Below are 276,875 nucleotides of genomic sequence, written 5' to 3' on the forward strand. Positions count from 1 at the left end.
ATGAAATATAGTAGCAAAACTGGGGGCTGGGGGAGGGGAAGCAGAAATGTGGCTCAAGTGGTAAAGCACCTATCTAGCAGGCAGCAAACTATGAGTTTTAACCCTGGTACTGCCAAAAACCCATCCTATATTATCACACTATCCTGCTGACAGGCTGAGCTACAGGGCATCACACATGGTGCCCTTCTGTACCCCTGAGCTGTTACCTGATCACTCTGTGCCTCAGTTTCCCCCTTGAAATAAGGAGACTGGGTCTAATGGGAGCCACCTTGGCCACATGGTGGGTGATAAGGAACTGGGTTTAACTGGCACCATCTTGTCTTCATGGTAGAGGCTGGGAAGTGCCACCCCAGGTGATGGGCGTGCCTGAGTTCCTGGAGGCAGGGGCAGGGACTTGGAGGATAGGTTACTGGACCTGTCAGTCCTATGCTTCGCGAAGCATAGGAGTTTCCTGTCCCCTGCCCCTGACTCCATTTAGGCCGGGACCAGCTCAGGTTCCATGACACCCTGGTGTCCGGCTTCAGCTCTCCATTGGGTCTGATCTGGCTTGTTGGTTTTGTTGTATTGTTTCTCTGCTCTTTCTTTCCTCTCCTGCTGTCATGGCGCAGTTTTCTGACAGTGTTCAGTGTATTCGAGGAGCTGCAGGTCTTTGTGGCAGGAGTCCTCCGGCAGTCACTGGCTTTCCAATAAAGACTCCCGATTCAACCTCTTGTGGCTTCTCTTGTTTCTTGCCACCAAGTTTCCAGGACAACACCTTCCTACAACAGGACCAAAGGCATTTCACTCAGAACTTCCCAGACTATGACCTGGAAGGAACCATATGAAGTACTAAGCAAAAGCACCGACTATGGCTCGACTTTACTCCCTTGTCCCTCCCCTAAGGGCACCGTGGAGGGGGCGTGGGTGTGATGGGGCCTGGGCAGTGTGGATCCCTGAAGTCCTGGGATTCGGCACACAGTAGGCCTTCGGTACATCCACGACCCTGCAGGGGCCGGGCTGAGAGGTCGGACCTCTGGGTCAGACTTGGGGATTCTTTTGTTTCATTTGACCTAAGTCTACTTCGGAGAAACACTGGTTGGTTCACACCAGGCCAAGTAGCATTGCTTGCTTGTCCTCTGGATGGATGCTTGAAAACTAAAAGGTAAAGTTTATGTATATTTGAGATAGTCAACCCTGATGTTTTGAGAGATGCCAGCTAATTGCCACAAGCATGATCTCACGCCCTTGCTCTGCCCAGCGCCCTAGTCATCACCCCCTTGTGCGACGGGACTCTTGAACTTATTCTTCCTACTGTTGTCCTTGGATCCACACGTCTCCAACCTTCCTGCAGACCCCAGCAAGGGGCAGTCGATTCTAAACCCTTGGATGTCTGCAGTGGGCTTGGATGTGCCCTGGGCACGTTCCTTCTGCTCAAAATGGCTGTGGTCAGCGTTGTCCACGGTAGGGGTGACATGCACTTGCCCGCAGCAGCAGGACAAGGACGTGGGCTCTCCTTTGTTGCTGTGGGCTTGGTGTCCCTTGTGGCTTGTCCTGTGTGTGGCTGGGCACAGAGCTCACGCCTGTGTCGTGATCACTGGATCCAGCTCACGGCCTTGCCACAGGTAGGAGAAGAGCTCGCCAGGGCCAGGCGGGCGGCGTGGGACTCCCTCCGCCCCCCCCCCCCCCCCCCGCAGCAAACGCCAGTCCACTTTTTCTGTTCTGGACATTTCAAACGAAGGAGTCAGGCAGCACACGGCCTTTTTGTGCGGGCTTCTTCCGCTGAGCAGGCGTTTTCACGGCCCGCCCAGGCCATCGCCCAGGGAATGCCTGTCTCCTTGTGTGTCTGTCCCTGCGTCTGGGGAGTCCTCCTCCCCGTGGAGTCCATCTCCCACTGCCAGCGGGGCTGTAAGCACGAGGGCACAACGTTCAAACGTTCCATTCATTTCCCGCAGGACTGTCCACCGAGTTCTCACTGCTGGGGAGACCCAGAGGTGCTGGGCCTTCCCTGGAGGGGTCTGGGTGGGATTGAAGGGTGCTCTGCCAGGTTGCTGGGCTAGACCAAGGGGCTTTGCAGACACCCACCCCATGGAAGGTACGGAACGGAATCCATACAAAGTGATGGGACTTGCCCGTGGCCCTGTGCTCTGTGCTTGGCCGGGGAGGGACTGGAATCACAAAGTCCACAGTGCTCACAGCATTGTGGTTCTCCCCACAGATAGAGATAATTTCACACACTGTTTGGAAACCTGCGTGCTGTTCACTTAACAGATAGATCATGAATATTTTCCCACACTTTTGAATATTCCTTGACAACACAGTTTTTACATAGTATGCTATCAACATGGTGGTAGTATACACTTTTTTTACCAGGCCTCTACTCTTCAACATTTAAGTCATTTCTGGTTTTTCAATGGTTGTAAATATCACTACAAGAAACATCTTCACAGACAAATCTTTTCCCCTCTCTATGTGGTTCTTTCCTTTGTTGAACATCTCAAATGTGAAGGTGACTCGGTCTAAGAGAATACCATTAAAAAACCATTACGTGTTCACCAGTCTTCCTGTTGGGAATTCCTTGTGATTCAAGGTGATTGTTAAACCCTCATGAATTAGGATAGCACCTGTGGCTCACACCCCTAATCCCAGCTACTCGAGAAGAAATCTGGGGATTGAGATTCAAAACCAGACCAAAAGCAGCCAAAAAAGCCTGTGAGACTTTTTATCTCCAAATAACCAGCCTAAAGCCAAAAACAGAAGTGTGGCTCAAGTGGTAGTGTGCCAGTCTTGAGCCAAAAAAAAATCTCATAAATAGCACCTGGGTCAAGAGTTCAGGCTTCAGGACTGGTACAAAACAAAAATTCCTAGCAGTGGACTGAGTGAGTTGTGAAAGCAAATGGGACAAGAACTGTTAGCAGACCACGCCAGCAGCGTGTTCATGGAAGACCCACTGCGGTCACTGCTAGAAGCAGACAGCTATTACCCAAGACTAAGATGCTGTAGCTGCTGCTGTGGTAATGGAGCTGTTGTGGGTGGGTAAAGCCTGTGCTAGCCAGTGTCTTAAATCTTTGGTGCACCTCTCAGAAAGCAAGCAGGGGCACAGGTCCGGCACCATTGGCTTTGATGGGGACTGCTAACTGATTGTTCTTTCTCTGTGAATTTTCCCACTAGAACTTTGCCTTTTCCTGAGTTTCAATGGTTAAATTCTACTCTCGGCCTCGTTTGCTGCTGGCTGTGGCTGTGGCCCTAAGTGGAAAGGTGGGTGAACTCTTTCCTCCTGCTGCTTGCTTTTTTCTCCCTTCCACAGGATGGTGAAGCGCGAGCCAGGCTGGCTTCCTCCATGCAGGGGGAGCCGATTCCCCAAGATCAATCTAAAACTATGGAGAACTAGTGTGCTCGCAGCCCTGAACCCTGGGTGAGCTCCCAGAACGAGGCCGCTCCCTGTGGGTAGGCATTTATCTTGAGAAAGCATTGCCCATGTTCAAGAGGAAATCATTGAGATTTGGCAAAGAGCCGGTCACTAAGAATCAGAGGAGCAGGGAGCAAAGGCAGACCCAAGGACTGGATTCCGCGGTGCCTACCTGGGGCTGCTCAACCCCAGGGCCCTGCCCCAGAGGGCGGCAGAGGGAAGGAACCGCTGAGCGAATCCCAACTGTTCTAGAACAGCTATTCTGGAATACCGGTGATGCCTCCTGGGGAGGAAGCGGGGCAGATGGCCTGCTGGGAGGAGCAGCAGGACAGACTGAAGCCCTGTGACCCCGCCAGCACCCTTGTGGCCACATGGTTAGGTCCCTCATTTTCTCCAAAAAGATGAGGATGATGTCTATGCCGTGGAGCAGACCCTGCTCAGATGAGGATGATGTCTATGCCGTGGAGCAGACCCTGCCCAGGGACACCGCTGGACGGATGCTTTTTTACTCTCATGCATGCAGCTGTCCCTGTGTGGTAGGGACCGACTCCGGGACCCTCACAGACACTCACATCTGTGACGCTCAGTCCTGGGTGTGATGTCTGCCTCCTTCCAAACACATTCAGTCATCTCTGGGTAAGCCGTGACACCTAGCACAGAGTAAATGCTCTGGAAGGAGTTGCCCTGCTGTGTTGTTTAGGGACTATTGATACTGTTCAGTGTCGATATAGTAGTTTTTTGGTGGTACTGGGGTTTGAACTAAGGGTCTTGTTCTTGCCAGGTGAGCACTAGAAAGCCTACCCCTTGAGCCACACTCCCAGCTCGCTTGATGTAGTGATTTTTCATCTGGCAGCGTCCTGCTGCTGCCGGCTGGGCCGGTTAGGACTGAGATCCTCCTACTTCTGCCACCCTCACAGCCTTTTTATTGAGATGTGGGTCTCGCTAACTTGTTTGCCCCCACTAGCTTTCAGACCAGGATCTTCCCAATGTCCACTTCCCACACAGCGAGGACAGCAGGGCCGAGCCGCCGCAGCTTGCTGGATGTGGGCTTTAAACTATGTTCAAGCTGAGGTGTCTGAACGCACAGATGCAGAACTGGGGGCATGGAGGGGTGGCTGTGCTGTTTCTGTCCAACCCGATGCCCATCCTGTGTGCTCCTCATGGGACAAGGTGTCCGCACTCCTGGGACAAGGTGTCCGCACTCCGGGTACAATGGCTCCTCACCCAAACTCCGGCCACTGCAGCTGGCGATGGGCAGAGCTCAAAGCAAGAGCTTCTCCTCGGATTCAGCCCTTTGCGTTGTCACCGCCACCCTCAGCCTGTAGGTGGAGCTGCTGAGCAAAGCTGGGGCAAGGTCAAGGCCAAGGCCTCTCCACCCAACCCTGCCAAGCCTCCTGGGATGCCCAGGGAGCAAGGTGCAGAGAGGGCCGGAGGCCAAAGGCCAGAGGCCAAGGGAAGAGGAAGTGGGGGAGGGAGGGTGGGAGGAGGCTGCCCTTCTACCTTGTCCATAAACGCTATTGACTGTTCAAATTAGTGCATGCAGGTTTCAAACCTGAGTGCTTCAGAACAATGAGCATGGGACAGGGACAGGGGGTGAGCCATTGGGAGATGACCGAGTGGCAGGGGTCCCCTAGGAGTGTGCTGGGGTCCTGGGTCCAGGACATCTGACTGGCTGGTCTTCAGTCTGGCTCAGAGAGGAGTCTGTGGCTCAGAGGAGAGACTGTGGCTCACAGGGGAGACAATGGCTCACAGGGGAGACCATGGCTCACAGCAGGCCCTTGAGACTCCCAGGATGTGTGGGAGGCAAAGCACACACAGCAAGTGAAAGGCTGGTTCTCAGGAAGGGCAGACTGTTCCTGAGGGCAGGGACCAGATGCCAAGGAGGTCTGTTGCTGGGGCTAGGCCTGCAGCGTTAGCTGGCCCTGGAGGAGGAAGAGCGGGCAGTGGGAGGCTGGGGGCGGGCCAGGCCTTGGGTACAGAGGACACAGCCTTGGCTTTACACATTGCTTGACTCCTGGGGAGAAATGTTGAGCTCAAAACACAGACAGAGAATGTTGTCAACTTGATGCTGACCAGACTTTGAAAACCAGCAAGAATGTGTGCCCAGAAATGTGCACAGCACAACTCCATCCCGGTGTTGGGGTCGTCAGGGCTTGACAATGGGGACTAAGCTGGGATAGCGAGGGTGGTCCCTGGGGGTGGGGTGGGGGTGAGGAGCCCGGGGCTGCAGACAGGGGGTCCCTGGGAGGCAGGATGCTGTCCGCAGGCTGTTGCTGATTGTCTAACCGGAGTCCCGCATCGTCCTTGTCTGGGTAGAACAGTGATAAAACCCACACGTCTGCCTTGAATCTGGCAGAGCCGGGGTCCTGCTTGTGGGGTGTCCCTTGTGTGACCATCCCCTCCCTGGGCACTCCAGAGTCCCAGCGCCACCCCCTGCACACTCCTGACTCAGGAGACATTCTAGCGACCACACAGGGTAAAGTCCTTTGATGGCTGGGGAACTGCTCCTCACAAACCCCAACACAAAGGCAGAGGAGCCCCGCCTGCGTGTGGCCGGATAAAGTGCATCCTGCCACGAGATCAGGACCACGCATGCCCATGCCCCCGGCTGGGCATTGGCTCAGGACCCCTGGCGGGGATGTGAGTCCATGCACACCCAGGCCCCCGGCTGGGCGTCGGCTCAGGACCCCTGGCGGGAATGCGGTCCTGACTGATGGTCTGACGGAGCACCTTGCCCTCTGCAGCCAGCTGCAGCCCCCCAGGACCCCCACTTCCCTCCCTGGCACTTTTTAAACAGAACGTGGTCTGCACACCTGCTCAGTGCTTGCCCATCTCCAGAGGAAATGTCAGCACCACAGGATGGGGGACTTAGAACCACCAGGGAGGGACAGACACCCAGGGGCTGGGTCCCCGTCACGCACCCCATGCTTCCCATCCCCAGGGAGAAAAGCCTTCCCCACATTGCAGGAGGGTGGTACAGTGAGAGCTGGAGAGAGACCCCTCTTACTGGAGGCCCTAGAAAAGGGACCAGGAGTCCATCTTGAGCCTCGGGCAGCATCCTGGGACAGGACTACGGGTGCCCACAGCTCAGGACGTGGATACCTCAGGGTGACCGGGAGGGAAGGAATCCCTGGCCTCCTGCGGCCTGGCCTCCTCAGCCCAGCCTCCCCCTCTGGCCACTGCCCCAGGACTCATCTGGATGCCTGCCCACAAGCGACAGGTCTGGGGAGGGGGCAAAGCAGGGCAGAGCCACCCTGTGGGCAAGGGACCATGGCGGGAGGGATGTACAGGGCAAATGTGTGAGACTGGTCAGGAAAAGCAAACGTCTGAAGAAAGGAGGAGTCCGAGGGTTGGAGGATCAGAGTGCCGGGGTGGCGGCACGGAAGAGGCCGATGGATCTGTGAGCAGGAGGCTCTCCTGGCTCCACACTCCAAACCCTGCACTCTACCAGTCACATCCGGACCAGCGTCCATCCCCCCTCCCCACGGGGCCCTCCCTGCTCCCCCACCCCATCCCACCCATCTCCCTGCTCTGTGTAACCCTCCCCACTCATCCCTTCTGCAACGCCCCTCCCGTCTTACCCCTGTTCCTCAACCAGGAGGCTGAAGACCCCAGAACCATCCAGGCCCCCGGTGGGACCCCCGTGGGACCAGGTTCACTGCACCCTTGTGACTCCAGCCCTGCCTGCTCCCCCGCCCTGCCCAGCCCTTCTGAGCCCACGTCTGCTCCCAGGTGGCCCTACGTGGGTCCTCTCCGGGCCTGCGTGACTCACAGGCTCCGATCTGAAGGCCAGCGTTGGTGGGAGGCTGCCCACGCCAGCCGCCAGAGAGCAGGAGGCTAGAGCATTGCCAAGGAAGGATGAGGTCGGCAGAGGCCGAAGCAGAGAGGCTCTGGGGCCACTGAACTCCAGTATGGGGAGGAGGTGGCCCCGGGGGGGGACCTGGGCTTCGCAAGCTGGCTGGACTCTGCCGTGGCCCCTGGCGCCCACTGGACAATGAGGCTTTGGCGCAGAGGCCGGGTTCTGATTCTGCCTGTGCCCTCAATCCTGGCACAGGGCACAGCACCGAGCTAGGGGAATAAACCAGTGATCGATGAGTGTCCAGGAGGAAGGTCTGATTATTGGGGAAAAAAATGAACAAACACAGTGTGTGTCCACAGGGCCCCATGCACAAACAAAATCTCCCAACAAGTTCACTCCCAAGCACACAGCCATGGTGAATGAGGATGCACACAGGAGCTGTGCGAGGTGCTCCCGGTTACAGTGCTCACAATCACTGAGAGGCGGAGACCGCCCTGTGTCCATCGGCAGGAGAAGGACAGTGGCCAGGGCGGCCCGTCTCACACGCTGAAGTCCTGACCCGGGAAAGCAGGCTGCTCGGGCAAAGACGCTAAACCCAGAAAGCTGCATAGAAAATTCCACCTGTAGGAAATGTCAGGAACACACAAGTGTGCGCAGGTAGACCTCCGTTGCTGGTGGGCTGGGCTGGGCTGTGGTGATGGGGTTGGGGGTGGGGGCGTCACTGGGCTGCTATAGAGCGTGATAAAGACGTTTGAGATTGTGATGGCCCCGTGACTCCGTGAAGAACCGATGAACACTTCCTAAGGGGCAGAAGCTACAGGGTATGGGAATGAGTAACTCAATACAAATGTAAAGTTTCCAAGAAAAGACCACATCCACCTTCTGGGTCGGCCTTCCCAGGAAGGGATCTGGGGCAGGACAGGGTCTCCCTGGGACGCGGGGCCGCCCCCACGCTGCTGCATTCAGGGGGAGAATTGATGTCAAAGCGGGCCTCGGCGGCACTTGGGCCTCCGCACCCCTTTCTCCCGCCTCTGACAGCGCCGCAGACCTGCTTTCTGCCGGGGCCACGCAGGAGCGTGCGGCTCGGGAGCTAGCTGCTAAGAAACTACTGCGTGGGCCACAGAGGGAGAAGTGGGTGGTGTGGCCAGGTGTCCCGCCTCACTAGCCGAAGGCAGAAATTAGGGGACACCGGCCCCTGCTGATGATCTGCCCACGTGCCCCCCATACCTCACGCCTTGCACCCCCCAGTTTCATCCATGCCAATGCCCAGTCTTGGGGAGCGGGACAAAGGAGGAGAAGAGGGACGAAGGGGCGATGTTCCGGAATCCCCTTCCAGAGTGAGATCTGCCTCCCCTAGCCTCGGCCACGCCTCTTCAAGGTCCCACCACCTCCCACAGCCCCATCATGTGGGGACCGAGCCTTTAACACGTGGGCCCGTGGGGAAGGATGAGCCGTGGAGGTGACAGCCTGTGCGTTCGCGTGTCCCCCTCTCCTCTTCTGCGCTGCGCTCTCCTTTCTATGGGGACACCAGCCATTGGGTGGCGGCCCGCTGTAATCCAGAATGACCTCCTCTTCACGGGACCTCAGCCGCAGAGACACTATTGCTGTATTGTGTCCCAGGTCAGGGAGGCAGGGCTTGACGGCCTTTCAGGGACAGCATCCACCTCCCCATAGCGGCCTGGCAGGACACGTTGCCAGTCAGCTCAGCCCGAAGACCCACAGGGTCATGGGCTCAGGAGTCGGGGAATATGCCCACCACCTTTCCCTTCAGGCAGGAGGCTCTTCCCGTGCTAGAGTTATGATTCCAATTAGGCGAACAGAAGTGCTAAGTAGTCTGAGAGATACCCTTGGGGCCAGTGACTCTAATGAGCGGGTAGACATGATTTATAATAAATGCATGAATGATGAGCATGGAAATGGTCTCCCAAGTTTAGGGAAGAGATGTCTGCCCTCACAGGAAGAGCTGCCGGGAACTCGGGCCCTGGACCTCTGGGGTGTACCCCCTGAAGCCCACACAGGGGCCCCATCTCACGCGGGGCCCCGCACAGATGAGCAGATCAGGACCACCGGTGAGGTGTGGATGGGTGTGTGTCTCCAGCACAGGCTGTGGACCTCACTCTGAAACCACCTCTCCAATTTCATCTCCTCACATGAAGTCCCACTACAGAATGAATGAAGGGACAGGCAGTTCCGCCGCAGAGAAGTCGGGTCCCTCTCACTGCCCTTGCTAGGAGACAGACACCCATAAGTCTTTCCCTAACCAGTCCTACTCCACAAACGCCTTCATCGCTTGGGCACGGCTTCCACCAACACCATGATGTGTATCTGCGCATCACCTGTAGGGGGCACTGCCCTTGGGGCAGCAAAGTGCCAGCAGGTGGAGGTGTCGGGGCAGAGATGGCCCTTGCGTGGCTTCTCTGTCCTTACCGAGTGCTCAGTTTCCAAGTTGCGCTCACATCACTTGACTGTGTCGTCTGTGGAGGCTGAAATGGAAGATGCTGCATCTTTAATTCACAGCCCAGCCAGTCGATTCATAATTCAGACATTGCCGCCCTACATTACACGCACACTTTGTGTTGAGTGGTGGAGACGGGAGGTCTGCGCCCTTTCAAGGAAACCCACAAGATCCCCATTTCTCTCCCAGCTACTGAGCTCTGCTTTCCTGAGCAACCGGAGAATAGCATGTATTGAGTAAAAAGAGACTATAAAAAACGAAGGAAGAAAATTAAATATGAAAGTTTAATTAAATCCCTCTTTGATCCTTCTCCCCAGGATCGATGGAGGGGCTGCCGCTATTCAACCACAAAGAAGATAACCTGGCCGGCTAATTAGGATAAGAAATCAGCCCGTGAAGAGGGAGGGAGATGCGAATCTCCCAACCCCGCAAACGCTCAAGTGTTCTCAGAGTGAGCCTCTGGTCTCCCTTGTGGTGATTTCTCCATTGTCAAGTTCAGGGAGAAAGTGTTCTTTGTCCTTCTAGGTCTCCAGCCCCTGCACAACTCCCCAAAGAAGTGGCTGGGCCATTCGTGGGGTGAAGGACCCTGTAGACTTGGCCCTTCTTTCCTAAGCCTGTGGGGGTGGGGGAGAGATTTTTCTCTTCCAAAATCCTCACAGGCTTTCATCAAACATGACAGATGAATAATAAATGTTGATAAATCCTGTATGTGGCAGTTTGAGACTTTTTCCATTAATCCTGAAGATTATTAATTCATTTGCAAGCTTGATATGTGTTTTTGTTTTTACAATAAAATGGTTATTCTTGAGGTACAACAATCTTTAAGGACCGTATCTACATATATTCTCTCACTGTCTCTGTCTGTATGTCTCTCTCTTGGGTACACATGTAAGGTAACCAACCTGAATAAAGGTCAATGAAGCCCCTCTGAACATTTATCACTCACTTTAACAAAAGAGAACCCTAGTAAGTAGAAGCCTGTCCCTTCTGGGTGTTGACACCAGCAGGAGAGGTGAATAGAGAGCGTGGAAGAGGACTGACATGATCACAATGCTTTATGTTCATGCATGAAAAATGGATCGATGAGGCTTGCTGAGACTGGTTTGGGGAGGAGGAGAAAAGAGGGGGTGACGGATATAGATCCATTGCATAAATGGTTGTATTGAAATGAACTCCCTCGTACAACTAATGGGTGCCAATGAAGACTGAAAACCTTCAGAAACACTTTCAAAATTATTCTGATTGTCACACAATTATTGCATGTGCTTATAGTGTGCACGAGAATTTGCCGCCTGTAGATGCGGCGTAATGAGCAACCTGGGGAACTTTCATTTCACATCAGCCTCCCTACCCCCGCCCCATCCCACCCTGTGAACCACATTGCAGAAGTGGAACACACCACGGAACAACCAAATCACAAAGGGTCCCAGAGTGACACTGTGATGTCTGGCTAGGGACATCGGCACAGCCCAGTGCTGTTACCCCACGGGAATCTGAGTCACCTTCTCTATAGATGGAGAGAGGACACATCTATGCACACACATGCACACACAGACACCTATATGGTGTCTATGTGTATATATAGGTGCACAGATGCACACAGAAACACACGTGCATGTGCACATGTGTATACACAAGGATATGCATGTACAAATTGTACATACAGAGAAGCACACATGCATAGCTGCACACAGATAAACACATACGGGTACACACCTGCATGTACAGGTCACCCCTGCACCTGCATGTATAAATATGTATGTACGCACACTCACTCAGACACACTCGTGTGTCTACACAGAGATGCACATGTGGGTGCAAAGACACACATGCACACACATATATACTCACACATGAATGTACATGTTCAGAGAGGCATACACATGTGTGCTGCCATGTTTAACCAGACATGTGCATGCAGAGACCACACACATATGCACAGATGCACACACATGGAGACAGCATGGCCAGACACACACGTGTCTTCACAGATGCCTGTGCATCTTCTGTCATCGCCACAAACTCCTCAAGTTTCCATGCTGTGACAAGCTCAGGTGTGAGCCCCGCATTGGGGACAACCAGCGACTGTTCCAGGGGTAGCAACACTCCCACAGAGGAGAGCAGAGCCAAGCGCAGCGCCACAGGGGTACGTGCACAAGTGTGGCAATCGTGGCGGCGGGACTTATGGATGATGAAAGTCTTCCCTTAAACAATTCAGGAGGAAGTATTTTGCTAAGCAAATCGTGTCTTAAAGAATTTCAGGGGCGCTGTTTAAATTATTCAAAGGGTGTCTTGTTTCCCAGTATTTGGGAAGCATCGTTTGCATGTGATTAATATAACCTTACCAACTATTTTAAACCGTTGCTTGGGGCCCTGTATCTCAGAACAATTTCACTGGGTGTCTTTGTGTCATTAGTCTGAAAGAAACGCCTGCAACAAGATAGAGCCATGCCTGCTGAAGATCCCACTTCCTTCAGAGTCATTCTCCACAGGCTGCGCAGAAGAGAAACATTCTCATTATCTGTCTGTGGGCTAGCCATCTCCCTGTTGCTGAGACAAAATATCCCTTTAAGGCCACACTCCCGGTAATCCAACTTCCTCCACAAGGCTCCGCCTCCCCAGGATTCCACCATCTCTCAAAGGCACTGTGAGCTGGCCACCAGGCCTCCAACACAACCACAATCACCTGTAAGGCACTCCACCCCCAAAGCAGTCGTATAAGGCAGCAGGGACCGTGCTTCTCTAGAGTTTCTGGGCTGACCAAGCAGTTCTGAGGCTGCCTTAGGGGAGTGCATACAAATGGGGGCCGGCCAGGGCGGGGCCAGCAAAGATGGTTTAATGTAGCATGCCAATGGATGATGGCCTTGTTCTATGTGCAGTGGTGGGACCACAGGCTGCCCAGATATCTGACCCAACACTGCTTCTGTGGGTGGTTTCCAGGTAAGGCTGGCATTTGAGTGGGTGAAGAGTAAATCAATGACTGCCCATGTGAGTAAATAAAGGCAGAACACGCTCTGTCTCACTGCTGAGTTGGGACTAAGGTCCCTTCTGTCCTGGGGCTGGGCTGTACCTATGGGCTCCCTTGATTCTCTGAGGTCTGGACTCAGACTGGAGCTCTACCACCTGGCTCTCCTGAGTCTCCAGCCTGCAGAAGATGGCAGACTGCTCAGCCTTCAATTTCTGTTCTTTCTATCTCTGTCTTTCTCTGTCTCTGTCCCTGTCTATCTGTCTGTCTCTCTGACTATCTGCATGTACATCCTACTGGCTCCGTTTCTCTGGAGATTTATAACTTGTGGAGCTGCTAAACCCACACAGATCATGCCTACTATATTATATTGGTTAAAGCAACTCCCCCAATCTGTGCAGAGAAACAGCCTTCAGCTCTTCGCCGTGGGGAGGGAGGGTGGACTGAGGGGTGGGGAGGAGGGAATCTGCCACTGTATTTAACAGTCATGAGGCGGCATTAGTAATGGTGGTTGTTCTTTGCCCAAATGAGAACCACCTTTCTCTGGAAGATGCCGACTTGAAAGTTGATAGCCCTGTTTCTGAAGTTGCATCACCAAAACCCGGAGATGGCCCATGAGAGGCTCAGACACTGCACTCACCTGTCTGCTCGGGCACCAGGGGCTGATCCTGGACACGGTGGTTCAGGCACAGACACTTGGGTCTTCACAGATCTGGCGACTGGGAGTTCCAGACCAAGGCCTTGACAGGTGGACTCTTTGGAGCTCTCCCACCCTTTGGCTGTCTCCTCAGATCCTTATGCGGTCTTTCTTCTGGCCACAACGCATCCCTACCACTGCTGCATCCAAATCTGCTCTTAGAAAGCATCAGTCCTGTTCACTGGCCCCATCTGGTGACCCCATTGTGAGCTCATCATTCTGTAGAGACCTTGCTTCCGGATACAGCCACGCCAGGAGGTACTGGGAGCCAGGCAGGGGACACGATGATGCATCCTGCCCAGATGGAAAGACTCGACCTAGAGGCCACCTCACCCCACTCTCCTCAGATCACAAATGAGGCTCAAAGAGTGATCGGCCATATTTCAGGGAGTGCAAAGCTGTGACAAGGCGCCCACAGTCCTAGGAAAGAGTTGTACCTCCTTGTCTTTGATTTGCATGAAAATTCTTTTTCTTTTCTTTCTTTTTTAACAACTTAATTTTGTATTCTTTATGGAAGGAATGACATTGACGTGAATGCAGTTAACTTTGAAACAAGAATCACTTAAAGGAACTTGTTAAATGTCCAAATGGAAGGGAAGGAAACTTAGGCAAGCACACAGAGAGAAGAGTTTGCCGTGTGCCCGGCTCGGACCCTCCAGCTTCAGCATCACGGCATTCGCGGCATCATCTCCTACGTTAATTAAGTCATTTACACAGCCCTCCTAGGTGCCCAGCCTGGGTGCCCTTCCTTTTCCTCTCTTCAAGAGGAGCCTTGAAGCCAGGTGACTAAAAGACTAACCAGACAGAAATCACTGGAGCGAGTTAAGAGGCAGGGCAGGGCTGGGGTTGGGTGTGGACAGTGGTAACAAGAAGAGAGCATGGAGGCTCTCTTTTGAGGGTCAGCACTGGCTTTAGAACTCAGGGCCTTGGACTTGCCAGATAGGCAGGTGCTCTCCATGTGAGCCATGTCCCCTACCCCTTTTTGTCTGTGTTTCCCTCTAATGTTGAGAACTTGTCCAGCTTTGCCTGGTCTAAGGGAGGGAGGGTTTTCCCATACACCTCTCTCTCTCCCTGATCATAGAAAACAGGCCAAGTCTCAGGTGAGCACTTTCTACTTCCAACAAACCATGAGGTGCTTTGTTATTATTCCTGTTCTGTGTGCAGATGGAGAAACTGAGGCACAGGGCGATGGGCTTACAAGAGAAGCCCAGACCCAGGCTATCACAAGGCAGTGGCCGGGTAGCCTGGTTCATGAGACTCATTGCAAACCTCTACAGCACAGGGGACAGACCAGCTGTGGAAGGGCAAAAGACAAGACAGGGCAGGAAGGCCTCCAGGCAACAGCCAACAAATGTGCCATGCACTTCCATTCTTGGTGCCCAGCAGTGTCAGAGACAGCCCATTGGCTCCCAGTAATGTCACGTGATGAGGAGACAGCCCATTGGCTCCCAGCGGTATCATGTGACTCAGGAGAGAGCCCATTGGTTCCCAGCAGTGTCACATGACTGGGGAGAGAACACCCATTGTGTGTTCTGTACGCAGACTTGCTGAGAAGCAGAGGTGGTGCTGTTGTGGCTGAGTGCCAGCTGTTGCCAATGGTGTGTTTCTGATTGAGCCAAATTCCAGGGCTCAGGACAGGACTGATCACGTGTCGCTGAGTCCTGGAAAGGGATCTGTCACACTCGGGTCGGAAGCATGACTCAGCGTGGTGAGAGAGAATGGGGTAATTTGCATACTTGATGCTAATGAGGGGCACAAAAAGCCTACCTCTGAGATGTTCAGCAACAAAAGCGACTAAATATACCTATCTGAGCCTTCATCTTCCAGCTCATAGCACCATAAAATGTCAGAGGAAGAAAGAGAGCAGGCTCCTGATATTATTACTTTGAGCCTTCCGTGGTTGCACTCCCTTGGAGCATGGCATTTACTGGGGAGAAGAAACAAGGGGTGGGGTTGCCCGGGGAGCGTGGTTCGCATCTTTATCTTCGGATTTCGCTCTCCTTCTCCCACCCCTGCAGCTGGGGCCCTGCTGCTGGTTACCTTTGGCTGTAGAAGCCGCCAAGAAACAGAACCAAACAGCCAGCTGGTTGTGCTGAAACTCTTTCTGGTTTAGTAGTTGAGGCTTCGAAGGGGTGCTCAGGAGGAGGTTCGTCTCTGGCAGGTGGGGGCGGGGATACCGAGTCACTGAGTTGCGTAGCCGTCCATGGTTTTGACTCTGGCCTCTGACTCTCCCTGCAGAGTGCACACCCTCCTGACCTCTCACCGGGCAGGGGCTTACACTGGAGCTGCCGGGTAGTCAGCTCCCTTCCACGGTGCAAGAGTCCCAAGAGCATCTTCCCAGAGCACAGACAGCAGCTGGGACACTCAGTAATCCAGCCTGGAAAGATCCAGAATGTCACCAGTGCTGCATTCCACTCATCAAGGGAGTCCCCAGGGCCTGTGACATCCAGCGGGGGGGAGTCCGATGCCACACACAGAGCCTGGCTTTCAGTCTAGAACAGGACTGAGGGACAGCGCCAGCGGTTCCTCCAGACCGCGCGGGGGATGTGGCCATCTTACTGAGGGACCGCACAGGCCACCATGCTCCCCTCTCCCCCACGGGAGCCCGTCTCCTGGGAGCTGCTCCCAAGCTCACATTGTTATGTGATCATCCAGGGGTTTTTGTTTCCAGCTGTCCCCCCCTCCCAAGCTGCCCATCTCACAGCTGGATTTCAATGTGTGGGTACATTCTAGAACGCCCCAGTGGCAGGGTTGTACTCTTCAGCCTCTGCTTGGGCGACGTGGAGCTTGGGCTGCAATAGGGCCACCCCTGGCCAGCCTCGGGACCCTGTGACCCATGCTGTGCTGCCCTCCAGCAGAGCGACTTCGTGATTCTGCGCCGTGTGGTGGTGGAGACCCAGGGATCCCGAAGGATCCCCTCAGACATGAACTGGACTCTGCTTCCCGCAAGCTTCCGCCCTCACCAAGCAACGGGGCCGCACTGTGACGCCTCGTCTCCTCTCTCAAGTTGGTGCTCTAAAAGCACTGTGCGTCTAAACATTTTTCCCCATAAGAATCTCTTCGTAAGGCAGGAGCCTGTGTGATTTTGAAACTGTCTGCAATCATACTTGGTTTATCTCCTTATTTCTATCATGTGCAAAGCATCCCCCTCATAGGAGCCAATGGAGCTGTCCTCTTGGTTACAGGACACTTCCAGGAACCAATAGGAGCTGTATCCTCAGTCATAGGATGCCTCTGGGAACCAATGGTAACTGTCCCCTCAATCACAGCACAATTCCATGAACCAATGCCCCCAGTCACAAAACACTTTTAGAAGCCAATGGAACCTGTTCTGTCTCACAAGATACTTCTAGGAACCAATTGGGAGCTGTCTTTTTAGTCCTAGGACATCTCTAGGAACCAATGACTACTCACTTCTCACTGACATCTCTGGGATCCAATGGGAGCTGTCCCTTCCATCACAGGCTCCTCCCTCCTCAGGAGCTATCCTCCACCAGTGGGCATTCTGCCCCTCGCTCACCCCTAGCTCACAGGATGGGTTGTGGCCAGCGCCCTCCCTCCCATGATGCCTGAGAACCCCAGACAGTGCAACAGGCCTTGTTCCCATGGACCACCCTCAGGAGACCTTCCCCAGTCCCACCACAGTGCACCTCCATGCTTTGGCACTGACTGGCACAGCCAGCATTGTCCAAGAGGTGCACCATGCTCCATCCACCTGGGAGTGCAGCCTGCAGATCTCAGACAGGGGCAGTGTTGGACTGTGTGCCTTCCTGTCGAGAGTCAGGCTCAGGCTCCCACTCTGAGCCACGGCCGTGGCAGGTGCAGAAGCTTATCGCTCAGTTCTGCGACTACAAAGCTCACAGACACCCACCTCTTTCAGCACAGTAAATGGGACCAGTATCTGAGCCACAGATCTACAGGCCAGAGTGCAGCCTAATAGAAAACATTGCTTCTCTCCAAGGAGAGGGTGGCTCTGGCTGGTGGAGAGACAGCCAGACTCAGGTATGATCTCGCAAATCAGTATGCAGCGCTGTCCTGCATGCCAGCTTGGAGGTGCTGGCAAAGGGGAGACCCCACCCATCTCAAGGGGCTTAGCCACCTGCGGGGCCACAGGGAGAAAGACAAACCTTTCACGGGACCATGAGAGGCAAGACCCTTATTCTAGTCCCCAGGCCTTCTGGGAGCAGTACAACAAATGAGGCTGAGCTGTAACAGAACACCCAGTCTCAGGACTGGCATGGGATGGCACCAGCCAAGACGGGGCATTTTGGGGTGAGCTGTGCCCAGCCAGGAAGCAGTTTAGGCATCTGGAGCCCGGGGTGTGGAGTGGGCTCTGTGGGGGAGGTAGGAATAGTGTTAGGGGCAGTGGGCTGGGTCCAGAGTGGGACATTTTGATGCAAGCTATGTCTAGACTAGTAAGGATCGAGATGAATGGATTTTCATTCCTTTTTTGTTTGTGGGCAAGCCTGTGTTTACAGAGGGTCCGATCAGCCCCACCCAGAATTGGGGCCATAGAACTGCCTCCCTGAGCTGCCTGGGCCTGGGGAGGATCAGAAGGAGGAGGGGCACCAAGGAACCAGATGCCAGACCTCGCCCTGGGGCGGGGAGGGTGAGTCACCTACCACGGTGCATGGGCAGGGTGCTCCCGAGCCCCCTTCCCTAGAACACCCTCTTCTGTCTTGGCAATCTTTAGTCAGGCTTTACCATCTGGGCAGGACAGTGTGCCGCGCAATCCCGGGTCTCTGGAGGAAGCCCACTGCCCCTTGGCACCATTTGGACCCCTGTCCAGTAGGTGGGCTGTCATTGTTTGATTGCTGTAAGTGAGTCCAACATGGCTGATTCATCTCTCCCATTTAATTTTTATGTTAACACAAGAAGGTTACACGGCGGAGCACGGGAGGCCAGGGACAGAATTGATAATTCATCAGCGGCAGTCAGGATTTAAGAGGAGTTGCTGAAGGAATCAGGCTGCAAAGGCAAATCTGCAGACTGAGATTGTCTCTTTGAGCCCAGCAAGCTTTCCACAGTATTTCCATATAAAATCAAAGCAATCGGCATTTAGTAGTCTCTGTGTAAAAGTCAGAATTGACTTCTGAATGTGACCCCAGCTTAGGAGATAAGATTTCCCAGAATCGATACATCATCTAGGACTTACTGCTGTGACAGGCCCAGGGAAGGCCTCGTGCGGAAGAGAAGTATGGAAGATGCAGACTTCTGTGCCAGTGGAGCTTTCCAGAATGAGGTTCTACAAAAAGGAAACCCACTTGCTGTCTGTTTTGTTCTGAAGTTTTGCACGGCAGCAAAGCTGGTAGGATGGTCGACCACTCTCCCTCCCCCTCTCCACTCTACCCCTTCCCCCCAGCGCAATCTTTCAAGTCTCCCCTGGGAAAGCAGAGCCTGGCCCATGGATCCTGACAGGCCACTTGATAATTTGGAAGTTTGATTTTTGGGTCTTGAGCCTTGTACTAGCGGCTTGGGTGTTGTCCCTGAGCTCTTTCGCTCAAGGCTAGCCCTCTACCATTTGAGCCACAGCTCTACTTCCAGTTCTCTAGTAGTTAACTGGAGATGAGCTTCATGGACTTTCCTGCCCAGACTGGTTTTTTTTTTGGGGGGGGGCGGTCTGGTCGTGGGGCCTGAACTCTGGACCTGGGTGCTACCCCTCAGCTCTTCAGCTCAAGGCTAGCGCTCTACCACTTGAGCCACAGCGCCACTTCCGGCTTTTTTCTTTTTTCTTATGTGGTGCTGAGGAATCGAACCCAGGGCCTCATGCATGCAAGGCAAGCGCTCTACCACTGAGCCACCTTCCCAGCACCCCCCAGGCTGGTTTTGAACTACCACTCAGATCTCAGCCTCCTGAGTAGCTGGGATGGCAGGCATGAGCCACCGGCGCCCAGGTTCTAGCCAATACAATAATGAAATGCCCCCCCAGGCAGGGGGCAGAAAAATTGGCTGCCTCTCTGGTGAGGATGGAGTCCATCTGATGGCAGATGGAACCGCCATGATGGTAGCGTGGGTGGGGAGGGAAGCAGTTGAGCCCAGCAGGAAACCAAGGTGCCCCGTCTGGGGCTGGGCTGGCTCCCACGAATGCTGACTCCTCCACAGACAGCTACCTCAGTTGGCCTCCAGGCCTCCCACAGGCCCTGCTCTGCAGCGCCCCGTCTCCCACATCAGAGCTGAGGGACGGCTCCTAGCACGGGAGCTCCTGGGGGTCATGCCCAAATCACATCCGATCCCCCAAGATGGAAGGACTGGGTGAAATGCAGAGCCCAGATCTGCACCTGGATTGGGCCAGGGCCCTGGTGTGTCTTTCCATGTCCCTCTTCCCTGGGGGGTCTTGTTTTTCCAGGTAGTAAATCACCCTAAGCTGACTCCTGTTTTTCCTCACCTGAGTATGGATGCTTCAGGGTGAGGCAGAGCCAGGCCCCTGGTCCTGCCAGCTGTCCCCAGCCCAGTCCAGCCCAGCCCAGCCCAGCACAGGCATGCAGGCCCTCACTGGAGATCCGACCAGTTGCTGTGTCCTGAGAACAACCGGAGATTTTGCCTTCTGCCTCCCCTCTCAGAAGCCACTTTGCAGAGTCCCCCGAGGACAGCCAGCCCCGGAAGGCTGGTCCTCCAGTGTTCAGGAGTGGGAGAGGGGTTGTTATGGCAACAAATTGCTCTGAGTCTCAGAAGAGCTCAGCCCCAGTGGAAGGAGGAAGATGCAAGAGATGCGGAGGTAATACTTCAGACAGAGCCGGCACCACTCACACACGGCGCATGTGCTGGTTTGCCTGGAATGTCTGAGGGGCGGAGAGGAGGAGGAGGGCACTATTTATAGCAACACCTTGTAGGCTGATGGGTGGGTGGGGTCTTAGCCCTGAGCCCCCCACAGATAAACCTCCCTGTTCTGCCTCTCCCTGCTGTGTTCCTGTTTTCTTTTGGCCTCCAGATGGGTCATAGTCAGGGCTGAGCACAGAGCCACCCAAGTCCTTCTTGGGAGCAGAATGGGAGGCAGGCAGGGCACTTGGGGATGAGATGCAGGCTCCATTCTCAACCTTGGTTCCACCCCTGAAGCCCCCTGCTGCTTGCTGCCCCCAGGAGAGAGGGAGGAGAGATGCCCAGCCTCCTTCCCCAGAAAGGTTTGAAGACGTGAAAGGAGGGAGGCTGTCAAGGCAGGCTTGGTGTGTATGGGGTTTCCTGGCAGAAGGTGCAGGGTGCAGGGGCAGCCCGGGCCTTGTCGGGTCTGTCAGCACCTGGACCACCAGGGAGCCAAGAGCTCAGAGGGGCAGAGGGAGAGGGAGGAGGTGAGAAAGGAGGAAGGAAAGCCGAGAGGTGGGGGATGAAGAAGCAAAGGGCAGGACCGGTGGCGTGGGAGGGCGGTGCCCACAGATTGTACGGGACAGCCTTGCTGGCCTCGGCCCGTCCCTCTGCCAGCCTCTGCAGAGAGTCGACGGCACCCCAAGACGGCCCTTTGCACCTGCCCTCAGCACCCCAGCAATCAGTGGGTATAGCAGACGTCAGGATGGCCCCCTGGCGAGGGCCTTCCCCACCGTCCCAGGCTCTGGAGACACAAGGCCAGCCAGAGGGATCCTGCCTTGTGTTCACAACACTGGCTGGTGATCAAGACAGCTGTGAGGTTTCCCGAGACTGCCACTATACATCGCCATGAGCTGGATGCCTTACAACAATAGACATTTAGTCTGTTGCTGAATTAGAGTCCCTAAGTCATGCCAGAAGGCTCTGCGGTGGGTCCTTGTTGCCTCTCCGTGTGGCCCCCTTCTCCATCCCTGTCCTGGCATGTCCGTTCTCTCCTCCAGCTCTCCCCTCTAAGAAAAGACTCAAGCCACCCAATTAGGCCCCATCCTAGTGACCCCATCACATCCCCAGGGCCCCAGTTTCTAATCAAGGCCAGGAACTCAGCCACTTGAACACACTGAATGGATCTCCCGGGAGCACACGTTTCTTTGATAAGGTGAGCCTTATCAAAGAAGAAGAAATGATGACACACATTTGAACCTGAGTCTATGAGAAGAACACTTGTCTGGCTGAATAAAAGCTCCACCCTGGGGCCTGGGCCCCCTGAGGGGTCTCGAGGGTTCCCAGAGGAAGGCCTTGTTTGAGCCGTGTGAAGGGGGGATGGGCAAAGCAGGACCAACTGACCAGGTAGAGAGAAGGGCAGGAAGAGGCAGAGGGCGTCGGGGAGGAATGGAGTAGGGGATGGAGAGGGGAGCAGGCGAGACTGTGGACAGGCTGGATCTGGTCAAGAGGGCATTTATCTTGAGAGGAATGGGAAGCCATGCTTGCCATCCACTTAGAGAACACAACGCGGTGTCCCAACCTGGTGGGCAGGTCTGGAAGGGAAGTGCAGGGCGTAGGAGAGGGCCCTGAGGGCCGGCCCCCTGGAGACTGCCTCCTTTCCATTGCTATTCCGCACCTGTGCTGTGCGTGCCCTGCTCTGCTGTCCTGGTGGGCCTGCCTGAAGTTGACCCCCACATTTCTGCTGGCCTCAAAGGGAGAGAGAAGCAGAGGGCAGTGATGACATCACGGGAGTGATGATGTCCCACACCTTCTTGCTTGCTGCCTCCCAGAGGTGTGTGGGCTGTCTTCACTGCCAGGAAGCCTGGGCTGTAGTCTCCAGTGTAGCTAAAATGTGGGGTGCCCAGCTGCTAGAGGGAGCTGGTGGGGAGCGGCAGTGGCTGGGTTGTCTCAGGGATGAGGTGGAAGGGTGCGGGGGTGGGAGGGATGGGGGGGCTGAGGGATGAGGTGGAAGGGTGCGGGGGTGGCAGGGATGGGGGGGCTGAGGGAGACCATCAGGGCTTGGTCACGCTGATGGTAATTTGGGAAGCAGGCATGGGGCAAATGCAAGACCAGAGTGGTGCAGGGAGACAGCACCAGGGCCATTGGAGAAGTCCAGGGCAGAGGTGACCCACTGTGCAGGGGGTGGATGGGGAAAGCGCAGACCTGGAGCACTGCCAGGGGAGCATACCCGTGCGGGAGAGGGGGTGTCTCAGGGCATGCCGGGCCTTTGCCTAAGACAGCTGTCCGGTTGCAGGAAGGATTCAGACCACTGAAGGTCCGGCTTTGGGTTTCTTATGCAGACCAGTGAAGAATGTGGTGGCACCCGCATTGTTTTCCTCCGGACAGAAGTTTCGGGATCTTCTGGGCACCCAACCTGGCCCTCAAGGCCTGCTGGCCTCCAAAATACATCCTTGATGGATGGGTGTCCCATCTCCAGTCCCCCCCTCCTCTGGGGACTTGAAAGGGACCTTGGGACATCCCTGGAGCCCAACCCAGGCAACAGCCCCCCGCTTTGGATGGGGTGGTGGTGGGGTACTCCTGTCCACATAGCGCCTCCCCTGCTGGACCAGAGCATGGGGCTTCCGTGTGGCAGGACACCCATGTGGCAGATCTCGAAGGAGAACTCAACACGCAAGGCCAAGCCACGGCTCCCCGCCTGGCAGCCACGCCACGCCAGGACCTCTTCCCTTTATCTCCCCACAAAGATCCTTTCACGCTCATCGATCAAAAGAAATACAGCAGCAAGCTAGAAAAAATCCAATAACTGGAGTGTCGCAGGCTGCAAATGAGTTCTTGTCCACTTCCCTTCTCGGGCATCAGACACATAATGAACCCTTTCCAGGGAGAGGAGACATTCGCCGGGGACCGGGCCGGGGAGGGAGGCTGCCTGGCTGGGCACACCGGCTCCACGTCCTGGTGTGAACTCTGAGGTGTAGGGAAGCAGCCCTTGGTGGGGGTGTGGAGGGGAGCTGTGTGTTATCAGCGGGACAGGGCAGGGGTCGGCAGCTGTGAGTTCAGGACTCCAGCCTCACCTTCCAGCCTTGTAGTTTCTGCAGAAGCAAGGTCCAGGGACACCCGGGTGCCAGGGCAAGCGGGCCGGGTGTCCAGTGGCAGCGCTGAACTGGGAGCAGAGGCAAGGACAGGTGGCCAGGGCGGGACCCGGAGGAAGCCCTCGCTCTGGACCAGAATCAGCGGGCCTCGGGGGAGATGTCTGAACTCCCCCCATTCATGGCGGCCACCGGCTGAGAAAACACATGTCCTGTCCAGAGAACTTGACCTCGGGTCCTCATCCTGCATCTCCTTCTCAGAAGAGCCTGGCGGAGTCCCCTTCCCTTGGCACACACTGTCCTCCTGGGCTGGCCGGCCTGAAAGGCTGTATTCACAGCGTTCGCAGAGGCCCCGTCCCCGGGTGCTGGGGGAGAGGGGCCTCCTGCCTCTCCCAGCCCTTGTGTCCTCGGTGTTCCTCAGCGTGGCTCTGACTGCGGCTCCATTTCCACCCAGCTGTCTCCGTGCGGTGTGCCCTCTCCTCTTTCTGTCAGAACACCCCTCAGTCAGTGGAGTTAGCCACCCCCGAATCACACAGGACTTCGTCTTTGGCTGAATGCACCTGCCAAGCCCCTATTTCCAAATCCGTTCCCATTCGGAGGCCTCAAGGAGGTACAGAGTTTGGAAGGTACAGTTCAACCTTTCCTCTTGCCTTGGAATCCACACAGCAGCTCTCCAGCCCTGAAGCTTGGGTTCTGGAAAGGAAGAGTGTGTGTGTGTGTGCGCGCGTGCGTGTGTGCATGTGTGTGCGCGTGTGTGCATGTGTGTGCATGTGTGTGTGTGCGTGTGTGTGCGTGCGTGTGTGTGCATGTGTGCGTGTGTGCATGTGTGTGTGAGTACATGCATGTGTGAGTGTGTGCATGTGCGTGCGCATGTGTGAGTGTGTGTGCGTGTGTGTGCATGTGTGTGTGAGTGTGTGCGTGTGTGCATGTGTGCGTGTGTGTGCGTGCATGTGCACGTGTGCATGCGTGCATGTGTGTGTGAGTACGTGCATGTGTGAGTGTGTGCATGTGTGTGTGTGCATGTGCGTTTGTTAGTGTGTATGTGTGTGCATGTGTGTGTGTGTGAGAGTGTGTGCATGCATGTGTGAGTGTGTGCATGCGTGCGTGCATGTGCGTGTGTGTGTGCATGCATGTGTGTGCGTGTGTGCTGCATGTGTGTGAGTGTGTGTGTGTCTGCGTGCATGTGCGTGTGTGTGTGTGTGTGCGTGGTGGGCAGGGGGCTGGGCTCAGGCATTCCTCCTCCTCCTGCCCTTCAGCAAGGGGCCGTGCATAGGGATGGGTGGAGAGGGAAGAAGCCAGGAGCGCCACGCCAGCTGAGCCCTGCCCGGCACCCCAGACACCACCACCGCCCTGGTCTGCATAGCTGTCTGCTCTTGGCTCTCATCCCTGGCCTCTGTGTGCTCCTCCCAGGGCCCCTCCCCAGCCCCCGTCTTGTTAGGTCTCCCCGGCCTGGACCCTGCATGGTGTCTGCCTCTGCTGCACCCCGGCCACCGGTGGGAGCATGCTCCGTGCCCACAGCTGGCCCCCCACAGCTGGCTCTTCCTCACCAGAGGCCCTGGGGGCAGGCTCGCCAGTCAGCCCTCCCCTCAAAGGCTTGGGCCTCACACCTGGTCTGGGGAGCTGGACCCAGAGGCTGCCATTGTTTGTAAGAACCAACATGGCTCTGCCCGTTTATTTGCAAGTGGCCCAGCAAGGCCTCCGGGAAGGGGGTGGTAGTGTCCCGAGCGTGTGTGGTCAGAACTGCGGGGAGGTCCTCTGTCCCCAGACTGGCAGCCTTGTCACCTTCTTCCGTGGCCCACCTAGGGACAGCCTGGCCATAGGACACTTCTAGGTGCTGCTAATCCAGGGTGGATGTCAGGTGCAGAGTGTACCAGGTATGTGGAGCCGGTCCTTGTGTCCCAGCTGCCTCCCTGTGTCTGGGCATGCCTGCCCTAGATCATCTCCTCCCCTGGGTTCCTGCCCCAGCCTCAGCAAGACCACACAGCATGGGGCCTGGCGGTCTCCAGCTGGTCCTGGGGACCACTGCCCACAGCAGGATGGCCTGCGGTGTCCATGGCTTGCAATCCACGGCCCTTCCCCTGAAGCAGGACCCTGTGTTGGTTTGATTACACTCAGCTTTCTATGTGGAATTAAAATCCCTCCCCACATAAGTCCACACGTGCTCTTATCTGACAAACCCAAATCAAAATCCACACAGACAGACTGGTGGGAGGGCATGGATGAGGATGACCGGTAGGTGAGAAAGGATGGGTCATTTACAAACCCCAGGCCAAGAGCTGGAGGCGGAGATGGGATGGGAGCCTGGGAATGTCCCCAGGGTCCCCAGGCCTCCAGGGCTCCCTGTCTGCTGGGGGGAGGGGAGCCTGCCCAGGCTGGCGTGGATGCCCACCGGTGACATCGTCTTGTCCCTGGCCCATGGGGGGGGGTTGCACTGACATGCCCTGGGTTGTGAGGTCTGAGGTACCCCCAGAAGGTTGCCTGGCCCCCAGGTTCTGTCAGCATTTGGGCTCTGTCAGCATTTGCACCAGGAGACTGCAGTCTGGGGTGTGGCTGGGTTACATGCTGGGACATCTTGAATCTAAAGGCCCTAGGGTCTGGTGATGGCTGCTCCTCTCTCCTTCTGGGTCCAGGGTCTGCGATCTGGGAGGCTGTTGTATTCATGGCTTCCTCTCTTTTCAGTCACCTCCAAAGAGCTGAGAAGGTTTCCTTGCCCTTGAAGTGGTCACAAAGGCGCAGGCAGGGAGCTGGGCAGGCAGTGTCCAGCACCAGGCAGCCTGGCCGCCCCATCCACACCCCTCCTCACTCCCATCCATCCGCTGTGCCAGGCCTGACATGACACCAAGATGGATGACTCCATTTCCCCCTTGTGCATTGCCTCCAGCACGGGCGATTAGTTTGGTTCCAAGGTCGGAGGCTGGGGACGGTGGCGGGTGGGCAGCATCAGGGCTGCTTGTATCCATCTAGAACTTCTGTCTGAGCTCCAGCTCCTGGCAGCCCATCTCTGCCCTTCCTGACCCGTTCCAGTCTCCTCCGCAGCAGAGCAAATCCCTCCCCTCTCCGTGTCTGCATCCTTCTGAAAATGGACATCTGTCCTTGCACACAGTCCATCAGACGCCGCCCACTCCTTCCGAATGCTGGGGCTCCTGGATGGGAGGAATGACGGGAGGGTGGGGGCTGGGCCTTGGGTGCTACAGCCTCCTTCTGCCCTGGGCAGAGTGGGACTCACAGTGATGGGCCTGGAGAAGCAAGAAGCACTGCAGGGTGGGTAGACACACAGCAGGACTGGGAGCTGACACAGGCCTGCACACAGACATATACACTCACACATACACACACAGAATGGTCTTGGATACTACATATCACACGTGTACACACTCATTCACATGCTGAGTCTCTCCCTCTCCATCACATGTGTATACATGCACACTCTTTCCATTATACTCACACAGGTTCATTCTCTCTCTCTCTCTCTCTCTCTCTCTCTCTCTCTCTCTCTCTCTCTCTCTCTCTCTCTCTCTCTCACTTCTCTCTCTCTCTTTTGGTTGGTCATGGGGCTTGAACTTTGGGCCTGGGCACTGTCCCTCGGCTCTTCAGCTCAAGGCAAGTGCTCTACCACTTGAGCCACAGGGCCACTTTCGGTTTTCAGAGTGGGTTTTGAAGATAATAGTCTCACAGCTTTTCCTGCCTGGGCTGGCTTTGAACCACAATCCTCAGACCTCAGCCTCCTGAGTAGCTAGGATGACAGGTGTGAACCACTGGCACCCAGCCACATATTCACCTATACTCTTTCTCACTATGCATTTCTCTCATATACGCACTTAGCAGATATTTACATATTCTCTGTCACACTATTTTCCCGATCACACACAAACATTTCTTTTTCTCACACCACACACAAAAACATGCACACACATGTGTGCACACATGTGCAAACACACATCCATACACATGCACACATACGTTCTGGTTTTCTGGTTCTCCATTAAAATACACATTAAACCTTTGCAAGAAAAACCACATTTGTACTCTGAACATGTACAGACTTCTTTCTTGTCGGTATTGCGCTACACAATAGACTCTAATGACTATTTCTACAGCATTTACATCCTATTAGGTATTGCAATTAATCTGATTTAAAGTATGGAAGGCCCACTCAGGAGGCAGGAAGGCTTTGAGTTCAAACTCCAGTACCATAAACAAACACTGTACGGAGGAGGGTGTGTGTGCCCGAACTGCGTGCTATTGAATAAATACACTCCACTACTTGACACGAGGACCAGCATCCACAGAGGCTGGCTTCTGAGGGGGTCCTGCAGCGGTCCCCACAGGGGCCGAGGAGCAGCTATCTGCACACATGCACACTCATTCAGCATTACCGCATGTATGGTGCACACGTGTGGATGCAGTAGCCATGGTACCGCACACGTGTGTACACGCCTGACCTGTGAAATGCCAGGCGGTGCCGGCCATGAGACAGAACACGGGAGAAGGGCACACACATCATCGTGGCTGTGTGGCCGACATATGTGTGCGCTCCAGCCTGGATGCCACCGCGGGAAGGAGATGAGTGAACCGAGCGGGCACTGATACCGGGCCAGATGCTGGGGTGCTGATAAAACTCAGACGGCAGGTTAATGACACACAGCGGCACTCCGCGTGCCTCCTCTGTGGCTGATGGATGGCTCCTGGGGTGGAGGAACTCAGGATCCATGGCTGGGGCTTGTCACTCAGTGGGGAAGGACAGGAGCATGTACAGAGCGGGAGGATGCATTCTGACATGAGCGGGTGAAGACCCCCACCCAATGGGCTGCTGCTGCCAGCCCAGGATGAGGAGGCCGAGACCACTGTCCTCACTGTCCGGTTTGCACCTGCCATGGGGGGGCGCCCCTTGCAGGCTGGTGGAAGAGAGGCTCTGGAAAGGAAGGCAAGCTGTAGTCCCTGTGCAGGGGAGAGGGTCCGGATGGACGGGGGGAGGGGGTGCGGGGAGGGGAGGAAGATCCAGTTCTCCAGGTCCATGTGCAGGGAGATAGGAGGCATGGTGGTGTCTGAGATATGTGTGTGCTCGTACACGCTCACACCAATACACACAGGTGTGCATACACAGACATGTACTCAAGTAAAGAACATGCATGTACACATGATCGCTTGTGATGAAGAACATATGTAAACACAAGCATTTGCACACGTACACACTCACCACACTTCCTCACATACGCACAGACACAAATGTACATCGATAGGAACTACACAATACACAGAACACATACACACACACACACACGTTGATACACTCACCCAGGCACATCCACAGATACACTTGTTTGCACAGTCACGCACAGCTGCCTTCTTCCGTGCAAGGACTCAGCACACACACTCACCAGGCACACGTGCCCATGCTCCCAGTGGGGGTTCAGGGCTTGCTGGTGAGTTCTAGGCCTGCCTCCCTCCCATGGCCGGTGAGCAGAGCTGGACTCTGAGCCCCACGTTTTCCCTGGAGGTGCTCAGCATTGGAAAGTGGGGGACCAGTCTGCTGTGGTGGCAGCTGCTCTTCCTGTGCCTCGTTCTGGGTCCCCACCCTGCCTGTGCCCCGCTCCGGGGACGGGGGGCTTTGGGGAACATGGCTGCCTCTGCTTTCAGACAATCAGCTACAAGCGCAGCTGTCAGCGGACCTCTCACATCTGGCGATTTAATAGAAGGTGAGCAAAGGTGACTAAACTCCACCTCCAACCTCTTTTCTCCCCAGAGGCCAGGCTGGTATCCTGACACCAACCCCACCAGCCTTCTCTGGTGTTTCTGGATCTTTCTGGTGGCCAGTGCCTTCCTGAGTCACCTAGCTTCATCCACTTAGCGTCAATGGAAGTACTTCCCAGAGACTCATGATTAACAGCAACAACAACAACAACAATGCTCTAATTGCTGGGGGATTTCCAAGAAATCAGAGCCTCCCACGGGAGCCAGGGACAAAGGCCAGTCAGAGTCTTTATTGTAGGACACCTTGCTAGGCAAATGATGAAGGAACACAGTTATTCAGAATCGAAGCAGCACTTAGAAGCAGCGTTTACAACATGAGCTCCACCCAACCGCCTCCAACCCAGAGGGGAGCTCTGCCAGCCCCGTGACCCTCCCCCAAGTCAGCCCCAGGTAGTGGGACTGCTCCAAGCTGCCCGGAGCCCCCAGGACCACCCCAGACCCCAGTCACCCCTCAAAGCTCCCCCTACAAGCAAGCCATCCATGTTGAGTCAACTACCGTCTACTGGTTGAGGGCTTGGGGTCCGGTGGCAGTGGCGCCTCAGAGACGATCTTGGAAGGTTCTACGCAAAGGGTTTCGTGTCGGAGGCAGAGGGCTCGGCAGAAGAGCGGCCCCCACCCCACACCTCCACTTCTGTACTTTGCGGCCAGCTCCTTCGAGACGTTCCCGTACTGGAGCCTCCCAGATCCCCGCCTTTGTCTTAGCCTCTGCCTCTCCTGCCCTCCCAGCCGGAGTGGCTTCCCACAGTGCTTGAGGCTCAGCCCATGGTCGAGGTAGGTACCGGCAGTGCCTTCGTGGCTGGTGAGGGGCTCTCACAAGGTGGAGGGACAGCCACAGTCCCTCCTCTGCTTATTGAGCCACGGATCCCCTTGGGACCCCCCTTTCTGCACCCCCAATTCCTTATCCTGAGATGCCATCATTGCCTTGGTGGGCAGGGAGGGCCGGGGGCCCCTGTGCTGCCTACCAGGTGGACAGGGAGTTTGGTGCAATGGAGACCAGCCCCTGGTGGAAGTGGGCAGTGAAAATGGGAGGGGCCTCCACCCCTCCCACCCCTCCCCTTCCCACCCCTCCCACCCCACCTCATCCTGCTCTCTGCCCCTCCCATGGCCCATCCTTCCTTCCTTCCTTCCTTCCTTCCTTCCTTCCTTCATTCCTTCCTTCCTTTCTTCCTTCCTTCCTTCCTTCTTTCCTTCCCTCCCACCCTCTCTCTCTCCCTCCCTCCCTTCCCTCTTTCCTTCTCTCTCTTTTTCTTTCTTTCCCTCTTTCTCTCTCTTTCTTTCCTTCCTTCTTTCTTCCTGTGCTGGGGTTTCAATTCAAGGCCTTGAGTGGGTAGGCCAATGTTCTACAACTCACTGAGCCATAAATCCAGACTGTTCCCCTTTTGTTACTTTTAATAAAGTCTTGCTTTTTGCCCAGGCTGGTCTGGCTTCAATCCTCTGAGGGATACTTTCCGCATAGCTGGGACCCCAGGCAGGCATCCTCGTACCCAGCTTTTTTAGTGGTTGTGATAGAGTCCCGTGAACTTTTTGCCTAGACTGGTCTCGAGCTGTGGTCCTCCCTGTGCCAGCCTCCGGCGTAGCTGGGATGGCAGGCAGGAGCCATGCTGTCTGGCCACGTGGCTTCTCCTTTCCCTCCCACTACCTAGTCTCCAGCCTGCCTCACGGTGCCCACCCTAACCTGAGGCTTTCGAGTAAGGTCATCACTGTGCCTGGGATGCTCTCTGTCCCTCTGGATAGCACCTGCCCACCCCAGTGGCGATCGTGACTCCTCCAGACCCAGCCTTGTACTCCATGGTTGTCACCACCTGCCACCACAGGAAACCTCTCTTAGTGCCCCACCTCTTGGCAGTCTGGCTTTCTAACTGGCATTTCCAACCCATCGTCGGCCTCCTCCCCTGGACCGGAGTCAAGAACAGAGACCAGAACAGGGCTCGGTTGTGTTGGTTTGTTCCAGGAAGAACGTCACATGTCCCCAGCACCCAGGATTCAGTGGGCAGCCCTGACATGTTCACACCTGCTGTGAGCGTCTGCCAGGGACACCGCCCGAGGGTCGGGGTATGGGGGGGACACTGAGCTCGTCTCTGCCATCTTGATGGAGGGCTGTGTCTCATTCAGGGACCACTGCCCAGGCCGCAAAATCCCCTCCGTGACACGGCAGGACCAGGGCTGTTTCTCCCCAAACCCGATGTTGTCTACCCCTAAATGCTCACACCGCTCTCTGCCCTGACGGGTCCCCGTGCCATGGACCTGGAGCACTTACATCAAGACCAAGCCTGGGAGGCCGTCCTGCAGCCACACTTGGGAAAGTTGTAAAACTTGGGATGCATTTAGTCACCGCGGTGATCCTGCTCCTGACCCCTGGGAAGTCCCATCCCTGGGAGGCCCCATCCCCGGGAGGCCCCATCTCCTGGGCTCCCCCCCCCCAAGGCCTCTCCAGACATACAGGGTCTCTGCTTCACCTCAGCCACACTCTCCGGAGGGCCCTGCCGCTGGCTCCTCTCCGTTCAAGGTCGCTAAAAGAACACACTCTGAATGTGACTCTCTCAAGCAGGTGGCCCACAAAGGCCCTGGAAACAAACAAAAACAATAGAAAACAAAGCAATCCAGAGCTCCACTGGTGGCTGCTGAGCCCTGTGACCCACCCCAGGTAGTGGCCGGAGCCTGGCACCCTGCAGCCCCTGGGCCGTGGAAACACACACACACACACACACACACACACACACACACACACACATTTCTGTTGTGTTGAGGCATCTGTGTGCGACCAGAATCACCCACAGAAGAGGCACTTTGCCTGGAGAGACGTGGGGTGGAGGATTCCATCTTGACTAACAACCAGGCAGACCGGCCTTGTGAGTCTGGACAGAATCCCTTCATTGGACAGAATCCCTTCATCGAAGTGTCAGTGTAAGGAAACAGTCTCAAGCATCCAGGTTGCAGAGCATTTCCCCAAACAACGATCCAGTATGTTCTCATCAGAAAGTACAGATAAAACTTTAAAAATGAACCTTGGCAGGCGATAGAAGAAACATCACTCAATGAGATTCGAGTAACTCGATGGAACTCAATGCGGGGCACGGTAGGTCGATGCAGCCTTTGATCCTGATTAGATCCTGGATTTCAAAAGTAAGCTATGGAAGAGCCTCGGGGGACAGGTGTGGGAAAGTTTAACTTAGGATCGCCTGAGGATCAATACTATTAGATGAACGCAGTACGCTAGAGTGATCCTACAGAGCCCTACAGGCGCAGTCCTGGGTGGACATGCATTGTCCCCCGGAGCTGTAGCGCGCACACTCTGGGCCACTGGTATTTGTCTGCCTGTGGAGGGTCTGACTATTTATTTTAGGTTCTGGTGGTCTGTGGTTGGCAGTGTGTGTGTGTGGGGAGGGGGGACAGGCCACTGCTTATTTCCTACAAGCTTCTTGGGATAGCGAGTGAGTCCAGCTCAATATGCGTAGGACGGGAGAGCTCCTGTGTGACCACACCCATGATCTGCTTGTGGTCTCAGTGAACTCTGACCTGAGGATCTGTCCAATCCCACACTACCAACGTGCGTTGGCCAGGCCCCAGGCTGGTCCTGTTGAAGTCCACATGGCCTTGAGAGGAGACTAAGATGCTGATCTGCATAGCTGCCAAGGACCAAACGTCCCTCTCGCTCTCGCTTCCCCAGGTGGGATCTGAGTCCCGGGCTTCAGGGGTTTGGGAGGCGATGGGGTCTCGGGGTGGGGCCGCAGGAATGGGGTGAATCTAGCAGAGGACAGGGGAGCTGGCAGCCCCTCCCACCCATGAGAACAGCCATCTGTGGACACCTGGGTGTTAAACCCCCCACCTCTAGGGCCGCACCCAATGGAGCTCTACGGTGTTTAAGCCCCCGGTGATGATGTTCCCTACGGTGGCCGGAAGGGGCTGAGACGGGACCTGGCAGAAAGTGAACACACAGGACTCCTTGCTCAGTAATGTGAAGAGTTCTAAGAGAGCAATAGCTAAGCATTAAGCCCCAAGGTGAAGGGCAGCCTGTCCAGCCTGAGGCCCATTCCAGAGAAGGCCGTGGTGTGGTTGGTGGCCAGCAGGAAGCCAGCCTTGCCCCGCCCTGCCGCACCCCATCCCCCCACCCCTCCCTGCCCCACACGGGCCCACAGCCCCATCCAGCCCTGCCGCCGTCCCCCCCCCTTCTGTCTGTGACGTAAGGCTCTCACACTGCAAAGAGGAATGGGCACCTCACTGCCTGTCTCTCACCTCCTGACTTTAAAGGCCTAAGGTGAGATAAAGAAAATGAGGTGACAAATGGCGAAGGAGATGATGAAAGCCCCTCCCCAAGGCCCCCTTTCCCTAAGAGCTGCTGCTCAGAGGTCCCTGCCTGTTACACAGGACTGCTCCAACTGTGCCACCAGCCCCGGCCTCCCCAGGGAAGCCCGGGGGGGCGGGGGACCAATCCGCTGGACACCTCGTCCTGTCCAGACGCGAGGGAGCTGAGGCAGCTTCTGCTGAGCCAAAGGCCAGGTCCTTACCAGGAGGCCTGGGGGGAGGAGCACTGGAGGCCTGGGGGAGGGGCACTGGAGGCCTGGGGGGAGGGGCACTGGAGGCCTGGGGGGAGGGGCACTGGAGGCCTGGGGGGAGGGGCACTGGAGGCCTGGGGGGAGGGGCACTGGAGGCCTGGGGGAGGGGCACTGGAGGCCTGGGGGGAGGGGCACTGGAGGCCTGGGGGGAGGGACACTGGAGGCCTGGGGGAGGAGCACTGGAGGCCTGGGGGGAGGGGCACTGGAGACCTGGGGGGAGGGGCACTGGAGGCCTGGGGGGAGGGGCACTGGAGGCCTGGGGGAGGGGCACTGGAGACCTGGGGGGAGGGGCACTGGAGGCCTGGGGGGAGGGGCACTGGAGGCTCGTGGGGGAGGGACGCTGGGAATATAGGAAGGAGAACAAATAAATCCCTGGTTTCTCCAGTCCCTAAATTTGCATATTTGCATGCTGAATTTTCATTCACCTCTCCTCCTCCCCACCAAAACCTGGGCACTGCCCCAGCCCCGAGGGGCCTCCTGACCTGTCCTGTGCCAGTGAAGTCTGGAGGAGCACCCTGACCCAGGTGGGGTCCTTCACCATGGCCAAAGCCGCTCCGGGTGCCCGGCCATTTGCTTTTCTGGGCAGAGGAGCGTGATCTTCAGTGAGATGGCTCGGAGCTCAGACCTGGACGAAATGGCCTGCCCCTCCCCCTCGGTGTGTGTTTCCTTCTGGACCTGTTTGCTCCTGTGCGAAGTGTGTTCACTGACGAACATCCAGGGGATGGAGCACAATGACTCAAGCTGGGGTTCTAGAGGTTAACGCGAGGCTCCAGACACCAGAAGCTCCCCTGGGAAACGTGGCTGCTGTGGGTGGGTGACCTGCCCCCACCCTTCCCTCCATCCCTCCCCTGCCATCCTCCGCCATCCTCCTCCCCCTCCACAGCCCCCGCTGCCTGCTGGCATCTGAGGGCTTCTCTCCCTCCTCCGTCCCTTCCTCCTCCTCGACTCTTTCTCCCTCTCCTCTTCCTCTAAGACACTTAGCGTGAGGTCAGCCCTCTTGGAACTGTTGAGCATGAATACAGTGGTTTTTTTCTTCTTCTATGGCACAACGATTTGGACCGCAGATCTCCAGAACGTAATCATCCTTTATTTTTAATTTTTTTATTGTTATTATAAAGGCGACGTATAGAGGGGTTGTAGTTACGTAGCAGGTGTATACTGCATTTCTTCACCATCGCTCTCTCCCAGTTTTTCCCTCCCATCCCCACCCATAAGTTGCATAGTTCACGTCAGCATAGTGTCCACTCTTTCATTCATCCTCTAGCACTGGATCCACAACCGCACGCCGGCCCTGGAATCCAACCCTGATGCGACTCTTCGCCAGTATGAGTTTGGTGGTGGTGGATACTTCTATCACAGTGGATAAAACGAAGGAACGACTTCACTATGTACAGATGAAGAAATGGACTTTCCCCTCCTGCACAATAGAGTAGCACTCCTCCCTCACAAGCTAGGAAACCTTATGGTGTGTGTCATTGGGGGTGAGTCTCGAAAGCCTTGTGCCGGAGGACGGCCATGCGAGGACAAATCCCCCCTTCCCCTCAGACAGCCTGCCTGCAGGGTCCTGGGTGAGTCCTCTCCTTATAGAGAAGAAAGGAGCCTGAGGAGACCCACATCTCCAGGACTCAGGGTGAGTGAGCTGTTAGGGTTTGGGTAAGTATCGTCCAAGTATCAAGGCTTGGACTCCAGGTCCTTCCTTTCAGCTTCTCCCCACCCCCCCTTCATTTCGGCTTCTCTCTCCCTTTCAGCTTCTCCCCTTCCTTTCAGCTTCTCCCCTTCCTTTCAGCTTCTCCCCTCTCCCTTTCAGCTTCTCCCCTTCCTTTCAGCTTCTCCCCTTCCTTTCAGCTTCTCCCTCTTCCTTTCAGTTTCTCTTCCCCTCTCCCTTTCAGCTTCTCCCCTTCCTTTCAGCTTCTCCCCTTCCTTTCAGCTTCTCCCCTCTCCCTTTCAGCTCCTCCCCTTCCTTTCGGCTTCTCCCCTCTCCCTTTCAGCTTCTCCCTCTCCCTTTCAGCTTCTCCCCTTCCTTTCAGCTTCTCCCCTTCCTTTCAGCTTCTCCCCTTCCTTTCAGTTTCTCTCCTTCCTTTCAGCTTCTCCCCTCTCCCTTTCAGCTTCTCCCTCTCCCTTTCAGCTTCTCCCCTTCCTTTCAGCTTCTCCCCTTCCTTTCAGCTTCTCCTCTTCCTTTCAGTTTCTCTCCTTCCTTTCAGCTTCTCCCCTCTCCCTTTCAGCTCCTCCCCTTCCTTTCAGCTTCTCCCTCTCCTTTCAGCTTCTCCCCTCCACTCCCAGTTCACAGGCAGCAGAAGTAACCTGGGGCTTTGATTCCAGACCCCTACACTTGGCCTTCAGACTTGCATCTCTCAGCCTGACTCTGGAGAAGAATCGCCGGATGCTGCCCAGACATGGGGCAGCAGGTCCAGAGCCAGGAGATCTCCTTGGAGTGCTTGAACCTTAAGGAGCAGAGTGGGTGGTTTGAGAGAGAGGGTGGCTGCAGAAGCGTAGCCCCTCCTCGCTACAGTGTCTGGATTCAGGGCAGAGGCCTGGCACAGACCAGAGCCCAGGCTGCCTCACACCAGGCTGCTCATCTCCGGGACCCAGGGTTTGCAGCTGATTACACCCAGGAAATGAAGCTGGCTGGAGACAGAGGGCCTGCAGAGTCGCGCAGACACATTCCCGAGCTGTGACTTTCCGTTTGTCTGCCAGCACTGCGTGGTGCTGATGTCATGACCCTGATATCCTCGTGGGCCCGGGCTGAGAGAGGTGTGATAAAACCTGAGCCACAAATCCAGAGAATCTTCACACCCCGTGGATGGCCTGCAGAGCTGGCCGTGCGGAGTCTGCAAGGGTCATTTGCAAGGACCTGAAGACACTTTGCCTTCAGGAGGCCTGCGGAGAGCGAGTGACATAAACTCACTCTTCCGCCATAGCACAACATCCCGCACACTTCCAGAAAGGGAGGGAAGGGTGCGGAAGCTCAGGCAAAAAGGAGGGGCCCCTCAACCACTGGGAGCCAGGTCAGCCAACCAGAGCCAGATGGCTAGTCGCCACACCGCTTTCTGGGAAGAGCGAGGAAGGTAGAGGGCACCAGGGAGAGTTCTGGAAACACCTGGATGAGTCCCGAATGGCTTCCCATCCCTAGTCACTCTTCCCGCAGGCCTCTTCCCTCACCACAGCCCTGCCCGGATGGCGGACATGGGCAGTTCACTGCACAGAGCCAACTGCCCAACCTGATTTTGAAGGCGTCTCACATAGCTCGCTCCCCTCCGCCCTGGGCCCGCTGTCTGCCCCAGGGGAAGGTCTGGACGGTCTGCCAGCAGAGGCTGGGCAGGAAGCGCTGGGGCTGAAGGCACACCGCTGGGCTGCGCTGCTCCGCTCTGCTCTCTGTCAGCCTCCTGTCCTTGGCTCTGCCCTCCCGTGGAGCTGGGTCCTCAGCCATCATGCCCCGATCTTCAGCTCTGCCCTCCAGCTGCCGTGGGTCCTGGGCGCTGCTCTCCAGCTGACTTGCGGTAGGATGTCACCACAGGTGGTGGGAAATGATGTCCTCCCCCCAGAAGGAAGGACGCTAGCAGAGAGGGAGAGAGAGAGAGGGAGAGAACGAGTCAGAGGGAGCCCAAGATGAAGTGCCCACTTCCCCGAGACTCCCAGACCACCCTGCAGGAGACCCCTCCACATTCTCAGGCCAAAGCAGCTAGTGTGCACTGTTACCTTAAGACCCCCTCCAGCCCCCGCCCCATGCTACCACCTGCCCCTTCCCAACCCAAGCTGCTGGCTGAACTTCCTGGTTCTCTTACATAAAACAAATTCTGGTTATAGGCCAGGACTGGGTGGGGGCTGAAGCCAAGGGAGGCAGTTCAGTGGCTGGCTTGGTGATTCCCACTTGTGAGAGGCTCCTGCTCTGTCTCCTACAATTGTCCCGTGGACAGACCTGGGTGTGAGGAGCTCTCTGCAGGGAGCCTATCCCCTGCTTCTCCCCTGGCCCCATGCTCCTCTACTCCAAACCCCCTGGGAAAGAGCTGGGTTAGAGAGAAGGGAGGAGGCCCAGGCCTCCTCCAGCCCTGAGGAGGGAAGAGAAGGGAGCGAGGGAAAGGAGGGCAAAGGACACCCTAGCACTGCCCAAACTGAACCTCCCCACACCCGGACTGTCCTCCATCTGTCTCCAGCAAACTCGAGGTCTAGTCTTGGTGGGTCAGCTGTTGTCCTAGGGGCAGTCCAGGTCAGGACAAACCAGCTACATCCTGGACTCAGAGTCCACTCAGCCTTTCCTTTGGAAGGGGTCCCCAAGGTGCCACCTGCTCTCCGCCCCCTCCACCTTCCTCTCCACCCCCTTCCCTCCCTTAGCATGCCTGGGACATACCAGAGGCCCCTTCCCCAGGATCCAAGGACAAGAGCCAGGAAGGCAAAGGCTGCCTCCCGGCTCCCTGCTTTGTTTGGAGAGTTAATTGAACTGATTTCCATTCCTGCTGGAGGATGAAGGGGAAGCAGGGCTAACGATCTAAATGCAATTTGCATAGGAAGCTATGCGCCGAAGAAGCAGGCAGACTTTCTATTATCCAGCCAATAACGAGCTGCTCTCCCAGCAAAATGGCTTTCTGGAGGGAACAAGGACACACATGGGGAAGGAGCCCCTTCCCCTTCCTGCCCGCACCTCCACCGGCTCCCAGCGGTGTGGGAGGAGACGGTGACCACGGATGCTCACAGTAACCAGGGATGCTCACACTTTGAGTGGGGCTTCAGTGAATAGGCTGTGAGGAGCATGTGGGAGTTGGTGCAGGAGATCTGAGCATGGTGGGTTCTGGTCCTCTCATGGTACTGAAATGATGGGCATAGATGGAGTGTTCATTTAGTAAAGAAGAAGTAAAGTTCTCTCAGGAGAGTGAGCAATGGACCTGGAAGCCGAATGTCCCCTTCGTGGTCCTGTGCTGTTGCTTGATGTCCCTCCCGCTATCTTCCCCTCTTTCTCTCTGCCCTCCAGGAAATCTGTCTGATGATGACTGGTCTGCTTGGATTCCCTCTAGGAAGTTTGTCTGATGATGACTGGTCTCTTTGCAGCAGGCCACACCCTTTTCAGGGCGGAGCCACAAGATGGCAGCTGGCTTGGGCTCGTGATCGGTGTGAAACAGTCCAGACCCTCTCCTGAGGGTGGTGGTCTGAGAAAGGTGGGTTTGTCCTGAGACCTGGCAGGACCCCACACCCTCCCCTAGTGGTGGCCACCGGTGGGAAGGGGTAAGCTGTCCCAGCCAGTTCACTTCAAAGTGTGTCAAAATCCCAGCTGTTTCTGATCCTTGGTGCTCAAGAATAGAAGGAGGTAGCTCTGGCTGAGGCCCAGTCTAAGACTGACCCAGCCTCATAAGACATGGTACACGCGCAGTGTGTACGTGCATGTGCGTGCTATGTGCATGGTCCTGAGGAGCAGAAGTGAGTAGGGGCCTCAAATGGGTGCAGAGCAGAGCAGTGGGAAGATGAGGGACAGCCTGCCTAGTCCGTACTGGACAGACTCAACCCAGTGTGGCCCCAGCAAGAGCCAGGGCCTGCACTTAGGACTGTGAAGCTGACTGCAAGGCCGACCTTTGCTGTACTGAAGTCTTTGCAAATGAAATTGAGAAAGTGGGATGCGGTTGGCACAACTTGTGTGCACACATATTCACACCATGCTGAAGCCAGGAGGGCTTCAGGGCTTCCGCCAGCCAGAGAAGCTGGCTGCTCTATGGCACCATCTACACACCTGTCAATGTCAGGGCACACGGCTGCAGGTGCAGGGAGAGCAGGGGCTTGCCAGGCTGTTGGGAAGGCAGTGAGGGCAGAGGGCAGGAAGTGAGGGCAGAGGGCAGGAAGTGAGGGCAGAGGGTAGGCATTGAGGGCAGAAGGCAGGAATTCAGGGCAGAAAGTCAGGGCATAGGACAGGAAGTGAGGACACAGGCAGAAAGTGAGGGCAGAGGGCAGGAAGTGAGGACATAGGCAGGAAGTGAGGGCAGAGGGCAGAAGTGAGGACATAGGCAGGAAGTGAGGGCAGAGGGCAGGAAGCCATGCACGTGTTTATCATGTGAGTGCTGGGTGCTGGCCAGGTACTGGCCATGTGCTGTGATGAGCTCAGGGGTCTGGGGTAGTTGTCACAGGAGGGGGCTCAATGGAACAGTCCTCAGGCCACCAGGAGCAGGGGTGTCCCCCAAACAAATTCTCTTTGCATAAAGGTGCCTTTTGTAATAACCTGTGAGCGAGAACATCCACCACAGAGGCTCTTTAAAGGTGAGAAAAGAGTTTTATTAGTTGGTCTGCAACCCTGTCATGAGTTACTTTAGGACTAGGAGCAGCTGCAACTTCCGAGAGGACAAGGTTTTTTCCTTTATCCTCCTTACCACAGGCCTCTCTGCTTTCCACGGGCCTCTCCACTCTCCCTAGAACTCTCCAGATCTCCACAGGCCTCTCTGACTCTCTGTGGGCCTCTCTGATCATTGCAGGCCTCTCCACCCTCTCCAGGCCTCTTGGCTCTTCACAGGCCTTTCTGCCTCTCCACCGGCTTCTCTGCCTCTCCACCAGCCTCTCCGCCAACCTCTCTGCCGGCCTCTCCGCTTCTCTGCCAGGTCATCACCAGCTTCCCGAACAGGATGCATGGGAACCCTGGAGCTTTGCTTGTACACCACAGAAGTCCAAGCCAGCAGAGATGAACAGGACATGGTGTCTAACAGGACATGGTGATCTAAGGAGCAGGATTCCTATTCCTGCAGTGCCTCACCACCACCACACCTCCCCTCCCCCCCACCCCCCCGCTGTCCCCCATGACTCCATGAAATCCTCCACTTGGACAGCGCTTCCCTAGTTCCTGGCTGCAGAGGCCAGCCTGCTGTGGCTCCATCGTCGCCAGCATGGCCCCCACGGAGATGCTTTTCACCCACAGGATTCTCTTCACATCTGCCCTCTGTGGTGGTTTTCCAGGGGAGGGCCCGTGGACCACCGTCAGTGGGACATCTGGGGCTTGTGGACATCACTGTGGCCTTAAGCACTGGAAAGAGGCTGGGCCCTGTCTCCCTGGGGTGTGGGAGAGGTGGGCTCTGAGACAGGGTGTCCTTGTTTGAATTCTGCTCTGAGAGTCAGGGGTGGGTTTGCCTTTTTCTCCTGGATTGTTATTTTGTGGTCTGAACCATCCAGAGTGAGTGGAGAAAGGGTAAAAGGCATTAGGAAATAGAGACACAGAGGACTTGGGAGAATAGTCAGCGTTTCCCCAACCTCTGGGGAGACCACACAGCCTGGACTCGGGCCTGCTATAGACCATGATCCTGGGGTGGACTTCCCTCCAACAGGAGAGCTGTGCGGGCGGGGGGGAGGGGCCCTCCCTAGGGACCAAGCCCCGAATGGCCGAGGAAGATTGGGCTCCGTGGAGCCCTGATAAACAGTGAAATCACCAACAAGTCTCAAGTTGAATCACACGTCAGCCCTTCCCGTCCCAGGCCCACCCCATGTCCCCGTTTTGATTCTTCCTGTGAGGTGATCTCAGCGAGATGACCACAGCAGGCCAGCTTTAGAAAGGTCCTCTTGCCTGTTACCACAGCGCCCATCAGCTGATCCCTGTGCGTACATGCTGTAATCCTCCTGCAGGGGTGCCCCAGAAAAAGGGAGATGCTGGAGAGAGTGAGGTGTGATCTCCACCTCTCTGAGAGGTCAGAGGCCAGCCCAGCCCTGGGCTGCCCTAGATTTCATTCTCAGAGAGCTCATTGCAAGTACCTCATCCCCCCCCATCCCCAAGAGATGAGCACAGAACAAAACTCTGTCTCCTTACAGAGGGGCCCCCACATTTTTACCACCCACAGATCCTCCACCACCACAGTGGGGTTCCACATTTCCCACCCCCTCCCCCACCCCTGTTCCCCCCTCTCTCTCTCTCTGCGTTGGCTGACTCCACCCTGACATAATCTCCCACCGATTTCTGAAATGAGGAACTTCCTCTTTGTGTGAGCACAACACAAAAGAGTTTTGGAACCCAATCATGGTGAGAACCTCAAGCTCCTTTGTAAATCCCTTCTTCAACCCAAACACAAGCTGGCTTCGCCGCAGAAGGGACCTCACTCTGCAACATCAGTATTCACTCCCATCCTGGCTCTCGTCAGCAACCGATTTGCATGGAAACATTGGCAGGTTTTTGGAAGGGTGCATTTGGGGGATTTATCGGTGTCCTGAGAAGAAGGAAAAACTTGGGCTTGTTTCTGTCAATCATCTTCCACTAAAGTGACCTGAGCTCTGCCTGGCACAGCTGAGCTGCCCATCGGGCGGGCTAAAGATGTCCAGAGTCTTGATGGACAGCAGGGGGTGGGGCCCCAGATGTGGGGAGGCCTGCAGGCACGTGCTTGTCTGCAAGTGGCAGACGCCTAGCAGGCCTAGCCAAGTAAGGAGCATGATGGATTTATCCATTCTTCCCTTCAGTGTGATCTTGGAGCTTCTGCCTACGTTATGCCAGGCACAGCTGTGAGCTCTGCACACACGCGGGGCCCAGCTGCGGACCTCCTGCCATGTCAGCACAGGACTGTCAGCCCCAGCAGGTCAGGGTTCACAGGGTGGGTGGGGGCAGACCACTGTGACCTCCTTCTTCCCTACATTGGCCTCACAGTTGCTTGTCTCCCGTGAGATGCATAAAACCACAGGGATGGAATTTAAGGTTACAACACAACCTTGGTTCCACCCTATTGGCCGGGGTAGAGGGGATGGATCCGAATGCCGCGTTGCCACCTGAAAACCCACCAGGGCTCTCAGGGGTGGGTGAGGCTGTGGTAGCAAATGGGGTCAGCTGCGTAAGTGGTCAGATCTAAGCCAGCAGGCTGCACCTGCCACCTGAAGACACAGCTCCAGGATGGAATGGGGGAGGGGGAAGAACGCAGCTTCCTCCAGGGCCAAATGGGTTAGATTCCCAACAAAAAGAGGATGGAGCCAGAGGCCAGTGGCTCACACCTGTGATCCCAGCTACTCTCAGGATGGTAGTCAGAAGCCAGACTGGGCAGGCAAATCCATGAACCTTTTATCTCTGGTAGATGATCAAAAAGCTGGAAGTGGAGGTATGGCTCACGTGGGACAGTGTTAGTCTTGAGCACAAAGCTCAGGGAAAGTGCCCTGGCCCCGAGTTCAAGCCCCAGGATTGGCACACATGTGCACAGACACACACATACACATGCACATGCGTGTGCACATACACATACAGAATGGCTATTGGCAGATACTACCAGGCAGCTTCCTCTCAGAAGGATTAATTGTATGTACCCACTTGCTTTGGGGCCTCCTTGTTTGATTGAATAGCAGTGTAGTATATGTTGCTGTGAAGGTATTTTTTAGATAAAGATTTAAATCAATAGACTAGAAATCACCCAAATGGCCTTCCATAGTGCAGGTGGGTCTTACTCAATCCATGGAAGCCCTTATAAGAATTACTAGGGCCCCTCAAAGAGGAAAGGTCATACCCAAGTAACCAGATCCTTCCTGGCTAGCTGCATAGCTCCATAAACCTTTGAACCAGTCCCTTAAGAGAAGTCTCGCTCTCTTCTCTAAAGAACACGGGCCTAATACACTCCTACCAGGAGCAGGGGCTACAGCTCGTCAGACAGAGTTTGGCCTTGGATTGGACATAGCCCTCAGGAATACTGTAGGGCCACTGAGTCCAGTCACGCAGGGCATGGCTCTCCAAGATGGGCTTATGCTAAGACACTGTGAGCAGAGCCCTTGGAGTGGTGTGGTGCAGGTGTTCTGTCTGGGCCCGGACTCCCATCTGCCGTCCCTGTGTGGGTTTGTTAAGACCTGATTTTCCCTTCCCTGGAGGGTGACCTTGCTCCCCGCCCTTCCCCTGTGCTCTGGCCCACTAAATCTCCCTGCTATTGCCAGTTAGAATGGAAACAATTTACTGCTTAAATAATTTATCCAGATTCCACGAAGCCAGTCTTTTGCAGGGATTCATCAGCTAATAAAGAAAATTGATTTTGGAAGCCAAAGTCAATACGAGGTTAGGCAAGCGGCCTCCGTCTGCAAGGCCCCTCTCCTGAGGGTCTCCACCACGACGATGACAGAACCAGCCGTGGTACGCGTCACGGCAAGCCTCTTTTCATTCATTCCTTTCCAAGTACCACTTCAGCGGCTCACCTTCCACCCCAGGTAGGAAGGGGTAACCTGTGTGGGGCAATGTGGTCTGAAGAGTGATTCCAGCCAGGCGCCTGTGGCTCACGCCTGTAATCCCAGCTATCCAGAAGGCTGAGATCTGAGGATCACAGTTCAAAGTCAGCCCGGGAAGAAAAGTTCCTGAGACTCTTGTCTCCAACTAACCACCAACAAGCTGAAAGTGGAGCTGTGGCTCAAGTGGTAGAGTGCCAGCCTTGAGTGACAAAGCTAAGGGACAGCGCCTAGACCTTGAGTTCAAGCCCCAGTACTGGCATGAAGGAAAAAAAAATTAGTGAAGATTCTGCCCCTGAGGTACTTGCTCTGGAGGACTTGGTACCTAGGGAAGGACGTGACCTGCCGTCTATGGGAGAGGTCCAGATTGGAGGTAGTTAGTTCTGCCGCCTCACCTTCAAGTTGAGCCCTCAGCCGACTCCCGTGTTCAGTGCGTGTGTCAGTGGTGTCTTTTCGCACAATGGAGACCTGTACACAATTAGAAGAAATGATTAGCATATAGACAATTATTGTAATAAGGTATCCAAAACAATTTTTCTCTTTGAATGGCTCCCTTGTAATTTTGTTCATTTAATTCACTTCCTTCGAAGCCCTTTGTTCACTGATAATGGAAAGGTGGGGTTCAGCTGTCTCAAAGAGGAGCTCAAAACATTGTGATGGCAGATTCGGCAGTGTGGGCTGCTCCAGTTCAGGCCCGGGGCTCAGACAGGGCCAGGGCTGCTCCCCTCTGCCTGGAGCTGGCTTAGGAGTCAACAACGCCTACTCCCCCTCCCCTCCCTCTCCTCCTTCCCTCCCCCCCCCCCCAGTGCTGGCACTTCTTTCTTTCATTTTTCTTTCTTCTTTCCTTCCTTCCTTCCTTCCTTCTTTTCTTTCTTTCTGTCTTTCTTTCTTTCTTTCTTTCTTTCTTTCTTTCTTTCTTTCTTTCTTTCTTTCTTTCTTTCTTTCTTTCTTTGTCTCTCTGTCTCTCTTTCTCTTTCTGTCTTTCTTTCTTTCTGTCTTTCTCTTTCTTTCTTTCTCTCTCTCTCCCTTCCTTCCCCTCTCTCTCTCCCTCCCTCTCTCTCTCTCTCTCTCTCTCTCTCTCTCTCTCTCCAACTCAGGGCCTGGGTGCGGTCCTTGAGCTTGTAGGCTCAAGGCTAGCACTCTATCACCTTGAGCCACAACCTTATTTCTGGCTTTTTTGATATTAGTGGGAGATAAAAATCTCAAGGACTTTCTTGCCTGAGCTGACTTTGAACTGCGATCCTCAGATCTCAGCCTCCTGAGTCACTAGGATGACAGGCGTGAGCATTTCTATCAGTTTTCTGGGTGAGCTGACACTGCTGTCCCAAGAGCTCCCTTTGAGGACCCCGATCTTCAACGTCAGCCCCTAAAAATGTGTCTGCACCAGCCAGTGGATGATTGGGCTCCTGCAGCCACTTCACCTGCTCAGGTGTGAGGGACTGTAGGGAACAACAACAGGGCTTCACCCCTGGCTCTTCGGCCTCCCCTCCCTCCCCAGCAGTCCGGCGTGTTCTGAGCATCTGAGGAGCTCCCGGAAATTCTCTTCCCACCCAGCCTTTCGTTAGGACTCATGGGAGACCGCCATCCACTGCTTCCAGGTCATCGCCGCTCATCCCCTCTTTACCCCCCACCCCTTACAGACATTCTGCAAAGTGCACTTTCTTCCGGAAAAACAGCTGCCGGGGCTCAGTCTCAGAACGCGGGAGGAAGGGGCTGAGGGCTGCGACGGTAGGGAGGTAGTGAGGACTCAGGTGTGGGCCAAGGGCATGTGCAGCCCGCCGTGGGTGGGGGGATTTAGGTCAGAGATGAGTTCCTTGGGGGCAGGTGGGGAGGGGCTCCAGCACTGGGTGGAGATGTTTATCCCAATGGCTCTGTACCCACCGGCTAAGGTTTGCCAAGTGCTCTGACAGAACAAACGGTGACTCTCAAAATGAGCTCCTGTCATCAACCGGCCCATTGTCACAGGAGGGCTGGCTGGCTGGGCCTGGAACGGAAAGGAAAGTGAAGGGAAGGGAAGGAAGGTGTACCTGTGGATGAGCCTGCACTGGCCACCCCTGCCCCCGAGGCCCTCCCTGCAGACTTCCTGTGAGCCACGAGTGCGAGGAGCTCCTGAGGAGGTGGGGAGTCAGGAGAGGGTGGGAGGGGGAAACGGGGTGATGGTGGTGGAGGGGCGAGATCTGTCCATGGGCACTGAGGTCCCATTGCCCAGGGGTGTGTTCAGGAGTTCCATTACATAGAAGAGGATCTAGCTTGGAGCTTTGAATAAGTCAAAGTAGCAGAAAGTGTGATTTGACATCTCTCCCGTCAATGGAGCGATCGCCATTTGGGGGGCGGGGCACCTGGAATCCCCTGCACTGATCACCCGCTACAACACACACGCTCTGATAAAGGCAGAGCTCCACTCCACTGGGGGGGGGGGGGCTGTTCTTTGTTAAGCAAAACATAAATGGACCAATTATTTTTCTGGTCCTGGGCTTGAACTCAGGGCCTGGGCTCTGTCCCTGAGCCTCTCTGTGCTCAAGGCTAGTGCTCTACCACTTGAGCCTCAGCACCACTTCTGGCTTTTTCTGTGTACGTGGTCCTGAGGAATCAAACCCAGAGCTTCGTGCATGCTAGGCCAGCGCTCTACCACTGAGCCCCATTCCCAGCCCCAATGGACCACTTTTAAGAGCCTGTGGCAAGCACAGTTTTTCTCTGTCCCTGTGGGCAGTGCCCAGCTGCCCAGATAGGGTCAGCTCAACACACACAACTCAGCTCAACACAACTTCACTGTGCTGCGACTGCTCTGGCTTGCCTGGCAGTGACAGGAATAGAGAAGCAGCTACTGCATAGTAAAAGTTGCTGTCCATCAGCCCCTTGTTAGCACAAGGTCCCTTAGAGGCCCGGAAGACTGCCTACGCCCCACACTTCAGGGAAACAGCTATGAAATTTTGGCTCTTGCTCCAATTGCTGCATTATGCTGTTGTCAAGTTCTGCACAAACTCTAGCTTCAAACCCGTTCCCACCCCCCACCCTGCCATCCGGGACAGGCTCCAGGAGCAAAATAAAGTCACTTCTAAGGCAGAGCCAGCCTTCCACACAGGGACATAGCCGCTCACAGCAAGACAGGTGCCTGAGAGCCGGAAATCCCACTTCGGGAGTGGGGATGGAAGATTCCGCAGGCAGTGGGGAGTGAGGTGCACGCGGGACACTGAGGGAGATCGTCTGCCATCACCAGGGCCGCCCAGAGCACCTGCATTTTGAATGGCCGGACACTGAGGTGCACCTGCTGGGCGGAGCAACAGAGAGAGGAAGCTGATGAGAGGTGGATCTGTGATCTGTGCACACTTCCTGTCCCGCCTACCAGAGGCCAGGACCAGAGAAAATAAACCAATTCCACGGTGCTGGGGTGTGAATGGTGCTCAGTCCAGGAAGAGCAGGTGGCTCCAGGCGAGGCTCCGCCATGCCTGCCTGCCCCACCTCAGGTAGATTTTGAGGGGAGCCTTTGTGTGGAAATGGAGGATAGAGCGGCGGGCGCCGTTGCCGCAGGGCTGGTTTCTCTGTCACATCTGAGCCGCCCTCCCGCCCCTCCTTGCGTTTGACACCTGGTCACGGGCTGGGAAGTGTCATACCCACTCAAGGGAAGCCTCCTCCATACTTGGGATTCTGTCCTTTCTACAGCAGGCGTTACAGGTGTGTGGCCCCATCTTCTCCCAGTTGCTGGGCAGGGCTCACAGGCCCGAGGATGGGGCAGCTTGGGTGTCCCGTGTGCATTTCCAACCTAGGACCTTCTCGAATTATCATGAGTGCTCGGGACACAGTACCGTTCGGAGTGAGGCCCCTCTACAGAAACCACCTGACACTGAAGGCCACACGGGTAACGTGAACCCCCGTGCCCCATCTAGCCCACCATACCAGGCAGGCTGGGCTGCCCCTGGCCCTGAACCAGCAGCGGCCGTTTACCAGGGCTCCACAGCCCTTTGCAGATGTTGCCTCTGCTTTCCGGGCCCCGGCGCAGGGCCCTTCCCAGTTGATACTTCAGCCTGGAAATGCACCCCCGAGTGTGCATGCTCTCCAGCCTCCTGGCTCCTCCTGAGCACTGAGGCAGGAGTCCTCTCCCCCTGCCTCCCCCAGCAGCCACATGCAGTCTGTAGCCAGCTTTGCAGCAGCCTGGCTGGAGAAATCCTTGCATCTTCCCGACTCATCTTTAGAACTTCACCCTGGACCCGGGCCTGGCTGCGGCTGGAGCTCTGGCCTCTGCATTACCAAAGGCGGTGGCCAGCTTGGCCCTAGGCACTGAACAGAAACTATCAAAAGGCAGAGACGGGACAGCTTGGCCCTCAGGTGGCTGCACCCACCACCTGCTTTCTTCCTCTCAGGTTGTCTCTGAATGGACGAAACATTTCTTCAGCCCTTTTGTGGGTAGAGATCTGGGAAGTGGGTGCTTGGGGAAGTGTGGGGGGGTTCTGGGCAGAGTCGAGCTCCTTCTTCCTCCACCCAGACGAAACAAGGACACCGGGAGGCTCGGAAGTGTGATTAAATTGTTGTCAACCAAAGTCACCTTGGCCTGCCAGCCCCACCGAGGTAAGCCTCCAGGCAAGCAATAAAGCCGGCGTCTCTGCCGGGCCAAGTTCAGGGATCTGAGGCTCCGTGGGTGATGGATGGCAGGGCCCAGGAGCGAGGGGACACCACCGGCGGAAGGGGACAGGAGTCAATTTTCTCAAGGAGCCACCGGGGCGTTCTCAGAGCCCCGGTGAGCGAGCCTCCCTGCCGCTGGGGAACACAGCCCGGGTCACAGTGGCGGGTGCCGCTCTGACTCTTGCAGGCTTTGTGCCCATCAGCCCCACTTTCTGGCCCTAGGGACCGTCCCCTCCCCCCCCCCCACGAACATTACAGAACCCAGAGTCCCAGCAAGGATTCTGCATGGTTTTGCCGATTGGAGAAGCCGGAAGGAGGAAGGCCTCAGGGGAAGGAATTCTGGAGGCCACAGACACAGCCTAGCCCCAGAGGCAGGAATGTTTGAGAAGCTTCTGGCCACCCACCGGAGGTCTGCCTTGGCCTGGTGACTTCTCCCATGCACCCTTTTGTTTAAAGACGAGGACAGGTTTGTGCTTCAGGGCCTGTATAAACGAGTGATTGGCATTGTGGACAGACAGAGGCCCTGAGCCTCCGATCTTCTCACCTCTAGGACAGCACACCTGTCACATCTCTGCAGGAAGCCTGGCAGTGTGGGACTCAGAGGCTGAGCTCCTGCGTGGTCCACAAAGGTGTCTTTAGGAGTTCAGAGGATAGAACTGAAGGAGAATCCCATTCACTAAAGTGGTGTGTGTGTGTGTGTGTGTGTGTGTGTGTGTGTGTGTGTGCGCGCGCGTGCTCGCACATGCGCTGGTACTGGGGCTTGAACTCGAGACCTAGGTTCTATCCCTAATCTTTTTCACTCAAGGCTAGTGCTCTATCCCTTGAGCCAAACCTTTAATTCTGGCTTTTTGATGATCCATTGAATGAGAGTTTCACAGCTTTTCCTGCCCTGGGCTGGCTTTGAACTGTGATCCTCAGCTCTCAGCCTCCTGAGTAGCTATGTTTATGGCTATGAGCCACTGGCACCCAGCTGCAAATAGTGCTCTTAAAGAGGATGGGGAAACTGTGGGGTGTGCTTGGATGTTACAGTCCCTGCTACCCCCAGCCCCAGCGGGCTGGCATCCAGCCACCAGTCGATTGTGCTATTGATCTCTTTCCGCAAGGGCGGCTTGGGCGAGCTGCATGCATGCTGGGAGAGCCTCGAAAGCCCAGTGAAGAGGCTGATGCTGAAAATCCACCTTGAAGCCAGCGGCTGCCGTGGCCGGGCACGCCGTGGTCTCTTGCGCACAGGGGCTGCAGGGTCACACTGCAGATCCACAATCCAACCCCTGAAGGCACAGGGCTTCTTTGGAAGCTACTTTTAACCATCACCTTCCAGCTCATGTGTTCTCGGTAGCAGGAGCCGATCTTGGGGGTCTGAAGGTAATGATAAATCCACTGCTGAGTGGGAAGTAAGTTTGCTTCGCCAAAGCCCCTCCATGTGAAGTCCATCTCTCCATTCTGGCCAGCTGCGTCCACGTGAAAGTGGACGCTTCCTTGTGGGCAGGTGCCCTGTTGCCTTCGGACAGATCTGGTCTCAGAAGACAGAAGGGCCCAAGCGATACTGGGGGCACGCTGGTAGGCCTCAGGCCGGCCTCGAGTCCCCCCCCGTGGCTTCCACAGCCTGGATAGTCCTCTGGGGAGGGAGGAGGGCATGGCCATGGCTGTGCCCAGTGCTCTGCCCATCTCAGGAGGAGGTCCACATCCAGAGGTAGAGCTGGCTCCAGGCCTCCGCTCGAAGCAGTCACAGGTCATCAGACACAAGTCCTGGCAGTGTAGCAGGCTGTTCCAAACGAACTGGAGATGGAGCCCAGCCAGTCTGGCGGGGCAGCTGCGTGCTGTACACAGCGGGTGCGGGATTCTCCACAGGCAGAGGGTAACAGCATGGTAGAGGCACCTCCCTGAGACAGACTGACCGACTGACCGACTGATAGACTCACAGACAGACAGCTTTGTCTGTTGAATTGGCTAAGCCTCAGGACTCAACTACTTGGGCAGACACTGTTCTATATGCTTCTCTGGATATAGTAGGGTTTTTTTTGGTTTGTTTATTTTTTGGTTTTTGTTGGTTGTGGGGCCTGACCTCTGGGCCTGGGCACTGTCCCTCAACTCTTCAGCTCAAGGCTAGCGCTCTACCACTTGAGCCTCAGCCCCACTTCAGGCTTTTTCTGCTTATGTGGTGCTGAGGAATCAAACCCAGAGCCTCATGCATGCAAGGCAAGCACTCTACCACTGAGCCACCTTCCCAGCCCTGGGACATAGTTTTCAGATCATCTTCACCTTCAAGTCAGTGGAACTGGGAATAAAGCAAATAACAGCCCTCCATAATGTGGGTGGGCCCCATCCAATCAGTAAAGGCGTCAGGACAAAGGCCTAGAAAGAAGACGTTCTGCCCCTACGTGGGCCTCGAGCCACCACAGCAGCTCTTCTCTGGGTTTTCAGATTGTCCTGTGAGTTGGATTTGCTGCCTCCATAATCACATGAGCCCACGCCTTAGAAAAAGAAATCTCTCTTCCCCATGGACACACACGCATACACACATACATGCATACACATGCATACAAATGCATACGCACACATGCACACGCACACACGCACTATTGGTTCCATTCCTCTGTGGTCCCGAGGCTGCAGGAGTCTGAGCAGGACAGACCGTCGCTTGCCAGCCTTTAGACGGGGTCTCTCCTGGGGGTCACACCATGGGCACCTTTCCCGTCACTGGACGGGCCGGGTCTCTCTGCTCTTCTGTGAGCGGCTGAGCTGTGAGCCAGCCCCACCGGCGAGGCTCAGGGTGGGTGGAGGCTGGGGTTCCGCAGGGGCTTCCCACTGGCTGAATGTCCTCCGACAAGCTGCCCTGCTCGCCCGCCTCTGTCTCCTGGGGACTGAGGCTACCACCCCACGGTCCACCCAAGAGCCCCCCACCATGATGGCCAAGGTGAGGCTAGCTCCCCCGGAGCCCGGGACGGGCGTCCTTGTGGGCGCCTGTGGGGCTTCCCCAGGGGAGGCCGGTGTGAGTCTGATTGGACCAATTAGGGGGGACCAGGATGGAGGGGGCAGAGAGGAGAACCACTGACAACCCCTAGTCCTGCCCCCCACAGCGCTGAGAATTGCCAGCCTTCTGTCGGACGTCGGACTGCAAGGCTGTCTGGCTTCCATACTCCAGCGCTTACTTTCCTCCCCAGATTCGCCAGCCTCTGGTCTCACCCACGTCATACCCGTAGCTTCCTTGGGTCCAAGGCCTTCTTCACACAGGCATACAGCCATGCAGTGGCGGTTCTAGAATCTCCAGCCTCCAGACAGCTGTGGTAAGACCTTTCTGTCACCATGATCATGGAGTCAGTTCCCTGATAAGTCCTGCTGCATTTACCCACAGCACGTGCTGTGGCTCTGCCTCTCTGAAGAGCCCCACTCCACCTCACGTATAACTCCCTGGCACGTTGCTGCCTGACTGGCAGTGTGGCTGTGGAACGTTGGAAGGGCCTGTGTTGCTGCTGATGAGAGTCCTCGGTGGGCCTGTGCTTCAGGATCTTCTCCTTAGGAGCGAGATCCCAGTACTGAGGAATTCCCCCTTTAGCACATCCTCTCAGCCAGGTGCCAGGGGCTCACGCCTGTAATCTTAGCTACTCAGGAGGCTGAGATCTGAGGATCACAGTTTGAGGCCAGACTGTGGAGGAAGGTCTGTAATACCCTTATTTCCAATTAACCAGCAAAAATCTGATAGTGGAGGTGTGGCTCAGGTTGTAGAGCACCAACTTTGAGCAAAAAAAAGTTCAGGGACAGAGCCTAGACTCAGTTCAAACCCTAGTACTGGCACAAAAAGAAAAGAAAGGAAGAAAGGAAAGGAAAGGAAAAGAAAGGAAAAGAAAGGAAAGGAAAGGAAAGGAAGACAATACTCTTTCCATTTTCTGCCCAAGACCTGGAAATGCCACAGCTATCATTCAATGGGATAAGAAAACAAAATGTGAGAACAGATATCAAGAAGAACCTTCAGAGGTGCACAATCAAATGCACTGCTGTTGGCTCCAGTAGTCGGGCCTGCGGCCATTGTGCGTGAGGGACAGAAAGCCATGGACGTTGTCACAAATGGTTCATGTTCCTTCTTTAGCCAGGAAAGTCTCGTCATGGACACGAACTCCTTGGCAGAGCAGCCAGCAGGGTTCCAGATGTGTTGGCACCATCTTTAATCACTGGCCTTGGGCTCACCGACCTGAAAGGTGGAGGATGCAGACAAGGCTAGGATGGGTACTGGGCCACGAGGAACAGCGCCCAGCTACCACCATGCATGTTAACAAAAGCCGACCCACGCCAGGGACCTGAGGCATTGGGAGCGTGTGTGCAGAAAACATCTATGCAGATTCAGGGTGCAAAAGGCAGGATCCCCAGCAAGGGCCTGGGATTGCTGATGCTGCCTTATCTACAAGCAGGTCAGTGTTCAGAAAAGCCAGAGAGGCCAGTTCAGAGCCTCCCTCCCCCAAAGGCTCTCAAAGCCTCAGTTTCCTCTTCCTCCCCCTGCCTGAAAAGACCAGGGGCTGGAGCTAGTGGGTGCGGTGTGCGGATCCTAGCACAAGGCCATGGTCTCCATCCCAGGAACCCAGGCTGGCCTCCAACTCCAGATCCTCCTTTCTCAGTCTCCAAGGACTGTGTGGGACTCTCTCTCTCTCTCTCTCTCTCTCTCTCTCTCTCTCTCTCTCTCTCTCTCTCTCTCTCTCTCTCTCTCTCTCTCTCTCATACAGAATTTCATTTTGACCTGTCCATATATGCAAACAATGTGCGTTGATCAGACCTGCCCCCTCCCTCACTCTCCCTCACCCCTATCCTCCCCTCCCAAAACTATCTCAACCAGCTTCATTGCCCATGTGTGTCAGAAGCATCCATTTTGGCCATATTCCCCCTCCTTTGTCCGCTCGGTCCAGCCTCTCCTCCTGCAGGCCCCCATGTCCTGACAGGACCTGTTCTGCATTTCTGCCTTCATGTTTTGAGTGGATGTTGGTTGTTTGGAGGCTTCGCTGTGAGGTGGGACACGAGCTTGGACCGAGTCCTTCCGTCCAGCCAGGCTCCTCTCCTCCCACGTCTTGGCAGGGAAATCGTTCACTTTGGTGAAGGGGGTTTCTTTCTATAGACACACCCCGCTAACTGAGAAAAAGGAAGAACAAGTAGAGAATATCAGCATTTTCCAACACTGACACAAAACGGGTGTCTTAGACCACGGCTAATGACCTCTCCTGCCCAAAGAGAGAAAGCCGATGTCCCTCAGAAACACACAACACTCGCGGCGAAATGATTCACAGAGAACAAACAAGAAGCATATATTCTCATTAGAAAGCTTTTCTAAATACCAGGATTCTATGCCGGACACAGGAAGAACAGGAGCTAATGAGATGCCCAGTAGTGACACCAACAGAGTCAAACCTGAATAAAACAACTTCCAGAATGTAATGACTATCTTACAAGTTATGGAGGGGATGGAATTACACAGGTAGGCCATGTGGGTCAGCAGCAGACTCCATACTGTAGGAAACTACAGAACAGAGCAGAGGGAGAGGGAGAGACAGACAGACAGAGACAGAAACAGAGACAGAGACAGAGATTGAGAGACAGACGGGAAGAGACAGAAAGAGAAAAGGTCGAAAAGGACAACGAAAGATAATATATAGAGAGAGAGACAGAGAGACAGATAGAGGCAGAGACGAAGATGGAGACAGAGGCAGCCTACGGCTTGTAGGCACATCACTCAATTAAGATGTGTGGATCTTCTTTGGATCCTAATTCAAACCAACTGTGGAGAAGGAGACTGATCAGTCAACTTGGTCCCTGGAACAGTGGGTGGGTTGTGTTGATATTTTGGAATCAGGGGTAGTTCTTATGCAGGGTGGTTTGATGCTGTGGCTTTCCGATCGTTGGCCAGCGTTGGCTTCAGCACAAGCTGCAGCTGGGCTGTGGCGTCCTCTCTGCTCTGCGTGTGCCTGGCGTTTCCCACAGCGCACGGGTTTCGGGGCCTCAAATCCACCCGGGGACCTCGCAGTGGGATTCGGAGTGGGCCCCTTTGGAGCCAGGGCTGCAGGTCCTCCGCCGTCAGCCCCCGAGGCCCCCACGTAGGCCTCTCTGTTAAGATAGCTCTTGGCAAACTTGCCTTACTGTTCGCAGGCTGACTCCGTGCGGGTGCTGGTGATGGGTAGAGGTCAGCCCAGGTTCTGTGCCTAAAGGTCTAGAACCAAGGGAGGATGACCAGGATGAGGGGTGCCACCCCCCCGCCCCGTCCCTGCAAGGGGTAAGGTGGGTTGGGCAGGGAGAAGAGACAAGAGAGAGCTTTTGGAAAGGCTCTGGGCAGAAGCCCTGGTGGGGCTGGTTAGCACCGTCCCAGGCAGATGGAGGACAGAGACGGCGTGTATAGTGACAATGCTGCAGGGATTAGGGGTCCAGACAGAGGCAAGGGGCGTCGACGCAGAGGGCACCGCGGTCCCAGCAGCCTCGGCGAGAGCGGGAGGCTGGAGCCCACCACACACCCAGGAGCCAGCCCTGCTGAGCAGCCGGGAAGGGCCGGCGTAGTCCATTCATGACGGCCACCCACACCCCTCCCACTCCACACACGAGGCCCGGGAGGAGCAGGCAGCTCCCTGGGGATGGACCCCCCTTCCTAGGGTGCTAGGCCATGTCACCAGGGCCGCCTCCCTCACTACCTGCCCCGGGCCTTCCCTTTCCTTCCCTCTATTTATCCTTCCTTGGGTAGCTGGAATCACACACACACACACACACACACACACACACACACACACACACACACACACACACACACACACTGTCATACCAGCTTTTATTGGATGAGATGGAGTTTTGCAAACTTTTCTCCTGGGCTGGCCTTGAACTATAATCCTTGGGATTTTAGCTTCCTAAGTACCTGGGATTATAGGCGGGAGTCTTGAAGCCTGGCTTATACTACATCTATCTATCTATCTATCTATCTATCTATCTATCTATCTATCTATCTATCTATCTATCTATCTATCTATCTATCTACCTTTCTATCAGTCTGTCTATGTCTATCTATCTGTCTAAACATATGCATATATATGTATATATGTATATATATATGCCATGCTAATTCAGGAGGCCCAGGACAGAGTCTATGTAGCACAGCTGTGTGGTCCTAGCTGCTGGCACGGTGCCTACTTACCTACAAAGCACTGAGAACACGTTTCTTGGGAAGATGAAAAGCTACCAGAATACTATAGAACAAAAGTTTCCATTGCATATATCAGCAGTGAAAACAAAGTGTAATTTATAACTCTGCTGCTTTTGTAAATGGAAGCCAACCAGGGATACATCTAGTAGAAGATATATAAGAATTCTTAAGGAGAAAATTTCAAAAGATTTATGTTATAACACTGTAGCGCACATAATGAATGTGTCATGATTTTAGAGACAAAACTATCTTCAAATTAATCTGGAATGCCAACCCAACTGCAACCAAAATTCTCATCCTTTGTACAAAGAAAATTGACCTGTGCTTTAAGTATGAGAGAGGAGTGCAGTGGGGGATTAGAGGGGTTCGTGGAAGTGACATCAGAAGATAGAAGTTCCAGGCCTGGGGAGGAAAGCCTTTGAGACCCATCTCAAGGGAAGGAGTTGGGCAAGGTGGCACACATCTGTCCTCTCAGCTATACAGGAAGCATAGACAGGGGATTGCAGTAGGCCTGGAGAAAAAGCAAATAAGGCTGGAGGCATGGCTCAGTAATAGGGCACTTCGCCAGCAAGCATGAAGCCCTGGATATGAGGTTTAATTAAGGGGTAATTAAAATGTTTTGGACTTAGAGGGTGAGGATGTTTGCACCCTGTGAATTCGGCTCCTTAAGAGGGTGAATTTTCTGACTTGTAACAGCACAGGCTGCAAATAAATACTCATGGCAGAGATAATGACCATGGACTGGTATGTAGGACACTGTGCCAATCTGTTTTCTGTACCTGTAATGAGATACTGGAAACTGGATCACTTGATAAAGAAGGGAGGTTTGTTCAGCGCAGAGCTCTGGAGGTTCAAGGGCACGGCGCTGGCATTCGCCCGCCCAGGACGTCAAGGTGGATAACATGAACTTGCTGGGCGCTGGAGGAGGAGGCAAAGGTCACACCACCGGACAAGAGGCCAAACACAGCAGGGAGGGGGATGGCCTAGTGACCTCTCTGCAGGGCCCACCTCTTACAAGACCCCAGCGGCTCCCAACTCTGCCACGCCGAGAAGACCAAGCCAGCTGCACACGAACCTTTGGGGAACCAAGCAAACCAAATCAAGCAAAATGTATGCATGGACGATTTCGTGAAGAGAAAACAGGACAGAAAATGAATATAATAGAATCCAACATTGCTGCCTAGAATGTAGCTCTTATACCCCCTAGAAAGGGGGAGGGGGGCAATAGCCAACCAGCCAGGGGTGCTGGGCCTGCAATCCTGTTCCTAGCCTATGTGACTAGAGAGCTCGTCTGCTCCAGAAAACAGCGAGCAAAGAGTTCTCGGTCCCACTGCTTGAGTAGAAAAGCATCAGAGAAAGAGCTCAGAGGCCTGGCCACAAACAGGAAATTGCATCCATGAATATACATGAACTACAGCTACAGTTTTCTTTTTCTCTACTTTTCTTTCCTTTCCTCTTTTTTTCCTCCCTCCCTCCTCCCCTTTCCTCTTCCCTCCCTCCCTCCCTCCCTCCCTCCCTCCCTCCCTCCCTCCCTCCCTCCCTCCCTGCCAGTATTGGGGCTTGAACTTGGGCCTGTTGTCCCTTAGCTTTTTCACTCAAGGCTAGCACTCTACTACTTGAGCCACAGCTCCACTTCTGGCTTTTTGCTGGTTAGTTGGAGGGATAAGAGTCTCATGGACTTTCCTGCCTGGGCTGACTTCAGACATTGATTCTCAGATCTCAGCCTCCTGAGTAGCCAGGATGATGGATGACAGGTGCCCAGACCAACAGCCACCATTTTTAAGGCAGGTAGATCTCAGGTAGATTTCATTTTTTTTTTTTTTTGGTCAAGAAAAATCGAAAATGCCTAGACACCTGGCCCTGTGGAAAGGTCTTGGGCCAGCTCTACCTTGGGGCCTTTCCAGAGAAACTCCCCGTAGACCTCGGAAAGAGCTTTGGGTTGGGTTTCTGCTCCTTTTCTCTCAAAGCACTCAGTATGTAGTTTTCTCTTGGCCACAGTCGATACTTGAAAATATTTGTAGAACTGAATTGCTTCTGTTGTTTCCAAATAGAGTAAGATAGAAGAACCTAGAGCTTATTTGTCAAGCTATTTTCTCAACACCGCAGGTCACCAAATGCCACTCCACGAATGTCTGGTCTTAGCGTTGTCTCCGGAGGATCTTGCAGACTTTTGCTGATTCCTGGCCATTTCAGATTTCCTTCCAGGGAAGCCGTGCTTGCTGCTGAGTCCAAGAATCCCCAGCTTAAGCAAGTTGGATGTGCTCGGGAATCAACACGCTTCCAGCCCGCCCCTCCCCTCATACTGCTGGCCCAGTCTGAGAGTCAGCAAAGGAGGGGTGCGCAGGGTCCCCCTGAGCCCTTCGGCGGCCCTTCACCCAAGCCGCACAGCCATGTCCCATCTAGAGAAGCGTGAGCCGTCCCTCTGTCCAGCCAACATGCCTTCTTATCTCCCAGGACCCCTCAATACCTGAATAGTTTCCCTGAAGTGGGGTGCCACAATGGGATTCCCCTTCTGCCCTGGCTGCCCCACCCCCATCTCCAGCTCAAAGAGGTAATCCTCTTCGGCTGGCTGGTGATTACATTCCTTCACATTCCTGCCGGGTTCAGTTGTGCGTGGCAGGCAGAAGTTGCTCATTTTGTAGGAGCTGCCCCAGGGATGGCCCGGATTGTGTTCCAGGCTTCAGAGGAGGCCCACAGGTCCCCCTGAGCACCTAAGATCAGACCTCAGCTTCCTCAGTCTCTCAGGCAGAGCCACGGCCAGTGTGCGGCTGACACCAGGGCCGGGGCAGGCAGGCTGTGTGCACACGGGGTCTGCAGATGCGCCAACAGCCAAGCTCTCCCGAACTTGGGGCAGTATGGTGGCTCCTAGGTGCTGTCTGCCACTCAGGAAATGGGCTGCCAATCAGTGCAGGCTGTAGAGGAGGCGGGCGGGAGTAAAGCGTCATCTGAACCAATAGAAAACTCAAGGAATCAGAGAGGGTGCGAAACAGTTCTGGGCAGGGTGGGGAGTGTGGGAGAGAGGCCGTGCACCCTTGCACAGAGGTGGCTGAGGCTGTGTGGCCTGGAGAGGCTCTTAGAAAGACGGTTGGTCCCAGCTGAACCCAGAGCTGCCGTCTTCCCCGGTTATTAAATGTAGTAAACATCCGACGGGTGACATAAAAGTCAGCTGGATAACACTTCATTATATTAAAGCAAATAATAGAAGGCCTGCGTTGTGTCGCTGCCAAACGTTTTTGCATGCACATCCCGCCTTTTATCTGTGCACTCATAACTGCCTTATGGGTAATGGCTGTTGTAAAAATGATGAATCTCTGAGGTGCGTCTTTTTCCAAACACAAAAATTAAAGGAAAGATCGTTCTCAGATGTGTTTTCCCTGGTGGGGGACGCCGTGGCAGCACCTGACAACAGCGTCCTCAACTTTGTCAGATGCTTTTTTTTCTTTTATTCTTTCTTTTTTTTATTTTTTGTTTTCCTTTTCTTAAAAAAAAAATCTATTTGGTTTGGTTTCTGAAGGAAAATGTTCCCCAGCACCAACATCTCTAGATTTGCAGAAAATTAATTCCGTAGATGATGTGGAAACGATGGCCTATAAAGTTAATGAGATATTACCGAAGGCTGGGTAAACAATTAGCAGTATTAGCTGCGAAGATAAACCAGGACCTGTTGCCACCGAACGGCACAGCTCTAATTAAATTGAAAATTACAGCAGTAGCTTGTGAAGACAAAGGATGGGGACGGGGGTGAGAATTAACGGAGCTAATATAGCAAGGCCAACATTGTTATTAAAAATGAGAGAGAGGTGCTAGAATTAAAGCGGTTCCCCTCCCCCCCCTCCCTTTGGTGCACCACTGGGTTCTTTCTCATTGATCTGATCCTGGCATTTTCTCCACCATCCCAGGCTCGGTTTCTGGCTGTGCTTTGAGTCTCCTGAGATGACAAGTTCTTAGCTTTTTGGCATATCCCTGGCAGTGCTCTGTGCCCGCCCGCCCTCCCCCCACCCCAGGCCAGGCCTCTCGGAGAGCTGCAGATGTTCCTGGCCCCCAAGTCAGCTGTATTTCAAATCTCAGAGTTTGATGTGAGCTGTGGGAACCCCACGGCTTGTCTCTGAGGGCCGTGGCTCCTTTCTGCTTTTCTATTTTGTTTTTGTAGCATATAGTCTTCGTGTTACATAGCTTTCTCCCTCCTCCTGCTCCTCCTCTTCTTCCTCTTTCTAATCCCCTTCCTCTTCCTCCTCCTTTTCCTCTTCCTCCTCTTCTTTTTTCTCCTCTTCTTCCTCTTTCTCTTCCCCTTCCTCTTCCTCCTTCTCCTTTTCCTCTTTCTCCTCTTCTTCCTCCGCCTCTTCCTTTTCCTCCTCTTCCTCCTCCTGTTCCTCTGCGCATCCGTCCTTCCTTTGCTCCTCCTCCCGCTTTCCCTCTTCTTCCTTCTGCTCCTCCTCACATCCCCGGGGCTCAGTAGAATGGGCACGAAGGTGACAGGCGTCAGAGGCAGGCTCTGGTGGAGTCCATGGCTGTGCTGCTCTGTCATGGTGGAGTTCTGGCCAGCCGGGGTTTCTCTGCTGCCAAGGCTGGGATAACGGAGTCAGGGGAGAGCAGAGAACCTACAGAGGAGCTGGACCGAGGTTTTGAGCCCTTTTGGTCACGTGGAGGCCCTGGCACCTCTTATTGCGTGTTTGCTGAGAGTCCCTGATGGCCCCCCTCCACCTGCCCTGGGCTCCCAGGGCCTCAGGCTGGACAACATCCACTGCTGGCAGGTAAAGAACCTACACAGGGGGAGCAGCCCTGGCTCAGAGGATGACAAGGGCACCACTGTCTTCTGGGGTCAGACACCTCCCTGGGAGGCCAGAGGTGGGGAACGGTGGGTCCTCCTCACCAATGGCTGCATCTAGAGAGCCGGATGGAGGCCAAGCGGCCCCAATGGCTCTGGCGGGCAGTGTGTGCATGGTGTCCATGTTTGGGCATGTCTCTGCTGCCTGGAACTCAAGGTGACCTCTGTCTCCTAGCCCCAGGGACCCTCCTTTCTGAGCCCCCATGAACTCAGCACACATCACGGGAAAGGAAGGCAGCAGATAAGGATGTACTTCCTCGGATGCTGATGCCTGGAGCAGGAGATTGATACTGGGATTTGAACTCAGGGCCTTCCGTGCACTCGGCTTGCTGGCGCTGCTGGTGTTTTACTCAACCATGTCTCCAGCCCTGATGTTTGCTGGTTGTTTTGGAGATGGAATCTCACAGATTTTTCAGCCTGGGCTCTCGAGAAACAGCAGATAGCAGATTCTTGAATGGCTGGGATTACAGGTGAGCCACCATCTCCCTGCTTGGTTTTGCCTTAAAAAAAATCCTGTCATTTTCTCCACTAGGACACAGGACAGGGCTCAAGGACGGCCTCGAGTGTGACATTCACGTCTTCAGGCCAAGGTGGCTCGGCTGCTCTGCTTGGGAAGAGGGCGGCCCAGCTCCAGGTCCAGGCGCCCGTGGGGGCTTCCAGATGCCCTGACACCTGCCTGACTCGGTCACTGGATACAGGTCAGCTCTCGACTTTAGACTGCAGAAGCAGCTGCCGGGTTTGAGTGCACTTCTCTGCTGAAGATCACGGCTCCAGCACCCCTTGAATCCCAGGCAGACTTTCCTGTGAAAAGCAGACTTGTTTGGGACAAAGTCAGAGAACTCCTTGCCTCCCTGTGACCCTTGGGGCAGGGGCCTTCCTCCTAGCTCAGCCCACACCCCCGGTGGGGAGGGAGGAAAGACTGGCCACAGGTCATTATTGCACCATCCAGCCAGGACTTGGGGGCAGGGGCAAGAGGCTGTTCTCCGAAGGGCCCAGCTCTCCATGGGTCCTCACTGGCTCCACTGGGCTGGGGGAGCGGGACTTGCGGGATCCCACCCCCAGTCATCCTCCAGGAGAGGGGCTCAGGATCAGGTTCCCATTTCAGGTGCAAAGCCAGGACACGCGATCAACACAGGTTGATTAGAGACTTCTTCCCTGCGCGCCCAAAGACACCCAGGAGCTGCCAACGCCATCTGCTAAGTAAAAAGAAAAAAGAGAATCTCATCATTTCAGGTGGAAAATAAACACGCAAACGACACGTCAGGAGCCAGACACGAAAACCTTGCGGCAACGCGTCTCACCCGAGAACAGAGCTCCGAGGGAGACTTTAGCACAAGTACCGTCAGCCCACCTATAATTAAATAATCTGAAACTGACTCATTATCTGCCGAGTTACATGTTAATAATGTAACTGGCAAACATCTCATAAGTTAATTCTGAAAAGACTTGAGCAGAGATAGATTTAATTAAGTCCATATTTACACTAGCTTTTGCGCTTTTAACATCAAATAATTTTCTTTCTTTCTTTTTCTTTTTTTTTTTTTTGAGAAGTTAAGGGTGCCCTGGCCTGCTGGCAGATGGATGGTGATGAAATGCTGGTGTCATCCTGCTGCTGTTTGGGGAGGGGAGTTGCATGAGGGCCTGGGTCTGAGCACAGCTCTGCCCCGCTGTGCCCCGTTCAGGCTGGGCAAGTAGCAATGCGTTTCCTGTTGTCTCAGCTCATTTGAAACTTGGCAAATGCAGCCTGGCACAGTGGCTCACACCTGTCATCGCCGCTAATTAGGTGGTGGAGATTGGGAGGATCAATGTTCAAGGCCGCTACAGGCACAAAGTTAGCAAGATGCCATCGAAATCAATAAGCCAGGCTTAGTGATGTGCATATGTGATCACAGCTATACAGGAGCTATAGACAGGATGACCAGGGTCCAGGCAAGCCAAGGCAAAAATGCAAGACCCTTTCTGAAAGTATATATAAATCAAAAGAAGACTGGGCAGGTGAATCAAGTGGCAGAGTACCCGCCTAAAAAGTATTAGGTCCCAAGTTCAAATCCCAGTATCGTGACAAAGAAAAGAAAAGTAAAGGCAAATGTGTTACTCCATTAGACAGCCCGGAGCTGTTTCCACGTGCTCACAACCTAGATATGCTGGAGATTTGCAAGGGGAGCCAGCGTCTAGCCAGCAGTGCACCAGCCACGATGCACTTCTTTCTGCGGAGAGACGGGCTGCATGCGGCCTGAGACTGTCAAGGGTGGCCTTGCTAGACTGAGGGGAAAGCCATAATTGACATTTCAATTGTTCCTATGACATTTCACTTAAACACTTTCAGCACTAGCACCGGGGACAGCTCCAGGACAGCATAAACAGCCCTCTGGGAGCCTAAGATACCAAGGCCAGGATTCCTGGAGCCCCTCATGGCGGGAGCCCAGAGGTGGGAGCCCTGTCTTTCTTCTCCTGACTCATTAGAGAAAACTCTGGGCCTTCTGTCTGCCCTACTGTGAAGAGCACAACAACCCACTAACTCCTTGATCTCCTCTCTTGTCATCATTTGTTTTAAGGAAAGATCGAAGTTGGCTCCTAATTAACCCACAGAACCCCTCTGTGTCAAATGTCTCTGCTTTTGTGAAATTCTGGGTTAAAGTTAACGACTCAACTCTGCTTCTAAGTGTGTTTTATCAAGGAGGTCTCTCTCACACACATATACACACGCAGACGCACACACATGCACGCACTCAGGAAAGGACCTGATAGGACTGTCTTGCTCTGGGGTGGGGCACCACGAAGCTGCTTTTTCAGAGACACCCGGAAGAGGGCTGGAGGCTGGGTCAGAGCCTCTGCTAATTGCAGACAACATCCAGGGATTGATGAGCAGTTAGTCAGGGCAAAGCTGTGGGGGAGCAAGGAGGAAGTAGGCAGAGGAGTCTGAATTACATCCTGCCCTGTGTGCACTGTGCCTTCTGCTTGGGGAGGAATCCTTGATGACCTTGAGGAGTTGACCTTTGCCTTCAAAGCCCTGAGCAGCAGGGAAGGGGAGATGGAGATGCCGGTGGACTCCACGCTGATCTTCCCCCAGGTGCCCCGCCCCTCTGTCCTCAATAACAGGAGCTCGGGCAAAGACGCCACACCGTTTCTCGGTCGTGTTAATTTTTAATAAGCTGGTTTCATCCAATCTAAGCACGCCACAGAGGGCAGTTTTTATATTTTATAAGCACAAATAAATCCCTACCCAATCGGCAAGCCCCTTGGTGGTAGTTGGCAAAGGCCATTGGGTAGCCAGCTCTCAACCTTCCTCTCCTCCAGGCCTCCCTGACTTGTAAGTACCTCTGGAAGATTCATTGTTGCTTAAATAATTGAATCTATTTAAAGAAATGAAGCCAATTAACTTTTCAGTTTATGACTAAGAAATAATTTCACCGTGTGTGGTCAGACTCGGCTAAGTGTCTGGGGATTCAATTATTGTTTAGAGCTCAGGGGAAAAAAAAAGTGCCAACAAGATCCTCAACTCTGTGGCCCAGCCTTTCCCGTGGCATTTAGCGTGGGACCTTGGAGTTCAGGCCTGGAGGTATGGCACCAAACAATTAAAATTCTGTGTCTCTAGCATGGTGAACTCTCTAAATACATTGCTTTTCCCTACCCAAATCCTGCAGCACAACTTTCCAGTGAAGATCGACGTGTCCGCGCTCCGGCTTCTGTGTCCCGAGCTTGCTCACTAGTGGCCTTTCCGTCCTCCCACCGGGAACTCAGAGCCCTCCCAGGGCTCTTTCTGATCTTAGATTTCTTTTTCTTAGTCTCTCTATTCACATTATGGTATAAGTACCAGACAAGTGGGGGAAAACAAGACAAAACAAGACAGCAAATGTGTCTCCTATGGGAATTTGTATTTCCCATAGGCAATGCCAGGCTGGCATGCGGACAGTGAGAGGGAGGCCTTGTCCTAGGCTGAGCAGGGGCCTGGGGCTCTGGGGAGGCAGATCCTCCACACCCAGGAAGGCCAGCTCTGGCCCATGGGGCTGGACTCTCCACCAGGCCATTTCCAGGAGCAGGGTCTCAAGAGGGGATGGTGGTCAGGGAGCTCAGGCTGGAAGCAGTATGATGACTTCAGGGCCAATGTTCTGCCACGTTCTACAAAAGAAAATGTCACCCCAGGGAAAGTTTGCCCCTGGGCCCCAGCCCCGCCTCCTGAGGGCCTCCCCCTCCCAGGATCCACAGAATCCAGCCTCCTCCTCCTGAGGGCCTCGGGAGGGTCCACAGGGGTCCAGAGAACCCAGCCCTTGCCCCCTTCCTGGTAAGTAACAATGCCCCAGTACTGTGCTCCACTACTGTGGTGGGCACTGGAGACAAGATGGGGCAAAAGCATGTGACCTCCTCTTCCTCTGCTCCTCCTGCTCCTCCTCCCCCGGGTCCTCCTCCCCTTGGTCCTCCTCCTCCAAAAGCCAGGTGAAGAAGACTGTCACAGCAGAACCGCTTTGGCACTGTCTATTGACCACCTACTACTCTCGAGAAGGACCAAGGCCCTCTGCCTCTGGGCATCCCCTGCCTAGGCCTGGCCCTGTGGACAGCTAGGAATGCTCAGCCCAGACCTGTGTGGACGTGGAGACACCGTGGAGGGCAGGGGTCCTGGATAAATGCCTCAATGTGCAGAAGAGACTCAAAGGGCAGGGGCACTTCTGAGACAAGAAGAGACTCACAGGGCAGGGGGACTTGGGAGACAAGAGCCTGGAGTCTGCCTTGTTTGCCGCTGTGACCAACCTGGCAGAATGGGACAGGGAAGGGGAAAGGCCAGGGCCAGCATCAAAGCTGAACACCATCATTCATGCTCAGCTGGTCCACACTAAAGTATTCCACACTGAGGGGTTCCACGCTCAGGGGTTCCACACTCAGGGGTTCCACACTCAGAGCCTCCACTCTCAGAGTTTTCACACTCAGAGGTTCCACACTCAGGGGTTCCACACTCAGGGGTTCCACACTGAGGAGTTACACACTCAGAGCTTCCACACTGAGGGCTTCCCCACTCAGATGTTCCACACTCAGAGGTTCTACTCTCAGAGTTTCCACACTCAAGGGTTCCACACTCAGAGGTTCCACATTCAGGTTTTACATGCTCAGAGGTTTCACACTCAGAATTTCCACTCTCAGAGTTTCCACACTCAGGGCTTCCACACTCAGAGGTTCCACATTCCTGAGTTCCACTCTCAGAGGTTCCACTCTCAGAGGTTCCACGTTCAGAGGTTTTACACTCAGGGGTTCCACCCTCAGAGGTTCCACACTCAGGGCTTCTACACTCAGAGTTCCCACACTCAGAGGTTCCACACTCAGAGTTCCCACACTCAGAGGTTCCACACTCAGAGATTCCACACTCAGAGGTTCCACATCCCTGAGTTCCACTCTCAGAGGTTCCATGCTCAGGGGTTCCACACTCAGGGTTCCATGCTCAGAGGTTCCACACTGAGAGGTTCCACAGTCAGAGGTTTCACACTCAGGGGTTCCACACTCAGGGTTCCACAGTCAGAGGTTCCACACTCAGGGGTTCCACACTCAGGGTTCCACACTCAGGGGTTCCACACTCAGGGTTCCATAGTCAGAGGTTTCACACTCAGGGGTTCCACACTCAGGGTTCCACAGTCAGAGGTTCCACACTCAGGGGTTCCACACTCAGAGGTTCCTCACTCAGGGGTTGCACTCTCAGGAGTTTCAGGCTCAGAGGTTCCACAATCAGGGTTGTCCCTGGAGCACCACCGTGTTTGACCACAGCAGGAGTCGCATGGAACTTGGAGTGTTTCCTTTGCCATGCCGCGGTCCGCAGCCCAGTGCCATCCCTCTTCCGCCTCTGCATGGTGGTGCCATCCCTGCCGCTTGGGTGTTTAGAACTGGGTGGTTGTCTTGGCCCAGTGGCGACGGCCATCCCAGGCAGGCTCTCTCCCAGCAGGCACACTCATAGCCGCCATCCTGCAAGATGAACTTGGACCAGGGCCCTACATGAGCAATGTATGAATGCGGGGTGCTCTTTGGGGGTGAGAGCAATATGGAAGAGGGCAGGTTGTGGGGGGGGGGGTCCCGGAAGAACCCACAGGACCAAGCAGGCATCCTCCCCATTCCTGGGATCTAAGCTGTGCCAATGTCTTCCTCACCATCTGCCCATGTGGTAAACTGATTTCTTGGTTGCCACTGGAAGCTCATTGGCTGTTTCATTAAGTGGGTCTAAGTAGGGAAGTGTCCACAAAGGTTCTGGCCACTGTCACTAATGGAGATGCTCTTCTCCGTTGCTTGCTGGATGCACCCACTTGGCGTCCTAGGCGCCTGGACCAGTGAACACAGCTTATGAGGTCTGGTGAAAAAAGAGAGTTGCCCCGCTCTCCCAGAGATGCTCAGGGCAGAGGAAAGGGCTGGTCAGACCTGAGGTCTGGGGGTGAAGCACACCTCCACCCTTGAGTCAGAAGTGAGTCTAGAACTTCATCCGTGGCATAAACCAATCAGAGAAGGGCAGCAAGGCCTAGCAATGAGGCTGTTAAAAAAAAAAAAACAAAAAACAAGTGGTCAGGAGTGTGGGAACTGAGCCTGGGCGGCTGAGGTTTCTGGAACTGACAAGACTGGCTACACTACCAGAAAAGGTTCTGAACTGGGCCTGTGTCTCTTTACTGCCACCCCTGAGACTTCAGGGTGATAAAGTGGCCATACAAATGAATACATAAGAACTATTGAGAATTCCTCCTCCTCACGAGAGAATCTGCTGTGCCCTAGGCATGCCAGGTTCTGTGACTTGATAGAAATACTGACTGCATTAATTTTTACAGCCTGAAATCGGTTATTAAAGCTCTAAATTTCAATTTACTCTTAATCCCTTAACATGGAGTCTAAGTGACGATGCCTTGGCTGTGAAAACATTTTCAAAGATCCTGTTTGGGGATCCTTTGGAGCAGACTTAAAATTTCATTATGCAGACTTCGGGGGGGGGGGGGGTTGAGACGTGTGTTCTCTCCCAAGGGTGGCTATGACTACTTTTATCAATTAAAATGGTGTAGCAGGGACAAACAAGATCCTCACAATGGCCTCAGGACGTATATTTTTCTTAAAAAATGCAAAGTGACCCGGAGACTAAAATCTGGGATGACCACAGATATTGGCCCTGAGGGAGGAGCTGAGGCCTGTTGACCTCGGGCTCCCAGGGCTGGTTGGTAAACTTGAGAGCCAGGGTTCTAGCTGATGTTCAACATGCAGGTAAAGGGGACTGTGGGTCAGGCTTCTCTTCTTTCCTTTTAAAACAATATTTGTGGAGGATCCAGGCAGAGAACACACCCTTGAAAGAATCCCTTCTTCACTTTCTCTGCCTGCCAACTGGAAGTAGAAGTTGAGGATTCTGCATTTGCTCCACTTACTGTTTTGCTTTATTTGTGCCAGTTCTGGGCTTGAACTTAGAGCCTTGTGCTCTCTGTTTGCTTTTTCACTCAAGGCTAGTGCTCTACCACTTGAGCCACAGCTCTATTCCATCTTTTTGGTGGCTAATTATGGATAAGAGTCTCTTGGATTTTCTGTGCAGGCTGGCTTTAAATCATGATCTTCAGATCTCAGCTTCCTGAATTACTAGGATTACAGGGGTGAGCCACCGGTGCTCGGGCCCACTCACTTTGGAGCCAGAGCACCATGTCCTCTATTGGCAAGGCTCCTAGTGGCCCACAGAGCCGGGAGAGGGTTTGAAGGTCGTGAAGTGACCTTGGGGAAATCATAGACACGTGGTGAGCCCCTAACTGATCATATCCCCCACACTTCGTTTGCTTCTTGGATGCTGTGGGAGAGTGAGGCTGTATGGGAAGCCCAAGACAAATTTCCCGTGACCGGTCAGACTCGCAGCTCACCATGTCCAGGTATCACAGGGCAGCAGTGTGAACCCTGAGGGGCTGGCTTGTCCCAGCCCTCATTTTACTGGGCAGTGGGTCCCTAGAAGCCAGGGGATTCCCAAAGCTGCTCTCTTGGGTCTAACCAGCACAGGACACTGGAGGTAGGGACAGGTGGAAAACGGAGAGGCCTGTTGTCCCCAGTGCCTGGGCAGCTTCTGTCCCAGGTCACAGAACTGCATCTAATTCCCTTGCTTAGACACGTATTCTCGTCTCAGCTTGAACTTCCCTGACTTGTGTGTCTAGTCTCTGTTTCTAACATCTGGCATGAATTTAGTATACCGCTAACTCCTTTTTTTTGACAGTACTGGGGTTTGGGCTCAGGCCCTTGAGCTTGCTAGACAAGCGCTCTTATCACTGAGCCCCACCCCCAGCCCTGTTTATTGCTGGCTATTTTTTAGATGGCATTTTGCTTTCCTCTGGGCCATGTGCCCGGGTGAGACTGGCTTGTAGCTAGGATGGCAGGTGGCACTTCCATCAAGCTCTCCATCGAGAATGGGGTCTCAGCCGAGCCTCGGGCACAGGCTGCACATAACTCTTAATGGATGTGTGCTGAGCGAATGAACAGAGGAACGAATGAATGAATGCAAAAGTAAATTACTCGGTGTCCAGAGCCAGGCATGTGGGGAAGGCAAGACAGATCAAACGTCTGTGGGTTCTTTGTGAGCCTCAGAATGACTCCCGGTGTCCCCGCTCCCTTCATGGTGGGCAACTGGACTCACAGTCTCATCCGACTTGTGGACACTTACAGGACAGTGGCTCGGCCTTGGGTTTTGATGTGGCTGGTTGAAGGCACAGGGAATTTGGAGTGACTTGAAGTTGCAGGATTTGGTGTTCTGAATCCACTTCATGCAATTGCAGATATTGGGCATCTCCAGAGGCTGGACCCAGGGTGAGGACCTCTGAGCCTGCTAAAGGAACCTCATGGGAAGTGTGCTGTGTGGGGGCTATGCACCCACAGAAGAGGGGTGCATGCTGAGCCATCTAGAAGAGGCCTGCAGGGCGGGGCAGGCCTGCAGGGCAGGGCAGGCCGGCCAATGGAGGGGCTGGGTGGGAGGGAAAAGGGTAGACAATCTGCAGGGAGGTAACTCCTGGTGTCAGGCCAAGAGCCAAGTGCCATTTCACCATGTTCAAGGACACCGTTTGGACAGAGTGGCAGGATTTCAGTCCAGATTGGCATTCAGCCACCTCAGCACCTTAGCTGGCCTATGTCCAGTCTCCCTAGAGTTATGGTCGAGAAGGGGGGGCTGCCCTAAGCCCTCCTACTCCTACAGATCTTCCTGACCCGTGTCTACAGTGTGAAACGTGTTTCCCTCCGCCTCTCCCTGATTCGTCCAAAACAGAGCAAAGAGCTGAGCAAGACATCCTATGGCTGCAGGCCCCAGGCCAAGATGGAGCCCTGACTCTCCCGTCTGCCACAGTGGCTCGCTCTGCAACCTGCCCTAGCAGCTGCTGGCCCGAGCGCTGCAATCTCCTCAGAGAAGCCATACATCAGGGAGGGGCCCGAGCTGACGGCTGTGAGGACACATGGGATTGCCGTCGCCGTGATATTAAATGGAGCAAGTAGGTCAATATTGTCTGAATAATGAACTTGAGTTTAATCAACATATCATGAGCGAAATTACGTGGCAAAGCAGAGCAAGTTATTGTTGCTGCATTTGGTTATTTGACTACTTAATCTTCTAATGTATGCACATAATAATAAAATATTTTTTACATGTGGATAGAGATCATTTTTCTGTAATCACACAAGTGTATTTAACTATATGTTAATCACGCAGCGTACTTGTGTCTGTGAGGAAATATTTTAAAAGTTGAGCCCACTGAGTGACATTGGGTGTCCTGTAGTTTCATGTCCACAATCAGCACAATGGTCTAACCTTTACCCAAATAAAACAGGCAGAAGGAAGCACCAGTCATCGGCTGCACCAGGACCCATGAAGAGCTTGGTACTGGTACTGGGATGGCGTCTTCTGCTACGAATGTGAGGAAGAGTCCTATCAGCCTGGAGAGCCTCGGAGAGGAGGCCTTCCTGCCAAGCTCGAGCCTTTCCTGGCCAACCTCCACTCCCACAGCCTCCAGAGACAAACTCCATGGAGCAGGGAAGAGGCTGGGACTGCCAGTCCAGGCCAGCCCTTCCGGCCAGGGGATTTGCAAAGGTTGCTCCTCCTCCTTGGGTCCTAAGGCCAAGAGAGGCAAGGGAGAGCCACGGCTTTCATGATCAAGCATCTCCAGGATTCATGGCTGCTGCGGCTCACAGAGGTCATCTCCACGCCAGGGAGGAACCGGCCAGGTCACAGGCACATGAATCCACCGAGGCTGCAAGACGCCCCAGGCTGCCATCTCCAAACTGACTGCACACGGGGTCTAATGCCATGGTGGGGTTGATGTCACGGTGGGTTCTGGTGTCACAGTGGGCTCTGATGTCACCATGGGCTCTGATGTTACGGTGGGTTCTGATGTTATGGTAGGTTCTGGTGTCATGGTGGGTGGTGGGCTCTGATGTCATCATGGGTTCTGATGTCATGGTTGGTTCTGGTGTCTCTGATGTTATCTTAGGATCTGATGTCATCATGGGTTCTGATGTCATCATGGGTTCTGTGTCATCGTGGGGTCTGATGTCATCATGGGTTCTGTGTCATCGTGGGGTCTGATATCATGGGTTCTGTGTCATCATGGGTTCTGTGTCATCGTGGGCTCTGATGTCATCATTGGTTCTGATGTCATCGTGGAGTCTGATGTCATCATGGGCTCTGATGTTATCGTGGGTTCTGATGTCATTGTGGGGTCTGATGCATGGGTTCCATGTCACTGTGGGCTCTGATGTCATCACAGGTTCTGATGTCATCATGGGTTCTGATGTCATAATGGGTTCTGTGTCATCATGAGCTCTGATCTCATCATAGGTTCTGATGCCATCATGGGCTCTGATGTCATCATGGGTTCTGATGTCATCATGGGTTCTGATGTCATCATAGGGTCTAATTTCATCATGGGCTCCGATGTCATCATGAACAGCCAGATCTTTCTCTTCTGCTTCCCATTCATCACCATTCCAAGGACTCAGAGCTGTATCCCTGACAGCAGAGGAGGGATCTGGGCTTAGTTACAGCCCTGGGATGGGCACCGAGAGCCAAAGCTAGATGTCTTGATGGACAGCCAGAGTCCTCCACCAACCCAGCAATTGTACAGTCTTTGCTGCCTGCACTTCTGGTGAAAGTGACCTTCGGAGTGTAGTCAGCAGATGACCTTCGGAGTGTGGTCAGTAGATGACCTTGAGGGTGCAGGCAAAGATCTGGAGAGTCAGCTTGCCTCTCAGCGAAGCAGCCTTAATGGGTCTCGGGAAGTTTCTGGCGTTTTCATCTCTGCAGTGAAGCTGTAACAGCCCTCTCAGCAGCTGGGCGGCTCGGCGGTCGCTCTGGAGCTCTCATTAGGGGAAATGGCATGGCTGGTGGCTGGCATGTGCACGGGCAGCCAAAGCAGCCGCCCCTCAGTGGCTGACGTAATTCCTCACCACCGTGTCCCTCTGTGGGGTTCCACAGGGACCACACTGCTGTCGGGGGTGGTAGTGGGGGGGCAGGCTCTGGGAACACAGGTGCAGAGGCGCTTAGGGCCTAGCAGGTGTTAGATCATGTGATGGTGATGGAGCAGGGGGCGTGGTTTAGAGCCCTTTCTCCAGGGGGCACTGAGCAGCGGGTTCTGATGCTGGCGTGTCTGTTGTATGGCTGGATTACTGTTTGCGGAGAAGTGCTGCCTTTGAAGGCAGGCAAACTGCAGCTTCGGTTTTCATCTTGGAGTCCTCTCGGGACCTTGCAGAAGCTGATCTTTTCGAACCTCTCTTTCTCCATTACTGCCACGGGGACAGATGGGCCTTCTCTTGTCCTTTGCTAGGTAACTGGCCCCCTGTTTTTACAACCCATGAGTACTCTCTCGAGGTTCGGTAGTCTGACTCAATGGTGGTGCCTTTCTTCATGGAGGCTACATCTGGCAACATCTGGGCTGGGGAGCAGCCTGACATCTTCACCTACGCCCTGGGCACCAGGGCGCCAGGAGACTGGGCTCTTGGGGCAATCGCTCCCATGGCCTTTCCTCAGAGCAAGCTTGGATGTCCTGAGGCCTGGCCTTTTCACGGAACTTAGGTGACTCTCCTGCTTCACCCTGGACCCCAAGCCAGCTCCTCCCCGGCCACCTTCCCTCCCCACCCCTCCTCATTCTCTGGAGAGGGGTTCTGAGCCAGCAACTCCAGGCCCAAGTGCCACCTGCCCTTTACCGCCTGCCTCGCTGTGAACTGACCTGCGGGGTTTCGGGTTAAGCGGGTTTGTGCCCACCCCAGCTCTGCTGGGAACTCACAGGGAGCGCGGGAGTGACGAGCCGCCGGCCCTGCCTTGATCGTCCCTCTTGGCTGTTTGCGATGGGGCTTCCCTGGGTGTCCTTCATTGCTGGGTGAGAAGCTTGGCACTCAGATCCCCGGATGTCTCTATTACTGTCCTGATCCCTGGGCCCCTGGGAGAGGACTGGGGTCACCAAGGATCCCAGAGAGAATAGGAGCTATCCACAGATAACCAAATCCCCGAGCTGGGATCGCTAAAGTTCCTCTGCCCTGTCCGCCGGCTCACCAGGACAGTCAGGGAGGAGACCAGGACCCTGCCTGCACGACTCCCTCTCTGCCTCCCAGGCTGAAGAGCTAGTTACCCAGCCTGATGGCCCCCTTTCCACCTCCCACTGCTGAAAGCCAAGACAGATGGTTCCTCCCTTGTCTAAAGGTGTGTGGCCATGGAGTGGAATGGATTTAATATGTGGGAGAAGCAGCTTCCAGGGCCCACACCTGCACGAGGAAGTGTTGGCTGCCAAAGCTCCTGGCTCCGGGGATCCCTTCTCCCGGGAAGGCGTGGGCGTCCCTGCGCCCACACAGAGGGGTGCACAGAGCAGGTGCAGTGCCTCGCTCCTGCCCTGCAGGGTCTCAGTCACAGTCCTATTGCTCTCCTCATTTACCAAGGACCTGCCACCTCTGGGTAACACACAGTTGTGTATGCTGCACGCATCAGATCCATCAACGATTTCCAATGTCATGTCCTTCTGAGGGTGTGGAGGCAAACCATCTCCCTTGCTCAACACCCTTCAGTGGCCAAAGACTCTCGAGTGGCCCAAAGTCAGGTCCTCTCCGTGGACCCCAGTTCATGTTCCCGCTTGCAAACAAGAACGGTCCTGACTGAGCAGTCCAGCTCCCCACCGTCCACCATCCACGTGGCATCAGAAGCACAGCCACCATCTTCCACGAAGTTCTGTCTAGCTGCCCTGTCTAACGGCATCCTGTTGTGCATTTGTCCCTGGCGTCTTCTTAAAGGCGATTGTCGGTGCTGCTGAGGGCCTAGTGTTGCACACATGAGGATTCAAATGAGGGCCATGCCGGGACTGTTTCCTACCATACCAATCACGGTTGTGAAGTAAAGCCCATTACTTATTTATCTGAACGCCCCACAGACTTTAATCAGTAGGTTTTCATCTCTGTGTGGTTTAGTCCACATGCCTTGAACAGAAGTACTCTCGAGACAATGACTGCCTTTTCTCTCCAGTGACCTTTGGAACACAGCGAGCTGATGCTGGTGCAGATAGGACAGATCCCCTGTCATCCGGCTCACCAAATGACATTCATGTCACTTCTAATTAAACGGCGGCCTCTGTAGACTTTCTCTGAAGAGTTCTCATTTTTCTTTTCCCAGAGCTGCTTTTTGGACTTGTTTTTGCCAATGGTAGTGTAACCTAGGGGTCTGGGGTCAGACAGCCTGGGTTCAAATCCTGGCTCTACCACTCATTAGTTGTTCCCCTTTGGGAAAGTTGCTTCACTTTTCTGGGCCTTGCTTCCTTGAGCAATGCAATAGGCTGGCTGTAGCTCCTGCTATGGGGGTTCCTGAGGGTTTAGCAGGGTTGAGACACCTGTGGCTTCCTGCCATACCTGTCAGGACTGAAACAAAGGCTGTGACCTCCACCATCTTTACCATCTGCCCCAGGAGCATCGGAAGACAAATCAGTAAAAGAGTAAGTCTCAACTATTGACTCCAAAACCTCTTTAGTGAGAAATATTCTCACTTGGGCCAACATCCTATTCTCAGAATAACAGTTGTCTCATCTGGGCGAGCTAGCCATTTACCCAGATGCTGTTTGCTTACTCCTGTTCCGTCCAGTTCTTCTACCTGGCTTTGGTCACTCTAACTGTTAGATGCCCAAATCCTATGCAGGTCTCTGCATTAGAAAACCCCCTTAAACCACTCAAACTGATCCTATTAGCAGTCATCTCCCATACCCACCCTACTATGCCAGGGATTCTGATTCGGACTCACTGTGAAGATAACTCTGGTGCACGCAAGCATTTATTGGATACATCTTGATGTCCTATTAATGTTGTAAGGGAGCCCCATGGACAGGTGGGAAGCCATGAGGCTGGGGAGCAAGCAAGCCCCTGGTCAGGAGCCTGTAGCTGACGGAGATGGCAGTGGATGGGCGGCAGGTCCACCTCCCTCTCAGCTCCTGGCCACCAGTCACAGGGCTTCTTAGATGGGTGGTGGAGGCAATGACCTCACAGAACTTGGGAGCCAGACTTTAGTCCCTTTGTCCCTCGGCACCCCTTGGAGACACCCCCTGCCCTACCCTTGCTTTGGGATGCCAATTCCTTTCAGTGAAGGGCATCTCAAGGACATCCCAGGAGAGATGAGCAGGTGTGGAAAGGAAGGCCTTGCTCAGATGTGCACAGATGTGCACAGGTGTGCACAGGTCCACAGGCCCAGGATGCTCTGACACTAATTTCTATTTGGCCAACAGCATTGATTTCTGTCTGTGCTGCTATTTCAGGAGTCTGTGGCTGACTTGAGGCTGGAGAAGGTTCTCTTGGGGACCGGGAGAGGGCCCACTGTGAACCTTGGAGAATGACGGGAGACAGGGACAGCTTCTGCTGCCCACTCGCTCAGATGGAAGCCGTGCCCGGCGCCGGGGGACTCTGGGGGAGCGGGGACAGTCCACACCAGGGCCATTTGTGGGCTCTCTCTGTATGTCTGTCTCTGTCTGTCTCTCTCAGTCTCTCTCTGTCTGTCTTTCTCTCTTCTTGTTTTAGCACACACAACTAATTCCCTCTTTTCTCTTCTGGAACAGGTTTTCTTGGGAACGTACAATGGTCCCATTCCTTTCCATACCTTTCCCTAATACATAAACTATTGGATTTCTTTTATATGGTTGAGAACTCTCTTGGAAGCGTTGGGACACCTTTTCTCTCACAGAGAGAGCCGCGGTAGTGATGTGTGGAAGAGCCAGGCCCTCAACCCTTTTCACTTGGGAGTTCTGAAGCAGTGGTCTCGTTTTCCTCCATGAGCTCCCCAGGGGACCTGCGGGCGGGGTGGGGGGCACAAGCTGAGCCCCCGGCCTCCTCCCTGCTAGCTGTCAGGAAACTGGCAGACTCGGTGACAAGTATGACAAATCTGAAAGCTGGGCCGGTTCGAGGGGGGTGGGGAGGGTTGTGAAGTGGAGAGGGCTGGTGGCCAAGCACACTCCTAATGCAAATAGCCTGTGGGGAGAAAGGGGCACCTCCTCCAGGGAGCAGCCTGTATCCGGGGACTGCAGGCACCACCGTGTGCGCTGCCCAGGCAGCCCAGGCCGTACACAGGGGCCGAGGGGCACACACCCGCACACCCAGAGGCAGGCCCGGGGGACGTGGGAAGAAGGGTCTACAGGTCTACATGGTATTGAGGTTCGCCACCTATCTTCCCCACTGAGAGTGAGGTGGAAAGGGGTCACATGGGGCCCAGCCTCATGGCACACAGCTACCTGTACCACACGGGAACCATGCTGATCCGGTACACCTGTTTCCTCACATTCCAAATGGGGAGAAGGAAGCCCGGCCTGTCCATGGCCGTGGAGAACCACCTCATGTCGTCTGGCTTGAGGCTCTGGCCTGCACAAGGGGAATGCCCAGTCCTGGGTGCATCTTTGCCCCAGGAGGCATGGGGGGGGGCGTGAGGCAAAAGCAGGGTCTCCTGCACAGGAAAGGTTGGAAACACTGCACAGACGTTCAGGTGCTTTCTGTTTCTACTGTAAGACTTCTCCATGCCATTAATATGCTAATGGAAATCAGGACTCTCCAAGAGAGATGGCATGGCATCTTCCAAACTCCTTTCGTTCATTTCTCACATAATTATTATGTCCATATGTATGCAAAGCACTGGGTGAGGTGCTCTGGGGGAAAGTGCCCCACAGGCAGGGCTGCCTGCTCCCTGCGAGGGAAGGAGGGAGGGAGGGAGGGAGGAAGGGAAGGAGGGAGGGAGGGGGAGGGAGGGACAGAATGAGGGAGGGAGGGAGGGAGGGAGAAGGGGAGAGGGAAGGAGGGAGGGAAGGAGAAGAGGAGAGGAAAGGAGGGAAGAGAGAGAGAAAATGGAGGGATTGGGGGAGGGAGGAAGGGAGGGAGGGAGAAGAAGAAAGGGAAGGAGGGAGGGAGGGAGGGAGGGAAGGAGAAGAGGAGAGGAAAGGAGGGAAGAGAGAGAGAAAATGGAGGGATTGGGGGAGGGAGGAAGGGAGAGAGGGAAGATGGAGAATAGAGGGAGGGAGGGAGAGGAGGGATAGAGAGGAAAGGAGGGAGGAAAGAAGGAGAATGGGGTGAATAAGGGAGAATGGAAGGAAGGAGGGAGGAAGAAAAGAGGGAAAATGGAGGAAGTGGAGAAGGGAGGAAGAGGAGAAAGGGACAGGGAGAAATGCAAACTGGAGGGAGGAAGAGAATGGGAGGAGGAGGGGAGGGAGTGGAGGAGGGAGGGGAGAGAGTGGTGGAGGGAGGGGAGGGAGGGAGGAAGCCCAGGAAACTCGGACATCTCTAGGGGCTGAGGCTAGTTACATTCTGGCTCACAAGTGCGACTCGGTTTCTTCATGCTTGACGTGGATGGGGCCTTGCTGCGTTTTCGTTTTGCCGTCTGTTTGCAGTGGCATCCTCTGGGCTTCCGTTGTCTATTCCCCGGGTGATGGATGAGGCCGAGTGTCCTCTGGGCCTAATGGCTGGTTTGGATCCCCTCCTGCGCCAAGTGACCGCTTCAACCTTTTGCCCATTTTTCATTGCATTTGTCTTGTCTTTTTAAGTGCTTAATTCGTGGATGTTTACTTTCAAGTTCCAGAGTTTCCTTCTGATTTATTTCTATAATTTCCACTTCGTGGCCAGAATTCCATCTCTCGTTCTTAAATTTCCTGAACATATTAATCATGGTTACTTTAGAATCTGTCTGAAACTCTAGGCCTCTGCGAGTCGCCCTAGGTTTGCTTCTCTTGTCTGTGTCTCTCTTGGTTTTCACTTCACTCTCTGCCCTGGGGGTGGGAGGTGCTTAGCAGAGCCTGGGGTGGGCAGAGCATGCCGAACTGGACTTCTGTCTCCCATCATCGAAATGACCAGAAGCTGGGCCCGGCTTCCCCAGAGCCTCACCACAGCTTTTGTCTTGGTTCTCAGTCTCTGGATTTCTGTGACCAGCCACAGTGTCCCAGGATACGGGGGAAAGAGCCCTCCATTACCCTGCCCCTTCCTCTCCTCTTAGAGGTGGGAGACATGACCTCTGACCCCCTTTCCTGGGTCCTGAGTAGCCAACATGTCCTGTCCTCCCTGGACCACCTCTCCGCTCCTGCCCAGGAGCCTGCAGGACCCTCTGCCCAGCTCTGACCTTTCCCTCTTCCCGTCCACTGCTACCTTTCCTCAAATCAGCAAATGCTTCCAGTAGAAAAGTCTGGTCAAGCCCTGGGCTCTTCCTCCACCTAGACTTTCTTCTGGGACCGTGGCTGCACCTGTCCCTGTTACCCCCGTTACTCTTGGATGCCTTTAAATACAGTTTGTTCTGGTTGGGTTGGGGTTTGGGGTTTTGGAGGCAGAGTCTCACTATGGAGCCTGGTTTTGCCTTGAATTCTCTACCTGCCCCCCCCTCCTTAGTCTCAGGAGGAGACTGAGCACACAGCTCATCAAACAGGGGTTTCTTGAAGACATCTTCCCTGATGTTTACAACATCAAGGAATTGTTCTTTTCTTTCTTTTGTTCTGGTTCTGGGTTTTAAATTCAAGGCCTGGGCGCTGTCCCTGAGCTTCATTTTTGCACAAGGCTAGCGCTCTACCACTTGAGCCACAGAGCCACTTCTGGCCTTTTCTGAGTAGTTGGTTGGAGCTAAGATTGTCATAGACTTTCCTGCCCAGGCTGGCTTTGAACCATGATCCTCAGATCTCAGCCTCCTGAGTAGCTAGGATGGCAGGTGTGAACCAGTGGTGCCTGACAAGGGGTTTTCCATAGAAGATTTTTCATGTCTCACAGGTCATCTAAAACAAGCTTGTCTGTCATTCCCAGGAGCAGAATTTGGATGTCTGTTGAACCAGCCAGTGGGGCAGCCACCGAGATGGTCTCTGTGAGAGACAGGCAGGGGTCCTAGGTGATGGGAGAAACTAAACCAGGGGCGTGTCATCCTCGGGGCAAGTTAGAGATTAGGGGGGTAACTTTGGGACAGGATGAGCTGGAGAACAGAGCCATTCGTGTAGAGATGCTAGCTAGAGGAACCTGGCTGCGTTTGCAAATGCACAGACTCGGCTGGTGAGAAGGGCTGGGGTCTGTGGGGCGATGTCCCTGTGGTGTCACGGGCACGCAGGTGTTAGCTGAAACCATGGAAAGGATTGCCTCAGATCCACCCGAGAGGAGAAGAGTCTCAGGGCCCACACTGCTTGGGATCCCCACGTGGAGATATCACGGAGCTGAAGAGAGGTGGGAGGGAGAGAGAGAGGATGAGAACAGGTACAGGGGAGAAGCTGCCGCGCCTGTGGTGGTGGAGGCCTGGGGAGGAAGCTATGGGAGGACTAGGCGGGGGATCAAGCTGTGTGAAAGGGTGCTATGGAAGAAGGACATGCTGCTGCTGATTCCTGAGGTACTGCTGCGTCTGGGAGTCCATCCTGGGTGAGCCCCGGTGGAGAAGCCTGGCTAGCCATGTGCAGTGAGACAGAAGTCTAACCTTAGCGTCGTTCAGAAGGGAGGTGGTGTCGGTGGGGTCCAAATAAGTCTGTTTCTTTGATGTCGTTGCTCTTGTTTCCTGGTGGTACTGGGACTTGAACTCAGGGTTTTACACTTGCTAAACAGGCACTCCAATATTTGAGTCACATTTTCTGGTTGATTTTTCTTTTTTCTTTTTGTCAGTCATGGAGCTTGAACTCTGGGCCTGGGTGCTGTCCCTCAGCTCTTCAGCTCAAGGCTAACGCTCTACCACTTGAGCCACAGCACCACTTGTGGCTTTTTCTTCTTATGTGGTGCTGAGGAATTGAACCAGGGCCTCATGCATGCAAGGCAAGCGCTCTACCACTGAGCCACCTTCCCAGCCCTAGTTATTTAATTATCTATTTTTGGATAGGGTCTTGCATTTTTGCCCATGAGCCAACCCAGCCCAAGATCCTCTTCCTTACAGCCTCCTTTGTAATGGGAACCTCAGGTGTGAATCACTATGCCTGTATATTTGTCGAGATAAAGTCTCAGTTTTTGCTTTGATTGGCCTTGCACCCCAATCCTCCAGTTTTTTGTCCCACATGTCTGGGGTTACAAGTGTGAGCCACCAACCATCGCTACTGGCAATTTGGAGGTCACTCACAGGTGACTTTAATGAGCACAGACATAGTAGAACAGCACAGGGCGGGGTGTGCGTCTGCTGATGCCCTCCTCTTCCACAGCTGGGTCCTCTGCCTCCAGCCAGTCCTGGGTGGGGGGGAGCCCCCTCGGAGGTGCGGATTTCGACCCTTCAGTCCTCAGAGATCTGAGCTCCTCCTGGGCTTGCCTGGAGCAACAGGGACTTTTTTTTTTATTTTGTCAGTTGTGAGTCTTGAACTCTGGGCCTGGGCGCTGTCCCTCAGCTCTTCAGCTCAAGGCTAGTGCTCTACCACTTGAGCCACAGCGCCACTTTCCAGTTTTCTAGTGGTTTATTGGAGATAAGAGTCTGACAGACTTTCCTGCCTAGGCTGGCTTTGAACTGCGATCCTCAGATCTCAGCCTCCTGAGTAGCTTGGATGACAGGCATGAGCCACTGATGCCTGGCATCAGTGACCATTTTTAAACCAGCAGTGGGCTTGTTACTCAGGGGTCCTCTGATGACCCCCTCCCTCCGGACCCGCTCTGCCCATGGCCATTCCCTGGAGGGTGATGACCGTCCCCGGACAGCCTCACCCCCCTTCCTCTTGGTGACACATCGCTCGCACTTCACAGGCCAGTAGGACTCCACCACAGTCTGCCTCCCGGGTGGGATTCATTTCCTCCCAAGCACTGGGAAAGCAGATCTGTGCTGGTTCCCCTGGGCAGTCTGCGGCTGGAGCTAGAATAAAGCGCCTGGGTCACCGCGTCCTATTATCCCCTTCTAACCCCATCTCAGAACTGCCGAGCTCGGCCCATTTCCCACAGTGCCTGAAGGCCTAGGCATTTCTCTTTCCTGAGACACTGTTGACGAAAAAGCTGCTGCTTCTTTTCAGAGAAAACCAGGAAGAAAAATAAATCACGGTGCATGTTTGAGAGGTTCTCCTTGGACCCAGTCTCAAGGTGTGTGGCCAGTGTTTCACCCTGGAGATCTGGGTCTGGGGTGCACTGGGGGAGCAGGTGTGGTGAGGGGCTGAGAGCTGGGGTCACTGTGGCTCAGTTTGGGGGTGCACTGGGGTGTGGGGTGTGACCAGGATCGGTTCAGGTTGGCTCATCAGGCTGCACAAGCGTAGCAGGACCTGCGGTGCTGACAGTCTGCATCATTTCTGGGTTTCTGTCATCAGTGCTCATGGTGACAAGACCACCACATCTGCAGGCAGACCCTATCCACCTCCTAGGGCCATCTTCACTGGACATGGCTCACACGCAGGCTTCCTGTGGACCTGAAACTGGTGATGGTGAACCCAGGCTCCAGAGAGATTTCACACTCACAGCACATGTGCAACAGAGAAGACTTCATAGTGGAGGTCTAGGCTTTTCTCACTCGGAAGAAACAATTCTTAGTCCCTGGGGGTGCTCCTAGAGGAGGGCTAGAGAGAGAGGGCTGATGACCACAGAGTGGACAGGAGGCTGGAGAAAGGGCTGATGACCACAGAGTGGCCAGTCCCTAAGGTGGAAAGAAACCGAGTAAACTCAAAAAACCAGATGTGGGTTGTGAACACCCAGCAGCAGAGGACTGGCACATGCAGCAGGGCGGCAGCTGGACTTCTGGATCCTGGCGCCAAAGCCAGGGTGTGACAGGCCACACACACAGCAACATCACGGTCCGTTGGTCACTTTGGAGTGACTGGAATGAGAGCAACCTGAGCAGAACCCATGTTAGCCTCTCTCCAGCTTCCCACCTGACTTAGATTTACATTTTAGGAAACAAACATGTAAACAAAATCCTCTGGCTAACACATGGCAGAGCAGGTGACTGGATGTCCTTCATGATGGGAAAGGGATGGTGGAGCTCACAATGGGGTGGTCTCGTGAGGAGGGGTGTGAGGCTGACTTTGAGAGGCATATTATTCTCAGATCCGTCAGTGTGTGAGATAGGACATGCAAGGCAAAAATACAAAAGGAAACCATCTCTCGGGGCCAAGGGTGACTTGAGGATATGTTACAACATTCTAGTCCAGGATACTGTTTGACCCGTTTCTCAGCATACACGTAAGGCTATGTATGGCTCACTTCTTGGGCTGCATCAGGTGGGATTTTCTCGAGAAATAAATGTGGACGCACATAGGAGACTACGTGGTAGTGGCAGGAGGTTGAATTCAGAGCCTCATATTTCCTCTACTTGCTTGCTTGCTAGGCTGGCACTCTACCATATGAGCCATGCTTCCAGTTCAGCTTATTTCATGTTAGTTTGGAGATAGACTATCCCTCTCCCTCTCCCTCCTTCTCCCCCTCTCCCTCCCCGCCCATCTCGCACCTTGGCTGTCTTTGAACCATAGTCCTCCAGACCTCAGCCTCCTTGAGTAGCTGGGATTATGGGTGTGTGCCATTAGTGCTTCTAAGGCACACATGAGCTCAGAACTGGGAGCTGGCAGCCTGGAGGCCCTGGAGGAGCTGTGTCATTCCCTAAGCCATCTGCCTGTAGACCAGGAAGCATGGATGCCTGTTTGAATATGCTCTGTTAGCAGGGACAGCCACTTCCGAAGATGAAAATCTCAGCCTCTGCTCTCTTCCTGCCTCCCAGTGATTAAATGAGGCCCACCCAGGATTTGGAAGGTCATCTGCCTTGCTCTAGTCCACCCTTTAAAAGATGACATCTGGAAACACATTCTCAGAAACCTTCAGAAAGGTGTGTGATCACATACCACAGCCCATCCCAGGGAATACCCGGCCTTGACCACGTAAGTCACACCATTGGTCCTTACAGAAAATACTCTGAGCTGGGTCTGAGTATTCATGCTTCACTGTGGGAGCCTGGGTGTGAATACTGAGTGATGGCTCCCTTCTCCATCTCCACCCAAGCAGTGTCCCCAGGACTTCCTGTGAGCAGGTGCTCAGTCCAGACAAACACTCCTATCAGCAGCTGGTGGGTGTCAGACAGCCGGGGGAGGCGGGACATCCTGTCACCAGGCCCCTTCTGTGACAGGGCACGAGCCATCTGTCCCGTTGGGTCTAGCCTCCTGGTTGTGCAGGAAAGTTGGCCAGATGTTCTCTGGAGACCTCTTCTTGTTCAAGGCTTTGACAACACCAGCCCTGCATTTCTTGTGGATCAGCAGCTCCTGGTTCCATTCACATAATCTAATTTGAAATTCTGTCTCAGGAACACGGGTGGCTTCATCTGCCCCGGCAGAACAAAGGAAATGAAACGGGGGCCATAATGGGAGATATTTTGGGTGTTTTCAGACATGGAAGCCAACAATCTGTTCACTCACGAGTACTCTGACCTCTCATTTTGAGGGAAAACAGGAAGAACAAGCTGGGTACTGAGAACATAAATATTTTATTTTCACCAATTTTTCAATCTGGGCTGAAACAAATGTCTCAAGGAGACCCTGCCCACCCTTCCCCGCCCTTCGGCATGGAGACTAAAGAATGCAAAGGATTTAAGAATGCCAGGTACCTGTTTTGAAGAAAAGGAATCTGAGGATGCATCTTTAATTTGGGCGGAGGAGAGAGAGATCTAATTTTGAGATAGGGTGTCACCAAGCCTGACTGTTTTTTTTGTTTTTTGTTTTTTTTTTAAGATTTTTCTGGAACTTTCAAAGGAAAAGACATGGCCTCCTTCTAACAGGGGAGCTGGGGTTGGCCAAGAGGGACAGGGTCCTTCATCCCCATCTGGGTAGTTCCTTGGCCTCATCCTCTACACTGGTGTTTGCAGCTGGCTGGGTCTGGAGGGATTCTGGTCCATGCCATGGCTCCAGGTCTCTCCCTTCAGACACCCAGCCTGCCTACCTGGCCTCTCCCATCAGACACCCATCCTGCCTGCCTGGTCTCTCTGGGCAGACCCTGCGTGGCACAGGTTTGTCTGGGCCTGTTTCCAGTTCTCCAGGGCAAGCGCCACTATCCTCTCTCAGGTCAGCCTGGACAGCCACATGCAGGGGGACAAGGGCTTGTCCCTGCAGGGGTGGCTAGTGCTATGGAGGCCCCCACCGAGATGCCACGCCTGCCCCGAGGGTCCCAGAGGCCCCCCAGGAGTGGTCCTGACCACACAGCCGTGGAAGGAGGTGATGCTTCCCTTTCTCCGGCTCTGCATCTTGCAGTGTTAGCAACCCCACAGGAAGCTGGGAGGCTCCAGGCAGCACTGACTCACTTCTAGGGAGCACCCCCAAGGGGCAGGGGCAGACCGGGTCCCGCCCCTCACACAGCGCCTTCCGTGAGCCCAGGAAAGATCCCGAGAAGACCTGATCTCGTGTGTCATTGGAGCCACGGAACCCTGATGTGCTTTGGGGCCCTGGACAGGCACACCACCCCTGCACTCTGACCCAGAGCCCCGAGCACACGTGCGCCAACCCGGCTGAAAAACAGGAGATTTCATCTCTGACAGAGCGGGTGAAGCTCCGGCCTTCTCCCAGCACCACAGCAGGAAAGGGTTCTGAGAGGCAGAGAGGAACACTCCGAGCCAGAGGACTCTGCTGACTGGGGCCTGGACCCTGCCCTGGCTCTGCACAAGTGAGCTTGGACCTGAAGTACTCGGAGAACTTGTTGTCTTGGCTGGCCAAGGACAGTGACCCAGCTACCCACGGCAGCAAGCAGCTCTGACTAAATCCTCTTAGCAGACAAAAGAACTCGGCAGGGAGAGTGCCCTTGGCAATGCTGTGGAAGCGGTCCCCACTCCCAGACTTTAGAATGCTTCCTTCACCTCGGTCCATCCTGGGCCCCATGCCCCAGGACCCTCCTCAGAGTGCTGGATGCTGAGTGTTTTGCCATCCTACCCTTCCCTTGGAAGGCTGCACAGGAAGCACACCTTCTGTTGTCTGGTCTCTCCCTGCCACGGCAGCTCTTGAGCCCCAAGCCCAGCATTATCAAGCAGTCGCTTTCCTTTCTCATTTCTCCTGCCCACCCTGTGAGATACCAGCTTGGGGCCACACCTGCCCTGCTGCTCAGAAGCTGCTCCCGGGAAGATCACAGAGCCTGACCTCTCCCTGCCCATGCCCCTGTCCTAGAAAAGCCTTTTTCTTCATCGTGGAGGACAGAGGGGTCACCTACTTTTAGAACTAACTTCGGGTGCCCCATTATCTGCCCTCCTCAGGAAGCACCAGCAGAGAGCTCCAGAGGGCTGGGGTGGGGTGTGAACCACTTTGGGGTGTCCATCCTTAGGCATGAATGATGGGTGCGTGTGTCCATCCTTGGACATCCATGATGGATGGGCGTGTCCATCCTTGGGCCCTCATGAGTGGGTGGGCCTGGTGGGTGTGTCCATCTGTGGACATCCAGGGGTGGGTGGGCCTGTCCATCCTTGGGCCCTCATGAGTGGGTGGGCCTGGTGGGTGTGTCCATCTGTGGACATCCAGGGGTGGGTGGGCCTGTCCATCCTTGGGCATCCATGATGGGTGAGCCTGTCCATCGTTGGGCACCTATGATGGGTGGGTGTGTCCATCCTTGGGCATCCATGATGGGTGGGCCTGTCCATCCTTGGGCATCCATGATGGGTGGGCATGTCCATCCTTGGGGAGAGCTTGCGGGTACAAGCAGGAGTTGGCCAAAGCTCAAGGCTGGTCTTGGATTAGAACTTGCAACACAACTGGGGCTGGGTGGGGGCAGGGCATGGGGGGGGTTCAAGGACACAAAGTCTCATTGGGTGGCAGGCTGTTCACTGTGTCAAATGAAATAAAATTCAATATGACTGAGAAGCCCAAGAAGCTGGTACACAAGAGGCTACAGTGTACTTTGGGATTTGGACCAAAAAAAAAAAAATAAGCTGGCAATTTTCAGATCAAATGTCAAGAAACATGTTTCCAAATGGGACAATGAAGTCTGCTGAAATTGCTTTAAGGTCTTCATGGTCTGCCGGAGAGGGGGTACACAGTCATTTCCCCAAAGAAGTCAAGCTCCAATCATGCCGCCCTCTCCCAGGTACTATCCAGTAAAACGCTAGATGTTTGCTTATTTATTACATCGTAGGTAATTTAGCACCTACTACTTAAATGTGGGCTGTGCGTCATATTTAAACTTACCGATTAAAACCAGGTATTTAATTTAAACTTACTAATTAAATACTGGATATTTAATTTAAACTTACACATTACACACTTGGCATTTAATTTAAACTTACTAATTAAATGCTAGGTATTCCATTTAAACTTACATATCACATATTGGGTATTTAATTGACACTTAAGTATGAAGTATGAGGTATCTGAATGCTTGCTATTGAAAGGCAAGTATTGTATTTGGATACTTTGTTATTTCCATAGTAGCCATCCAAATGCCTAGTTTTCAAACAGTGCCTGCTAGGAACTTCCTTACTTATTTCCTGGTAAATTGCACATTTCCCCTTAAGTGACAGATCTCACGATGGTAAGTGAAAAACCACAGATCCCCAGGGGCTGGGCAGCTGCTGAGCTCCCTTCCCAGCTGACCCGTTCCTTTCCCACCCACGCTGCCCTCCTTCTCCTCCAGGGAGCTTTTCCCAATCTTGCTGGAGTCAGATGCACCCACCAAGGAGATGGAGAGTGGTTGCACAGATGGCACAGCTCCCCACACCCCAAGCCCTGGCTCCCCACACATCAGCCCTGTGCTTCTGAGAATGAGCTCCCCCTGTAAACAGAGAAGTGTCCCTTCCTTGTTCAAGTCTCCTGGGTGGGCATCAGGAAGATGTTCAAGCTCAAAGGCATCCCGACACAATGGGAGGTAATGCCTTAAAGTCAATTATTACACGTGGCTTATTCACTATCTCTGATTTAACATGGAGGCAGTATTGGTAATGGAGTGGTATGGAATTCATCATTTTATTGGGGGGGTTGGAGAAGCCTTTGAGGCCGTACACCTCCCTCCAAACGTTAATAACACTTAGGGACATCTTACAAGAAGCGTTAGGGCTCGGGCTCCAGGCTGCAGCACAGTTCATTGTGGGGCGGCGGGAGGGGTGGAGGGGGGGGAGAGGAGGGAAAGAGGGAGGAAGGGGCAGCAACCACAGCCATCCGGACACATTTGGGGTCCTTGTAGTGCCCTGATGAGTCTCCTTGACTGAGAAACGGGTCCCTCCAATGAGAAGTCCTTCATGAGTCGCTGCCCGGTGCCCAGAGGCGGCTCGAGCCACTGGAAAGGTGGAAACTAAGTGCTAATCACAGGGCCCCGGTGTCACCCAGAGAATTTACTGAGCCAGGAGAACCAGGAACTGTGGGTGCTTAGAGGAAATGTTCTGCCGCGCACCACACACACCGGTGCTTAGAGCAGACCTCAAGGCCAGCGGAATCACACGCATGACCTAATAACGCCTCGCTCCGGAGAAGGTGGAGGCGTGAGGGATGCTCTGCCCAGCCGCGGGTTAAATGGATTCCAGGAACTGGTTCTGGTTCTCAGCAGCAGCAACCTGTCTGGCACACGGCCAGCTTAACCCTCATCTTTAAACACTGACCTTCCTGGGGTTGCCAAGGACAAGCTATGGGCTAGAACTGAGAGACACTGCCCACCTCACCATGACTGGGCCTCACCATGCCAGGTGAGGTTCTGGGCTCCTCTAAGCTGCTTCTCAACTCACTACCCACTGGTTGCCACCTCCTTCTTGGCCCAGGCTGAGAGCTTGGGGCAGCCCCAGTCTCCACTCTGAATTCCAATCACGTTCACTGTGAGGAATCCCAGCCTTCATAGCTCAGATCGTGACTCGGGGTCTAGAATCATACACCATCCACTACTCGACTCCATTTGAAGATGCAGAGTTTCCAGCACTCCACTAGGCAAATGAGGCTCTGCCTCCTGCCTGGTCCCAGGTTCTTCCTTGCCAGCCTTCCATGGCTTAGTGAGTCAGACCCCAGATTGGGGAATCTCTGCAGATTCTCTTTTCTCTCTCATTCACACTAGCACAGGTCTGGTTCTCTTGAGCTCTCTTTCAGTGAGCTCCAGACCCACAGCTTCCTGCATCTGCCCATCAGCTCCCCTGCTCTGCCTCCGCCCCTCACCCATCTCCCCTGCAGGCCCCGGCAGTCAGCTGTTGCTGGGCTCCTGTGTTGTCAATGCCAGCCCGTTCTCTCTTTCCTGCATACAACCTTGGAAGGAACCCCCAAGTTCCTGGGGTAGACCCCAACTGCCTCTGTGGCTCTCAGGAGCTCATGGTGCCCAGTCTCTGGCTTAGCCCCACAGCCCTGGTGTGGCCTCTGGGTTTGAGGTTCTGGGTTGGGTGTTATGCCTCACCCCCTTTGCTGGAAGTTTCTGCCCCATGGTTAAGCAGAATCCTCTCAAAGACAGGCTTTGGGAAGTGCTACCCTTACCTTCCAAAGTGGCAAAGAGCACTCTTTATATTTGTCCACTGGGGTAGCCACCCCTAGACCAGTCCTTCTTCCTTCCCTCCCTCCCTCTCCCTCCTCCTTGCCTCCTCCCTCCTGCCCCCTTTTCTTTCTCTTTGCTTTCCTCTCTCTTTCTTTCCCTTTCTTCCCTCCTCCCTCCCTCCCTCCCTCCCTCTCTCTCTTCCTTCCTTTCTTTGTTCTTTCTTTCTCTCCTCTTCCCCTGCCTGGTACCAGCAGTGTGAAGCTCAGGTGTCTCACCTGTTGGCTCAGATGCTCTTTTCTTTCTCAGGTCCAGGTGAGGTGCGCAGGGATTGCCCAAGGGAAGGAAATCTAAATTACAAACATTTAACCATAGAAGCCAGAACAGCCTCTAGAACAAACCAAACCAACTTGAGTTTCCACTGACTTCCCTACTCAAAGCCCAAAATGTAAACATTCTCCTTGCAGGGGGGCTCTGCATGGTGGAGGGCTCTCTGAGCACAGCAGCAGGGCTGTGAGCTGGGATTTTTGCAAGAACCACCCAGAATCTACCTTTGCTTTTGCCCAGACCTTCCCTGGAGCCTCAGGCCAGGCTGGGGCCACTTGGCTCTTTCCCTCTAAAGCCTGCAGACATAAGGATTGATCTGGTAGGAAAAAAAATCCATGTGGTGTGTTTTAGTATCTAACAGAATTTGTTGAAACACTACCCAGCCCTGCAGTGTGGGGAAAATTACTTAAGTGTTCACAATCCATCTAGTTCCTGAGCTGAAATGACAAGTAATATATTCCTTACCAGGTTGTTGTGAAAATTGGGTCAGAAAACATAATCCAAGCTCTGCTTCCCTCTTTTCCTGAGCAAGACCAATAATCAAATGACAGAGTAGGTAGGTGAAGCTTGGCCTCACTGTACCCCCAGCTGTAGGAACTAAGTACTTTCTTCCCCATTAATAGGAGCTCAACTTTTATAAACATCAGTAATTTCAGTTGAATATCAAGTTTAATGTACATTAGTTTGATAAAATGCTTCTCAGAAATAGCCTATTTTTCCTAATCTGTGAGGTTGAAGTTTTGGAAATGACAGTGCATACCTGTAATCCCAGTTATACAGGGGCAGAGATGGGAGGATCAAAGTTCATAGGGGGAAAAAACAATAGTGAGACCCCACTACCAAGATAGGTGTGGTAGTTCACACTTATAATCTCAGCTATGCAGAAGGCAGAGGTGAGAGGATTGAGGTTCAAACTAACCCGGCTGAAAATGTTATTTGTAAACAAACAAATAGGCACAGTGATCCATACCTCTAATTCCACCTCTGTGGGGAGCACTGATAGGAAGATTGTGATTTGAGCCCAGCTTTAAGCAAAATTGCAAATGACCAAAAATACACGTAGAGAGGATGGAAGATATAGCTCAAGTGGCAGATCTCCTGCCTTATAAGTGGGTAGATCCTAAGTTCAAATCTCAATGCTGTCAACCAACCAATCAGTCAATAAAATGTTGCCCTGTAAATAAGACATCCAGTGATCAAACCAGCCAGAAACAGTTGAGGGTTGAGCCATCTGTGAATTCCGACCTTGACTTCTCTGTGTTCTCCTTATGCATCTGTGCCCTGCTGGTTGTGTAGCACAGGGAGTATCTAGAGGGGTGGGAGTTTATGTGCCAAAGGGGCTCAGGGAGGCATCCTGGGCAGGCAGGCCTGCTGAGTGCTAGAACACTATTTCTTTGTAAATGTCCGCCCTTCTTGCTCCTGGCCAGCAGGATGTGCCTCTTGCTGATTTTGGAGACAGCGGGGTAGGCCTCTGCTGGTCACAGACTGTTTAACCCCCAGGTTTGAACTGGGTGAGTGAGCCCACATCACCTCGCCTTGTGGTCCAAGAATGGAGGAGTCGAGCCTCACTCTCTGACAAGTTAATTCTTTCCATGCTTTGACAAAGCACCCTAGGTTGTGTGGCCTAAAACAGATAGTGTTATACCATTCAGGAGGATTAACAGCTGGCACCAAGGTGTCCATGGAGCTGGGCTTCTGGGGGGCCTAAGAAGGGTCCCCTCCTCCTCACACAGCCCCTTCCAGCTCTTGGCATCACCGGTGTTCCTCAGCTTGTGGCTGAGTCACTCTGGCTCTCCCAAGGGTGGGTCTGTGGCTTGGATCAGGGCCCATTCTCCCCAGTGAGACTTCATCTTAACCAGTCACAATCTGGGTCCCGAGAGACATGACCTGGGGCTGTCACCGGGCCCTTGTAAGGCTCATTCCCCGCATGGTTGCTGCATGGCCATCAGCCCGCGGGCCGTCACTTTGGGCCCTTTCTGCCTCTCCTGTGAGAAAGCCCTAGATCTGACCAGCCCTGTTTACCCCTAGAAAACAACAGGAAGCCACCCAGGGTTTTTAGGCATGCTTTCACCTATGGGGAGATGGCTGTGGCCAGGGCTGTGGGAATGGCTGCTAATGGGGGCCAGTCAAGGACCCCAAGATCCTGGAAGGGAAGAGAGTGGGGAGTCCCCAAAGAAAAATGTGGGTTCCCCTTTCCTAGGGAACAGGTGTGGATGGTGCCAGCTGTGGAATGGAAGAGTACACAGTGAGGATTAATGGCAGCGTACAGAGGAAGGTCCATCGGCACCCAGCTACCAAGACAGGGACCCCACCAGAGTTAGATTGCTCCTGCCTGGCAGGACCTCCAATCGCACAGTGCTTCAACATATGGAATACATAAAATGAGAATTCTGAGGGTTCCCCCATGCTGAAATAACAAACAGGGGTTCTGGTATCTTCCAGCCCCACCCTGCCCTGACCCCGAGGTGGGGCAAGGCCCCGGCGGAGCCTCACGCTCCAGGCCGGGAGGTGGTGAGCACCGCCTTGGCTTCTGTTTTGCTCCCTCCATGGGCTGCAGGGCCTCCCTTCCTGCTCAAATGAACCAAGCATGAGGAGGCAAACGGTCACCCGCCAGCTCTCAGTGAGAGCACGGAAGGGTGACTGCACGGGGTGGGGTCAGCCAGAGAGACCAGAGGCTGGGCCAGGCACGGAGCTGTGAGGGTCAGCCGTGAGATGGACGTGGGGTCTGGCAAGTCTGGCCTCAGGACCTGAGGTTCAGCCACACCCCATCCATTAGCAGAACTCTGTCCCGTGTGGTGCCTGTCCTCCCTCCCTGCCCACCCACCCTCCCTCCCCCTGTCTCCTTTGTGCTAATCTGTCTGGGATAACCACCACAACAGCTGCCTTGACAACCAAGGTCAAAAACGCCTCCCAGCCCAGCCTGGCACCCCGGTCCCTGGGCTGCCACACAGGCACAGCCCACACAAGGGACAGTCAGACTATCCCGGAGCGCAGGCCTGGAAGGCTGTCGGGACAGGAGGGGGTCCCTTCTGCGGGGGGTTCTAGGTATTTCTCTGCTGAGCTCATCTCTCAGATGTGAAGTCACCATCCATGGAGGACTGTGCGTATCAGAGCAACAATGCTGGGGGTATACCTATGAGGCTCTCCCTCTTTGCCCCTCCCTGGCCTCTACCATCCTGTCCCCCACCATCCCCCAGGACCTCAGGGAGACCCCAGTGGGCTGCTTGGCTCTGACACAAGCCCTCTCTGGGCGTGGCCAGCAGGACGCCAGGCAGTGGAGTCTCCCACACATTGGCCACCCTTCTTACTTCCCGGCGGCCCAGTTCCCTGGCTGAGGCCTCACCCAGATGGGTGGTAGAAAGATGATGTCAGGCCCAGGCACTGCGGAGAGGGGGAAAGGGTAAACGGAAATGCACACACTGTCAGGTGCCCAAGTGGAGGCAGTAAATTAACAGTTTCGCTGTAAATCAGGTTTATGCTTTGCACTTTACATGTAATTGTTAAATTGCTCCAAAAATAAGTCACCGATAAAATGGATAATGATCCAATTTGCCTCATCCACACCTCAATTGGAGCGGAGAGCTAACACTGGCACGATGGTGATTGCCACTCGGTTGTGGTGGAGAAGCGGTGCTTAGCCGGCTGAGTTCGAGGTCCACTTCAGCAAGGAGCATTTGAGTCCAGACTCAGAATGCGGGTCTAGCCTTTGGCCCTGGGCCTGTGCAGATCTGCTGCTCACTTCTCCCCGCACCGAGGCCCCATCCTTGGGCTGAGCCTCGGCACCCCAGGCTCGAGCAGGAGAAGATTTTCCTATACTAAACATATCACAACCCAGGCTTTCTTTGCCCAATCACATCCTGGTGGAAGCACAGTCATCGGGACCTGGGAGACGAGCCCCAGACCTACCCAAACTCTCACGGGCCTGCTCTACAATGCTAAAGTATCCCGTTCCCAGGGGCTCCTCAGTCTCTGGACCTCATCAGCCGCTGCCTCCTGTTTTTGAGGCCCTGTTGTCACGTGGCTCATCTCCAGAAGGAGAATGCAGTGCTCTCCTGGGCCAGGGTGGCCACGTGTGCACCAGGGCAGGTGCACCACAATCATCTAATCACCCATTCTGATTTTGAATTCACAGGCTGTTATTTGTGCTCCCTGAGCTAATTCGACCCCTGCCTGCAGAATGCATGGTGCCTGAAAACATGATGTGCAGGTAACTGAAGACACCTGGTCCCAGCTTCTCTCTGTGACTCCATGGACAGGCAGCACCCCCCACACACACACACACACACTAAGACAGGGCCACAGAGCAGCCCAGAAGGCATCAGGAGAGCAATACCAGAGACAGCCAGCACAGGCTGCCCAGGCCCTCACAAGGGTGTCCAGCTGGCCCTGAGCTACCACAGGGCAGTGGATATGAGGGGAGAACAGGGCCCGTGGAGGAGATGGCCAGAGCTTTGTCCTCTGATGGCCAAGATGGAGACGAGGCACAGCCTGGAGGGTGGGCTGTGGACAGGTCATGGATGAAGCCAGATGAGAAGCATGTGATGTGTAGCAAGGAGGCCCTGGGTGGAGGAGAAGCTTTGTGCTAGGTACTAGGGGGCCAGAGGGAGAGCCACGTGGGAGGTTATGAAAGGGTGACCCTGAAACCCAGGCAAGCGCTAGTATTGTCTATGAGGACACTATAGAGGCTATGGTAAGAGGGTAAAATCTGCCAGGGGTCATTGGAGACCAGAGGTGACGATTGAGTTTAGATCTAGAACATCCTGCCAAGTTTCATGAGGTGACAGCTCAGGCCTGGCTAATGGGCCTATTGGTCAGCAGAAACCTTAGGGGGCAGAGCCTGGTAGGCAGAAGGGCAGCTATGGCCCCCCAGCCCTCCCCACCAGGAGGTGGGCAGCCCTGCCCCACAACCCATCCACTATGATGCTCTGCGCTACCATGAATGACCCAGAAACAGAGCCAAGCAGGTCCTGAGACCTCTGAATCCCTTCAGTGGACATACTCAGGTACTTTAATGCAGCAACAACCATGGAAAGCAAGTAACAGTGAAAAAGAGAAGAGACGGCGGTGGAGGGAGACACACTGTAGCAGGTTGAAGATAGGACCTGTAATGGTGCACCCTGCATGGAGAGAGGACCTGCAATGGTGCATCCTGCATGGAGATAGGACCTGTAACAGTGCATCCTGCATAGAGACAGGACCTGCAACTGTGCATCCTGCATGGAGATAGCACCTGCAATGGTGCACCCTGCATGGAGACAGGACCTGCAATGGTGCATCCTGCATGGAGATAGCACCTGCAATGGTGCACCCTGCATGGAGACAGGACCTGCAACTGTGCATCCTGCATGGAGACAGGACCTGCAATGGTGCATCCTGCTGGAGACAGGACCTGCAATGGTGCACCCTGCATGGAGAGAGGACCTGCAACTGTGCATCCTGCATGGAGATAGCACCTGCAATGGTGCACCCTGCATGGAGACAGGGCCTGCAACTGTGCATCCTGCATGGAGATAGCACCTGCAATGGTGCACCCTGCATGGAGACAGGACCTGCAACTGTGCATCCTGCATGGAGATAGCACCTGCAATGGTGCACCCTGCATGGAGACAGGACCTGCAATGGTGCATCCTGCATGGAGACAGGACCTGCAATGGTGCATCCTGCTGGAGACAGGACCTGCAATGGTGCACCCTGCATGGAGAGAGGACCTGCAACTGTGCATCCTGCATGGAGATAGCACCTGCAATGGTGCACCCTGCATGGAGACAGGGCCTGCAACTGTGCATCCTGCATGGAGATAGCACCTGCAATGGTGCACCCTGCATGGAGACAGGACCTGCAACTGTGCATCCTGCATGGAGATAGCACCTGCAATGGTGCACCCTGCATGGAGAGAGGACCTGCAATGGTGCACCCTGCATGGAGATAGCACCTGCAATGGTGCACCCTGCATGGAGACAGGACCTGCAATGGTGCATCCTGCTGGAGACAGGACCTGCAATGGTGCATCCTGCATGGAGACAGGACCTGCAATGGTGCATCCTGTGCACACTCAAAGCCTGCAGCCCATTTCCAGCAACCCATGCATCCATGCTCAGACTGGGTGCCTGCACTCGGTCACCCACAGTGTGGACACCAGGAAATGCAAACATAGGCCTGGGCTACATAGACTGGGCCCATAGACCCATCATTATCTCTGGCTGCAATGTGGCTCTGTGTGGCACCAAAGCCAGCTCACCAGCCAGGATCCCGGCCCCAAGGGACCCACATCAGAGACAAGTCTGACTGGAGGTCTGGGGATGTTCCTGGCAGAGGGCAGCATGGCCAGGGTGGGGAATGTTCCAAGTGATGGGCGTGGTGGTGGGAGCAGCCCGGGCTGTGTGTGCTGGAAGGCTGGGCAGGGTAGTGGGTCTGCCTGTGTGTAGGCCTCCTGCCCCAGGGCCTGTGTGGCTATGGGACAGTGGGCAGGTAATAGAGGGTGATCGTGGGAACTACACAGCCCCCTGGACCCTCCATGTTGGATCTATGCTTTTCACTCCTGGTAACCAGGGGACAAGGCTGCAGCAGAGGGGCGAGGGCTGTGCCACTCGGTCAGGTCTCAAACTGGAGCCAACAGTGGGCTTGGCCCTCCGCTCCACCCCAGAGAGGCCCCCCCACTCCACCCCCACCACACCTCCTCCACACCTGGCTGTGCAGGAAGCCATTAGCAGGCTGTTTTGATTGGCTCGTTTCAGCAGGACTCATTATTTTTACACGGAACAATTTCTAACAATTTTGCTTGTCACTCAAGGCCAATGCTCCTAGCTGAGTTACTCGGGCCGTTATAAATACATTATCAGACACGTTCAACAAGCACTTGCAGGTAAAAATAGTTACCGCAGTTGTTCCCCCAGTAGAGCACAGATGCCAGGCTGATTTGTGGGAGGTGCCCGAAGCCCCTCCTGTTCCTCCCCCTCCTCCATCCTGGGGTCAGGAGGTGGCGGTAGATGGCCCCCAAAGGCTGGGTGGGGAGAGAAGGACTCAGAAAGCCACCATCGTCTGCCTGGGAATCTGAGCCCCAGCTCCCATTCTTCTTCACACTAATGTAAGGTGAGAACCAACACTGCCCAGGCTGCCGCGGACACAGGCCCTGCGGGCTGAGAATCCTGGGTGGGTCTCAGAGGCAAAGCCTTATGGGCTGGCCTGGCTAGGGGGGCCCTGGGGAGGGGGCCCAGATGGCTTTGGTGCTCAGTCCCAAGTAGGATCTGTGTGTGTGTGTGTGTGTGTGTGTGTGTGTGTGTGTGTGTGTGTGTGTGTGCAGATTTCACTTCTGCCAGGATGGGTGAGGCTGGTGGCGGCCGGAGGCAGGGCCAGACTCCAAGCCCCACCTGTGTGCCCTGACAGGGTTGGCAGACCTGACCATGCCGTCCTGTCCTCTCAGACTCTCACCAGCAGAAGCCTGTCCTGCCCTCGTACTCAGCCGCTCCCAACAACACCCTTGTTGCCTGAGCATGAACCACACCCCCTCCACGATGCCAGCCCTGACAACTCACTATGGGGTCCTTTCTGGACCAGGACGAAGGCTCCAGGAGAAGGTGGGGCCTTCGGTGCTCTGAGAACCTGAACTCCTGTTCCTGAAAACCCACCCAAGGTCCAGGTCTCTAACTAGTCGCCTTCTTTTTATTTTGGTCAGTCATGGGTCTTGAACTCAGGGCCCGGGCACTGTTTCTCAGCTCTTCAGCTCAAGACTAGCACTCTACCACATGAGCCACAGCGCCACTTCTGGCTTTTTCTGCTTATGTGGTGCTGAGGAATCGAACCCAGGGCTTCATGCATGCAAGGCAGGCATTCTACCACTGAGCCACTTTCCCAGCCCACTAGTCACCTTCTTATTCCAGGAGGTCCTGCTGTGTTCCGGGGGCAGAATCCACACGCTTCTCCCAGAATTCAAGGATGGGAGCTGCCAGGAGAGCAGCCTGCCAAGGCTGTCACTCAGAGCAGCAAATTAGGATGGAGAGATTGCAGACTGGATGAAGCAAGCAGGAAAAAGAGGCTCAACACCTGGGGCAGCCTTGGGGCCTTCCCAGCCTGCGCCCCCAGCTCTGAAGCACCAGGCACCGTGCAGAGGTGGGGATCTGGGTCCCCAGGGTCCCTGTCTAGAAGCTGGGCGTCTAGACCCTGTGGTAAATACGGTAGAACTCAAATTTCCTGAGACCTCACTTTTTTTCTGACCCTGGGGTCCTGCAGAGACAGCAGACTTCTCAAATGAGGTCTCACCAGGCAGAAGGCCCCATGACAGAAATCCACAGCGTGGCCAACTCCGGGGGCAGGAGCGGCTGCAGAGCCACCACCTGTGATTTATGGCATGGCTGGCGTGCTCCTTGTCCAGGCTGGGTAGCAATCACCTGGTGCCCATGGATGAAAACTCTTAACCACGCACCTAAGGAGTGTTCGCTCTCAACCGTGTCCTGTCTGGAACCATGACACATCCCAACTTCCATCTGCCTTGGGGAGAAGGAGTCAGCCTGAATGAAGTTGGAATGTGTCTGCTCTAGACAAACCTGGGGATGTGTAAATGATGAGAAAGTTCACAGAGAGAGGCACTGGGAACGACAAATATTTGTGATACACTCTAATGCATGCAACATGCAAATGTCTGGAGATAACAAATATATGCGATACACTGTAATGCATGCAACACAAATAGCTGATATGTTATAATCCATATAACATATGTAAACAGTAAATATTTTAAATACATATACATGTAGAGAAATATATAATCATATATTATTTGGGGCTGATTTTGGTTTTAATACATCTCTTCCTTCCTTCCTTCCTTCCTTCCTTCCTTCCTTCCTTCCTTCCTTCCTTCCTTCCTTCCTTCCTTCTTTCTTTTTCCTTGGGGCTTGAACTCAGGGCTTCACCCTCTAACTCAGCTTGTTTGTTCACAGCTGGTGCTCCACTACTTGAGCCATACCTCTAGTCCCTCATTTTGCAGGTTAATTAGAAAAGGGGTCTCATGCATACTTCTCAGGCAGGACTTTTCAGCCTGGAGTTGGCTTCAAAGTTGTTTTTTTTTTTTCCCTCCCATAAAGTCTTAACATTGTAATAGTTTTTCACACAATTACTGTCTTTTTGCAAGTTGCATTTTGGGGTTTGAAATTGTTTTTTAATGTAATACAAATAGACAAATTTGAAATGGTTAACACTACGGCTTGACTTCTCTCTGCTTGATCAGAATGTTCTTAATGGAGTCCTCCTCCCTGTGCAGCGGCCCAGGTGAATGGAGCCCCTGTGGACGCTCAAGGCTGACTCCACCCCCATGCCTTCACGGGCATGCAGAGGCACCGCCCCCAGCCCCTTGTCTATCTTGGAGTTGTTTCTCCGGGTGTGTGTTTCTCTTGAGTGTTTCCTCAGTTTTCAAGACAGCAGATTTGCCATTCTTTTGATTTTCTTCCATTGTGATACAGTATATAAATCTCCTTAATTAAAAAAATCGGGACTTCATTAAAAGATGCTTTCTGCACGCTGAGATTGTCAGAAGCACCATATCATTTCCAAATGAGATCTTGTGTTGTCCAGCCCTTTCCTTGGTTTCTGTGAGGACAATCTCACTGTCTCCCTGTTAGTGAGCTTTGTCTTCAATAATTACTATTTTCTGGAAGATTTGAAAGCCGAGTGTGTGTGTGTGTGTGTGTGTGTGTGTGTGTGTGTGTGTGTGCTGTTGCTCTTTCAGTGAGTGCATTGAATTAGTTGATGTCACTGAAATTGAGACCGTTTGTTTGCAAGCAGGTTCATTGTGTGTGTAACTCTGAGACTGGCTCACAGAGCAGCTCTTTTACAGGCCCCGTAGGGTCTGGGGTCTAATTCATGGGGTCCTGCATACTGCCCTGCTGAAGGCTTTTCAGGCTTGGCAGCAGCTTCCCACAAAACCTGGTGTTTCCGATGCTGTAACTTCTCACAGGAACGCTGGTGCACTGAGCCAGCTGCAGCCTGTGTGCCTTGCTTGCTAGCTGGTGCCGAGCCGGGCACGATGTTGATGATGCCTAGCTGTGAAGTTTACCCCCTCTGTGTGTCCATCCCACCCAAGGAAACACTGAGATCCTCCCACAGGCCCTCCCACAGTGGAGCCCAGCCCCTGCACCTCCTGCCAGTGGGCGGGGGGGGGGGGGGGGAGGCTGTCTTGAGAAGACTGAGCAGCACCTAGGCCTGGAGGTAGCAGATCGGGTCAGAGCCATATTGGATCTACAGGAGAACACCCACGGGGGCCTCCTCCACCACGGAGTCCCGTCCTCCCCTTTGGCCAGGCTGGGTGACCATGGTGGCCAGGAGCTCAGTCAGCTGCTTCCTCAGCTGACGGGGACCCTTGGGTTTCTTGAGGTGGGCGTGGAGACTTGGGTGGTATGAGTCCGGGTTTTGGTTACTGTAACAACACGCCTCAAACTGGAGGCTTAGGAAGAAAAGGAGCTATGAGCTCACAGTTACAGAAGTTCAGAGTTGTCCTCAGGCCCTGGCCGTGGAGGGGCCCGTGGCAGACTGCAGGTGGGAGACCAGAACACAGCCTCAGCCAGGAGCAAAGAGACCTGGCTGGGGCCGGGCAGCTCTATTTACAAGGGCCCTCTCCAGAGAGCTCAGGGTGTGGCCTGAGAGCCTCCTTCTGAGATGTGCCCGCCCCCCATCATGAGGCTCAAAGTGGAGGCTGGGAGTCTCCTATGGAGGCCATGGCTCACAGACCCACGGCTGACCTTGGAGATAGCGTTGTTCCCATGTGTCTGTGTTGGATGAACGTTTTAGGGTAAGGCACCCCAACATTCCCCAGGCCCAGCCTTGCTGCTCACACTGTGAGCTATGGCCTCCTGGTCTTAATGACTGGTGGACCGACCCTCACATTTAAATTAAATGCACACAGCACTTCCATTATTTTAGCTCACTGACTGACACTCAAAGGATTCATTGTAAAATTTAAAAATCATTAACAGACATCGAAATAACTCATAGTCACCCAAAAGGAAAGGATCACCGTAGCAAGAACACAGGGGCAGCTCCGTGTGCGCACGTGTGCGTGTGCATGGACTTGGCGCCATTCCTTTATGGTTCTTCATGCACACTAATACTCTGATGCCTGGCCCGCCAGCTGGAGGCAGGGCAGGGGCCGGGCCACAGACAGCTTGCCACCAAGTGTGGCAGGGGCTGGTAGGTATCCAGGCCAAGGGAGGCCACTGTCCTCGTGGCCACTTGCAGTGCTGCCCATGAGCTGTCCTTGACGGGAGGCCGAGGGACGGGCCTTGCAGAAAGTGACGTCAGCCACCTTTGACCCCTGTCACCATAATGACCTGTGTAGCAGGCACCACTCTGAGGTTTGTACCGGTGCCGGCTCTTACAATACAAGCTCAAGAGCTGGAAGCTGTGATTAATCCCATTTTATGGAACGGGGACTCAGAGCATGGAAAGGTTAAGTGACTTGCCCAGAGTCACATAGCTGGCACAAAGCAGGGTTTGGACCTGAGCCGCCGCTTGGAAGAGCTTGTGCCTCAGGGACGTCCAGAGCGCTGTGACCTTTGAGGGACTGGAGGTGGACGTGGGTGAGGCAGAGCAGGCCGGAGAGCGTCAGCAGTGTGCAGGGCCCCAGCCCAGCCCCGTGTGTGCGGGGGCCTCCTTCTGACTGACACGGGGACCGCACACCCCTTGGCAGACACGGTCACCCGAGGGCCGTCCTTGCATTTTATTAGCTCTGGGCAGGAATCCATCTTCTCTGTCCAGAGTCTGCGAGCTCTGCTTTCAAAGGCCGCTTCTCCTGGCTCGAGTGGACAGCCGCCTCCTCACCTTCCCGAGCTTTCTGCTTTGAAATCCTGGATGGAAGGCTGCTGCCTGGAGATGGGCCTAATGGTCATCATGACAGCAATAGACCGTGTCACCCTGATTCGAACCGGTTTCAGTCTGCAGTCAGGCGGGGAGAGCTAATGAACACTCTGTCTTCATGCACAGGAGTTCAGCCTGCTCTTCTTGGCACTAGGTCTGACGTCCAGCAGGAAGCAGGGCCCTGGACTTCTTGAAGAAAGATCTGGCATAGATCAAGTGCTGTCCTGGCAAGCAAGGCCCACGACCACCAGGAATGCCAATGGGACAAGCCCAGGACAGACCTCCCGGAGGCCCCAGGTCCACTCTGCTGTGCTGGCCAGTGGGAATCGGTCGAGTCTGCGTCGCCACTCATACCGGCACTCCCTCCCTTGGAGTGGGTCAGCAGCAGGAGCCCGGGACTCTGGCGTCTGCAGACCGTGGGCTTCTGAGGAAACGGGAGCAGAGTTCCACCCCCACGCAGGCAACCTGGCCAGCCCACAGGCCAGGCCAGGCCTTCACCACAGGCTGCTGAAGGTCACCTCTTCTTCCTTCTCGGGCAGCTGGCGGGCGCTGGGCCGGGGAGAGATCACAAGACACCAGTGCACACCAGAGCACCGTCCTTGTGGCTGCAGAAAAATAAGGCTAATCATGGCGGACGTGCTCCTCGGCCACGCGGCCCGCAGTGGGATTCCTGTGCTGACCTGCAGACCCCCATCTCCACCCCCAGCGCCTTTCACAACCAGCTCCTGGGGGACCCTCTGGTCCTGGACCAGTGCGGGGCCAGTGTGAAGACTGTTACGGGGTCCTGGAGCAAACAGTTCTTGGGGTTTGCTGCATGGTTGAGGGTCTGAGAAGCAGACACAAGGGAGAAGAGACAGGGCCCTCGGGAAAGTCCTGCAGTGAGCACTGTTGGGGCACCTGCTGAAGGTAGATGCTGCCTTCCTTGTCCTGGGAGAAAAGAACAGCAGAGTCCATTGGGGCTGGCGGGGGCAGAGGTACCCCCAGCCTGGCAGGGGACCAGAGGCTGCGGGAAGGCTCTGGCTCAGCCGACCTCACGGTGCACACAAGGAGTGGCAAAGAGCCCGTGGTGACTCCTGACCTTGCAAAGAAGCCTTTGTAAGCACCTGAGGTCCTGCTCCTCACCTGTGTCAGTGCCCGGAAGAGGAGGTGAGCTTCATCTGAGGATGGAGCTCTTCCCTGGGGAGCGGGGGGAGGATCCCAAGAGTCCTGCTTTTATTAATAGTATTGATATTGCATTGTTTCTACATTTCTTTTCTTTTGTACCAGTAGCGGGACTTGAACTCAGGGCCTTGGCTGTCAGTTGGCTTTGGGCCACAGCTCCATGTCAAGCTTTTCGCTGGTTAATTGGAGATAAGAGTCTCATGGGCTTTTCTGCCTGCACTGGCTTCAACCTAGATCCTCAGATCTCAGCCTCCGGCGTGGTTAGGATCACAGGCAAATTGCATCGTATCAATATGGGAGGCCGAGAATATATTGTTTTTTTGCTCTCCGCTTGTTTGATTGCTTTGTTTCCCTGAAGCAGATTGTGCCATCCGCAGTCTGACAACATTCACATGGCTTTTTGCTTTGCCTTTGCTCAGTCTAATTACGAATGGGTTAGTCTTCAAATATTTACCGGTCGTGTCGATTTTCTCTTCTGTGAAATACATGTACCTGTACTATTGGTTTTTCTCTTGGGAAGTTCTTCCACGTAATAAGGGTGTGTGTGAGGTCACTCACGAAAGTAAGTGATCCAGATATGTGTTGGAAATGTCTTCTGCCAGCCCTCGGTTTGTCCTTGCTTCCTTGGAGGGATTTTTGATCATTAATTGTGATGTGGTTGACCTGCCAAGTCTTCTCTCTGGAGTGCTGTGTGTGCACGTTGTGCTCAGGGACCCTGACCCCACCCAAGACAGCACTGCAAATTCCTCCATGGAAACAACTTGCTCCACCCAGCCCAGGATGAGCTTCATTCCATGTAAGGCAGGGATTCCATGCACATTTTCCTTTATGGATTGTCCTTTTGTCTCCACCTCCAGTGCCTGGATGCCCTCCCCTTCCTTTCCTCAGTATCTCCATACATCGGTCCCTGCAACGGTTTGTCCCCCAGGGCTTCATGTAAGCTCAGCCTCCAATATGGCCATGCTGAGAGGTGATGGGACCTTGAAGAGGCAGGGCCTAGTGGAGGGAGTAAGATTGGCCCCTCCCACCCCCAGCTTCCTGTCTTGAATGTGATTTCCTCTTGTTTTATGTGCGCCCACCATGAGGCCATCTGCCAACAAGTGACAGCCCAGGGTCCTCTCCATAGCCTGGACTATGAGCTACTTACATTTCTCTCCTTTATAAATACCCAGCCTCAAGTGCTTTGTTATAGCATCGGTCAGTATACCAATTCAACCCCCAAGGGCTTCTGCCTTCACCCTCTCAGAGGAGGTCAGTTGAAGGTTTGTTTACGAGGTCCTGACAAAACAGAGTCCTAGGTCCCTGAGTCAGAGCACCCCAGACCCCCATCCCTAGCCATTCAGATGGGCAGGCTGCATCAACACACCACAGTACTTCCTACCCAGGTCATGTGTTCACCTCGCTCCACATTTTAACTTCCCACTGTCTCCTCCCCATGAACCAGAAGTTCCCAAAGCATCAAAGCACTGAGGGGGTGGGTACCGTGATGGGCACTGTCAGAGGGGAGGGGCGGCTGGCGTCCATTCTTCCCAGGGAGACACACAGACACACACCCGGAACCTTCCATTTGGACTGATTCCTTCCAGGAAGAGCCTGTAGAGGAAATGCCCCCTGGAAGGCCCGGGGGAAAGGCTTCGGGACGGAAGCCCCGCCACAGCCCTGGATTTGGGTGCTGGCCTACAGCCTGTCCTGCTGACTGGACGCACACGGGTCATGTCCTGCGTGGGGGAGCTGTGAGAATTCTGCAGTCCAGATACGTTCGGCGAGGGGCTGGTGCCGTGCATTGTGATAGTTGTTCCGTAGCTATGCATGCTCAGCACTCACCCCTCCGACATCCACTTGGAAAAGCCGAGGTCTAGGTTGCTTCTTCGTGGGGGGGATCGAGGGCCACCATGTCCCATGGGACACTACAGTTGGGCTTGTGGAGCTCAGTTCCTGTGTGGAGTTCCACCTCGCGGCCTCCTGCCCTGTGCCATGCTGGAATCCCCTGGCAACCTATACACTGACTGGATCTCTTTACTCATACATGATCTCTGTCATCACACAGTGAAAGCAATCCAGATCACTGCTCGATGAAGGCCCTGGGGGTGCCGCTCCATGCTGTGCATGTCAAGCGGCCCAGGACAGCACGTTTGTGTGGCCACAGATGTGTGCAGCCACCACCACAGGGGACCCGAGGCAGCCTCGCCATCCGGGAAGAGACTGTGTTGGGCTGGTCGGGCGGTGGCTCCGGTCTCCTCCCTCCAGCCCCACGTGGCCCGGTGTCTGATTCTCTGCTCCTCTGGCTGTCTGTCCCCGGTATACAGTAGGCGGCTCTTTGTGTCTGAGCCCCTCCACAGCAGGTTCAGAGACACAGGTCAGAGACATCCCACGGTGTGCAGGATCTCGTGCCATTCTAGCCAGCCCCGACGGGCACTGCTTGTCCGCTGTAGGCCGTCCCCGTGGCTCCACTGCGACAGGCTGTGTCCATAAGATCACAACGCTCCCTGCAGCAGCTGCATGGTGTGGGAGTCTCTTTCTCGAATGGGCACCACCAATCTGTGTTTCTGCTTGTAGCCCGTTCAGAGAGGGGGAGTGGAGCGGACAGGAGGCTTCCCAGGGTACTCCTTGAGAGTGGGTATGCTCACCGAGGCCTGGGGGGCACTGGGCCATGGCTCCCCCATCACTTCTCTGCAGAGAGACCCGGGAAAGTGCACCAGACCATTCCTCTCATGTGTCTGCACGCAGGCAGCCAGCTGTGGGGGTGTTGGGGATGACCCTGAGCCCCAGTCTCACACCCACCACCACTCTCCTCCACACCCACTCTTTGTCCAGACCCTTGGAGTCACCCTTGATCCAGACACAAGCGAGTCATGTGTGGCTCTGTGGCTGTGCAGGCCCCTGTTCCCTCACCCGGGGGACAGCAGTGAGCGACACTGGTGAGTTCCTGGGCCTGGCTCTCTCAGCATCACCGGCCTCCTGGGGCTGAGCTCACAGATGCACAAGGCCCCACGGCTGAGCTTACAGACTGCTGAACGGGGGCCACGCTGGGACCAAGGGGCTGAGGGTCTGTCCTGTACCGGGCCCACAAGGAGAGTGGCACTGACAGCCAAAGCCTTGTCAGGGGAAGAGGCTTTACTACTGGCAGTAGACAGATGCCATTTGGTGAGAAGATGAGGCAGTTCCTGGCCCAGGAGGAGACCTCACAGAGACTGGCTGCTCCTGGGTGTAATTAGAATGGCTCCTCACCTAACCAGAGCCACAGAACCTGAAAAAAACCTGGAGATGAGGATAATGGTGATGATGAAGGTGGTGGTGGCTGTGTTGATGATGAAGGTAATTGATGGTGATGGTGGTGATGGAGGTGATGGTGATGGTAGTGGTGGTGATGGTGAAGGTTATAATAGTGATTTTAGTTTTACTTGGCACACCTCTCTCCTCTCACATCAAAAAAATGCATCTTCTGACCCTGCTGGAGTCCGAGGTGAACCCCTCACCCGCACAGACCGGCGTGGGTGCCCCGTGCCCCGTGCTCCAGTAGGGCTGGCACCCTGGGCAGAGGCCGAGGTTCAAAATCTGCTCCACTCTGGCATTCTGTTTCGGAGGCAGAAAGGAGTTCACACTCCACCTGGTTACCTGAAAACATGCGGCTTTCGTCCCCACGGATGCGTCAAACCCAGGGGTGCAGGGAAAGCAAGACACAAATTGTGTCCAGTTGTTGGCATTGGTGATGGGGGTGGGTGGGGGGATGGAGGACTGCTCAGTGTTGCCCTCTGCAGGTAAGATGGCTTCCTCAGTCCTCCCCAGCGTGGTCACGTGGCTTGCGTCCATTAACAGTTTGGGTGGGAGCAGGATCCATTGATGTCTCTTCCCAGGAGAAGCCGTTCTGGCCATGGTGTGTCTCCACCATGACTCTGTGTCCTTCACTGGGGCCGTGCTGGAGAAGAGCAGTTCCTCCAGGTTGGGTCTCAAAATGAAGAGGATATAAAGCAGAGCTGATGTCAGCTCTGTGTATGTGTGTGTGTGGGCACGTGCGCGTGTGCATGGGGGGGGGGGCGGGGGACCTGGGGCTTAAACTCAGGGCCTGGGCACTGCCCCTGAGCTCTTTTGCTCAAGCCTACTGCTCTACCATTTGAGCCCTCTTTCTATTTCTGGCTTTTTGGTGGTTATATGGAGATATGATTCTCACAGACTTTTCTGCGCAGGATGACTTTGAACCGGGATCCTCATGTCTCAGCCTCCTGAATAGCTAGGATTATAAGTGTGAGCCACTGGTGCTGGGCTGATGTCAGCGTTTGATGGCTGTGACCACGAGCTGGAAACTAGCTTTGCTGAGTGAGACCGGAGAACTGAGGGGCATTATGCAGTCCAAGCTGACTGGTGCAGTTTTGAATCAATCAGGAGAGATGCGCAAAGTGCAGATGTGGTGCTCTGGCTCTCCTGCCAGGGACGGAGCATCTCTGGTTCTTGTGGGCAGCTCTCAGATGGGAAGTCTGCCCTGTGCTCCGGCCCTCTGGCCCTCCTCACCCTGTGGAGCCTCTCCTACCGGGCAGGGCTTGTTTCTGCTGAGTCTCAACTCCAGAGCCTCAGGCTCTGTGGACCCCCGTTCCCCACCAGCAGGGAGGGCGAGAGCGAAGGGCGTGGCTGCTGCTGAAGCCACCCACCAATTCCCTCCACTCTTCATAAACTGAGCCAGTGACTGTGTCCTCAGAGAGGTGCGGGAGGCTGGCATCCCTCCCGGGCCCTCCGAAGCCTAGATTCCCAGGGAAAGTAAAGCAGGAGGTGCTTGGGCTCTTTCAACAGGTGCACACACCTGCTGGACACGCCCCTCAGTGGAGAGCCTCTCCCCCCACCCCACCCCACATCCGTGCTACTTTAACACAAGGACTTTCAATGCTGGGAGACCTGCAAAATGGAGTCCCTGTCATGGATACTAGGAAGTAGAATTGACAGCCCTGTGGCCCCTCCTCCCCAGGGTGGGGCTTCCTGGGCCCCAGACCTGCCTTCCCAGCCTGCATCTGGGTGGGGGGCGGGCAAAACCGATCCTCCCCTCTCCCATCCCCATCCCCCAAGCCTCCCTCCCAACCAGGCAAGGGGAAACTTCTTTCAAACTGTGTCACTTTATTTTGCAATGCAAATTAATCCTTTCTCTTTATCCTTTCCTATCTAAACAGAGGGAGGTAAGCCTGTCAACAAGGAATCCAGAAAGCTCTCAAATGAGGGTTTTCCCCAATCTGGGCCAGACCCAAGTCAGCCAGCAGGCTGGAAATCCATCGCCATTCTGTGCACGGTCTGGTGTGCCAGGCAGTGGGCACCTGGCGTTTCCTTTCCTTGGCGCTGGGCTGAGGCTGCCTGTCCTGGGAGGCCTTTACCGCTGGGATTCTCAGCTTCTCCACTTCTCCTTCTGACCAGCCAACTTGGCCCTGCAGGGTAAGGGCAAGGGAAGACCCCGCTAGGTCCCCAGCAGCCACATGACCTCCAGGGAAAAGGCTGGTGACTCTGGGTAGGGGGAGTGAGCCTGGCGGGCCAGGTGGGAAAGAGCGGTGTGAATCCTCTGAAGGAACTTATAATGATTTTAATCAGCATTTCCCTTCCATTTAAAACCCCAAACTTAGCTACTTAATCAAATGTCATGCTTAAGACACATTTACCTCCTTGGGAGGGAAATGAACAATGGCAGCTCAATTTGGCTTTGGATGGGTTTTAAAAATAGTGGAGTCTGTGAAGGCCATTAGGTAAATGGCCTTGCAGAGCTTCAAGGAGGGCCTCCTGCCGAGCTGGCCAGCTCCTTTGTTGAGAAAATAAGAAGAGGGGAGGTGCAAAGAGCTCGGCATGGGGGTCAGGCAGGGGTGGAGAGGTCCAGGAGGCAGCCAGCACTGGGGCTGCACTTTACAGAGATGGCTCCTACCAGAGCTGGCAGGAGCATGTGTCTTCCAGGATGCACATGTGTACGTGTGTGCTTGCACGCCCGCTCACAGCTACAGGCATGGACACCCATGTGCGAGCGTGCCCATGTGCCTGGAGGGATAACACACACTCAGCTTCCCAATTTCCAAGGAAAGAAAGCAAGGCAGCCAGATGTGTGAGAGCCCGGAAGCGCCCGGCGCCAGCAGCCCACCGGCCAAAGTTTAAGTCACAGTTTTATGGGAGTGAAAAATTGACAATGTTTAATCAGAAGATAAGATGAATTAAAACAAACAAAATGATAGGTGGGAGGGGTCTCTTGGGGTGAGGATTAACCTAGGTCCCAAGGGCAAGTTGGGTCCAGAGGGCATCCTGTCTCCTCCAAGATGGAAGGGTATCTTAAAATGCTGTATCTGCCTATCTCAGTGTGAGAAGCAAGGTATTTAGGAATCTGCTGCGGCTTATTAAATGTATCATAAGATAGCATATATTGGCATATCACACACGAGTTCTGTTCACAAGGCTTTTATTAGCCAGCCTGACGCATGCTAAGCGTATGCTGTACCAGAGCCACAGGCTGGCCCTGTTCTGGTTATCTGAGAATACCTTTCAATAGAACCCTGAGCATCTTAGTCTATGTGCTTGGCACCTCCTGAGAAAGGCTGGCACATTTGGCCAAGCCAGAACTGTAGAAGGGTCCCTGGAGCAGGTCCAATCATGTGCGGTTTCTCCGCTCACACCCAAGGCTGTAGACCACCTTCTCTGAGTCTTCAATCTGCGGGAAGGGCTTTCCTGGCACAGCATTTCCACATCGCCCCGCTAGGTGGCAGCAGCGCGGGCATCCTCTCCTCTGCTGGCCATCCTGGGTCCAGACTGTCCTCAGGACCTCCCTGTCTGGGAGGCTGGGCTCCCTCAGCCCTGTGGGACGGGGAGCTCTGGAGGGAGGTGGCCGAGCAGGCAGCCCGATGACTCACACACACACTGGGGTGTCTCTGGACCACCGACTGGCACGAGTTACTGCGTGTTGGAGGGCAGCTCATTTAGCCCCTAGGAAGCCCTCCACGTGGGAGGAAACTGGACCCCCCTCTCCTAGATGAGGAGATGGAGGATCAGAGGGGTCAGCCCACAGCGGCACCAGCCCCACCCACACAGGGCTTCCCCCACCACAGAGACATTCCCTGGCTCCTGGCCCTCCCTTCTGGGTTCCTGCCGGCTCCCATCCCCTGGCATCTTGGAAGGGTGGCAGGGAGACCCCTCCCCTTTGCTGGAGAGATGGAGGGGCCCACGGTGCGCAAAGAACCTGGGCTGGAGGCCCAGGGGTGAGGGGCTCTTGGGAGGCAAATCCTAGGCCTTGCTTCTCCCTCACCTGCTGGAGGGGGGGTGGAGGGGGGCACCTGATGATCCGGGGCGGGGAGACGCTCCCCCCGGGGTGTCCCTGACGGAGCACTGTGTACCAGCTCCAGATGGCCTCGCTCTACCTCCTGGCCCTGCCTTCTGCCTCCTGTCACCCCGGAAGGCAGCTCTGGCCCCCGGGCTGTTCCTTCTGCCTTCTCTCGGCAGTGAACACGCTGGAGGCCGGGCTCGGTCCTCGCGGCTCCTCGGGGATTCGGGGGCTCCGGCTTTCCACGGAAGGGGCTGTCTCTGTCACCAGCTCCTGTCCTTCAGTCCTGCTCTGGCGAGCTCAGCCAGGTAGGACGGGGAAGGGCCGCGACGACGGGGAGGGAACTCGGGCCCCGTGGGAGAAGAGCCTGGGAGCCAGGGCTCCTCGGGACTCCCGCGGCCTCAGAGCCGGGGCCTGGCCGGGCAGCCGCCACCCTCGGGCCCGCGCTGCCCAACCCTCGGCCGGGGGCCGTGGGAGGAGGCTTCTGACCGCAGGGCCGCTGTCTCCTTCCCAGGGCTGCGGCCGAGACGCCCGAAGGGAGGGAAGCCGGGCCCGGCTCCCCGCCGGCCTCCCGCGCGGCTGGGGACTGCGTGCGGGAGGAAACTTTGCTCGCGGCCCCTCGGTGCCCGCCGCGTCACGGGGCCTCCCGCGGGAGCACCCGCGCCCCTCCCGGCCTCCGGGGTCCGCCGGGCGCACTCAGAACCGGGTCGGAACCTCGAACTGCTTCGCGCGCCACCCGGTTACCGTGGCAACACCATCGGCGGCGCCCGGCGGTCCAATCGGAGCCCGCGGCCTCCCCGGAGCCCTTCCCAAGGTGGGGACCGGCCGGGACGCGGCCCGGAGCGGGGACCGGGGTCGGGCCGGGGTCTGGGCGCCCGGGCCTGGCGGCGGGAGGGGGCCCGGCCGGCCGGTGTGGTGGGGGGGACCGAGAAAGGGGGGGGGGCTCGGGCGCCGGTCCGAGGGGCGGGGACGCGGGTGACGTGAGCCGGGCGGGGCGGGAGGAGTTGGGACCCGCTGGGGGCGGCGGGGGCGAGCGCGCGGGGAGACGGCCGCGCGGAGGGAGGCGGCCGGGCGGCGCGGCGCGGGCGGCTCTGCGCAGGGCGCGGTGGGCGCGGGCGGTGGGGGCCTCGCCCGGAATCCCCGCGCGCCGCCGCCGCGCGTCCGCACGCCCCGCGCTCCACGGCGCCCTCACCCCGCGCGCTTCCCCTGCCCGCCTCCTGCCCGCCTCCCGGGCAACTTGAGCGGCAGCACCTGGCGACGGCGGAGCCCCGGCCAGACCCCGCGACCCGGCGGCGCGAGCAGGGGCCCCGCGGCCGTCCGAGGGGCCGCCGTCCCGACTTCCCCCGGCAACGCCGTTCGCTCGCGTGGAGCTCCGGGCGGACGCGGGAGCCGCGCGCCGGGAGGCTCGCCCGGCGCCCGGCGCTGCCTCGGCCGCCCCAGAGGGCTGAGCCGCCCCTCTCTGCTCCCTGGCCGAGCGGCGCGGGTCCCGGAGCGCGCCCCGCCGGCTGCGCCCGTGGAGGGGCCCCGCGCCCCGCGCCCCGCGGAAGGATGTGCGCCCCCGCGGGCCGGCCCGCCTGAGCCATGCGCCCCCGCGGCGGCGGCGCGCCGGCCGGCATGGAGCCCCGCGCGGCCGCGCTCTGACTCGCTGTGCGCCCCGCGGCCGGCGGGCGGCGGGCGGCGGCGGACGGAGAGCCGGAGATCGGCGCCGCGGGACGGAAGCGAACGGGCGCGGGCGCCGCGCAGATGGCCCGGGCGAGCGAGGTCTGAGGCTCGGCGCTCTGAAACGTGACCATGTGGATCCAACAGCTTTTAGGACTCAGGTGAGCGACCCGGCCGGGGCCGAGGGGCGCGCGGCGCGGCGTGCGGGGCTGAGCCGAGCCCAGGCGGGACACCCCAACCCCGCCTTGCTGCCCGAAGGCGACCGGCGCCGGGCACCGGGGGCCGGAGCCCGCGGCTGAGGGTCTCCGGGCGCGCGGGGTCGGGCCAGGGGCGCTCACCCCATCCATGCGGGCAGCCGGACCGGCCGGGCGCGCCCGGAGCGCGCGGCGCCAGCAGCGCAGTGTCCTGGCCGGCGGCCCCGGCGCGCCTCCTCCCGGGAGCCCGGGGCCGCTCGCGGGCCGTGGGGCGCGGTGGGGTCGGGCGCCGCCGGGACGGCTCCTGCCCGGGAGACCAGCTTTCCAAGCGGAGTTGGGGAGAAATCAGAATCTCGCCGCCCTTCGTCCTCTCGCCCTCCTCCTCCCCTTCCTTCTCCTTGGAGGCTCCGGGCTGGCTGCCACCGGTGGGTTTCTGTGACCTCCGTGCCCGACGGGTCGCGGAGAGCCAGCGGGCGGCTGGGGCTGGAGAGCCAGCACCCCCCCCCCCCAGCTCCATCGCACGCACGCACACGAGTGGGTGCGCCCAGGGCTTGTTTGTGTCAGGGACTCCAGGGCCACCCGGTACCCGAGCTCCGCGCTCGTGGTGGTGACGTTGCCGCACCGACCCCCTTCTCTGCAAACTTTGCCCACCCGCCGCGGCGCTCTGGCTTCTTCAGCCCTGCCTTGGGGGCGCCCGGGGCCCGCTGGGCGCGGGCATCGCGTCTGCAGACCGGGCTACATCCTAGCCCCGGTCCTCCTGCTCGCGGTGCGTGTGCGTGTGCGGGGGGGGGGGGGGCCCTGGCAGAGCCCGGGCGTGTGGGTCAGGGCTGGAACCCGGGCGCGAGCCGTGCATAGGTTGGAGGTAGAGAATGCCTGCTTGCCGTTCTGGACTTTGTCCACTGGGCTGCACTGCGCTCCCGTGTTGGGGTCGCTGGTTGCTAGGAGTAGGCAGACTTGAAGTGGGGAGGGGGAGGGGGTGGGAGGGAGGGAGGGCCAGGCCCGCCGTCCTGATTTTGAGAAATTGGAAGGGGACTGGCCGGCTAAGCGTTTTCCAGGCTCCTTTGATTTATGAGACTTGGCACCCAAGGGTCAGTGCTGTTTAACAAACACATCGAGTGGAAATTGTCGACCGCTGGTTATTTTACTAATCCTCCTCCTGGTGGCTGAGCTTGTCGTCAGCCGTGGGCTTTAAGAGGTTAATGGCAAAGCTGGTCCTGTCTGGTGCTGGGCATTGGCTGGCCCCCGGTAGCCTGCTTGCTCCTTCCAAGAGGACAGATAAGATTTCTGCTCAGCAGATCTGGGGTGCTTACACAGGGAGCAAGGACAGCTTTTCTGGGATGACCCTGAGCACTTGCTGTCCCTCCCTAGGCCTGGCATTGTCCCTGGACCAGCCAGATTCCCCTGGGCTTTGTGAATTGCCGCCCCCCTCCCCCCATTTGCCTAGCCATGGACTTGGGTTCCCGAATGCTGCTCCAGCCTCTGTCTGGCGCTTGCCTGCTGGTGGGAACTTATTTGAACAGACTTTTTTTTTAAAAAAATATTACTAAGTTGCTAGCTTGAAAGATGAGCACATTTGATAAGGAGAGAAGAGAACAAATATGAAGGAAAGAATCCTCTCTCTCTCAGCTCAACATCACTCACAGTCCCTCTAACGGCTTCTCTGGAAGAGCCTGGGATTTGTGTGCGTGTGTTCAGAAATAGTTCTGCTGGTGATTTTGAAGTTTGACCTTTTGTTTTTCTTCCCCTCGCTGTCAGCCCAGGAGGTTTTCTGTAATTGTGCCTCTAAGGACAGCTGCCACCTCTTAGGGATCTTGATAGGCATGCTTTGTCCTGGCTCTTCCTGCCTTCTCCTAGACAGCTTAGGAGTCCTGGGCCCGGAGGGGCTGGGTGCTTATGTATCTTCTGGGCCCCAGGGGCACTGAGAGCCCCGGGGAGCTTTGTTTCTGCTATGTGCATGTAGCCTGCCTTTCTAGAAGCCCCTTGCCTTTGCTTGTAGGCATTCCCCAGCACCCCAGGTGAGCACTGGGCATCTTGCTGCCAAGCATGGATCCCAGTTAGGACCCCCAGCAGAGGTGACAGAAGGCTACACTGGCCTTGCTTGTGGCCTGTGCCGGGAAGCGGCTGCTCCGTGGGCTGGGGGAGGGGCCGTTCAGCTCCTGCACGAAGCCAAAGCCCAGGCCAGGCGCGGTTATTTCCTTCTGCGTTGGCTCTGAGCTGTACACGGAGCCTCCACTTTTTAGGAGGGAGGAACAGATGGAGTCTTATCGATTTGTTTTTATGTCCTCCCCCCCCCCGTTTTTGTCTTTTCTGGTGATAGTTGTTTCAAAGCTCCAAAGCATCTTCCACCAGCACAGAGAAGAGGGGTAAAGGGGTCCTGAGCAAAGGGGCTCTTGCAGGAGGTCGGGGGCTTGCAGCGCTGCTGAGCAGGAGCAGCTTGGAGGGTGTGCCAGGTCAGCAGGCAGGCAGCTCCTGGTTGCTAGTTGTCTGGGAGCTGCAGAGCTGGGAGCGGGGGAGTCTTGTCAGGGGTTTGCGCCCCACGCGGGGCGATCGCACCTTCATCTCTAGTGGAACCCCCAGCCCTTGCCCTGGCAGCGGGGGGGGGGAGCAGAAGGAGGGGGTCACGCCTCTTTTGCCCCTGGAGACCAGAGCTCCTTCTCTTTGGGAGGCCCTGCGTGTGTGATGACATGTTTCACACTTCCTCTGTCCCTCGTGGTGTGTGCTCTGTGCTCTGCATGTTGGGGCCTCACGGATGGCTGTCACCTGGTGCCCCGGTAGCCATGGCTGTACATCCAGGCTTTAGGGGCTGAAGCCAAATGCTCTGTCCACACACATTGTGCCCCCTCTGTGTTCTGCCTCTCCTTGCTTTCCAGCTGCTGCTCCTAAACTGATTGCCACTGAATCCATGTGGTGTCACAGGCAGGGGAGGGGGGTGGGGGGTGGGAGGGGACGTTCAAATAACTTGCAAACATGTCGGTGGCAGCTCGAAGGTTTGGGGACCATCTTCAGGCACCCCTCCCTTCTTGCTCCCCCCGCCCCCCTGGGGCTTGGTGACACTCAGCCTGTCTATCACTTTATTCCTTTCCGTGCCTTAGGAGACTTGGAGAGGGGTCCGGGCAGTGCCCCACGCCTCCCCCCTCTCCCCTCCTGGGGGCATCTGTCTCTGGGTCCCTGGGGAGTGGGACAGCTTGCTTCTCTGACTGCCAGCATCTGTACCCTCCAAGGAGGGGCTTGTTCCCAGGCCTCATCCTGCCTTTCCATCCCTACACCAAGTGTTTGGCAGGTGTGGCTCTGGGAGTTGTGTGTGTGTGTGTGTGTGTGTGTGTGTATGTGTGTGTGTGTGTGTAGGGGGGGTGGCTCTGCATCTTTTTCAAGCCTCTTGTGGGAAGACCACAGGACACCTGGCATGTGAATGGGAGTTACTCCCCAGTCCTGATGGAGGGGGTAGACACAGAGCCCTGGCCAGTGAGCCAAGGACCCTCCAGAGCTGGGGGCTCCTTTCTAGGGGTTATGGGGGCTCATTTGCTTAAACATCCAGCCACTAGGTTTTTTTCAAAGGGTTACAAATCAGTAGAGACCAAATTGATGTAAAGATTAGCTTGGAAAGCCAAATATATCCTTGATCTAGATTTCCATGTTTGAAGTCAGGCTTGAGAGGGTTCTTTCTGCCTCCTGCTATTCAGACCGGGGCGGGCGGGGGGGGGGGGAGGAGTAGGGGCTTCAAGCCAGTGGAGACAAATGGGGCGGCACCGACCCAGCTCCTTCTCCCCCTGAGACCCCTTCCAGGAATTCAAAGGGGCTGGTGACTCATGAGGCCGTGAATGGGGAGTTGGCGGTTACATAACTCAGATTAACTCAGTTAATCTGCCTCGAAGAGCAAAGCAGGCTGGTGTGCAATCACGTCAGGGCTTGGGGGCTTGTGCGGGCCCCCTGGGCCCCCCTGGCTTCTGTGCGTATTGGGGTTGGGGTCAGACCTGGCCGTCAGGGAAGGCTTCAGCTGCTCATCGAGGCCGTGCTCCGCCCTGGCAGACAACATCTAGGAAGGAGGGGAAGGGGGAGGCAGTGACCTCCCCCCTGGGCCTGGTGGTGATTGCCTCCTGCACGAGGATGGCCCAGGTTAGTTGGGTCATGCCGGCACAGCGAAGAGGCTGGGGAGCTCTGCCAGCTTGCTGGCCTGTCTCTTTGCAAAGAGCCCTGGAGATGGGGAGTGGACAGAGCCTGGTGTCCATCCACAGGCCCCGAAGAGTTAATGGGAGCCGAGTGGAGGACTGTGTGTTCGTAAGCGCCAGAGTTTCCTGTGGTGGGCGTGGGGGGACTCAGCAGGGAGGAGTCAGGCTGGTGTCTGAATTTATGTCCTGTATCTCCACTCCACAGAAAGGTGCTGCTTCCAAATTTACAAAGTCCCCCGTGCCTCTGGTGAGGCCAGCTGTGACTTCCACCTCTCCCACCCTCTCCCTGGCTCTGGCCTGCATACTTGCCCTCTGTCACTGGCTGAGGATGGCTGGTGGGCTGCATCCCTGCCCTGCCCTGCCATCCTGTAGGGTCAGCCCCATGGGCTGTGGCTGGAGAAATGTGGCCCCTGGGGCTTTGCTGCTGTTGTCCTGGGCGTGACACATTGCTCCTTAGCTTATGTGTGGCCTCGGGTGCTTCTGGAAGGGGTGGCAGAGGCCAGGTGCTTGTATGCCACGGAAACACAGTGGGGCTGTCCATCTGATACACGGGGCACGTGTGCATGCTTTCTGTTAACTGCAAAGGAACTCTGAGGACGTGAGGGCTGCAGGTCTCCAGGGATGTGCCGGGCGGGGTCCTAGCTCATACTGCTTCTTGGGGAGATTCGGGTGCCCCTGTTCATCCCGTCCTGTTGTGTGCCTGCTCCTTCCTGGCTGTGAACTAAAATCCAGGGAAATCTCCACTGTAAGGTTTTGGAGCTCCAGGGAAATGCAACTTTCTCCATCCAGCTACTGTGGCTCAGGATTCCATTCCTGTGGCTTGCGCCTTTGTCATCATTCAAAGACTGGATGTGTGAAGGAAAAACAGCCCCTCGGGACTCTTCTAGTCCTTAGCAGCTCAGTACAAGTGGCAGTGTTAGATTTGTCATGGTCTGGGAGAAAGAGTAAGAGTCGATGGGAAGAGAATGTGCAGGTGGTGGCATTGGGGTTCCTCAGAGATGGCACCCCCAGGGAGGAAAGGGCTGAGGGGTGTGGAAGACAAATTCATTGGCTTTGCAATTGTCTGAGGCCTCCCCTTGCCCTCAGCTCTCATGGGACTGAAACGGCTTATTTACTGAATAGGGACAATTGATCAGAGACTGGGTTGCTTGGCTAGAAAGAGAAGTTTTGGGTCAGTGTGTGTGTCCATGTGTCCATGGATGGGACATGGATGGGACATAGCTGAGAGGGAGGGGTCTGTCGAGAGAGCTGTGCAACATCTCCAGTCATACCCTGAGTATGAGTGGGAATCACTAGGTCCTGGGATATGCACAGCTGCTTGTAACAGGAGCCCTGTGCAACACAGGAAGCCGTGGTCTCTGCCGTCACTCACTCTTCTGACCTTCCATTCATTCCTGAGCTCTCCAGCTCCAGCCAAGCCTGATCATGAACTGATGAACTGATGAACTAATGCCGTGTTCAGTGGCTGAACACGGAGCAGGTTTCCATCCTCAAGAGACTTCGTTTTCCCCAAACTGGTGGGAATTTGTACAAGGATAAAGGCACACTTACCAGGGCTGACCTTGTCTTGCCCAACTGACAAAATTTCCTCTAGCCACACCAAAACACAGACAGGAGTGGTTTTAAGATTATACTTAATTCTACCCAATCTCCGCAAAATATCAGCATCCCAGCACGAGTTTATATAAAATACTAGCAGTGGGAACTGGCTTCACAATGCTGCTGTGCACTAATCTTTGAAGGCAGGTGTCTGATTGATTCTTAATACACGTGTCCTCATTTCAAGTGTGAAAATAAAAATGTGGTGTGGAACTCTGTCTAAATTCAACAGTGAACTCTGAGTTCTGAGACCATTCTCATACTGATCTGGCTTAAGTTGTTTTGAATACACTGACTTAGTTAAGCAAGGAAGAGATTTCTTCTAAGACCCTTAAATTCAAATGTGTCAGTCTCTGCAGATACAGAATAGCAGATCTCCAGTCAAGCACAGTGGTAGAGGCTCCTCAAACTGACATTCTCCTCTGATTGGGTCCTCTTACCTGTTGTTCCAATTCTAGCAGAAAAAGTCAGCACCAGTGGCTCCAGGAACAGATACTCATGAGAGAAAGGGGGTGTGCATTAGTTCACAAGCCACAGTAGACCAGATTTGTGCAAGGTCTTTTTATGCTGATTCTCGGGACGCAGTTTAGAGAAGGAAAGATCCCAGTGTGGAAGGCTTGGCAGCAGGAATGTACTATAAAAACTGTTTTCAAGTCATTTTTAGGATGCTGGTTTTACCTGGATATCAACGTATGTGTAGTCACATATACAACTGTAGGGCAATATTGTTCCTGAAAATAAGACAGGATGGTGTTTGTAAAATATTGATAAGTTGAATTAAGCAATATGTAAAAGGAAGCACACACTAGGGCCAAGTAAGGGTTTACTCTGGGAATGCAAGGATGGTTCAATATTTGAAAAGCACTTCATGAAATCTGCCTTGCCAGAAAGCCAAAGGAAAAATCATGTCATCATCAAAAGATACAAAAGACAAATCAGATAAAATTTGACTCACAACAGTGAGCACAGCCGTGGAGCAGTTGATGTCTCAGTAGGAGAAAAAGCTTCTGCATAATCTTGAAGCCTGCCATTCACAAGGTTGTGAACCTGGAGACAAAAAAAATCTCTACTCTCTCGGCTTCTAGTCATCATAATGGTGAAATTCTATCCAGAGTGAGGCAGGAAGGAGAGGAAATGAGAAAAATGAGGAAGGAGAAAAAAACAGATCTGATCCTCTTTGCAGTGATGGGATTGTACACACAGAGGACCATTTATCAATAAATCTTAGGCCTTACAGGTGAGTCTAGTAAAGTCATAGAATGCAAGGTAAATGCACAAAACCTAATTGTGTTTCTATCTATGATCAGTGAGATTAAAAATACAATACTGTGTTAGTCAGTTTTCCCTCATCGAAACCTACCCCTGAGGTATCAGCCCAAAAACTGGATCACAGTTTGAGAGATTTTAGTCTGTGGTCACTCTGTCCCATGGCTCTGGGCCAGTGCTGGCACCGTACCTCACAGCAGAGTGTGTGGTAGCTGGAAATAAAGAGAACAGGAAGTGGCTGGGATCGCAGGATTCCCTTAATGGGCACGCCCCCAAGACTTCACTTCCTTCTGCTAGACTCCGTCTCCCAGTAGCCTTCAGGCTGGTAACTAAGCCTTTTGCATATGCCTTTTGGGGACATTCCATATCCCAACTATAGCAAATACCATCTCCAGTTGCTCACACACAAAATATTTAGGGATAAATATAAAAGAACAAGAACAAAAAATTTAAAAAACACACCAAGCTGACAGCGTGCTGAGCAACGACACAGTGTTGATAAAAAATAAATCTAAGAAGATGCTAATAAATGGAAAGGCACGCCAAGTTCATGGAAGAGTAGAAATACTGAAGGTGGTGGTTCTCTTCGAAATGGTTATAGAAGTGACACGGTATTGTGGTCTGCATCACACCCTGGACAGTGCATGTGCAGTGCATGGCCACTCCACAATGTTGATGTCAGGGCCGAGGAGCAAGACATGTGTTTTGTGAGGAGCACAAAGCAGGATCGTGTAGAGTGAACGGGGGACCAAACAGGTCAGCGACGCAGCACAGCGAAGCAAGAGCACCCCAGAAACCATGTCTTGAAGCCACAGCCCAAAGAGAAAAGCATGTCTTACACTTCATTAAAAAATTAAGTTGAACCATTGAATGCCAAATGATAAATATTGGGAGGAAAATGTCCAGGGAAAGAAGTTTTAGGTTTCCTACCAAAGCCATCAGCAATGCAAGGAAAAGCTGATAAATTGGACCACGTCAGAATTTTCAACTGTGTCCTGTTAAAGACACTCTGGGTAGAAAGCCAAGTTACAGAGCAGGTGAGAATGTTCACAAAATGCACATTGGATGAAGGATGCATATGTAGACTACACAAAGGTTTGTGGAGCCTCAGACACTGTAGTTAGCAATAGGCAGAAAGCAAGAAGGATGGTAACATTTGGTAGGCGTTTCTTTTCATGGAGGAGGTGTTTGGGTAGGAACATGTCCAGCATCTTCAGCCATTAATGCAATGCTCACCAAAAGCAGGAGAGACATCGGAACAGCCCCATCCAAATGGCTAAAATAAAAATAAAAACTGACAACACCAAACGCTGGCTAGGCCACCGAGAAACAGGATCCCTGGTACAATGCTGACAGGCAGGTAAAAATGCCGCAGCAGATTCTTGTGAAATTAAGCATGCACCTGCCTTGCAACTGAGCTCTTCCTTCTCCAGCATGTACCCTGGAGATGCAGGCATGCACACCCACTGAAGCCCGTAGCACCTTTGTTTGCAATAACTGCAGCCCGGAAACACCCCAGATGTCTTTCTGTGGGTGAGTGGTTAAACAAATGGTGTGCCCAAATCATGGAAGAGATGGGATTCTGCACCCATTCTTGAGGCACTGGGCTGTGCGGGGAAGGAAAGCCACGCCCAAATCTTGAGCCCTGGGGGAGGGTCCCCTAATGCAAAACTGCAACAGGACAGAAATGGAGGGCAGAGGGGGGCTTGTGGGGCCACGTTGGGGGTGAGCTGCAATAGGAAGGAGGGGAGACATCAGAAGGGCAGCAGGAGGGGGTTTTGTGGTCATGGAGTCATTCCTGATCTTTAGATTAGCAACATGGTACCTTGTGGGAAAGATGGCGAAGGAGGCCAGAGACACCACTGTACCAATCCAACAGAGCGTACCAGTGCAGTTTTATCAAGACCTTTTAGATAAGGAGGACAAAGTGACATTCTGTGGCCATCTGTATGAGATCAACACGTGCTGCTCACAAGTCTGTGTGTGTGTGACGTTTTTAGGGAACACCTGCTTGCACTTCAAGGTGGTCCTAGATGAGGGAGAAGTGGAAAACAGGTAAAATAATTCTTCCAAACTTGCTACAGAAGAGCCATAGGGTTGGGCCTGGCCTGTTTGTGCTATAGTGGTTAAGCTCTCTGTGTACAACAGTGTTCAGGCCCCTGGGCTACACTGTTCAGCCCCCTGTGTTACAGTGTTCAGGCCCCTGTGTTACAGTGTTCAGGCTCCTGTGTTACAGTGTTCAGCTCCCTGTGTTAAAGTGTTCAGGCCCCTGTGCTACAGTGTTCAGGCTCCTGTGTTACAGTGTTCAGGCCCCTGTGTTACAGTGTTCAGGCTCCTGTGTTACAGTGTTCAGGCCCCTGTGCTACAGTGTTCAGCCCCCTGTGTTACAGTGTTCAGGCTCCTGTGCTACAGTGTTCAGCATCCTGTGCTACAGTGTTCAGCCTCCTGTGCTACAGTGTTCAGCCTCCTGTGCTACAGTGTTCAGGCTCCTGTGCTCCAGTGTTCATGCTCCTGTGTTACAGTGTTCAGGCTCCTGTGTTACAGTGTTCAGGCTCCTGTGCTCCAGTGTTCAGGCTCCTGTGCTACAGTGTTCAGGCTCCTGTGCTCCAGTGTTCAGGCTCCTGTGTTACAGCGTTCAGCCTCCTGTGCTACAGTGTTAAGCCTCCTGTGTTACAGTGTTCATGCCCCTGTGTTACAGTGTTCAGCCTCCTGTATTACAGTGTTCAGCCTCCTGTGCTACAGTGTTCAGCCTCCTGTGCTACACTGTTCAGGCTCCTGTGTTACAGTGTTCAGGCCCCTGTGTTAGAGTGTTCAGCCTCCTGTGCTACAGTGTTGAGCCTCCTGTGTTACAGTGTTCAGCCTCCTGTGTTACAGTGTTCAGCCTCCTGTGTTACAGTGTTCAGGCTCCTGTGCTACAGTGTTCAGCCTCCTGTGCTACAGTGTTCAGCCTCCTGTGTTACAGTGTTCAGCCTCCTGTGTTACAGTGTTCAGCCCCCTGTGTTACAGTGTTCAGGCCCCTGTGCTACAGTGTTCAGCCTCCTGTGTTACAGTGTTCAGGCTCCTGTGCTACAGTGTTCAGGCTCCAGTGTTACAGTGTTCAGCCCCCTGTGTTACAGTGTTCAGGCTCCTGTGTTAGTGTTCAGCCTCCTGTGCTCCAGTGTTCAGTTTCCTGTGCTACAGTGTTCAGCCTCCTGTGTTACAGTGTTCAGCCTCCTGTGCTACAGTGTTCAGCCTCCTGTGTTACAGTGTTCAGCCTCCTGTGTTACAGTGTTCAGGCTCCTGTGTTACAGTGTTCAGCCCCCTGTGTTACAGTGTTCAGGCCCCTGTGTTACAGTGTTCAGGCTCCTGTGCTACAGTGTTCAGGCCCCTGTGCTACAGTGTTCAGCCCCCTGTGTTACAGTGTTCAGGCTCCTGTGCTACAGTGTTCAGCCTCCTGTGCTAGTGTTCAGCCTCCTGTGCTACAGTGTTCAGGCTCCTGTGCTCCAGTGTTCAGGCTCCTGTGTTACAGTGTTCAGGCTCCTGTGTTACAGTGTTCAGGCTCCTGTGCTCCAGTGTTCAGGCTCCTGTGCTACAGTGTTCAGGCTCCTGTGCTCCAGTGTTCAGGCTCCTGTGTTACAGGGTTCAGCCTCCTGTGCTACAGTGTTCAGGCTCCTGTGCTACAGTGTTCATGCCCCTGTGTTACAGTGTTCAGCCTCCTGTGTTACAGTGTTCAGCCTCCTGTGCTACAGTGTTCAGCCTCCTGTGCTACACTGTTGAGGCTCCTGTGTTACAGTGTTCAGGCCCCTGTGTTGGAGTGTTCAGCCTCCTGTGCTACAGTGTTCAGCCTCCTGTGTTACAGTGTTCAGCCTCCTGTGTTACAGTGTTCAGCCTCCTGTGTTACAGTGTTCAGCCTCCTGTGTTATAGTGTTCCGCCCCCTGTGCTACAGTGTTCAGCCTCCTGTGTTACAGTGTTCAGCCCCCTGTGTTACAGTGTTCAGGCTCCTGTGCTACAGTGTTCAGGTTCCTGTGTTACAGTGTTCAGCCCCCTGTGTTACAGTGTTCAGCCTCCTGTGCTACAGTGTTCAGCCTCCTGTGTTACAGTGTTCAGGCTCCTGTGTTACAGTGTTCAGGCTCCTGTGCTACAGTGTTCAGCCTCCTGTGCTACAGTGTTCAGCCCCCTGTGTTACACTTTTCAACCTCCTGTGTTACAGTGTTCAGGCCCCTGTGTTACAGTGTTCAGGCCCCTGTGCTACAGTGTTCAGCCTCCTGTGTTACAGTGTTCAGGATCCTGTGATACAGTGTTCAGCCGCCTGTGTTACAGTGTTCAGGCTCCTGTGCTACAGTGTTCAGCCTCCTGTGCTACAGTGTTCAGGCCCCTGTGCTACAGTGTTCAGCCCCCTGTGCTACAGTGTTCAGGCGCCTGTGTTACAGTGTTCAGCCTCCTGTGCTACAGTGTTCAGGCTCTTGTGCTCCAGTGTTCAGGCTCCTGTGCTACAGTGTTCAGGCCCCTGTGCTACAGTGTTCAGCCTCCTGTGTTACAGTGTTCAGCCTCCTGTGCTACAGTGTTCAGCCTCCTGTGTTACAGTGTTCAGCCTCCTGTGTTACAGTGTTCAGCCTCCTGTGTTACAGTGTTCAGGCCCCTATGTTACAGTGTTCAGGCTCCTGTGTTACAGTGTTCAGGCTCCTGTGTTACAGTGTTCAGCCTCCTGTGTTACAGTGTTCAGCCTCCTGTGTTACAGTGTTCAGCCCCCTGTGCTACAGTGTTCAGGCCCCTGTGCTACAGTGTTCAGCCTCCTGTGTTACAGTGTTCAGCCTCCTGTGCTACAGTGTTCAGCCTCCTGTGTTACAGTGTTCAGGTTCCTGTGTTACAGTGTTCAGCCCCCTGTGTTACAGTGTTCAGACTCCTGTGCTACAGTTTCAGCCTCCTGTGTTACAGTGTTCAGACTCCTGTGCTACAGTGTTCAGCCCCCTGTGCTACAGTGTTCAGCCCCTGTGTTACACTGTTCAGGCCCCTGTGCTACAGTGTTCAGGCCCCTGTGCTACAGTGCTCAGCCCCCTGTGTTACAGTGTTCAGCCTCCTGTGTTACAGTTTTCAGGCCCCTGTGTTACAGTGTTCAGTCCCCTGTGCTACAGTGTTCAGGCTCCTGTGTTACAGTGTTCAGGCTCCTGTGCTACAGTGTTCAGCCTCCTGTGCTACAGTGTTCAGGCTCCTGTGCTACAGTGTTCAGGCTCCTGTGCTCCAGTGTTCAGGCTCCTGTGCTCCAGTGTTCAGCCTCCTGTGCTACAGTGTTCAGGCTCCTGTGTTACAGTGTTCAGGCTCCTGTGCTACAGTGTTCAGGCTCCTGTGCTACAGTGTTCAGCCTCCTGTGCTACAGTGTTCAACCTCCCGTGCTCCAGTGTTCAGCCTCCTGTGTTACAGTGTTCAGGCTCCTGTGTTACAGTGTTCAGGCTCCTTGCCACAGTGTTCAGGCTCCTGTGTTACAGTGTCCAGCCTCCTGTGTAGCAGTGTTCAGCCTCCTGTGCTACAGTGTTCAGGCTCCTGTGTTACAGTGTTCAGCCTCCTGTGCTACAGTGTTCAGGCTCCTGTGTTACAGTGTTCAGGCTCCTGTGTTACAGTGTTCAGGCTGCTCTGCTACAGTGTTCAGCCTCCTGTGCTACAGTGTTCAGGCTCCTGTGTTACAGTGTTCAGCCTCCTGTGCTACAGTGTTCAGCCTCCTGTGCTACAGTGTTCAGGCTCCTGTGCTACAGTGTTAAGGCCCCCTGTGCTACAGTGTTCAGGCTCCTGTGCTACAGTGTTCAGCCTCCTGTTTTATAGTGTTCAGCCCCCTGTGCTACAGTGTTCAGGCCCCTGTGCTACAGTGTTCAGGTTCCTGTGTTACAGTGTTCAGCCCCCTGTGTTACAGTGTTCAGCCTCCTGTGCTACAGTGTTCAGCCTCCTGTGTTACAGTGTTCAGGCTCCTGTGTTACAGTGTTCAGCCTCCTGTGCTACAGTGTTCAGCCTCCTGTGCTACAGTGTTCAGGCTCCTGTGCTCCAGTGTTCAGGCCCCTGTGCTACAGTGTTCAGCCTCCTGTGTTACAGTGTTCAGCCTCCTGTGCTACAGTGTTCAGCCTCCTGTGTTACAGTGTTCAGGTTCCTGTGTTACAGTGTTCAGCCCCCTGTGTTACAGTGTTCAGGCCCCTGTGTTACAGTGTTCAGGCCCCTGTGCTACAGTGTTCAGCCCCCTGTGTTACAGTGTTCACGTCCCTGTGCTACAGTGTTCAGGCTCCTGTGTTACAGTGTTCAGGCTCCTGTGCTACAGCGTTCAGCCCCCTGTGTTACATTGTTCAGCCTCCTGTGTTACAGTGTTCAGGCCCCTGTGTTACAGTTTTCAGGCCCCTGTGCTACAGTGTTCAGCCTTCTGTGTTACAGTGTTCAGGCTCCTGTGCTACAGTGTTCAGCCTGCTGTGTTACAGTGTTCAGGCTCCTGTGCTACAGTGTTCAGCCTCCTGTGCTACAGTGTTCAGGCCCCTGTGCTACAGTGTTCAGCCCCCTGTGCTACAGTGTTCAGGCGCCTGTGTTACAGTGTTCAGGTTCCTGTGCTCCAGTGTTCAGGCTCCTGTGCTCCAGTGTTCAGGCCCCTGTGCTACAGTGTTGAGCCCCCTGTGCTACAGTGTTCAGGCGCCTGTGTTACACTGTTCAGACCCCTGTGTTACAGTGTTCAGGCTCCTGTGTTACAGTGTTCAGGCTCCTGTGTTACAGTGTTCAGCCTCCTGTGTTACAGTTTTCAGCCTCCTGTGCTACAGTGTTCAGGCCCCTGTGCTACAGTGTTCAGCCTCCTGTGCTACAGTGTTCAGCCCCCTGTGTTACAGTGTTCAGGCCCCTGTGCTACAGTGTTCAGCCTCCAGTGTTACAGTGTTCAGGCCCCTGAGTTTCAGTGTTCAGCCTCCTGTGCTACAGTGTTCAGCCTCCTGTGTTACAGAGTTCAGACTCCTGTGCTACAGTGTTCAGGCTCCTGTGCTACAGTGTTCATGCTCCTGTGTTACATTGTTCAGGCTCCTGTGCTACAGTGTTCAGCCTCCTGTGCTACAGTGTTCAGGCTCCTGTGCTACAGTGTTCAGGCTCCTGTGCTACAGTGTTCAGCCTCCTGTGTTACAGTGTTCAGGCTCCTGTGCTCCAGTGTTCAGCCTCCTGTGCTACAGTGTTCAGGCTCCTGTGTTACAGTGTTCAGCCTTCTGTGTTACAGTGTTCAGCCCCCTGTGTTACAGTGTTCAGGCCCTTGTGTTACAGTGTTCAGGCCCCTGTGCTACAGTGTTCAGCCCCCTGTGTTACACTGTTCAGGCCCCTGTGCTACAGTGTTCAGGCCCCTGTGCTACAGTGCTCAGCCCCCTGTGTTACAGTGTTCTGCCTCCTGTGTTACAGTGTTCATGCCACTGTGTTACACTGTTCAGTCCCCTGTGTTACAGTGTTCAGGCTCCTGTGTTACATTGTTCAGGCTCCTGTGCTACAGTGTTCAGCCTCCTGTTCTACAGTGTTCAGGCTCCTGTGCTCCAGTGTTCAGGCTCCTGTGCTACAGTGTTCAGGCCCCCTGTGCTACAGTGTTCAGGCTCCTGTGCTACAGTGTTCAGCCTCCTGTGCTCCAGTGTTCAGGCTCCTGTGCTCCAGTGTTCAGCCTCCTGTGTTACAGTGTTCAGGCTCCTGTGTTACAGTGTTCAGGCTCCTGTGCTACAGTGTTCAGGCTCCTGTGTTACACTGTTCAGGCTCCTGTGTTACACTGTTCAGGCCCCTGTGCTACAGTGTTCAGGCTCCTGTGCTCCAGTGTTCAGGCTCCTGTGTTACAGTGTTCAGCCTCCTGTGCTACAGTGTTCAGCCTCCTGTGCTACAGTGTTCAGGCTCCTGTGCTACAGTGTTCAGGCCCCCTGTGCTACAGTGTTCAGGCTCCTGTGCTACAGTGTTCAGCCTCCTGTGTTACAGTGTTCAGCCTCCTGTGTTACAGTTTTCAGCCTCCTGTGCTACAGTGTTCAGGCCCCTGTGCTACAGTGTTCAGCCTTCTGTGCTACAGTGTTCAGCCTCCTGTGTTACAGTGTTCAGGCCCCTGTGCTACAGTGTTCAGGCCCCTGTGTTACAGTGTTCAGCCTCCTGTGCTTCAGTGTTCAGGCTCCTGTTCTACAGTGTTCAGCCTCCTGTGTTACAGTGTTCAGGCTCCTGTGTTACAGTGTTCAGCCCCCTGTGTTTCAGTGTTCAGCCTCCTGTGCTACAGTGTTCAGCCTCTTGTGCTACAGTATTCAGGCTCCTGTTCTACAGTGTTCAGCCTCCTGTGCTATAGTGTTCAGGCTCCTGTGTTACAGTGTTCAGCCTGCTGTGTTACAGTGTTCAGCCTCCTGTGCTACAGTGTTCAGGCCCCTGTGTTACAGTGTTCAGCCTCCTGTGCTACAGTGTTCAGCCTCCTGTGTTACAGTGTTCAGGCCCCTGTGTTACAGTGTTTAGCCTCCTGTGTTACACTGTTCAGCCTCCTGTGTTACAGTGTTCAGCCTCCTGTGTTACAGTGTTCAGCCTCCTGTGTTACAGTGTTCAGGCCCCTGTGCTACAGTGTTCAGGCTCCTGTGCTACAGTGTTCAGCCCCCTGTGCTACAGTGATCAGCCCCCTGTGCTACAGTGTTCAGCCTCCTGTGTTACAGTGTTCAGCCTCCTGTGTTACAGTGTTCAGGCTCCTGTGCTACACTGTTCAGGCTCCTGTGTTACAGTGTTCAGGCCCCTGTGTTAGAGTGTTCAGCCTCCTGTGCTACAGTGTTGAGCCTCCTGTGTTACAGTGTTCAGCCTCCTGTGTTACAGTGTTCAGCCTCCTGTGTTACAGTGTTCAGCCTCCTGTGTTACAGTGTTCAGGCTCCTGTGCTACAGTGTTCAGCCTCCTGTGCTACAGTGTTCAGCCTCCTGTGTTACAGTGTTCAGCCTCCTGTGTTACAGTGTTCAGCCCCCTGTGTTACAGTGTTCAGGCCCCTGTTCTACAGTGTTCCGCCTCCTGTGTTACAGTGTTCAGGCTCCTGTGCTACAGTGTTCAGGCTCCAGTGTTACAGTGTTCAGCCCCCTGTGTTACAGTGTTCAGGCTCCTGTGTTAGTGTTCAGCCTCCTGTGCTCCAGTGTTCAGTTTCCTGTGCTACAGTGTTCAGCCTCCTGTGTTACAGTGTTCAGCCTCCTGTGCTACAGTGTTCAGCCTCCTGTGTTACAGTGTTCAGCCTCCTGTGTTACAGTGTTCAGCCCCCTGTGTTACAGTGTTCAGGCCCCTGTGTTACAGTGTTCAGGCTCCTGTGCTACAGTGTTCAGGCCCCTGTGCTACAGTGTTCAGCCCCTTGTGTAACAGTGTTCAGGCTCCTGTGCTACAGTGTTCTGCCTCCTGTGCTACAGTGTTCAGCCTCCTGTGCTACAGTGTTCAGGCTCCTGTGCTCCAGTGTTCAGGCTCCTGTGTTACAGTGTTCAGGCTCCTGTGTTACAGTGTTCAGGCTCCTGTGCTCCAGTGTTCAGGCTCCTGTGCTACAGTGTTCAGGCTCCTGTGCTCCAGTGTTCAGGCTCCTGTGTTACAGGGTTCAGCCTCCTGTGCTACAGTGTTCAGGCTCCTGTGCTACAGTGTTCATGCCCCTGTGTTACAGTGTTCAGCCTCCTGTGTTACAGTGTTCAGCCTCCTGTGCTACAGTGTTCAGCCTCCTGTGCTACACTGTTGAGGCTCCTGTGTTACAGTGTTCAGGCCCCTGTGTTGGAGTGTTCAGCCTCCTGTGCTACAGTTTTCAGCCTCCTGTGTTACAGTGTTCAGCCTCCTGTGTTACAGTGTTCAGCCTCCTGTGTTATAGTGTTCAGCCCCCTGTGCTACAGTGTTCAGGCCCCTGTGCTACAGTGTTCAGCCTCGTGTGTTACAGTGTTCAGCCTCCTGTGTTACAGTGTTCAGCCCCCTGTGTTACAGTGTTCAGGCTCCTGTGCTACAGTGTTCATGTTCCTGTGTTACAGTGTTCAGCCCCCTGTGTTACAGTGTTCAGCCTCCTGTGCTACAGTGTTCAGGCTCCTGTGTTACAGTGTTCAGGCTCCTGTGTTACAGTGTTCAGGCTCCTGTGCTACAGTGTTCAGCCTCCTGTGCTACAGTGTTCAGCCCCCTGTGTTACACTTTTCACCCTCCTGTGTTACAGTGTTCAGGCCCCTGTGTTACAGTGTTCAGGCCCCTGTGCTACAGTTTTCAGCCTCCTGTGTTATAGTGTTCAGGCTCCTGTGATACAGTGTTCAGCCGCCTGTGTTACAGTGTTCAGGCTCCTGTGCTACAGTGTTCAGCCTCCTGTGCTACAGTGTTCAGGCCCCTGTGCGACAGTGTTCAGCCCCCTGTGCTACAGTGTTCAGGCGCCTGTGTTACAGTGTTCAGCCTCCTGTGCTACAGTGTTCAGGCTCCTGTGCTCCAGTGTTCAGGCTCCTGTGCTACAGTGTTCAGGCCCCTGTGCGACAGTGTTCAGCCTCCTGTGTTACAGTGTTCAGCCTCCTGTGCTACAGTGTTCAGCCTCCTGTGTTACAGTGTTCAGCCTCCTGTGTTACAGTGTTCAGCCTCCTGTGTTACAGTGTTCAGGCCCCTATGTTACAGTGTTCAGGCTCCTGTGTTACAGTGTTCAGGCTCCTGTGTTACAGTGTTCAGGCTCCTGTGTTACAGTGTTCAGCCTCCTGTGTTACAGTGTTCAGCCCCCTGTGCTACAGTGTTCAGGCCCCTGTGCTACAGTGTTCAGCCTCCTGTGTTACAGTGTTCAGCCCCCTGTGTTACAGTGTTCGGGCCCTGTTCTACAGTGTTCAGCCTCCTGTGTTACAGTGTTCAGCCCCCTGTGTTACAGTGTTCAGACTCCTGTGCTACAGTGTTCAGCCCCCTGTGCTACAGTGTTCAGCCCCCTGTGTTACACTGTTCAGGCCCCTGTGCTACAGTGTTCAGGCCCCTGTGCTACAGTGCTCAGCCCCCTGTGTTACAGTGTTCAGCCTCCTGTGTTACAGTTTTCAGGCCCCTGTGTTACAGTGTTCAGTCCCCTGTGCTACAGTGTTCAGGCTCCTGTGTTACAGTGTTCAGGCTCCTGTGCTACAGTGTTCAGCCTCCTGTGCTACAGTGTTCAGGCTCCTGTGCTACAGTGTTCAGGCTCCTGTGCTCCAGTGTTCAGACTCCTGTGCTCCAGTGTTCAGCCTCCTGTGCTACAGTGTTCAGGCTCCTGTGTTACAGTGTTCAGGCTCCTGTGCTACAGTGTTCAGGCTCCTGTGCTACAGTGTTCAGCCTCCTGTGCTACAGTGTTCAACCTCCCGTGCTCCAGTGTTCAGCCTCCTGTGTTACAGTGTTCAGGCTCCTGTGTTACAGTGTTCAGGCTCCTGTGCTACAGTGTTCAGGCTCCTGTGTTACAGTGTTCAGCCTCCTGTGTAACAGTGTTCAGCCTCCTGTGCTACAGTGTTCAGGCTCCTGTGTTACAGTGTTCAGCCTCCTGTGCTACAGTGTTCAGGCTCCTGTGTTACAGTGTTCAGGCTCCTGTGTTACAGTGTTCAGGCTGCTGTGCTACAGTGTTCAGCCTCCTGTGCTACAGTGTTCAGGCTCCTGTGTTACAGTGTTCAGCCTCCTGTGCTACAGTGTTCAGCCTCCTGTGCTACAGTGTTCAGGCTCCTGTGCTACAGTGTTAAGGCCCCCTGTGCTACAGTGTTCAGGCTCTTGTGCTACAGTGTTCAGCCTCCTGTGTTATAGTGTTCAGCCCCCTGTGTTACAGTGTTCAGGCCCCTGTGCTACAGTGTTCAGGTTCCTGTGTTACAGTGTTCAGCCCCCTGTGTTACAGTGTTCAGCCTCCTGTGCTACAGTGTTCAGCCTCCTGTGTTACAGTGTTCAGGCTCCTGTGTTACAGTGTTCAGCCTCCTGTGCTACAGTGTTCAGCCTCCTGTGCTACAGTGTTCAGGCTCCTGTGCTCCAGTGTTCAGGCCCCTGTGCTCCAGTGTTCAGCCTCCTGTGTTACAGTGTTCAGCCTCCTGTGCTACAGTGTTCAGCCTCCTGTGTTACAGTGTTCAGGTTCCTGTGTTACAGTGTTCAGCCCCCTGTGTTACAGTGTTCAGGCCCCTGTGTTACAGTGTTCAGGCCCCTGTGCTACAGTGTTCAGCCCCCTGTGTTACAGTGTTCACGCCCCTGTGCTACAGTGTTCAGGCTCCTGTGTTACAGTGTTCAGGCTCCTGTGCTACAGCGTTCAGCCCCCTGTGTTACATTGTTCAGCCTCCTGTGTTACAGTGTTCAGGCCCCTGCGTTACAGTTTTCAGGCTCCTGTGCTACAGTGTTCAGCCTGCTGTGTTACAGTGTTCAGGCTCCTGTGCTACAGTGTTCAGCCTCCTGTGCTACAGTGTTCAGGCCCCTGTGCTACAGTGTTCAGCCCCCTGTTCTACAGTGTTCAGGCGCCTGTGTTACAGTGTTCAGGTTCCTGTGCTCCAGTGTTCAGGCTCCTGTGCTCCAGTGTTCAGGCCCCTGTGCTACAGTGTTGAGCCCCCTGTGCTACAGTGTTCAGGCGCCTGTGTTACACTGTTCAGACCCCTGTGTTACAGTGTTCAGGCTCCTGTGTTACAGTGTTCAGGCTCCTGTGTTACAGTGTTCAGCCTCCTGTGTTACAGTTTTCAGCCTCCTGTGCTACAGTGTTCAGGCCCCTGTGCTACAGTGTTCAGCCTCCTGTGCTACAGTGTTCAGCCCCCTGTGTTACAGTGTTCAGGCCCCTGTGCTACAGTGTTCAGCCTCCAGTGTTACAGTGTTCAGGCCCCTGAGTTTCAGTGTTCAGACTCCTGTGCTACAGTGTTCAGCCTCCTGTGTTACAGAGTTCAGACTCCTGTGCTACAGTGTTCAGGCTCCTGTGCTACAGTGTTCAGGCTCCTGTGTTACAGTGTTCAGGCTCCTGTGCTACAGTGTTCAGCCTCCTGTGCTAAAGTGTTCAGGCTCCTGTGCTACAGTGTTCAGGCTCCTGTGCTACAGTGTTCAGCCTCCTGTGTTACAGTGTTCAGGCTCCTGTGCTCCAGTGTTCAGCCTCCTGTGCTACAGTGTTCAGGCTCCTGTGTTACAGTGTTCAGCCTTCTGTGTTACAGTGTTCAGCCCCCTGTGTTACAGTGTTCAGGCCCCTGTGTTACAGTGTTCAGGCCCCTGTGCTACAGTGTTCAGCCCCCTGTGTTACACTGTTCAGGCCCCTGTGCTACAGTGTTCAGGCCCCTGTGCTACAGTGCTCAGCCCCCTGTGTTACAGTGTTCTGCCTCCTGTGTTACAGTGTTCATGCCATTGTGTTACACTGTTCAGTCCCCTGTGTTACAGTGTTCAGGCTCCTGTGTTACAGTGTTCAGGCTCCTGTGCTACAGTGTTCAGCCTCCTGTTCTACAGTGTTCAGGCTCCTGTGCTACAGTGTTCAGGCTCCTGTGCTCCAGTGTTCAGGCTCCTGTGCTACAGTGTTCAGGCCCCCTGTGCTACAGTGTTCAGGCTCCTGTGCTACAGTGTTCAGCCTCCTGTGCTCCAGTGTTCAGGCTCCTGTGCTCCAGTGTTCAGCCTCCTGTGTTACAGTGTTCAGGCTCCTGTGTTACAGTGTTTAGGCTCCTGTTTTACAGTGTTCAGGCTCCTGTGTTACAGTGTTCAGGCTCCTGTGTTACACTGTTCAGGCCCCTGTGCTACAGTGTTCAGGCTCCTGTGCTCCAGTGTTCAGGCTCCTGTGTTACAGTGTTCAGCCTCCTGTGCTACAGTGTTCAGCCTCCTGGGCTACAGTGTTCAGGCTCCTGTGCTACAGTGTTCAGGCCCCCTGTGCTACAGTGTTCAGGCTCCTGTGCTACAGTGTTCAGCCTCCTGTGTTACAGTGTTCAGCCTCCTGTGTTACAGTTTTCAGCCTCCTGTGCTACCGTGTTCAGGCCCCTGTGCTACAGTGTTCAGCCTCCTGTGCTACACTGTTCAGCCTCCTGTGTTACAGTGTTCAGGCCCCTGTGCTACAGTGTTCAGGCCCCTGTGTTACAGTGGTCAGCCTCCTGTGCTTCAGTGTTCAGGCTCCTGTTCTACAGTGTTCAGCCTCCTGTGTTACAGTGTTCAGGCTCCTGTGTTACAGTGTTCAGCCCCCTGTGTTTCAGTGTTCAGCCTCCTGTGCTACAGTGTTCAGCCTCTTGTGCTACAGTATTCAGGCTCCTGTTCTACCGTGTTCAGCCTCCTGTGCTATAGTGTTCAGGCTCCTGTGTTACAGTGTTCAGCCTGCTGTGTTACAGTGTTCAGCCTCCTGTGCTACAGTGTTCAGGCCCCTGTGTTACAGTGTTCAGCCTCCTGTGCTACAGTGTTCAGCCTCCTGTGTTACAGTGTTCAGGCCCCTGTGTTACAGTGTTTAGCCTCCTGTGTTACACTGTTCAGCCTCCTGTGTTACAGTGTTCAGCCTCCTGTGTTACAGTGTTCAGCCTCCTGTGTTACAGTGTTCAGGCCCCTGTGCTACAGTGTTCAGGCTCCTGTGCTACAGTGTTCAGCCCCCTGTGCTACAGTGTTCAGCCCCCTGTGCTACAGTGTTCAGGCTCCTGTGTTACAGTGTTCAGGCTCCTGTGCTACAGTGTTCAGGCTCCTGTGCTACAGTGTTCAGCCTCCTGTGTTACAGTGTTCAGGCTCCTGTGTTACAGTGTTCAGCCTCCTGTGTTACAGTGTTCAGGCGTCTGTGCTACAGTGTTCAGTCTCCTGTGCTACAGTGTTCAGCCTCCTGTGTTACAGTGTTCAGGCTCCTGTGTTACAGTGTTCAGCCTCCTGTGCTACAGTGTTCAGCCTCCTGTGTTACAGTGTTCAGGCCCCTGTGCTACAGTGTTCAGGCTCCTGTGCTACAGTGTTCAGCCTCCTGTGCTACATTGTTCAGTCCCTTGTGTTACAGTGCTCAGCCTCCTGTGCTACAGTGTTCAGGCTCCTGTGTTACAGTGTTCAGCCTCCTGTGTTACAGTGTTCAGGCCCCTGTGTTACAGTGTTCAGCCCCCTGTTTTACAGTGTTCAGGCCCTTGTGCTACAGTGTTCAGCCCCCTGTGTTACAGTGTTCAGGCTCCTGTGTTACAGTGTTCAGCCCCCTGTGTTACAGTGTTCAGCCTCCTGTGCTAGAGTGTTCAGCCCCCTGTGTTACAGTGTTCAGGCTCCTGTGCTACAGTGTTCAGCCCCTTGTGTTACAGTGTTCAGGCTCCTGTGTTACAGTGTTCAGCCCCCTGTGCTACATTGTTCAGGCTCCTGTGCTCCAGTGTTCAGCCTCCTGTGTTACAGTGTTCAGGCTCCTGTGTTACAGTGTTCAGGCTCCTGTACTACAGTGTTCAGGCCCCTGTGGTACAGTGTTCTGGCTCCTGTGCTACAGTGTTCAGCCTCCTGTGTTACAGTGTTCAGGCTCCTGTGCTACAGTGTTCAGTCTCCTGTGCTACAGTGTTCAGCCTCCTGTATTACAGTGTTCAGCCTCCTGTGTTACAGTGTTCAGGCTCCTGTGCTACAGTGTTCAGCCTCCTGTGCTATAGTGTTCAGCCTCCTGTGTTACAGTGTTCAGGCCCCTGTGCTACAGTTTTCAGGCCCCTGTGTTACAGTGTTCAGGCTCCTGTGTTACAGTGTTCAGCCTCCTGTTCTACAGTGTTCAGGCTCCTGTGCTACAGTGTTCAGCTTCCTGTGTTACAGTGTTCAGGCTCCTGTGTTACAGTGTTCAGCCCCCTGTGTTTCAGTGTTCAGCCTCCTGTGCTACAGTGTTCAGCCTCCTGTGCTACAGTGTTCAGGCTCCTGTTCTACAGTGTTCAGCCTCCTGTGCTATAGTGTTCATGCTCCTGTGCTACAGTGTTCAGCCTGCTGTGTTACAGTGTTCAGCCTCCTGTGTTACAGTGTTCAGCCCCCTGTGTTACAGTGTTCAGCCTCCTGTGCTACAGTGTTCAGCTCCCTGTTTTACAGTGTTCAGGCCCCTGTGTTACAGTGTTCAGCCTTCTGTGTTACACTGTTCAGCCTCCTGTGTTACAGTGTTCAGCCTCCCGTGTTACAGTGTTCAGCCTCCTGTGTTACAGTGTTCAGGACCCTGTGCTACAGTGTTCAGGCTCCTGTGCTACAGTGTTCAGCCCCCTGTGCTACAGTGTTCAGGCTCCTGTGCTACTGTGTTCAGCCCCCTGTGCTACAGTGTTCAGGCCCCTGTGCTACAGTGTTCAGGCTCCTGTGCTACAGTGTTCAGCCTACTGTGTTACAGTGTTCTGGCTCCTGTGTTACAGTGTTCAGCCTCCTGTGTTACAGTGTTCAGCCTCCTGTGTTACAGTGTTCAGGCTCCTGTGTTACAGTGTTCAGGCTCCTGTGCTACAGTGTTCAGCCTCCTGTGTTACAGTGTTCAGTCCCCTGTGCTACTGTGTTTAGGCTCCTGTGCTACACTGTTCAGCCTCCTGTGCTACAGTGTTCAGCCCCCTGTGTTACAGTGTTCAGCCTCCTGTGCTACAGTGTTCAGGCTCCTGTGCTACAGTGTTCAGCCTACTGTGTTACAGTGTTCTGGCTCCTGTGTTACAGTGTTCAGCCTCCTGTGTTACAGTGTTCAGCCTCCTGTGTTACAGTGTTCAGGCTCCTGTGTTACAGTGTTCAGGCTCCTGTGCTACAGTGTTCAGCCTCCTGTGTTACAGTGTTCAGTCCCCTGTGCTACTGTGTTTAGGCTCCTGTGCTACACTGTTCAGCCTCCTGTGCTACAGTGTTCAGCCCCCTGTGTTACAGTGTTCAGCCTCCTGTGCTACAGTGTTCAGGCTCCTGTGCTACAGTGTTCAGCCTCCTGTGTTACAGTGTTCAGGCTCCTGTGTTACAGTGTTCAGGCCCCTGTGCTACAGTGTTCAGCCCCCTGTGTTACAGTGTTCAGGCTCCTGTGTTACAGTGTTCAGCCCCCTGTGTTACAGTGTTCAGCCTCCTGTGCTACAGTGTTCAGCCTCCTGTGCTACAGTGTTCAGGCTCCTGTGCTACAGTGTTCAGCTCCCTGTTTTACAGTGTTCAGGCTCCTGTGTTACAGTGTTCAGCCCCCTGTGCTACAGTGTTCAGGCTCCTGTGCTACAGTGTTCAGCCTCCTGTGCTCCAGTGTTCAGGCTCCTGTGTTACAGTGTTCAGGCTCCTGTGCTACAGTGTTCAGGCTCCTGTGCTACAGTGTTCAGGCTCCTGTGCTCCAGTGTTCAGGCTCCTGTGTTACAGTGTTCAGGCTCCTGCGCTACAGTGTTCAGCCTCCTGTGTTACAGTGTTCAGGCTCCTGTGCTACAGTGTTCAGGCTCCTGTGCTACAGTGTTCAGCCTCCTGTGCTACAGTGTTCAGCCTCCTGTGTTACAGTGTTCAGCCTCCTGTGTTACAGTGTTCAGGCTCCTGTGTTACAGTGTTCAGGCCCCTGTGTTACAGTTTTCAGGCTCCTGTGCTACAGTGTTCAGCCCTCTGCGCTACAGTGTTCAGGCTCCTGTGTCACAGTGTTCAGGTCCTGTGCTACACTTTTCAGCCTCCTGTGCTACAGTGTTCAGCCTCCTGTGCTACAGTGTTTAGCCTCCTGTGCTACAGTGTTCAGCCTCCTGTGCTACAGTGTTCAGCCTCCTGTGCTAGTGTTCAAACCCTGTCTGCTGCAGTGTTATGGCCCTGTCTGTCTTTGCTTCCTTGTATTTTAGGCCGGGTGCTGTGGTTATGTGATCCTACCTTTGCTGTCAGAAGCAGTGATAAATGGCCCGCCGCATAATGACGGATCTGAATTGCTGTCCAGAACCTTACGTAAACCAGGTCAGTTCCGAAAGTGGAGCAGCCTTCATGGGGTCAGACCCACTTTCCTGCGCTCCTGGCTCCAGGATGCTGGGAGACCAGGCTCGGGGGATTTGAAATCAAACCAAAAGCAGTCTGTGTCTCTTTTCTGGTTCAGTGAGACGTGTGGCAGGTGCGCCCAGGCAGGGGAGGCTTGGCGCCGTCCGTCCTGCAATTCGAGTCCTCTAGATGATAAAAGAACTGGGATGTGTGGGGCTCCGCCAGCCTTGTTGAATGAAGTCAGGTGACCCTCGCGAAGCTCTGCATGCTCACCTGCCGCACCCGACACTGTGCTTCCTGTCTGCCCTTATTCAGACAGGAAACGCCGAAAGCTGCTCTGCTTCTAGACTTTTCCATAACTCACCCTTGGACCCTGGGTTCCGCCTGCACCAAGCCGTCCCACTCCCTTCATAGACATCACGATGCACATCCTTACGATCTTTAAGAAAGACCAGAATTGTTGCCCTCATTTTACATTCTACTGAAGCTCAGAGAGGTTGGGTCATTTGTCCAAGGTCACACAGCTAGTGGGGGAGCTGGGCTTTCAACCCAGATTTTGAGAACTCCAAGTTCCTTATTTTCTTTTCACAACCCCCCGTGGCCTTTGTGTTTGCTATAAAATCCTATTTCTTATTCCTTTTATTAAGTTATACATTATCCTTTGGGGAAAAAAAAGCAAAACAAATTTAAAAAAATTAAATAAAGCGGTGGCCGCGGTTGCTGTGAGGATGGTGGAGTCAGGGCTGTGTGAAGTCTTCAGGAATGGGTCCTTCTGCAGAATGATGATTCTGTAGCAAGAAATTAATGAACTGTCTTGGGACAGGAAACATTCCCTTGACACAGGCTACCACTGTTCAATCTACTTAATCCTGAGGGATCAATGTGTGACGGGACCCAGCAGGGCTCTCGGGTGCTCCCGCGGTGGGAGTCACCAGACTGCTGAGGTTGGCATGCGAAGCCTGGGACGGACAGAGGACCTGCCCCTCACACATCTGTGTGTCTGTGTGTGCACACAGATGTGTGTGTCTGCGCGTGCACCTGTGTTTTGAAATAAAACTTGCATACCATGAAATTTGGCTGTGATTGTTTTGGCAGTACTGGGATTTGAACTCCAGGCGTTCCACTTTCTGGGCAGGTGCTCTACCACTTGAGCCATGCCTCCAGCCAGTTTTGCTTCTTAGTTAATTTTTCAAACAGGGTTTTGCTATTGCCTTGGGGGCCAGCCTCAAACCGTGACCCTCAGGTCTCTGCCTCTTGAGCGGCTGGGGTTATAGCCACCACCCCAGCCAGACTTGACTCTAAGTGAACAGTCCAATGATGGTTGCAAGTTCATTCCTTGTGCACACTTGCTGCTCTAGCCCAGTGTGCAGTAAAGATGAAGTTGAAGTCTATTCTTCCTCAGTAAGCATGTTTGAGGACGTGGAGCTCGGGGAGGTCCCGAGCTGGAGGGGGGGCGGCCGCAGGGGTGGCAGCGTGGTCAGCGCCTCTCCCAGCGCGGGGATGGCCTGGGCCAAGGCCCGCCCAGAGAAGAACCCAGGCGTGTTCTGGGTCCCCAGCTCATGGGCGCAGCATCGCAGGGCTGTGGGACATCCTGAGGGGCACGCGGGCCCCTGCGGGCCCCAAGCATCAGTCAGAGCTCTCCAGGCAGCCTGGGCCTGCCCTGCGTCATCACCCTGGCTCCTGGGAAGGTGGCTCCTCTTCCCCCTGGCCGTGAGCATTCCAAGACACGGCTGTCTGGGGAGCCAGGAACCTGGAGAATCTGGTTACATGCAAGGGAAACAGCCCAGTGAGATCTCCTTCTGAGAGGGACAACAGGGGCTCCCCTGCCAAGCCTCCACCCCCACAGTGGGTGTGAGTAGTGCATCCGTGCCCAGCCCCCACAGTGGGTGTGAGTAGAGCATCTGTGCCCAGCCCCCCCGCAGTGGGTGTGAGTAGTGCATCCGTGCCCAGCCCCCGCAGTGAGTGTGAGTAGAGCATCCGTGCCCAGCCCCCACAGTGAGTGTGAGTAGAGCATCCGTGCCCAGCCCCCACAGTGGGTGTGAGTAGTGCATCCGTGCCCAGCCCCCACAGTGAGTGTGAGTAGTGCATCCGTGCCCAGCCCCCACAGTGAGTGTGAGTAGTGCATCCGTGCCCAGCCCCCACAGTGGGTGTGAGTAGTGCATCCGTGCCCAGCCCCCACAGTGAGTGTGAGTAGTGCATCCGTGCCCAGCCCCCCACAGTGAGTGTGAGTAGTGCATCCGTGCCCAGCCCCCCCCAGTGAGTGTGAGTAGAGCATCCGTGCCCAGCCCCCACAGTGAGTGTGAGTAGAGCATCTGTGCCCAGCCCCCACAGTGAGTGTGAGTAGAGCATCCGTGCCCAGCCCCCACAGTGAGTGTGAGTAGTGCATCTGTGCCCAGCCCCCACAGTGAGTGTGAGTAGAGCATCCGTGCCCAGCCCCCACAGTGGGTGTGAGTAGAGCATTTGTACTCTGCCCCCCAGTGAGTGTGAGTAGTGCATCCGTGCCCAGCCCCCACAGTGGGTGTGAGTAGTGCATCCGTGCCCAGCCCCCACAGTGGGTGTGAGTAGAGCATCTGTGCTCAGCCCCCACAGTGGGTGTGAGTAGAGCATCCGTGCCCAGCCCCCACAGTGAGTGTGAGTAGTGCATCCATGCCCAGCCCCCACAGTGGGGCATGTGGAGTGCACTCTTGACCCTGAGTGTGGTGCTGCCTGCCAGGCACCGCCTTCCCTCACTGATGACCCTCACCTCCACCTTGCCAGGCACCGCCTTCCCTCACTGATGACCCTCACCTCCACCTTGCCAGGCACCGCCTTCCCTCACTGGTGGACCTCACCTCTACCCTGGCTGGTCTGTGCTCACCGCTCTGTGTCAGGAGGCCACAGAGAGGCCAAGTGACTTGTGCCAGGTCCCACAGTAGGTGAAGAGTGGGCTCCCGCATCCCTTCTCTGTGCTCTGACCTCTGACCTGCCTCTCTTAAGCTTGAAGATGCCCTGTGGCATCAGAATGTACCTAAGGAAGGGGCGTCTACCAGCCTGGGGCTGGCAGCCAAGGGTGGGTTGGAGCCCAGAATCCATGGCTGGTTTCCCCCCTGCCTGGCGGTGTCTGGTATGGCACTGACACCTGCAGCCTGAGCTGGAGAAGGCTCAGCAGTGCCACACCCGTGTGACATGGAGCCCGGGCACCACCTAACGCGTTGTGTCGGGCCTGGCCTGGGGGCCAGCTGGCCAGCTCCCAGGCACAAGGGGGGCTGGAGGCCCCATCTTCTCCTCCCCATGACTGGCGGTGTGCAGGGCTGCCCAGGCCAGGGCCCCTTTGGAGAGAGCAGGACAGGGTCAGCCCAGCCTGGCTTCTGTTCCCCGGCTTGAGGCTTGGCTTCTCTTGGCTCTGATTTGCTCCTGGCAGAGCAAACTGGGACAGTTTGCTCGGTGTCGATGACGACGGCATGACACAGCCAGACGGCACCCTGGGAAAGTGTGTCTCACTGAGTGCTGGAGGGCCACGCTGTCCCACAGAGCCGTCTTAGACCAGCGTGAAGACATGGCCTGCAGAGAGCAGGCACACTGCTGTTTCTGGAGGACAGGATGCGGTGTCTTCAGTGACCTCCCCAAACCCCAGGGCCCCCCAGGACCCAAGACTTGGCCTCAGGGCCAACCAGGGGTCATGCTCTTTCCAGTAGGAAGGAAGAACTGAGTCACCAGGGCAGGAGGGGGTAGTCCCTGTCAGGGACTAGCACCCAATCACTGCCTTCATCCCCCTCTTGGATGCAAAGAGAAAGTTCTAGGCTGTGCCCAGATGCAGAAAAAGCCCTGCTTCCTGCCGAGGGGTGCAGTAGCTTTCAGAGTGCAAGGATTCTTTGGGGAGCCAATTACACAAGACAAGAGTAAGCATGTTTATTTTTATGGTACTGCTTTTCAAAACCCCAGAAAACATTGATGGAATGGCCCCATTAGGTCCCCTGTGCTGGGGCACTGTGTTGCTGTCTTCTAGGCCCTTCTGTGTGTTCCTGGTGGGGGCAGGGCTTGGGGCTGAGGGCCAATTACCCCCATCCCCACCCCCAGGTCACAAGAGCCCCCCGGCAGCCACCCCTCCCGCCACAGCCCCTCCAGCCACAGGATCTCTCATCCCCATCTTTCAGTCTGATCTGGTTCTCGTTCCTGGCCCTGTGTGCTCCTCAGCTGCCACACGGCCCGAGATCCCCTGCAGGTCTGCTGGCCCCAGCAGAGGGCCAGCCCCTCTGGCAGGCCCGCCGGCAGCTGAGTTTGCCTGGGGCTGGGCTGGCTGCAGGACTGACACCCTGACGTGCTTTCCATGCCGGTGCCAGGCGGGCACGGGAACAGTCACCCCTGCTAGTGTTCCGGAACCTTCCAGGCGTGCACACAGGATGCAGAAGCTGAGAGGAAGCGTGCTGGAGCATTGGGAGGCTTCCTGGAGGCAGTGGTGCCGAGCCTGAGACTCTGCAGCTCAGAAGGAGAAGGGCGTCCGGGCAGCGGGGTGGGGCTGCTGTTGACGGGGGAGCAGCTGGGACGTGGGGGTCCTCAGGGCCAGGAGCACAGGGAGGGAGGTGGGGCGTGGACTGGGCCCTGTGGCCGGGGCCGGGCAGTGGGAGGAAGGGGCCCAGAGAGGCAGCAGCCCAGGGCTTGGGTCTTTGTGCCGGGGCCTGGGAGCCAGCCATAGTCCAGGCTGAAGACTGTTGGGCCTGGTGCTCAGGTGGAAAGGACAGGTGGACCTGGGACCCTAGAGTGGACCTCATGGTTCTGGGGACAGCACGGTCCTATGGAAGGCCATTCAGACTTCTAGATGGTGAGGCAGGCAGAGGCGGCCTCAGGGCTTCTCCCTGGGTGGAGGCCCAGAGGAGGCCCAATGAGGAGGTCAGCCTGGTGGACCCCTCTGCCCGCACAGGGGGAGGAAGCAGCCCTCTGGCTGGCCCCTCTCTTTCCTGGGCCCTGGGTGCCTCCCACCCGCCCTCCCTGCTCCCCTGCGCTCACCCCACCTGTACCACTGACCCTGGGACCAGTCCCAGATGAAGGGTGAGGAGCAGGCGTGCGGTGGAGCGGGCACTGGCAGGAAGGGAAGGTGTTTGGGGGATTCTGAGCCCCCGAGGCCATCAGAGTGGTAACCTCCTTTGTCCCCCTGTGAGTCAAAGTTGCATGGTGGCTGCCGGGAGGGAAGGCTGCTCTTAAAGCTGCTGCAGGAAGTGTGTGTGTGTTAAGTGTGTCTGTCAGGTGTGTGTGCACATGTGTGTATGTGTGTGTGCTCAGTGTGTCTGTTAGTAGGTGTGTGTGTACACATTTATGTGTGTGTGCAGTATGTCTGTAGTAGGTATGTGTGCACATGTGTGTATGTGTGTGTGCTCAGTGTGTCTGTCAGTAGGTGTGTGAACATGTGTGTATGCTCAATGTGTCAGTAGGTGTGTGTGTACACATTTGTGTGTGTGCAATGTCTGTTAGGTATGTGTGCACATGTGTGCACATGTGTGTATGTGTGAGTGTGCTCCCATGCAGAGGGGTGTCAGTGTCAGTAGGTCTGTGTGTGTAGGTGTGTGTTTGGGTGTGTCTAGTGTGCCTGTGCTGCTGTGGGTGTCTGTATGTGTACAGGGGTTTGTGTACCTGTGGCGTGGTGTTTCTGGTGTGTGTGTATAAGTGAAGGTGAGCATGCTGCGGGAGTCACTGTGTGTGGGGTACTAGGTCACATCTATAGGTAGGTGTTGAAATGTAAGTGTGCGTGCAAGTTTATGCATACATGATCTGGGGGTATATCCTGGGTTTCTAGGTATCTGGAGTGTGTAGGTGTGTACATCAGTGTGTGAGTGTGGGTGTATGTAGGCATTTGAGTGTGAGCACGTGTCTGGGTATATCTGGTGTGTATGTTCATGCAGGGGTGTGCACATACGGGGTGTGTCTTGGGTATGTGTAGTTGTGTGCATGTTATGCATGTCTGGTGTGTGTGTGAGTACATGCGTGTGCATGTACAGGGGTCTGTCTGTATGTGGCTCTGTGCATGTTTTGTGTGTCTGGTGTGTGTGTGTGTGTTCATGAGTGCATTTGTGTGCACACATAGGTGTGTGCATGTCTAGTGTGTGGACTGGATTTGAGGAAGCATCTGTGAACTTGACAACTATCATTAAGGGATCAGACCTCCCTCTCCCCACCAGCAACCAGAGCAGTTCACGTCACTCGGGAGAACCTCAGCTGTGCTTCAAGGTCTAGAGACCCTGTGCCACAGATGGGTAAACCGAGGCAGGGTGGAGGTAAGCAGAGTGCCCTCTAGTTGCTCAGTGGGATCCCCTGTCTTGGCTCCACCGACTCTCTGTTCGTCCTGCCCTGGACCTGGAGAGGGAGTCCAGGGAGTGAGGCCACCGCGTCTGCTTCTGCAGGCCGTGCATCCACGCTGCGGGGGGAGGGGTGGGGGAAAAGGGCAGAGCCCCTGCTGGCCGGGCCGAGGGTGCCTTGCCTTCCCTTATCCCTCACTCAGTGAGCGCTGAACCTGTGGAATCTCTGGGGTGCTAGGACACCCCTCAGCCCGGCACTGCTCTAAGACCTTGTCTTACTCAGAGCGCCCACTGAGCACGAGTAGGTAGAACCCATGTTGGCATGTCTGATTTCACAGAAAGGATTCAGCCTCAGCCAACAGGAGAAATTCAGACTTAGCCAACAGGACTCAGACTCAGAGCCAGTCTTTTCATATTTATTTCTAAATTAGAGTGATATTCGTGTAACATTCACCATTTGAAAGTGTACACTTCAGCTGGCATTTAGTGCATTCCCAACCATCACCAGTTTCTAGTTCCAAACCTGTTCTAGTCGTCACCCCAAAAGGAAAAGCCCACACCCTTGTGCAGTCACTCTGCGTTCCCTGGGAACTGCGTGTCACCTGCTGCCTCTGGACTGACCCGTCCTGGACATTTCGTAGAGATGGAACCCCAGAGCACCATTCATACCGGGCTTCTTGCACCTGGCAAGAGCTTTTGAGGTTCATTCACATTGTGGCATGAATGGGCACTCCATTCATTTTTACAACTGTATATCATGCCAGTGTTGTGCGGTGCCGCATTACTGGTCTGTATCTTCGCGGATGGGTGTCTGGGGTCTCCTGGGTTTCTGGGCTGTTACTGTGAAGGTGGACTCTGAATGGGAGTGTCCCTTTCTCTTGTGCATTGCCCGTTCTTCAGATTACGTGCCTGAATGTCAGTACTTGCTGTGGCTGACATGCTGTGTGGCCTGGGGTTGTTTCCGGCGTCTCTCTGAGGGGTGAGACGGGTCGGCTTCCTCGTCTGGAAAGTGAAGCTGACAGGATGGCGGCTGTCTGGTGAGCATGGAGATGGAGCGGTTGCAGTGCCTTGAGCCACCCCCTCACAGCGTAGGGAGCCCATCTGCCCGGGCACTTGTGCTGGGTGCTGACCTGTCCATCTTCAGTCCTCGCCGGGCGAGGAGAGGCTTGGTGAGTGGCAAGCTTCTCTTAAGCTCTCGGCTAAGCAGGGATTATGAGCCATTTTGGGAGTGGATTAAGGCAATTGCCCCTGGGATGAATCTTGTTCTCTATGACTTTTACTTCCCCGTCGTCTTGGACCTCAGAGCTGAGCCGTGCAGTCTGTGGACAAACACCCAAGTGGATGTTGATCCCTTTAACAGGGTGCCAGCCGGGACCCACAGAGACACGGATCTGACCTAGCTGTGTACTGCAGGCAGCAAGCTTTCCTGGTGAGGCCCTGGCTCGAGAGCTGTTGCTTTGCTTTAGAGCAAAGCCCAGAAGTGCTCTGTTTAGTCCGATGTGGGCTGATTGCAACACCCTGGCCCTCCACACCCCTTCCAGTCCGCTGGGCAGGGGTGAGGTGTGGGAGGGGCGGGGGCTGCACCTCCTAACTGCAGCCCTTGCTGTTTCTTAGCCCAGGAACCCACCAGATAATATATTCAGGAACAAAAGGTAAAAGCAACAGCAAACCCAGATCAGCCAGGACAGGTTTTTGGGATGTTCTGGAATATTTAGCTCTCTCCCTTCTGGAGAGGAAGGAGAATTTGGAAGCAAACTGCTGATAGCGGGGAACTGAGATTTCAGAAGACACCTTGTAGGGATATCTCCCCTGCTGGGAGGGACAACGCTGTGTCAGGTGGAGCACGTTACTCACTGAGCACACCCATGGAGTACTGACACACCTACCACACATGCACATGGCACACTGACCAAACAGTTACCCCACCCAATACAACCAGCAGAGCCCAGTGCTGTCTGAGAGGAGAAACTGAGATCCAAAGCAGGAGGAGCCATGCCAACCTCACGACAATAATTGCTGTAAGGACAGCCAGATGTTCTGACTTCCTGTTTCCCACTTCCTGTGTCTGCCCCAGCATCAAGATTCCCATGGGAATGGGGTGCCGGGTGTGGGTGGCTCAGCCTTTCCCCAGTGGATCGACACCACAGCAGATGGGGACCAGGTGGGCCCACCCAGGACCTCACTCTTTTCCCACATGCCTCATCCATCCCGTGGACCTGTCACGTTCCTCTGCCTCAAAGGATGGAGGTGTGAACCTATGTGGAAACCTCCTTAGCCCCGCCTCCAATCTGATCGATAGTTGTCCATCAATTGCCCTGCTTCAGTAAACCCAGAGACCTTTGCAAAGTCAAGTCCCTGCAGGAAGAAGAAACAGAGGTAAGGAGCTGGTTAGAGCCTGCTTTTATCGTGGTGGTCTAAGTGGACCCAGCCATGTGGGCCCCACCCCACCTGGAGCCTGGTGACCAGCATGGATTGTGGAAGTCAGTGCTCTGATGTGTCCTGTAGACCTGATCTGGGTTGGATCCCAGGAACGGACCATTGCATGAGCTGCGAGGATTGCAGGGCACACGGGTCTTCTGGTGGCTACCCGTGTTCTCCAAAGTGGCTGCCGGGAACAAGGCTGTGCCTGCAGCTGCTGCGCTAGTTCATGAGACTAACCAAGTATCATGAATGATGCCGATTTGTGAGTCCCTCACAGACTCTGCCCAGCCCAGAAACCAGGAGGACCTGATGAAACCAGATGCTCACTGTGTTACCTGACGATGCAACCAGAGTCCCTGGGGCCCCGAGGGGCCAGGCTGGGCCTTGGGGAACCACAGAATACAGGCTCCTAGCTGCTGGTCTCAGGCCTCCTTCCCCGGCTGTGGCAGCTTTCGAAGCTCCAGAGGCCCCGTCGCAGAGGGGACAGGGCACCACCGTCCTCCTCCCTGCCTGTGTTTTGAGATCTCTGTTAGCAAGCTCTTTGCAAACTAAAGACTCATTTCCTGGGGCGGGGGCGGGAGGGGGGATGGAGGGCAGGGCAGCCGTGGGGACTGTAGAAGGCACGTGACCAGGGCAGCGCTCTCTCTCCTGTCTGGCCATCAGTGTGTGAGAAGCTAGGGCTGGGACATGCCAGGGGCCGGCCCCATTTTTGACACCTATTGCAGCAGTTGGTGGCCCCCGGACTCCTCAACACCAGGCTCAATGACTTCCCGCAGGGCTCAGGGCCTCGCTGAACACTGTGCTCATTGCAGGGGTAGATTATCACAAGGAAGGGAAGGGAAGGGGCACAGATTAAAGCCATCCAAGGGGCAGGGGCCTGTGTGGGGCAGAGGCCAGGGGTTGACACAGCCAGATGTCCCCTCGGAGCCTCTCTGTGTGGCCCACACCTCTCCTGGCCACAGGGATGCTGGCAGCCCAGAGAGCTCCCGGACCTCGACGTACGGAGTTCTTATTGGACTTAATCATACAGACGTGGTGGTTTTTCCCCAGGGGTTGATCTTGGTCTCTAGCCCCCAGGAGCTTGACTAGCTACAGTGTCACCCAACACCCTCATCCTAAATCACACTGCTGGCCCGTGCAGTACCCGAGGCTCTGGGTGCAAACCATGGTTATTTATTACACAGGGCATTCAGATGCCTTCCAGGAGGGGCTGGGAGAGCAAAGACCCCGTCTCTCCTGAGCAGAGTTAATTTCTTCACTCCGTTGTGTGCGAAGCTGGGGACCAGGTGCCTGTCACAGACTGAGAATTGGTCACGGCCCCCTCCTCCTGCTGCACTGCCCCACCGGAGCAGAGTGTGCTGAAAAGCTGGCGTGGAGTCCGGTGGTCAGCAGGACATCGCCAGCAGTGAGAGGGCTCAGAGCCCTTGTGCTGGTGGGGAGAGCCACCCCTGTGGGACCCTCGCTCCTTCACCCCCCCAACTCTATGACTGCGGGACACTTGGGGGGGCATGGGGCGTGGCGGGACACTCGGGGGGGCACGGGGTGTGGCGGGACACTCACTGGAGGGGCACGGGGTGTGGCGGGACACTGGGGGGGCACAGGGCGTGGCAGGACACGGGGGGGCATGGGGTGTGGCTGGACACTCGGGGGAACATGGGGCATGGTGGGACACTCGGGGCACGGGGCGTGGTGGGACACGGGGGGGCATGGGGCGTGGCGGGACACTCAGGGGGGCTCGGGGAGTGGCGGGACACTCGGGGGGCATGGGACGTGGCGGGACACTGGGGGGGGCATGGGGCATGGCTTTGGCATCCACCTGCCTGGTTCTTGTTGTCCCAGAGACTGTGGGCCCCCAGTGCCGCCTCCTAATTTCATTTTCGGTGCTGCTGTGTGAGTCACGCTCCTCTGATTTCCTCATCCCTCATGTACTTGCTCCTTCTTCTTCTTAAAAAAAAAAAAAGTTCCAAAAAAAGATGATTTGTGTGAAGGGAGTGAAAATTGAGTTTATTTACGACAATCAGTAGAATCCAACTTTTGGCAGAGAAAGCCAGGAGAGGCGACTGGCTGCCGATACTGGTTTGGTGCGTCACGGCGTGCGACGCTTCCGGTCCAGCTGGCCTGGGGAGGCTCTGACCTGCCTCTGTCCTCCTGGGAGGCGCATGCCCATGAGGACAGCATCCCTCCTGAGAACCCAGGCCAGTGCTGCCTGGGGGGTTGGGGGACTCTGCAGAGGCGGCTCTGCAGAGAACAGAAGGCTGTTCGCTGGAGCTCCAGGCCCCGAGTAGCAGGATGTGCTGCGGGACGGAGGGCAGGGCCAGCGGGGCTGGCACGCGGGTCGGTCCTTAGGTTCTGGGGACATCCAGTTCCTCAGACAGGTCTCCTCTGCCCAAGTCTGCACCAGCCGGACCCCAGCAGCAACTCTACCACCGAGGAGGCTTTTCAGCCTCCAGGGGTTCCATGAGGTGGTGTGCTACAACACTGGCCCAGAGTAGGAACAGTGTATCCGACAATGCTGGCTCTAGAAGTGCTTGTCGCTGCCCAGAGGGGTAAGTGGAGATTGTGTCTCGGGGATGGAGGGCCAGCCAGTGCAGCTCCCTCGGCAGGGGGCACAGGCCGCCTTCAGATTCCTGAACCCTTCTGCTTCTTCAGACCAAGCTTTGGACCCCACCCCCTCCTCCTTGTGAATTCTTGTCCTCTGGTGACAGCGCTGCTGCGGAGCCTGTGTATGGACATCCCGGGGCAGGGCGGAGGCATGGCGAAGACCCTGGCCTGTGCTCACCACACTCCTTCCTGTTGCCTGCAGAGCCTCAGAGAGAACATTCTGGAGTGCCCAAGGCCCAACGCCTCCTGTGGCTTGTCCGTTCTCACCCTGCACGGCCCCCTCGCAAGGGCCTCTCTGGCCGTCTTCTGTGCAAGTTGTCTGCGTCCCGCTCTCTGCAGTCACTGATGTCGGATTGTGACTCCCCTGGCCACTGATGTGTTCCTGACTCTTCACCCCAAGAGACTGGGGTGCTGGCCAGGACCCTTCAGCATCCCAGCAGGCCCAGGTCCCCTGGGGGTCCTGATATGCTGGCCCCATGGGAGGAAGACAGGTGGCGGGACACTGTGCATGGGGAAAACAGGGACTGTGTGATCGTCCAGGGGACGTGGCTTGGGAAAGTGCGTGTGTAAGAGCGGGAGGCTGAGGTGGGAGAGGTCTTTGGTGGCCTAGAGATCCCAGGATAGAAGGATAGAAGGGAAGGCATGGCGGGGGGGGGGGCAAGGAGGGGTCACATAGGAGCTGGGAGCACTTCAGGGTGAAATCCCTGTTGCAAGAGGCATCCATAGAAATGACCCTTCTCGCCAGGCCAGGCCAGGCCAGGCTGTGAGACACACAGGAGGCGAATGCAGAGGGGAGGCCCGGAAGACTGGTGCGGGGGAAGGGGGGGGGGGAATGGAGGAAAACTGTCATTTCCTGCCCATCCCAGCTGTCAGGGCTCCTCCGGAGGGTGGAAGACTTTCCCCCATTCCCAACAACCCCCCCGCCCGCCTTGTCCCCCCCTCCCCCGCCACAGGACCTGGCCATCGAGTCGCCCTGACCCAGGGAATTCTACTCCTTTCCTGTTTGGTCAAGACAAGTTGGAAGACAAATTTGAGGGGCGGCAGGAGGCTGGCGGGGGGGGAATAAAAGACTAAGCTTGTCCCAGTGTGTGGAAGAACCCCCTTGTTATAAAGTGAATTATCCCAGAAGCCACATTTTGGGATATGGAATATTGGAGTCTTTATTATACAGTTAGCAGACTGCAGGAGGCCCGTTGTTACAAAGGCCTGCAGTCCCCCAAACACATAACAGGCTAGAGAGGAAAGAAAGAATAAAAGCAATACCAACAATACCAACAATCCAATAATCCAATTTGGCTCCAATGGAGAGCTGAATTGGAATACCATGATGACAAGAGATGAGCCAGGAGACAGGACACAGGACACCGTCATGGAGAGAGACACAGGTGGCATGGTGTCTGGGCTGGGCTGGGCTGGGCGTAAAAAGGGCCGGAGCAGGGGGTGGATCCTCAGGAAATTCCCAGTCCCAGGCACTGGACTGACAGATTCAGTAACCTATCAGCCAAATGCCCACCTCTGCCTCTATGGATCTGGACATGCCCATTACCTGGGAGGCAGGTGATGGCCAGAGGGCATTTCCTCCCCCCAGCATGAAGACAAGATGCCAGACCCTACCATCCACCATGTGCCAATATAGTGCCGGCCAGACCTGACCTCCTTACTTCACCCTAAACTCGTTTCTACTTTTCAAGGGCTGGAAAAGCCCGTCTTGTTCTCAGGGGAATCTGGGTCTGGAGGGAGTGGGAAAAGCGTGTGTGGCCTGGGCATCTGGATCCTTAGGAGTGCATACTAAGTATGTCCCATCCCATAAGTCATTGAAAAGTGTGTATTTCTTTTCTCTGCCCTTGAGGTCTTTGGAGCCATCTGGAATGCTAACCTGCTAATTTGCGTAAGAAATGGAACATCAGGTGGGCTCAGGCATTGAGATTTACCTGAGGTACCTGGTTTCCTGGTAGCTTGGGGGTGTGTGGCCTGGGCAGGGCTGGGCCCAGTGACCAGGGGGGGTGGAGGTTCTTTGCTTGGACCCCATACAGCAGGGAGGCCCCCAGCAAGCACGGAGACAAGGTGCCTCTCTCCAGCTCTAGGGGCCAGGCTGATTTTGCAGCTACAGAGCTGTGCAAGACTTACTCTGGCAGGCAGACGGAGAGGTGAAGGATTGAGAGGGCCAGCACAGGGCGGTCACTGTGGGCAGCGGGCAGAGAGGCCGGGCAGTAAGAGCTGAGCCCTGCTCTTCCTGCCGTATCAAGATGGGGTGGGACTGGCTTTGCTGGGGTTGGTGAGGGTCTGCTTGGGTTTCTCTCACTCCTGGCCGTCTCTTTCTCGGCTGTGGTTCACATCCTGCGCCTGCAGCATGAATGACTTGAAGCTCAGCGTTCGTAACTGCAGTCCCATCTCTCGGCTTATTACCAGAGCTCAGCTCACCGCTATTCCACCCGCACCTTGGTATTTATTTGTGTGTCCACTATGCCTCCTCCCTCGGGAGATCTGTGCTCGTGGGATTTCCTGCAGTTAGGGAATGAGTGTCAGGGAAGCTGACCTAGGGCATGGTGCCTTGACCTTCGCCTTCGTGTCAGGGGTCAGAGTGGGGCTGGGCTGCTGTTTGAGAAGCCAGCTGTGGCTGTGCCTGCCTCTGTGCCTGGTGGTCAGGCCCTCATGGTACCGGCAGCCTGCGGTCCTCATGGGCCATCTCCCTGCTGGGCTCTGTGCCTTGCTGGCTGTCAGTCAGCTCTAGGCCCTGAGGCCTCCAAACCAGAGTTCACAGTGGAGATTGCAGGGTCAGCAGGAAGAGCTCCACTCCCCCACCCCCAGCCAAGTGGATATACAGCTTTGGTCATGGAAGTGGCATCCTCACCCTTGCTAGTCTGTGGCTGGCAGGCAAGTCGTGGGTCCCCCTGACCTCAAGGAGTGGGCTAAGGAGTGAGCCCGAGAGGCAGGGGCCACGAGCGTGTGCGAGTCTGCCCACCGCTGCAGGCAGCGCCTTCCTCGGGGAGGCTGACATAATCGTTGATGGGGGCTGAGATCGGGGTCTCCTGACTCACAGCCCCACAAGCCCGGGCCCACGGCCTCCTAGCAGGCCGGCTCTGGCCTCACTCAGTCCTTAGCTCAGGAAACTGATTCACAGAGAAGCTCGGGAAGAGTTTGAAACCCACGGCTGGACATCCTGGCCTCCCTCCTGGCCTCCAGGGCTCCACCAAGTGGCCACACCCCTCCTGGATGACAGGGGTCACCATCGGTCCCCAGCACCGGTCACCAGCCCTGCATGTGCGCCTTGCTGGTGTCCTCCCCCTAGAGCCTGAAGTCCACGTGGTTGACAAGTGGACCCTGTGCCCCCAGCTCCAGAGCAGAGACCACTGCACTATGAAGATGCAGGGGTGTGTGGTGGGTGACGAGTGTCCCCGCACCCCGGCCTCCAGTCCACCAGAGGCTGCTGCAGCTCAGGACTGCTTGCAGATGACTTAGACAGCAGAGTGCGCTCTCTCATGGCTACAAGTGCCCACTGTGGAGAGGGCCTGTGCCTTTTGCAGGCCCCAGGACCAACCTTCCTGCCTCTCCAGCCTCCCATGGCTCCTGCTGAGGTTCCATGTCTCACTGCCTCTGGCCTCGCACAGCCTCTTCTGTGTGTGTGTGTGCATGCGTGCACTTGTGCCCTCTCCCCTTTATAGAGTCACAAGTCATACGAGTCAAGATTCTCTGGAGGAAGGAAGCATTGGTGGCATGTGTTGCGTTGGTTTGTTACACATTGTGTGTAGCACATGTGTGCTTAGGATGATGTCACAATTGGTAATGGTTTGACTTCTCAGTGGTGTGCAGGTGATACGTGTTTGCTAGAAACTGTGCTTTAAAGTTTGAATATGGGTCTTTCCTTGAGCTAGTAACATGCTGTTCACAGGGCACACTGCCACACCTTTCCTGTGCCAGACTGCAGGGAGCGGACATTTGGTACTTGGTGTTTCCACTGCAGTGACCAGCTGTGGAGAACCCCTGCGATGCACTGAGGGGTGGAGATGAGGCTGCTCATGGTACAGCTCCAGGCTGACGGCCTGAAAGGACCGGAGCTTAGGGGAAACTCCCGTTACCCTTTCCCGCTGTGCCGTTAGCTGATTGGACGAGGTTCTCACACTGGGGGATGCTGGATCAGACCTCCATTAACTCAGGGGTTCATCTCACTCAGGGGCTTGTCAAAGAGCCCCTGGAGTAAGGTTGGACCGGATGTCTGGGGCCTGGTCTAGCCCGTACCTGATAGTAACCTCACATGGCCACTGGGGGCTGGTCCCCACAATCCAACATGGATCCATCTTTGCTTACGTACATCTTAGAAGGCCCTCTTTCTAAATAAGGCCCCAGTCTGAGGGTCTAGGTAGACCTGGGTTTTCTCTGTTCATACCAGTGTACTTCCGGGCAGGCAGAGGCCGGAGGAGGTAGGGGTGCGTGCCTTGGGCTCCCTTCCACTCCATCCCTGGTGCCTAGTGTTTTTCTTGGGGGTCATATACAGAATACTCTTAGGGAGCCTCTGGCGCCATCTCTGTTCCTTGTAAGCCACTGGTGTTCATTTCTGTCTCTCGCAAAGCCGCCCTTGAGCCTGGGGTGGAGATTGGGCCGAGCGAGCCTCTCCCTGGGGAAGGAGGATCAAGAGCTGTATTTTCAGATGCACTGGGGTTTTTATACGGATGTATAAAATTCATTTTGGTCCCAGTAAAGATGGTGAAGTTCAATGTCGCGTATCTACTTAGGGTCCCCGATTCCATCAGGAGACTCTCCTTGGCAGTGGTTTTATACAGACTTGTGGGTGAAGGGAGGAGAAATGGCTCATTTCTCTGCAGGATTACATTTTAGTGTCTTCTAACCTGTGCGATGGATGAGCTAAATGATAGGCCTTTGGCCTGAGAATTTGGGCGGATTTGGAAATTTAACAAAGATAAACTCTGAGCAAATTCTCCAGCACCCGTTATCGGTTTAAAATCCTGGGGGTGGGGGGGGGGAAGAGTTAAATAAATCAAAGAGACAGGTGCAGTTTTTAGATTAAACAGCCAAACTCAGACAAAATCCCTTTGTCTAGGCAGGACAAACATCAAGTGTTATACTTCAGACAGTTTGATAAAATGCCCCACTGTTAACCCACAGCCCGCTAAATGCCCGCAGTGTTTGCTGAAGGCCGGGAAGCGCGCGTTTGCAGCAGCACGGGCAGTGTGCAGAATTACCACAGGCTGCGGCGTGAACAGGAGCCAGCAGGGCCACACTGCCCGGGCCCAAGGCCAGGGAGAGGGGGCTGGGTGCTGGACACGCCCGCCCGGAGGACCGGCATCGGGGGGCCCCGCAGGGCAGCTAGTGGCTCCGGGAAAGCCCATGGTGGATGCTTTGGATCCCAGAGTCTGGGAACCCAGTCCACAGAAGATCTTCAGTCCTGTCTGAGTTCCAGGCCCTTCTGCCCCACTGTCCCCGGCCAGTCCAGCTGGGGAGACACTGCTCAGACAGAAACCATGCTGGAGGCAGAGCTAAGCTCCGTACCCAGGGCCACACGCACAGGGCCTGGCCTGTCCAGAATTGTATAGAACATGCCGAATCACATGTCCTGCCTGCTGTTGGATACACAGGACAGGCCGGCCACACGCAGGACACTACACCTCCACAATCAGACAGACCACTGAGTGCAACAGTGATAGCTCTACAGTCGCGGGCAACTTACATTCTCCGCCTCAGTTTCGCCACTTTCAAAATGAAGGGGGTGACTATAGTCACAGACGCTGCTTCCCTTGGGACTGCTTGTCTGAGGGTCAGCACCTTGGTGACAATCTGCATTTACAGGTGAGGTACAGAGAGGGTTGACAAAGTTGGTAATGCCACACAACCAGGAGCTCACAAAGCCCAGATCAGCCTGGCTCAGAGATTACCAGTGGACTGGCCCAACATCCTACTTTCCCAGCTACATCTCAGGACCTAGGCGAGGGAGGGGCAAGCCACCGAGGTCATGGCACCACCGGAGGGACGCCATTGTTAACGTCCTGTTGCTGAAATTGCGTCTCCCTTCTCATGCGCCTCAGAGTCTCTGACCACGCCCAGCCAGGCTTGGCCAACTGCCAGCTTCTCCCAGGCTCCCCACCTCCACCTGACCCTACTGGTCCACACAGGCCAGTTCGAATTTCCGCTGGGCTTCACACTAGAGCCTACATCCTGTGCTCCTGGAACACCTCCCCCCAGTAGGATGCCCCCAGCCATGCTGAGCTCCTCACGCTGGTCTGAGGGGGTGTGGCCATGACCAAGACAATGGTGATGACGAAGGTGGTGGCAGGGTAAACAGTGAGCCTTCACCATTGTCCAGCTCCCGTGTTGGCCCAGCATCCCTCTGCCCTGGAGTCCAGCCCCAGGGTGGCTAGGCTCCGCCCACCTCATACCAATTGCCAGAAACCTGGCTCTCTTAACGGTAAAGCAGTTCAGATTTGGGTTCAGATCTGGACTCTTAGCTTTCTCTGTGATACTGGGCTCATCGCTCGACTTCTCTCAGCCTCATTCCCTCATCTGTCCACAGGGGGATAATTGGGCCAATGCCTCTCAGGATTTAGCCAGGTCAGATCAATGAATGCCCAGGCCCCTCACACAGTGCTCGGCTGAGTCAGGCAGGTACTGTCACTGGGTGCTAACAAGAGAGATCTTGTGGAAAGGTCTCTTTCTGGGCCAGGCCCACCAAGAGGACTTGGCTTCAGTGCGGGTCAGGGGGTCAGGACAGCTCCACCAAGCCTTCCCCAGGGGCATCGCTGCACGTAGTCTAGACTCAGAGCTGATCTCCCTGGGACTCACCTGGCTGAGAATAATGCATGTCTGGGGTGGGAAGGTGGCTTAATGGTAGAGTGCTTGCCTAGCATGCATGAAGCCCTGGGTTCGATTCCTCAGCACCGCATACACAGGAAAACCTGGAAGTGGCACTGTGGCTCAAGTGGTAGAGTGCTATCTTTGAGCACAAGAAGCTCAGGAACAGTGCCCAGGCCCTGAGTTCAAGCCCCAGGACTGTCATTCTGTGTATTGGCGGGCACCAGCCAGGCGCCCAGTGGCTTTGGTCAGAAGCAGCATGAGAAGGTGGCGATGGGTGCTCTCCAGGGTCTGGCCTCGGAGGGGCAAGGGCTACCGTGAAGGAGGTGGCAGGAGAGGAGCGTGGGGATCCCTGGGAGAGGCCGGGCCTCCCTGGGACTCAGGTGTAGTGATTGCTTCCTGTCTGTGAGGCCCCGGGATCCAAATGTTGCTGCGTCTGCAGGCACGGGCAGGGCAGAGCTGCTTCTCCGCTGTGCTGGGGGCAGCTGTTAATGAGCGGATAATTCTCCCCCGGAAGCCATTCTCCTCCTAACTGTTGTTGGCTCAGCGTATCTGCAGGTTGAAGAGTTCAGGGGTAGGCTGGGAGGGGCAGGCGTGTGGGGAGAGATAGAGGGGCTCACACCTTCCTAGTCAGCTTGGAGGATCTGCTGAACGAGCCTTGGGAGACCCCGCAGTCTGTGTGGGAGGAGCACACGGAGCACAGGCCTGCTGTCCTGATTCCAGGAGCATCTCTCTCCCACCGCGCTGGAGACCTCCAGAAGCTACCGCCCTTCGCGGAGGAAGCCTGGGATGAAATGGTCTTTGAAGGGCCTCTGGCTCCTCCCCTACCTTCAAGCACCTGTGCCTCAGCCTCAGACAGACAGGCCTATCTGTCTTCACTTCATGGAGGAGGCATAGTCTCAGAGGTGTCTGTTGTCCCAGGGTAGCTGGTCAGTACCCAATGAAGATGGGAACAGGGTGGGCCAAGACAGGGTGGGGCTGTCCTGTCTTCACTGGGTCTTGGTCTCCTGGCTGTGCCCAGCTGAGACTGCCACCATAAGAGACCTCTTGCCTTTGACAGCTGGGCCTGGGGTGGCCTCAGAGGATGGAGTCACAGACAGTCCCCAGTGCTTGTCTCCTGCCTTGGTTGTCATCAGTCTCGATGGCAGAAGGAAAAGAGGCGAAACAACAAAGCCATCCCGGGTTGCGGTGTCCTTCCCACTGGGGTTGGAGGGAGAGACGGAGGCGCCCCGGCATCCAGTGCCTGTGCCACAGCAGCCTTCCTGGGCACCCAAGGCACAGAACCATTAGTGTCATTATCGTTAGCGTGATCACCATTAGTGTGTTCACTGTCAGGGTGGTTGTCGTGAATATGAGCACTGTTAGCATGACCTCTGGGAGGTGAGGTCATTAGTGTCAGCATGAAACACCATTATGGTGATCGCCATGGGCATGATCTCCGTTAGCGTGAGCACGGTGTGTATGATCACCATTCGCATGACCACCATTGGAGTGATTGTGTCTAGTACCAGCAGCTACAAAATGTTCTAAGTCCATAAACCATGGGGAACAAAGGCATACCTGCAGGTTTAAGGTTCTTTCTACACCACCAGTGCAGCACGGAATTCAGTCATGAAGTGGAAGAGCACTTCCATGTGTGTAATTCTGTACAAGAAACCAGCACATCTCTGCATTTCACAGGCTGCCTGTGCAGCCTCTCCAAGTGTCCAGCGGAAGGTAGAGGGCCAAGCTCTGTGTAGCTGCCTTCCCTGGGATTTTTATTTAGGGGTCTTTTAATTCCTTGCCACAGTAGTTCATTTGCAAAAGGTCCGAGAACTGCTAACCATGAGTACTTCACAATTCGTTGGAGCCCACCTCACCCTGTGTCACAGCGAGAGGTCTGTAAGCTCCCATTGGTAGGAGGCCCTGCTGAGGACCAGTGCGGGGGACCCTACCCTTGCTGCTCCTGCCGGGCTGGGCAGACACATCCATGGGTAATGCCCACTGGTACTCTCCTGGCGTGCACCGTGGGGGCACAGTCTGCAGTGCTGCTGGTGTCCAGTGTGCGTTGGCTGCTGGTGTTGGTTGTGGTCTCCGTGGTCCCTCTGGTCCGTCTGGGATGCAGGGTTGTGGTTTTCCACCTTGGCTGTTCCCATGCGTTGTAGGGTTGTGTTGGCAGGAAATGTCAGATGATGGATGGAGCCGGCAGTCATGGGAAGAGACTCTGCTCGGAGGAACTCTTTATTCCTTGGGGTCACCTCCAGTTTCCTCTGGGTCTACCAGAAGTCTACGGTGGTGGCGTTCAGACTTCTATTCCTCCCCGAGCTCCCTGAAGACATTGACCTGCCACCGTCCTGGAGGGCAGAGGTCCAGACGAGATGCCAGCAGCTCCAGCCTCCATCTGGAGATGCATGGGCGGCCCTTCCCACCTCTTCCAGTTCCTGGTGGCTCCGGCATCTGTGGCTTCTCTCTTGTCTCTGCCTTGATTTCCTTGTAGCTGCTCCCTTATGTAGGAAATCTTCCTTTGTCTTTTTCTTATAGGAATACTGGCTATGGAATTGAAGGATGACCTCCTCAGGACTCTTCGTTAACTTAATTACATAATCAAAGGCCGCTTCTTTACAGACAGTGTCCACCACAGGACCGGGGTCACAGGTCAGCCTGCTGCAATGATGTCACACGGAGCACCTGCTGTGCCAGGACCTTCATGCTCTTTCGGAACCCGGCCCCATGGGCAGCTCTGTCACTCCTGTTCTGTGAAGTTGACAGAGTCACAGAGGCCCCAGTGCCTGTTATAGTGGGGAGGGCAAGCTGGACCTCACACAGGGCTGCTGAGTTGCAGTGCTTAGGCTCCTCCCCCGATAACCCCATCCTTTGTCTCCCCCCTGAACTGGACGCAGGAGGCTATGCTCAAACTCTCTTGCCTGAAAATGTGCTTAAGACCCTTAATTTCCTTGTGCCCCCAGAACCACCCTGACCCCCCAAAAGTACCTCCTGCACATTCATATGTGCAGGACAGTTTGCATGCTCACACTCATGCATGCACGTAGACACACACACACGTGTGAATGTGCATGCATACAAATAGACAATCATGCATATATGCACACGTGCCCTTATACACAAGGATGCGCAGCTACATGCATGCAGTCACATGCACATGCAAAAAAGCACACTGTATGCACATACACATACACATGCTGGTGTCTGTGTGATGCTCATGTGCTCATGGGTGTGCAGACATGCAAACGTGTATGCATGGGTTTCCTGGGTTCTGTCCTGAGCTGGCTAGCACTTCCCTTCGGCCACAGCGGCAATTCTGGGCCATGTCCTCTGCCTAGGTCAGTGTGTGTGGTAGACCGGAGGCCCAGTGCTTCCCTGGGTCCTTCACCTTGGCCATGTTCTTCTCAAAATGGACCGTGTGCCTCTTTCTCCTTCGAGTCTTTCTCAAACAGAAAATTGTTAAGTGTTTAAAATCAAGATCATGACGAGCATGTATGCTCGTGGACCCGCACATGGTGGGTGGCGGTTGCCCGGTGAGATCCCAGGAGAGCTTATTCCGGGATCATTGTCACAATCTCCCCCTAAGTGATGTTTGGAGCCGTGCGTCCCTCACACTGAGCAGGAAAAGGTATAGGAACGCCTTTCCAACCTTTGCCAGGCTGAGTGAGGGATTCCAGGGCGATTCTCCTCAGCGGTGGGGGGGGGGCAGGGAGAGTCAGGAGCGGCCTGGTGGGCAGACCAGTCCGGGCAGGACGTTCTGGAGTTCCTGGAGGGAGGGGCAGGGTCACGTGCTGCCGGAAGAGGTAGAGAGCTGGCCGGGGCCTCGAGGATCACCGGGGACCGTGGCTCGTTAAGCACACATAGGCTCCCAGCACAGTGTGTGCCCGCACTCCACTCGGCCACAGCGGACCTCGGAGGAGCTGAGCACAGGGAGCATATGGCTGTTGTTGAATGCGGGGCACTTTGGGCCAAGGCCCAGCACAGGGCAGCAGAGGTATTCACTGATGCGCTCACTTATTCATTCATTACATCCACTGGCTCACTCATTCATTCACCCGTCCATCAGGCCCTGTTCAGGCCCAGCCCTCCGTGTATGGGCATCAAGGACACAGGAAACACTCTCCATCCGCAGAGGAGGCAGACAGCAAACACCAAGACATCACACAGGCAAGGCCCGGGCTGTGGCTCTCCACTGATGACAAGGGCTCCCAGTGAGCTGCATGAGGCCTTTGTCCAGGGCAACAAAAAGTCTTCAGAGGATGGAATATTCCCCCAAGACCCGAGGTTGCGGACGTGAGCGTGGCCAGCGTGGGGGCATTGTGTGGGTGGAGGCCTCGAGGTGAGGACTTGGGTGTGTCCTGTGGCCTGGGGTTGGTAAGACGGGAGGAGGGGGATGGAGAGAAGGAAGGGAGCTGGCATGGTGAGGGGAGCAGGGCCTGGCCTGGCCTCCCAGCGACCACCTACACGTCATGCAGGGCCCGGCCAAGGCTGAGGCTGAGCCTCCGTGACTCCTCCATCTGCCTGGGCCCCCACAGGCCCGTCCAGGCACTTTCTGTCACCAGCCTGCCACGCTGCGGATTCCTGCTACATGGACTCTGAGTTTGGAGGTCCCCCTCCCCTCTCCCTGCCACTGGGAGCCCAGGCCTGGTTTGGATGATGAGGAGGAGGAAGCAGGGAAGGAGAGGAAAAAGGACAGATTGACATCCTCAGGTGAAATGCCACCTGGGGTCACGTGGAAGCATCCTGGCCAGTATTCAAACCGGTCTCGTGTGAGGAAAACATCCAAGATGTGTGTAGCTTCATACTATAAACAAACAAGTGATTAACTTCAAGACAGAATTTGTGGCAAGAAGGGCCCGTTGGCTGGTTTTCCTTTCCTTATTGTGAAGATGTTCACAGACTGGAGTCATTCCCACTCACCAAGTTCAAGGGAGGTTTTCCTCTATAGGTGGGGAAACCAAGGCATGGAAGTGCATATAGGGCTACCAGCTCTGCTCTGCTGTGGAGAGTGGACGTCTGGTTGTTTGTGGGGATCAGGTCTGAGACCCTGTGGTGCCCCAACCCTTCTCAGATGTGTCACTTCACAAAGCCTGCCTGAGATCACATAGAAACAAAAGCGCATCCAGAAAAGTCCTCGGCAGAAGCGAGAGAGAAACACAGCAACACCTCTGTCCCCAAAGAGGCTTCAGAGACAATTACTGATAAATCGGAGCAACGTGCCTGCTATGAATTCAGCTGATTACGGCTGCTAAATTGTTTTTCCCTTGCCAAAGGGTTCCCGATTAACAACCGAACAAGAAAGCTATTGCACCTGAAATACCTGTTTCCTGAGTTAGTGTCGGAGAGGTGGAGCATCATACAACCCACCCACAAGAGGGCTAAGGCCAGCCTGCAAGGCCCAGGGCCGCGGTGGGGAGAAGGCATTCCTAGTAAGCGGGATTCTGGGGCTCCAGAACCCCACCCTCCGATGTGTCCAGCGTCCATGCTGACTCTGTTGCTGTAGGGTTGGCTGTGTCCACCTGTCCCCTGTACTTCCCAGCCTCCGTGTGGAAGCTAGCCCCACGCTGGCCCCACAAATACCGAGTAGGCATCCTGTGGTGACAAGCGTGTGCTGGTCTGGATGAAGCCTGGGTGCAGGGCCAGGGCGTGGGCAGCGTCCACACCCAGGGTCAGGAGGGCGGCCGGCTGGCTGTGGTGACTCAGCCGGGAGCCTGTTGTCTGTGCAAAGGGGCTGGAAGGCAGACCTAGAGATGCGTTGGTAGACACCTGGGACAGCTCCATTTCTTTCTGCTCAGTGAAGTCACTAGGCTCAGGCAGTGTCCAGCCACACTCAGCCAGTCCTCCTTCCCAGCCTCCTGGGACCAGGCCTGCTCGCCTCGGCTGGCTGGAGCTGGACAGTGGGTTCAGGCCAGGGGTAGATGGCACCTCCTGTGGTCCAGTAGGGATCTTGGGGGCAGGGGACAATGGAGCCAGCAGAGCCGGTGCTGTGTGTGTGTGTGTGTGTGTGTGTGTGTGTGTGTGTGTGTGTGTGTGTGTGTGTGTGTGTGTGTGTGTGTGTGTGTGTGTGGTGGGTGTCTCTGCCCTGTTGGTACTCTGTGACTCACTGCACTGCCGTGGGAGTGTGGGCCCATGGCGGGCATCCGGGGAATCATTGGGGCTATGCCATGGGGCTAACTCTTCAGGGTCTGGAGAGGACCCTGTGGTGTCAGGTCTGCAGGTCTGTCTGTACAGTGTGCCCAAGAGATGCCACCAAAGCCCAGAGATAACTCACTCCTTGGGAGATGATCTTGGGAGGTGAGACTTGTATTTGGATAAAAACAAAATAAAAGCAACTGACTGCCTCAAGCTGACAGTAGAAGCTCCCTTCCACTCTCTTCTTTGGTTCACTCTTTCCCGGGGATCTCAGCCCACCTTCTGCTCCATCCAGGGAATTCCTCCCTGGTACTCAAGACCCTGTTGACTTCTCCTCTGGGCTTGCCCAGCCAGAGTGGAATCCAGGACCAGGTCCTGCAGCTAAACTGCCTAGTTCCTCAGGTAGCATATTCATTTCTCATCACTGGGGCAACATATCTGCTATGAACCATTTAAACAAGGAAAAGAATGAGTTTACAGTTTCAGAAGTTTCCGTCTATCATGGCAGGGAGAGTGTGGTGGGGAAGAGCTAGAAGGGTGTGGTGGGGAAGAGCTGGAAGGGTGTGGTGGGGAAGAGCTGGAAGGTGTGGTGGAGCACAGCAGGGAGGTAGAGACGAGCAGCTCACCTCTTGGTGAGGTCAGGAAGTAGAGAGAATGCCGGAGCTCATCACTTCTTTCCCTCCTTTCACTCTCACCGGACCTCCAGACTACAAGATGGGACCACAGACACTCGGGGTAGGTCTTCCCTCCTGCCAGTTCTGCCTGCCAGCACCCACACAGACATACTGAACTGCACCTTACTAATATTCTAGGCATTTGTCAATCCAATGAAGTTGATAATCAACTTCACCACTCACTCACCCACCCATCCACCCATCCACCCATCCATCCACTCATCCATCTTCCCACCCATCCATCCATCTATCCAGTCAACCATCCATCCATCCACCTACCAACCCATCCATCCATCCATCCATCCATCCATCCATCCATCCATCCATCCATCCATCCATCCATCCATCCATCTGCCCACTCATCTATCCACTTGTCTACCCATTCATCCATCCACTCAACCATCCATTTATTCACCTGTCTGCCCACCCACCTACCTACTCAGCCAGATAGCCAGCCACTCATCCATCCATTCCTCTATCCATTTATTCACCAACTCACCCAACATCCATCCATCCATCCATCCATCCATCCATCCATCTTCCCACCCATCTATCCATCTATCCAGTCAGCCATCCATCCATCCACCTACCAACCATCCATCCATCCATCCCTCCATCCCTCCATCCATCCATCCATCCCTCCCTCCATCCATCCATCCATCCATCCACCCATCTGCCCACCCATCTATCCACTTGTCTATCCATTCATCCATCACTCAACCATCCATTTATTCACCTGTCTGCCCACCCACCTAGCCAGATAGCCAGCCACTCATTCATCCATTCCTCTATCTATTCATTTATTCACCGACTCACCCAACATCCATCCATCCATCCATCCATCCACTCACCTACCTACCCATCCAGTCCCAAGCTAGTGGATGGTGAGCCATGACAGTGCCGTGTGCTGCCAGGTGAGGGAGAGGGAAAGGCACTCGCTGCTCAGTTCCACAACCAGCCTTCTCATGGCAGGTGCTTAATACATGGCTGTTGAATAACTACATACAATGACAACAATGGGCACGCCTCATTGAAGGGCTTTGTCAGGGGCATCTCAGAGTTCCTGCTGTGAGCTAGCCCTGAGGGCTGGTGCAGCTGATCGTGTTGAATGACTGCACGATTGCACCAGAGTCTGGTGCTGGAAGGACCGAGTCTTGAGCCTCCAGGTGGGCCGAGTCAGATGGGGAGAGACGGAATCGGTCCAGGGCTAAGGTGCAGCAGGACTTTTGTTCCTACTGGGGCCTCTCTATGGCTGCTGGATGCCGTCTTCTCCCTCACAGACCTTTTTCTGTGCGCTCATCTCGGGACACCCTGTGCCACTGGACCAGGGCCACTGTACTGACTTCGCTTTAACTGTCCCCAGCAAAGACTCCGCAGGCGCAGGTACACTCCCAGCCCTCTGGGGTAAGGACTAAGCCTGTGGATTTGTTGAGATACAACGCATTCATAACCAGGCCCTGGGGAGGCGGGGGCCAGCCCCCAAGTAAGGCACTACCGCTGAGAAGACAGCGATTGATTGCTGTGCTTGTGGCGGCCCTGGGGCGGGGGAGAGGGGAGGGAGAGGAGGAGAGGGGAGACAGGAGAGGCCGATCCACTGGGTTTAGAGGGAGTTAGAGAGGGCTGGGACAGAGCAAGGACATAGGGATGGATGGCTGAAGTTGGACAGCCGACCTCTTTGTGGAAGAATCTGTCCCATGCCCTGTGGGTTCCAGTGGCCCCTGGTCTTTGGGTCCCAGTGTTGGGATGTCCTGACGAGGTGGGCTCGGTACCCGGCCTCGAGCCCTACAGGTACTGAGTATCAGCAGATGAGCACCCCACTTTCCTTACCTCCCAAGCAAATACATGGCCAGGGGCATCAGGAAGGCACCTAGACAAAAGCCTTAGGAGCATGGGCTGTGTCGTGTGCAGTGTTTTTGAGTGTCTTGTTTGGATGTCCATGGCACAAGGAAGACCATGGACTCGGAGGACGGCTGCTCCTCAGGTGGTGAGCACTGTTAGGCAGAATTTGGTGTCTGAATCCAGTCACCACGGTGGCATGGACAGGTGGTCAGGGGCACCCTGCTCAGGATCAACTTCCCCTGGAATGTCGGGTGTTCGGGTGTGTTCCGTGAGGGTCCTCCTGGGCCGGCCTTCCCACCTCTGATTAGCCAGAAAAGATGCTCCCCCCTGAAATAGAACTTCTTCCCTTGTCTTTCTCAACCCAGAATCCTGGGGCTGTCTGGACGCGCTGACAAGTTCGCAGACACCCACTCTGTCCCAGCAGCCCCGGTCCTTCTCACAGAGTCTTAGAGGTTCAGGTCCCAGGCGTGGTCCCGCCCCTTAGCCACTGTCTGGCTGCCTCCTCTGTGTTTCTCCGTGGATGATTGCCCGGCCCGCAGCGTCTTGTCCCCATGCCAGTGGCTGGCATAACGCCAGCCAGGCTGTGTTTACTGCTCTGTTTGGGCCTTGGAAGGGAGGATGGATCTGGGGTGGGGGGAGGGGAGAGATAGTCCTCAAGAGATAGTCCTGTGGGCTGTGAGGGAGTTCACAGCCAGGCTACCAGAGGGGATGTGGGAAGGATCATTGCACACACACGGTGTGCACACACTGTGTGTACACACAGGCGTGTGTATGTGTGTACCTCTCTGGGCCCCCGTGCACAGGAAGTCTCTGTGGATTTGTGTGTACATGTGATTGTGTTTTGTGAGGCACACGTGTCCATGTGTCCTCTGCCGGTGCACGTGGGAGGGTGGGTGTCACAAGAGGATCGCACAGGGTTAGCTGGGCCCTGGTCCTGCCGAGGGGGCCGTGATGGCTTTCCCCAGGAAGGTTTCTGCAATGGGAACACCATCTGCCCTTGCTCCGTGACCGCGGAAGTGCTGAGGTCGGCATTGTCTCCGGGGTTCCCATGGCAGGTGGGCACGGACCAGTCCAGCCTGTCTGGGGGCATGCGGCCCTGTGCACCAGGGCGGGTTTGTGGGTGGGAAGTGCTGGCTGTGGGTGGAGCTGACTTCCAGCCAGCTGCCCACGCCTCCTTCTTCCCACTGCCTTGTGGTGGCACCTGGGAACCTTTCCCCACCCAGGAGACAGAGCCACACCTGCCCTGAGCGAGTAGCACAGGTAGGCTCTCCCACTCCAGCCCACCTCCTCGTCTGAGCTTTGCTCTCTACCATGGACGGTGGAGAGCTAGGAGGTTGCCAAGGAGCCCAAGCCCAGAAGACATGCCTCACCTTCGTCCCTAGCCTTCTCTGGGCTCTGCTAGAGGCTGCTGAAGGGGAGCTTGAACTCAGGGCCCTAGTCCCCTTCCCTGTTGGGTGTGAAGCACTGAGGACCGCAGTCTGTTTTGAGCAGGTATGAAGAAAGTTTCTTAAGTGCTTCTGGGGTCCCAAGGTCACCTCAGATGGGCTCAGCTTCAGCCTGTGCTTGGTGCCTGAAGTCAGGCCTGCCCGCCTGCCCACCTGCCTTTCCTCTCCAAGCCTGAGATTCGGGGCTTACAGACTCAGAAGGACCCTCAAGGTCACCTGCCTTCCTCGTCACCCCGGCCTTCCTCAGACATTCAAGGTCATGCCTGATGGGCAGTCCTTCCCAGGTGTGAAGGTCATCAGACACATCCTCCATGAAGTGCTGAGCCTCGCTGGTCCCCTTTGTGACCAAAGTCCCAGAAGCTCCTTTGTCTACTTCCTGCCGGGGCTCTGCTCTTGCACTCCAGATGGGTCTTCCTCACCTGCAGCCCTCTCCATGCCCCCGCCACGCTCCAGCCACATGGAGGCCATTTGGCCACTACCCCAAGAAGATGCCCTTTATCAAGCTTCTCCTTAAGGGTAGAGGTCAGAGAGAGGCGTGGCCTGCAGAGCAGAGGAATAAAACCATGGGGTGTCTGGCCATGCTGGCCCAGCTGCCCCTCCTTAATGCCTTGGCCGTCTGCCCCTCCAGCACTGGGCACACAGCTGCTCTGGGGACCGTAGCCTGCCGTGGCTGGAGTCCAGAGATGTCTTCCCATTCTGGGCGCGCCTAGCCAGGCCCTCTGCAGGAGCTTTGCCGGCTCCCTGCCATGATCACACACGCCAGGGCCAGGAGAGGCCCGGGGACTCACTCTGGCCACTGGTCCAAGATCTTGCTGGGGTCTGGGGCTGTTGGTTCCAAGCCCCCTGACCCCAAGCACTGTCCCGGACCACCGTGCCCTTGGGCCCCTGCCAGGCCTCTGTACCCGGGCAGTGCCATTCTTTTGAGAATCCTGGAAGCCAGGGGGCTGTGCATTTGAGAGGCAGCTGCTCCTCGGTGGCTCTCCTCCCCTCCTCCTCACTTGATTTAACAAGTGCCGGGCAATCGTGTGGAGTTTCGTAAATACGAACACAACCATTGCGACAAAAACCAAAATAGAAAATTCCTGTGAAGATACAGAGGCTGCAACGGGCGCTTAGGAAGTTGGCGACAGCCTGACATTTATTCCTCTCAGCTCCCCTTGCAGGAACAAGACTATCAGTAATGAGCCACAGGAGCCACATCTCCACACGTGCAAGGCTGGCGAAGAGGAACGTGTGCTCCCCAGTGCAAGAGCCAGGGAGCAGTCCCAGGGTGCACACTGTGGGGAGGCAGGGGCGGGGGGGGGGCTGTGTCCTTCCCGGGACCAGCTTCTGCCTGTGACGCCCTCCCTGAACGCCACCTTTTTCAGTTGTATTTTTAAGAGCCGTCCCTGCAGAGAGGCCCAGCTACTATTTCTGTTTGTCTCTTTTCTGCAAGATGAGAGTAACACTCGTTTCTCTCAGGTTACCGAGAGAACGGGCGAGCGAATGGCATGAGACGATTCTTGCAAGATGCCTGCCTGGCACACAGCTACTGCTCAGTCCCTGGGCGGCGCTATTTTAGGATCCCACTGGCTTTTTCTCTCCACGCTCAGTCCTCCGCGGTTTGGTTTTCCGTCGTTAAATATGCACTTGCGTGATGGCTCTTGTGTCTTCCCATGATGGCCTAGAACCTTCCCTGACAGTCTTTGCGGCCAGATGGCCCTGTGTCCTGGACTCTGAGTTGAACGTCTGGCACGCTGGTGTCATCACGTGGCCCGGGGTGGCTCTGCTTTGCCCTCATGTCAGCCAGCGTCCCTGGTCCACCTCCTCTGCATCTGTGGCAGGGCTGCCTGTCTCCCCCGGCAGACCCCGGTGCTGGGTTCTTGGTTAAGAGCAGGCAGGAAGTAGGGCGTTTGTTGTCTCTTGACTCGGTGTGCTGGTTTGTGCCTGGAAGCTGACGGGTGGATCTCGACAGGGCCTGGATCTCTGTGCATGGTGAACTCCCTCCACACCCCCAGCGAGTCTGGTGAAGAGAAGCTGAGGACTGTGCCGGGTGTTGAGAGCCAGCTGTGCCCCTGCAGGCCTCTGCGCTTCCTGGCTCCAGGCAGACTTCTGGGGTTTGCTCACGGAAGGCTCCAGGCCAGAGCTGATCCGCGGTCCCCGGTGCCAGCTCTGTCCTGTGCTTAGAGGCAGATGGAGAAGGGACAGGGCATGACGCTGGTGTGGGCGGGATCATGCAGGGACCCCTCACAGGCCTTTGACCCTTCACCCCTTGGAGGGGTGAGGCTAGGTATGGTTCAGGGCACGTGGCAAAGTGAGGCAGATGGGCGTGGGCTGCTCGTGCTGGGCGGCTGGCTGGAAAGGACACAGGCATGCATGGCGTGTGGGCTGGGCCCTCTGGGCGATGGGCCTTCTCCGGGCAGTGGGGCCTGTCCCCGTGTAGCTGTGGGACGGCAGCGGGGACAGGGGAGCCAGGCTCAGCTTCAGATGCAGAAGCCACACTCCCTGCTCCGGGACCCGGTACATCGCCACCCACCGCTTGTCACCACTTCCCTCCTCCGGAATGCTTGCGGGCACGTTGCCCGGGCAACCAGAATGCCAACGCGTTGCTATCCTTCAGTCTTCTCGGAGCACCTGCGAGGGCTGGTGGGCCCCACGCCTCGGGGGGCCCCTTGTGGCTGAGGAGCCCCTGAGGAGGAGTCGGGCCTTGACCGCTGAGCGTCAGGAAAGGAATGGAGGAGTTGCGGAGGCCCTGAGAATGCTTACCCAGAGCCAGCCTAAAAATACCCACCGTGCGGTCTCCAGCATGCCCTGAGTGGGGGTACACACAGGGAAACTGAGGCCCAGAGTGGTTAAGTAGGTTGACCAAGTTCCTCCAGCTCGGGGGTTACAGTGCCCAGACAAGAAGCCCCGACGCTGCGTGGTCCCCGGAGCTGGGTTTCAGGACCACCCTTCCTCCTGGAGGAGAGACGGCTACTGCTGTCTGACCTGCGGCAGGGGGCGGGGGCGGAAAGAGGGGGGAAGAGGGGTCTGTGCATCAGGGCTCCCCGACTGGGGCTTCAGCGTTTAGGGTGGGGTAAGTCTTCAGGGCGGGGCCACCCGATCTCCAGGAATTCCCCAGCTTCTGTTGTTTCTCTCACTGGGTGTTGGTCATACCCTTGAATGGTGCCAAGCCCATGTGTCCGCAGACACTGTAACGGTCTCCTTGGGGACAGGGTTGTCCCCGGATGAGAGCCAGTGATGTGTCGGGATGATCGTTGTAAGTGCAGGACGCTGTCCCTTAGAGACTTCTGCACAGGGGTGTGACGTGGCTGGTGGAGGCCCCTGGGCCTCGGGAGGCCCCACAGGTGGACACTGCTGACCAGGGTGCCCTGCCCACCCCACAGGCACTGCCCTGGCTGAATGCAGCTACGTGGATCATCCAAGAAGGAAAGTTCTAGACACTTAAAAAGTTGTGTCTGCTCCAGTTTCTCTAACAGATGTTGGGACTCCTGAGTCCAGCATCTTCGTATTCTAGGTCCTGGGCTTCGGGTCTGCCTCTGAGGCCAGCACGATGCTGTCCATGCCAGGTGCTTCCACGGCGGGTCTAAGAGGGCTGGGGAAAGACCTGCGCATACTAATGGGAGGCTGGCCCAGTGCAGATGCACCGGTCCACATGATGTCCCAACAGAAAAGATGCTGCTGGTCCGTTACTTTGAGAGAGCTTGATCCCAGAACCCTGTGGGCGAGGTGCACGGACACCTCTCCCAGGGTCCCGGGGTGGGGAGTGCATGTTGGAGCAGGCTGGGTCAGCCTGTGGGCCTTCCTTTTCTGGGGTAGAGAACCAGTCACATCAGTGCCAGAGGCCTGGCCTGGAGGAGGCCCCGTGGGCAGGGGAGAGGGGCTGTCTGTCCAGTGCCTTCTGGACGTCCCAGGTTCTCACCTGTGCCTCCCGGACCTGGAAGATGCTTCCTGAACCTCGGGCAGGGAGCCAGGGGGTGCCCTGCCACCCTGGGCTGGGTGTTGTGGGGACCCCGGGGTGTTGCCGACCCCCACGCTGGGGAAGGAGAGCGGCGTGGGCTCTGGGGGGGGATCCGGGTGCTGGAGAACTCGGCTCTGGCATCCGCTCCCCCACGAGTCAGACCCGGCGGCAGGCACACCTGACAGGTGGGGTGGGGGCTGCTAGAGATGAGAACCCTGGAGGTTCCTGAAAGGGAGGGCTGTTTTCCAGCCTTTTGAATCAGGAGCAGTGTGAGATTCCACTGTGACAGGACGCGACAATGACAGAAGCCACCAAAACCACCTTGGTGAATCACGGCCTAACACACCTTCATGAGGAAGATGGAGCCAGCCTCTCCTCCCAGGAGCGGGTGAGGGGCGCTCCCTTCCTGGGCTGGCTGGAGGGCTCCTGGCCAGGTCTCTGCCTGAGACTCGGAGGGGCTGCCTGTACCTTTCCTGGTGTTTAGCTAGGCGATCTGGACCTGGCTGTCTCAGGGGAGCCTGGCTTGTTGTTGGCTGAAGGGAAGAACCGGCCTTGGTAGACAGCATCCTTCTCTCCCTCCCAGGGGTAGAAACACCTGGAAACTTGAGCAGCGTGGGCTCCGAGGGGAAATTAGAGATAATGGAACCATTTCCGCCCCAGACGCAGAGATCTCGCTTCTCAGTAAACATCCCATTTCTCTTCTGGAGGAAAGCACATTTTCTCTGTCGGAGGTCAGGCAGGACTGGGAGGGAAAGGCCTGTTCCAGTCAGCTTCCCGTCACCATAACAATACCAGAGGCCCTCTCTCATCACTCAGAGAGAGGAAAGGTTGGGTTCTGCTCACTGTGTGGGAGATCTCAGTCTGTGATCAACGGTGGTCCCGGCGGTGCGTTGGAAGTGTGGTGGAATGTCTTGGCAGGGCAAAACTGCTTCCTTGGTGGTCAGAAAGCAGAAGAGGGGGGAAGAGACTGGAGCCCCCAGGCACCTTCCAAAACATCCTTTACCAGCCCGTCAGTCCTCCGGTGGACCTGATCTGCTACAGCTTCCTCTCCCTCACCCCAGGTCCACCATGCTGAGGAGCAGATACTCAAGATGGCGCCTCAGAGGACCCTAAGTTCCAAACCCACAGCAAGTGGGCCTCCCCTGGAGCTTTTCTCTGCCCTGAGACCAGGTTGAGCCTGGCTGGCACTGTGCCCTTACCACAGAAGTGTGGCCATGCCACCGGCTCCTATTTCCAAAAAGCAGACTCTTCCTGCTCTTTCTCCTCCTCCTGTTTCTCCTCCTCTCTTTCTGCTTGTCCTTCTCTTCCTCCTCTTCCTCTTCCTGTTCCTCCCCCTTCATTTTTTTGTGATGGTACTGGGGTTTGAACTCAGGGCCTACACACTGCTCCTTAGCTCTCTTGTTCAAGGCTGGTGCTCTACCACTTGAGCTTTTTAGTGGTTCCCTGGAGATAAGAGTTTCATGACTTTTCTGCCTGAGCTGGTTTTGAACTGTGATCTTCAGATCTAAGCCTCCTGGGTAACTAGGATTACAGGCATGAGTCCTGGTGTCTAGCTTCAGCTGCTTTCTTACAAGCAAAGGTGGGTCTGTGCATGCTTGAGTTCTTCGCCTCCCTCCCAGGCCTCCAGCCCCCCCCCCCATCCCACCCCAGGAGAGATGCAGGGAGCAGGGTTTTGCCTTCCAGAGGCTGTCCTGTCGCCCCAGCAGCACCTGGAATTCTGGAGGGAGGTGTTTTTATTATTATTATCTTTAAGTACTTGTACAAAGAAATTTCCAATCTACAAAATAGTATATGAGCACAAAGCGTCTGACAACATTGTCACATCTCTCCTAACCCATCCCTTCTCTCACTTTTTTTCTTTAATTGAGATTAGGTGATTATATAAATTTCACATATTTCGCAGTATTGTGGAATAGTGATACTCAGGTAAAGTCACAAACACATTTTAACCCTCACAAGGCAAATTGCCATTATCATGGTCTATACAGTTTGTGAATTCTATGAGCTTTGACAATACAAGCTATTTTTTCCACATCAGGTGATGTTTACCTTTTTTTCCTTTTGCTTAGTGTAGGCTGTTCCCACTTCTTCTGTTCCTTCTCCGGGCTTCCTTCCATTGCATGCATATATCTACCATATATATGGTCAAGCACATGGAATCATTTAACAATGATAGGACAAAATGGGTGGCTGTCCTTTGTTTCTTGAGTCCTGTTACTTTGTCATATCTTCTTGTATTTTGGCTTTAGCATCCACATATCAGGGTGGAGGGAGGTTTTAAACAAAGGGACAGTCCTGCCTTCTCTCCACCCACGGTTGGGACAGGCAACACGCCAGGCTGCCTGGGCTCGCTCCTGCATGTCCTGGCTGTCAGGAGTCTGTGGGTGTGTCTTGAAGAGTTCACAGGAAGTGGGTGAGCCCAAGGATGTGCCTTGTGCTAGTGACCGGCTTCCCAGCATGGCAGCGGGGGGGGGGGCCCTGCCCAGGGGTGACCCCTGCAGGCAAGCCTCCTTCAGGTGATGGTGGTAGAGTCCACCACACTGTGGAGAGCAGGTGACCTGGATGGGAGGGGACCAGAGGGCACTGCACCCCCAACCCTGGACCCTCATCTAGTCACAAAGCCGGATGGAGATGCAGCTATGGATTCCCCGCCCAGTGCTGCTCAAACCATCCAGGCCGTCACAGTCCAAAGCATCAGAGGAGCTCCCAGCAGAGCGGAGCCTGAGGAGACCAAGGCTGCCCAGGATGGTACACTTCGTCCCGGGTGGGATCTCAGGCACAAACTAGCGAGCTCGAATAAAGAATGGAGTCTGGTTAACAGCCACTGCGCCGGCACCTCTCCCTGAGTGTGGCAGCTGAGCCAGTCATGTGTGGAGTGACATGTGAGGAGGGAAGGCTGGGAGGAGAGTCCCAGGAACGAACTGCACTCCTGCAGCTTCTGTGTCAGTCTAAAAGCATTCCAAAGGGGAGTCAAGGCGCAGCCCGAAAGCGACTGAACGTGGAGCTGTGGGCTGGGTGCACACTCCGCCGAGCCCCTCCTCATCAGGCGAGGGGACTCACACAAGGCCAACTGGGCAACTCGTGGCCCCGATAAAACCTTTCTGGGGTCCTGTTAGCCGTGCCCTGTGGGTTGTTGGCTCCAGACACACGGGGCTTAGAATGGGAGGAGACCTCAGACCAAACGCTCCGGCTGTGAGATGGAAAGACAGCATATCGGAAGTGACAGGCCCAGGCTCAGGTCACCTCTCCAGCACACAGCTTTGTCCTCTCCGGGTTCAGAGGCAGGGGCGATGGGACAGGTGCAGATGTTGACCTGGGGTCTGTAGCTGGTCTGGGGTGGATGGCCCAGCTGTCTGGCAGCTCTTCAGTCCTGTCCCATCCTAAGATTTCAGGATGGCCTTGGACTCCCAAGGTCTCCACCAGGCCCCACTCCCTCTGCCTCAGTGTCCCAACGAGTCAGGGACCAGCAGTTTCCAGAAGCTCATGTTGCCAACCCCAGAGATAAAGAGGTATCCGTGCCCCCTAAAGGACAGTAACTTTTCTCCTGTGAGGAAAGTCTACAGAAGGCAATGAGTCTCAACCCACTGGATCTTATTAAACCATGACGCCTATAATCCTAGCTTTTCAGGAGGCTGAGATCTAAGGATCATGGTTCAGAGCCAGTCCTGTGGCTCAGTGACAGAACCCAGGCCCTGAGTTCAAGTCCCAGGACACAGCACAAAAATAAGTGATCTCAATAAAAAAAAGGGACAAAGGAGAGTATCAAGAAGCTGCCATAATAAGGGGAGGTGGCACAGTATTTACTCTCTGCCAGCATTTGAAAAATGTCCCTGGAGAGATTCGAATGACAATGTCCAGGCCTGTCCTGGTGGGGAGGGGTAGACGTGGGTCAAGCCGGGGGGAGGGGGGAAGTGAGCCCTCAGGGAGCCTAGATACAATGTGGAGGACCCTGGAATTCTCCACTGTGCATTCAGGCCTGCCTGCCGCTCCGAGGGTTAGCTCAGGCCTTTCCTCCTTCCCACCAACCAGACTCTAGGATTAGGCGTGGAGACCCCTTCATCAGCCACCCCCAGTTCCCCTCGCATACCCCCTTCTCTGTCTAGTTCCCTTCTTTTTGGTTGAGGTGTAATCTACATGTCATTAAACTTACTTTTTGGAAGTGTCTGGCTCAGTGGCTTTACTGTTTTATAAGGTGCACAGTCAATTCTAGAATATTCCATCACCCCCAAAGAAACCCCATCCCCAGCAAGCAACCACCCCCATCCCTCCCCTCCCCGAGCTCCGTAGACAGCCATCTCTGTCTCTACGGAACTCTCTCTCTCCTGACCCTTCCTTGGGATGGCCAGGTCACTAGTAGCCCTGCCTGACCCTGCTCATTTTGTGTCACCCTTTAAGGCTCCTCCTACTGCACGTGGTCCCTGCTTCCTGCCTTAGCCTGGCCCGGCAGTACCCGTCTGAGCATGTGCGGGCACTGCTTGGCTTGTGGGCACTCTGGGAAGCTGGGTGGTGCTTTGTGGACACTGGTGTGCCGGCTTTGGTTGGATCGTAAGAGTAGGGTCTCATCTCAGGATCTCTGTCAGTGCTCACTGCTTGTAAGGAATTAACTGTCCCCTCACAGATGTGGGCCTGTTCACCTACCTCCCCCACCCCCATGCACCAGGATTCCCCTCTCTGCCAGTCCTGCTGCCCTGGGGGTCGGGGGAGGGTCTGCCTTCCTGTCCTGTAGCTGGGTTTGTGGGTATCATTGGTGGCCTGTGGGTGCCCCAGCGTGTGGGGGCATGGGTGCCAGCTCTGCCCGGCCTCCTGGGTAGCACGTCACCCTCCAGCTCTAGTGATGACAGTGCTGAGCAGTGCCTTGCCGCCATCTTGGCAGATGGCTGTAGCACTATGGCGGCTTCCTGGGGCAAGGCCCATCCAGCAGGTCTGGGCCTTTGTTGTGGAGTGGCAGTGTCTTTGGGAATCCCCAGCCATGGGCTGCACAGGGTCAGAGGCACTCTTGGGCTCCCCAATGTCAAAGCCAGCCCAAGAGGGGTGGAGAGAGCTTGTACGAGTCCTTGGAGATACAACAAAGCTTCCAAAGGTTCCAGCCAGGAAGGCCCTGAGTGACTCAGAACCAGGAAGTCCAGCGAGCCCAGGGGCCTGGCCAGGCCTGAAGGAAGGGCCAGGTGTCACTCAGGCACTGCCCGATCACATCCTCCTTCTCGGGGCCCCCGGGGGACAGAATCAGTCCTGACCACCTTGAGGGAGCTGCTGTCCTCTGTGGCCCGTGTTTCCTGGCTCCCAAGTGTGTGTGTATAGGGGCGGGGGGTTGCTGTGTTCCCACCCACACACCTCCCTCTTTTCTCTGAACCCCTTCAATGAAGGGGAGAAACTGGACTGAAGAAGAGAAGGGAGCTGCTTCCCCTGCCATGCTGGGTTTTCTGCATAACAGCTGGGAGTCTTGGAAATGAGGGGGTTTCTATGGTAACCAATTACAGCCCATGATTGGTGAAAAATCACAGAAATATCCTGTGTGTGAAGTTATGCTGGGGAGGCAGGCCCGGGCTGAGGTGCTGGGGTTTTAATTTCCTGGGGCAATATTTCACCCGGCACTGCGGGCAGGCGGGAGCGTTTGCCTCCCATTTCCTGTCCTTCAGCCTGCTCGCTGGGGCCTGCAGGGACCTGGGGAGATTGATGGGGCCTGGAATAGGTCTGGGAGGCCTATAGGGGCCTGTGAAGGCCTGATGGGGCTCTGGTGGGGCCTAGGGATCTAGAGGTATGTGCTGAGACCTCAAGACACGAGGTGGGACCTAGAGGGGCTTACAGTGGCTTGGGGAGGTCTAGTGAGGCCTGCAAAAGCCTGACAGGACTCAGGAGTCCTAGGGAGACTTGGAGGAAGGGCTTGGATGGGCCCAGTGTGGCTTAGGGAGGCCTGGTGGGGTCTATAGGGCACTACTGAGGCCCGGTGACACCTTGTACCTTGTACCTGCCCAACACTCCTCATTCCCCTGAGGCTGGAGTCCTGTCTAGCCGTGCAGCCAGGGGGACACACCCAAGGTGCTCAGCCATGCCCTGTCACCAGTGGCTGCAGAAGTGCCTGTCCTGGGGAAGGGGGGCGCTCAGGGAGCCTCTGCTGACCTAGATTTCTGTGTGCAGCGGCAGCGGCCCTGCCCCTCACCAAGCTGTCTGTGCAGGGAAATTTCACAGGGGCAGGGCCGGCGTGGAGGCACTCGCGTAATGAGCGCTCCCTAATCTCCGCAGCAGAGCACTTTCGTTCTGATTAACCCGGGCCGTATTATTCGGGGACTAGCCCTTTTTGGTAATTAGCGCTCGTTAACCAGAGTTCCTTCCCTCGGCTGTCTGGAGGACTCCTGCGAGCTGTCTCGTTCCCACGTGTTAGCGAGAGTCCACCCAGTCACGTGGCCAAGGCACGCTCGGACACACTTGCATGCACACGTGTACATCCACTCATAAGCGTGCACAACCAGCTCCCAGCAATGTTCACAGATGCACTGGGGCGTGCCTGCACTGTCTCTCACACTGAGGGACGCTCATTCATGTACGTCGTCACACCCACCGTGCTGACACACTCGGGCTCCTATTCACTGATGCACTGACTCACACAGTCACGCCAACACATTCATGTACCCTCACAGGGTCACACTCACATACCCCTCACCTGCACACAGTGGGCACAGCGACATGCACACCGATTCATCCTTTGTAGAGACACGAGACTCTGTAAGGAAACTGCTGAATGCGGTGCTCGGCCTGCTCGGCCCAGCTGTTCAGGCTCGCGCACAGCACCCCTACCTCCTGCCCACCCCCACTCCAGCAGCTGTGGAAGTTCCAGATTCAATTTAACTTTCAGACAGGGGGTTGGTGACGAAAGCTGACTTTGAGTGGCACCTCTAATCAGTCTTCAATTACCCGTGCCTGTGAAGAGGGAGCGTGGGTTGCGCCCTCCAAGCCCCGCTGTGGTCTCTGCGCTGTGCTTCGGATGGGCACGTGATGCTCCAGGGTCCAGTGGTGGAAAGGAAACTCAGGCACAGGGACCAGGATGCTGGCAGGATCCAGGTTAGGGGTCTGGCCTGTAGGCCTCAGACACTTAGGTCTCCTCGGGCTGTGAATTCTCCTGTCATGGCCTCCTGGGAGGCAGCTCTGCCTCCCACCTGGTTTTGTGGTTGGGCCTGTCTCAGCCCTCCTTGAGCTGATGGGGGCAGAGGCCGGGGTGGCAAAGGCACCCCGCCAGAGGTAAACAGTGGGAGTGGAAATGTCCACAGAACAAACACTTGACCATTGGCAAACTTGAGCTTATGTGAGATCTCACTACTCCGCCATGCAGAAGGAAGGCACCCAGCCTGCTCTGATGTGTGGGATCTGAGGAAGAGGAGGAGGAGGCCGGTGACTTCGAAGGGGCCAGGCTGGCCTGTGTCCTCACAGAAGGTGGCTCCAGGGCTGTGCCTCAGGGGATGCTGGAGGCCCTGGAGCCCCTGTCCCTCGGGACCTCAGGAGGGTCCACAGGCCTCATTGTCACTGCCACTATGTCTGCTTGGTGTCCTTATGGGCCAGGTCTTCCAGGACATTCTGGCAAGGCTGGCCCTGGGATCGTTCTGAGGATCGGACCTCCCTCCTCACTGAAGGAGGCTTTGGCGATCAAGGGGTGGGGCTCAGGCCTCTGACCCGAGGTGGGCTCTGTCCTTGGTGCTGGAGAGGAAGTGGCATCTGAGCCCCTCTGGGAAGGGTGTGGGTTTCTCCTTGGAGAAGAGTTTCCTGGCATGGGGGGGAGCAGATGCCTCCCCAGGGAGGAGTCCCTCTCCCTGCTCCCTGCTTCCCACTGACCTCTCCTCTCTCTCTCCCTGGCAGCTCCATGTCTATCCGTTGGCCCGGCCGCTCCCTCGGAAGCCATGCTTGGATACTGATAGCCATGATGCAGCTCGCTGTGGATTTTCCATCCTGTGAGTCCTTGGGTCCTGGCCCCGAGTTCCGGCTCCTGCCGCGGCCCCCACAGCGGCCCCCACGGCTCTGGAACCTGCGAAGTGGGCAGCCGGCCCGAATCCCCACGCCCGTGTGGAGCCCACGGGCAACCCGCACAGAACGGGCCCATGGACAGATGCAGACGCCTCGTGTCCGGCGAGCCCACAGGCCTCGGGACCAAGTGGCCATCCTTGTGCCCAAAGCGGGTCTTTCTAAGCCCCCAGCTGCTGCCAAATCCAGCCCTTCTCTGGCCTCCACGTCCTCCTCCTCTTCTTCCTCTTCCTCCACCATGGCTGCCGGGGCGGCTGAGCAGCAGAGCCTCCTGCGGCGGGGCCGGCGGCACATACAGGACGTGGCGTTCAACAGCTTTGACTTCAGAGGCAGCAGGCCCACCACAGAGACTGAGTTCATTGCCTGGGGCCCCACGGGGGACGAGGAGGCCCCAGAGTCCAACACGTTTCCGGGCTTGTTTGGCCCCACCACCATCTCCACCTTACAGACACGGAAGACAACTGTGGGTACCACCACCACCACCACGGCCTCCACAACCACCACGGCTACTGCCGTGACGCTGCAGACTAAGGGGGTCACGGAGTCCCTGGGTCCCCGGAGAAAGATCCCTGTTGGGGTTAGCACAACGGAGCCTTCCACCAGTCCCAGCAGCAACGGGAAAGACAGCAAGCCCCCAAGGATTCTGGGGGAGACCTCAGGTAGGTGCCTCTCCCAGGGTTCCTGTCTGGAGGGGGCTCTCAGGGTATGGCGCGGGTCAGGAGGGACACTGAGCCTCTCTGGGGTGAAGACTGAAAGAGGGGCGAGGTATCATGTGTTGTGCAGGTGCACGCTCCTGTGTCAGCAAATTTGGGAATAAGGTGGATGCAAGGAGGGTATGCTGCCCCAACTTCACATCCACTTAGAAGTGGATGCTGCATTCCCATCCTGGGCCTCTGGGAACCCCAATCTACCCACAGCCACATGTCCTGGAACCTTAGAACTTGGTCTCCAGGGACCAGTACAGCTGACCCTCCAAGGGTGTGAACCCTAGAGGGCAGGGGGAGCATGGTCCAGGGTTAGGAATGGCCTTCAGTACCAGAAATGGCCAATGCCAGTCAGAGCAGAAACTGCCATCATTGTGAGCTGAAGCTTTGTAACAGGGCTGCTGCAGTGCGGTGGAGGGGAGGGGGGAGGGAGAGGAAAGGAAGGGGATGGGATGGCCAGAGGTGAAGCCGGAACACAGGACATTGGTTCTTCTGGTTGCCGTCCTCCATGCATGTGGACACCGCAGCTCCTTGGCTTGAGCCATGTCTGTCCCTGCTGCTCTGCTTGTCTTCTTTCTCCCTTCCTTTACCCTCCAGTTGCTTTACCAAGATTAACCTTGGCAGCATCCCAGGCAGAGCAGCCCCTGCAGCAGGAAGAGCCCCCAGCCAGGTCTCCTTTCCCCCTGGCCTGGCATCCTTGGCCTCTCTTGACAGGCTGGGGTTCACAGTGACTCAGAAGTTCACACATGGACCCTGGTAATAGCACAAACCAGACAAAAGTGCCATCTGCTAATTCCTAAGGGAGGGAAGGCATTCGAGGGTGTAGATACATGGGGCTGGTGGTATGGTCAGCCTCCCTGCAGCTCACATGGGTTTCTTCTGAACCAAAGGAGGAAGGACCTGAAGGGCATTCAGCTCAGTTCCTGGAGTCTGGTTCAGGAGATGGATGTGCCTCCTTTTACCTTGGCAGACAGGTCTTCATGGGTGGACTGTGTTTATCTTTCAGTCTTTGCTTTCCTTCCTTATTTCTTCCCTCTCTCCTCCTTCCCTTCTCTCTCCTCCCTTCCTCCCTCCCTCCCTTCTTCTTTTCTCCCTCCCTTCCTCTCTTCCTCCCTTTATCCCTCCTTCTCCCTCCTTCCCTTCCTTCCCTTCCTTCCTCCCTCCTTCTCTGCTTGTCTGCCTTCCTTCCTTCCCTTCCTCCCTCCCTTCCTCACTCTAGATGGAAGAACATGCTGTTTCTTCTTGGATCCTCACTCTTCAGCAGCTTGTCTATGTGAGCAGAGCCTGAGAGGCCTGCCTAGGCATAGGTCTGGCCAGGCTGGGAGCTGAGCTTGGAGGCTCCCAGGGAAAGGGCCTGGGGCCTTCCTAGGCCTAGGGCTAGTCAGGTTGGGGGCTGAGCTTGGGGGCTCCTCCCAGGGAGAGGGTCTGGGGCCTGCCTAGGCTTGCCCCCATGCAGCCTCTTTCAGGTATCTGGAGATACTCAGGGATGCCCAAGGGTCACCACCTTGGTGCTAGGTACCTACAAGTCTTTACAAAGCTCTGGTTTTCACCTCAATAAACTCAGAAGCCATCATCATAACAGAACTCTCTGTCACATCTTATGTAGACACAGATGAGAAAATAAGCTCCCATTTATTCCAAATTGCATTTGTTATTACTAAAGTTAAGTGCTGGGGACAGCATCATAAGGCTTAGAAAATTAATTCACAGTACACTGGATGTTGCTAATCCAACATGACAGATGCTTATCTCACAGAAGATTTATGGCTCCTTGTAATCTGGTGCTCGATTGATTTGTTTAGCAAAACAAATTTAAAGTAAGGAAAATATGGGTGTTTGTTACTTAGGCAAGGACTTGTGAATTCTGGGAAATGACACTGGCCTAGGAGGAAAGAGAAGGCCGTTGGTGGCAGCTTCCTTGGGGGCTGAGAGGCACTGCTCTGTCTCCAGGACAAGGCCAAGGAAAGAGAGGGAATTCTGGGATGGCTTTCCTGATCAGGTTCACTATAGCCCAGCTGGCACTATCTAAGTGTATTATATACCCAAGCAGGAGCAATTCAAGCTACACCCTTGGGAGAACTGCCTGGAGGTGTAGGAAGTGAGTTATTTTCCTGGGTTACTTAAGTCCAGGCTTGTGTGAGTTTCTGGATGTGGATGGGAGAGGTCAGGAAGGAGTCCTGGCCTCCCTGTCTTCTTCAGCTTGTGTCAGACTCAGGCATAAGCTCCTGGCACAATGATCAGGCAGGGTCCCAGACAGCAAGAGCTCCAGGATGCCAGAGTTTGTTCTGGGGAGCTGTGTTTAGAGGCCACAGGCAGCCTGTGCCAGAGGCTGGGGTTCAGGTGTGCATCTGAACCTCTCTGTCTGTGCTGTGTGCCCCTGGGAAAGGTCTCTTCTCTCCTGATGTCTTCTTCCTCACCTGTGAGCTGAATGCTTGAAATTCGTTCTCCTAGACCACTGCCGAGAGGAATTAGCATTAACTTCCCCAACAGTTCCCCTGATCGGCACTTGTTTTTATACCCAGCAAGAGTGGCTGCTACAAGAAAAGTAAGAGTAGAAAGGTCGACTCTCAGCAGTCCAATTGGCTTTACTCAAGAAGAAATGGAATGAGAGACGAGTCTCCTTCAGCCCAGGATGACACGCATCTCTTACAGCTAGGGTCCCACTAAATACTAGGCAGACAAAGTGGAGGTGTGTACTTTAAGCAGTCTCAAGGTGTCAACAGCATCTGTGTTCACCAGGGGTGTCAGCCTCAGAAGTGGCCTTGGTCTCAAGCTCTCTTCCCAAGACCACGGTGTGCATTTGTTCAGGGGAAGGGGAGGGGAGAAGATTCAGTGGGTCATCAGCAAGCACAGTTCTAGGATGTGGCTGTTGGAACAGTGAGTACTTCCACTTCAAGCCATCTTCCATCAGCTACGAGGACAGGGTTGCTGGTGGCACAACCGTCTACCAGGGACTGGGAGTGCTGTCACGTCAGACTCACCCACTCCCTGCCTGAGGGCACCCAAAAACCTGGAAGAAGGGTGTTAGGAAGTGACGCAAGCTGTCACTGAGTCAGATCTGTGGTCTGAAGAGGGTTCTTCAGGGCCAGGTTGGGAACTGAGTTTTGTCTTTTTGTTTCTGTGGAAAATGATGTAGGAAATGCAAGTTACACTGTTCCAATCTGTCTGCAGTAAGGCATTTCTGGGCTCAGAAATGGTAGGGCATAGTGTTTTAGGGTGAAATCCCTGGGGACCTATGGTTATGTGGAATACCTACCTAGTAGGAATACAACAGGTGGAATAACTCAGAGATCTTCCTTCCTGAATTTTAGGTTAATGATGGAAGACTTTGCTTGCTTGTTTATTTATTTATTTGGTGCCAATCTAGGGCTTAAACTCAAGGCCTACATGTTATATCTGACCTGTTTCACTCAAGGGTGTCACTCTACTGCTCGAGCCACAGCTCCACTTTGAGATTTCTTGGTAAATAATTGGAGATAAGAGTCTTACAGACTTTCCTGCCTGAACTGCCTTTGAACCATGATCCTTAGATCTCAGCCTCCTGAGTAGCTGGGATAATGGGCATGAGCCATCGGTACCTGGCAAGACTCTTCAATCTCTGGATTCCCTTGATGTTAGCCATATGAACCTGGACAGCCTGCCTGACTCCTCTGTGCCACAGTGAGGATGTTTGGTGTCTCTTAACGTTGTTGTATGCTGAAAGGAGAAGGAGCACACCATGTGGTCAGGGCCTGGCACGTAATTGCTCAGTATGTGTTTGCTGCTGTTAATGTGAGGATGACGATGGTAACCTGATCATGATGATGGTGACGGTGATGGTGATGATGATAGTAGTGAGACTGGCAATAATGGTGATGATTTTGGTAACAATATGATAATAATGATGATGACCATGATGATGATGATGATGTCAATATCAATAATAGTGGTTGTGATGATTGTGATGTGGTACTAACTAGGATGATGATGATGATGATCATACAGGTGATGATGGTCATGATGGTGATAAGGATGATGATGATGGTGGTGGTCATGGTGGTAGTGATGGTAAAGCATGATCATGGTAATAGTAATGATGCTGTCAGTGGTGATCTTGGTGGTGATGATAATGATGATGGTCATGGTTATGATGATAGCAGTGCGACAGGGATGACCACAATGTTTTGATTGCTGTCACTGGCTGATTTGCTGCTGCCAGCTCTGGGAATCATCCGATGAAGTCCTGAGCCCTTGTTCCTGACCTTGGTGCTCTGTACAGAGGTAGAGATGGCTCTCACCAGGAGCTGCCCGAGATGGAAAATCACCTGGTGCAGAGGGTTAGAGATCCAGCCTCCCATAGGTGGCAGAGCAAGGACGTGGGGCGGGTCAGAAGTTCGCCTGAGGTTGAGCGAGCAGGCTTCCCACAGCGCGTCCTGTGACAGCCCTCTCGCTGATCAGGCTCAGAATCTAGAATTACAGAGTCTCCCGGGAGAAAAGCAGAAAGTTATTTCCTGAGCTTTGATCTTAAGACCTCATCAAGAGCCAACCGCTCTGGGCTGCTGCATGTACCACCTCAGAATGCCTGGCACATGGGTGCCTGATGTACGATCAGTGCTCAGGGGAGGCCCCTGACCATGGGTGGTGGCATTTGTCCCTGAGACTCCCAAGCACGGTCTCCAGATGCCCGCACCTGGGACTCTTGGGACAGTGCCCTTGCCACAGGAAGGCGGCCAGGCCTGCAGGCCCCATCCTGTCAGTGAAGAGTCCTCTCTGTTGGCTCAGTCACTGCTCGTGACATCCGGCAGTCCAGGATGTGATGGCTCACTTGTCACTTGAGTCTTGCCTTGTAATTTTCACGTGACAGCTCACTCATGCGTTTCCACGGTGACTTCCACACCACTTTGTCCTTGTCACTTTCGATGTCCTTCCGGTACGCCCCTCTGTGAGCACTGTGTCTTCACTGGCCGTCTGGCAGACAGCTGCTCTGAGTCGCCGTGGTGCTGGCCAGCGAACCCCAGTGATCACATTTGGTGACGAGAAGATGTTTTCTAAATACTGGTACTGAAGTGGGGGGACGTAGAGGCAGATGTACCAGGGAGGAGCAGGCGCCCTCTTCCTTTGGCCAGAAGCCGTGTGGTGACAGTTTAAATGCTGAATCCCTTTTAATTAAGTTGCTGGGTGTTTGCTGGGAAGGAGGCGAATCTGTCCTTAATTTAGAGATATTTGAAGCAAATGACTCATGAACTTCAAAAGTTTTGAGTGGCTTTAATTGGGGTTAGAACATCAAAGAATGTAGGAACGGCTGGAGCGGCACGAAGCACTGGAGACTGCACACCACCACCGGACCGGGCTTTCTAGTCATAATTGGGACTTGTTCTGAATCCATGGGACTGGCCCTTCCCACGAGCCATTGCCTCTGGTTGGTGACCCCTGGCCGCCATACACAGACACAGGTGAGCATGCACGTGGACTCCCAGGCGGTCCCTGAGAGTCGCCGCTCCCTCTGATTTGCTGAATGAGGCTGTGTTTGCCCCAAGAGCACAAGCGAGCAGGGACTCGTTAAAGCCCACCTGTGTTCTGAAGGGGTTTCTTCCCAGTTCCTGTGCATTTAGTGCCTCCTTAACTTATTGGTTCAGCTCCTCGGGCGTGGGGAAGGTGCTTGGATTCTTGCCCAGCCCAGGTTCCAGGTTCCTCTCCTAAGCGCTGCCTTCCTGGGCACTGCTCAGATCAACTCTCCGGGGTCCTTTTCTTCCTCCGGCCCTTGAGAGCTGCCTCTGTCTGCGGGTTGTTTTGCTGGGGACTGGGCGGCACTGAGGGGCAGCCCCAGGACTCCTCTGCCTGGAAAGCAGCCCGCTGCCTGGGGCGGGGGGTGGAGGGGATCCCACCAGGGAGGTAGGGCACAGTATGTCTTTCTCTGTATCCTACATGCCACTGACTACCAGATTCATTCAGACCCTCAGGATTGGAGGGGACCACAGTCCTGAGTGGTGAGCTCAAATGCCATATGTACAGAACGCAGTGGTATTTGAGGACTTTCATTTGACTACGTAAGACAAGGTTTTAGATTCTTCCTTCTTGACCAGCTATGTGGACTAAGATTCTAGGAAGCCACCAAAGCTCAGGTGGCGAGAGCAGGGAGCCGGGTGCGCAGCCTGGACCCTGGTCCCGAGGGTCTAAGCCTCTGTCTGGCAAGTGAGACAGATGAGGACATACCTTTGTACAAGAGCAACACGGCAGGTGAGGACCACAGAAGCAGTGTCGCACAGTGCTAACCTCACCCATGGTCTGGAGTTCAGGGGGAGCAGGTGACCCCTCCTGTCTGGGGGGGGCAGGGGGTCCACTGCGGTCCAGAGGGACAGGGTGAGTTCTGGGAGCCACGAGGGAGGACAGGGAGGGTGGGGCGGTGGGCAGGGAGGAGGGAGTTGGAGGCGTCTCTTCAGCCTGACCTGTGGGAGGAGCTGGGCCAGGGGCCACAGGAGGACTCGGGCTCCTAGCCCAGCCTTGGGGACAGGGCAGCCCTGTGCTTCCTAGTGGCTCCAGGGACCCCCTGCTGAGAGCCAGAGCAAGGGCCAGAGAGACCGACTCTTCACCGCGTAGCCGTCAGCACAAGGAGAATGCCGGGGCGCTCTGCCCTGCCCTCCTCCCCGCGTCCAGGCGTCCTCAGCATTTGCTGGGATGGGTGGCTGTGGACGGGGGTGATGAGAGCCTCCCCCTGCTGAAGCTGGTCCCCGGTCCCCGCCTGGGAACAGCCTGACGTGGGGCTTGCAAAGATTCCGCTGGAAAGAACAGTTCACCTTCCCGCGTCCCCCACCCCCCACCCTGCCCCAGGCATCTCAGCAAAGAAGTGCTCCACCCGCCCCCCATCCCCACCCTGGAGTTGGTCCCAGCGCCTGGTTCTGGAAACTCAGCCAGAGTCACAGCAGACAGGACAGGCAGGTGTGCCACGTGGTCCAGTGTCCGGAAGACAGGTCCAGGGCTGTGTGGGGAAGGGGATCCGAGAGTCCCAGGCCTCCTCCTTGAAGCTCTCGCAAGGGTGTGGTGAGAGGCCAGGATTTCTTTCCACACCGGGGCAGACACATGTGTCAGGTGAACAGAGATTGGGCATTGGCCATGGAAGGGCGGGGGGGGGGGGGCGGTGGCGGTCGGGGAAGTGGTGGAGCGGGGGGGCCCAATGGGAAGAACGGGCCTGGGCCCTGGCCACTGTGGCACGTGCGCACACGTGTGTGTGTGTGTGTGTGTGTGTGTGTGTGTGTGTGTGTGTGTGTGTGTGTGTGTGTGTGCGTAGCTACACTATGTGTGACCTCTGGACTGCTTTGCCTGCACAGCTCTCAGAGTGGTTCTGAGATTGGACCCCATCAGCCGGTGTGAGCACCGTTCAGTGCTGCAGGGAGCACATAGGCCCTGGCAACCCGGGGAGGGCTGCGGGAACATGGGGTCGTGATTCACAGTGCTCAGCGCGGGCGAGTGCCATTCGCCGTCTGCCCCCTTCATGCCCCTCCGCAGAGACCATCGAAATGGACAGCGGTCCCCTCAGAGCCATTCTGTCCTCTCTTGTGCTCAGCCTAACCCACTCCGGGAAGCTAGCTGCAGGGTGTCTGTCCAGTTTGGAGGTCTGTGGTCTGACTGTCTGTCCCCTGTCCCACAGGACTCGTGACATCCCTGCCCAGCCTAGCCAGGATTAGTCACATGACAAACAGTTTTAAATGTCTCCTGGGAGGCCGTGACCCAGTCCCAGTGGCCACTTTGATGAGTGTGTGAGTACCGGGCTTGAACTTGGGGCCTAGGTGCTGTCTCTGAGCTTTCTCACTCAAGCTTTGCACTCCACTTGAGCCACACAGCTTCACTTCTGGCCTTTTGCTGGTTAATTGGAGATAAAAGATACACGGACTTTCTTACCTACGCTGGCTTTGAAACACGATCCTCAGACCTCAGCCTCCTGAGGAGCTGGGATGACAGGCGAGAGCCTCTGGTGCCAGGCTCTAGGGTTTACTTTTCACCCAGGCCATGTCAGCTTATGACCCACCCATGTCCTGCGTGGGTGAGGGGCCAGCCTTCAGGACTGATGTGACCTCAGTCCCTCTCAGCCGGGAGGCTTAGGTGTGGAGTCCCCGTGTGGCCTCCTTGGAGGCTGGAGAGGCTCCTTCCAGCCTCTCTTCTGGCTGGCCCACCATCCCCAGGTCTCAGCATTTGTCTTCTAAGGACACTCAGGGTTCAGGGACCCCTGGATAATCCGGGGTGATCTCATCTTGAGCTCCTCAGCTGAATCACACTGCAAAAGACCCTCTGTCTAGATGAGGTCACATCCTCAGCTTTGGGTCTTGCTCAGCCCCCTAGACTCGGAGCCTGTGTCAGTTCAGGGCTGAGTGCTGGCATGGTTTTGTTTATCTGCAGGTGTCCCCCAAATCTGGACTTTGCTAGAGAGGAAGACGGGCCTTGCGGGGAGGGCACTAGCCCAGGCCAGAGCCGTCCAGAGGCCCAGGGGTCTGGGCCTGGAGGAAGCGGAGGCTGCCTTGGTGTTGAGTGTGGGCGAGGTGACCCGTGTGCCTCCAGGAGGCCCAGTCCCCTGTGGACCTGTCGTTCGGCCTGCTGATGAGTCCCTCACGTGCAGGGTTCACTGAGTTCCTGCCCTGGGCTGTGACCAGAGCTGAGGATGCTCTGACACAGAGGCTTCTCCTGCCCCCAGGCCTCTCCCTGGGTGCAAGCAGACGGCCATCAGAAACAAGAAAACCTTGTTTTTTTGTGTTTTTTTTTTGTTTTTGTTTTTTGTCGGTCATGGGGCTTGAACTCTGGGCCTGGGTGCTGTCCCTCAGCTCTTCAGCTCAAAGCGAGCGCTCTACCACTTGAGCTACAGCGCCACTTCCCAAGAAAACCTTAACTCCTGCAAGTGGGGGGACTAGGGACACCTCATCTTCGGAGGGGCTGACCACAGGGCTGAGACCTGGGACGGGAGAGGAAGAGACAGGGGGAGGAAGAGTGTGGTGGAGGCCTAGGAGCCTGGAGGAGGAGAGCAGGGCAGGAGAGGGGATGTGCAGTGGGAGGGCAATGGGAAGTCTTGAAGGTGGGAAGTCGGGACAGGCAGGGCGGAGATCCTGCACTGCTCCGGAATATTCCCGGAATCCAGGCAGGAGGAGCAGACAGCCTGGACTTGGGTAGAGGCGAGGACTTCTGAGCTGTGCACGCCCATCTGCAGGTGTGCATCCTCTGAGGAGGATGGGGGTGTGGGTGTGAGGAGCAGATGCCACTCTGGAGGTCTGATGACTCTGGTGTGAGCCACTTGTGTCCCCTGCTGAGCACAGTGCCTTCAGCCCTCTGGGCGGCAGGCTGGAGAGGAGGGTCGGCGGCGGCAGCATTCTGGTATTCAATGGAAGCCAGACGGCCAACTTCGGAAGAGGAGTTCATTCGGGCCCACAGGGTCAAACATTTCAGCCCATCTCCTTTGGGCCCATTGCTTTGGGCCTGTGACGTGCACCATGCTAGAACGCGGCGGAGGTGCCCGTTGGCCGGGTGGGAGGGGCAGGAAGAGGCAGAGACCAGAGTCCTGCGGTGCCCTTGGAGAGTACTCGCCAATGACGTCCACTATGCCATGCTTCTTGGAGACAACAGTGACAAGCTGGGCATGAACCCCACCACGCAGGACCTTCAGGGAACATCCTCCATCCCCCGGCTGGCTCCGGTCAGAACCAGGTCCGGGGAGATGCCACCCACGGGCCTCAAAGGCACCGGGAGTCAGGCGTGCCCCACACGGTGGAGTGCCCACCTCGGGAGGGGCTTTCGCCTCCATCAGCGCCTTTGATGGGGGTCTGCACCCGCGAGCTCTGGTCCACAGCCAGGAACGGCTCGCTCCCGACCACGCTCAGGCTCAGCTGGACGTGAAAACGATGGCCGCTGTGGGTCCCTCCTATGCCAGGGCTTTGGGGGAATAATCGTTCCACCAGCCCCCTGGGGACATCGGTGCACTTTTTAGAGCATTTGGACCACAACGTAGAGCCATTTCAGTACCAGTGAGGAGCAGCATAAGCGCTTAGACACCAGCCTGATTTCAGCCAGATGGGGCCTTCTGACCCCAAGGAGTCTTCTGACCACGAGGGGTCTTCTGGCCAGGCAGGTCTCATGCATCAGAAGAAAGCTTCCGGGGCTCCTAGTTCAAAGGCTTAGGGGCTGGAGTGCTGGAGCTATCTAGAGCAAGATACACAGCTAGCAAGAGTCCCTCTTGCAGGGGACAGGGCCTTGAGGGTGGGGTGCTCTGGGCCATTATGTGGGATCTAGAGCCATCCAGGCAAGGCCTCAGGGGCTGCTGCTCCCGGGGGTAGGTCCTCTCTGGCATCTGCCCTGCTCTTACTGTGAGCTTCCCCAGGGTGGGTGGCTGGGAGATCTTCCATTCCCGAGCCTTCCTGAGGATCCAAGCCCTGGGTCCTGGCCTCGGCCTTGACCATGGGCTCTCGTGTAGGCAGGTTTCCTGGAGCAGGCTGAGAGCTCAGGGTGTGGTCTGCCCGCCTCTCCAGGGGATGGGACAGTCACAAACTGCCCGGATCCTGTAGCCCCGTTCCCCAGCCATGTCTCCTAACCCTGGGGCTAGGGTGCCACGCCATCTGTAGACCTGAAGTGGCAGTGGGAAGTACAGTTTAGAACACTGAGGACACTATCTTCCCAGGATGCAATGCAGCTGAGACCTGGAGCCTTGGGGTGGGGGATGTAGCTCTGCCCTTACCCCCACCTGGAAGGGGACAGGGAGGAGAGGGCCTGTGTGGGACAATGTGGCACTAAGGTTTTCTTTTGGTCAGTCGTGGGGCCTGAACTCTGGGCCTGGGCGCTGTCCCTCAGCTCTTCAGCTCAAGGCGAGCGCTCTACCACTTGAGCCACAGCGCCACTTCCAGCTTTTTCTGCTTATGTGATGCTGAGGAATTGGACCCAGGGCCTCATGCAAGGCAAGCGCTCTACCCCTGAGCCACCTTCCCAGCCCCCACTAAGGTGTTTTGTGAGGACTGGTATCCCTTCATCTCATACCTGGGGTCAGAGCTTGCCGAGGGCACAACCCGTGCTATTGACCCTTCGCAGGGTGGAGTCTAAGGGACCACCCCCAGACAGACAGGGATTCTCAGACATCCAGGGGGCAGATGGGAGACAGCAGGTTTGGGTGCCCGGAGGAGATTGCTGAGCAGGAAGACAAAGCCATCCCGGCCCGTGCAGAGGTGGGCTACAGCCCCCCCCCACATGCACTCGGACTGCAGAGGGGGCTGACCCCCAGGGATGGTTTAGAGGGTGCACGTCTGCTTCCTCTTTAGAAGTCTTGATTCAGACGGGTCTGAGAAGCTGCGTATGGAGCTCAGTCTCCAGCATGCGGCTCGCAGGAAGTGGGGAGCCTGCACGCTGAGTGCAGTCATCTCCAGCACCATCTCTGGTGGGGAGAGGCTGACAAGTCCCCCCCCACACCCCGGCCCCCACACAGAGCAAAGCACTACTTACGGCAGCTGCTTGCGTCTGCTCTGCCGCTCGGGCTGCATCTGTTCCTGGGTGAGTCACGGCTCGGCTCTGAGCCTCGTGGCCCTCTTCTCACCAGGTGGCCTTTCCCAGGTCTGCTGGGTAAATATCACGTGAGCCAGGAGTACCCTGGAGCAGCCCAGGAAGCTCGGGACCCTGTGACCTCCTCCCTTCCCGCCCCCTCGCCCTGGAGATCGAGAGATGCAGACAGCTCTAAGTCCCCTCCCCGTTCAGCGTGCCCAGCCCACTGACCTCACCACCGCCACCTCCCCCAGCGTCCATGACTCTGAAGTCTCCCGTACGCTGGGTTTACGGCCCAGCCTGCTGAGGTGCGCTCTGGAGACCCAGTGCTGCTGATTTCCAGGCACGTGGCCACACCCTATTCTGACTACACATCTGTATTTACCACCACAACCCAGGCAGCAGAGAGACCATGCTGTCCTGTAGTGACCCCCTGCACCTGCCCCAGGCCTGGTGCTAGGCAGGGTAGATGCTGTCATCTCATAGAACCAGCGAGGGCAGGGCCTGCTAACAATAGATGAATGCGTAAGAGACCCCATCCCACCATTGTTCTCAGAGACTCTGCCCTACCCCTGAGGCCGGGGAGCTCTGCCTCAACAGCTTGGGGGAAACCAGCTGTCTGTGTCGGGATCAGGGAGGCCCTGTGTGTGTGGGGGCTGCAGCCTCGAGCTGAGGGGACCCACACATCACAGCCACACACGTGGTACTCAGCCTACAGAGCAAGCGGTGAGCCCTGCTGCCCCGGGGATGGGCTGTGCACCGCCCGCCCAACGCAGCTTCCTGGACTCCAGCGACTTCCGCAGGCACAGGGGCGTCAGCTGCCCTCCATTCCTTCCATCCCTGAGAGGGGATCCAGACCCGCCCTGGCCAGGCCCCCCGGTGCCCTGGGTGGTGATAAGCCAGAGGTTTCTGCCCTCTGGTAGAACACGGGCGACTAGAAGGCTGGAGCTGGGTGAGGGCTGGTGAGCAGGCTGGAGTGGGTGGAGTAGGAAGGGAGGGAAGGCCAGGGGATGGCCACGGCGGCCCGTCTGACATGTAGAGTGCTTGAGGCCCTTGCGGGGTATAGAGAGGCAGCTCCCACTCAGCTGTCCTTCCCTGTGCTCTCCCCTGGGGCTCCCTACCCCCTGTGTGCCTCCTGTAGGTCTCTGCAGGGCCCCATCCTAATTGGCGTAGGGACAGTTTCCTGACCCTGCAGCATGCTGGGGGCAGGAGCTGGATGCACAGAGCCCAGGGACACCCTGGAGCTAAAGGTCACTTTGCTGGGAACTTCTGTCTTAGGCTACACACAGCGGGGCCCTGGTTTCTGAGAGAACCGCAGTATCTGATCGGATGAACCGCCAGGATTTCTCTCCAGCTTGGCTTTGGCTGTCGATGCTGGACTGTCTTTGGTTCCCTGGTCAGAGCAGGAGCCCTGACCCCACCTGTCCCCCATTTAGCTTCTGAGCAGCTCACAGCCTGCTCCTTGTACCCAGGTGTGATGTGCCCACTGCCCCTCCAGCCTTGGCCTGCCTGGAGCTCATTGGTCTGTTAATGTCCTTGGAACAAATAGTTGGGATGAGTCACACAGCGAGAGGAAGAGAGGGGTCATGGGTTGACCCATTCAGCCATCTTGATTTCTCACACCACGCCTCGCTTCGATGGGAAATGAGTCAGTGGCTCAGCTGCTCAGACCAGAACGCGGGTGACTTCTCTTATGAGGGTGCAGGCCGGAAGGGGGGAATTCCTGGGCAGGGTCTGTCCCCGGTGGGTGCCACCCTCCTGCCTGGAATGCAGGGTGCCCAGATGGCTTCTTGGAGCCCAGACCCATCTGGAGAGAGCAGGGGAAAGCTTGGGACGGGGTGCATGGTGAGAAGTCGTAGAGGAAAGAGGGTTTGACCAGGGGGAGAGGGCACCATGTGTATGCACTGCCAACTCTTCGCTCCACAGGTGCAGGAATTCCTCCAGGCTTTCCTTGATCAGAGGTGGAAAAGACAGGAGCAACCGAGCTTGCTGCTTCTGTAGCAGAGGTGCCCGTGAACGTTGATTGTATTGTTCCCTTTGGCTGCTGGGGGAAAGGGTAACCCAGCAGCACCCTGGGAGGGCACTCTGAGCAGTGTGGCCCCAAATGGCCAGAAACCCAGATTCAGCCCCATTTAACCCGCTGTCTCCCGGGAGGAGTCGAGGCCCGGGGGACACCTGTCAGCTTCCTTACCTCGCATGCCTTCAGATTCCCAGGCAGAGCAGAGCCTCAGCTGCTGCTACTCCTGCTCATCTAGCCATTGGTGCCCAGCAGCCCCTGGGAAGGTGGGCGGAGTCTCTTGTGAACCAGACAGCGGACCTACAGGCAGGTTGCACCAGGCAAAGGCCATGTCCACTGAGCTACCCCTTGAGACCATCCCCCAACACGGGAATGCTGGTCACCTCTGCCTGGCATGGAGCCTGCCGGACCAAGGCTGTCTCCCAGTCTAGAAGTGTATTCCTGCATCCCAGACGGAGGGGCACAGGAAGAATAGACAGACAGAGCGACACTCAGCCTGGCCTCCCTCCCGCACTGTGAAGGAGTGCTCCTAACCTCTGCTGGATCAAACTGTACCTGCAGCCTTTCTTCCCCGCTACGTACAACATAGCTGTCCCTCAGTCCCTCTCCTTGCCTCCCTCAGAGACTTGGTGCTCAAATGCAACAGGAGATGGCGAATTGTTCTTACTATGGGGACATGACCGCTTACTGCTTTTAAAACAAAATGTGTGAAGAGCCAGCGTTCACTCAGACTCCTTTAGTAGTGTTCTTTACATCGGTAGGTGTATTGTGATGGGCTGAGAAGGTACGGATGCAGGTAAGCACCTTTGTGGAGAGGTCTGTCTCTTCAGGGTGACGGAGATGGCTGGAGAGGGAGGGGCTGCAGTAACGTACTGGAGCCCCGAAGAGGCTCATTCCTGTTGATTGTGCACAGGGCTCTGGGAGGACCGTGGTGCCAGCTCCCACCTGAGCCGTTCCCCTCCCCCCGGGCAGTGCCAGCCTCCCCGCCTGCCCGAGACAGTACCGGGGACACCCGCCACCCACCACTCTTGTGTCCACCCCAGTTTCTGGAGAGAAATCAAAGCCCAGACGCAGCTGTGCGTCTGTCCCCGTCCCTGGCTCTGGCGGGTCTTGGGAGGCTGGGGCTCCCCCTGGGCTCCGGCGGCAGGACCAGGCCCTCGGGGGCTCCTCTCCCCGCTGCTCCCCTGGGGCTGGCATCCTGCGACAGTGCGTGTGTGGGTGCGTGTGTGGGATGGGGTGCACTGCCCTGCCCGCCTCGCCTCCAAGCTCCCGTCTTCCCCCAGGCAGCGGCATCGGCTTGGGCCGATGCCCAGTCCCTCTCATCTCAGCAGGGCAGGGCAGGGCAGGGCAGGGCAGGGCATCCCTTCGGTCTGGCCCTCTGCTCAGGAGCTCCCACAGCACCAGGGCAGGAATGGCCGCCTCTCTCCTCCCATCCCCGGGAAGCTGAGGAGGGATGTGGCAGGACTTCCCGTCCCGCGTCCCAGGCTCTGTGGGCCCCGGGCCGTCGTCCTCCTGGGACAGCTCCCTGCGGAGGGGGCCCATGGCTGACCCAGGCTCCGGGGCTCCTCCAGGGCGGGGATGGGGAAATTGTGTGTGAACACACAGAAGTGTGCACCTGAGCGCACCTGCTCTGCAGTCCCCCCCCACACCTGTCCGCCATCTGTCTCCTGAGCCCCAGGGCCCAGGAAACGTGTCCGCAGCGTGGGCTCCTCAGGGATCCCTCCGGGATCTCCCTCGGGCAGCAGCCCTCCTCCGAGTGCTACCTGCTCCTGTCCCTGTCACTTGTGTGTCCTCATCCTGGGCCTCCCCGGGCAACATGGAGGGAGCCGTGGGTGAGAGTGGGCTGAGTCTGAGCTGGGGGGGACTGCATCTGTGACATGGGAACAGCCCTCCCCAGCAGACCCCGCTCCCTCCCCAGGCAGTGGAGGCAGAGCTCTCCGTGTGCAGCTGGCTGGGGCCCTCACCCCCCTGCCCCGACGTCCCCGACACCTTCAAACAGCAACCTGACCTCCCGGGCGGCCTCTCCCCGCCTCGGTCCCCACACAGGAACTGAGACAGATTCCGGATTCGGCCCTGTGAGGAGTTTCAGAACTGGTGCATTCGAGAAGAACGTCACCAGGGACACGAGGGTCTGCACTTAGCCAAGGTCCTGACAGGACCACAGCTTTTATTCCCAAGGCCTGGCCAGAGGAGGACCCACAGGGGCAGACAGGACCCACAGGGGCTGGACTTACCGTAAGGAGAGGCTGCACCGAAGCACTGTATAACTACTTACTCCCCAAATCCTTCCTTCCTTCCTTCCTTCCTTCCTTCCTTCCTTCCTTCCTTCCTTCCTTCCTCCCTCCCTCGCTTTCTTCTTTCCTTCCTCCCTCTTCCCACTCTCTTCCTTCCTCCTCCACTTCCTTTCTTCCTCCTCCATTTCCTTCCTTCCTCCCTTTCCTCTCCCTTCCTCCTTCACTTCCTTTCTTCCTCACTTCCTTCTTCCCTCCCTCTCTTTCTCCTTTACTTCCTTCCTTCCTCCCTCACTTCCTTCTTTCCTTCCTTCCTCTTCCCTCCCTCTCTTCCTTCCTCCCTCTCTTCCTTCATCCCTCACTTCCTTCTTTCCTTCCTCCTCTTCCCTCTCTCTTCCTTCCTCCTTCACTTCCTTTCTTCTTCCCTCTCTTCCTTGCTCCCTCTCTTCCTTCCCTCTCTTCCTTCTTCCTTCACTTCCCTCCCTCTCTTCCTTCCTCCCTCTCTTCCTTGCTCCCTCTCTTCCTTCATCCCTCACTTCCTTCTTCCCTCCTTCTCTTCCTTCCTCCTTTACTTCCTTCCTCCCTCTCTTCCCTCTCTTCCTTCTTCCTTCACTTCCTTCACTCTCTTCCTTCCTCCCTCACTCCCTTCCTTCCTCACTTCCTCTTTCCTTCCTTCCTCCCTCACTTCCTTCTTTCCTTCCTTCCTCTTCCCTCCCTCTCTTCCTTCCTCCCTCTCTTCCTTCATCCCTCACTTCCTTCTTTCCTTCCTCCTCTTCCCTCTCTTCCTTCCTCCTTCACTTCCTTCCTTTTTCCCTCTCTTCCTTGCTCCCTCTCTTCCTTCCCTCTCTTCCTTCTTCCTTCACTTCCTTCCCTCTCTTCCTTCATCCCTCACTTCCTTCATCCCTCACTTCCTTCTTTCCTTCCTCCTTTACTTCCTTCCTCCCTCTCTTTCTTCCCTCTCTTCCTTCTTCCTTCACTTCCTTCCCTCTCTTCCTTCCTCCCTCACTCTCTTCCCCACTTCCTCTTTCCTTCCTTCCTCCCTCACTTCCTTCTTTCCTTCCTTCCTCTTCCCTCCCTCTCTTCCTTCCTCCCTCTCTTCCTTCATCCCTCACTTCCTTCCTCCTTCCTCCTCTTCCCTCTCTCTTCCTTCCTCCTTCACTTCCTTTCTTCTTCCCTCTCTTCCTTGCTCCCTCTCTTCCTTCATCCCTCACTTCCTTCTTCCCTCCTTCTCTTCCTTCCTCCTTTACTTCCTTCCTCCCTCTCTTCTTTCCCTCTCTTCCTTCTTCCTTCACTTCCTTCCCTCTCTTCCTTCCTCCCTCACTCCCTTCCTTCCTCACTTCCTCTTTCCTTCCTTCCTCCCTTCTTCCCTCCCTCCCTTTCTTCCTTCCCTTTCTCTTTCTTCTTTCACGACCGGCATTTGAACTTACCTTGCTTTCTCCTGGCTGGTGTTCTATCACTTGAACCAGGCCCCCTGCCTGGCTTTTTTGCTGTTTCTTTTGGAAATAGAGCCTCATAGACTTGTCTCGCCTGGACTGGCTCCAAAACCTGATCATCCAGGTCTGCTCTCCCGCATCGCTCATTATGGGGTGAGTCACCTGTGCTGGGATGCAACCACTGGCGTATTCAACCACCAAAATCACCACGTGACCGGTGCTCTGTGCCGGAGGGGACCTCCGCGGGGCAGTGAGCTAGATCGGCCCGGGTCCACGAGGATGCTTCCCCGGGGACCAGACGCAACAACCGTGCTCCCAGAACCCCCACGTGTTGTCTGGGGAGAAAAACGTGGAGGAAGGTTCCTGCGGCCTAGGACCGGAAGTGGGAGAGGCAGGAGCACTGGCTGCCACGGGGCCCCTCACAGGGCAGGAGAAGGCCACTGTGACATGTGCTATTTCCCAGAGAAAACTCTCACTGCCATCCGCCCGTACACAGTCCATCGTGTGTGTGTGTGTGTGTGTGTGTGTGTCCAGAAATAGACCACAGAACAGCCTCGCTCTGATTTCCGAGCTCATGATTCTAGGGCAAGATGCCCTTCTGCGATGCCGACCACGGGAGATGGGGGTGGAGCAGGTCACGTGAGGCACACGGCCCCAGCCGGGCCTCGCCTGTGCCCCAGTTAGCCACGCTCGGAAACGAGCCCATCCGAGCACGGACTTGGCTGGGGCCGGGCCAAGTCCTGACGATGAAAGCCCAGCTACGCGTACAAACCTTCACCAGCCTGACCTGGCGCGCTCGCTCTGAGCACCGGGAGTTGGACGCCCGGCCCGCACGCTACGCTGGCTTCGATGAAAGCAGCACACCAGCCGGGCTCAGAGCAGGGGGAAGGGAAGGAAGGACCCGTCTTCTCTGTAATTCCTTCCTGGATATGACAATGAGTGCCGCGGAGACACCCTTCTCACGAGCTGGATTCTATAAGCTTGCAGTGTGTGCCGCAGGCCCGGGTGGCAGCCGCTCGTCTGCGTGTGAGTCAACAGAGGTGGTTACCGGAGATGCAGAGATGTTCAGACGTCTCACCTGTGGTCACTCTGGGTTCAAAGTTGGGCCCCAGGGCTGGGCCTGTGTTTCCACCACGTCGGTCATTCACCTTGCTCCCCAGACCCTGGTGTTCTTTAGAGATCACTTGACACATTAAGATGGGCAACGGCGGAGCGGTGCTTGACGGGAGGGTAGAGGCATTGCTGTTCGACCCGGAGCCGGGGACTCGGGTGCGGTGTCTGAGCCGCCTTTGGCTCACGCATGAGGAAAGGGGAGGGAGAGCCCTCCCAGCAGGAGCCGCTGGTGGTGGCCACACTGTCCTCCAGGCAGGGTTTCTGGGGGCCCAGGCACACCCCCAGTTTCCAAGAAGGCTGCAGAAGGCACAGTGTCTGCCCTCTTTCTGTCCACCGCCCACACCGCCCCGCCGCACGTGTCCATCCTTTACCACACTGGAGCGCGGTGGGTCCTGGCCTCCACGTACTCCCCTGTCCCCACGCCCAGGGCCCCGACTCACCGTGGTCCAGCGTCACGGTGTCATCCCACCTTTGCAAGGGTTTGAGGTGTACTGCGTCTTCTCCTGGGCTTGCCCTGCAGGGTCTCACCGTTTCCCATGATGCTGGGCTGCCCGCAGCACCTCTGCGAGCGCAGGACCCCGGGGAAAGCAGTGGGCACCCGCAGTGGGCTTTGCTGCGAGCGTGGAGCTGAGCCGGATTCCCCGCGCGCCGTGATGGTCAGGTTCCTCCCCTTCCCCCTGTGCGGTGGAGAAGGCAGAGTGGAGGGCAGAAAAAGGCGACGTTTTAACGTGCTGGGACGGTGCCCGGTGCCCAGCCCTGGCTGTCAGGTGGCCCCTGAGTTCACAGAAGTGCCCGCCACGCTGCAGCACGGCTTTCCCGAAACAGCAGCTGCCCCTCCCCTGCTCAGAACTCCAAGCATGTGTCCCACCACAACCCTCCTGACTCCCCACACAGGCCCCCATCTTCTCCACAGCCACTCACCACAGACACATCCCCTAACCCTCTCCTTTCCCAAATACGCGTCGTGTCTACCCGATTGTACCCATCGACTCAGGTGACCACAGATGGGAAGTGAGCTTCTGACTTCTTGATTAGCCCCTCAGACCACAGCCTTAAAAACGCCAGTAGTGATTGCCAGGGACCGGGGTGTAGGGAGTCAGGAAGGGGGCTGCGGTCAGGGTGGGGGGGGGGGGAGGGAGGCCAGCACAGAAGGCCTGGAAAGCCACAGGAAGCCCTGGAGGACATCTGAAACCCAGAGGGTTTCAATTGGAGACCACCAGGGCTGACGTCCATCTCCAAAGCTTCCTGTGGTTAGGGGGACCGGGAAGGATCCAGATTGCAGGAGAAGCACAGGTGGCCGGGACTGGCATGGAGGATGGGAGGGGGCTCTGAGACCTGATTTGGATCAGTACAATGGGGGTGGTGGGGGAGAGGAAGCAGGAAGGCTGGGCGTCATGGGACAGTGGTCATTGCCACATTGGAGAAGGTGTTTGGACACAGGAAAGCCAAGGGTCTAGAGGGAGGCAGAATCTCTTTTCTCATCTCCCAGGAGCTCGGATTACCCACTGATACCAGTGCAAGGCTCCTGGTACTTGGAGCCAGATAAAACAGCTAGACAGACACCAATGTAGCCAAAGATCTTGGTGTCTCCAGCCATGGAGAGTTGCTTCCTGTCTGGTCCAACATGGACTGTCCCCACTGGTTGTCAGAGCAACCAGTCAGGAAACCAGTGCTAGAACTAGGTTCTCAAAATGTCCCCCTCCATACTCACACACAACTCACCCTTGTTTTCTGCTTAGAAGGTGATTCGCAGGGTCCTTGTAGCCTCCCACAAGCTTCCTGGGGAGATAAGTCAAAAAGTTAATTTGATTTTGAGCAGATCCTTAAATCAACTCCCAAGAGGCAAAGCTCAATTTGCACCCCATCTTTCTCTCTTAGTCACCCCAGACAGGATTTCAAGGAGTTGGTGGCATCCTTCATGGTCTCTCCCTGCACAGCTATGACCCTGAGAGAACTTTTTTTTTTTTTCCAAACAAAGACAGCCATCTGAAGATTCAGTGGGTTCTGTGATGTTCTTTCCCCTGCGGTGTGGTCTGGTTGTGGCCTCACTCACCTCCGAGATTGAGCTAGGGACTCGGCCATGCACCTTTCTCTCGGCTCCCCTAGCAAGCAGACTCCAAGGTCTCCTGACCTTGCTGCTCTTTAGGTGTTTGGCCGTCTTTGGCCGTGGTCTCCTGAGCAGGCTTCCAGGAAAGCTCCCCTTGGGAGGGGGTCTGGCAGTGAAAGGACCTGGTAGAATCTGTGCCCCAAGAAGTGAAAACCTCCACTCGAAATGACACGGGTGTTGTGTTGGCAGCAGCCTGTGCTCCCATCCACAGCCGTGTGCAGACACACAGTGGGGCCCAGACCCATCCGTGAAGCGCCTGGAAGGAAGGGAATTGAGCTAGAGATGTGGCTCAGTGGTACAATGCAAGGATAAGGTTCTGAGTTCAAACCTAAGTAAGGAAAACAAACAAGAAGAGAAAATTCAGACATGAGACATCCAACGTGGGTGGCCTGGGGACACTGTGCTCGGAGATGGAGGCCAGACATGAGGATTTGACTACTTCCTGTAGAGGAAGTAGAATGGGGAGCCAGGGGCTGGGGTTGGAGTCAGTGTGTCCTAGGGACAGAATCACAGTTGGGGAGAGTAAGAGAAAGGTCTGGAGACCTACAGTGTGAGTGTGCTCAATGTGGTAGAACTGTGCACTTACAAGTAGCACTTTTATGCGGTGTGTATTTTATCACAACTTAAAGTGTGTATCTTACCTACTTAGGAGGCTGCGATCTGAGGATCACAGTTTGAAGCCAGACTGGGCAGAAAACTCTGTGAGACTCTCATCTCCAATTAACTACCAGAGAGCCGGAAGCGGAGCTGCGATTCCAGCAGTAGAGCACTAGCCTTGAGCACAGAAGCTCAGGGACAGTGCCCAACTCCTGCGCTCAAGCCCCAGGACTGACATACACACAGAACAGGGTATGATGGAGGGTGTCCTGTAGGTTAAGGAGCAGGCAGATGGCTCTCCCTTGGAGACCTCTGGTCCACCCCTGCCCCAGTCCCTGTGCCGGAAGCAGGGTAGCCAGTTCCCTCTGAGGGGTCACAGGACAGGGACTGGCCGTCTGAGGTCAGCCTCATGTGGAGGAGAGCCTGGGGAAGGTGCTGGGAACTGGTTCCTCATGGTGAGCAGAGAGGTAGAAGTGGGGAAGGGACTGCGGGGAGCCCACGCTGCCCGGCTGGACTTGGGGTGTGTATTCATTCACAAAGATGAACTGGATGACTTCAAACAGCAGTACAATGTTTCCTCCCAGAGTTTGAAACCAAAACCTAGATCAGTATGTGGGCCAGGCCTTGCCCCCTCCAGAGGCTCTGGGGGAGGCTCCTCCTGCCTCCTCCAGCTTCTGGGCTGCAGGTATTCTGCGGTCTGTGGCTGCACGGCATTATTCATATTCCAGATCCCATGCTCCGGGCTTGGCCCCTGCCTTACCAACCCTTTTCCACATAACAGGCACACTCAAAAGTCCTTGTGCACATGACTTGGGGCACACTCTTCAGCTCAACACAGAGTTTCCAATGGGTGCCAACTTGTGTTCCTCAGTGTGTCTGTCACACAGCCCCTGGCTCTCTAGCTGCCCTGAGCCAACCTGCTACTCGGGCTCTGGTTTCCAGCATTTTCCATGAAAATGCTCTTCAGGTTACCAGGGAAATCAGTTAAGCCTGGACTCTTTGGGTTCCCTAGAAAGTAAGGGAGAAGTCAGGGAAAGATGGAGAAGAGTCAGAAAGAGCCCGGGGCTCACTGCTGGCCACACCACGAGAAAACAAACCCTGGGACAACCAGCCACGGGTGACACGGAAATCCCTGTGAGCTGGGGGAGTGAAGGGTGTGTTTCCTCTTACAGTAGCTAGGTCCCCGGTACCATGCCTAGCAGAGGTCAGACCGTTTCCCCACACGTGGGGCACGGGCTGAAGGCCTTGTCCCCCCCACAGATAGGGCGTGGATTATCACTGTTTCATGACTTTCGTCCCCAGATTCCTGGAGATCTCAGACAAGTCAGAATTGAGGGACTTTTCTACAAAATGACTAGTCTGTAATCTTCAAAAGGCCGAGGTCAGGAGAGTCTGAAAGGAAATGGTCCCGGGTTGAAAGAGACTGGGACAAGAGACACATAAACGTTGCCTGGAACCCGGGAGCTCCCGTTTTTCTACCACCAAAGGCAAACCTGGAATCTCTGTGGACCTGCAGGGCGAGGTCTGGGGGTGGAGACTGAGGGGGGCGGTGCTTTGCTCCTCTTCTCCAACATTGAACGTACGTCAGAATAAAGCAAAATATGTCAAATAGCTCAGTAGCAAAGCCTGCTGCCTCTTTGCTCCTCAGTGACTTCCTGCCCTGGGATCGGCTGCCAGCCCTCAGGAAGGCCATGTAGGCAGTGATCCAGCCCTTCCTCTGCCTGCCCCACCTGCAGGGCAGCTCAGAGCGATTCTTTGCTTTTGTGTTTTCTCCCAAGGCCCTAGTATGCAGAGGCCGATTCACTGTGGATAGATCTGGAACTGATGCCTCTGACTGGAAGAAACAAAAACCTCCTGGCTACCATAATACATGTCGGGAAGATTCGGGTATGCTGGGGTATCCTGGAAAATTCTTTAAGGTTCCTAGCCCCATACAGGTTCTTTAGCTTCTATGCTGTGTGGCTGGGCATCCAGGCCCTGGCCGGTGCCCAGCTCTGCCTCATGATCAACACAGTGGTGACCCTAATCATCAGCTGCTGGCCACGGAGTCTCCTGGTGCTAGGAACCCCCGGGGACCTTTTGGCTCTGTCCTCAGGTTGTAGGCACTTGGTCAGGAGGGAGGACAAAAGCTGTGAAGTTGAGTCTCTGTATCCAGAGATGAAAACCGTAGATGAAAACCGTAAGGGGCAGAGCTGGGAGAGGAGGGGTAAAGGGGGCTGGAGACAGAGAGAGGCTGTGGGGAGCTGGAGGGAAAACAGCCCCATTTGGGTGTGAAAACACTGAGCACAAACTCCACAGAAACAGAGAGTGGGGCTTATCCCGGCTTCCTGCATGTCATTCTGTGAAGAAACGTCCACCCATAGGTGCACATTCCTGTTGTCATTTGCTTGTGCATGCATACATGCATTCATTTATGCATTTGCACATTTGTCCATTGGTGCATTTATGTGTTTGTGCATTTGTTCATTCATTCCTACATTCACTTGTGCTCTCATTCATTTGTGCATTCGTTCATCTATTCGTGCATTCGTTTCCAGCAGACTTTGCCAGGAGCTTGCCAAGAAGGGCTAAGATGACTTTTTAATTTTTCCCTCTCCCTCCCTGCCCAGCAGTGAGAGTCGGTTTTACATTTTCCACCAGACCCATAAGTGCTCTGTGCAGCTGGGGCAGAGCCACAGAGTGAAGGTCAGGTTGGTCCAACACCTCTACAGGAGGTCTCCACCGGAACAACTCCGGACTTACCTGCTGGAGGTTGACTGGCAGTAATCGGCCCGCTAACTTCAGGGATTCCAGCTTGCTGATTCTGCCTGATGATATAACTACCCGGGGCTGGGGAGCTGCCTGGTCTGGACTCAGCCAGGGCCGCCCGGAGGGCTCGCAGCGCAGCACAGAGGTGAAGCCACTGGGAGTTTCATTTGGGGAGAGCTGAGCTCTCTGGAACGGAAGGGATGGTTGAGGGAACCTCAGGCTGGGGATCGGCAGGTCACACAGAGGCACACAGGCTCCCTGCCAATGCCATCGTATTCTCTAAGGGCATGGATTTGAGGTCAGACTGGCTCGGGAGGGCCTGTGTCGCTGTGTGAAGGGCAGCAGGCCAGCTGGGTCTACTGCAGTTGCTCATGTGTGTCGGTTTTGCCTGGGAAGGAGCTTGGGCCCCGGATGTAGATGATCAAAGTTCTCCTGCAGCCCAGGCAGCCCTGCCCCCAAGCTGCCCCCAAGACCAGGCTCACACGTTTTGTAGTGCTCTGTGATTGTTCAGGGCTCCCACAGATTTGTTCCCCTGGCAGACAAGTGGGCTGAGCACATAAGTGATCTGTCCAAGGTCAATGAGTCAATCAGCAGAGCAATTATTGAACTCTATTAGTGTGGGTGTGTGGCTGCAGGCCATGGGCAGAGGTAGGTGGAGAAGGAGGCAGGCCCAAGGCTCAGCTCTGCAGAGAGAGAGAGGAGACCTGCACAGACTCAGGCACGCACGTGTGTGTGTGTGTGTGTGTGTGTGTGTGTGTGTGTGTGTGTGTGTGTGGTGTGCATACTCATGCATTCACAGACTCATGCCCAGCTGTGTGCCTACCACATAGGCATACACACCATGTACTGAAGAAGATGGTTACTAGGAGCAGGCCATACCTGATGGTTGGCCAGGTATGGTGTCACCAGCAGGTGTAATGGGTAGGCAGAGAAATGGGGCCTGCTTGGGTTAGCAGCTTCAGATCTCTGAGAGTCTGGAGACCTGACTCATGTTCTCAGGAGGCCATTCTGCCACCCAGTGAGGAGCTAGCCCTTAGGCAGAGATCTTGGAAGGAGTGAGTGAGCTCTTTGAAGCCTTTTCCCACTGCTCTTCTCTCTGTAGCTGGGGTAGAGGTGCTGAAGCTAATTGCCTGCCATCATGCTAAGACCATGCAGCAGTAACACTCAGTCTCCAGAGACACCTTCAAAGCCTGGTACAATGACAATCTCCCGGATAAATTGTTTCAGGGTCCCCACCTCAGCCTGCACTGTTCAGCTGCAGCTCCTGCCCCAGCTCCTTCCTTCCAGGGTGGACACAGGGTCCAGGCTAGGCATTCTTTCCCCATTGTGAGCCCCATCTCTTCACACCTTTGGGTGCGATACTCCCTGCCCTCCAGCCAGGACAGCTGGCCCACCTCTGCAGGTCTGTCATCAGATAGTAGGAGAGTCAGTAGAGTGTGCCACTCTGCCCAGCTCCTAAGCCTGCTTCCCTGTTCTTCTACCAGGCCCATGCCACCCACCCCTGGCCATCCAGCAGCACACCTCTTGCATTGGCTGATGTACAGAACTGAATTATGCATGGCTCAGAGTTCTCAGGGCGTTTGATGGAGAGCTGAGGAGAAGATCAAAGATGAAAGCCCTCCCCCACCAAAGAGGCAGAGCTTGCTTTGCGTGCTTGGCCTGGAGGCCAGCCTAGGCAGGGCGGGTGGGGGTGGCAGGTGGAGTCTGCCCAGAGGAAGATGCAGATCTGGGCAGTGCTTTCTCTGAACTCAGTGTCCTCACTCCCCCAAGTTCCTCCATCACCCAGGGACGTCAGTCGCTTGGGATGGGAGGCTCTGTGGAGGTGGCTTGGGTTTGGGGAATCAGGCTCTGCTACACACCTGGACAAGTATCTCAGCCTCCCTTCCTCTTTGGGAAATGAAGAGAGAATCACCAGCCACCCTAGTTTACCCTATCTGCCTTAAAAATTGCCACAGGCAGGGGGACTTAGACCAAAGGTGTTCCCTCCATATTCTGAAAGCCAGCATTCTGCAGGTGAGGCATTGCCTGGGCGGGGGGGGGGGGGGGGAGGAGGGGGGAGAGGGGGAATCCAGGTGTCCTGGCTTGAGGCTGCATTGTTCCAGTCCCTGAGCATGGGGGATGTGCATCCCAGCTTCGGGGAGTGGGGACTGCCGGGGCCCAGCCGGGGCCGGCCCGGCCGGGGCGGGCCATGCTGGGGACCCCAGTTCAGGAGGGTCATGGCTCTTCTTATTCTGGCTTCTGTCAGATTGAGGTTGTGATGACACTCTCCATCTTTATGTCCTGTTAGGCCTACAGCAGAGTAAGCAAACGAAGTACGGTAGAGGAGGTGAGCGAGTGGGAATTCCAGGACGACAGGCAGGTGTTAGGGGAAATGACCTGGGGTCGCACTACCCCTCACTCCTCTATAAGAGGATCTCTGGGATGCTGGAGATCCTTAGCCAGTCACATGGGTAGATACCGTTTCCAGGTTTGGTCCCATTCTCCGTCTGGGGATTTAGGACATGGACATTTTTTTCGAGAGAGGGGCACCGCTCAGCATGAAACACCTACTGGGTCAGATTAGCGTGGTAAGAATGGACAGGAGGGTGAGCGACCAGCCCTGCGTAGCACCTGGCAGGCAGCAAGGCTGTGCGTAAGAACCAATAGTGGTCTGTCCTGACCTGCCCTCTCTCACCCAACCCTCTCCTCCTTGGCCCCTTCCCAGCTGTGGTACCTCCCCTCCCTGGCTCCACCCCTCCCTGGCTCCACCCCTCCTTGGCTCCACCCTTCCCTAGCTCCTCCCCTTAATGGCTCCACCCCCTCCCTGCTCCTCCCCTCAATGGCTCCTCCCCTCCTTGGCCCCTTCCCCAGTGACTGACAAGGCTTCTCATACGTGCCTCACCGTGAGCCACTGCCTTATTCAGTTGAATTCCATTCTTTTCCAGCTCCGTGGGCAGCAGTGTGGGTGAGTGTGGCCAGGTCCACATGTGGCCTGTCCCTAGGTAGTTTATAGACCGGGGTGGCTATGGCTTCCACCGGCCTTCTACAGGCCAGTGGGCAGCACTTGGGGAATGTGATGCCGCCCACCGCGTCAGGAAAGAGGCATGTCCCTGGGACACTGGATTAGGTGGAGGGCACAGGGCAGAGACCTAGGTTTGTCTGAAAGAAAGAGATTCGCTGTTCTTGTTGGGTCAGCCATTGGCGGGCTGTCTTGTTAGACTTCCTCCTTGCCAGCCTGACCCAAGGGGTGTCAGGGGGAAGTGCTCGGGTATCCATGGGGGATTGGAGGGGACTGACCAGCACAGAGGAGGCAGAAGGCAGTCGGGGCGATCACGCAGATCCTCTGAAGTTCTGTGTCACCCTCACCAACCACACAGCACACTGCCACGCGGCAGCTCTGTGCGTAGCCCAGCCCGGCCTGGCCTGACCCCTCTGTGTGTACTTCCTGTGCTTGGCCCCACCCTCACCCAAGGGTATCTTCCTCCTGGGCTCCTGGCCCCTAAAGCCGCTCCTCCCATCCCCCAGACCCAGATGGCTCCTCTCTCTCACCCTTCCCCTCTCTGTCACCTGCAGAGAGGGGACCTCGTCCTGTCCTGTCTGGGCACCCGGGGCTTCCTGTGTCTCTCAAAGCCTCTTCTCTAAAGCAGTGGAGTCTGGCTGTTCGCCTCCCCTCTTGGGCTCTGCCAGCTGTGGTCTCCATCTGCACCTTGCTCCCAGGTCTCTAACTTGCTCGCCGGCTACCACGGTCCAGGGGTCCCTCAGCCTGGCGGCTGGCCTCTTCCAGCCTGGCCACGTCCTCTGCCTGAGAACTGCTCCAATCCAGCGTTGCCCATGCCATTTCATTCACCCCTCAGCCACCCAGCGCCTTCCTTCCTTCCCAGCTCTTCTGCCTGCTCCCCACTTCTCTTCAACCCATCCACCCCGGTTCTGCGGCATTACCCCAAACATCCTTCTGACTCCGGTTCAGTTATGGCCATCGATCCATTCATCTGTCCCACACTGTTACCTCCTGGTCCCTCTTTGGTTCTGTTCTACTCGACTTAGGGAACCCCGTCTTGGCTGAGCGCCTCTGCCTGCCTCCTGCACGTACATCTGCCTTCTAGCAGGGCTGAGAGTGCTCAGCCAGGCTGCCCTCAAGTTCTCTGTGGTTGACCTCACGTGGAGTCTGGCTTCCTTGCTCTGTGCCCTATGCACCGCCCATGTGGTCCCTCCTCCTCTCCCGAGCACCCTGATTTCATCCACACACACACTCCAGACAACTTCTTCTTCCTGATCCCTGGTCGCTTCCAGAACCTCTGTGTGTCTGCCTCTGTCCCTCCAAAAAGATGTCCGTTCTCCACCTGATGTAGCTGCATCTGCCTCGCCTGTGTATGGCCTGCACGGCCTCACTGGCAGGGAAGCCTGCTGACCCGCTGCGCCCCATGGGATGGGTGCGGGGGGGGGGGGTGCCGGTGTGGTGTGGGCTTCAGGCTGCACCCACTCGGGCTGTGTGCACACATCCATTCCACAGCTTGTGATTGCTGCATGAGTGGTTTGTACGCACACACACACACACACACACACACACACACACACACACACACACACACACACACACACACACACACACAGAGTGCTCTTACAGAAGAAGCAAGGAGAGCTTCTCCTGCCCTGCGGCCCTTCCTCCGCACAAGGACACGGCAGCGAGCTGCCATCTTGGAAACAGAGGACAAGTCCCCAGTGGGCACAGCATCTTCCAGTGTCTTGACCTTGGACTTCCCAGCTATCAGGAGCTGTGGGCAGTTGCTTTCTTGAGCTTGCAAGCTACCCAGCCAAGTGTTTTGTGACCACAGCACACATGGACGATGAAGGAGGCTCACCCAATCTTCTCTGCTGACCCAATTCCACTAGGAACACATCCTACACACCAGGGCATTCAGGCTCTTAATGGCCTTGGTTTTAATCACATGAATGGTTCATTTCCCCCTGGATTATAAAGTTCCTTCAGTGGGCTTAAACAGCTCCCAGGACGCCTCTTGGGAGCCCAGCAGGGCGGGGCCTGGGCCTCCAGGTCCCCGTTCCCCGCTCTGTCACTACCCCAGACGATCGGCCCTGCATGTGCACGAAGCCACAGATGAGCATCAGAACTGGATTCCTTCCAGGAGACAGGGATGCAAGGAGCCTGTTCCTGGGCTATCTGACTCAGCAGGACAGGAGCTGCGCGGGGCTGGGCCCCTGCCAGGCGTGCCTCGGGGAGAAGCGCCGGCCCCCTGCCAGGCGTGCCTCGGGGAGAAGCGCCTGCCGCGGGATCTAAGATGGTCTTCACTCCTCCCGTCAGTGGAGCCTTCACCTGCCAACTCTTCACCCAGCCACTGCTGCTCCGAGACACAGTGTGCCAGGAATGGGGAGCCCCCTTCTGGAGCCCACACCCTGGCAACAGCTCATCTACCGCTGTACCAGGGTTATCTCTCCCACAAATCTATCCACAAACAGAGAAGCCGGGTGAGGAGATGGATGTTGGCATTTGGTCCAGGGGTGGAAAATGGGGCTCAACCAAAGCCAAAGGAAGTGGCCCCTGTCTAGCTTTCTGCCGTGCATGCCTCCACTGTGCACAGAAAGAGGAGGCCATGGGCCCAGGAGGTACCCACACCGCTGTGAGGGTGATCCTAAAGACCGCAGCCAAGGAGCCTGGCCCTGAGTCACCTGCCTGCGTTCCTCATCCAAGTTCAGCCAGAACCCCTGGTGCATCATGCGTCTGCCATCTGTGTGGATGGTGACAGCGGTGCCCACAGAGATGGAGGGGAGCTAGCCAGGAGAGCGGCGGGACGGAGCTGAGTGTTCAGAAGATGGGAGAAAACTCCATCACAGATACACTAGAAAGGAATGGGGTCAGCCACAGCATGTCACAGAAGGAGAAGAGAGAGGATGAAGAGGAGAGGGAAGAGGAAGAGGAAGAGACAGGAGGAGCAGAACAAGAAGGGGAGCAGGAGGGAGAGGAAGAAGAAGAGAGAACTGAGGATGGGGAGGAAGAAGAGAGCTGAGGAGGGAGAGGAAGAAGAGAAGAGCTGAGGAGGGAAAGGAAGAAGAGAAGAGCTGAAGAGGGAGGCAGGTGGAGAAGGGTTGAGGAGGGGGAGAAGGTGGCATCTGCTGAAAGGGAGAGGCAGACGCCCCAGGGTGTGAGCCAAAGACCGGACAGTGCCCAAGGCCATGGTTGGTGGGAGGCCGCATGGCATGGCTCCTTTTTTCCAGTTGTAAAGAGTTAATTTAATAAAGAGGAAGTAAAGGCCACTCCAGAGCGGGAGCAGCGGGACCTGGTCCCCCTCCACCCTTTTCTCCTCCCTTCTGACCACTTGGTGATTGGTTTGTTCGAAACGAGCAAGACATCCCCTGGGTGTTCATCACAGGACGGTGCCCTTCCGGAGGCCTGGCCTGAGTGAGGGCAGGACTCCAGACCCTCCCCCGGGGAGGTGGCCTGAGGAGGGTGGCGTGAGTCTTGTAGGTTTGGTGACTACTGTGTGAGCTGCAGGGATGGCCTAGCAGAATGCCCTCTAGCCAGAGAGCGGCCAGGGAGCGGCTGGCCCAGCCCCATCTCATACGGAGGGCATCAGGCAGCACCCAAGTACTGCTCCAGGCTAGTGACACAGATCCACGCGCTTCCTTCCAAAACATACTCCCATGTATTATTCATAGGTAAACATATAAATTTTTCATACACATTACTTATGTATATGACATTAGCATTTATATGTGCCCCGGTTCTGTTGTGAAATCATCCATCTTAGAATCGTTCCCCCCCTCCCGCCCCAATATATTAATCACTGTTATTTGTAAGTTGGTGCTGATAGTTCCAATGCGTTGTAATTCTGTGTGACTTATTTCTTGGACCACTTCTTTCTTTCTTTCTTTCTTTTTTACAGTTGGTCTAGTCTTTTAGTATGCCTGGTGATCTTTTTTATTTATTTTTATTCTTGTTTTTTTTGGTCTTGTCTGCTGGTGTGCCTGGTGATCATTATTTTTATTCTTCTTTTTCTTCCTATTTGGTCTTGTCCTCTGTTGTGCCTTGTGATATTTATTTCTAGTCTTCTTTTTTTTCTCTCCAGTGTGGTCTTGTCCTCTGGTGGGCCTGGTGAACTTGTGTGGAACGTTCGTCATTTGTGTGTATGAAAACCTAGAGACAGTTCCGGGCTCTGAATCAGAGTTTGGCAAGCAACAACCTATGGGACAAATTCTGTTTCCAGTGTTTGTACATCTCAACAGCCAAGAGTAGCTTTTGTATATTTAAATGGTTGAGAGGATCAAAAGGGTCATATTTTTCAATGCATGAAAATTATTTGAAATTTTAAACTCAGTGACCATACACAATGCACACCGGCGTCTGTCCATCCCACAGGGACTGGTGGGGGTGGGGATGGTTCTAGCGGACAGCATGATCTACACACCCCTGCCCCACCCTGGCAAGGAGCGTTGTCAGTGCCTTCCCTAAGCCATCCAGCCTTCCTTCCCGTAGAGAGGGGCTGCACCTCCGTCTTTCCCCGTAGCCATAGCCCATCTTCCTCCAACAGTTTCAACCTTTATTATCTCCCAGCCCGTGGGTGTTTCCTGGGCCTTCAGGAAGGAAAACTCCAAAGTTACAGGGAATTCCCAGATTCTGACTTCCTAGGCTGGACAATCTTTTACTTTTCCAGGTCTCCAACTGGATCCAGGCCTTAGAAAGCCTTCTTAGAAAAGCCCAGGAAACGAAGTGCCGAGTAAGGAGACTGCCCTGCCTAGACAAGACCCTCCCCTCCCCAGGTTGGAGTAGAGGCTCGCTCCCCGCTGGCCCCGCTGCAGGCCTCCAAACTGCCCTTTGCCATCCCCTGGGAGAAGGGACATCATGTGACTGCCCAGGGAAGGGTTCTGGGGCCTTCAAAACCCATCTATATATCTATTTACTGCTTTTAATAAAATGACTAGTTAGAGTGGGTGCTAGCAAATTTAACCATGCTCCACATGGGGACCTTTTCTGTGTGGTGTGTCTACTGATCATGGGGTTTGAACTCAGATCCTGGGCACTGTCCTTCAGCTTTTGTGCTTAACGCTGGTACTCTACCACTTGAACTATAGCTTCACTTCCAGTTTACTCCCCCATCACCTAATTGGAGATAAGTCTCATGGACTTTCTTGCCCGGGCTGGCTTCAAGCCATAATCCAAAGATCTCAACCTCATGAGTATCGAGGATTACAGGAGTGAGCCACCAGTGCCTGGCTCCACTGGGACCTTTTCAAAAGCCCTGGAGAGTCAGGAGGATCTGGTGTTGGACTTTCACCATCCCCCTTCCAGTCTGTAGACGGCCTGGTAGGAGCATGGGTGACCGTGGCCTCCTGCTGGGTCTGAGGACAGGAGTGGTTTTGAAGCAGAGCTACAGCCATCTGTGCTGCCTGTAGGGGCAGCTCAGGCCTTGTTCCGAGGTACCTACACTAGTCCCTGCCGCCTCCCAGGTCACTTAAGCCCTGAGGCTTGACATGAAATCCCTGGGTGGCTCAATGTGTGGCCTGAAGCAGACATCATAGACACTGGGTCTAGATAAATGGAAGGGCCCACCCCCTACCGACCAGGTGCCAGAAAGCTTCATAGTGCCCACAGCACATCCTTATCCAATGCCATCCAATACTACTATGGTCTGGGTCTGCAGTGTCTCCTAAGGACTCATGTGTTTGAAGGCTTTGTCTTAGCCAGTGAATCCAATGAGAGGAGATGGGACCACCAGCCCTCTGACTTATCAGTGAATCAACCCACTGATGGCTTCACAACTTTCTGGCATTGTGGGTCCTGGTTAGAGGTAAGCCCTGCAGCAGGGCAAGCTTGTCTGTTAGCAAATTAAGATCATTTAGACTTTGCCAGAGAACCAAGAAAGATTTATTGCCGGGAGAGAGGGGTTGGCAAGACCCCTTCTCACAAGAGAGAAGTGAGAGGAAGCACCGGCTCTTGTCTGAGGTGACTTATATAGCCTAGGAGGGCTAGGAGGGGCTAGGAGGCATGGACCCCGGTGTGGATGTGCGGGCCAGGGGCTTCATCATGGCGGACTAGGATGGATGGCTGCTGCCCAAGTAGTAGATAAGGGACCTTGCAGCTGCCCAGACCTGAAGGATACTCTAAGGGGCTCTTGCTGCCTTAGATGGTGGTAGCTGCCCCAGAAGAGTGCCATCCCAAGGTAGAGGTAAAGTTGATTACTTACTGCCTTTACTACATGGGCCTGGTGTTGCTTAGGAAGGGAACATGCTAAGCTGTGGAGAGGGGAAGGAGTGGACTAAGCTATGGGAAGGGGTTCATTTTGCTAACACTGTCCATGTCTGCTCTGGACCAGGGTTGGCTTCCGTGCCAACGGCTTAAACCTCTGGGAGGGCTGGCCGTCTGTGTCATTGGGGCAGTATCTCGGGAATAGTGTACATATTTGTAAAGAAATCAAAACAGTGTTGAGCAGAATCAAACTTCTGGCACGGATGCTCCTACTTTCCACCTCTGTGACAAACACCCGAGAGAGAGCTTGTGTAGGAGGAATGATGTGTTTTGGCTCATGGTTTAGGACGCTTCCACCCAGGGTAGCCCCATTGCTTTCATCTCAAGATGAGCCTGTCGCTTCATGGTAGCCAGGAAGTGCAGAGACTGCCAGGAAGGGGTCAGGAGCAAGATGTCCTTCCCCAAGGCATGTCTGCAGCGACCAAATGCCTCTACCCAGGTCTCACCCCCCACTGTCTCCCAGCAAAGCCATCAGATTTGAATCCATCGATTCATATATCGATTCACACCTGGAACCAGGCCTATCCAGCGCCTGTCTCTGAGACTCTGGGTAGATTCTGCCAAAGCCACAGCATGGTGGTACCACAGCACCAGCATCCTCTGGGCGTATTCTGAGCACCTACTGTGTGCCTGCAGCCTCAAAATCTGGGCAGCTTCATTCCATGACCCTCCTGCCCAATGCATAGAGTACGTAAGCCCAGTGTGGGGCCTCCTGGGGAGGTGGTCCCAGGAGAGGCAAAGCTGGCTCCGAAGGGCAGGAGAGCCCTGGTCTCTCCTCCAAACATTTAGAGGCTTCATGCCTCTACCGGAGGGCTGCTGGGCCGGCTGGGGTGGGGCCTCTCCGCAGCCGGGGTAGGATGGCGCTCCTGCTTGGCGTGGTGCTCCTGGGAATAACAGAGCCGGTGTCCAGCTGACACACTGATTCTAGAGCCCTCCTGCCACGCCTGTCCCCAGGGGGCTGCTGATGGCTGCAGAAAAGTTTGTCGCTTTCCAAGCCACCAGCCCTTCTGAAGAATGTCTCGTTGTCCCCTCGAGGCCTCGGCCTCTCTTTAGTGCCAGGAGAGGCAGAGTTGCCTGCAGAAGCCTTTGGAGCGGCTTCCTCCCTGGGAATGTCACCTGCCCCTGGGGTTACGGGAAGGAAGTGGGTCATTTCTGTGCCTGCTGCTGAGCTCAAAGCTCCCAGTCGGCCGCTTCTGTTTTTCAGCAAGATGAACAGCAGACCCACTGGGGATTTGAAAGTGCCTGGAAGTTCTGACTTTAATCCCTTCAAGTCTCCTGTAAGATGGTCTCTACTCCAGCAAAATGCGCCCCGTGGGGACCCACCTGGCGTCCTCATCTCAGGTCGCCAGGACCAAGGCAGGGGCAGGCCCGTTCAGCCCCAACCCCGGATCCTGCTTCTGCTGTCAGTTGTGCCGCAGTCTGAGGGAGTCCACAGAAACCTAGACGGGTGGCCTGGCCGTGCAGCTCTGAATCCAGGCCACTCAGCATTTGCCACGTTCCCGAGTGATCGCATTCTGGGAAAAGCACAGCAGGGCACACCGCTGGCCGGGGCACTCAGGCCACGCCACAAGCCCCACTGCAGGGTTCTGGGTCTCCTCGCAGGGAGGTCAGCCAAGTGTTCTCAAAGGGCTGGCGTAGATGTTTCAGACCATGGACCTGGCGCCTCCGGGGGAACTGAGGCACAGGGCGGCATCTCGCAGGGCTGCCAGGGGCAACATGGAGATGAGTGGGCACGGTCGTGTCGTAAAACTATCTACAGAGACAGTGGGCTGGATTTGGCCTGGGACCATGGCTTCCCGCCCGCCTCAAGCTAGAAGCAGCTGTAGCTCCAGAGCGAGCTTGTGTGGGGTCGACTGTCCCATTCATGGAGTCTTCGCCGGGTGCAGGGTAAGGGCCAACCCGACACGGGAAAGCACCTGCGAGCCCTGCTCCCTGGGGATGGGCCCACGTCCCTGGAGAATTCTGCGCTTACTCGGGGTCTTGGCCGTACACTATCTGTTTAACCTGTACAGGGTCTGTGTACCAAGACCAGCTGTGTGTCTAGGCCATGGCCCGAGACCCAGGCCAGCGCCCCTCTTCAGCAATGCTCCCCACATTTTCACTCCGCTGCTGGGGTAGCTGCTACTCAGCCCCACTGACTGGCCTCACCCCACTGAGGCTGGTTCTAGTCTGCGTTCTCCTGCGGGAGTAAGATGTAATTACGAGTGCGACAGCGATCCTGAGGTCTGTGAATCCCTCAAAACAGAAGGGGGGAGGTCTTGGGGACCCCTGAATTGCACTGTGCAGTCTTGAGGCAACTCTTTGAACCTCCCTCCTGCCATTTACCACTTCTTTGTAGTGTAGTGAGCTGTGCCTGACCAGCACACAGTGCTGGGTGCTCTGTGTCCCCCTCCGGTGTGCGGTCACTCCGTGATGTGACAAACCCCACAGTGCTGTCATCTCCTGCACCTCGCCCTGTCCTGCCCTGCCGTCCCTAGCACTTAAGTGTTCCTCGCCAGGCAGGGCCTGCAGCAGGAGCTTGGGGGAGGGGACTGGAGAGCCGCTGCCCCACCCACCCAGGTGTGGTCAGGACGCATCTCTGACCTTCCAGCCCAAAGCTTCTCTACCTCAACACCACTGTCCTCTGGGGGCAGCACCCACAATGACAGTGGAGCCACTTTCTGCCCCCGTTGTCTCTGTACATCACCACATGTCCCCAGGGGGAGCTCACCGCTTCCCCTGGCACTGAGGTCCTTCCCCGTGGCTCCCTCCTGGGGTGAGTCCCCATGAGATGCCAACTCGGCCATTTCCTTTCCGTCCCAGGCTGGAGGGACTCCCGACAGGATGTGCCTGGAGTGCCTGCATGAGTCAGGCCGTGGCTAATGGTGGTGGCTTCTTTCTGTGTGTCACCTTGGCTGGCAAAGCGTGCCCAGGGAACTGGGAAAGCAGCATCACAGGGCATTTCTGGGGAAACTGGCAGACAGAGCAAGGATTCCTCCCTGTGGTGGGGACTGGCGTCGTCCAACCCCAGCGGAAAGTTTGGGTAGAAGAGAAGTCAGGATTAGGGCGAACTCTCCTTGAGCTGGGCTTCCTGCTCTTTCCGAGACCTTCATTCAGAGACTCTCCATTCATCGCCTCCCAGGCTTCTGGCCTTGGTCTGGGGTGCTCATGGCTGCTCCCTGGCTCTCAGACCTTTGGGTTAGGATGGAACCAACTACAGCGGGGGCTGCTCTGGTTCCCCAGCTTGCCAGGGGGAGGCAGTGGGCTCCTTGGCTCCCATGATGAGCTGATCCTCATAACGAATCTCTTACCAATACATCTCTGTGCAGCCTGTGAGTTCTGTTGCAGTGCCCTTACCTTTGGAAGGCCCTGAATGTTTCTGTGTGTCCCCAGACAGGAAGTCCAGCAGTTTTGCTTTTCTGTGAACATTCACTTTGGGATGAGCAGTGTCACCCCTCGCCTACTGGACTGACCCCCACGGAACATGCTGCCTTGGTCTCTGCGGTGCCTGCGTGCAAGGGCCGCTTTGTCCAACAAGCTGCCATGAGCACAGAAATGCCACCGTTTGCCTTGGAAAATTCCAAGGCCATTGTCATCACCCAAGTGTGACAGCCCAACGTGCCGTAAAACCCCCTCACGTGGTAGGAAAGAAAGCCCGTGATCAGTTTGTTTTCGCCATGGACAATGGCTTGTGTTTGATTCAGCTTCTTTTAATAAGACCTCGTTCAGGCCCAGAGATGGATTACCCACTTCCACATCAATCTTCGGGGCCTGATCTTATTACAAACCACCACAAATATAACCATAAAAGCCCCATTGATGGATGTGGAGCTTGGTAATCCATCTGTCCCCATCCATTATTCTGGGTATAATTTTTCATTATCGGGACGGCAGCTGATTCCTAGCACATTAGTATACAGTGGCAATTACCAGGAGTAGAGAGAGCCCCTAAATTAGCAGGAACAATAACACCTGTCAGGAAGAGGAAGCAAGAATCCCCGCACGGCATGCCGCTGGCCTCAGGGACCACGACTGAATTGCAAAGAGTTCGAGGATGGGATTTGGCATTGATTGACCTTGGCAGTAGAGAGGAGGAAGTCTGTGGGGTTTTTATTTCCCCGCTCCTTGGGGCGTGGAAGATAGGTTTCATTTAGGGGACATCATTACCAGCCTGATCACAGCCCAGGTACCAGGTGGCATGGAGCCCACTTGTACGGGGTCGGTACGGGATTGGGGGCACCGTTCCTGGTTGCCTATGGCCCCCCAGAGACTTCGTTAAAGAGAATTGGATGTAAGGTTTCAGTGCTAAGGGACATCATGGGAAAAGTGAGAGGTTGTGGGGGTGGGGGACTTCCTCCTGTGAGTCTCTTTGCTTGGTCAAGGAAAGTTCTTTCCAGAGACAGCAGCATAGATCTCGATCACGTGACTGCCTGATCTGAACTTCTTTGCCTTCCTCAAGTTGTTGGGGGCGGGGTATTGTGAACGCTGATAAATGAGACATGCAGCTGAAATATTTCTGAGTACCCTTCAAAGGATTCCTTTGGTCAGCTCTACCTGAGTTTTGATTCAAAAACAAAAACAAAAAACCAAGAGTCCTGTCTGATGAGTTCTCCAAGGAGATCTTAATGTGACGTGATTGAGTCTCCAAATGCGTTGTATGGTTAACCCAGGGCGGCTGGGTATCGAGTGAGCCACAGGCTGGGGCTGTCTTTGAAATCATCTTCACAGTGGCCAGTGGAAGTCCCAGCAGATGGTGACCGTTTGATGATGGAGTGGAAAGCTTCTCTTCTTTTGAACCAAAAAGATTGTAGTTTGAGTCTCAGCCTCAAACCAGTCATTTGGAGCCGACACCTACGTGTCATTCATACCCCCAGCCACCTTTGGCTGCTGTATTCTGTGTGACTCGTCAGGGGCTCTGACATCTGTGGTCGGTGGGGCAAAGAAGGCCGTCATTGGTGCTGGCAAAGGGAGTTTCGCTGGAATGTGGCCGCAGTTGGCATAAGGTCTGTTGCTCCTGGGCTGAGCACCTGTGGTTTGCCTGTTCCCACTCAACATCCGGTCTGCTCTCTATCTGCAAAAAGGCAGCCTTTGCCACCTGCCCTCGTCAGAACTGAGCTGACGTAGGCACCATTTCCTTCAGCCACCAGAACTGTGAGCTTGATCACCTTTCCTCCACGTATGTAAGGCTGTGTGCTGGAGTGTTCTGTTGTGGACATGCAAAGTTGACCAGTACACACGTGGCTCTTCCTGTACTCTCATCCTGTAAGAGAAGAGCCACCTGCCTATAAAGGACTTACATCGCAGAGGACCAGATATCACAGAGATGCGTTAAACACCACACAATTTCGTACCTGTTGGTCCGCTGTCTTCCTAGTAGCCAGCCTTTCAAAGAGAAGAAATGACGAGTTCTCCTTCTGGAGCTCCCACTTCCCAACTGCTTCCTTCAAATACTATGGGGACCACTTGTCAAAAGGCTCAGTCTTTGTCCAGCCGCCATTTCTGTAGGGTCTGTAGGTTCTTCTCAAGGCACTGGCTTCTTACACAGAAGTCTAATAGCTCACAAACCCCATGTGTCCAGCTTTGAAGCACAAGGCTCTTTGCTTCTGGAACAAAGTGTACAAGGAGTAGAAAGACATAAATTTGTCTCTGACCAATTTAGGACCATAATGTGGCTGCCGATCTGTTGGATTTGGATTAGGCATTTGATTTTCTCAAGATCTGCGGAGCAGAAAACTGCCTTTTATCCTGTCTCTGCCAGGGTGACCAAGAAAAGTCATTTTGTCTTTTAAGCATCAGGCTCCTGATCAGAGAGGTAGAAGAAAGTTCAAGATGAGGTCAGACTGAGTAGATCACAGGTGGGGAGGCTTAACAAGGGGCCCGGCATAAAGAAACGACCCACGAAAGCGCAGCTGCTGTATTATGGTTGTGTGTCATCCAGATTCTCGTAGCTGGTTATTAACCACACATCGCTTCTCTAAATTGTAATTGGAGAGATCCAATGGAGAAAATTCACAAAGAAGGCAGGGGAAGGAGGGTCCTCCCAGAGCCACCAAACCTGAGACACGCATCGCCACCTTTGTTCCTGTTCCCCTGACTTCTTATTTTTGACTTCTCAGTTGTAAGTTTAGCAATGTGACATGCAATTACTGCAGCAGGATGGAAACTGTGTCAGGAAGTACTGCATGGGGCTGGGTAGATACAAAGATGATAATGAGTGGAGCACGTTTTTATGAGGCTCAGAAACTCCAGGGACCTCAGGCAAAGGGCGAGGGTACTGTTCCTAGAGTCCTCACTGACAGGTCAGTGGTACCCTGGGCCCCCTCTGGCAGAGCAGAGAGCAGAGTGCTCAGTTCCTGGATTCTTAGGACCTATAGAAGAGGCCTGCTCTCTCAGGCTGAGCCAGACCTGTTGGTATCTGCCTGTTGGCTCTCCTCTATCCCTCTTTACTCTTCGATATCACCTGTCCCTGAAGGTGTTAATTCTTCCTACCTTGGCCCAGAAGCTGGTCCATTTTGCCTCTGAAACAAAGATCTAGTTCTTACCGTGGGATATGGTATATAACATGCCCAGAAATGACTGTCTGGGAGCCCCGAGATGGGCAGAGAGCTTCCTCCGAAAGACCTCCTCAAAGTGAAGGCAAGGAGAGTTTATTCTCTCCCACACCTGCACCGGCGAGAAGAGCCAGCTTTTGACCTGAAAGGAAGGACGAAAGAGGCCGTCCGGCCAAGTCAACAGCTCGGTTAACCAAGCCCAGGCTCGGAGTCCGGCGGATTTGTGTGAGCTTTGGCATCACCAGGCCCTACGTGACCCAAGGACAAAACAGACAGTTTTTCTGCCACCACTGTGAGCTGTGTCCGGGGTAAACAGGATACCTGTTGGCCCTTGTGGTCCCCCCCTCAGGCCTGTGGTCCTCCCTGCCGTGGTCTTCATCCTCATCGTCCTCTTCACCATGGTGGTGACAAGCAGTGCCTGACTATGATTAGGGCGTGGTGCTGCTGGTGATGTGGGTTGGGATGCGTGGATGCTGACCCAGGTGGCTCTGATGAGGATTCTGCTGATGGCAAGGGGGTGGCCGTCACAACCACCATCTTCCTCAGCTCCATCATCCTGACCTCCACTACCCTCATCACCATCCTCCTGTCCCCATCAGAATCTCCACAGTCATCACCACCACCACCACCACCACCATGGTCCCCACCGCCATCTCCACCGTTACAGTCACCGTCCTAATTCACCATGGCCATTACCATCGTCATCATCCTCATCACTGTGGTCTGCATGTGGTCTGCACTGTGGTCATGCCTGAGTATATTCAACAGAGAGGGAGTATCCACTATGTTTGAGGGGCCCCTGGAAAAAGTCACACATCGCCACCCACATCATATCACCACTTAATCAAGATCACCTCAGCCACAAACATTATGACCACCATCATCACCATCACCACCACCACCACCATCACTACCATGTTCACCATCGTCATGATGCTCACCAAGACCCCTGCTATTCCTGTCGTCTTCTGCACGGTCCGCATCACACCCACAACATCACTTTCACCATCGCAGTCGCCATCCGCATCACCTCCTCTCATCCCAGGGCCTGGGCTAATCACCAACTCTTCAGGACAGAATAGCTGTCTCCTGCCTGGGTCTCAGGGTGTGTGTCCGGGGGCAGGGGAAGAGGACACAGAGCAGGTACTAGTGCCTCCATGGCCATCCATCATGTCCCTTCCACCCCTCCTCTGCCCACAAGGTCTTGTTGGGTTTCAAGGAACTTGGTGGAGGAACAAGAAATGGCAGGGCTGATGGGCGTGCTGTTGGTGGTGAGGATGGGAGGGGTTTTTGTGGTTTAAATTGCTTTTGGCCCCCTTGGTGGGCTGGTTTGGAGGACTTAAAATCTACCCCAGGTCTCCAGGAGATGGAGAATTCACGCAGTGATTTATCGCAGATGTCACAAGCTGGGCACGGGCAGAAGCAAGGCCACACTGGCCAAGCTCACTGTGAGTGGTGAAGTTTCAAAACAAAGCCCCACAGCGGCTGTGCCCTGAGGTCGCTCCACCATAGGCGAAGTGTGGCATGTACAGGGTGGAACTTGAATCAGTGGATGGAAGATAACTGGCGGGTGGCCACGACACTGTTTCCTAGCAATGCTCTTCCGCCCCGCAGTTCAGGGTGGGAATCCCTTGTGACAAATGGCAGTTGCCCCCAAAGAGGAAGCAGTGGGGAGGCAAAGCGGATGCTCAGCTCCTGACAGCTTTGAATCATTACCAGCGATTCCTCCACGAGCACTGTGCTCAGCAGAGAGGTAACATCTGCTGTGGAGACGGCCAGGGAGGCTCCCAGCTGCTGCCCTCGCCTCGGCAGACCCCAGGTCTCAGGTGTGCTGGGCAGATCTCTGCTGCCTGACGTTGGGATTGGGGATCTGGGGTAGGGAGATGGGGCTAGCACCAGCTCCTGGTAGCTCAGCCCCGTGGGGGTCGGGGGAAGCAGGGACATCTCCCTGCAGCTCTGTCGCTCGGTTCTCCGCTCCTGGGGTTCGGTTCTCCACTAGCGGGACGGAGCCAGGGCGATGACTGGTTGGCAGAGTCAGCCAGGGCTGGCCCTAGATCCCAGGTCCCAGAAAGAATGTGCCAGATGTGGTCAGGAAGGAATGTGGTCAGAGTGGGGACCAGAGGCAGGGGCTGCTAGAAGCCTCTTCCTCCTTCAACCTCCATCTCTGGCTGGAAGCGGATGAGAGCGCGTTCCTGCCCCTCGGCTGGTCAGACTGGCCGCTGTGCTGTGGAGTCAGCCTACCCTTCTCGGCCTGCCCTGCCCACGTTGCTGGCCCTGCCGTTTCTGCCCCACGCCAGGGAGAAGGCCAGGGAAGAGAGGCCGCAGGGCCGCTCCCGCCCTGGGCCCGGGTCCTTCATTCCTGGAAACTCAGTGGGAAATGAAGCTCCCGAGGAGGACTCTGGAGAGAGGCAGAAGCCGCCAGTGTCCCAGAGGCTGCCAGGCAGTGGATCTGCCGTCCCCGAAGAAACCCTGGGCCCAACCCTTAGGCCAGTGTCCCGCCCTCCAGGGTCATGACTCCAGAGCAAAGGGAGGGAGGAAGAGGTGACGGGTCCTCAGCAGAGATTTCCTGAAGCCAGGTGAAGGCAGCAGGAAAGCCCTGGCAGGTTCACCTGCCCTTGGACCATGTCAGGGCTTAAGGGCTGAGAGAGACTGGCACTTGGAGCCTGCCTGCTTCCCTCCCTCCCTCCTTCCCTCCTACCCTCCCTCCTCTCTTCCTTCTTTCTTTCCTTCCTCTCTCCCTCCCTTCTTCCCACCCTCCCTCTCTTCCTCCCTCCCTCCTTTCCCCCTTTCCCCCTCCCTTCTTTCCTCCCTCTTTGCTTTCCTCCTTCCTTCCTTCCCTCTTAACTTTTCTTACTGCCTGCCTTCCTTCCCTCCCTTCCCTCCCTTCCCCTTCTTCCCCTTCCCTCCTGTCTTCCTTCCTTCCTTCCTTCCTTCCTTCCTTCCTTCCTTCCTTCCTTCCTTCCTTCCTTCCTTCCTTCCTTCCTTCCTTCCTTCCTTCCTTCTTCCTTCCCGGGAGAGGATGGTCTCTGTGCCCACGGCTCCTGCCAGCAGGTATGAAGGGGCATGGCCTGCCCGTGCCCGGTTGGTGGTGGCAGCCGCAGCCCTGACCCTGCCCCCTCCTCTGCAGGTCTGGCTGTGCATCAGATCATCACCATCACCGTCTCCCTCATCATGGTCATCGCTGCGCTCATCACAACTCTTGTCTTAAAAAATTGGTAAGGCTTGGAAATGGGGGGCGGTGGGATCCCCGGGGAGGCTGTGCACAGACACCCCAACTCTGCAAGCCCGGGCTGGGATCGCAGCCCTTTGAGTGGCTTTTCCCATTTGGATAGAGACCCAGGCAGCCCCAGCCCTGGGCCCTGGCCTTCCCAAGGCTTCTCTGCCATAGCGCCTCAGGCTGATCCTCTTGCCTGACCTTCTCTGGGCCCAGGATTATTTCTGGATGCATAATCCCTGGGTGGCCCCCTGTGGCCCCTCCCTGTGGGGTCCACACTCCATGGTGCCCAACCCTCCCCATGGTCGAAGGGACGGGGCCTGGCCAGCCTCGCCTGACCCTCCCTCCCTCCCTCCCTTCCTTCCTTCCTTCCTTCCTTCCTTCCTTCCTTCCTTCCTCCCTTCCCTCCTTCCTTCCTCCCTTCCCTTCTTTCTTCCTTCCTCTTTCCCTCATTCCTCCCTCCCTCCTTTCCTTCCTTCCTTCCTTCCTCCCTTCCCTCCTTCCTTCTTCCTTCCTTCCTTCCTCCCTCCCTCCCTCCCTCCCTCCTTTCCTTTCCTTCCTTCCTTCCTTTCCTTTCCTTCCTTCCCTCCTTCCTTCCTTCCTTCCTTCCTTCCTTCCCTTCCTTCCTTCCTTCCTTCCTTCCTTCCTTCCTTCCTTCCTTCTTTCCTTCCTCCCTCCTTCCCTCCCTCCCTTCTTTCCTTCCTCCCTTCCCTCCTTCCCTCCTTCCTCTCTCCCTCCCTCCCTTCCTCTCCTAGTCACTCTGTGCCTGATCTAGGTTGCAGCCTTGCTGTGGGCGGTTCACCTCCCCTGGCTGCTCCTGGGAAGTGGCCTCCTTTGAGGCCAGCCCTCAGTGCCACACACCTGACACCCCCACCCAGAGAAAGCTGGGGAGGGAGCGGCTGGGCGCCGCTGTGGGCCGGCCACAGCCACTCCTGTGGCACTGTCTCTCCCCTGGAGTATCACCACTCCCAGGGGTCCCCTGCTGCTGTGGGGTGACAGGAAGACAGGGCTGAGGGAGGCGGGCCTGAGCCTCGGGAAAGGACTCACCCACCGTAGAACCGGTGGCAGGTGGCATGAGGATGAGATGGCGGGGCCCCACCCAGGCCATGCCCTTCCCCCTGGCCGGTCCCAAGATGCCTCCTGACCGCTGACCCCGGTTTGCTAGCGGTGGGGGACGAGGCCTTCTCAGGCAGGGACTGGCCGGGGAAGGGGGTCCCAGAGGCATGGCAGGACCATCTCCATGGTCCCTGTCAGAACAGAGAGACCCTCTCTGCAGAGGAGTCTGAGTCCTGACGCAGACTCAGAGGCAGCAGGGGGCCGACCCTTCCCCTGGGCATCCGGCGTGCTGGAGGTGTAGCAGGCTGGGCTGGCAGCAGGTGGCCAAATGCTGTTCATGACCTCCACCTCCTCTGTGTGGGGCTTCAGCCCTCGAGCAGTGTCCTTCACCGCTTCACGGGAGGGTGTGATCCCCTGCAAGACTCTCTCCCCACCAAGGGGAAACAGAGGCGGGAGGGAGGGAGACCCCCCCAGGAGCCTGGACAGGCACCGGAGGAAGGGGGTGCATGGTGTCTGGGTGAGGGGGGCACCCCCACACTGCAGGGGAGCTCTCCCAGTTCATCGTCCGAGTGCCACCGGGGTTCCGCGGGGCCTCCTCTTGTCCAACCCCACACACAAGGGTGGTCATCCGCCATGGCCGCCTGGGACACGGGGCAGGTCCCTGGATGCCCCCTCAGGGCACCGTTTCCTTCCTGTGATCCTTCTCCAGAGGCGGGGAGGGGGGAGGGGGAGGTGTCACCACTGCCCAAAGCTCCCCAGAGAAGGTCCTGTGGCACCCCACCATGAAGGAGCAGCCGCTCGGACCGGCCCCCCTGGGACTCCCTGCCACCCAGGCCCCCTCTTACCAAGGCTGTCTTCATCCTACTGAGACATCGGCGGGAAATTGAGTCAGCACCCCCCCCAGCTGACGCTCTTCATGCATCTGCTTACCCCCACGACCCTCCCAGCGGTTCATAGCCACATTTAAATTTTAAATTTTGTTTTAGCTAGTTTATATATGTATTTATTTCTTTCCCCCACCCCCCCCAAAAAAAGATTTGATTGCTTGATTGTGGTTGGTCTTTCTGAAGAGGCTGGAAATTGCCATCTGATAGGAAACAGTTATGGTGGATGCCTGGAAGCCAAGCCTTCTGGGAGGAAAGCTCCAGAGCCCTGTGTGTGTGGGGGGAGGGGTTCGGCCCCTGCCTGCCCCCACCCCGGCCCCCTGTGTGTGGGGGGGAGGGGTTCGGCCCCTGCCTGCCCCCACCCCGGCCTCTCCCTCTCTCCTAGCTGTGCCCAAGGTGGGAACACGCGGAGAAACAGCCACCAGCGGAAGGTCAACCAGCAGGAGGAGAGCTGCCAGAACCTCACCGACTTCACCCCGGCACGGGTACCCAGCAGTGTGGACATCTTCACGGCCTACAACGAGACCCTGCAGTGCTCGCACGAGTGCGTGCGGGCATCTGTGCCCGTCTACACCGACGAGACGCTGCACCCGGCCGGGGAGTACAAGTCCACGTTCAACGGAAACCGGTGAGTGCAGATCCTGAGCCTCCGGGCTCCCGGTGGGCCAGGCCTGATCAGTGCCATGAGTAGCCCAAGTGTATGGCAGGCAGGGCTGGGGGGACGGAACCTGGACACAGCTGTGTTCCCCTGGCAGACCCCAGACTCAGGTAGCGGAGTGGGAGGGGTTTTCCTCAGCCCTCAGTCCCCGCTGGGACTGCTCCCCCTGGGCCTCAGAGTTCAAAGCCAGCCATGTAGCCCACTGGCCTCACTGAAGATCAACAAATGATGATTGGTCCCTCCTGGAGTCCGAGTCTTTGAGACCTCTCTCCCCCACCCCCATCAATAAAATGTCAGCAGCGAGCATGGAGGAAAATCAAACAGCATCCAGACTCCAGGAGCAGTCAGCTCTTATTAAATGCTTTCTTTTATTATTCATGTACGATCTCGCAAAGAAGACGTATTTCTCCAGCCATCGCTGGCAATATTTACGAAACCCTTGAGTCAGCTTCTGAAGGTTTGTCCAGAATTAAATTAAAATATCAATAAGCTATTTTTTTTAAGTGAGCGTGCACTCCTGCATTATTTTGTAAATTAAACAAAAATCCCCAACAACTGAAAAAAAATCTTAGGATTACAGGAGCCGGTGGGGTGACACCAGACCCCCCGAAGCACCCCTGAGCCACAAGGTGTGAGGCCACTTCAGACGGTCCCCAGGGACCAAGAACCCCAGGCATCTTGACTTAGTCAGGACTTTCGTGTTCTTCCCTGATCCTCAGGGGTCTGAAGGCAGAAGTTCAGCAGCCCAGGTATGCAGGGGACATCATGGAGCCATTGGTATTGCGTCCTTGTACAGCAAGGGAGTACTAGTCCCGTGTGGGATTCTCCAGTGTTCTCTCCTGGGTGCCCCCTTCCTTCTAGGAGGGCCCTCCCAGCCCAGACACCACAGAGCCCCTTTTCTCGGCCTTTGGTTCCCCTCTTAGATATTTGGGGAGCTCTGTAAGAGCAGCCCCATCTCCCAGAGGCCAAGTTCATGAACTGCCGATAACCACAAGGTTGTGTGGGTGGGCGGGACCCATGGCTGTCTGATTAGGGCTTGGGCAGCCTTGGGAGAACGCGGATGCTCAGGGAAGGGGCTGCAGGCTGCCTTTCTTCCTTTGCTTTGCCCCCCTTGCTTTCTGCACTGTGCTGAGGAGCCTGATAAGCACATGGTCGGCCCCACCCGAGCCCTGGTGTCCTGGCACAAAGGCCGAGAATGGAGGGGTGTCCACAGGGGGGCCCAAAGTTCTGCTCTGTTGCAGCTCGCTGGCCTGGGGACAGGGTAGCTTAGCCTCATAGGTGACACAGTGGGAGGGTTCCACCTTAAAAGCCAGGCCCTGTCCCCTCTGTCATGCGCAATAAAGAATATCACATCTCTGCCACCAGGGGATTATATATGATGTCGTATTCTATTACAGTATGTACGTTATTGTATTTGTAAGTATACCCTGAGCTCGGTGCTTGTCCTGCAAATTCCAAAACCCACATCATGGTGCTGGCACAAGCAAGGGGTAGCAGGTACAAGTCTTAGTGTTCCTTCATCTGAGTGCCCAGGCCTGCATCCTCAGGTGTGAGCCTGGTTCCGCCCTGGGAAGGGGTCTCCAGACAGCATCCTGACGCGTCTCCCCCTGCAGGCCGGCGCTGCCAGCCCCTCTCCTGTGCTCTACAGACCCCGTGACCCCACCCTGTGCTCTCTCCCTCTGCAGATCTTCCTCTGCGGATCGGCATCTCATCCCTGTGGCCTTTGTGTCTGAGAAATGGTTCGAAATCTCCTGCTGACTGGCCGAAGGCTTTTTTACCTCCTGGGGGCAGGGCAGACGCCATGTGTCTATTTCATGGTAAGCATGCTGCTCCACTCCTCCTGTCTTTACTTGGTGGGGGTGGGGGGTGGGGGTGCTGTTGAGGGTCTTTCTCTAAGTGGGACATGTTTTGAAGGATCGCTGGATGGCAGCTCTCTGAAGTGCTCTGATGGAAGAGGAGGAGGAGGAGGAGGGGAGGGGGAGCAGGAGGGGGAGGAGGAGGGGGAGGGGAAAGGGGAGGGGGGGGGAGGGGGAGGGGGAAGGGGAGGGGGAGGGGGAGGAGGAGGCGGCAGTTCTCCTGATCCCTAGTGGGGCTTCAGGACTGTCTGGCCGTCTACTCTGTGCCATTCTCGAGGTGGCTGCCTGGCGTGGGCCCCTGGGGCGGGAGCATCACCCCTGGATGCAGCTGGTCACAGCTCCTTCGCAGCAGGAAGACATTGGGACCGCAGCTCTGTGAGCAGGGTTGGCAACCCCCCCCCCCGGCCTCAGGGAGGACAAGGAGCAGAATTCAAATACAATTTTGAAATATAAAAATAAGAGATAAGAAAGAACATGATAAAGAAAGAAAGTGGAGACATCTACTAATTTGAAGCCAGGGACCGACACCCAAACAGGATGAATTTTCCACGCTCTACTGCCTGGGAACATTTGGTTTGCTTTCAGTGATATTAATGTGGATGCAAATGTTAAATGGCTTCTCTGGTGCCGAATCTCAGGATGTGATGCCAGGCTGTACCTCACCCAGGGCTGGTGACCCCATGCCCTGTACGTGCCCAGACTTGGGGAACAGCCAGGATTTTCATGTTTGTTTTGGGGGTGATATCAGGCATGCTAGACACCCTCATTTTTCTCCTGTGCCACCCCAGAATGAGCCTTACCCTGCAATCCTCCTATCCCAGGCCTCCAAGCCCTTTGGGGGCATCAGGGAGGGACCTCTCCTCCAGAAAGTGCTCTTCCTCCTCCTCTTCACTGTCCACACAGAGCTGAGTGGGAATTCCTGTGGACAGAGGGAGAGAAGACTGGGAAGTTGTAGGGGACTCAGTCCGCAGCACTCAGCTGGTCAGGGGGCAGCTGCATTCAGTCCAGTTTTGTGTTGGTCAGCTCTCGATCCCAGAGCTAATAGTTACAAGTTCCCTCCACTTTGGGTTTCCAGCCTTACTCCCTGTGCTGAAGACAGAATGTTCCACCAGTGGGCAAGGGCATGTGATGAGATTTGTCAGAGGTCTCTGTGGAGCCCGTGTGGCCAGCAGGGGAGTCTGCCTCAGCCTCTGGGTGGCAGGCAGAAGTGTGGTGCATTCTCAGAACAGAGGCTCTGGTAAAACAGTGGCTGGCCCCTTTGGCATTGCAGTCAAACTCATCATAGGAGCGTGCCGATTAGCAGTGGGCTCTCAGGGTCAGCCTGGAGATGTTCAGTAGGTGCCCATGGTGGGTGGTTCTAACTCAGAAAGTGCATTAAAGGCTCAGCATAGTGGTGCATGCTTGTAAGCCAGTTCTGCCAGAGGTGGAGGCAGAAAGATCATGTCCCAGGCCAAGCTCCAGGCAAAAGCATGAGACTCTGCACAAAAAACAAACTAAAGCAAAACAAAAGATGATGAAGGCATAAGTGAAGTGGGAGAATGCTTGCCTAATATGCACAGGGCTCTGAGTTCAATCCCCAGTGCTAAAAAGTACGACAATGCTCTCTGGCCTGGAGATGGCGGGTCTGTGACAGCCTCTACTTCCCCTCTGCCCCCATCCCCGGGTTGAGGACCCACAGAATGGGGGCCGCCCGTCCTCAGCTTCAGGCGGCCTCTGACACAGGGGCCACTCGGTCCAAGGCAGAGCTCGCTTAGCCCCCACAACAATCCCACGGGGGAGGGGGGGGATCGGATGGAGGCCAGGGGAAGGGGAAGGGAAATGATGTGACCAGGGCAGTCAGGTTGTCAGCGATGGGGCTAGACTGCCCCCGGGGGCCTAGCCAAGGGCCCTGCTTGCTGCAGACCATCCCACATAGCGGACAGCTGAGGGACACAAGATCTCCAAGTACACAGGCTTCTCAGGGCCAGGCAGCCTCCTCTGCTGGACAGGGGCCAGCTCTGCAGTGCCCGCAGGCTTGAGCCCTGGACCCTTGTGCATGAGAGCAGGAAGCCACAAGAATGAACTTCTACAAATGCCTCTGATTATTTGTTTCCAAATCTCAGGAACCACCTCTCTCCCTCCATCTCATTTGCTAGATTCTTGGATCCCTTCTCCACTGTGTACTGAAGACTCCACAGTATTATTGGGTTCTCCCAGCCCCCCACTTCTCTGGGCAGGAGCATGAGATGTACGTACCCCATAGGTGGGACCCACTTCTCAACCCTGTTATTTTCTGAGCACGCCCTGCGTGCCTGAGGGGATGTCCCTGGACACAGACAGCTCGAGGGTCCCTCCCTGGGGGCCTTACAAAGCCACTGGGCAGCTGGGAGAGCCAGGGGCCATGGAGATATACTTAGATGGCCGAGCTCAGCCACCACATCTGTTGACACAGAGTCATGGTTTACACCTGGTGATTTTCCGTGGCACAGACCGGACCAGGAGGGCTGTGCAAACAGCCTCGTTAGTCTGTGATAAATGCTTAAAGATTCCGTTTCTGTGTGTCCGACAGACTATTTTTCACTCACTGAAGTGAGGGTGTTTGGATTCATGAATCCTCTGATTCTAGTAATTAATGCCTGGACATGAACATCAAGCTGGAAGAGTCAGAGAGAGAGAGAAAGATCACTCAGATTTACTAGGGTACTTATTGTCCCTTAAATAAACAGCAATTAATACTAAAACATTTAATTAAGGTTTAAGAGCCAGTGGAGATATTTATCTCTCACATAGTTGTTAAGACGCTCCAAATGCCTCTTTAATGATGATGTAGCAGGCCGTGCCCATGCCATTCCCAGGCCACCTGCACATGCACATGTGAGACCCAGCCATGGCTCTTGGCTTCCCTGCAGACAGGTGTGTGCCGTGCCCAGGCTGCCTCCTCCGGGGCTCGGCCTCCTTCCGAGGTTGCAGCCAGTTCCTGCTCAGATCCTCCTTCAGTGGGACCAGGTTGCTCTGGACAGAGATTAAGTGAAGCTAACTTCCTCCCTCAAAGGAAGGGAGCACCTTGACATTAGCTCCTGCTCTAATTCCTGGCCATTTTTCATAGGACAAGTAAAGTAGAGAAAACCTCATTACATTCACTCCATTTTCTTTCCCCATTCTCCAAAGCCACTTTATCCTAGACAGAGCCTCAAAAACCATCAAGGATCATGAATCTAATACAAGTGACAAATAAGTTATCCTGTTATTTGGTTCAAAAATATATTAAAGATACACCTAATAAAAATAAGAAGAAGTGCACCTGAGCCTTCCCACTTTGTTCTTTAAAAAAAAAATTGCATTAGTGGAGTATCAAGGTTTTGGTATTCAAAGGAGCAGTCTTTTTCCAAAGTCACACCCAGACTCTTTCTAGCTATCATCTGCGATCACATTGAAGAATCTTAGGTTCCAGACGTCCTTTCCCACTGTGGAGAGCTGAACAGTAGCTGCTGTGCCAAGCAGTCTGGCTGCTGTCGGTTTGTTCTGTTTTACAAAAGCAAATGCTGAGCATGAAATCCAGAGAGACCATGATGTTTACAGCCCAAATCTCCCTCCAGGCAGCAGAGGGCAGAATTTATCCCAGATCCCATCTCCAAGATGGCTTTTCAGTACACACAGTGCTCTTGTGTTCACCTGCTTCTTTTCCTGCCCCGGGATTCAGGACTGGCCGCTCACATCTCTATTGCCTTGTCCGGCCTTCCTCCAGGCCCATGCCAGGCAGGGAGGTCTGTGGAAGTCCAAGCAGACCCCGGAGTGGAGCTGCAGGGCTGGGCAGCAACTTAGGGCCTGGCTGGGAATGGGAGTGAGTGGCTGTGACAGACTCAGCCCCCTGCTTGCTCTGAAAACAGCATTGCTGCTCCTAGTTTATGGTCGGAACCATTGCCCTTTATTTCTGGTTTTGTGTTGTTGTTTTTTTCTGTCCCAAGACATGAGATATGGATAAGCTTAGAGGAGACTTTCTCCTCCAAGAGACTTCTTCTCTGAAAGACTCCAGCCACAGGGAGACTTTGTCCCCATGTGTGGCTCTCAGGGGCTGAGCTCTTCTGAGAGGCTACTCTCTACTCAGGAGCCCACTGCAAGTGGTACCTGGAAGAGGTGTCAGACTGAAGGGGGTCGGTCCAGGGCTGCCCCCCTGGCCGGGACTTGTTCAATGTCAGGATGGAGAATAGGAAGCACTCCACAGGAAACTGGCCATGAAGGTGGGGTGGCCCTGTGATTCAATGTCCCCAACCTGCTCAGAACAGGTGTGGGCAACAGCGAGGCTCCATTAATACTCAGTAATCAGAGGCCAGGTAAAGTGGTTCACACACACACACACATTATGTATATACACACAGATAGACCATTTACATTATCTATTATACACACATATACACATACATATATGTATTATATATTATATACACAATACATATGTGCATAAATATGCACCTATGAATACATGCACACATATATCAGAACCAAGAATAAAATCACTAAGTCCAGCCTTTAATGATTCTGTTTATTTGTTTTTGTATCAGTTCTGGGGCTTGAACTCAGGACCTGTGCACTCTCTCTGAGCTTTTTCACCCAAGGCTGGTGCTCTACCACTTGAGCCACAGCTCCACATCTGACTTTTTGGTAATTCATTGGAGGTAAGAGTCTGACAGACTTTCCTGCCTGGCCTGGCTTTGAACCACCATCCTCAGATCTCAGTCTCCTGAGCAATTAGGGTGACAGGTATTGTTATGCCCAGGTCTCAGGACCCCCACCAAGAAGACCACCGAGAGTCAGACTTTACAGCTGTTTTAAGGTTTTATTTAGACGGGCTGCAGCTCGAGCCTCATCCTATACTCCGACACAGTGGAGCCTAGGAGGAGAGCCCCAAGCTAAAGATTTGCAGGGCTTATAAAGGCACACAACCAACCAGTTGTTTGGATTACCACCACGTGTTGCTCTGCTAGACAGAATTTGCTGATCTTAGGTTTAGTTTAAACAAGCAACAAGTGGTCACTGCCTCAAGTACTTTAACCCTTCATTCCCCACCTTGACTTATGGTCCTGAGACACAATCTTGTGGCTCCGGCTCCAAACTAAACTCCAACAGCTTAGTCCCTCTCTGACCTTAGCCATAAACAACAATACCAATAACAATTAGTGCATTTTTCTTTTCTTGATGCGTATGCGGAGTGGTTGGGTAGGATGCTTGGAGACTTCCCATGTTTCCCCATGGTCGTCCAGGGCAAAGGGGTCAGCCGATCTGGCGTGGGAGCAGTGGATCCAAGCAGCAATGCCATCCACCTTAAGGGCAGTGGGTGTAGCCAGTAGCACCATGTAAGGTCCCTTCCACCGTGATTCCAGAGATCTCAAGTTGTGCCTTTGAACAAACACCCAGTCCTCTGGTTTAAATGAATGGGGGGTAGGAATAGAAGCAGAAGCATATAATGCTCTAAGCTGGGGCCACATACTCTTATGCACCAGCTGTAAATAGTCAAGCTTACACAGAAATTCAGTATCATCCAAATCAGCAAGCAATTCAGTCTCGAGGCTAGGGATAATGGGTGGGGGGTGTCCATACATTATTTCAAAAGGAGTAAAGCCAAGCTGATAGGGTGAATTTCTTACTCTAAACAGGGCAAAAGGAAGGAGTGATACTCAGTCTGTACCAGTCTCCAAAGCCAATTTAGTTAAGGTCTCTTTTAGCGTCCGATTCATTCTTTCTATCTGCCCTGAACTCTGGGGTCTATAAGCACAGTGCAATTTCCAATCAGTCCCCAGTGCCGCGGCTATTCCTTGACTTACTTTTGAGACGAAGGCCAGTCCATTGTCCGACCCAATGGTGGATGGAAAGCCATACCTGGGTAGGATTTCTTCCAGGATCTTCTTAGCCACAACGTTCATGGTCTTATGCTTTGTTGGGTAGGTTTCAACCCATCCTGAAAAGGTGTCTACAAAAAATTAGCAAATATTTATATCTAAATTTTCCAGTTGTAATTTCTGTGAAGTCTACTTCCCAATACACACCTGGCCTAGCTCCACGGAGGCGAGCTCCTTTTGTAACCGGTTGATTGGGGGCATTGGTGAGCTGACAGGCTACAATTTTTAACAATGTCCTCAATGAGTTGATTTCCTGGCCTAATTTATACTTCCGAGTGTCGGAGCAAGTCCTGCATTCTTTGGGTTCCCATGTGAGAGACCCAATGGATTCTCTTAAGAATCCCCTTGCCCAATCTTTGTGGCAAGGTAAGTTTCCCCTCACCAGTTTTTCACCAGTCTTTGTTTCCTTCTCTGTCCGGGGGTTTATAGGCCATGGGAATTTTCTTTATCCACTCCAAGTCTTCTTGGGAGTACTGAGGCTCAGGAGGCAAAGCTCGTGGCCCTGGGTCTACTAGAGTCAGTACTTCCGCTCTGGGCTGGAGGGCCGCCTCCTTAGCTGCCTGATCGACCAAGTTATTTCCTTTGGTTATTGAATCAGTTCCCTTTTGATGGCCAGGGCAATGCATAATGGCAATATTTGCTGGTTCCCATAAGGCCTGGATGAGGCTTAAAATTTCTTATTTGTTTTTAATAGTCTTTCCCTCAGCTGTCAGCAGCCCCCTCTCTTGGTAAATGGCTCCATGGACATGCACGGTGGCAAAAGCATACCTACTGTCCATGTACATGTTTAGTCTCTTCCCTTTTCCCATCTGTAGGGCTTTTGTTAGTGCCACTAGTTCTGCTCTTTGTGCAGACATTCCCTGGGGGAGTGCTTCTGCCCACACTATCTCAGTGTCCGTGGTGACTGCTGCGCCCTCATACCATTTTCCATCTCGAATGAAACTGTTGCTGTCTGTGAACCAGGTATTCTCGGCATGTGATAGTGGCGAGTCCAACAAGTCTGGCCTCTTTTCCTTGGCCCGGTCTCTCTTTTCACGCTCAATTTCACGTTCTCTGTCCTTCCTTTCCTGTCTTTGCTCCTCTGTCTCTCTCTTATTGTAAACCTTTTCCACCATGGCTACTAGATCCCTAATAGACTTTTCACCAAGTCTGTCTAGAGCCTGCAACTTTCACTTTATATCTGGTGCAGCTTGATTTATATAGGCCGACTCCTGGGTCTCAAGATCATATGGGGTATATTGACTAAAAGCTTCAATGAGCTGCTCAAGATATGCTGCCGGACTTTCACTTCCTCCCTGTCTTATATCATAAACCTTGGCCATATTAGTAGGTCAGCGAGCTGCTGCCTTGAGACTTGCCAACAGAGCCTGGCAGTAGACAAGGAGTCGTTCCCTACCTTCAACCGTACTGTAGTCCTATGTTGGTTAGATCTCAGGAAAATAGGCAGCGATCAGGGCAGGATCCGTGATGGGCGCTCCTGTGTGGCCAGGGATATGTTTCTGGGCTGCCTCTTGGATACACTCTCTCTCTTTGGTGGTAAAAAGGACCTGTAAAAGCTGACTGCAATCATCCCAAGTGGGCTGATGAGTAAAGAGAATAGTTTCAAGCAAATGAATTCCTGGGGTTTCTTAGAAAAGGGGGCATTTTGGGTCCGCCAATTGTATAGATCACTGGTAGAAAATGGCCAATACTGGGGTTGCTGTTGACCATCCGCATCCACAGGACCTACGGTGCATAAGGGCAAAACAGCTGCATTAGAAGGGGGGTTGATCCCACGGCGTCATCAAGTGACTAGCCCCTCAGAAACTTTAAGGGCAGGTGCCGAAGGTTTGGCTGCTGGTTCTATAGCTCTCTCCTCCTCTTGATCATTCTCAGGCTATGCAGAGGAACCTGAGAAGGGAAGTATGGGGGAGGAAACATTTCTTCTTCCAAGTTATCTCCCTGAAAAACCGGGAGGTACAATTTCTTTTCCTCTTTCTTAGTTTCTTTTTGTAAGTCTAGGGGGCTAGATGGATAGTGCCCATGGTTTCCCATCAGTTGTACAGTCCAAAACACAATAAACAGTACAAACAAAAGACACACAGGCCTGACAGTTTAAAAAAAGCTTACGAAGTGGAGATCTCCCAAATTGGTCTGCTGACTCCTGTAGCGGGGAAGCAGAAGGAGCAGACCCACAGTGGGCAAGTTGGGCCTCAGTTAGGAGGCCATCTTGGTCAGTTCTGGCCCAAAACTGAACCGACTCATGCCCCACAGTTCTCATGGTGGGGTTCCAAGGACCCCCCCTCAAAAGAGGATCTGGGACGTCTCCCAGTTCCTCCAGGGTTGTCGTGCAAGTGCGTCTGCTTCGACAATCCTTTACACAATACGAATTGGAGTGGCCATCCTCACAAAGAAAAATGAAAGGAAAACACACAAACAGACGAATGACAGGAAAAGACAAATTTGACAGCTCTGTTTTCCCTTCGGAGTCTGAGGTCTTGGGCGTCTGTGGGGGGATCCCGGATGAGCCCCCACTAATATGTTGTGTTCAGGTTGCAGGACACCCTCCACCAAGAAGACCACCAAGAATCAGACTTTACAGATATTTTAAGGTTTTATTTGGATGGGCTGCAGCTCGGGCCTCGGCCTACACTCTGACACCGTGGAGCCTAGGAGGAGAGCCCTGAGCTAAAGATTTGCAGGGCTTATAAAGGCAAACAACCAACCAGGTGTTTGGATTACCACCACGTGTTGCTCTGCTAGACAGAATTTGCTGCTCTTAGTACTTTAACCCTTCAGGTATAAGCCACTAGAAAGACCCCACTTGCATCACTTAAATTTAACTGGAAAAATGGATATAGCAAAGCTTGCCATTTTTACCTTTTGTAAGTTCACGTGGAGTCCATTTGCACCATGGGGCAGGGACAGCTCCATGACCAAGCCCGCAGCCCTGGTCCACCTGCAGCTTGCCTCCACCCAGGGCCTCCGGACCCTGGCCCCTCCAGCCCCGCCCCTCACATCCCCACCTCTGGCTCTGCTCCCAGCCCTGCCCCTCACATCCCTCCTCCGGCTCTGTTCCTCCAGCCCTGCCCCTCCATCCCCCTCCTGCCCCACCCCTCCAGACCCTTCCCCTCCTCTTCTCGTCTCCATGAATCCCTCGACTCCACGTGGCTCATCTGAGTGGAACAATACAGCACTTGTGCCCCGTTTTCTAACTTTGGAAAACTCTAAGGAAGGCACGTGTGCAGGAGGGATAGTTCTGTGTGTGCTAAATTACTTCGTTCTTTCAGACCCCTCTCTGCCCCATTCTAGAAGGTTGGGAGGGATGCATGGGTGGAGGCTGGGTTAGGAGCAGCAGCAGTAAGGTTAGCGAGAGGGGTCCAGTGTGGATTGGACAGGACGTCCCATTTCTTTAGGAAGGTGACACGGGGCCCACAGGGGCAATTTCCCTTTCAGCCTCACAGACAGCCTTTGGGGTAGTGGGACAGGTGAATCGGCATCCCAGGGTCCAGCCTCTGATGTCCAGGCTAGGTTCCCCAGAGAGGCCATCCTCCTTACCTGCCCCTGGTTGGATGGACAGACATGTCAAGGCTTGGCTTTGGCACAGGTCAGTGATCTATGCTGTACCTGTGCTGTTCATGAACACACTGCAGGGGTCCCTAGCCTTCGTGGCTGTTCTTAGCATGTGACCTGGAGCCTGTAGGTGCTCTCTGCCCAGGAGCTTCACCCCTCAGTTTCCCCAAGTCAGTAGGGCAGGAGGAATCCACAGAGAACTTGGTGACACCTTCAACCAGGCCCATCATTGATTCTAGTGGTGTGCTCTTAGGAGCTCTCAGTCACAGCACCACCCATAGGACCTGCTGAAGGTGGCTGCAGACGGCTGACCAGGCCCTCTCAGACAGGGTCCTTGCTTGCTCTTCAGTAAGGTACCGTCCATTAGATGTATTGATCCCTTAAGAGTGCTAGCATCAGTGAGCCTCCTGCTGGTGGTGGAGACAGAAAGACAGACAGACAGATACACCAGACGACTGTTGTGGTTCCTCCTATGGGGTAGTAGAGATGGCCAGTGTAGCATCTTCTTAGGTCAAAGTTCTACAGATCCCTGTCACGGGCTGGGGTCACATCCCACTTCCTGGCCCAGAATTCCCATTGTCCACTGCATTTTTTGCTGGCCAGTTCATCCTCCAAGGCATTCTGTGCCTCCCGAGGCCATGTTGGTGCCAGCTAATGGCTATGGAGAGCAAGTGGGCTTTTTGCGCAGCCTCAAGGCTCCCCGTGCCAGGGCCCTGCCCTCCCTTCCCCGACCATCTTCTAACGTCTTCTTCTCTTCTTTCCACACAGGATCCCGTTGGTGAACCTGTAAAAACAAAACAAAACAAAAATACAAAACCTAAAACTAGACTATCTAAGGGAAGCTGCCATTCTGTTTGCCGGCAGAAAACTCACAGAGCGGGACACTCTAGGCAAAATATATTTTTGTACAAATGCTCATGCCTATGGGCCGCCGCCTCCTCCTGGAGTTTTCTTTGGAGAACAGAAAGAAGAAATGCAAGGAGGGGACTGGAGTCAGAGAGCCACGGAGACCAAGCAAAAAGGACAGAAGGAAGGATACCTGACGTCTGGAATTTGTACCACGATTCTGAACCCATGCCAATAATGCCATTATGTGCCATGATCTGACCCCAAAGCTTGGCTGCAAGCTGGAGCCAAGCGGACCACGCGTAGAAATTTCACAGAAAACAGGGGTGGGAATCTTCCGATAGAGTCACTATTTCTGGTTATTATACATATATAAATATATAAATACCAACAGAGACACACATATACACACATACACTTTTTTTGTACTGTAGCAATTTTTGAAGATCTTCAATGTTCCTTTTTAAAAAAAAATGAAAGAATTGTGTTATAGGTTACAAAAAAAATCTGATTTATTTAACTTGCTTAGTACGAACAGAATAAACTGGTGTTTTCTACTTTGGCCACGCAGCTCACACACATGCCACATACAGCCACACACACCTGCAGACACACACACACACACACACCACACACACACACCTGCACACCCGCATCTATACGCATCTATTGGAGATACAGTTCCACAGGTGAGCATATTCGTTCTTCTTCCTAGTAACCTGATGTGTCATCCCTGGGGGCGGCTTCATCAGATGATGTGCCTCTTCAGTGACATCTTGTGTCTGCCAGATGTTTCCTGAGTGATACCCAAGTGAATGCTTTCTTAACCTTGGGCCGGAATTAAGGATGCCACAATTTTCTATATATATGTATACGCACACCTGCATAAATGTTACCTTTCTTCATTTACTTGCTGGAAGCTGCTACCTAACAGCCACGTGAACGCTTCCGTCGCTGGCTGCCGACAGGCGGGCCTGAGCACCAGGTTGGGTGGGTGGTGGATTCTCGAACATTTGTGTTATACAAGCGTAGACTGAATTAAAGAGATTTTCCAGTTCCAAACATTAAAGGAAATATATCCGTACACCGTGTGTGCATGTGTCAGGAGAGCACTCAGGAACGCACGGGGGCTCCTGTATGTTGGGAGGTGAACCCCACGGTTCTGCACTCAAAGCCCAGGCAGCTCCTGCTCTGCCTCTCCTGGGCCGCGGCTGCCTCTGCATGTCCTGCCCCCCATCCATGGGCAGACAGCGTGCTTTTTCTTGAGCCCACGAATGACCAAATGCCAGTGGAAATGGCACCCTCTTGTCAAATCCTGTGAGCTCACTGTTGGGTTTTATTGTCCAGAGTCCTGCCAGGGAAGCAGGAACCCTTAGTTCTGAGAATCCTCACCAAATCCACTGTTAGAAGCTGCTGTGCTCCAGGGGGACAGCTCCCTCCCCAGCCCCTTCTCATCAGAACACCCTGTGTCCAGGGAGCATCGTAAGGGAACTAGGGGGTCCATCTCTCAGCCTGCCCCTCTCTCCTTGAGAGCAGCAGAAACCCAGATCAAATGTAGGTGTTGATCAGTCTCCAGAGAACGTGTTCCTCCGGTGCGGCCAAGTGCTACTTTGGTTTCACGAGTGGTCCATGTGGACAGATGGAGAGAATGTGTCTGCAGCCTGAGTTCAGGCTCAGGAGCCCAGGAGACACCTCGGCTTGCCACTCCTTCTTAGATTGCCAAAGGTCTGATTCTTCTGTGGGACTCAGTTGCCCTCAGAAGCACCTTGAAGTATGCTTGAGAAGTTTGCTTTTGTACCTCCCCAAATACCTGCTGGTAGAGAGGCACCCACGGAGGGGAGAACATTGCTTTCCTACTATGATTATATTGAGATACGTAGTCACGGCCTTGATGAAAACTTCGGGAAGTGCTTGCAGGGTTGGCTTTCTGTCTTATCTTTTTTCCTCCAAAGCTTTGGGACTTACAAAGACAACGCAGACACCAGGCACTGGCATTTGACCATCTCTGGGTTCCTGGAACTGGTCCAGGGGCCTCCATGGTCTCAGCCTCACCTGTCACATGAAACTCCCTCCTCTCCCACCAGTGGTGGGCTCTGGGGCCTCCCTGACTAGGTGAGCACAGGCCAGTCCAGGTACGAGCTGAGGACCATCTGTGTTCAGCAAGTGGTGGCTTGGGTGTTCTGAGCTCCAGAGCAAGCACAGCTGGAAAGGAGGCGATGGCAAAAAGCCTACTGGTATCTGTGGTGTCATTTCAGGAAGCTCCCAGCCCTGCCTTTGGACACAGACTGCGCTCAGGGTGCTTGGCCCTCTTTGCAGAGTCCCTGAGACACTGGGCTTTGGAGGGAAGTTAAAAGAGGCCCAGGGACCACACAGGTACAATCCCTAGACAAGGAAATGTGTGAATGCTAGACCCCAGAGTTCTGACGCCTGCTAAAACCAGTCGAGGCTGCCTTTTCCTGGGATGGCGGGGTGAGTGTGAGAATGTACTGTTTTACTCTTTCCCTTTTTGTCTCACCTCTCCCACCCCTCAACTGAAAACATGTCTACAGAAGAAGAGATGACACCTAAAATGCACAGTCTTGTAATCTGCACCCCACCCCCGACCTCCATCAGTGATGAGCGGGTCCCTGCAGCTCAGGGTCTCACAGTCAGGCTGGTGTGCAAGGCCCAGCATGTTCTGGGCCTGGTGAGTGGAGGGGAGCAGTCCTTCCTTCAGCAGCGTGGGTGGGGCCTGAGTCCCAAGCACCCCCACTTCTCACCTGGACCTCTAGATTTCAGCCACCCATGTATGTCCTCACAAACTCTGGCCTTTACATTTGCTTTGGCTTCCTTTCTCCTTGTGAAAAGCACATAAAGTGGGCATGCGTGACATGATGGTCAGGTCCTCAAATTCGTATCCACGTTGGTTGTCCCCTCTTTCTATCCATCACACATGCCTGAGGCAGCTTCTGAAGTCAGTGTTTGGCTCTTGGAAGCCATGTTATCCTATGGTCAAGTTCACTTCTAGGCTTAGTCACTTCCAACCTTCACTCACACGTAGCCACAAGAGGGATACAATTGCTCCTGGTCCAAATGGCAGGTATGAAAGGCAAGAGAAACATCCAGACCCTTTCCACCTGAGCACAAGCCCATGACAGAGCAGGGCACATGTCACCCACTGCCCTCCTGGTGGGCAGCCTTCCCATACAGCATGCACTCACCGTGACACCCTGGGAAGGCAGGGGCTGTGGGGGCCTGCACAGTGACCTCCCGCCATTGGAAGGACAGGCCCCTGGGTTCCTCTAAGTGTTTTTGGTCCTTCCTGTTCTTGGACCCCCAGTGGACTTCTGCATTCAATTCTTAGGGGTCCCCCTTGGGGGTTTCATACTTAGAGACCTCACTGACTCCGAAGTTGACCACCCACATGCCAGCCATCGCTTCTGCTCCCGTCATCTTAAGTTCTCCCTTCCTACTATGCAGTATCGCTCACAGCCCATTGCCAACACCAGTCAGAGCCTTCCTTGCACGCTTTGTCTTCAGCCACATTCTGTGGCGATGGCCCAGCCAATAGTCGAACCATGAAATGAACACATGGCCTTTGAAGGCCTCTGCGCTGACGCCCTTGGCCATGGAGTAAGACTCCATCTTTCTGCCTCTGCTCCCAGATGATTCCGGATCTTCTGAAGCTTGGGAAACTGAGCTGAGGCCATACTTTTAGAGATAAGACAGGGAAATAAGGCTGAGACTAGAACCCACAGCCCTTCAACAGTCAGGCCAGGTCTTCCCAGACATTCACTTCAAAATGGCGCCAGGACACACCTTCCCTTGCCCATCTGTGGATCATCACTCACCCTGTCTCACTGAGATCACAGCATTCCCCGATGCTCCTCTGAGCTGCGTCCCACACACATGGCCTTCAGGTCATTGTGGGAGAAGACACCCAGGTCCTGACCAGTGGAGCCATTCTTGTTTTGGCTTGTGAGTTCTTCAGGGAGATACCAATGTCATGGGTAGATGGAGGAGAAAGAACTCTCCCGTGATTGGCTGATCCCTACTCCAATCTGCTCACTCACCAAGTACACGTAGGACTTCTGCCATGGTGTCTACACTGCTGAGGGCAAGAAGGACATCTCTGTTCCTATAGCTCTGTGCCCTATGGTCAGAGAAGACAGATAATTACCAAAGAGGCCCACCAAGTAATGGAGAGGAGAGACAGAGAGGCAGACAGGCTAGAGGAACAGCAGAGCAAGGAGGAATATGGATGCTGTCTGCATCCATTACCTTGTATTAGCCCTTTATTTCCTAGGAAGTCATCCCTGGCTTTCTGAGGGGCGGTCTGGGCTTGAATAGAGCAAAGCCACCTTAGCCCACCCTTTGAGTAGAAATGCAGTGCAGTTCCAGGGGATATGTGCCCCAGGCAATACCAACAGCTCTACCTGGCTCTCCAAAGATCTCCTCCATCACTGTCGTAAGGGTGAGGCCAAAGGGGAAGCAGAAGTGGGGGTGGACTTGCCTGCCCCAAAGCCCCGTCTCAGGGTCAGCCTTTCTTCATGCTCCCTCCCCCACCCTGCCTGGGCCAGGTCTCCAGCAGGTCAACCAAGTTCAAGGAGGACTAGGGGGCCGCAGAGCAGAGAGTCACCGACGGGGGACAGAAACACTGGATGCCAGTCCTCCTGGTCTCCAGAGGCAGCTGCCTTTCCAAAATCCCCCCCCCCCAACACAGAGCATGCTTATTCCTGTCTTTCTCATACAACATCTGCTTTTAAGTAAGCAGTTATTGCAACACATGCCATGATTCATGTCATTCTGGAATGGTTACTTGGGAGCGGTTCGTCAACTTGCTCTGCCATACTGTTTTTATTTTTGTTTTGATTGTTTGTTTGCTACCCAGCGTAAACAGCGTGGCCCACAGAAATGAGCCAGGCTCTTGTCATCCGGCAGTCTTGGCTTATCCTGACGCGTAGTCTGCACAGATGTACTGGCTGCGGCGATGAGGGAGGCTCTGTGGTGTATAAGGCATCCATTCACTTCTTTCTTAAAGAACCAGAGAAGTTTAGGTTTGGGAATCTCTCCTGCAGCCTCATTGAAATCCTTCTTTTCCCTACATTACTAGAAAATGTATTTGGCTGTGTGAGGGCAGGACAGACTGCACCCCATTTAAAACTATTTAAGCTGGGTACCGGGGGTTCATGCCTATAACCCTAGCTACTCTGAGGATTGTAGTTCTAAGCCAGCCAGGGCAGAAAAGTCCTTATGAGACTCTTATCTCCCACTAACCACTCAAAAGTGGAGCTGAGGTTCAAGGTGATAGAGTGCTAGCCTTGTGCAAAAGAGCTCAGGGGACAGTGCCCAGGCCCTGAGTTCAAGCCTTAGGACCAAAAAAACCCCCAACAACCCCAAAACAGAAAGCTAAGTATAAAGTAGACCAGCCACACATAGCCTCATGTGAACTTCGGCGACCTTGTTGGTTAAGTTTATTTAACTTACCATTGAAATATAATTTGTAAGCAATGAATGGGTCGGAAGATCAGTCTTCCTGGGCTACTGATCAGTCACACCCCTCACACGTCAGACCCAGGAAATGAAAGCACAGTCAGGAGCAGTTTAAAGGCCATGCAATGATAATACTTTTAAGTCGTTTACATTTTCCTTACCCCTCAAGAGAATATGAACTTCCTACAAACATTTACAAAATGCCAAAAGCTGCCGGGCATGGTGGCACACACCTGCAATCCAAGCACTCTGAGAATGAGGCAGGAGGGTTATGAATTCAAGGCCAGGCTAGGTTACATAGTGAGAGCCTGTCTTAAGAAAAATGAAAGGGGGAAAAAGCACTAATAACCAAACAGAAGGAAAACATCTGACACCTTCTATCATTGTTTAATTTGGTGGCAATTTAGTTAAATGTTGGGAGTGTGGGGACAGGTGACAGACACCCCTCTGGAGACTACTCTAGCTCACGTGCCCAGTGGACCTGTCTCCAATACTTAGTCTATTCAAAGGCTTTGAATTCATGTTGGTCAGTTTATCATTGACTAAGCTCGTCAGGGAAGCTTGTCTATGATTAGGTAGACCAGTTGGCCAACTGTACACATGGCTTTCACATGGTCAAGTGTCAGCTGTTGGGCAGCTCTGGACTGGACACTGGGGTGGCAGAGGTCAGAGTGCTTATAGGAATATCCATCTCATTGGATGGAGGAGGCATCTCTCCCCCTATCCTAGAAAGGTGGGTGTGAGGAGCAGGACCACTTCATTTCAATCCATCTCACCAGCTCTCAGGGCATGCATTGAAAGCCAAGGCCTGTTTGGTGTTCTGCCTACCCGGCTCTCCCACAGAACCACAGGAGTTATGTGGCCATGGGTTCTGTGTCCCATGTGTGTATTCACAGGTTTTAAGTGGACTGTTCCAGAGCCCGATTTACTCATGTAGAGCAAAGCCAGGTTTATTTTGATTTACCTAAATTACTTTCTGATACAATAAACTGTTAACCATACATTGACATGAAATGCTGGTTCTTTTACAAAAGAAAAACAAAGGCCCTTTGGGACATGTCCACACACCTATACTTATCTCAGTGGATGTATTTGTTCGACCTCTTCTAAAACGGTTAAATTATTGGAGTTTAATGTTGTAATTTTCCATAAATGCTTATCATAATTATGTTAATAAACAGAAGCAACACAATACGGTTGAGGGAGGGAAAGGTGTAATTTCCTTCAGGTGAACTTTTGGCCTGAAGTTATTTCTGTATTTCAAAGCTATGTATTTGGAAAACATTGTAAATGCAACACATATCAACTTTCTTATGTATATTTAGTACTCTGATATTGCTACTAAATATATATGTATATATAGATGCATATATATGTATATAAGTATATACATATGTCTATGTATGCATATATATATTTTATATATATATGTGTATATATATATATATATACATATATATATATATATATATGGGAAAAAATCACCATGAGTTTAGGCTACAACATCACAAGGCCTTTTCTCTTTTTTTGGAAAAAATGCTATTTATTTACTTTTTCATTTTTCAGTGATTTATCTGAAATGTCCTAAGAATATAAGCGTTCATGTTCATATGCCATAGTTTATAGTCTAAGATTGTGTTTCTGCTGTGTGTAGTCTCTGAGCAGTTAACAATGCCCAGTCCAATGGTGAAAACACATTCTCAGGTCTTGGGTGTTCCGGCCTTGGGCTGGTCAAAGCAGAGCCTGGGTTAAACAGAAAGAAGGATTCCACCGCGTTGCAGCCAGCGATGTGTCAGCAGATGCAGGAGTGGAGAGTCTCATGGCTTTTTAACAAACAGTGTAAAGTCAGCAAAAGTTCCCACAGAGGCCTCTAGGGTCACAGCTGTGCCTCTGGACCAGGATAGGAAATTCCAAAGGACCTGAGTGACCAGACTTGGGGGCCACATTGAACACCTATTAGTAGAACGCAAATCCAGCTCTGGCCGCTTCCAGACAGGCTATGTGTGGCCAGGCAGGTTAGATGTGGTGAGGTCTCTGGCTCCAGTCCAGGGGTTCTCAATAGGGCTGACCCCTTTCTACACTGAGATGTTTCTGGGGGTCAGAGCTGGCCCAGGGGTCGCCACCAGCACCAGGTGGATAGTGTGCTGATAAGCACCTTTAGGACGCAGAGTGACCTCTAAGTAAGAATCATCCAGTCCCAAAGAGTGACGGCACGATGGCAGAGTCCCCACGGATATCCCGGAGGGTGTTGGGCTTCATCCGCTCCCCGTGAGCGGCCAAGGTTGTGGATTTCCAGGAAGAGCCCTCAAGGGAGCTCTGAGCCGTGGAGATTTTCCTGTCCCTGAGCCAGTGGGATCTTCAGGCTCTGTAAGAAAGCAAGGCTGATATGTGCCCATTTCAGGAAGCCAAAGGGCTCAACCCAGGCCTGTTCATTGCATCTTTGCTAAGCACGTTTATTTATTTATATGATTATTCTTAAGTAGTTGTTACAAAGGGGCTGCCATTTAACAAAGCAGTTTGTGAATACAATGCGTTGTCTTGATCAACGTTACCCCCTCAGCACCTTTTACTATGGCCGATCACCAAGCTGTCGGCTGGCCAGGTACATCACAACTGGTTCTATTTTCCAGATGGAACAGACAAGTCACAAAGGGGTCCCCTGGCGTTTGAAGGGCCGCTAAGCTTTGGGCGGGGTGCTGAGCCTGATCTGTTCCTCCCCAAGTCCTCCAGACTCAGGCCCAGGCTCAGGCGCTGCCAGGATAGGCAGGTTTCTTTGTTCTTTCCTTCCCTTTCCTTCTTTTCTGGTCAGTACTGGAGCTTGAACTCAAGGCCTCATGCTCTCACTTGGCTTTCTCACTTGAACCATGCTTCCAGTTCTGGCTATTTGCTGGATAATTGCAGATCAGAGTCTCTTCTAGGGCCAACTTTGAGCTGAAGTCCTCAGCTCTCAGCCTCCTGAGGATCTAGGTTCAGAAATGTGAGCCACTTCTTTTAGTATGAAAAACCTTCTTGAGGTTAATCACCAGGAGTGGGACAATGGAAGGGAGGAGGAGGATGATAACAGAGAAGAGGGGGATGATGGGAGGGCAGAAGAGGGGTGATGGGAGGAAGAAGGAGACGATGGGTGGGAGGAAGGGAGACGAGGGAGACAGGAAGGCTCAGAGCTACAGTCATGGCTTCATCAACAGGGAAGGTCAGATTCGGCCACCTTTTCTTTCAAGGGCAACACCTCTCTACAGACTTGCTGGCTGGGCAGCTGGAGGTAGAGCCTTCCATCCAGACCAGAATGGTCCAGCTCTCCTTCTTCTCCCATTGGCTCCTGGGGCCATCATGCTAGCCCCACCCCTCGCTTACTATGAAGTAGGTAGTCAGTTTACCTGGTCCCTCCCATGCTCCATCCTGGACTCCCCCAGCCGCCTCAGCTTCCATCCCACTGTGATGCTTTGAGTGATGCCTTGTCTGGCTTTGCACACTCATTCTCAACCTCTGTTCATTGGTGAGCTCTCTGGACGATGGCTGAAATGACCACTGGTGCCCAGGGACCTGCCCCGAGTCACTGAGAGCCTGAATGCCCTCAGACACCTTGACGGATGGGATGCGTAACCATCTTTAACAAGCAGAATTAAAAACGAAAAAACAAAAAAACAATACTACTTTGGTCATTTAACTGATTTAAACAAATCAACAGCCTGGATACCATTAAAATAAACTCAATTTGTTCACCAGTGAAAGGATTGGGTCGGTTTCTACTATCCATTTGCTAGTGCAGAATGCTCCAGTCTTTGAATTAAAGCCAAGGAAATAAATACAGGCTTCAATATGGCTAGAGAAATTTGGCAGAATGCCCATGGTGAGCCTCCAGCTATTCAAGCACATCAGAAACGTGGCCCGGGTGCTGGCTAGGCCTCTGTCCCCAGCATGGGCAGGGGGGTCTGTGGGGCTGGCACGCTTTAAGCCACTGTCTTCACCAGGAAGAAGAAGGGCAGGCAAGTGTATTTTAGGGAGCAAGGAACTCGGTAGCTCTTCTTTCGAGGTAAAACTGTTCCACATGTTTTTTTCCTTTTCTAAAGCTAGTACTGGGGTTCAAACTTGGGGCCTCAGCACTGTCCCTTAGCTTTTTCGATTAAGATTGGCACTCTAGCACTTGAGCCACAGCTCCACTTCTGACTTTTTTTTTTCTATTTTGAAGATGTTATACACTTTCTTTCTTTCCTTTTCTTTCTGCTTGTTAGGTTATTATAAAGGTGATATACAGAGGGGTCACAGTTACGTAAGTCAGGTAATGAGGACATTTCTTTATGGACCATGTCACCCCTTCCCTCAATCTCTCACAGTTGTCTCTCCCATCCCCGCCCATATGTTACATAGTTCGTTTTCAGCATAGTGTCTAGTGAGTTCCACTGCTGCATTTCTTCACCCTTTGTCCCTCCATTTCTGTGTTTCCCTCCTTGCCCTCCCAAAGACACATGAATGAACAAACAAGACAAAGGGGGAAGAAAACCAAAAACAGCAACAAAGAAAACAAAAACATCTTGTTTCCATTTTCTAGAGTCTATTTTGATAAATATTATTTTATATGATCAGATGCACACAGGTATTGTGCCTTTGTGTTCCTCTCCTAAGAGCATCCTCCTTTGGTCTCACTGTGTGTGAATGCCTAGAGTCGTGTAAAATTCACCATGTTCCAGAGTATATTAGATCTACTTCCACATATGAGAGAAAACATGCACCATTTGTGTCTCTGAGCTTGGCTTACCTTACTGAACATGAAGTGTTCTAGGTCCATGCATTTCCCTACAAATGACATAATATTTCTTTCTAGTGGCTGTGTAAAATTCCCCTGTGCATAGAAAACATTTTTGGGATCCACTCATCTATTGTAGGTCATCTGGGTTGTTACCATGATTTGGCTATTGTGCATAGTGCAGCAATGAACATAGGTGTGCAAGTGTCTTTACTGTATCCTGGCTTGTGGTTCCCACACTTGTGCCTTTTTGATGGTAAATTGTAGATAAGAATCTCATAGATTTTCTTAGTAAGGCTGGCTTCAAACCATGATCTTCAGTGTTCAGCCTCCTGAGTAGCTAAGATTACAGGCAGAAGCCACTGGTGCTTGACTGGTAAAACTGTTTTAATGGATTAGAAGTGGAAGATGAATATTAGATCTGCTACAAAAACCAAGGACCCAGTCTGCAGCAGCAGGGGGGAAGACCCCAGGATTCAGAATCCTTGTCTGCAGGCTCTCTCTGTCCGCAGTTGCTGGGGGCTGTAGAAGCAGTACTCTTTCAAACCCATGCATTATCCAGGCTTTCCTGATGGGCATGAACTTCAGAGCTGAGAGCCTGGATTCCAAGATAGTACTATGACTCAGTAACACGTGACTTCATGACAGGCTCCATTGCAACAGTGGCTTTTGGGGGATGGGCTTATATCCCAGTTCTTCCTTCCCTCCCTCCAATACACTTGCCACATCTAGAACTTCATTCTCACCACAGGACAGGATGCCTCTGGGATCTCAAAGGCCCAGGCTGCTACGAGCATCCCAGGAATGCAGAGACCTCAGCTTCATAGATCAACTCTGATGATCTTGAAGACTGTTCAAGGGCAAGGTGGTGTCACCACATCACACAGAGTGTGTTATGAATGGCCTCAATGGGATTCCCCAAAGACCTTGGTCTCCTGCTGGTTGGCTCCAGCACTGGCTTACCACTATGCAAGAGCAGTGAGGCTCTGGTGATCTCAGCAAATACCAGATGAACGTTCCTTTCCCAGGTCTGCTTTGGTCCTGGGTTCGTTGGATTGCTGGAGCTTCTGAAACAACAGGTTCCATGCTTTGTGGCCCAGAGCAATATGGATCCCTTATCTCCCTCCAGAAGTCTGGCTGGCAGGGCTGCGCTCTCTCTGCGGGGTCCAGGCCTCTCCCACCTTGGCTCGTGAATGTATCACTCCAGCTTGCACACGGCATTTCTCCTGTGTGCCTCTGTGCCCAAAGCACTGTTTTTGTAAGAACACAGTCATAATGCATGTGCCCTTCCTGCCTGCCAACCTCATCTTAACTTCCTGTGTATGCAATGACCTAACTAGGGTTAGCTTCTGGGTAGTGGGATTCAGACTGCAATGCAGGAATGGGGTCATGGGTCAGAGGAAGTGGGTGACTTCCCCACCACTGAAACCTGTCCTCTTTCCTTACTTCTGTTTGGAGGAATAGTGGGGAGCGTGGAGGTGTCCAGAGATAGGCTCATGTTCCTTCTCCTGCCCTAGCAGCCAGAGGAAGGCCAGGAGCAGCCTCCCTTAGTTCCAGAGCTGGGGCACAGCCAGGCTTAGGGAATGGAAATGGATTCCTCTACAGCAATTGCTCAGAGAGCAGTGCTGTGTTGTGGCTCTGGCTGGCAGACAGAGGTGAAACAGCTGCCGGAGTTAGCCATTACATTGAATCCTAGGAAAGGGGAGGGCCATGGAGCCACAGCTCCCCACACACAGAGCAGCTGCAAAAGCAGAGATTCGCCTGTTGACTTTCCTTTTATTTGCATCTGTGAGTCTTTTTCTTTCTGTTTCCCTTCTTGCCTGTTTTCTAGGCTTCCTATCTGGCTCCTGCACACTTCACCTTTAGTGTTGGGAGTGTCCTGGTGAAGATCTGCTGCCTGCCTGGAGAAAGAAGCAGGCCGCTGCTGGTTGGGGACATTGGCATCCTGCCTGTGAATGCGGGCTCTCCCCCAACCCTTCCCAAGCCAGCCGCTTTTGCCTTAAAACAGCACTTTTATCTGTCTGTACCCAGTTCCTCACACTCTTCCTCTCCAAAGCTCTCGGTTTCCTAACTCTTCAACCTTGAACTTGGTGAAAATGATGCAGCAGAATCTCTGGGTTCTGCAGCGGTGGCTATCTGCATGAGCAGTACTCCTGGGAGCAAGGCCACAGACAGGAAACTAGAGGTCAGGGCCAGAGAAGTCAGGTTTCAGGTGTGGTGCACTTTCTGCAGCTTGTAGCTTTGCCCAGAGTCAGCCCAGCCAGCCTCTGGATCCCTGGAGCTCTCCATGGTGCTGGAGATGGAGGCTTAGTTTACAGATTCTGTTTGGAGCCCATGTGTTGACATCCTGCTGATAGTTTTATAGACAATCTTCCTGAGCTCGGTTGTTGAACACCATTCTGCACACACAATGGCTTCTGGAAAGCTACGAGATAATGAGGTTTTTGGTAATGACACCAAGTGAGCCGTGGACTGAGTCTGGACTTTCCTGGGACCACAAAGCACCTTCAATTGTTTGGTCCCATTAAGACCAGCAGCTTCCCAGAGCTTGTCAGCATGGGAAGAGGCAGTGGAGAGCCTCCTACCCCCCAAGGGTGATGAGGATGCTTTCCTTTTGTTTTGTTAAAGTCATGCATCACGGTTGTCTGCTCCCCAAGTCAGCAAGGGACCACTCATACTGCATTGTTGTGTGTCATAGAGGAAAAACAATAATGAAACATTATTTGTGGGTATGTGGCTGAGCTTTGTTCTTCCCTGGAGAGAAGAAATCACACCACAATTGCTCCAGGAACAAGGCTGACACCTGATTCCTCGAATCAGACCCTTGCTGAGCTCAGAGACCATGCACACTGCTTGAGTAATGGCTGGGGTGTGAGCATCCCTCAGCCCAGGTCCTTATCCACGGTAACATTATGCAGAAAAATAATGAGAGCCATTGAAATCTGAGGCTCACTTTGGGATTGAATTGCCACTTAAATCAGCCTGGCAGTGGGCAGGGGGCTTGTGGAATGAAATTAAGGAGGATGCTATACTTCAGTTGGGAAGCCCTAGTGCTTTCTGGGAGAGCAGGCCTCCTCTCCGGGAAATATAACCCAGAGCCACGCTTCCACCTCTGTGATTTATCTGAGCCAAAGAGACTTGTTTCAGCGGTTCCAAATGTTATTTTCGAAGAGCAAGTGAACATCTCATTGGGGAAGCAATGACACAGGAAACCAGCTTGGCAGGATCTGGTACTGGGAGAGGCAGGAAGCCACACCAAGTTCTGCCGCCTTCTATATTTAAACTGCTCAGAACAGGCTGGAGGCGCGGGAAGGGAGGAGACCCACTAGTCCTAGTGGGTTGGGAGAACAGAGCTTTTCCTAAAACCTTCCCTGTGGCCACTGCCTGTGGCTAGGGTGGGGTCAGCCATGGGGTCAGAGGTAGAGAAACCTCGGTGAACCAAAGAGGGAGACAGGAGAGAACTGGTCCAGCTCTGCTCTTCCCTTCTCGGAGGGGTCTCGGTGGCACCCCTCCCCCCATCATCCTCAGTACCGGCCATTCTCACCTTTCCTCCTCCTGTCTACTGATCTCATACAGTGAATATTCCAGTCTACAAATCCACAACTTGACTTGCTCTTCAAACGAGGTCAAAGACGGCACTGTTCCAGTCCTCTCTCCTGTGGGCTCTTTCTGATGGTGTTTGTTCAAGCTTCTGCCAGCATCCCCAAGGGCAGCCTCTTTCAATGGTCCTCACTAATTCTCTGCGTGATGTTACTGAGCTGAGGGACATCCACACACAAGGCTCGGGGCACACATCGTGAATGGTCTCCAAGCCCAGTCTCCATGACTTTAGTATGGGCAGAGATTTTGGAGAAGAGGCCTGAATAGGTTTGCTGTAACTCCGTCCCCATGGTTACCACATTGTCCCTGAGCATGGGTTTGGTTGGCAGCACAGCAGGGGGGGCTGGACTGATGGACAGGCCAATTCTGGTTCTGCCGCAGGGCAGATGGCAGAAGCTGGGTGCTGCACTTTCCATCCCTTCTCCGCTTCCTCCCCTTGCTCCCCCAACCTCCACTGGTGAGAAGGACATTTTCTCTGCTAGATCTGGGGTCTTTGTCAGCAAGCCGTGGTCATTCCTTGGGTTCAGCCATTCTCCTTCCCCTCGGATCTTTATGAAGAAGGAAAATGTTCCCCAGGAACCCCTTGACGGTGAGAGGGAAGGGGAAAGAACACCTTAAAGCCCAAACTCTGCAGCTCTGCTGGGAGAGGTGAGCTTTCTCCTCCTCCTTTTTGCCTCCAGTGAGGCTTTTCTTGACCACAGACCAGTGCCCCGCCCACCTCTGACAGGGCCTCTCCCCATTCCTCTCAGCCATGCTGGGCGTCACAGCAATCAGACTCCATGTGAGGCACAGGGAGGTCTCACGCCCAAGCTCACACCATGTCTCCAAGCCCTCAGGAGTGTTTGCACTTTGAAAAGTGAGGCATCACAGACAAGAGTGGATCTGAGCCCATGGACGCAGGCTGTGGATGGGCACAGGATGGCCAAGCAAGAACCCATCATCTAGACAGGAATGAGAACAGATGCCAGGGGCTGAGGCCACTGGAGACAGACCTGTGGAGCTCCTCAGAGAAACAGAACGTGGAGCTATTTCCATAAACATCTGCTGACCTCACCAGGAAGCCGGACACCCTTGCTGGAACCCATCAACACACAGCTGTACTGAGCCCACGTGGAGGTCTGGCAGGGAAGTGCCAGGCCTCTAGGATGGAAGGACTGAGGGGGCGGGCGTGGAAGGTCTCCTGATGCCACCCTGAGACAAAGCAGACACACCAGGACCCCAGCCAGGTCCCAAGGGCCCCATTCTCCCAGATGCTCCCCTCTCACTCCCCTGCTCCCTAGACTCAATCCCACAGTCTCGCCATCACACTCGATACAAACAAGAGATGGAGTGATCCTGGGTGGGTTCTGTGGAGGGACGGCAGAGTCAGGGCAGATCACAGAAGCTGCCCCGGCCAGGGAAGGTGATAGGACCACTGTGGAGGCAGATGGCATCACTGAGGGCCTCGTCACCCCTGCTAGGGACCACAGCTCACAGGGTCCTCCTCAGACTCGGCCCTTCTCCGTACCTTCCACGTTGTTGTGTCTCAGAAAGCTTTGTCCTTGTTAGGCAGGGGTAGGGCTGGGGCTCGTGGGAGGCGTGTAGGGCAGCCCATTGGAGTCTCTTCTTGTTGACCTTTCACCCTCTTGCTGTCCATCATAACACGACCTTAGTGATTTTCTGCACAAATATCCTCACTGGCTCACGGTTGGTCCTCAGCCTGGACGAAGCCTGCAGATCCTTCACGTTCTGTCTTTCTGAGGGGCCTCTGAGAGCTGCTGGGCTTTTCCTTCATCTGTTTCTCCCAAAAGATGAGTGCCTTTCAGTCCCTTTTCATCTAGAAAAGAACAGTCCCTTGTATCAGGAAAATAGAGGAGAAAGGAAGGAAACAGATCGGACTCCATCTTCCACAGGAGAGGACTGTTTACTGAGATAGAGCAGTGAGGAACACATCCTCCCCATGGGCTTGGAGACTGTGTGTCAGAGCTGGGACAGGAGCTGGGTTTTATGAGGTCTGAGCAAGGAGGCAGAGGTTAATTAAAAAGCCTAGGTCAAGGGAAGGAAGGGGGGCTTTTCGGTTGGATCCATGATGGAATGTTTACAGGCTCAGATAGACTGTCTGCTGGAATCGGGCAGTCTGCACTTATCTATGGTGGGTTGCCCTGGTTATCTGTATGCACCTGGGAAAGCAGGTGCTGGGGTCATCAGGGTCCAGGTCTGTGCTGGACAGGACAGGGCAGTGTAAGCAAAGCCCCCAGGTGCCTATAGTAATAGGATGGCCTTGACATGCCCCCAGGGGGTGCCTGAGTGAGGGCTCTTATCCTGTTAGACAGAAACTTAAAAGACATGAGATCAGGCAAAAGGCTGACAAAGTGGCAGGACAGTGGATTTGAATGACGCAGGAAAACACATCCTGGCACAAGCCAGAAAAGTTCCACTTGGAGCATAATCCCAGTTTTGGCTTATTACAGGGAAGGAGGAATTTCCATATAACTGGACTATAGATGTCTGGACTATATAGTGTGGATGGGAAATAGGTAACAAAAGCAAGAGTGTAAGTTCCTGTCCAGGTAATAGGTAGACAGGTATAGATATTAAATAGGCATGCTTATTAACTATTTTCTCTTGATGTCCGGGCTCTTGTTGGCACAAAGTGGCTGATGTGACATCATCTCCTCTTACTCCTCTCTACCTCATCCTGGGGGTCTAGGTGTTTGTTGCTGGGATAACTTGTCCCAGTTGGCATTTGTGGGCTTTGAACTCAAGGCCTGAACACTTTCCCTGAGGAGTCCCCCTACCACCTTGTGTCACAGGGCCACTTTTAGCACTTGGCTGGTTAATTCTTGAGCCATGCTTCCAACCTGGCTCTTTGCTGGTTAGTTGGGAGATGGAGTCTCAGAGGGATTTTTCTGCCCAGGCTGGCTTTGGACTACAATCTTCACCAAAAAGAAACCCTTTATTATTTCTAACTAAAGCAACAAGGAGATCAATGGGAACATGTAGAGCTTACCTGCACCCTCTCCAGAATTGACCAACGAATACTTGCCAGAATTCTGCAATGACAAAGCTCAATAGATGGGAAACGAGTTTTAGCATAGATGTAGTATAGCTTGGCTGCCTGGAAAACCTGATAACCAAAGTTCACAAGAGGAACTCCTGGCCTACACCTGTTTGAATAGCATAACAACATAGCCAGGTTTTTCAGGTCAGGCTGGGTAAGGTTGACAGAGAGAATAAATCTAAAGCAGTCTTTCACCAGGAACCAGCTGCATGTGATGGAATCAGGCAGGAGTCCAGGTGGAAATAGTCAGGATGGTCCAGGCAGCATCTGGGCTAGACCGCATCTCTCAGATGGATTGCCCCACCTCCTGCTCGGTTGCTTACAAATGTATACACAGACTGGTTAAAGACACGAGACTTTAGATGGACAAAAAGAATGACATGCTGGTGTTACATCAGTATTTAAATCATAGCTAGCTTGATTACATACCAGTTTTAATAAGCTTTATCTTATAAGAATTTATGGCATACGCATACCATCTGCCACCTACTAGAACCTTCCGGGGTTGGTCTTAATTTCTACCTTTTCCATTCTGGAACAAACATGTAAGACAATTCTTACTTTCCAAATATTTTCTTATCCAAAGATGTTTCCTCAATTTCCCTTTCCAAGGCCTTCTTTACTAGCTTTCCTCTTTGTTTACATTTCCTTACCTCTTTACTGGTGTTCTTCAGCACAGCTGGCTAGCAGCCAAGCTGGGTCTCATTTCTTTACTACTGCCCTTGATAAAAATGTTTCCTTTAAACAAACAGCACATTTGATAATTGACAATTGCAGTCAGGGAATATAAACTTCAGGAAATATCAGTACCAAGAAATAGAAAAAGATACCTTTTATACCATGATAGCAGTTTTTATGTATTATAATAAGATTATGTTGTACATGTTCACACACACATCCAAATTTAAACAAAAGTTTTAAGGTATGCTTAGGTTTAAAAAAAATGAAAATTGGCCATAAGGTTTTCAGAATTCCAGTAGCAAAGTGATATTACTTTTCCCAGTATGATAAAACCACACAGTCAATGTTGGAAAAGTAGGCAATACCAAACAAAATACAAGGGAAAATTTTGAAAAACAGAATTTAACAGACTTTCCATGCTTAAACCAACATTGATAACAAGATCAGAAAATCTTTAAATCCGTTTTGGTGATGAGGCGCATTAGTACATGAATCGAATGTTTTAACACCTAGAAGAATGAAGAGGACTAAGCTTGGTGGAAGATTGGAGGTTGTAGAAAACCCATCATGGGGCCTTGGTCTCTTACTAAGTGTCAGCTTCCAGGGCCTGTAGAGAACGGGTGGAGGGGAGGGCTGAACAGGTTTGTAAGGGGAAGAGGCAGCACTTTTAACCCAAAGACATTTAAGGGGAGGATGTGGCAAAATGAAGGTACTGAAAAGTGGAGTGTTTGAGTAATCGGATAGAGAGAGCTATTGGACGAGTGAGAGGGAGGGATTTCTCTTCTGCAGTCTCCTAGAGGAGAAATTAAGAATCCAGGTTTTGAAGGGAGTGGACTCAGGAACGAGAAAAAGATTGGATTATTGCCTGAGTCCCAAAGACAAAAAGGACTGCTTTGTTTTTATTATGGGATTTCAGAGTGGTAAAGGGAAAAAGCAGTAAAAGAGAGAGTCTGTCCTCCATGTGTTTGCCAGCCAGCCACTGTCAGTGACAGATTAATGAAAGAACCAGAGAAGAGGCTGGTTTATTAGGGTCTGGAAGGGAAGAAGGTGTATTAGCCACAGAAGGGGGTTGAGAAATGTGTAAGTGTGGAGGGGTTTGTTTAGAGGGAGTTTAAGCAGGGAAGTTAGCTTGTTGTTTTATCTTTGGAGGTTTACCACCCCCCTCCACCTTGTATCGGCTACACAGGCAGGCCCAGGCAGGCAGGCATGGGGACAGGGGTCAGCAGAAGGAGTTTGCTTGGGGAGTTTAGTTTAGGGAATCTGGACCAACTGCAAATAGCAAGAGTATAGTTAGAAAAGCAAGGAAGGAGGAAAGGATCTTTGGTCCTGGAGTTTATCAAAGAAAGGGTGGGGGAGGGAGGGAGAGAAAGAGAGAGAAGGGGGCAAGAGACAGATTGAGCTGCTACAGATAAGGAGTTCCTTTTCTAGAGGAGACGGTGGAGAGGCTCCTGGCAGAGAAGGGCTTGGTGGGCAGAATAGGGTGAGCAGAGGGGGAGTGCTGAAGTGGAGGTAGAAGAGGGCTTGAGTGCAGGGGACCTCGGACTCCCTGCCGTGTGGTTGGAGAATTGTTTAAATCAGTAAGAGTAAAATCAAAGGTTCCGAGCCTCAGGCCAACAGCGACCATTGTTTGCATGATAATGAGACCAGATTTCACTAGACAAACAAATCACTTTCTTTGACTGTAAATCAGTCAGCGCAGAGTCTTAAGATCAGACTGCAGGCATGCCAATGATCGGGTGTCTCTGGGAACAGACAATTTAGAGCCCACTTTGGAAAATTTGGCAGGACAATGACAGTGGCCTGTCCCTCAGCCTCAGGCGTCCCCAGGGCTTTGAGAAGGCAAATGAACAAATGCTCAATAATTAGGAGAGGGCATCCCCAAAGTCCTAATTAAAGGGCGTCAGGGGATCAGCAAAGCGTGAGAGACTCCCGGAGTCTCTGGGGACCCCGCAGACAGGGAGTGAGGGAATTCTAATCCCCAGGTCCGTGGGGGGACTTCCCAGAGTCCCCTGGTCTGTGTTGGGGTGCCTCCACCACAGATCAGGGTTAGTTCCCTTGTCCTGAAAGGCTTTTAGGTGGTGGGTGGAGTCGGTCAAATGGCGAAGAGCCTCCTGCCTGGAGATCAGAGTCTGGGGACAGAAGAGAGGAAAGAGGAAGAGGAAGATGGAGGAGGAAGAGGCAGAGTGAGCTCTGTGCTCCCGGAGGGAAGAGACCTCAGAAAGTCAGTGAGGGTAAAAGGCTGGATGAGAGGTGGCCAGGAGGCGGGTGGAGGGGACCCCGTTGCTCCTGGCACTTCTCCTCTCTTGGGTTTTGGCTCCGTATGCTGGGAAAATGGAGGAGAAGGGAAAGAAACAGGCTGAACTGCACCTTCCAAGGGCAAAGAGTTTATTGAGAGAGAGCAGTGAGGGACACAGCCTTCCTGTGGGCTTGGAGACTGTGTGTCAGAGCTGAGACAGGAGCTGGGTGTTATGAGGTCGGAGCAAGGAGGCAGAGGTTAATGAAAAAGTCCCTAGGTCAAGGGAGGTGGGGCTTTCCAATTGGGCCCACCATGGATGTTTAAAGCCAGGCTTAGAGAGACTGCCCTGCTGGAGCCGGGTGGTTTGCACTTAGCTTTAGTGGGTTGCCAGGTATCTGTGTGCACCCGGGAAAACAAGGTGGCTGTCAATTGCTCACCTTGGAAGCTAAGAACCAGGGGAAAGTTTGTTTTATTCCATAAAAGATGATGTTTGCTTTCCTTTTTTTTATTGTTAACTTTAAGTCGTTGCACAAAGGGATTTCAACTCAACAAGTCAGTTTATGAGGGCGATACATCTCGATCAGTGTCAGCCATCCCACTGTCCTTCTTCCTCTCTTCCAGCCCTGCCCAGCCTCTCAAGCTGCAGGGCATTTCCACCTTTCCCGTGATGGTAGACTTACTTTCTGGCTCCATCCAGATCTCTGGGGCACCTTGTTATGCTCAAACCAGTGATTTTCTCCCAGTGTTGTACCCGGGATGTCTTCTGCCATCTATGCACAGCTGGAAAGCTAACCAAGGTGAAAGCCATCACCTTCTCAAAGGGAATTTCTTCTTCTCTCTTCTATTAAGTTTGAATTATTACTGGTGATGGCTATAAGAATATCAAGCATCACAGACACTAGGTATCTGGCCTCAGATGCATGGGGAAGCCCTTGGTGGGTCTGCACTCAGCCCCACCTTTCCCCAGCTTTGGACCAGGAAGTCAGGCGTGATTCACAACCCCCTATCTGCCATCAGAGATGCCAGGCTGAGCACAGGAGAGCTGACAGAGCATCTACTGAAGGAAGACCTAGCAACCTCAGCTCCTAGAAATATGAATGGACAAATCATGATCTATCTCTTCCTGCTCCAGACCTTTTGTTAGTATCTAATAAATCCTGTTTCCTCTTGAGATAAAGTGGTAGGGCCATTACTCTTGCTTTCCACCCCTAGGAGAGATAACCCACAAAGGCTGGGACATCAGAGAAAAGTCAAAAGGAGTATCCAGTGTGAGGTTCCATCCAATGGGAGGGTTCCAGCGTCTGAGGTTCCATCCAATGGGAGACAGGTCTCCAGAGTCCAAGGTTCCATTGAATGAGAGGCCTTCAGAGTCCAAGATTCCATCCAATGGGAGGCCTCCAGAGTCTGAGGTTCCATCCAATGGGAGGCCTCCAGAGTCTGAGGTTCCATCCAATGGGAGACAGGTCTCCAGAGTCCAAGGTTCCATTGAATGAGAGGCCTCCAGAGTCTGAGGTTCCATCCAATGGGAGGCCTCCAGAGTCTGAGGTTCCATCCAATGGGAGGCCTCCAGAGTCTGAGGTTCCATCCAATAAGAGGCTGCTTTCTCTCCCCATTAATCAGTTTGGATGAGCATCTCCTACTTTTTAGCCTTTATAGTCCTAATCTCCAATCATCCTGTGCTTCAGGTAAAAAAATCAGAACGTGTGACTTCTCTGGGGCCAGGCTTGAGCTGTTTGCTCTGCCTAATTGTCCCTTTCTAGGGAATCTTTCCAATTCCAGGGACAACTGGACGCCCTTCTTTAACTCTTCCCAGAATACTGGGACTCCTCTGACTCCAACTTGTGGGATTAGGCCACTCCTCCCCTGAGCATGATCCAGAGCAGGATCTTTCTGAACTTTGGCCCCAAAGCACTGGGCAGGATGGGACAAGTGGCTATGTCATCCATTGCTTTGTAGAAGAGCTATCTCGCTTGTAGTCTCTCCAAATCTCCTTGGAGTTGGCAGGGCTCAGCTGAGTGGCTTCTTTAAAGGTCTATCTTTTGAGTATAGTCAAGTGGCTGTTGGGATAAAATAGGGCTGCGGTTAGTAGGGGGCTGGCACCACATGGTTCCTGGGATCACACAGGAGCAGACAGGGACTGGGATCTAGTGGTGCTGGGATCCTGGAAGGCTCCCTCCCTCCCATGTCTGGAGCCTAGGCTTGGGCAACACAGCCTTGGCGGCTCCTCAGGCATCACTGTTTCTGTGGGTTGCCACTGTGAGCCTCAGTTTTTTTTTTTTTTTTTGTCTTTAGTAACACTGTAAATACTCTAGCACACAGGATTGCTCAAGAGCGAGTAAGCAGCCAACATGACACATAGGAGCTGACAGGACAGCTGCTCTGTGTGCAAGCATCTCAATATTGCCGGCCAAACACCTCCAGGCACCGAAGAACCATCACAGAACAAAGAGCAGGCCTCGTGCGCACAGGGTTTGGGGAAATGACCGAGGCGAACGGGAGGGAGTGGCACGGAAGAGATTCTGCTGCCATTTTTTTCATGACAAAATAGTTCAGAAGTGGAGCGGGCAACGGTGGAACGCTGTTCCTGGTTGCTGAGTGAATCCAACACAACCAGCAGACCTCCGACGGGGAACAGCCCGGGAAGGACAGTGCCACGTGGAAGGTTACACTAAGTGACCTGCTGCTGTTTGCTAATCCAGACTTGCCACTGGTCCGATTCTGTGCTGAGGAGGCTAACAAAACCCAGTTTATTTGGCGGGTGTGGATGTCACCTTTGGCTTCTCAACAACCGAGTTGACTGTCCCACGTGTGCCAGGCCCTGGTGATGGGGTGGTAACTTTTACAGTACACGGATGCTGTGGGGCACAGAACCTCAGCCTGAGTCTGGAGGGAGATGCAGGTGTTAGGCCATGGGGAAGGGAACTCAGGCTGAGGCCACCCACTCCCCCAGGTGGGAGACAAGGAAAGAGAAACGTTTTGCAAGAAGGAGCCTTTAAGAATGATTGTATGGGAATTCGATTGCAAGATACAGAGAAGACACATCTTTGAGGGGTTAAACCATTAGAAAGCCAGCGACTATGAGCAGACTCATGTTCCAAAGACTTGCAGCCTCTAATGCAACTTAATACTGTTAGGAAACGGAGCCAGGAGGGTCGTAGAGAAAAAGCAGAAAACCACCTCAACAGACCAGATCAACTCTTGTGGAGAGTTGGAGAGGGGCACCCTGGTGACCCGAGGAGAGTCAGGAGACATGAGGCATGGCTCAGTGGAGGGAGAGGTGGTGGGCCTCAACGGGGTCCTGCCCAGGGGACAGAGTCACAGGAGTTCCAGTGTTCAGAGTCTCTCAAGTTCGTGGAACAGGTCCAGCAGGTCCAGGAGCCTATTGTCCAAATCTGCTTCTAGATTAGGAACCTATCACCCGTGGTGGAGTGGGGGTGTGTGTGGAGAGGTGGGCTTGGCCCCTAAAAGTCCCCATCCTTTGCCAGGATGCCAAAGCCATCCCTGAGTGGGAAAGGCCTCCTGCCTGTAAAGTACAGTGGAACGCAAGAGATGGGAGTCGATTTAAAAGACCTGCTAGGAAGATCTTGTGTACCTGGGAGCTGGAAAGGATTCAAAACAGGAGATGTGCACTTAAGTGGACGTCTAAAGATGACCACGATTTTGAGTTTGTCAGACACAAGACAACTGGAAGGAAGAGCTGACAGCAAGACTCCGATAAGGAGTTGGCTTTGGAATGTGGTGACTCGGAGATAATAACAGGCCAGGAAATGTCCTCCAGGTAATTACAGATGAGAGGCCAGATAGGAGGGAAAGGCTGGGCTGTATTTACTGACTCCGGAGTCCTCCAAGAGATACATCTCCGCTTCTACCATGCCACGGTCAGTGGGACAGACTTGTACACCCTTCACCGGTAAAGCAGTAAGGAACACCAGGCAGCTGGTGTCACAGGACTGTGAGCCCCAAGAGAAGAAGAACACAGTGCCTTCTTTCTACTCAGAGGTAGCTTGCGTGTTGTGGCTCAAGGAGGGACGGGAGCCCAGGAAGACCACGGCAGTCTCCCTGAAGTGATGGAGATGGGAAAACAGAGACTTGAAGCCCTTGGGTCTCATACTAGACTCCTCTATAAATCCGCATTATGTGGTCTCAAGAGGCTGTAATAGCCAAAGGCTAAGGAGCATACAAACACAGAGCGAAGAGACACACAATTCCTGGAACCTACACAGGATGCTTGTACTACTGAGTCATAACTATCCATAACTAGCCCATGTTTAGCCCATTCAGGCGGAGATCACAGAGTTACACCTCATCAATAGGGACAAACTGTCACTCCATTGCAGGTCACTCTATCTTTGTCCTAAGTGAAAGTAAGATCGGGTCTCAACACCAGCACCCTGACACCTAGAGGAGGAACTGCAGTCAGAGCAAAACTCTCAGGAGGACAAGAAGATGCTGAGAAGTATTCAAACTGCTTAGCATTAAATAGAAAGCAACCAGATACTTCTAGAGAAGCAAACCCGGAAGTCACAGATGTGGTGGAATTCGCAGACCAGGGCAATCACCCATATGATTGAAAATGCAAAAGGAAAATATGAGAACAAGAGTCAAAATAGAAGATATAAAAGTACTCAATGGAACTTCTAGATCTGTAAGTATCTGAAGTGGAAAAACTGGATCAAGTTAACAACAGGCAAAAATGCAGCTAGGCATACCCATTCTCCTTCGGACAGCTTACAGACAGGACTCGGGAGATGGAGGATCATGAGTATGAGAAATTTAGTGAGACTTCACCTCAACCAGCAAGTAGAACACAATGGTGCAGACTTACAATTCAAGCTATGCAGGAGGTATAAATAGGGGGACCATGGTCCAGGCTGGCCTGGACAAAAATATAAATGAAAGCAGAAAGAAATGAGAGGTGGATCGAGTGATAGAATGCCTGCCTAGCAAACAAGAAGACCTGAGTTTAAACTCCAGTGCTCCAGAACAAAGAGAAAGTACCGTGACCTTGAAGAGAGAGAAATATAAGCTATCCAGTTGAAACATAGAAATAAAATGACTGGGGACAAAATAATGAAGCTTTCATGACCTGTAAGGAGAGGTTAAATAGTATAAGCTACGTTAGCAGAGGTCCCAAGGCAGAGGATGGGAAAGGGTGGAACTTTTTCAGCTTGATAAAAGAATAACACACACATCTAAGAAGCATAACAAATCCTAGCAGCTTTCCCCCCAAAAAAGAAAAAAAAGAAAACCCCATACAGGCACAACAGCACTCCATCACCTAACAGCTGAAAAGCAATGGTAACAAGACTTTCCTGCCCAGGCTGGCCTTGAACTGGGATCCTCAGGTCTCAGCCTCCTGAATAGGTAGGATTACAGGTGTGAGCCACCAGCACCTGGCTAAGAGAAAAGTTTTAAAGTACTTGGAGTAAAAAAGAAAAGACATGTCTTAAAAGGAGAACAAAGATGACTTGCTACAGATGTCTCATCAAAACCCATTCAAGACAAAAGACAATGAAAGAATATCTTTAAAATTCTGAAAGAGGAAAAAAACCCTTCAATCTAAGATACTGTACTTAGTTTAAAAATATTCTTCAAAAACAAAGCAGTATGAAGGAATTTCAGATGACAGAAATGGCGAGACGGTTTGTCTGGAAACCACAAGGAGATGTTCAAACTTCTGGCAGAAAGAAAATGAGTCCAAGGAAATTCAGCCCAGAAACAGCAACTTCATTATCTTTTCTTTTTTTATATATTTTTATTGGAAAAATACTGTATAGAGGGGTTACAGTTACATGAGTAAGATAATGAGTACATTTCTTATCCATCATTGTTACCTCCTCCTTTGTTTTTCCCCTACTATTCCTTCCTCCCCACCTCCCCAACTTCTCCCCCCTCCCCCCACACCTCCAAGTTGTAAAGTTTATTTTCAACATAGGGCCTTGTACATCTCATTGTTACAATGGGTCAACCTGTATCCTTATTTCAACATTTTGTTATTTCTCTTTCCCTCCCCAAGTTAGAAACATGTATATACAAGATGCAGGGCACTAGAATCAAATACAGTAACAACAGGCGTTATACTGTGGGGGAAGAACATACAAAAAAAATAACATATTACATTTAAAATACATTATAGCAAGAAAGAAAAAACCAGTTGTGTCCCTATCTTGGGGTTCATTTTGCTTAACATCATCTTTTTTTTTTTTTTTTGTCAGTCATGGGGCTTGAACTCTAGGCCTGGGTGCTGTCCCTCACCTCTTCAGCTCAAGGCTAACACTCTACCACTTGAGCCATAGCACCATTTCTGGCTGTCTGTGGTTTATTGGAGATAAGAGTCTCATGGTCTTTCCTGCCCAGACTGGCTTTGAACCACAATCCTCAGATCTCAGCCTCCTGTGTAGCTAGGATTACAGGCATGAGCCACCTGGTTAACATCATCTTATATGGTCATATGTACAGAGCTATTGACCTTTTCTGTTTGTCCTATACTTATACTAGGGTACAGGTTGACCCATTGTAACAATGAGATGTATAAGACACTATGTTGAAAATGAACTTTACAACTTCAGGCAATGGGGTTGGGGGAGGGAGGAGTTGGGGAGGTGGGGAGGGAATGGATGGTAGGAGAAAAACAAAAGAGGAGGTAACAATGCTAGATAGGAAATGTACTCATTACTCATGTAACTAACCCCTCTGTACAGTATCTTTACAATAAAAATATATAAAGAAATGCAAATTAAAACAACATTGAGATTCCACCTCACCCCAGTTAGAATGACTATAATCAAGAACTCTAATAACAACAGATGCTGGAGGGGATGTAGACAGAAGGGAACCCTACTGCATTGTTGGTGGGAGTGTAAACTTGTTCAACCACTTGGAAAGTAGTATGGAGGTTCCTCAAAAGACTCCACATAGAGCTCCCCTATGACCCAGCAATCCCACTTTTGGGCATTTACCCAAATGATCACAAACAAGACCACACTAAAGCTACCAGCATGACTATGCTTATTGCAGCATTATTTACCATAGCTAAGATATGGAACCAACCCAGATGCCCCTCAGTAGATGAATGGATCAAGAAAATGTGGTATATATACACAATGGAATTCTATGCCTCCATCAGAAAGAATGACATTGCCCCATTTGTTAGGAAATGGAAAGACTTGGAAAAAATTATATGAAGTGAAGTAAGCCAGGCCCGAAGAAACACAGGTCCCATGGTTTCCCTTATTTATCTTTTCTTTTCAAATGGTAATGTTTAGAGAAAAGGTTGTTTTCTGTGGAGTTTCAACAAACAAGAGATTTGGAATGAAAGAGAAGCTTTGTCACCAAGCCTCTCCCCAGAACAGGAGCCATGGTCCCTTTGCAGGTCAGAGCTCTCAGCAAAGCCTTAGTAGGATGGAAAGCCAGCCCACCCCCAGACAGGAGAGGGGAAGGGAGTTACTGTCAGGGCCAGAGCAGGCAATGGAAGGTTCTAGAGTCTTGATGAGTCCCGCCCAACCAGCACCACCTCTAGCCTTCTTATTCCATATCCCAATCAAGTAGATTAGCCCTTCTAATAATTCCTGAAATGGAGAAATATTCTAGTAACATGTTTGCGTGATAATAGGAACTTCCAGGCAGGGCTTGGGGAAGTCAAGCCTCTCGAAAGGAAGGGGGTGGATGTGAGCTCTGGGTTTTTAATGTGAAGGAAGTCCCTGGGTGGCTCTCTGGAGAAGGTGACCCCGGGCCCTGGCTAATTCCGGGAGGGAAGCCTGGCTGGCCTCAGCTGCAGCTCTGATGGTGAAGCAGGGGAGCATCATGGAGAGGAGACTTTTCTGGAATCTGTTAGTGATAATACTGACAGAGTTCATAGGAAACCAGACAGTCGGGGAGCTTCAGCCTATATAGACCTGGATGGTCAGATAAGCCTACAAACCAAAACCTGCCTGGCAACAAAATGGAGGCAGGAAGGAGGAAAGAATGAGGAAGTAAGGACCCGACACTAAACCTTCGGCCTCACCATCTCACGGGAAACACAAAGGAGACCCACCCATCAGAAAGCGATCCCGATGTTCTCGGTTGGACTCAAGGCCCAGCTCTCTGAGCAGGAAGACTGTCTGGATGGCTGAGACAGGCTAAGGTGTTACACGGGAACTCAGTCTCGAGACTCGGAGAAGCCACAACTTGAGAGGTGGAGTTGGGAGTCTTTACTGGAGAGCCGGTGACTGCAGGGGGGACTCCTGTCTCAAAGACCTGCAGCCCAGAAGGCTTCTTGCATAAAGCTTTTAAAGACAAAAACCACGTTTGGGGTGGAGACCCAACCCAACCAAAGCAGACCACATAGGGGAAAACTCAGGGACAGACATTCATCTGAGAGAGATGCCCACGGAACTTTCCATTTAGGAGAATTCTCAGAGGCAAGCACATCAAAACATCTAGGGAAACAGTCAGGGAGGAGAATTCTCTGGAGCAAAGCTTTCCTGAGGCTAAAAGACTGGCCCGTCTCACCTCTAGACCTTTCAGAGAAGGGTAGCTGTGAGGACAAGGGACTGTACTTTGGACCCAGTATCCTTATCTCAAGGTGCCATCTTCCCTGGGCATCTCGAGGCCACATTTCTTTTCTGTCACTTACTTTGTCTGAGTCCTGTCTGAGTTCTTTGCTTGTCAGATGCCGGCGCTGAGTCTGCTTAGCTGTCCTGAATGGTCTAATCACATAATCTGGCATATTGACAGGGAAGTTAGGGATTCACTGTGACAACAAACAAAAACAACAATAAAAATAAACACATGACCCCCAAAAACCATCCCAGACCACAGCAACCTCCTCCAGTACCAGCTGGACCTGAGCCTGATGATGGGATTACCCCAGAGGGCACGGATGGGTTCTGGGAGTGATCTGGGAGCATTGCTAAATCCTTCCGTACACACCAGCCCACAGAACACAGTCATTCCGCCAAGGGCCGGGGAGGTTGGCTGAATTACATTTGGCCTCAGGGCCAAGGTTGAATGGTCTGAGTTAAAGATCAGCTGATTTAAGAACTACGAGTTGCCCCACAAGGGCTGGAGGAAGCTGTCATTAATGCCCAAGAGCCTGGCACTCAAAGAATGGCATCCTGGGACCTTGGCAGGCTACCCAAGATGGGGCAAGTTTAATGACAAAATTGTTCTTAGTGATCTTGTGATCTTCCTCCTCCTCCTCCTCTTCTTCCTTTCTCCTTCCTCCTCTTCCTCCTCCTCCTCCTATTCTTCCTTCCTCCTTCCTCCTCTTCCTCCTCCCTCCTCCCCTCTCCTCCTCCCCCCTCCTCCTTCCTTCTCCTCCTCCTTCTCCTCCCCCCTCCTCCTCCTTCTCCCCCTCCTCTTCTTCTTCTTCTTCCTTCTTCTTCTTCTTCTTCTTCTTCTTCTTCTTCTTCTTCCTTCTTCTTCTTCTTCTTCTTCTTCTTCTTCTTCTTCTTCTTCTTCTTCTTCTTCTTCTTCTTCTTCTTCTTCTTCTTCTTCTTCTTCTTCCTTCTTCTTCTTCTTCTTCTTCTTCTTCTTCTTCTTCTTCTTCTTCTTCTTCTTCTTCTTCTTCTTCTTCTTCTTCTTCTTCTTCTTCTTCTTCTTCTTCTTCGTGGTGCAGGCCAGTGTGCTACTGCTGAACGTCGCCCTGATCCATGCCCTGACCCCCTCAGGACAGGGAGTGTGAGGAGAGCTGGGGCGTCCTGGGGTGCAGTGAAGAGAGATGGTTTGGGGAGTGGTGTCCAGGTGGTGAACTCCCATGCCCGCTCCTGCCGGCGTTTGCGTCCTTCACTGCGGCCTGGAGTCCCCCTGAGGGGGCCAAATGGAACAGCAGCCTCAGGTCACTCAGGGTCACTGCCGGGCAGGGTGCAGGTTGAGCTGCTGTGGAGGGATTGATGGTGATGGAGGTTGCATCTGGCTGAGGCTATGGCGGTGGTGGCTCTGGTAGTGGTGGTGGGCGGCGCTGTCACTATGTCCGGGACTGGGGTGGCTGCCAGTGTCATTATGGGTGGGATTTATCCTGGTTAGCGGTCGCTGATCTTGACATGGTTGGTGGTCGGTGGTGGCACTGGTGGTGCTGCTGGCCTTTGGCCAGTGCACACACTGCCCCTCCTTCTCAAAGCCACACCTGCTTATCTCTACCATCAGCAGAGAAGTTAATTAAAGCAAGGGAAGTCTGCTAATCCAAGAACCTCATCATCACATGCCACGTCCTTGTCTTCTGTCAGGACCCTCTGCTGGCAGACAATGATCCAGCCTTCAATCTCTGTGACAATGTTCTAGTCTGGGCCAATTTAAATAACTCTGCCAGTAAACATTGCGTGAATGCCATCAGACGCTGTCTGCGTCTAAATACGTAGCAGCAACTTTGTCTAATTGTCTTTCTTTTTTTCCTTTTAAATCCCCTTGGAGAGGAACAAGCAATGTTTCCTCTGGTCTTTGCTCAGATGCCACCTCCTGGAAGCAGGGGAGGGGGTTACCCTTGGCCACTGCAGAAAGAAGGAGGGGAGAGGGGGAGGGAGGAGAAAAGGGGGAGGGAGGGGGAAGGCAAGAAGGGAGGGGGAAGGAGAGAGGGAAGGAAGGGAAGGCAGGATGAGGGAGGTGGAAGAAGGGTGGGAGGGAAGGAAAAAGGGGGGAAGGAGGGAGGAAAGAAAGGAAGGAACAGTGGGAGGAAGGAGGGAGAGGACTGAGGGGGAAATAGGAAGGAGGAGGAGAAAATAAAGGAGGAGGGAAGGAAGGAGGGGAGAAGGAAGGTTGGGATGGAAGGAGGGAAGAAGGAAAAAAGGGAAAGGTGAGAGAAGGAGGAATGGCAGGTGAACCGGGAGGAAGCAAGGAAGGGGTAAGATAAGAAGGAAGAAAGGAAGTGGGAAGGAAGGAGGGGATGAGGGAAGGAAGGAAAGGGAGGAGGGAAGAGAGGAGGGAGGAGGGAGGAGCAAGTGTGCCCGATGAGAGTCCATTTCCTCATGAGAAAGCTCAGCTCTGCGGCTTCCACATGAACGGGTTGTGCCCGTGAACCCCAAGCATGCACCCCAGTGGTGTGGACTGAGAGCAGGCATACACACACAGCGCATGCACCGCACAACGCATGCAGGGCGGGGTGTGCACACACATACCGCAAGTGTGCCCGGGTGGCTGTGGTTTGCACTGGCATCTTTGGCGCTGACTCCCTGCACGCACACACAGGTTCAGGGCCAAGGTGTGCCTGAGTCCCCCGGGGCTGCGTGTGAAGGGGGGTGTTACGCTCTGCTCCATAGCTACTGGCTGGGCGGGGCCGGGCGGGCCGGGCTGAGCTGGGCCTCCGTGCAGAGCGTGCCTGCTAGCCAGGCTGTCAGAGCCTTTTCACCTACCTTCTCCCGGGCAGCGCTTTAAACTGCGTCAGGATCTCATTTAGGGCAGAAGGATGACAGGCTCAGGACTCAGGAAAACCACCTACTTTGGAGCAAGATCTGTCTTCATCAGAAACAACCCATTAAAAAAAAAAAAAGCCTGTCTGGTACTTTGCGGCACATTTGCATATTTTTCAAGTTCTTAACAGAGAAAAATCTCGAGGTGTCGGGGTAGGAAACCTCCAGACAGCTGCTGTTCCCTTCAAACTAAACGAGAGGTGTCACTTTTAATGAAGGGAGAGAAAGATGCCTCTAATCCCCAGCCACCCTCCCTCCCCCTCCCACAAGTGGGAGCCCTCCCACAGGTTGCCAGGGAAAAGGAGCATGGAAATTCACGCGGGAGCCCTGAGTGGACGCATCAACGCCACCTGCTTCCTGGACCTGAACTTGTGTGGGGCACACCCAGAACTCAAGCCTCCTGGGTAGGTAGCAGACCACACTCGTAGGCTGGTTGGGCTCTGCTGCCTTTGTCCTGGAGTCAGAGAACAGCAGCTGTCTGATGGTTTTCTCTCCTGACATTTCAATGATTTTTGTTTCCCTGTTAAGAACTTGAAAAACTCTGCTTTAGGGGTCCGCCGCTTTACTATGACACCCAAAAGTGCCTCCAGATGGCTTCCCCTTTAAAAAGAAATATTTTAAGCCCTCCACTCACTGGAGCAGTTTTTCTTGGCACCGAAGGAGAGATTCATTACAGGCAGCATTTGAACAAGCTTGTTGAGATTTTCTTCGGTTCTTGGCTCACAGACTCTGCGCCACCGCCAACCCTGGAGTGTGGTGGGTCTGACCTAATCAGGTGGGTCCCGTGAATGATGATCTGAGGAGACACTGGAGAGATCCAAAGCGACAGAAGTGCTCTCCTGATGGCCCGGACTGCTGTGGCACCAGAGGCGTGCGTGGCCGGGAGCTGAGGCGCCTTCTGCCACCAGCCGGCAAGAAAGCAGGGGCCCCTCGCCACACTGCGAGGAGCGGAGTCTGGAAGGGAGCTGCGAACTGCACCTTGAGGGTCAGGAAGGGACAAGGTGCAGCACACACCTCGGCCGTGTCGAGAGACCGGAAGCTGAGAATCCAGCTTAGCAGACGAGACCCCCGTCTGGGGAGACAGGGAGAAGACAAACCTGGGTTTTGAGCTTATGGTTACATCACAGGGCCAGTGGAACAGCTGCCCTGCAGGGGTAGAGGACAGGAAGGTGGACACGAAGTCACCACAGACCCATGAACCCAGGGGGTCAGCCTGGCTCCAGTTCTGTGTGTGTGTGTGTGTGTGTGTGTGTGTGTGTGTGTGTGTGTGTGTGTGTGAGAGAGAGAGAGAGAGAGAGAGAGAGACAGAGAGAGAGAGAGACAGAGAGAGAGAGAGAGGGAGGGAGGGAGGGAGAGGGAGGGAGGGAGAGACCACGTAGTTCAGGTTGGCCTGTTACCACGCTTCTCCTATCACAGCCTCCCAAGTGCTGTCTGCTGCCATGTCCCAGCTCCTTCCACTTCTCGGCCCCAAGACTCCTCCAAAATCCTTAAGACCATCCCAGGACACAGCCGCTCGTGTGTCCAAACGGCGGGCGGGAGGTTACTGCTAATTAGCTACTCTTAATTGATATGAAGATGAATAACATTTCAAATCATGTCTCCCCGTGCAGTGGAGGCTTGTTGGTCGACAACCATCTCTAATTTAAACAGATGAATTAAAACAAATGTGATTTAGTGATTGTCAAAAGGAGCGGGAAATTCTTAATGCAGTAATCGACTCATCCGTGCGGATAGTTGGGGGAGATGTGCAAACGCATTCATTAGCTGTGGCTGATGACTGTGGATGCTAGGGCATTATAAATAGGCCGGTGTGACTTCAGATCGGCCATCTTCACTGGGCTCTGTGGCACCCTGCCAGGGGGAGACGCTCTAGGTATTGTTTGGCGTCACCTCATTGTCTCCCACGATTAAAAATGCTGCTGCGGAAACACCACTGTCAGGGAGAACAGGTAGCATTTATTTCCACTTCTTTTCCTCATTTCCCTATTCCCTGCTGGCCTGAAAGTGTAAAGCTTTAAGATGTATTAGGGTAAACTTTTCACCACCACCCACAAAAATATCTGAGCAGTGCAGTGATCCAGGAAGCTTCTAAGGAGCCAAACCCAACTCATTTGGTGCCTCCCAAAGCTGAGACTAGAGGCAAAGACATAGCCCACATCCAAGGGATGCTGGCAGGGGCCATTGTATCTGCCTGTGGTTGGAAAAGTAACCTGGAGGTGCTCTACGTGACTTCTTCACATTTTTTTGTCTCTTTCTCTCTTTTCAGTTTCTATCTTGATTTTTTTTTTTTTTTGCCCAAAATGCATGCAATGCTTTTGGATTTCACATGCTATGTTAAGTTGTGAGGAGTGAGAGAATTCTGAATCAGTTATGATTCTTTCTGTTGTAAGCGACAAAACTTGATGCAAACTGTCTTCGGGAAAACAGGATTTTTTTTTTTGGCTAATGCAACTGAAAATCTTGGGCTGCGTTCAGCTCCAGATGGAACAGTAGCCAAGCCCTGGGCATGCTGGCGCTCAGCTCTCCTCCCTCCCTCCGCTGTAGCCTTCGCTTCCTGGAGGCAGAGGCACCAGTGGCTTTTCTGCGATTCCGTCTTTCACTAATTGGATAGGCCTGGGGAGTGGTTGTCAAGAGTGTAAACATAGAATGGAATTTTTTTTTATTGTTGTTGTTGTTTTCCCCCTCACATCCTGGTTCCGGGAGCCAGACAAAGTTACTAAACCTCTCTGGGCTTGATGGATAAAAAGTCCATACCTGCCACAGGAGTTCTCTGTGGCGGAGGGCAGAAGGAGCAGAGGAGCCCGGAGCATGGTGCTGTGTGGCCACACCTGACTGAGTCACGCCATGGGGATGACCCCATGGCCTGGGCTCAAGGTCACACTGACCTCCGTGTCACCTTGTTATAGACAGCTCTGAGCTCTGCTCTAAACTCAACATGCCCCAGGCCTCTGCCCAGCAAGATCCTGCGGAGCCTCCATCCACCCATCTTGCACCATGGAGCTTCCCACAGCTGGTGCTTGGGCACCAGCTCCATGCATCGGCCTCCTCCCTCCTCTTCCTCGAGGACGGATGGCTTTTAGGGTCAAGTTAGGTGGGAGGGAGGACTGGGAATATGACAGAGGGGCCTGTGCAAATGCAAGGTGGTATGAAGCCACAGCTCTCTCAGTCAGGCTCAGTAAACATTGACAGCAGCCGGGCACTGGTGGCTCACACCTGTCATCCTAGCTACTCAGGAGGCTGAGATCTGAGGATCGTGGTTCAAAGCCAGCCTGGGCAGGAAAGTCCGTGAGACTCTTATCTCCAATGAACCACTAGAAAACTGGTTGTGGTGTTGTGGCTCAAGTGGTAGAGTGTTAGCCTTGAGCTGAAACTCTGAGGGACAGCGCCCAGGCCCAGAGTTCAAGCCCCTCAACCAACAACAACAACAAAGCTGGAAGTGGCACTGTGGTTCAAGTGGTAGAGACCTAGCCTTGAGCCCAATGAGGCTCAGGGACAGTGCCCAGGCCCAGAGTTCAAGTCCCATGACCGACAGAAAAACAAAAACAAAAACAAAAATTCAGACACCAGTGCCTCCAAGGAGGCGGGAGTCTGCCACGTGACCACTGGCCACGAACTATGGCACACGCTCCCAGAGAGGCCGATGAGGAGGGGTTGTCGATCAAGTCATGGACATTGCAGCACTGCGCACCCGAAGATCCAAGTTCATGGCTACCACCCCCGTGTCTTTCTCTGATTCCCTGGCTGAGAGTTTCACAGCATGCACAGCCATGCCTTTCTGGACATACGACGTTGTAGAAGGCAAATGGCTATGTGTGGTTTTCACAGAGATGGGCGGGGATTAGGAAGCCCGGTGCCCCTGGTGACCACGTGTGTGTAAGCACACTCCAGGCACCTCCCATTCACAGGCTGCCCGGGGGGCGAGGCCGCCTGGCCATGGAGCCACGCAGGAATCTGACAGGCAGGTGGGAGGTGCTCTGTCCTCTCCCGGGCTTCCTGGCTGGGTGGCCATGGGGAAACCGAGGCAGATCCAGGCCTGTGGGAAGCACTGCCCACCTCTAAGACCCTCATCCATGGCCCAATTTCACCTTGACCAAGGACAAAGGGCCCACGAGCACTCTGTAGGGGGATCCTCTGAACGTTCTGAGCTTAGAAGACATTAAGGCAGGCCAGAGAAGCAGAGTCTCCAGATCTGCACCCACAGCACTGCCCAGGCACGTACCTGCAACTCCCCACCCCAGGACTATCAGTACAGACCCTCCCCCCGGCCCCCATCTACATTGGGATGGAGGGAAGGGTACATCTGCCCTACCACTCTCTAAACCCAGGAGGTCAGATACAGAGATCGGTAGACAGGACTGGGCAGGAAGCTAGACAGATCCATCCACCTCCCTCCTAGTCTCCACCAGCCTCCCTCTGCTCCACACCCGATCATCTACAGTGAGATGGGTCTGCTGCTCTGTCCACCTTTATAGGGAGAGATCTGTCTCTAACTCTGTGAGCATCTAGAAAGACATCTGCAGACAGATATTTATCTCTCTATCGAGATAGATATACGCAGGGAGGTGTGATATAGTACAGACGTAGATGCATAGGGATTCTGCCCATGACTGTTGGGTTAACCTGGGAGGAGTGAGCGGCAGCTGTCAGGAGGGGTGAGCGCAGAGCTTGGAGTTCTCAGACAGAGCAGCCCTCTTCCTGGAGGAAGTTCCAGCTTGGATTTCCAGGCCTTTCCACTGATTAGATCAGGCCCAGCCACATTCTTGGTAGTGGAGTGTGGAGCCCTCGGAGCTGGGCCTGTGGGTGGAATGCCTTCACGTCAGCACTTATTGCTGGGCGCCCCGGGTTAGCCAAGCTGACCACCTGAGAAGCAAAGCGGACGGAAGAACCTCGCAGTAGTTTTGTGGAGGGGCTTGGCAGCGTCTTGGGAGGTCAAACACGGGCGAGTGCTCTGGGAAGGGGATTTCGAGCAGGTCCTCCCGTTATTGGGCCAGTGAGGGATGCAGCCACCCTCCTGTCCTCCACGCTGGGACTGGCCCAAGCTCGTTCCTGCTTCTGACCCAGCGCAGCTCACGCAGGTGCCTGGTCTGTGCATCCTTCCGGGAAGGAGGATGAGGGCAGAGCCCAGAAGCTCCTCCCTTAGCTGCAATCCCCATCTGTTCTGCCATCTTGATTGAGAGCACCAAGGGAGCAAGGTGGAGGAGCCATGTCACCCCAGGGCCGCCAGCTGAGCCGCCCTGCAGGCTGACCCACCGAGCCCTCCCGCACCCCGAGGAAGGGACCTCCACTCTGCCAGCCCCGCTTTATCAACCGGACAGTGCAGGGTGGGGGTGGGGCTCTCCAGGTGTGCGCAGCCAGCACTGGCAGCACTGGGCAAAGCTCAGATTTCGGCTGGATTCCAATCTCTCGCACATCCTGTCCCAGAGTCCTTTGCACGGGAACCGATCCCAAATTGAACAATGCAGAGAAGAGTTGGCATGGAGATCCAGGGAGCCCCATGATGCACGGGACAAGCCCTGTCCCTCCACAGGGCCTAGTCAGTCACCCCCGATGGAAGGGAAGGGTGCATATCTAACTATATCTATCTATAATTTGAATATAAAATAGAAGTACCGTGCAAAAGGGAGGAGTTGTATTCCCCTCATCGCTCAGATGCTTCATTAGCCTCCCTGCTATGTCTGCTCAGCTTTGCTTAATGAATTGCCCTGAGGAACGGGCAAGAATGGCTCCATGGCTTGTGAAGTGCGGTGGAGAGCTGCCGCTTTCTAGAGCTCATTTATTTCCAGCTCCTTCCTTACTGAGACCAGCGAGAAGGCCGCTCCCGCTCCTGCTGCTCCATCGCTCTCCGGCCTCTCCCTGCCAGCTCCTAGAACCTCCACAAACACCATCCCTGGGGTCCAGTCCCTGGCACTTCTCATAAGCAAGGCTTGGTTTGCACGGCCCCAGGGGCCTCCCTCCCAGGCTGGCACAGCCATAGCAGACTTGGGTCTGGGGAAAAAGAACCTCCTTATAGAAACTCCGTCCAGCCTCACACATATGCATCTTTTGTGAGACAGCTGCTCCAGGAGCTGAGCCACCCCGATCTGCAGAAAGGTTGCGGTCTCCTTGCAGGGAGGGGGCAGGGAGCAGTTTCCTCTGACTCCTTGCCTTCTTTCTCCCTCCTCTTCTTCCCCTTCTTCTTTTCCTCCTTCCTCTCCTCCCGCTCCTCTTCCTCTTCCTCCTCTCCTCCCCCTCCTCTCCTCTTCCTCTTCCTTTTCTCCTTCCTGGTCACCGCTCTGGGTGCACAGAGCCTGTGGTGGTGCCCATGGCTGTAAGGCCTCTCGCTGTCACATCTGCAAGCATGCGTGGGGGTGGCAGGGGCCACCGCTGTCTGGAGGTGCCAGCTCTTGGTCTTGGCATCTCTCACTCGGAGGGAGCAGCCCATGGAAGAGTTTCTCACAGGAGCAAGGAGAAAGCCTGTTTCCATGGAAACACCAGCTTGGCACCATATGCAAATGCCCATCTCCGCTGAAACTGGCCTGACAGCGGAGCTGAACTCGAAATACAGAACGCGGTAAAATGGTTTTTTAACTTTTATGTGGGGACCTTACGCGCTGCGCTGGTAATTAATTATGCACAAGTGCTCGGAGAGGCAACCTGGTGGAAATGTCTTCAGGTAATGGCCTTTTGACAAATTCCCTCCAACTCTTAATTTTTTAAGGGCTTTTCTTCTTCTTCAGTAAATAGAATAAGGACAGGTGAGACGGTCCGTTTAGGCCGAGCCGCTGTGGGGCCCCATTAGCAGCCCTCTCCTGCCACGCACTTCACGTCTCCTCGTTAGCATGACTTCAGCAGGAGCCGGAGGGGCCGCTGGCTGCATGGGCTCGGGGCGCAGTCCCACAGGGAGGGAGGACATCTCAAATGAACGAGAGACCAGTCTGCTCAGGTGTCTGTCTCCGAGACACATCAGGGGAGCCAGGAGCAGATATAATTCCAGTCTGTATGTCTTGGGGAGAGGGTGACGTGAAGCTGGTCCCCTTGAGGTCACCTAGCTGCGTCCTGAGCCCCCAAGGCTTCTTGGGACACAGAGAAGAGACGCCGTCCATGCCAGCTCACCTGGATTTGTCGTCCATCACATTTGATGAGGGGAATTAAATCACGGAGGGGGACGATGGGAGTTCTGAGCAGCACCTGGGCTGTCCCCACCGGGGCTGCGTGTCCCTGTCTGTGGACGGAGATGACCTCAGCCTCCGCCATTGGTTACTGGCTGTGGGAGCCCATGCTGTGGGGTCTGGCTCTTCTCACTGGGTGGGCAGAATGCCAAGCAGAGGGCACTGAGATGGCGCAGCCACAGGGCCCCTGGCCAGCCGAGGAGGAAGAGGAGGAGGAGGAGCAGGAGGAGGAGGAGGAGGAGGAGAAGGAGGAGGAGGAGGAGGAAGAGGAGGAGGAGGAGGAGGAGCAGGAGGAGGAGGAGGAGGAGGAGGAGGAGGAGGAGGAAGAGGAGGAGGAGGAGGAGGAGGAGGAGGAGGAGGAGGAGGAGGAGGAGGAGGAGGCGGCAGCGGCGGCAGGCGGCAGGGGGGCCGTCCAGCGGTAGGGGAGAAGTCAGGCAGTAGCGGTGCTGCTGGACGCAGGTCTCTGTGGTGGAGATGATGGCGTGGGAAGACTGGTGGTGAAGAATCTGCAGGCACTTGGCCAGAAAGGAAAACAACCAGTGATTTGAACACAGCCCAAGCCCAGTCACTTAGCCCCTGGTAGTTGACAGAACAAGCCTCTATTCTGGCTCCCATGACTCCTGCCCAGGTGTAGAAACAGGCCAGCGAGGTGGGAAGACTTGGCCTGGCGTGGCTCAGGAGCTTGGTGAGCAGGGTGTGTCCATTGGCCATCCACGGCCAGATTCCTGCCTCTCATTGGTGTCTGCACACATCTGCGTCTGCGCAATCTGCATCTGCACACATCTGCATCTGCACAATCTGTGTCTGCACACATCTGCTTCTGCACACATCTGCATCTGCACACATCTGCGTCTGCACATATCTGCGTCTGCACACATCTGCGTCTGCACACATCTGTGTCTGCACACATCTGTGTCTGCACATCTGCATCTGCACACATCTGTGTCTGCACACATCTGTGTCTGCACATACCTGTGTCTGCACACATCTGTATCTGTGCACATCTGCATCTGCACACATCTGCATCTGCACACATCTGTGTCAGCACATCTGCATCTGCACACATCTGTGTCTGCACACATCTGCGTCTGCACACATCTGCGTCTGCACACATCTGTGTCTGCACATCTGCATCTCACACATCTGTGTCTGCACACATCTGCGTCTGCACATACCTGTGTCTGCACACATCTGTGTCTGCGCACATCTGCATCTGCACATATCTGTGTCTGCACACATCTGTGTCTACACACATCTGTGTCTGCACATATCTGCATCTACACACATCTGCATCTGCACATATCTGCGTCTGCACACTACTGTGTCTGCACACATCTGCGTCTGCACTTGTGTCTGCGCACATCTGTGTCTGCACACATCTGCGTCTGCACATATCTGCATCTACACACATCTGCGTCTGCACACATCTGTGTCTGCACACATCTGCGTCTGCACTTGTGTCTGCGCACATCTGTGTCTGCATACATCTGTGTCTGTGCACACCTGCGTCTGCACACATCTGTGTCTGCACACATCTGCATCTGCGCACACCTGCGTCTGTGCACACCTGCGTCTGCACACACCTGCGTCTGCGCACACCTGCATCTGCACACATCTGCGTCTGCACATATCTGCATCTGCACATATCTGCATCTACACACATCTGTGTCTGCACACTACTGTGTCTGCACACATCTGCGTCTGCACTTGTGTCTGCGCACATCTGTGTCTGCATACATCTGTGTCTGTGCACACCTGCGTCTGCACACATCTGTGTCTGCACACATCTGCATCTGCGCACACCTGCGTCTGCACACACCTGCGTCTGCGCACACCTGCGTCTGTGCACACCTGCGTCTGCGCACACCTGCGTCTGTGCACATCCTCTGCTGTGGCCCTGCGGTACGCAGCGGCCTGCCCAGGCCTGGGGGCTGCACTTGAAGGTAATGGAGGAAGTCAGCGATTATTTCTCCAGGGGACTTCACGCTGATGAATTGTTCAGTAGGTAAAATTCACGTCCTCCATAATTGGGAGTGCAAACAGAAGCGATTAGAGACTGATTTGTACCAATTTGACAAATTTAAAGAGCACACTGTTCTGTTGGAGTGGCAGAATGGAAGAGCGTGGGGGAGGAGGAGTGTGGGGAGGAGGAGTGTGGGGAGGAGGAGGAGTGTGGGGAGGAAGAGAAATGTGGGGAGGAGGAGGAGTGTGGGGAGGAGGAGTGTGGGGAGGAGGAGGAGTGTGGGAAGGAGGAGTGTGGGGAGGAGGAGGAGTGTGGGGAGGAGGAGGAGTGTGGGGAAGAGGAGAAGTGTGGAGAGGAAGAGAAATGTGGGGAGGAGAAGGAGTGTAGGGAGGAGGAGGAGTGTGGGGAGGAGGAGTGTGGGGAGGAGGAGGAGTGTGGGGAGGAGGAGTGTGGGGAGGAGGAGTGTGGGGTGGTGGGTGTGGGTGGTGGGTGTGGGGTGTGGGGTGGTGGGTGGTGGGTGTGGGGTGGTGGGTGTGGGTGTGGGGTGGTGGGTGTGGGTGGTGGGTGTGGGGTGTGGGGTGGTGGGTGGTGGGTGTGGGGTGGTGGGTGTGGGTATGGGGTGGTGGGTGTGGGGTGGTGGGTGTGGGTGGTGGGTGTGGGGTGGTGGGTGTGGGGTGGTGGGTGTGGGTGTGGGTGTGGGGTGTGGGTGTGGGGTGGTGGGTGTGGGGTGGTGGGTGTGGGGTGTGGGGTGGTGGGTGTGGGGTGGAGGCATGTGGTCAGTGGAGAGAGCCTGAGCCTGGGCTTGTTCTGCAGCTCCTCCACCTGGCCTGGGATCCCAGCCTGCACCTGCCACCCTCCTCCTCCTTCCACCCTCCCCCTCCTCCTTCCACCCTCCCCCTCCTCCTTCCACCCTCCCCCTCCTCCTCCTCCTTCTTCCACCCTCCTCCTCCTCCTTCCACCCTCCTCCTCCTCCTTCCACCTTCCCCCTCCTCCTCCTTCCACCCTCCTCCTTCCACCCCCCTCCTCCTTCCACCCTCCCCCTCCTCCTTCCACCCTCCCCCCTCCTTCCACCCTCCTCCTCCTCCTTCCACCCTCCCCCTCCTCCTTCCACCCTCCCCTCCTCCTTCCACCCTCCCCCTCCTTCTACCCTCCTCCTCCTCCTCCTTCCACCCTCCTCCTCCTCCTCCTCCTCCTACCCTCATTCTCTTCCTTTCCACGGTTGTCTGCCGCCTGGCCTGGGACCCCAGCCTGCACCTGCCACCCTGGTCAGGAGCACAGTGCCCGCATGAACGATGTGTCAGGCCCCACTCACACCCAAGACAGACCTTCACCCTTCAGGCCCCGGCTGGAGGTGTGGCTGAAGGGGCAGATCTAGGCCCCAGACACGCAGAGGAAGGTGTTTCTGTACTTCCCTCCCTTGATCCTGACACACACACACGTGTGCGTACTCACATGCACACACACATCACACACACATGCAGCCTCACAGCTGCAAACACATGCACACACACACACACGTGCAGCCTCACAGCTGCCCTCCACTGGCACACCGTGTGACCCACACTACATAGAAGTGCATGCTGTGACACCACCCTGTCACACACACACACACACACACACACACACACATTCAGATATCATCATGTGTCTGAACACATTGCCTCCACACACAACTACTCCACGCTATGTCATACACATGTACACACACCCCAAGCCCGCACGAACACCTGCATCCAGTGTCCCCCTTGCTCACGTGTGCACACGGATCCTGTCTCATGTGGGGGTTGGTGGACACAACCCTCACCAAGAGCACACAGTCACCTTGCACGGCACACAATCACACCCCCCTTTCATGACCATTATTAAACCTGAACCCCTCTGTTCCTGCAGCCTTGTGGGGTTTGGGGTTTCATCCATACCATCAGAGATAGAACAGTGATTGCGAGGCTGCCCCTTACTGGGTGGTCCCTAAGCTTCAAGGGCTCTGCCCAGATTTGTTCATCCCTTTCCTAGCCAGGCTGAGCTCAGGTGGCCTGGAAAACCAGTACTGTGTCAGGTTGGACCCACCCGGGGCCTCACTCAACCCCTGACATTGCTCTGTCCCAGAATCCCTGAGAGAGTCTGGTGATAAATGGAGCCTTTCTCTGTCCACAAAACTGCCTATTAGGAATGGAGAACACTGGGCTTGTGGAGGTGGAGGTGGAGGCTGGGTGTTGGAGGACTTGGCCTGTGGAGGTGGAGGTAGAGGCTGGGTGTTGGAGAACTTGGCCTGTGGAGGTGGAGGCTGGATGTTGGAGAACTCGGCTTCTGGACATGGAGGTGAAGATCAGGTGGTGAAGAACTCAGCCTGCAGAGGTGGAGGTGGAGGTTGGGTGTTGGAGGACTTGGCTTGTGGATGTGGAGGTGGAGGCTGGGTAGTGGAGAACTCAGCCTGTGGAGGTGGAGGATAGGGACTGGATGTTGGTTCTGGAGCTTACCATGCATCGAGTCTCTCTATTTTGCATCCTGGCCTGAAGAATGAAGATAAGAACCCGTGCCCCGGCCCTTCTCCGGCCCTGAGCCGGGAAGCTGATGGCTCCTAGAAACACGTTATCACGCCAGCAGATTCTGACAATGCCATTATTCTTGCAATGGTCACAAGCGAGAAGCAGAGGCCATTACTTCAACCCAAGAAATTAATCTTGCACAGTGGAATCTCTTAAGTTCTAAGTATGTTTACCATAATGCTTGGATGAACACTGCTTTATATAATGGCCACAGGCCTCTTATCCTTTATGGTGACAGCCACACATTCCACCTCCTCCTGGGACTCAGCCCTCATGCCCTTCTCTGGCTCAGGGCCTCTGGACACCTGTGGGCTCAGAACTGCGTTTCTGACTCAGTTCCCTTACTGGAGGTTCCCCTGTACCCCATAAGAAAGGACGTCTCCCAGCCAAAGGCGCCCTATGTGCAGCTGAACCTTGTCCTACCCAAGGGTACAGCTGCCTCCAGCCAGATAGAAAAGCCCTACACGGTCCATGCTCAGAGGAAAGTACGCCAGGCAGGGTCATCTGAAGCTGGAGTAGTTAAAAGGAATAAATTGAAGTGAGATGAATCTCACTAAAGCCTCCGCCTTGGTCTGTCTTGTCTATTTTATCTTCAGGAGATATGCAAATCTGTCCCTCTCTTTCTTTTCTCTCTCTTCCCTCCTCTCTTTGTCTCTCCATACTGCCCCCCACCTAGGTCCAGACTCCCTCTTCCTTGCCTGCCTGCATATCTCTAACAGAGAGGCTGGCTGGGC

The 276,875-nt window shown here is 54.5% G+C and overlaps 1 protein-coding gene and 1 long non-coding RNA gene across 3 annotated transcripts; both read left to right on the forward strand.

The window, feature by feature from the left end:
• The first annotated feature begins 110,161 nt into the window (after nt 1–110,161).
• Ajap1 (adherens junctions associated protein 1) lies at nt 110,162–234,411 on the forward strand. Of its 2 annotated transcripts, none has more exons than XM_070037187.1 (6): nt 110,162–110,315; nt 175,034–175,854; nt 218,516–218,603; nt 220,928–221,170; nt 222,886–223,017; nt 233,250–234,411. In XM_070037187.1, exons 1-5 carry the CDS (start codon nt 110,287–110,289, stop codon nt 222,956–222,958), a joined length of 1,254 nt encoding a protein of 417 aa, XP_069893288.1. In that variant the 5' UTR covers nt 110,162–110,286; the 3' UTR covers nt 222,959–223,017; nt 233,250–234,411. The 2 variants fall into 2 exon arrangements, with proteins under 2 accessions (XP_069893288.1, XP_069893289.1); XM_070037188.1 differs by lacking the exon at nt 110,162–110,315 and adding an exon at nt 111,058–111,114.
• Nucleotides 165,905–167,844, forward strand: LOC138837937 (uncharacterized). Its single transcript, XR_011375516.1, has 4 exons — nt 165,905–166,083; nt 166,614–166,796; nt 167,438–167,576; nt 167,772–167,844. It is a non-coding gene; the product is annotated as an uncharacterized lncRNA (long non-coding RNA).
• Nucleotides 234,412–276,875: the final 42,464 nt, after the last annotated feature.

This window comes from Dipodomys merriami, unplaced genomic scaffold, assembly GCF_024711535.1.
Source record: "Dipodomys merriami isolate MVZ:Mamm:240054 unplaced genomic scaffold, mDipMer1.0.p SCAF_28, whole genome shotgun sequence".
NCBI lineage: Eukaryota > Metazoa > Chordata > Mammalia > Rodentia > Heteromyidae > Dipodomys > Dipodomys merriami.

What these genes read in the sequence shown, in the direction of transcription:
- Ajap1 (XM_070037187.1), top strand. Translation starts at nt 110,287, where the DNA reads ATGTGGATCCAACAGCTTTTAGGACTCAG. An exon ending in CAACAGCTTTTAGGACTCAG is followed by an intron (nt 110,316 to 175,033) that starts GTGAGCGACCCG and finishes TCTCCCTGGCAG; the next exon opens with CTCCATGTCTATCCGTTGGC. An exon ending in GATTCTGGGGGAGACCTCAG is followed by an intron (nt 175,855 to 218,515) that starts GTAGGTGCCTCT and finishes CCTCCTCTGCAG; the next exon opens with GTCTGGCTGTGCATCAGATC.